At 42.7% G+C, this 269,165-nt stretch overlaps 5 protein-coding genes, 1 non-coding gene and 2 pseudogenes across 7 annotated transcripts; 4 read left to right on the top strand and 4 right to left on the bottom strand.

Annotated features, from left to right (window-relative positions):
• Nucleotides 1-4,179: 4,179 nt before the first annotated feature.
• LOC136163000 (large ribosomal subunit protein eL21-like) lies at nucleotides 4,180-4,713 on the top strand (annotated as a pseudogene).
• A 38,334-nt stretch (nucleotides 4,714-43,047) lies between these two features.
• Nucleotides 43,048-43,746, bottom strand: LOC136164036 (bcl-2-like protein 1). The gene is made up of 2 exons (XM_065928848.1): nucleotides 43,372-43,746; nucleotides 43,048-43,194 (listed from the first exon to the last, which is right to left on the bottom strand). Exons 1-2 carry the CDS (start codon nucleotides 43,744-43,746, stop codon nucleotides 43,048-43,050), a joined length of 522 nt encoding a protein of 173 aa, XP_065784920.1.
• Nucleotides 43,747-55,457: 11,711 nt separating this feature from the next.
• On the top strand, nucleotides 55,458-140,686 carry SLC4A5 (solute carrier family 4 member 5). Its single transcript, XM_065929582.1, has 25 exons — nucleotides 55,458-55,536; nucleotides 60,801-60,971; nucleotides 74,654-74,783; nucleotides 100,681-100,841; nucleotides 101,749-101,901; nucleotides 102,605-102,700; nucleotides 104,820-104,875; nucleotides 108,102-108,259; nucleotides 108,695-108,782; nucleotides 109,615-109,769; nucleotides 110,130-110,318; nucleotides 111,976-112,150; nucleotides 114,158-114,291; nucleotides 115,003-115,274; nucleotides 119,523-119,581; nucleotides 120,419-120,619; nucleotides 123,147-123,260; nucleotides 124,802-124,963; nucleotides 125,771-125,949; nucleotides 127,192-127,264; nucleotides 134,835-134,903; nucleotides 135,364-135,537; nucleotides 137,674-137,826; nucleotides 139,463-139,547; nucleotides 140,652-140,686. The coding sequence occupies exons 1-25, from the start codon at nucleotides 55,458-55,460 to the stop codon at nucleotides 140,684-140,686; spliced, it is 3,321 nt and encodes a 1,106-aa protein (XP_065785654.1).
• A 5,203-nt stretch (nucleotides 140,687-145,889) lies between these two features.
• MTHFD2 (methylenetetrahydrofolate dehydrogenase (NADP+ dependent) 2, methenyltetrahydrofolate cyclohydrolase) lies at nucleotides 145,890-174,898 on the bottom strand. The gene is made up of 8 exons (XM_065929583.1): nucleotides 174,721-174,898; nucleotides 165,599-165,783; nucleotides 150,504-150,626; nucleotides 149,934-150,086; nucleotides 149,414-149,521; nucleotides 148,451-148,543; nucleotides 147,935-148,060; nucleotides 145,890-146,548 (listed from the first exon to the last, which is right to left on the bottom strand). The coding sequence occupies exons 1-8, from the start codon at nucleotides 174,819-174,821 to the stop codon at nucleotides 146,385-146,387; spliced, it is 1,053 nt and encodes a 350-aa protein (XP_065785655.1). The 5' UTR covers nucleotides 174,822-174,898; the 3' UTR covers nucleotides 145,890-146,384.
• Nucleotides 174,899-197,386: 22,488 nt separating this feature from the next.
• On the top strand, nucleotides 197,387-221,043 carry MOB1A (MOB kinase activator 1A). The gene is made up of 6 exons (XM_065929581.1): nucleotides 197,387-197,618; nucleotides 200,587-200,753; nucleotides 210,121-210,214; nucleotides 211,604-211,737; nucleotides 215,720-215,883; nucleotides 217,497-221,043. The coding sequence occupies exons 1-6, from the start codon at nucleotides 197,605-197,607 to the stop codon at nucleotides 217,572-217,574; spliced, it is 651 nt and encodes a 216-aa protein (XP_065785653.1). The 5' UTR covers nucleotides 197,387-197,604; the 3' UTR covers nucleotides 217,575-221,043.
• A 9,209-nt stretch (nucleotides 221,044-230,252) lies between these two features.
• On the top strand, nucleotides 230,253-238,530 carry BOLA3 (bolA family member 3). 2 transcript variants are annotated; one of them, XM_065929580.1, is made up of 4 exons: nucleotides 230,253-230,378; nucleotides 232,969-233,092; nucleotides 235,006-235,094; nucleotides 238,285-238,530. In XM_065929580.1, exons 1-4 carry the CDS (start codon nucleotides 230,325-230,327, stop codon nucleotides 238,348-238,350), a joined length of 333 nt encoding a protein of 110 aa, XP_065785652.1. In that variant the 5' UTR covers nucleotides 230,253-230,324; the 3' UTR covers nucleotides 238,351-238,530. The 2 variants fall into 2 exon arrangements, with proteins under 2 accessions (XP_065785652.1, XP_065785651.1); XM_065929579.1 differs by lacking the exon at nucleotides 230,253-230,378 and adding an exon at nucleotides 230,612-232,517.
• A 12,257-nt stretch (nucleotides 238,531-250,787) lies between these two features.
• TRNAG-CCC (transfer RNA glycine (anticodon CCC)) lies at nucleotides 250,788-250,860 on the bottom strand. The gene has a single exon. It is a non-coding gene; the product is annotated as a tRNA-Gly (tRNA).
• Nucleotides 250,861-253,830: 2,970 nt separating this feature from the next.
• Nucleotides 253,831-254,437, bottom strand: LOC136164035 (formin-binding protein 1 pseudogene; annotated as a pseudogene).
• Nucleotides 254,438-269,165: the final 14,728 nt, after the last annotated feature.

Genomic DNA, 269,165 nt, shown 5'->3' with positions numbered 1-269,165 from the left:
TGAGGAAATTGCAGACCACACTGTTTTTTCCCTGGGATTGGATTGTGTTCCTGTCCTGTCAACCTAATTGGCTGACCTGCCTTCCCCTCGGTGGTTAAGATTCCAAGGGCCATGACTAGGCAACTCCTGGGGGCGTGAGAAGAGGACGGGTCTTTCTTGTTCTGTTCTTTTTCCTTGGAGGTGGTTCCTCACCGTTACTGCTCCCCGAATGCCACACTTAGATTTATTCAGTTGCCGTGTGTACCTGTGTCTAAAATGGAAATCATCTTCTCCATGTCCTGTGTACGACAAGGCACACCCCAGGTCTGATGTCCTTTCCCCGCTCCTGAGCTAATTTAGCTACTCAGTTCAGTTCAGCTTCTCCTTCATTACCGTCTCTCAGATCTGTCCACTTCCCCCCACCCCCCGTACGGCTCACTTGGTGTGTGGTTTTTTGCTGTGGGTGTTTCAGCAGTCTTTAGAGTGGTCATCCTACCTCCATTGCCTCTCTCTCAGTTCTCACAGAGGCCCGAGGGACACCTTCCCAAAATACACCCTGGGCCATGTCCTTCTCTGTTTAAATCCTGAAATGGTTTTTCCAAGTAGAATTTAAAAGTTAAACAGAATCCTGAAAGGGTTCCTCCAAGTGTCTAGAGGTTAGCAGGGCACGCGTCCGGGACTTGGCTCCTGCCCACTTCTCCAGCCTCTTCTGCGCCTTCGGGTCTAGCATTAGTGTCTGCCTGCAGTTGTCTGCCACCCTGTGATTGCTCAGCCTCTTCCCACTGCCCAGAATGCCCGTTACCTCCTTTCTTTCTTCCTACCTCTCTGCCCCCACCCCAGCCCATCATAGCTGACATCCTGGTCATTTATCAAGACAGTTCTGGCTTTGCTACCTTAGAAAAATGCCAATCCCAGTAACCTCTTAGGTGCTCCTCTTCTGGAGCAGCCAAAAACCTGAACCTTTTTTTTTCAGGTATGCTTGGATTTAGTTGCTTTGTGACATTGTCGAGATTTCTCACCTCTTGGTCTGCTTTCTCAACTGCAAAATAGAAATAACAATACCTTACAGGGCTGTGGTGAAGGCTGAAAGAGTTAATGCATGCAAGGGTGGCACGCAGCAGGCCACCTTCTCTTTTTTAGTACACAATCCTTTGGCATTCCTTTATGCCAGTAAGCTTCTCTTTCATACTAATTGTGAGTTAGCCCATCTGTCTCCCCCTTTAGCCAGACTGAGAGTTCTTTTTAAATGTCTTTCATCTCTGCCTCCCCCAAAACACAGGAGACGGGCACATGTTCGAGAAGGAGCACTGCGGTTTCATTTTAGGAATGAGTTTGAGGTGCCTGTGAGAGTGTCCTGGTAGAGATGTCCATTGTGGTTGGATCCAGCTCAGCAGAGAAGTCTGGATTGCAGATGCAGTTTGGGGAATGGGGTGGGAGTGTGTCAGTGGTGGCTGAAGGCATGGTTGGGATGAGGTGTGTTGTTTTAATTCAGGTTACTTAGAACACTGAAGCTGAGGCAGAGCTGAAGCGCTGGTGCTTTATTGGTAGATCCACTACCCAAGCAGTGAGGGTGAGGAAAGCTAGGCAGGGAAGGTGAAGGAAGCACAAACCTGTTTTAACGAGTTGGCCACTGCTTCACCAGTACACAGCTGGCCTCTTGTCCGTGCGTGGTCTCTGGATAGACGATGCAGAAACACTGTGTTTGGGCTGACAGGGGGGTGGAGAGCTGACTCAGCCTCCTCTCTGCTCTGTCTCCTGTCTTTCGTTGCCCCAGGTTTGCCCCGTTGGGTGTTTGCTCCTCATCACTTGCTGGGGTTGTGTTAGTCGGCCACCAGAAAAGCCAGATCCCACGCCCTGCAGCATGGCGTTCATTGCATCCAGGTCCTGAAGTGGCGAGGCGAACAGGAGGCCACTGGCCAGTAGGACGTGATCAGGGCAGAGTAAGCGGCCAGAGGCCCAGGGATCAGGTGAAGCTGCAGATCAGCTGAGAAGAGAGGCCAGGGCAGGAGGAGGGTGGAGCCCTGGGCAGTTCTGAGAGTCAACCCACAGCAGAGGCCGGGGGGTCACCCGCTAGACCAGAGGCCCCAGAGGATGTGTCACAGGGCCAGGGGAGAGAGAGGGAGAGCTGATAGTTCTGGTAGCCGAGGTCAAATGTGCTTGAGTTCAGAAAGTGGCATCTGATTCTGAGATGCCTGGTGAGCTGGCCAGAGCTCCCTGCACTGATGGAAGAGAGGGAAAAGAAACCGGTCTGTGGTGGTGAGAAAGGGGAGAGAGAGCAGTGCGTGCGCTACTGTGTCCCAATGCTCAGTGGCCAGGGGGTTGGCAGACGGCTGACGCAAGCATTGTTGTCTGCAGATGATAACGGGAGCTGCTCATGGATCCCAAGAGATTTCTGGGACCTGGGATAGGATGTGATGGTGGGTAGGGAGGCTTTGTGAGGCACTCGGTATACCAAGGATGGTGCAGAGCATGCGAACAGCCTTCTCTTATCCATCTAAACCTAGAACTGCCAGTTGTGATAGGAGAATACAGTCTCAAATTTTGTCTCCTAGGAGCCCCTCTCTTTTGGGGGATCTTGGGCAGATTTCCAGGGTCAACATTACCTTCCCCAGTGTAGAGACAACTTAATGAAGTTATACAAGGCTTGTGTCACAGCTCTTCCACTTACAACCTATATGAACTCCGGGAAGTTGCTTAACTTTCCAGCCTCAGTTTCTGTATCTATAATGTGAGGCTGATGGCACCTTCCTCAGGTGGCGTTTTTTCCTTCAGGTAACCTTTGGGGGAAGATTAAAGGAGATAACATGTTTGACACAGGTATTCAATAAAAAGTGATACTGGGGGAGGCTGATATTGGACAAATGAAAAGGAAATGAAGTACAAGCAGCCACGTTCCGAAGACATACACTTGTGACACAAATAATTGTATTTTGGGTTTCAAAGGCCAGGCAGTCCCCAGGCCCCCAGTTTTTGGCTTGTCTCCATGAGTGATTGCCATCCTCTTTCTACCATCCAGGCACTGTTTGCTCCTACTCCTAGCCAAGGCTGGGGAAGAGTTAAATGTTTGTGGTGCTCCTACCTCACCCCAGTTTGAATTTACCTTTTTCGTTTCCATCTTCTGTGCTATCCTGCAGTGAGAAGCAGGAGTGGAGGCAATACAGAGATCTGAGTCTCTGCTGGCTCACCATAGAGAGTATGTCAGGCTCCAGGCCAGTCCTGCCCTCCTCAGCCTCGAGGCTGAGCGTGAGCCAGGAGCCTGAGCGCTGCCGCACCCAGGTGCCTCCCTGGGGGGGCTTCCTAGCACTGAATACCTCGAACCCAGTGGGCCCAGATCACCGAGAGGACCTGGACTCTGAGGGTAAGCGGCCTCTCCTGCTTCCCTGCGTATGTTAACCTCCGTGCTGCCCTCTCCTCCTCTGTATGTATTGGGACACATGTCCATTCACTTGGGCCTTCTTCATCTCTCCCACACGAGCCAGCTGAAACTGGCAGTGCTGCTCCCAGGGGCAGATGGCCCCTATTGCTGAGGCGCTCAGAACTGTGGTCTGGGACGCTGGGCCTCCATCTCTCTGCAGACGGCCGGGGAGTTTGGGAATGAGACCTGGACTCTTCTCACTCAAGTAACTGGTGCCCGAGTAAATATATGTCTGTCTCTCTGTGTTTTCTTACTTTTTATTGTGGGAAATTTTAGCGTACAGATGAAAAGAAGTAGCATGTAGTGATCCTGTTTCCTCCATGAGGCTCTTCACTCACCTCTGCCTCCAGATTATTTTGAAGCAAGTCCCAGACAGTTTATCATTTCATGCAAAAGTATTTTAGTATCCCTAAAAGACAGAGTAGTTAAAGAAAAACTACAGAAAAGGCCAGCGCTATTCTCTCAGATCATCCCACCCTCACCTTCTCCCATAGAGTCCAAAAGTCTGTTCTATACATCTGTGTCGCATCGAAACATGTATATTATCAAGTGTAAAACAGATCACCAGCCCAGGTTGGATGCATGAGACAAGTGCTCAGGGCTGGTGCACTGGGAAGACCCAGAAGGAGGGGATGGGGAGGGAGGTGGGAGGGGGGTTCAGGATGGGGAACACATGTAAATCCATGGCTGATTCATGTCAGTGTATGACAAACACCACTACAATACTGTAAAGTAATTAGCCTCCAACTAATAAAAATAAATGAAAAAAAGAAAGAAAAGTCCAGCTCGCGGCTCCTGCCGCCTCTGTCTCTTCCCCAGCCCCTCAGGCTAATTCGCCAAAATGACCAACACAAAGGGAAAGAGGAGGGGCACCCGCTACATGTTCTCTAGGCCTTTTAGAAAACATGGAGTTGTTCCTTTGGCCACATACACGCGAATCTACAAGAAGGGTGATGCTGTAGATATCAAGGGAATGGGTACTGTTCAAAAAGGAATGCCCCACAAATGTTACCATGGCAAAACTGGGAGAGTCTACAATGGTACCCAGCATGCTGTTGGCATCATTGTAAACAAACAAGGGCAAGATTCTTGCCAAGAGAATTAATGTGCGTATCGAGCATAGTAAGCACCCTAAGAGCCAAGATAGCTTCCTAAAACGTGTGAGGGAAAATGATCAGAAAAAGAAGGAAGCCAAAGAGAAAGGGACTTGGGTTCAGCTGAAGCGCCAGCCTGCTCCACCTAGAGAAGCACACTTTGTGAGGACCAGTGGAAAGGAACCCAAACTGTTGGAGCCCATTCCCTATGAATTCATGGCCTGAAGGGTGTAAAAATAAAGACCTGGACTGTACAAAAAAAAGAAAAACTACAGTACCAATATTGCAACTAAAATAAATTTTATCAAATATCCAGTGTCCAGATTTCCCTGATTGTCTTAATAAATGTTTTATTTTATAGTATGTGTATTTGGGTAACTTTCAAGAAAAAGATAATATACTGTATATATATTATATAAATGGGTTTCCCTGATAACTCAGTAGGTAAAGAATCCGCCTGCAATGCAGGAGACCCCGGTTCGATTCCTGGGTCAGAAAGATCCGCTGGAGAAGGGATAGGCTACCCACCCCAGTGTTCTTGGGCTTCCCTTGTGGCTCAGCTGGTAAAGAATCTGCCTGCAATGCAGGAGACCTGGGTTTGATCCCTGGGTTGGGAAGATCCCCTGGGGAAGGGAAAGGCTACCCACTCCAGTATTCTGGCCTGGAGAATTCCATGGACAGTCCATGGGGTCATAAAAGAGTCGGACACAACTGCGTGACTTTAATTTTCATATTATATAAATAGTATATGGTATACTATTTATATATAACTATATATATATTATATATATATATAATAGTTGTCTCTTGAGTTCCATATTCTAAATTGCTATTGTTATACCAATATAACATATACATATATGAATATATCTTAAGCTTTATTTTCAATATGTCAACAATTCAAATATATTGAATGTTATCATCCCAGAATACAAAGAATGTAACATGGAGGAGGACTGAGAACATAGGTTCTCAATACTTAGTCACTAATGGTGGTAGAGATTTTCCTTTTAGTGTTTTCTATGTAAAAAATTAATGTAAAGATGTCCTGCCATGGCTTTGCAAGAATAGAGTTGCCAGAAGGAGAGTACAATGAAAAAAAAGAAAAAGACCCAGGGTTGTTAGGAAGAGATTGAAGATGGAAGTCAAAGAGAGAGTATGTTTTGAAACGAAATATAAGGATTTCTTTCATTCAGAGTGTTAGCATCTGTATTAACTTTGACTGCTATAACAAAATACCACAAACTGGGTTGCTTATCAACAACCAAGATTGATTTCTCACAGTTCTGGAGGCTGGAAGTCTGAGATCAGGGTGCTAGCATGGTCAGGTTCTGGAGAGAGTTCCCTTTTGGTTACAGGTGGCTGACTGTATTCTCACATGGCAGAAAGAGAGTAAGCTAGTTCTCTGGCCTTTTTACTTGGGCTCCAAAATCACTGCAGCCATGGTGACTACAGCCATGAAATTAAAAGAGGATGGCTCCTTGGAAGAAAAGCTATGGCAGACCCAGACAGCATATTAAAAGCAAAGACATTACTTTGTCAACAAAGGTCCATATAGTCAAAGCAATGGTTTTTTTCGTAGTCGTGTATAGATGTGAGAGTTGGACCATAAATAAGGCTGAGTGCCAAAGGATTGATGTTTTCAAATTTTGGTACTGGAGATGACTCTTGAGAGTCTGACTGCAAGGAGATCAAACCAGTCAATCATAAAGGAAACCAACCCTGAATATTCATTGGAAGGACTGATGCTGAAGCTGAAGCTCCAATACTCTGGCCACCTGATGTGAAGAGCCGACTCTTTGGAAAAGACCCTGATGAAGGGAAAGATTGAGGGTAAAAGGAGAAGGGGGCAGCAGAGGACGAGATAGAAAGCATCACCACCTCAGTGGACATGAATCTGAGCCAACTCCAGGAGATCGTGAAGGACAAGGAAGCCTGGTGTGCTGCAGTCCATGGGGTTGCAAAGAGTCAGACCGAGCGTCTGAACAGCAGCAAGAACTGGCCTTTTGTGTAAAGGTATTAATCCCATTCACAAGGGCTCTGCCTTTCTGACCCAATTACCTCTCAAAGCTTTACTTGGTAAAATACCATCACATTGGGAATTAGAGTTCAATAAATGAATGTGGGGGGACACAAACATTCAGTCTATAAGGGCATCCAAATGTGCCCTGAGGAAAGAAATTATATCCTCTTGTTTCTGCCTCAAATTACCCAGTAATGTGCCAGGTAGATGGTGCCCGTCACCTGAGAAGGAGTGCTCTCCTCCCAGCGTGTGTGTGGAAGGACTGGGGAGTGAAGAAAGGAAAGGGATGGAAGAGTAACTTGCTTCTGAGTTGCTCTAGTTGATGGATATCAAATCCTTCACTTTGGGAAGCCTATCAAATAGCTGAAGGGGTGATTTTCCAACTTTACAAATGATGGTAGAGGTAATAAATTTAAACTGAAGATTTGAAAGGGTTAAAAAACATGTTTATAGAAAGGGATCAGGTAGATACCCAGGCAGTAAGAGAACCTGGGTATTGAACAAGAGTAAAGTGCTTTCAACCTCTGCTCCATAGGTCAGTTTCAAAATTCTAAATCCTCTGACTTTAGATTAAATGTGGGGCAAATACCAAGTAAAGCTTTTCTTCAAATGCAGCAACTGGATTGTTGTAAGAAACACTTCCATAGAAGATAACTTAGAAGAGCCCTTGGAACTTTCTTCATTCAAGCCATACCAAATTGGCCAAAGGTGTTCCACTTTCAGAACAAATGGAATGGTTGAAGTGCCACAGGCACAACCCTTTGATCACAGGAAGAGGCATGCAAATGTGCAAGAAAGTGATGGAGGTGCAGTCAGCACTGCATGCAGTGAGGAAGAGTATAGAGCAGTGACCAGGAGAGACAACTCTCTATCCCAAAGTGAAAAGTGAAAGTGAAAGTTGCTCAGTCGTGTCCAACTCTTTGTGATCGTATGGACTATACAGTCCACGGAATTCTCCAGGCAAGAATACTGGAGTGGATATCCGTTCCCTTCTCCAGGGGATCTTCCCAACCCAGGGATCGAATCCAGAGATGGAACCCAGGTCTCCCGCATTGCAGGCAGATTCTTTATCAGCTGAGCCACCAGGGAAGCCTCTCTATCCATATTACTGTCAAAATTATTTATAAACACTGAGGCCAGTCTGTCTGTCTATCCATTTTCAGAGAACTGGCTTAGTGGAGAAGGACGTGGCAAGTTTTTTTGTCCCCTGAAATTGCTAAATAGGAGGGTCATGAGATGACTCTGAAATAAGTTGAAGAATTTGAAAAGTGGAGAATTTTACATATGTTAGAGGTCATTTCTCCCTGCTTTGCTGAGCCCTTCAGAGTCTGCCGTGCGTATGGAATGTACAGCCCACTATTTCCATCTCATTAATGACCGCTGCACAACAACAAAAGGGATGGCATAGATCAGCATGCGTGCAGTGGGGAAGCTAAGGAAAAGATTGCCCAGTAATTTTCCCTGGAGGAGGGAGGTATTTCCAACTTCTCAAAGATTTGTGCTCCCAGGGTAATTTGTTCTATGTTTAATTTTTCATATTTTATTCCTGGTATTCATAGGTTAAGAAAGTACAACTTTCCCAAGTACTGATTTGTAGATAATGCTTACAAGCAGCACATAATATGTTCAGTTTCACAAATAATAATATCCATTGGTCCTTTGAAATGCAATTTCAATTCTTAAGTGTAATATTATAGCAAAGTATACACAAAATCTGCGTATCCTGAACTGCAGGAAGTTGAGCAAGTGGTTTCTGTAGCTATATTTGATTTTAGTCAATAACACTTTTCCACAATGAACAAGTACTAACAAATACATTAATAAAACACTATGCCAAATGCTTATTCTTCCTCAACTTGTTAAGCAATGCCATTCTAGCTACTGCTGAAAGCGTTTATTTTAGAAGCTTTAATCTGATCTGGGAAAGTGGGTTCTTCTACAACTTGACAAATAGTATGTATAAGTCTCAAAGCTTTTAAATAAAAACCCTTCCAACACTGAAGTATTCATGTGAAACTTGTTTCTAAAGAAAAAAAAAACAAAACCACTTGCTATCTGAAGAAAGTATTAAAACAAGTTATCGTTTGAAGCAGATAAACATTCTTACAAATCATCTTTTACTTAAAAGAACCACAAATTAACTCACTGTCCTTAATAATCTGTTAGATTACTGTTGTCTAGAAATAAGAATACATGAAATGTATTTTCAACTATCATAGGGTCCAAGGTGACATTTAGGTTTCACATATTGAACAGTTATAGTATAGCCTACAATGGAATAAAAACACATAATACTTCAGATAGTCAAAAGGAGCAACATGGTTTCTAAGATACTTTAGCTTTTGTGTGGTCATTAAAACCCAGTGAGAATTTGAGAATGGTAATATAAAGGCAGGCAATTAAAATCTCAAATATCACTCTAAAATCAAAGACATGAAAATCTTCATTTTTCTTCATCTTTCATTTACATAGTTAGATATCAGAACATTACTGTACAAAATAAACATTACTATTTATAGCTGCCCAGAAAACAATGAAACATCAGAATTTTAAAATTAAAAAAGAAGCTTCAGTTCTTCATTCATAGTAAGCAAGTCTTCTAACCTCAGCAAACTTCCCTAGATCCTTTCAAATCAAGATACCTTCAATTTGCATTTGACCTTGTCTTCCAGTTGACATTTCCTTAAATCATTTCAACGATGAGATCTATGATGAGATCTTCAAGAATATCCCCTGGCTCAGTATAAGGATTCTAACCATCCCCAAACCCATACATCTTTCCTGTAATTCTTTAGAAACAAATTTCTTTTACTAGGTCTGCATTCTGTACCTCCTCCAAAACACTTCATTTTCTTCCTCAAAGGTGGGGTTTTCTTTCCCCTATCTTCTCAAGGGTATTTTTATTCTTCAGGTATGTCCTTGAAGTCCTGCTAGTGCCATTCAGACCTGGATTCGGTCGGATGGCTGGCGTGTCAGGTTTGGAACAGAGCTGGATGCAGTGCCAAAGATTCCCAAAGTCATGGCTCAGCGACAAGAGCAAGAGAATCCCCCCTAAAGGGAAAGCTGCATCCCTGCTTCTGTGGTTAAGCGTGGATGGGTGGTGGGGCAACGTGACTGCTGATGGCAGTCTTGGAGGATGGAGGGAGAATAGTGACTTTATGCCTAGGAGGGGGTTGGGAGTAAACTTAGAACTCCAGCCCCTTGCAGTCCTGGGCTTAGAAACAAGTCCTCTTTTGGTCATAATCTTCCCATTACTTAATGATCTCGTTCTTTCTGCAGCCCAGATTCAATTGGGATGAGCAGCCATTTCCTAAGTCTCTTTGGATATCTCAGATACCTCCTGCTTTACCCACCTGGAGTGATTTTTGCAAAGGAATATTAAAATCAAGGACATCACCCTGGTCTATGCAGCAAATGAGAGCTGTATGAACGGTGACATCCTGGAGTTAGATTTCAAAATAAGACCTGGAATTTGTTGCTTGTCATTGTTTCCTCAGCCAGGATACTGTTCTGGTGCCTGAGTGAAGAACTCCCCTGATGCTTTATATTCAAATTGATATAGGCAGGCCTTCCTTTTAAGATGAGTTGAGTGGGAACAGTCTAAGCAGACTGCCTGAATTCCAGCCTGTAGGTACCATCGGAGGCCTGGGGCAGAAGCTTGGAGACGTTGACACCCAACTTCATGTGCAGAACAAGGCTTGTGTTCTGACTAGGCTGCTATCTTGGCCCTCTTCTTTATGCCTATTGTTTTAATCTCTAGATTCGTTCTTGCTCACTTTTCCCTTATAATTTATTTGTTGAAGGGACTATTTCTCAGAGTCTGTTTTCAATGTATCCTCATGGTATTAATAGGTTCCCCTACCTTTCATATTTCCTATGAATTATTAATGAGATTTACAGCAGTGATATCCAAGTTTGGTCACCTGACCAACATTAGCATCCCCTGGGGATTTGTAGGAGATGCTAAATCTTACCCATCCAGAGAGGCTGGCTACCAAGATCACCATCTCGGTGAGGCCTAGCATCCCATTTTTGTGAAGTCAACCACTGAAGTAGAAAAGTCGAAACAACCCGAGTGGGAAGGGATGAACAGAGTGGGCAAGGTAGTGGCTGGTCTACAAATAGGTTAGGATTTCTAGTTGTTTTTTTTTTTACTAATAATGAGAATTCTGATTTTTTTTTTTTTTCCTGCTTAATGTCAGAGCAAGTGGAGTAGAATTGTGGGCTTATGGTTAAACAGTTAGTTTAGCTCATTTAATATACATGAAAAACTATGATTACTAATAGTTCAGTGTTCCCTGCCTTTCTTGTAGAAGTGAGGGGACAAGTGTTCACTCTCCCTCAAAGCATAAGTCATCAAATCTTGACACTTTCTAGAAGACAAGAGAGCTCAGATATGGCAAACCTTCCTCTGGAGTTTTAGGTCATCTTTGTACTTGGCAGCCAGGGGCAGCTGGTTTAAAAAGATCCTTCATCTGCAGTAACATCTTGTTAATTTTCCATGGAGATAAATTCAGGCCTGTTTTGTCAGAAGAAATCCTTCTCATCTTAGTGGAAAGTGTCCGCTCAGAACTGGCTGTCCTGGAAGACAATCAGGACTTAGACAATTGAGGGAGGATCAATAGATGGAACTGCATTTCTGTGAACTCAACAGGCCTACTCAGTTGTGAAGTCAAACTTTGTTTTCCAAAGCCCCAGTGAACAGTGTCTAAGATAAGTTCCTTTAAACCCATCTTGAAAAAATAAAAAGCAAAGGATATGTATGTATTAGTTAACACTTAAAGAACTGAACCCCAAAAGAGAATGGATTTTACTTTATATAAATTTTATTTTATTATTTTTATATTATGCTATTTTATTTATTTACTTATTGAACTATAGTCCATTTACAATACTATGTTAGTTTCAAGTGTACAACATAGATTCAATACTTTTGTAGATTATACTTCATTTTTTCATTCAATGTGTATACACTTTTAAAAGTTAATTTTAAAAAGAAAAGGAGTACTTAGATTAATATAATGATAAAACATGACCACAACTTGTTAGAATTTTTCTGTGTATTAACACTATGATATTGGAAATCTAGTTTTCAGCGGGAAAAAAATCCTAACTTTCTATTTTGGAAAGTAAGTAATTTGTAAAAAAAAAAAAAAATTATTTATATTTTTGGCTGCTCTGGGTCTTCGTTGCTGTGCTTGGTCTTTCCCTAGCTGCGGTGAACAGGGGCTACTCTCTCGCTGTGGTGCATGGGCTTCTCACTGTGGTGGCATCTCTTGTTGGGGAACATGGGCTCTAGAGTGTGGGCTCAGTAGCTGTGGCTAATGGCTACAACTTGGTTGTGGCATCTCGGGACATGTGGGCTCTTCCTGGAGCAGGGATCGAATCTGTGTCCCTTGCATTGGCAGGCAGATTCTTAACCACAGGATCACCAGGGAAGTCCCTGGGCTCCTATTTTAAATGAACATATGTCTGAAAATGAAACCTCTGCATTGACCTAAGATCACTGGGGAGATGGAGTGAAGAAGGATGCAGAGGCTGGAACGTATGCATTCTACTCTTGATGGACATTTGGGTTGCTTCCATTTTGACCACCTACAAATGATGCTATGTAAACGTCCTTGTTCATGTGCCCTGGTACACACATACACAAGTGAAACTGCTTGGTCATTTAACATATGCATTTTCATCTTTATTAAACCTTACCACATTGTTTTTGCAGAGTGGCTGTATCAGTTTACACTCCCACCAGCAGTGTGAGTTCACTTGGTTGGATTCAAGTCATCCCCTTTGGAAGTGGGGGGACATAAGTCTTGGAAAAAAGGAGGAAGCCAGGCAAGGGAAGGACTTGGATGTGAATCCAAGAAGTTCAGACTTTATTGACTTTCCTGTGAAGCCACTGTTGATTTTGGAACAGGAAATAAAATACAAAAATGAGGCTTTAGGAAGGTGAGTCTTTAAAGTTCTCAGTTGGTTTGTGTTGCAGGAGAGAGTGGTGCTGGTGGTGGGGTTCACTTAGGCCACCAATAGGATGCACAGAAGAGAGGAGAAAATTTGTAGGGAGAACTAAGACCCAGAGCATCCTAGATCTACCAACTCTTGTCTTTAAATAATTTAACTAGGGGCTTCCCTGGTGGCTCAGTGGTGAAGAATCTGCCTGCCAATACAGGCGACATGGGTTTGATCCCTGGTCCAGGACGATCCCATGTGCCACAGAGCAACTAAACCTATGTGCCATAAGTACTGAAGCCTGTGCACCCTAGACCCTGTGCTCAGCAACAAGAGAAGCCAGTGCAATAAGAAGGCTACGTTCCACAACTAGAGAGTAGCCCCTGCTCGCTGAAACCAGGGAAAAGCACTCACAGCAGCGAAGACCAGCACAACCAAAAATAAATAGAGAAATAAAATTTAAAAAATCTAGTTAGACCACAGCACACTACTAAAGCCCCTCTAGAAAACACCACGGCATTATTTTAGCAAAGATGATGATTCACATAGCCAATGACTGAGAAATCCCCCAAATTAACCAAAACAAACAGAAACAAAATCACCCCGAAAGAAGGGATTTCAAGAAGGAAAGAAATGCCTACAATATCAAATGTACAGAGAGATCCATACAAGAACAGACCTGAAAAGCATTCAGACTGGCAATTAGTAATCTGATGATGAGATTTGCTAGAGAAATGTTTGTGACACCATGGGGGCAGAAGTCAGAACACAGTGGCTTGGGGAGGGAGTAGGTAGTAGCAAAAGGAAACTGAGTTTAGAACATACTATCAGGATGGCTGGCTGAGCACAGACTCAGCACACAGAAACATTTAGTATGTGATAAAGACAGTAAGTTGAACCAGTGGGTAGAGGGTACAAAGTCTGATCAATGGTGATGTCACACTTGAGAAAAATGATAAAGTGAAAACCTATCTTGTAACATATATCAATTTAAAGTCCAGAGAAAGCAAAACCAGAAAAGAGCTAGAAGAAAATGTAGGTGTACATAAACTTGGGGATAGTTAAAGCATTTCTGAGATTGACAACAAACCTAGGAACCTTAAAGGAAAATATGGATAAATAGGGCTTTCCCATGGTTAAGAATCCACTTGCCAGTGCAGCAGACACTGGTTCAATCCCTGTTCTGGGAACATCCCACATGTCACAGGGCAATAAGTCCTGTGTGCTACAACTGCTGAGCCCATGTGCTCTAGAGCCTGGAGTTGCAACAAGAGAAGGCACCACAGTGGGAGAGTAGCTGCCCCCCACTCGCCTACAACCAGAGAAGCCTGCCCAGCAGTGAAGACCTAGCACAGCCAAAAATAGATAAATAAAAAATTTTTAAAAGAATGACAAATGACAAAAACAGAAAAACATTTACAATATAAAGGATTCCTATAAATAAATAAGGAAAAAGAAATAACCCAATATAAACATGGATATGAGACATTCACAAAAATTCAATTGCACTAGGGGTCAGCAGGGGCACAGGTAGTGCAAGCCAACTGGGCAGGCCCTAGACACGAGGAGGAAAGCGCCTTGCTGTCAGGGCGCGTCCTTCCCTCTTTATCCCAGCAGCGAGGCTCCGCAGCCGGCAAACCTGTTCCCTTTGTGTATCCTGGAGGGAAAGCTACCCATCCCATATCTTCTTGTCCCCTCCCCAACCCCGGATAAAGCTCACCCTCATATTCCTGTATGAAATAAAAGGCAAAAATGAAAATGAGAAGCTAAAATAACCTGAACTAATGTCCAAATGGTCTAAATAAAACCCGGGCAGGTAGAAACCAAAGGGTTTTGCTTGAATGCGTGGCAGTAATGTCTCCACTGGTCTTTCCACCTGTGCTGTGATCCATGCGGAAGCCAATTATTCCATTCTTGTGCAAAGCCCAGTCCCACACTCCTTTGAATTCAGACACATTTGCTGATGTTTATGTATCTCTCTGGGATGGCCCAGCCTATCTTACAGGCCCAAACCTTTTTCTCCCCAAACTTGCACTGTGCCAGGGAAACCACCTCCATATGCCCAGGGTACACTGTGTTCTTCCACCTCTCAGTTCTTCATTTCTATGGCTCCTTCCCTCTGTCTCAAATATGCTTAGAAGGCAAGAAATGACCATTTGTGCAATGAACTAATTCTTCAAACAATGTGGTTTCTCTTTTACTGAACACCTTCCTCCCTTTGAGCTCCTTTATGGGCCTCCTACTCTTCTGCTGGTGGATTTGTCTAATCTCTGGCCTGCTGGAAACTCCCTAAGGCTTGAGACTGTGTGTCTTCTGGGCTAGGCTCTCCTGGTCTGCCTAAGCCTGCCTGTTTCCTTTGGAACCAGACTCTCAGTGCTCAAATCAGGAAAGTCTCAGGCAAATTAGGATAATTTGGTCACTGTAGTCTTGCTACTCTTTCATTCCATGGATTGTGAAGAGAACTAGGATGTACTGTTACAGGGATGGCTCAGCCATGGCCTCCAAAACACATTTTTTCATCATCTCTTGCAGGCAGGACTAGGTCAAAGAATGTGGTTTTTCCACTGAGAGAAAACTTCACATGATCTAAGAATAAAGTGAGACTAAACCAACAGATTAATTTCCTAAATGAAAGGGAAGCAAACCCTGAAATACAAGTCTGAAGACGCAGAAAATCCATAAGAAGGGCCTGTGAAAGAAGAGGATTGGAGTTCATTTTCCAATGAAGCTTCCAGCCCCTGCTTGTCCTCCTATGAGTCCATGGGCAAGTATTGCATTCTCTGAGCCTCAGTTTCTGTGTCTACAAAGATTGGGGATGAAAATGCTCTTCTGGCAGGACCATTGAGGGAGTTAAATAAGGGAAGATGTGTGTAGTAGCAAGCCTAGCACTTGGAACCTGGAGATGTCAGAGACTTCCCAGCAAGCTTTCCACCTCCCCCATCCCACCTACTCCCCCCCAATCCCCCCCGCCCAAGCCAACCGATGCCTGGCCTCCAACTTTCTCCTTTTTTTTTCACTTCCCTTCACTGTCTCTCTTCTCTCTGAAGTTTCTATCCTCCACTTGTTGCTCCCTCATCATATGTTTCCTAAATACAAAAAAGGAATTAATAAGATGAGGGAAAAATATCATCATAAAAACTAGAAAAATCAGGAAGTATGAAACATTGCTCTTGCAGGGTTTGGCTTGTTCTTTGGTTTTCCTTGTCTGTATCCTTCTCCAAAGAGTCATGAACTGGGGTTTGTAGAGCTGCAGTGGCAGTGGGATGTGGAAGATCCTCCTTCACCTCAGTCCTGTGGAGAGAAGAGGGCAAAGGTCTGACATCTTTCCCGAGGACTGCCTATTCTCCTGGAGTAAATGCCTCAGCTGGTCCTGTTGCACTTGGACAAGCTAAACTAGCAAGTAACAGGCCTCCCTAGGACACGCCGATTAGATAAGCTGATGAGAACCACGGAAGACACAGACAGTAGATTAAAAAACATAACATGAACGTTACTTTTATAGTGTTGATGAATAGACAAAGGCTTTTTGGTTCTAAAATAGTTGGTTCGTGAGGCAATAGAGGAGGGGCTATTTTAGTAGCAGAGGTAGAGAAAAGGAGTGGTAGGTGGGTTCTAAGGTGGTAAGATCTACCTTAAAGGGACTAAATTCAAGGACCCAGGAGCAGCGGGCCACTGCACAGGGGGTGAGTAGAGTGCATTTTAAATATATGGAGTTACAGCTTGGTTGTAGGTTTTGGTTTGGGGATGTGAGTGAATGAACTGAGTAGTCTAGGCAGAAATCCCCAGCCCACTGTGGTGAGAATTTTATTGCTTTTTGCTAAAGATCTGGGGAAGACTTAGAGAGCAAAGATAAGGGGCAATCTAATTGTTTAAATTAATCTTTATTTATTGCTGCTGCTGCTAAGTTGCATCAGTCGTGTCCGACTCTGTGCGACCCTGTGGACTGCAGCCTACCAGGCTCCTCTGTCCATGGGATTTTCCACGCAAGATACTGGAGTGGGTCACCAGTGCCTTCTCCGAATCTTTATCTATTACAACACAGTAAAGGACAAGTAAGACAATGACCAGTTTGTTCAGTGTTGTTTTCTGTGCTCCAATCTCTGCCTTCAGAGAAGGGATCATGTATGCGTGTGTGCATCTGTGCAACATCGGACTTCTACAGTAAGGGGCCGAGATCTACCCCTAGTTATAGTCTCTGCATGGAGGTCTGACTGCCCCTCTTTAATCCGTGCTTTTCAGCCATGGAAGTCACTGTGATTGGTCCTGTGCCTATTTCATGCACAGTCCTGTTTAATAAGGATTATTTATAGCTTTTTTGGAGGCTCCTAAGAATCCAGGAAACATGGGACTTGTATAAAAATCCCCACTTGAACTAAGCTTTCAGGCCTAAGGGAGGTGTCCTTTTATGACAGACCTGCTGCTTCGGCTCTTGAGGGGGTAAGAAGGAGGGCATGCATGAGGGGCCAAGGGGTGAGTCCACATCTCTCTCCCTTGATGGAACGGGCCAAGTTGTTCTTGTGCATCAGGACCTCTGGAGATCAGATGGCTTTCCAAATTGTCACCCAGCCCTTGATGAAATTCTGCCTTAGAAATCCGTACCCCTTGGCTCTGTGTGCTTCTGTCCCTGAGGAAGTGTATTTCCCTCTCTCTCTAATTTGGAACTGAGCTGTGAGCTCAGGAGTTGGGGGGTTTCCTCAGGATCCCTCCCTTCCTAAAGACCCACCAACTATGGTCTTTCTCCCTCTCACCCCTCCAACTTATTTTTATTATTTTACCCCCAACTGATTTTGGATGGTCCAGCCTAAGGAGAGTCATCTTTCCCCATCAATTGCAGGCACTCGATAAGTGACTTGTTGCTTGATTGAATGCCTGCTCATTCTCCCTTCAGTCAAGTTCATTTTCCCAGAGAGGCAGTAATCAAGTACTTGGACTTAATTATGGAGACACTCATATGTCTCTTTTACCTCCCTGCTCTGTGAAGAGGGATGGTGGCCAGGCCAACAGAGGAGAAAACTTCAGCACGAGTGATGCCATCACAAGAAACAGTAGGGTGTGTTCTCCAATGTTACCATTCCCCAAACCAGAATCAACTGGCCTTGGCTTTCTTTTTCTCAACCTTCATTGTAGGAAAGATTGCTTCTTGAGCTACTTAAGATCTACTTTCCTCTCTAAAGAACTGGGCTCTGTGCTTATTTTGATTTATTTTCTCAAAAATACATGACTGGAATGATTTTTATATAATCTTGAGGACGGGGCCCTCTAAGATTCTCTTAATAAAAAATGAATCCAGCTTGGTTTGAGGCTTAATCGGGCACTGAAATACTCACTTCTTGTATCATAGGTCATGAACTGGGTCTGACTCACCCTCCTCTTGTGTTTTAGCCATCATCACCTTAATCCAGTACAAGAACAGCCTTAACGAAGAAATAGAAATTGACCACTCACATCTCCCTCACCCCTGCTTCTTTTACCTGAAGTCTGGGCAACCTGCAACAACATTTTATATCAGACTTCTTAGAACACAGTCTATCTCTTTAGGAAGAGTCATTTCAGCTCGATCAGGTCTTGTCACTCACCTGCTCTGTACAGGGTACTATGTAAGTATACTACATAGTAGTGACCTGCTGCTGCCTCATATGGGGTTTTTCTCTTGGTTAGCAATTCAGTCAGCAGTCATTTCAGTGCCTCCTGTGTATGTGCAAGGGACTTTGCTAGGCTGTGGGGGCAGTATGAGGATGAACAGCACATGGATCCTGCTGTAAACTTCAGAGAGTTTACAATCTAGGGGGAGAGGCAAGATACATGCGTTTCAATTAATAACTGGAAATAATATTGTAAATAAGCATGGCTCGTTGAGTAAAATCAGAAAGTAAGTTGATTTCTGCTTTTGGTTGCTTTTCAAAATTTATTCTGTATGTTTAGAGCTTTCTCTGCCACTGGATAAAATTTAGACAAGTTACATGATCATCATAGTCATCTTTGGTCTGATTTTAGTAATGATAATGTCCATCCCAGTAGTAACCCTAACTTCCATTGCAACTTAAAATTGATGCCTCTTACCAGTCCCAGCTTGGCGTTGTTAGAGAGTAGAAGCCTGCAGTAGTTGCTGGTCTGGGTGGGGAATCTGCTCCTCCTCACTTATATAGCACCAGGGATCTGCAACCCATTCAAGATTGCTGCTGGGGGAGGGAGAAGAAGCAGAAGGGAGGGAAATTCTGTTTGCACATTTATGATTTCCAGCCTCACTAGGCTCCTCAGTGGAATGTGGTGATTCGTCTACATATCCCTGGTCTGACCCCACTGTTATTCCCCCCGAAGGCCAACCTTTACTGCCCCCTCATCTACCCTCCAACATTCGTCATGGAGAACGTCTACACGGTCCGGCGGGAATTTCCTCTGCTTCTACCCTCACTGAGCACCTCGTCCCTTCCTTCTTCTTCTCTGTCTTAAAGGAAGCTGCCCTCCACCCCAGGTTCTGGCTCAGTCTGACACCTGTGCTCTGTACTGTGAACCCCTCAGGAGCCAGTCAGCAGAGCAGGATAAACTGGCGTGGAGAGTGCCCAGAGTTGGAGACCGAGTCCTTTTTTTGGCAGGGCTGTTCTTTGTTGTGGCTCATGCAATACAGCTCCTCATAATTAATCCCTGCATTTAACATAACTCCAATCAAAGTAAAAAATGGCTATTTTATTATTAAAATTGTGCATTTGTTCCTTATGATAAAATGTACATGATATAAATTTTACCATTTTAATGTACAATTCAATGGCATTAAGTTCACTTTATTGTATAATCATCACTACCATCCATCTTCAGAACTTTTTCAACCCCATCTGAAATTCTGTACCCACTAAACAGTAATTTTCCACTCCTCCTCCCCCCAGCCACTATACTACTTTCTTTTTCTGTGAATTTGGCTATTCTAGGTGTCTCATGTAAGTGGAATCATACAAGTATTTGTCCTTTTGTGACTGGCTTATTTCACTTGGTGGCGCTAGTGGTAAAAAACCTTCTTGCCAATGCAAGAGATATAAGATACATGGGTTCCATCCCTGGGATGGGAAGATCCCCTGGAGGAGGGCATGGCAACCCACTCCAATATTCTTGCCTGGAGAATCCCATGGACAGAGGAGCCTGGTGGGCTACAGTCTATGGGGTCAAAAAGAATCAGAATGACTGAATAATGAAAGTATTTCTTTGCATAGATAAGCCACATTTTGTTTATACATTCACCTATCAATAAACATTTGGGTTGTCTCCACCTTTTGGCAATTATGAGGAATGCTCATATAAACAATGACATACAAGTATCTGTTTGAGTCCCTGTTTTCAACTTTTTGGACATGTTGTTGTTTAGTTGCTGGGTCATGTCCAACTCTTTTTGTGACCTCATTGACTGTAGCTCACCAGGCTCCTCTGTCCATGGAATTTCCAGGCAAGAATGCTAGAGTATTGCCATTTCCTTAAGGGATCTTCCCAACCCAAGGATTGAACCCATGTCTTCTGCAGTGGCTCTTTACCACTGAGCCCCCAGGGAAGCCCTTTTGACATATACCCCAGTTTATCTGTTTGTGACTAGGGAATACATCCCTATAGTGGACAATATAAAAGGTACAAGATGTTACACAGTAGCCCCTGAGATCCTGCCTCTCAGGTTCACTTCCAGGAATCAGCACTGTTACCTGTTTCTTGTGACTTCATCCCTGGAGAGACTGTACACTTATAGACACACTCCACACACAGTGACAGTAACAAACCACAAGCATTCTTCTACACTTCACTTTCTTTCCATTTAACAGTATTTCTAGAAGATCACTCCATAGCACTGTTTAGAGAGTATGTGCGTTGTATTTAAAATCTTTGGAATTTTCCAATATAAGACAAAGCTTATTTTATGAGTTCCCTATTGACAGACATTTATGTCATTTCCAATGTTTTGCTGCCATGAACGATGCTGTAATAATGACAGCCAGTGTTTGCTGAGCACTTACTATGTACCAGGCTTTCTTTTAAAATTCTTTCCATTCATTATATCATTTAATCCTCATGGTAATCCTCTGACACAGTGCAGGGAGGTGAGTAACTGCCTCAAACCACAAAGGTGTGTTTTTGTCCACAAGCGGGAATGTATCTGTAAGATAACTTTGTAGACAAAGAATAGCTGCTACCCAAAGGTAGATGCGTTTTCAGGTGTTACAAACACTGCTGAAGTGGCCCCACAGAGCCTGTGGCCAACTGCAGTGTCTCCGACTGTTGTGTGGAAGAGGGCTGGTTTCCTGCCTCTCTTGCTGTTGTGAAATCTTTTGATATCTGCCAACCTGAAGATGAAAAGTGGTATTTCATTGTGGATCTAATTTGCTTATGTTTCTTTTTTTTAAGTGAGTGAGGTTGAGCATCTTTTCAAATGTTTAAAGGCAACTTGTTTTACTAGTGGGGTTTTTAAAAGTTGATAAAATGATTTCACCATTGACCTAGAAGCCTAGATTTCTCTCTTTTTTTCCTGCTTATTAGAGGTTGGAGTTTTATTCTGTTATTGGCTAGCTCATGTTAATTTTTAAAAATTAATTTATTTTAATTGGAGGCTAATTACTTTACAATACTGTAGTGGTTTTTGCCATACATTGACATGAATCCGCCACGGGTATACATGTGTTCCCCATCCTGAACCCACCTCCCACCTCCATCCCCATTCCATCGCTCAGGGTCATCCCAGTGCACCAGCCATGAGCACTCTGTCTCATGCATCAAACCTGGGCTGGCAATCTGCTTCACATATGATAATATACATGTTTCAATGCTGTTCTCTCAGATCAACCCACCCTCGCCTTCTGCCACAGAGTCCAAAAGACTGTTCTTTACATCTGTATCTCTTCTGCTGTCTCACATGTAAGGCCATCGTTACCATCTTTCTAAATTCCATATATATGCGTTAGTATAGTGTATTGGTGTTTTTCTTTCTGAGTTACTTCCCTCTGTATAATAAGCTCCAGTTTCATCCACCTCATTAGAACTGATTCAAATGCATTCTTTTTAATAGCTAAGTAATATTCCATTGTGTATATGTACCACAGCTTTCTTATCCATTCATCTGCTGATGGACATCTGGGTTGCTTCCATGTCCTGGCTATTATAAACAGTGCTGTGATGAACATTGGGGTACACGTGTCTCTTTCAGATCTGGTTTCTTCGGTGTGTATGCCCAGCAGTGTGATTGCTGGGTCGTATGGCAGTTCTATTTCCAGTTTTTTCAGGAATCTCCACACTGTTCTCCATAGTGGCTGTACTAGTTTGCATTCCCACCAACAGTGTAAGAGGGTTCCCTTTTCTCTGCACCCTCTCCAGAATTTATTGTTTGTAGATTTTTTGATAACAGTCATTCTGACTGGTGTGAGATGGTACCTCATTGTGGTTTTGCTTTGCATTTCTCTGATAATGAGTGATGTTGAGCATCTTTTCATGGGTTTGTTAGTCACCTGTATGTCTTCTTTGGAGAAATGTCTGTTTAGCATTTTGGCCTAGTTTTTGTGTTTTTTTTTTTTTTTTTTTAATTTTTTTTTTTTTTTTTTTTTGGCCTAGTTTTTGATTGGATCATTTATTTTTCTGGAATTGAGCTGCAGGAGCTGCTTGTATATTTTTGAGATTAATTCTTTATCAGTTGCTTCATTTGCTTTTATTTTCTCCCATTCTGAAGGCTGTCTTTTCACCTTGCTTATAGTTTCCTTCGTTGTGCAAAAGCTTTTAAGTTTCATTAGGTCCCATTTGTTTATTTTTGCTTTTATTTCCATTACTTTGAGAGTTGGGTCATAGAGGATCCTTCTGTGATTTATGTCAGAGAGTGTTTTGCCTATGTTCTCCTCTAGGAGTTTTATAGTTTCTGGTCTTACATTTAGATCTTTAATCCATTTTGAGTTTATTTTTGTGTATGGTGTTGAAAGTGTTCTGGTTTCATTCTTTTACAAGTGGTTGACCAGTTTTCCCAGTACCACTTGTTAAAGAGCTTATCTTTTCTCCATTATATATTCTTGCCTCCTGTGTAAAAGATAAGGTGTCCATAGGTGTGTGGATTTCTCTCTGGGCTTTCTATTTTGTTCTATTGATCTATATTCCTGTCTTTGTGCCAGTAACATACTGTCTTGATGACCGTAGCTTTGTAGTATAGCCTGAAGTCAGGCAGGTTGATTCCTCCAGTTCCATTCTTCTTTCTCAAGATTGCTTTGGCTATTCAAGGTTTTTTGTATTTCCATACGAAGTGTGAAATTATTTGTTCTAATTCTCTGAAAAATACCATTGGTAGCTTGATAGAGATTGCATCAAATATATAGATTGCTTTGGGGTAGTATACTCATTTTCACTATATTGGTTCTTCCAATCCATGAATGTGGTATATTTCTCCATCTATTTGTGTCCTCTTTGATTTCTTTCATCAGTGTTTTATAGTTTTCTATATATATGTCTTTTATTTCTTTAAGTAGATTTATTCCTAAGTATTTTGTTCTTTTCATGCAACGGTGAATGGAGTTGTTTCCTAAATTTCTCTTTCTGTTTTCTCATTGTTAGTGTATAGGAACGCAAAGGATTTCTGTGTGCTAATTTTATATCCTGCAACTTTATTATGTTCATTGATTAGTTCTAGTAATTTTCTGGTGGAGTCTTTAGGGTTTCTCTGTAGAGGATCGTGTCATTTGCAAACAGTGAGAGTTTTACTTCTTCTTTTCCAATCTGGATTCCTTTTATTTCTTTTTCTTCTCTGATTGCTGTGGCTAAAACTTCCAAAACTATGTTGACTAATAGTGGTGAGAGTGAGCACCCTTGTCTTGTTCCTAATTTTAGGGGAAATGCTTTCAATTTTTCACCATTGAGGATAATGTTTGCTGTGGGTTTATCATATATGGCTTTTATTATGTTGAGGTATGTTCCTTCTATTCCTGCTTTCTGGGGGGGGGGGGAATCATAAATGGATGTTGAATTTTGTCAAAGGCTTTCTCTGCATCTATTGAGATAATCATATGGTTTTATCTTTCAATTTGTTAATGTGGTGTATCACATTGATTGATTTGGGGATATTAAAGAATCCCTTGCATCCCACTTGGTCATGATGTATGATATGTTGCTGGATTCTGTTTGCTAGAGTTTTGTTAAGGATTTTTGCATCTATGTTCATCAGTGATATTGGCCTGTAGTTTTCTTTTTTTGTGGTATTTTTGTCTGGTTTTGGTATTAGGGTGATGGAGGCCTCATAGAATGAGTTTGGAAGTTTACCTTCCTCTGCAATTTTCTGGAAGAGTTTGAGTAGGATAGGTGTTAGCTCTTCTCTAAATTTTTGGTAGAAATCAGCTGTGAAGCTGTCTGGTCCTGGGCTTTTGTTTGCTGGAAGATTTCTGATTACAGTTTCAATTTCTGTGCTTGTGATGTGTCTGTTAAGATTTTCTATTTCTTCCTGGTTCAGTTTTGGAAAGTTATACTTTTCTAAGAATTTGTCCGTTTCTTCCAAGTTGTCCATTTTATTGGCATATAGTTGCTGATAGTAGTCTCTTATGATCCTTTGTATTTCTGTGTTGTCTGTTGTGATTTCTCCATTTTCATTTCTAATTTTGTTGATTTGATTCTTCTCCCTTTTTTCTTAATGACTCTGGCTAATGCTTTGTCTATTTTATTTACCTTCTCAAAGAACCAGCTTTTAGTTTTGTTGATTTGTGCTATGGTCTCCTTTGTTTCTTTTTCATCTATTTCTGCCTTAATTTTTATGATTTCTTTCCTTCTACTAACCCTGCCTGGGGTTCTTCATTTCTTCCTTTTCTAGTTGCTTTAGGTGTAGAGTTAGGTAATTTTTTTTTTTTTCTTTTTCTCTTGTTTCTTGAGGTAAGCTTGTATTGCTATGAACCTTCCCCTTAGCACTGCTTTTACTGAGTTCCATAGATTTGGGTTGTTGTGTTTTCATTTTCACTCATTTCTATGCATATTTTGATTTCTTTTTTGATTTCTTCTGTGATTTGTTGGTTATTCAGAAGTGTGTTGTTTAGCCTCCACCTGTTTGTATTTTTAATAGCTTTGTTTCCTGTAGTTGACCACACTGTGATCAGAAAAGATGCTTGGAATTATTTCAATTTTTTTGAATTTACCAAGGCTAGATTTATGGCCCAGGATGCCATCTATCCCAGAGAAGGTTCTGTGTGCACTTGAGAAAAAGTTGAAATTCATTGTTTTGAGGTGAAATATTCTATAGATATCAATTAGGTCTAACTGGTCCATTGTATCATTTAAAGGTTGTGTTTCCTTCCTAATTTTCTGTTTAGTTGATCTATCCATAGGTGTGAGTGGGGTATTAAAGTCTCCCACTATTATTGTGTTACTGTTAATTTCCCCTTTCATACTTGCTAGCATTTGCCTTACATATTGCAGTGCTCCTGTGTTGGGTGCATATATAGTTATAATTGTTATATCTTCTTCTTGGATTGATCCTTTGATCATTATGTAGTGTCCTTCTTTGTCTGTTTTCACAGCCTTTATTTCAAAGTCAATTTTATCTGATATGAGTATTGCCACTCCTGCTTTCTTTTGGTTTCCATTTGCTGAAATATGTTTTTCCAGCCCTTCACTTTCAGTCAGTATGTGTCCCTTATTTTGAGGTGGGTCTCTTGTAGACAGCATAAATAGGGGTCTTGTTTTTGTATGCATTCAACCAGGCTTTGTCTTTTGGTTGGGGCATTCAACCCATTTACATTTAAGGTATTTATTGATAAGTATGATCCTGTTGCCATTTACTTTGTTGTTTTGGGTTCAAGTTTATAAACCTTTTCTGTGTTTCCTGTCTAGAGAAGATCCTTTAGCATTTATTGAAGAGCTGGTTTGGTGGTGCTGAATTCTCTCAGCTTTTGCTTGTCTGTCAAGCTTTTGATTTCTCCTTCATATTTGAATGAGATCCTTGCTGGGTACAGTAATCTGGGTTGTAGGTTTTTCTCTTTCATCACTTTAAGTATGTCCTGAATTCCCTTCTGGCCTGAAGGGTTTCTGTTGAAAGATCAGCTGTTATCCTTATGGGAATCCTCTTGTGTGTTATTTGTTGTTTTTCCCTTGCTGCTTTTAATATTTGTTCTTTGTGTTTGATCATCATTAATTTGATTAATATGTGTCTTGGGGTGTTTTACCATGGGTTTACCCTGTTTGTGGCTCTCTGGGTTTCTTGGACTTGGGTAGCTATTTCCTTCCTCATTTTATGGATGTTTTCAACTATTATCTCCTCAAGTATTTTCTCATGGCCTTTCTTTTTGTCTTCTTCTTCTGGGACTCCTATGATTCAAATGTTGGGGTGTTTGACATTGCCCCAGAGGTCTCTGAGGTTGTCCACGTTTCTTTTAATTCTTTTTTTCTTTTTTCCTCTGTGCTTCATTTATTTCCACCATTCTATCTTCCACCTCACTTATCCTATCTTCTGCCTCCATTATTCTACTGTTGGTTCCCTCCAGAGTGTTTTTTATCTCAGTTATTGCATTATTCATTATTGATTGACTCTTTTTTGTTTCTTCAGGTCCTTGTTAAACATTTCTTGCATCTTCTCAGTCCTTGTCTCCAGACTATTTTTCTGTAATTCCATTTTGCTTTCAAGATTTTGGATCATTTTCACTATCCTTATTCAGAATTCTTTATCAGGTAGACTCGCTATCTCTTCCTCTTTTGTTTGGTTTGGTGGGCATTTATCCTGTTCCATTACCTGCTGGGTATTTCTCTGCCTTTTCATCTTGTTTATATTGCTGTGTTTGGGGTGGCCTTTCTGTAGGCTGGCAGTTTGTGGTTCCTCTTTATTGTGGAGGTTCCTCCCTGTGGGTGGGGTTGAATGAGAGGCTTGTCAAGGTTTCCTGGTTAGGGAAGCTTGTGTCGGTGTTTTGGTGGGTGGACCTGGATCTCTTCTCTCTGGAGTGCAATGAAGTGTCCAGTAGTGAGTTTTGATGTGTCTGTGGGTTTGGTGTAACTTTGGGCAGCCTGTATATTAATGCTCAGGGCTATGTTCCAGTGTTGCTGGAGAATTAGCGTGGTACGTCTTGCTCTGGAACTTGTTGGCTCTTGGGTGGAGCTTGGTTTCAGTCTAGGTATGGAGGCTTTTGGGTCAGCTTTTGTCGATTAATGTTCCCTGGAGTCAGGAGTTCTTTGGTGTTCTCAAATTTTGGATTTAATCCTCCTGCCTATGGTTTTCAGTCTTACTCTTACAGTAGCCTCAAGATTTCTTGATCCATACTGCACCGACGATAAAACATCTAGGTTAATGGAGAAAAAATTCTCCACAGTGTGGGACACCCAGAGAGGTTTGCAGAGTTACATGGAGAAGAGAAGAGAGAGGAGGGAGACAGAGGTGACCAGGAGGAGAAGAGGGGGAATCAAAAAGGGAGAGAGCAATCTAGCCAGTAATCAATTCCCTATATGCTCTCCACAGCCTGCAACACCCAGAGAGGTTCACAGAGTTACATAGAGAAGAGAAGAGGGAGGCAGGAGATAGAGGTGACCAGGAGGAGAAGAAGGGGAGTCAAAAGGAGGAGAGGGTAGTCAAGCCAGTAATCAGTTCCCCAAGTGTTCTCTGCAGCCCGGAACACCCAAAGAGATTCACAGAGTTGAGTAGAGCAGAGAAGGGGGAGGGAGGAGATAGAGGTGACCTGGGGGAGAAAAAGGAGAGTCAAAAGGGGTAGAAGGCAATCAATCACTTTCCTAGTAATCACACTCCTAAGGAAAAATGGGTACTGAAGATTGGATTCTTAAACGTACAAAATTGGTAGCAAATACCAAAAAGCAAACATTAAAAATCTAGAGTAGACGTTAGACTCTCAAAAATACAATATTAAAAAAAAACACAAACTCACAAAAATTATTAAAAATATATATGAAATTTGCTTTAAAAATAGGGTCTTTTTTTTGCACCAGAGAAGTTGCCTAAAGTAATAGTAGGTTATAAAAATGAAAATTAAAGGAGTATTAAAAGACTTAAACAATTTAAAAATTATATTAGTAAAATATATCTAGGAATTTCTCTGGAGCTGCTGAGAGCAGTGTGGGGCCAGTTCAGTTTCAGATAGTACCTTGTTCCAGCTTATACTTCTTCTCAAGGTCTATAGGCCCCTTCCAATGTAGTCGGTGCTAGCTACAGGGTTTTAATCTGTTGCACCTGTCACTTCCAAAGCTGTTTCCTCTGTTTATTTTGACTTCTTCTGTTTGCAAGTCTCTTCTTTGTCTAATTTCCACCCTGACACAAGGGGGTAAGGGTGGTCACTTATCTAGGCTTACTTGTTCAGTTGTGCTGCAGGGAGGGAGGAGCACGGGAAACAAATATCACTGGTGTGTGTGGGGAGTGCTCACAGTGTCTGGGCCACACTGGGTTTGCCCCCACTCATGTGTGCTTTCCTGGTCTACACTTCTCAGGCTCCAGGTTGCTCTGCAGGGGGACTCTTTAAAGTGGGCCCTGGGTCGCGTGCACTTCCTAGGTCTAAGCTGCTCAGGTTCAGGTTCTCGGGTACTCCACAAAGGCGCAGACTTGGGCCTGCGTTTTGTGCCCTTCCCAGGTCCGAGCAGCTCAGGTGACCAGGTGCTTGGCCAGCGCATTCTCCCCAGGTGCGGTGCATCTTATCACCTCCCCAGTCCCAGCTGCTCGGTTTCCTGGGCGCGCAGCGGGAGCGCCGTCTCAGGTGTGCCGTCTCAGGTGTGCCGTGTGTCTCCTCTGGGGAGCTGATCTCTGGCTGTGACCCTCCTGGTGGATGTCAACCGTCCAGGATCCCAGGAAGACTTGGTTAGCAACTGGGAGCCTGCTCGCAGTTTGGTGGAGTATGCCCCTCACCTTCTGGCTCTGGCTGTTGCCTGCCTGACTCTCTGCCTCCGGTGGGGGGTGGGCCGGTCTGCAGCTGGCTAGCTCTCCTCTGGTATTCGCTCAGTCCTTTGTTCTGTGAGTGGCAGGCAGTGCCTTAGGCTAGAGCTTTTCGCAGGAAAGTTCTCTCTCTGTTTTGTTGTGTTCTGTTTTTTTCTCTCTCTCTCTGGCTATCCCACAGTTTAGGTTGCTATCCTACGTTAGCTCCCTCGGATTGTCCTCAGGGCGTTCAGGCCCGGTCCTTACCCTAAGCAATGCAGCCTGCACCTCCCTGTTCAGCCCCTGCTTACTGGTGGTGGAAGCAAGTGTCTGGGCTACTTCTCCACTGGGAGTTGCGGTTAGACGCGTAATCTGTGGGTTTTATTTATTTATTTTTTCCTCCTGGTTATGTTGCCCTCTGAGATTCCAAATCTCCCCATGGACCTGCTGGTGACAGGATTTCCTGGTGTTTGGAAACTTCTCCTCTTTCATGACTCCCTCCCCGGGACGGGTCTCTGTCCCTAACTCTTTTGTCTCTCTCTTTATCTTTTATCCTATCTACTTCAAAGTCAATGGGCTGCCTTTCTGGGTGCCTGGTGTCCTCCACCAGTGTTCAGAAGTTGTTTTGTGGAATTTGCTCAGCATTCAAATGATCCTTCAATAAATTTGTAGGGGAGAAAGTGGTCTTCCCATCCTATTCCTCTGCCATCTTAGGACTGCCCCTAGATTCCTTTTTATTTTAATTATATTTATATATTTTTGAAAAGATAATATAGTAACAAGATTCAAAATTCAATGGGAATAAAAAGGTATAGAGTAGCCGGCCCTGACTCCACATCTCTTGTTAGCTGTCCTATTTCTATCTGCAAATGCAATCAGGGTCCATTTCTCCTACCTGCTCCCATGGTCATAACTTGCCTTTGCTGTTGCCTTGTGCTACTCCATGTCTGAAATACTCTGTGTCAACATCCTACTCTGACCCCCACCACTGTCCTCTCAGCTCCACACACCACTTCAACCTCACCACGACCACTCTCATCATTCAGCACCTGCCCCTTTTCCTGTCTGGGTGAGATTGTCAGCCCCTCTGGAGCTTCATTGGCTCACAGCCTCCAGTCACACCCACCTGGAAATCCTTACTTTCTGTTTCATAGCACCTCGCTCAGAGTTGATCAGCCTGTGGCATCTCTCATTTAAAAATCCTAAGCAGGGATTTCTTAAGTGGTCCGATGGTTAAGAATCCACCTGCCAATGCAGGAGACATGGTTTCTATCCCTGATCTGGGGAGATCCCATGTGCTGCTCGTGGAGCAACTAAGTCCATAGGGCCAGAACTACTGAGCCCAAGTGCCTAGAGTTGGTGCCACCATGATGAGAAGCCCACACATGGCAACGAAGAGCAGCCCCCATTTGCCTCAACTAGAGAAAGACTGTGCACAGCACAGAAGACCCAGAGCAGCCAAAATTTAAAAAATACACAGTAAAAGTCTTAAACAGAGTAACCATATAACTTATTGCTCAAACTGAATCCTTTTTGAGAAGGAAAGTGGACATTGCTAATAATGAAGCCAAGACAGCAGGACAAATGGTGCCTGGCCAAGGCAAATTAGGATGCAAGTTCAACCACAGTCTTAAGGGACAATCACATTTAATTTCAGAGCAGAGATAAATGAGTCCAACAAATGATTAAATTTCTGCCTTTGCTGCCAAGGCTTCTCCTCCAAATGTAATTTTTAAAATAGTACATTTCCCCAACATTATTTTCTTAAAAAAAAAAAAAAATTCTATCCTTTGGAATACGAGTTTCAGCTCCTAAACTCAACGGTGTTAGAAACATTAATTTTTAAAACTCTCTGTCTATATTTTTAAAAGGTGCTAACATTTAACCCCTGTTGTTTCTGAGTGTCCCTCATATTTTCCATTTTGGGGTTGGAGTGGGGTACACTGCAGGGTTCTAGACTCCCAGGGACTTACATCAGTCCCTACACTTGATGTCATTTGTTCTTGTTCCATATAGTCCAAGTTCACTGGTGCCTGTCAGTCATTGTGGAGCTACCCCTTGTGTTTCCATGTGGCCTTGAATGAGGGCCAGTGGATAACCTTGATCTTTTTTATGAACATCCTCTCCTGCACTTCAATCTGGGTTAGCCAGGAGTCTTTTCTCATGGTGTTGGAGAAGACTCTTGAGAGTCCCTTGGACTACAAGGAGATCCAACCAGTCCATCCTAAAGGAGATCAGTCCTGGGTGTTCATTGGAAGGACTGATGCTGAAGCTGAAACTCCAGGACTTTGGCCACCTCATGTGAAGAGTTGACTCATTGGGAAAGACCCTGATGCTGGGTGGGATTGGGGGCAGGAGGAGAAGGGGACAACCGAGGATGAGATGGCTGGATGGCATCACCAACTCAATGGGCATGGGTTTGGGTAGACTTCAGGAGTTGGTGATGGACAGGGAGTCCTGGCGTGCTGCGATTCATGGGGTTGCAAAGAGTCGGACACGACTGAGCAACTGAACTGAACTGAACTGAAAGGAAGAGGCTCTTCTTGTTTCTGCTTTCTGCTTTCACACACGCTCTCTGAGGCAAAGCATGGAGCAGTCTGGCTATTTGAGTGGGAGAAAGAAAAGGAGGCGAAGAAAATACCAGGCTGGAGGAGGCATTGGCTTATCTGAGGAGTGGTTTTATAGGGGTCTCAAGTTGGCCCAGGTGACCAGAGCATTGTCCCCTGGCTCAGGAAGTACAATCTAGGGGAGGGGAGGAGTAGCCTTGCTCTGCGCCCCTCTTGGGGTCTGAGGGATGAATTGCTAGGTACCCACAGTTCCTCTGTGGTCTCAATCACTCTAATCAAGTTTGCCAAATGATGGCTCCAGTGGCAATTCTGTCAAGGGCCAAACACACACACACACGGGTTTATAAATGCTGTCTACCACCATTGTCAGGCTTCCCAGGTGGTGGTAGTGGTAAAGAACCTGCCTGCCAATGCAGGAGACATAAGAGACACAGGTTCAGTCCCTGGGTCAGGAAGATTCCCCTGGAGGAGGGCGTGGCAATCCACTCCAGTATTCTTGCCTGGAGAATCCCATGGATAGAGGAGCCTTGGAGGGCTATATAGTACATGGGGTCACAAAGAATCGGACACTACTGAAGTGACTTAGCAGCAGCAGCAACAAACTTAAGTACAAGGACTGCCATCTGCTAAGCCTTCATTCTTCCCTAGGAAATACGTCCGTCATCCATAGTCCCTAGTAAGGTTAACTTTCATCAGCCTCCAAGCCTAGTCAATACTAATTATTTCCTGTGGGCCAGAAAGTGAAGTCGCTCAGTCGTGTCCGACTCTTTGCGACCCCATGGACTATAGCCTACCAGGTTCCTCCATCCATGGGATTTTCCAGGAAAGAATACTGGAGTGGGTTGCCATTTAACACTGACCTAAAATTTTATATGTGTGTGCTAAGTTGCCTCAGTCATGTCCAACTCTTTGAGACCCCATGGACTGTAACCCACCAGGCTCTTCTGTCCATGGGATTCTCTAGGCAAGAATACTGGAGCGGGTTGCCATGCCCTCCTTCAGGGTATCTTCCTGACCCAGGGATCGAATCTGTGTCTCTTTTGTCTCCTGAATTGGCAGGCAGGTTCTTTACCACTAGGGCCACCTGGGAAGCCCAACATTTTATATATATTGATTAAATCAGTGCTCATAACAATCATTGAAATAGATATAATTATTACTCTCATTTTTCAGTCCAGGAAAATGAAGGAAAATTTTTGAAAAAGACAGGTATGGACTTCCCTGGAGATCCACTGGTTAAAAATCTGCCTGCTAATGAAGGAGACATGTGTTCAGTCCTTGGTCTGGGAAGATCCTACATGCTGTGGAGCAACTAAGCTCGTGTGTCACAACTACTGAGCCCACACTCTAGAGCTGTGCTCTGCAATGAGAGAAATCACTGCAACGAGAAGCCCACACATCACAAATGGAGAGTAGTGCAACTAGAGTCTAGCCTGCTTGCTGCAACTAGAGTAAGTCTGCATGCAGCAATAAAGACCAAGTGCAGCCATAAATAAATAAATAAAAATTTTAAAAATTAGGTAAGTTGCCCAAAATCCCAGTTAGTGGAGCCAGGATTTGAACCCAACCATTTATGAGCCTCTATTCTAGATCTCAGGGATAAGTTAATGAGCAAGACAAAATCCATACTATATTAAAGAAACTGACAATAAATGAAAAAACAAATAAACATAAAATATGGTTTGTCTAGAAATGTCATCTAGACAAAAAATTAAAGAGCTAAAGTAGAATTAAAGACTAGAGAGGGGTCTTTTAGATGGGCTTGTCACAGAAGCCCCTCTTGGGTAGAGGGCATTGATCAGAGAGCTGAATACACAAGGGAGCAAGTCATGCTGAAGATTAGGGAAACAGTACGTGCAAAGGTCCCGAGTAGGAATGAAAAACATTTTCAGACGTTGCCAAATGTGCCCCACTCTGGGGGGAGGGGGTTGTTGGTTAACTCTGACTGAGAACCATTGGGTTCAACTTTTCCCTCCCCTCTAAGCTGATGCATGGATCTCTGCAGTTACCACTCTGCTGGTGAGGAAGGACCACAAGTCCAGGCATTTATCTCAGAGCTTAAAGCCAGTTGGGTGCATCAGTCTCTTTGGAAGTAACATGGAGAGAGGCCAGATGGAAGGGAGAGGAGAGCAAAGGGTTGGCCACATCTTCTCTTAACAATTTTTGGCTCACAGAACTCAATCATGGGGGAGGACAGGGATGGAATTGGCCAGAGGCATCACGGGGCCAGGTCTCCCCCTCTCCTCCCATTCTTACTTTCCTCCTGCCCTCGCCCCAACCCACCACTCTGTGTACTGCTTTTATTTTCTTCCCCGGAAGACAGGATTTCCCCTAGGATGAAAAGGAGCTTAGTGCTGGAGGAGAAGGCTAATGGGTGGGCTGATCTATAACAAGAGGTTGGCAGGGAGGAGCCAGAGGTTAAGGGTGTCCCTGAGGGAAGAGTGAAGGGATTCATCATGGGGTCCAGGGAGCAGGGAATAAATGAAGTCATGATCGACTGCTGGAGACAAAGAGGAAAATGTGTGAAGACTTGAGGTCTTCATTGTGTTGAGAAGCAGGAAGGAGGAGAGTCAGAGATTAAGAAGTTGTTAACATTTTGTTTTTTTCTAGAGATACAGACTCTTAGGAACACAGGATGCTAGAGCTTGAAGGAAACTTAGAGATTATTTAGTCCAATCAACTCCATGCAGAGTTTCTTATTAATTCAGCAGCATTAGAATTTGAAAGTGATAGTTGTTCCCAGTCTTTCTCTCTATGCTTGGAATCAAATGAGAAATAAGATACAGGGATCAAACCTCTGGAGATTAAAACAACTTCATAACAGAGAAGGTTGATTGGAGAATTTGGTTTAGAATAACCAACCACAATCAGGCTTCCTAACTCGTGCCCCAAGAATCAAACTTCTCTTCGCACCACTGGAAGACTGTACCTGCAGGACAAGAGCCTGTCCTGGGAAACTTACTGCAAAGTGAGGAGGAGAGGAGGGAGGAGAGGAGGCCTTCTCTGGTGCAGGCAGGTCTCAGAAGGATCTGAGCCATGGCACATGCCCATTTTATTCCCCAAATCCATCAAGCTCATGAGCCATTCCTCATTCACTAAGTTGTTGTTGTTCAGTTGATCAACAATGTCCGACTCTTTGTGACCCCATGGATTGCAGCACTCCAGACTTCCCTGTCCTTCACTATTTCCCAGAGTTTACACAAATTCATGTCCATTGAGTCAGTGCTGCCATCTAAACATCTTATCTTCTGTTGTCCCCTTCTTCTCTTGCCCTCAATCTTTCCCAGCATCAAGGTCTTTCCCAATGAGTCAGTGGCATCAGGCAGCAAAAGTATTGGAGCTTCAGCTCCGGCATCAATCCTTCCAGTGAATATTCAGGGTTAATTTCCTGCCAGGGTCCAGCCTCGGCAGGATCCAGGGGATACCCTCAGGATGAATGGCGTCGGCGAGAGAGAGAGAGAGAGAGAGAGAGAGAAGACATGTGAGACCAGCCTTGATAGGGCCAAGTGTGCGAGGGAGAGAGAGAGAAAGAGAGAGAGAGAGAGAGAGAGAGAGAATGACCAGACAGGGGTGTTTGCAGGGTCTGGCAGAGTCTGGCGATGCTTTATTTTTTACCATGACTTTTATATCCTAAATTAGTACATTTCTAAGGGGAAGATAGTTTAACATTACATCAGCTTGTTCATGAAACCAGGGTGTTTTCTGCATACTTCTTTGTTTATGAGGGTCTTGTACATTATCTTCTGGCCTTGGGGCCTATTAACATTTTATGCAAGTCAGGTGAATGTAAACCTATTTTCTGTTTCTATGGTGACCTTAACTGAAAGGTAGCAGTTTCATAGGGCAACAGTACAGAGTAGAAGCATAACCTTGTTAATACCAAAATTAATCCTTCTGCAGAAGTTGTCAGTTGCATTTATCTAAGAAGTTTACCCCACACTGACTCTGCGACTTTGGTGAGGCAGCTTCTGCCTAGCACTCCTGGCTGACAATTAACAACCATTTCATTGTTACCACACTAGGGCTAAGTTCTTATTTCTCTAGATCTTTAACTATATTAACAATGGTTTCTATAACACAACCTTAGCACTTTAAAAGCAAAAACACAGCAAGCAAGCATCAACCCAATAAGCACCTTTAGAATAATTTTTCTTATGTTTTCTAATAGGACTCCTTCACCCTTCAAAAATGCTCTATGTCTATTAGGGCTTTTATATAATCAGGTTCTTTATGCTATTTTATGATTAGGATATTATAAGCAATCATGCATATTAGTACCAAGGGCATAAATGCATTTGGCTAACAAACTACCAACAAAGGAGTTTAAATTAAAACACTCCTTTCACCCTGGATAATCTCATAAAATACCACCACCTGGGAAACTTATTGATTAAAGTTCTAAATTGATTCTTATTTGGAAAGAGATCAGGGAAGGCCTGCCTGTGTCACAGAAATTAGGGAGTAGTCTATTGAGGCAGGCATCAAAAAGACAGATATCATCTTTAAGGTGAGCACTGGGAGCAGCTTTTCGAAATCCCTGAAAACCTGTTCTGCCTTGCCTGTCAGGCTTTCTCCTCGTGACCTTGTCATGGGTGGGATCTCGTGAGCTGGCCTTTTTGAAACCCCTGAAAACCTGATCTGCCTTGCCTGTCAGGTTTTCTCCCTCATGACCTTGTCATGGGTGGGATCTCATGTGCTGGCTCCCGGCAATTTCCTTTAGGATGGACTGGTTGGATCTCCTTGAAGGCCAAGGGACTCTGAAGAGTCTTCTCCAACACCACAGTTCATAAGCATCAATTCTTTGGTGCTCAGCTCTCTTTATAGTCCAACTCTCACATCCATATGTGACCACTGTAAAAACCATAGCCTTGACTAGATGGACCTTTGTTGGAAAAGTAATGTCTCTGCTTTTTAATATGCTATCTAAGTTTGTCAAAGCTTTTCTTCCAAGGAGCAAGTGTCTTTTAATTTTGTGGCTGCAGTCACTTTCTGCAGTGATTTTGGAGCACCCAAAAATAAAGTCAACCACTGTTTCCCCATCTATTTGCCATGACGTGACGGAATCAGATGCCATGATCTTAGTTTTCTGAATGTTGAGTTTTAAGCCAGATTTTTCACTCTCATCTTTCACTTTCATCAAGAGGCTCTTTAGTTCTTCTTCACTTTCTGCCATAAGGGTGGTGTCATCTGCATATCTGAAGTTATTGATATTTCTCCCAGCAGTCTTGATTCCAGCTCGTGATTCATCCACCCTGGTATTTCACATAATGTATTCTGCATATAAGTTAAATAAGCAGGGTGACAATATACAGCCTTGATATACTACTTTCTCAATTTTGAACAAGTCTGTTGTTTCACTTCTGGTTCTAGCTGTTGCTTTTTAACCTGCAAACAGGTTTCTCAGGAGGCAGATAAGGTGGTCTGGTATTCCCATCTCTTTAAGAATTTTCCACAGTTTGTTGTGATCTACACAGTCAAGTGAGTAAAAGGTAGAGAGGTGAGTGGAGAGTACTTTTCTCAAAGATACAGAAAAGACAGATGTTCCTACTTTGTAGGGAAGAATAAAATAATTGGATGGGGAGAGATGAGTTCCCCTTAACAAGCTACCATTTATTAAGTACTAATTCTTCTTCAAAAAGACTGAAACCAGAGAGGTGAAGGGTTATCTCAAGGTAACACAGCTCTGGGGACAGAATAAAGTTCTCCAGATTCCTAATGTCAATACTTTGCCATTTCATACTTGTAATCACAAGAAGTCAGCTATGCTGATGACACCACCCTCATGGCAGAAAGTAATTTTGTGTGGGTTTTCTCCAGCTGTGGCAAGCAGAGACTACTCTCTAGTTGTGGTGCTTGGGCTTCTCCTTTCCGTGGCTTCTCTTGTTGCTAAGCATGGGCTCTGAAGTAGTTGGCATATGGACTCAGTAGTTCCAGCTCACAGCATTAGAGCTCAAGCTCAGTAGTTGTGGTACTTAGGCTTAGTTGCCCCACAGCATGTGGAAGGTTCCCAGACCAGAGATGGAACATGTGTCCCCTGCACTGGCAGGCAGATTCTAACCACTGGACTGCCAGAGAAGCCCCACCTTGGAATATTTTATGAAGATTGTGGTAGAGATACATAAACATAAGTACACATGTCTATACAAAAACTCATTGACCAGAAGTACAAATTACTGTAATTATTAATCCTTAATCTAATAGCTGCAGATTTAGGTACCTGCAGTATGATAAGATCCATTTTATTGCATCTCAGCAGTCCTCAAAGCTCTAATGGCCCAACAGTTGAATATATTCAAGAGAGCTGTAATATTGGTGCCAGTCACTTTTGCTCACTCCAGTATGCATTCCAGACACAGGCCTCTTCAGGATCCTGGATGTGCTACTACCTGCCTATAAAGTGGGAGACTGTGGGGCAGAACTGGGTCATCTCTGAGGTCCTTTAGACCTCTACCTCTAAGACGGAACGCAAAAGGATAGAAATTATGCAAAGAGATAAACCAGCATTTCAAAATCCAGGCTGAAACAACACTGCCATGTAAAACCACCAAGTTAAAATCTAAGAAGAAACTTAGAGTGAAGATGTCTGCCTATGATTCTGGGCACTCTGTTCAGACCCTGCACTACCCTGGTCTGTCAGCCAACCAGGCATCAGAAGCCTGCAGGAGTGTCCCTTCCCCCACCCTGGTCACATGGCTGGCTGCCACTGAGCCCTACAAGTCAATCTCCAATGCCCCAAATACTGTTCAGCCTGGAAATCACAGAGCGTCCTTCTTGCCACCCAACAGCAACAGAACAAGTAACTCTGGCCTCCCTGAAATTTGGATTGTGGTTTCCAGTGCTAAGAGCTTGAAGGTAAGTTTGCAGCGTGGAGCTTTAGATAGTAGACAAAGCTATGCAGATAAGGGGAAACTTGCTTATAGTATGACCACAGAGTATTTAAGAGTTAGCTTTGCACATACTGAGAAGAAAAAGATGAGAGCTGAGTAAATCCTCCAAATGAGCACTAAATATTTGCTTTTCCTTAAAAAAATCATAGTGCATGTCATCTTGGTGCCTTGAGTTCATTGGTGTGGGGCACAAAACCTCACACCAAATGAACAGAAATGACAGGAGACTCATTCTTTCTGACACACTGGTGAGTTATTTTTTGTTCTCATGTGGTGAAACCAAGACTTTTTCTTCCAGGAAAATAACTTTCTATTGTCTTTGCCAAAGTTACAAGACTGACTGAAATATTTATGAAGTAAGCAAAAGCCCTGAGACTTGCCACTTCCCCAGAAAACTATGGGAAAATAGATTGCATCTTTTAACATAACATCTTGGGATAGAAACTGAATAATGGCTGGTCTACTTATATTAGACATTTCTGTTGTTAGGTTTTGGATAAACCTGGTTAGGTTACTGGAAGTTTGCTTATGGATATTTTGTTCCTTGTTTTTCTTTCCTCTCCTGGGACATGCACAGTTGGGGTCTGCTAAGCCCAGAGGCAATTGATAACCTATCGATTGTGAAGATGGCCTTTCTCTGGCTTTTAGCTTAGCTATTTTTTTAAAAGTCCAGTACAACCCCATGTCATTCTTGTCAATTCAGTTCACAAAGGAAATCCTGATGAGCCCTTGGAGAGGTCCTTTCTTAAATACTTCAGGCTGTCAGAGGGGTTCACTGGATCCCATGTTGGGCAAGTCCCATGTTCTTAGATATAAGGTCAAATGGCTTAAAATATGGGGTAGGAGGAAAAGCTCCTGAAAGACTGATCTTTTTTTTTTAAAGGTTGACTTTTGATGAAAGTTGCACAACCCTTTTTTATAGTTATCTTTTTTTTTCTTCTGGAAACATGAATGTCTAACTTCAAGGATTTATTATCACATTTTGCCCTTCTTCCCTAATAAACTAGTTCTGTTTGTTTGCAGTGTCTAATGCAAATATCTGAAACAAAGTAGATTTGTTGGACTGAACTGATGTGTCCTTGTGGAAGGGAGGTGGGGGTGGGGTTGGAGGTTGGGAGGTGGGAGATGGGGGGTGGGGTGAGGGGAGTGTTTAAATGGCAGGTGATTCAATCACCAGGGTTTTGTTTGTCAAAACACACTTTTGGCCCCTAAGACTGGCTGTATCACCATCTCCTTGCGCCAGTGGACATGAAAGCAGTTGGGCAGGGTCCCTAATGTTCACTGGCGTGGCACTCTGGTCCTTAGCCTTACAGGCTTAAGGCATTGATTTGATCAGTAGGGTTTTTATTCTCAGGCTTCCCAGTTGTGATTGCACACTAGTGGCAGGAGCAGTAAAGTGGACTGGGGCCTTTAAGTGACATGGGACAGAAGAGAATTTGGTCTGATCCCTCACTGTAAAGCCATGCTCACTCCCAAGACAATCTATGGTCTAAAGATGGGTGGATGAGAAGATAGTTTCGCAGTGGAGGGGCTGGTATAGGAAAAACTGCTGTTACAAGTTCTTTCACTAGCTACGTGCTGGGACTGCTGTGTTCTCACACCATTCCTTCAGCAACGTATTGAGGTGGATTTTTGTACTGATTAATACTATTTGGATGCAAGTAACTAAAATCAGCTGAAGTCTGTTGTTCTTCAGTCTCTATTGTTGATTTTTTGAGACCCACAGCACGGCAGGCTCCTGGTCCTTCACTATCTCCCAGAATTGCTCAAATTCACTTCCGTTGAGTCAGTGATACTATCTAACCATCTCAGTCTCTGCTGTCCCCTTCTCTTTTTGCCTTCAATCTTTCCCAGCATTGAAGAGAAAGGGGGTATAAGGCTATGGGGAAGTATTTTGGTTGGGACTTAAGAAAGGGTCTGGAATTCAGAAGTGGAAGGCTTCTTCCAGACCCCCTCTATCTCTTGTTTCTTTGCTTGCCTTCTTCCCTCCCCACCTCCATCTTTCCCTCCCTGTCTTTCTTCCTTTCTTGGGTCCCAGAATCAGAGAATCCAATTTGATTCTTGGCTCCACCATGCCTGGCTCTGTGACTCAGGAACATTTACTTAATTTTCTGAATTTCCATTTCCAATCTATAATGTGGGGATCAAAATTATGTACCTCACTGAATTTTAGTCAGGGTTAAATGTGATTATGAAAACAAAAATATTTAGCAATCAATTAATATGTGGTATATGAAATGGTGGAGATAGAACTTCTGTTTCAAAGTTTAGGTCATGATTGGGAACTATTATGATTAGCCATGTAGCTGCCAATCGGAGCACTAGTTAATCTAAACATTTTCCATATGGTTAACACTCTGCTTGAGTTGTTTTAAAAGGATGGCTTTCTTTAAAGATGATCTGGGGCAGCTTGGGTTCTTTTACTTCTGTATTCTCCTGGAAGGGAGCTTTTCTCAAACTGTGAGGAAGCAGGACCCAGCACAGAAGAGGTGAGAAGGGAATGGTCTCAGCTAGTGCAGAGCTGGAAGGTAGTCATCTACCTGAATCTAAGCTACATTATAGCTCCATACTTCTGTGGCTCCAGAGAGTTTTCACTTCTATTTGCATCTGTATTGTCCTTTTGATTTCATTTTTGCTTGGTTTCTAATCTGAAACCTTGAAATGTGAAAAACCATAGTTTTAAAAACATGTTGGAAAATTCTTACTTCATTTGTATTATTCAGGACTGTGTCCGAAAGCCAGCTCAAACATGAGAAAAAATAAAGGGAATTTATTGGCTCAACACAACTGAGAAGGCCAGTTCAGAACTAACTGACTTAGGTAGTTATAGTTTTACAACTTAGGAAGTTGCCTTTTGTATTTCTTTTTCTTGGGGATGGTTTTGACCACCACCCCCTGTACAAAGTCACTAATCTCCATCCATAGTTCTTCAGGCACTCTGTCTATCAGATCTAGTCCCTTGAATCTATTTGTCACTTCCACTGTAAAATGGTAAGGGGTTTGATTTAGGTTATACCTGAATGGCCTAGTGGTTTTCCCTACTTTCTTCAATTTAATTCCAAATTTGGCAATAAGGAGTTCATGATCTGAGCCACTGTCAACTCCCAGTCTTGTTTTTGCTGACTGTATAGAGCTTCTCCTTCTTCGGCTGCCAAGAATATAATCAATCTAATTGAACATCTGGTGATGTCCATGTGTAGAGTCTTCTCTTGTGTTGTTGGAAGAGGGTGTTTGCTATGACCAGTGCATTCTCTTGGCAAAACTCTGTTAGCCTTTGCCCTGCTTCATTTTGTACTGCAAGGCCAAATTGCCAGTTACTCCAGGTATCTCTTGACTTCCTACTTTTGCATTCTAGTCCCCTATGATGAAAAGGACATCTCTTTTTGGTATTAGTTCTAGAAGGTCTTTTAGGTCATCATAGAACTGTTTGGCTCAGTCTGGCTCAGCTTCTTCGGCATTAGTCATTGGGGCATAGACTTGGATTATTGTGATATTGAATGGTTTGCCTTGGAAAAGAGATCATTCTGTTGTTTTTGAGATTGCATTCAAGTATTGCATTTTGGACTCTTTTGTTGACTATGAGGGCTACTCCATTTCTTCTAAGTGATTCTTGCCCACAGTAGTAGATATAAAGGTCATCTGAATGAAATTCACCCATTCCAGTCCATTTTAGTTCACTGATTTCTAAAATGTTGATGTTCATTCACTCTTGCCATCTCCTGTTTGACCACTTTCAATTTACCTTGATTCATGAACCTAATATGCCAGGTTCCTATGCAGTATTGTTGTTTACAGCATTGGACTTTACTTCCATCACCAGTCACATCCACAACTAGGCATTGTTTTTGCTTTGACTCAGCCTCTTCATTCCTGTTGGAGTTATTTCTCTGGTCTTCCCCAGTAGCGTATGGGGCACCTGCCGACCTGGGGAGTTCATCTTTCAGTATCTGTTATGGTCTTCTTGACAGACCAGAACCTGGGGACAGGAGTTGATGAAAAGAAGGCAAAGAAAAGAAGGACACGGGGGACCCAAGTCTCTAGCGGAACAAGGGTACTTTATTCATGGCAGCGTGTGTTTATATATTGCTATACAAGGAAACTTTAGGCAGAAAAATTAAGTTGAGTAAAAAACACCAAAACCAGATGCTTAACAACAGTAACTGAGGGAATAACAATAGTCACAGGGCCAGAAGACAATTCATCTATTGGAAATAGGAACATGACTAAGTAGTTTTACAGAAAAGTAAAAAGGTTACTGAAAGGAATCCATGTATGCGTTCCACCTCATGACCTCAGTCCTGAGAACTGTGTGCAGCTCTACTCATTCCTGTTTTCCAGGAACTGATAAGGAACAGAAGGCCCTTGAGAAACAGAAAACAACATATAGGATTCCTTAAAATTAAACGTTCCCTGACAATTTCTTCTTTTTTATTATTTTTGTTAAAAAGGCCCTGACCAATTGAGTTTGTTTAGTTTGAACAATTCTTGTTGAAAGGCATCAGTATACAACAAATATAATTACCAGGACAATTACCAATGTTAAAGCACCAGACCCAATACTCTGAGTAATACTTTGGAACCATCTTCGAGGGTCTAGCCCAGATAATTGATCAGCTAGCTGTTCAGCTAAAGTTTTCAAATTATTGGAAGAGGGCAGACTTTTAAAGAAGGTTTCAAAGATGTCTTTTTGTAATAATTGTGCATTTAGGGAAGCATTATCATGTATGTCTTGCAAATAAAATTTAATTTGTTCCCAGTTGTAGGCACTATAGTTGAACTCAACAGGGGTGATACAAAATTGAGTAGAATTCCAATCACATTTTAATATTACTTGTTTTTGTAAATCTATTAATTGATCTCTGACCCATTTGATGGCTGTTTTTAGTTCCTATATTTCATCTTGAATTTCCTCATCTATCTGAGCCTGAATGGCCCACATAGTATGAGCATCTTTGATCCAAATTTGAATAAAGTTTTGTGTTTTAATTGAGGTTTGTAAAGCGATGCCTGTGACTGCGGCAGTAGTGTAAATGGCTATTAATCTCAAAATGCCAAGAATTAACCATCCAATGAATCGTTTAGATAGCTGGAGCAATTTAGTGCGTAGTCAGGAGGCAAGTCCTGCCATGGGACCTTCTTTCTAGGGATTCATATTTCAAAGAAACAGAGGAATTAAGACAAGTATACAATTTGTAATCTATACAAGTCACAAAATGTAGAGTCTTATTAAATTGTAAGTTCTCTGTAGCTATAACAAAAGGAAGAGGAACATAAGCTTGTATAAAATATGAATGACTATAATGAAAGAAATAGTTATTATGAGTTGAAGAGCAAGCCCAGCAGAACCATACCAGCCACAGTCATGTCCATCAGGGACCAGTGGATGAAGCACTCTTGGCCCTTGTGGCTCTTGGTTGCTGTATTGTTTTTGTAGAGTTCCACAAAAGTGTCCCAGTTACCATTCTCCTGGATCCAAGGCTCTAGGTGGTTATTTAGGTAAGTGGCCATCCAAGTTATGATCTGACTCACCAATACTTGCATCTCCTTGTCTATGCTTTTCATGCATAGTGCCCCATCGAAGGAGAAAAAGGCCACAATGCCACCCCAGTTTACCCTGTCCCAGAAGAGTTCATTTATTACTTGTTCAAAGCTCTGATATGTTGTCCCTGGGGTGATGTGGAGCTGGGACGTCAGGTTGCTGAATGTCTGTTGGTATCTCAGTTCAAACTCATTGCTTGCCTCCCTCAGGGCTTGCTCTACTGTTGTCATGGGGATCAGTTTCCGGGCATCCAAGCTTCTGCTGTGGCCAGTGGCTCCATTCACCCCAGGGCTATCTGCCAGGTGCCAGGATGGGTTGCCATTGATGGCATTGGGGGTTTCCATATCTGATTCTGTCCCTTCTGGGGTTTCAGCTCTGTCCTCTTCCATTTCACTAAACTGACTCCAGCTGTATCCTTTCTTGGAAAGCTTATAAGAGAGAAAGTCAACCACTAGTTCCCGGTTGCTCTGAGACATTTTTATAATAAGGATGGGTTCCACCAGTCTATTGTCTAAAATACCTGTAGTAAAAAAAGGGGGTTAGGTATATAGGTTCAATAAGTATGATTAATTAATTCAGATTGAGCGAGGGAAGCAAAAGCAAGCAAAGCAAGCATAGCAACAAAAATATTTTCCGGATTCTGAGGCATTCCCTGTTGAAAAACCAGATTTTTAGCTTGATTAGTGAGGGTTTTGTTTATCCCTAGGTAAGGAGGTCATAAGGCCGATGACGCTGAGCGCGGTGTTTCTTAGAGATTTTTAGAGTAGCCATGGTTTGTATTGGAATTTTTTCTTCCCGGGAATTTTGTTGTTTCTTTTTTATTTTGAACGCCGGAGGCTCTCCTGGGGCGGATCTTCCAAAGAGGGAGCCACCTGATTTTTTTGGATTTATCTGGAGAGATACAGGCATGCCCTTTTCACTGTAAGATGAATTTCCCAGATTTCCATTGTTTAGTTAGCCCGTCTTGATACCAAATGGGCAGAGGGAGAGAAGTGTCTTTCAATTCCTAGAAACGTTTTTCTGCTTATGTCAAGATAACTCCTTGTGGTAAGTTTTTTAAAAATTTAAAGTAAATAAAACTGTATTAACAATAGTTAAAGGATTAAAGAATATCTTGCGTTGGAATCTAGTAAAGCCTGCTCTGGATAGGGAAGATAGAATTGCTCCTGTGTATTCCTCCTTTTTAAATCTTTTTATTTGTAGTTTCAGTGTGTGAAATGGGGCAAGTGTGGTACCTAATAATAGATTGTAATTCAAGAAAAAGTTGTTGACTAATAGATTGATTAGAATTTATGGTAGAAGTTTCTGTTTTTTAATACAAAAACTGAATATGAGGATTCATAAATTATATTAATAAGGTAAAGATGTAGGTGAATAACCTGAATAAGAGCATATAATTTGTTTTGTTGAGCAGAATGAAATTTAGTATAAAATACTTTATATTTTTTAAGAGACCAAAATGAGGCTTTAGTGTTTTTAGTCCCATCTATATAGAAAACGTCAGCTTGAGGTACAGGTTGTGATGTGAGAGATAATAAATTCAGTATTTTTGAAGAAATTCCAAAGTTTATTAGATGGGTAATGAAATGAAATTTCTCTAAAATAGTCTAAGAAGGCTATTTGGAAATTGGTAGAAGTTTGTAATGTATTTTTAAATTGAGCCTCATCAATAGGCATTAAAATTTGATGAGGATCAGAGCCAATTAAAACCTTAGTTTTATTTTTCTTATTAAATAATTATTAAAATGATCAAATCAAGATAGGGCATAAGTGACTTTGTCTCTCTAAAATGGGTATGTATCTATTTCATTGGGGTTCTTATTGGGCAAGAAGTCTTGTGGGAGAATGGAGAGAGGGGAGCATAAACAACTCTAAAGGCAATTTGAGTCTAATATGAGTAAGAAATTGTTTTTGTAATTTATTTTCTATTAAACAGAGTCCTTTTTGTGTCTCTTGTGAAAATGAATAACGGATATTTAAATCAGGATCTTCTTTCAAAGTATTAAATAAATTAGTCAGTTGATAATTTGTAATGTCCAAAGAGGGTCTAATCCAATAGTTGGGGAGTAATATGTTGTCTATTAACAACAGATCTTAAGTAATGGCAAGGTGTAGAGGTCTGGATTTTTTTAGGAGCAATAATTAATCTAGATTGTTTTAAGCATTGTTGAGTTATGTCAAATATCTGTTGAGTCTCTAAAATAGATGGAGCTGAAAACAATATATCATCTATGTAATGAATAATAAGAAAGTCAGGAAATTGTTTTCTCACAGGTTCAAGGGCTTTGGCTACATGATATTGACACATGGTGGGAGAATTCATCATTCCTTGAGGCAATACAGTCCATTGATATTGCTTATGAGGCCTGATATAATTAGGAAAAGGAAGAGAGAAGGCAAATCTTTCTCAGTTTAGAGGGTGTAAAGGTATAGTAAAAAAGCAATCCTGTAAATCTATAATAATAATAAGCCAGTTTTGAGGAATAGTGGTAGGTGATGGAATTTTTGGTTGTAATGTATCCATAGGTTTTATAGATGCATTAACTTTTTGAAGGTCTGTTAAGAGACGCCATTTGTTAGATTTTGTTTTACAAAAATGGGAGAATTTTAAGGGGAACAAGATTTCTCAATATGTTTTAATTGTGTATTGATAAGTTTCTTAGCAGCCTTTAGTTTCTCTTTTGTAAGGGGCCATTGTTTTGTCCAAATAGGCTTGTCAAATATTATTGCCATAAGATTTGAGATGACTTTATAAATTTGAATTTCTCCCTTATAATCTGAATCAAATACACTAGGTGAACAGTAATTTCTTTAGAAGTCAGACTAGATCGGCCAAGTAAAAGACCGAAGTTTTGTTGGGGTTGGGGTCCAAAAAGTCCGGTAGGTATTTTAGAAGGGACTACTTGAGGAAAAAGGAGAAAATCATTAAGGCTGGTATATTGATGGCAACACTGCTGGATGTTGAAGGTTTGAGAGAAAAGATGGAGTTTGTCCCTGGTTTTTGTTGATGGGGACCTGGGGAGTCCCCAGCTTGGAGTTTTTTGAAATAAGCTTTCCTTCAACATCATATTTAGACTGACATTCCCTGGCCCAATGTATCCCCTTACAACAACGAGGGCAAATTCCTGGAGGTGTTTTCACAGTTTTAATTTTTTCTGTGTGTTTTTTAGGACAATCATTTTTTTTTTTAATGTGTCTTGTCTCCATATGTAAAACATCTTTCTTTCCCCTTTTTAAAGGCAGCAGCCATTGTTTCAGCTAGCATTTGCATTTTTTGAGTTTCCAATCTTAAATTGCGACAAGCCTTCAGATAATCAATAATAGTCCCAGTCTCACAGATTGGAGCGGTAGCTCTTTGACATTTTTGATTTGCATTCCCATAAGCAAGCAGTTTTTCTAGCTGCCTTTTGGCTTTTTCTCCAATAACAATATGGGAAATAGCAACTTTCAATCTAGCTAAAAAATCAGCATACACTTCATTCAGTTCAGCTCAGTTCAGTTGCTCAGTCGTATCTGACTCTTTGCGACCCCATGAATCGCAGCACGCCAGGCCTCCCTGTCCATCACCAACTCCCAGAGTTTACTCAAACTCATGTCCATCGAGTTGGTGATGCCATCCAGCCATCTCATCCTCTGTCATCCCCTTCTCCTCCTGCCCCCAATCCCTCCCAGCATCAGAGTCTTTTCCAATGAGTCAACTCTTCACCTGAGGTGGCCAAAGTACTGGAGTTTCAGCTTCAGCCTCAGTCCTTCCAATGAACACCCAGGACTGATCTTCTTTAGGATGGATGGTTGGATCTCATTGCAGTCCAAGGAACTCTCAAGAGTCTTCTCCAACACCACAGTTCAAAAGTATCAATTTTTTCGGCACTCAGCTTTCTTCACAGTCCAACTCTCACATCCATACATGACCACTGGAAAAACCATAGCCTTGACTAGATGGACCTTTGTTGCAAAGTAATGTCTCTGCTTTTTAATATGCTGTCTAGGTTGGTCATAACTTTCCTTCCAAGGAGTAAGCGTCTTTTAATTTCATGGCTGCAGTCACCATCTACAGTGATTTTGGAACCCCCCCAAAATAAAGTCTGACACTGTTTCCATTGTTTCCCCATCTATTTCCCATGAAGTGATGGGACCCGATGCCATGATCTTAGTTTTCTGAATGTTGAGCTTTAAGCCAACTTTTTCACTCTCCTCTCTCACTTTCATCAAGAGGCTTTTTAGTTCCTCTTCAGTTTCTGCCGTAAGGGTGGTGTCATCTGCATATCTGAGGTTATTTATATTTCTCCTGGCAATCTTGATTCCAACTTGTGCTTCTTCCAGCCCAGCGTTTCTCATGATGTACTCTGCATATAAGTTAAATAAGCAGGGTGACAATATACAGCCTTGACATACTCCTTTTCCTATTTGGAACCAGTCTGTTGTTCCATGTCCAGTTCTAACTGTTGTTCCTGACCTGCATATAGGTTTCTCAAGACGCAGTCAGGTGGTCTGGTATTCCCATCTCTTTCAGAATTTTCCACAGTTTGTTGTGATCCACACAGTCAAAGGCTTTGGCATAGTCAATAAAGCAGAAATATATGTTTTTCTGGAGCTCTCTTGCTTTTTTGATGACCCAGTTGATGTTGACAATTTGACCTCTGATTCCTCTGCCTTTCCTAAAACCAGCTTGAACATCTGGAAGTTCATGGTTCACGTATTGCTGAAGCCTGGCTTAGAGAATTTTGAGCATTACTTTCCTCCTTGAAATATTTTAGTGTAGCTGTCTTCAGGTTTTATTGACTTCTAACTTTCCATGGGGGAATATGATGTTGGGGTTTACCCATATCTGTAGGTTGGGCTCAAAATATGGACCATCTTTGTCAGAATTGGGTGGCTCAATTATTCGGAGTTTATATTTGGCAAGGTTTTGTTCAGCTAAGGGCAGGTGTGACGTGATAAAGGCTAGAAAGAATTCATTTTCCATGTCTCAGTCTAGTAACCCATAAAACTTTTGTCGTGAAGGAGAATGAGTAGAAAAATTTTTTCTTACAAATGTGAGTGTGTGTTAAAGGCTTATCTATCACTGTCATTTAAAAAAGTATTGTTAGCTTTAGTGTCAAAAAGAGCCTCAGAAGCGTCATTGTTAGAGTCATTTTGTCCTTGAGTTGAGAGGACTTTCAGTTTGGCGCCCATAGTAAGAGGAGGAGGAGCACTTGGGGCAACCGGAGCAGTGCTGGGGAAAATTCTGAAATATTTTATGTTGTTCTAATTGGGCCTTTTGTAAAGTTTCATCATCTAATTCATATTCATGTAACAAGTGTTTTACCTGTTGTTGAATATCAGGGGGCCTAGAATTTTTTTGAAAAGGTAAAATCATGGCTTTAATGAGGGCCCATAAGGGCCAGAAATCTATTGGAATATTTTTTCCCCATCTTGCGGCTCATTTAACATTTTAATCTGGTTCCAAATCTTTAAATCAAAATTGCTTTCATCAGGGAACCAGGGATTACGTTCAATTACCGTTTGGAGACAAGCCTCTAATCACTGACGCAAAACTGAAAGTCCTTGAATTTTAAATAAATAATGAAGCAAAGTAGAAAAGTGGTGGGGCTTTCCAGCTGTTTGTCCCATAACCCCGCACTTACCGACCTCAGTAGGTCCACAGTCACTCTGTCCGCTTGCCAAGGGGATACTCCAGGTCCCTGTTTCGGGCACCACTTGTTATGGTCTTGACAGACCAGAACCTGAGGACAGGAGTCAATGAAAAGAAGGCAAAGAAAAGAAGGACACGGGGGACCCAAGTCTCTAGCGGAACAAGGGTACTTTATTCATGGCAGCGTGTGCTTATATATTGTTATACAAGGAAGCTTTAGGCAGAAAAATTAAGTTGAGTAAAAAACACCAAAACCAGATGCTTAACAACAGTAACTAAGGGAATAACAATAGTCACAGGGCCAGAAGACAATTCATCTATTGGAAATGAGAACATGACTAAGTAGTTTTACAGAAAAGTAAAAAGGTTACTGAAAGGAATTCATGTATGTGTTCTGCCTCATGACCTGTCCTGAGAACTGTGTGCAGCTCTGCTCATTCCTGTTTTCCAGGAACTGATAAGAAACAGAAGGCCCTTGAGAAACAGAAAACAATATATAGGATTCCTTAAAATTAAATGTTCCCTGACAAGTATCATATCTTTTTGCCTTTTCATACTGTTCATGGGATTCTCAAGGCAAAAATGCTGAAATGGTCTGCCAATCTCTTCTCCAGTGGACCATGTTTTGTCAGATCTCTTCACCATGACCTGTCCATCTTTTGTGGCCCTACACAGCATGGCTCATAGTTTCATTGAGTTAGACAAGGTTGTGATCCATGTGATCAGTTTGGTTAGTTTTCTGTGATTGTGGCTTTCATTCTGTCTGCCCTCTGATGGATGAGGATAAGAGGCTTGTGGAAACTTCCTGGTGGGAGGAAGTGGGTAGGTGGGAGGAAGAGGCTGTGAGTAAAACTGGGTCTTGCTCTGGTGGTCAGGGCCATGCTCAGTAAATCTTCACTCTAATATTCCGCGGATGGGTGGGGCTGTATTCCCTCCCTGTAGTTTGGTCTGAGGTCACGCTAAGGTGGGGTAATGGCAACCTCCTTCAAAAGGACTTATGCCTGCACACATCTTCTAGGACTGTTGTAGTCAGTATCCCTGAAACTGTGGCAGGCCACTGTCAACGCACACCTCCGCCGGAGACTCCTGGACACTCACAGGCAAGTCTGGCTCAGTCTCTTGTGGGGTTACTGCTCCTGGGTCCTGGTGCACACAAGGTTTCATTGTGCCCTCCAAGAGTCTGTTTCCCTGGGGGGTTCTCAGTCCTTTTACTGGATCTGCATGTTGGCAAATCTGTTGTAGGCCCTAGAACTTTTGCAACAGTGTGAGAAATTCTTTGCTATAATTGTTCTCCAATTTGTGGGTCATCTGCTTGGGCAGCTCTATGGTGGTGCTAACGGCGATCTCCTCCAAGAGGACTTATGCCACACGCCGCGTCTGCCAGGTCTGCTGCAGCCAGAGCCCCTGTCCCTGTGGCAGATCACTGCTGACCCATGCCTCCAGAGGAGACACTCAAACACTCAAAGGCAGGTCTGGCTTAAACTCTTGTGAGGGTCACTGTTCCTTTTACTTGGTCCTGGCGCACACAAGGTTCTGTTTGTGCCCTCCAAGTGTCTCTGGTGGGTCTGAGATTTGATTTTAAATGCAATTGCACCCCTCCTACAGTCTTGTTGTGGCTTCTCCTTTGCCCTTGGACATGGGGCATCTTTTTTTGGTGGGGTTCAGCATTCTCATGTTGATGGTTCTCAGCAGCTAGTTGCAATTTTGGTGTTCTTGCTGGAGAGGATGAATGCATATCCTTTTACTCTGCCATCTTGACAGTGAAAAACGGCAAAATCGGGAAAGGAGTACATCAAGGCTGTATATTGTCACCCTACTTATTTAACTTATATGCAGAGTACATCATGCAAAATCCCAGGCTGGATGAAGCACAAACTGGAGTCAAGATGGCTGGGAGAAATACCAATAACCCCAGATACACAGATGACACCACCCTCACAGCAGAAAGCAAAGAAGAATTAAAGAGCCTCTTGATGAAGGTGAAAAAGGATAGTGAAAAAGTAGGCTTAAAACTCAGTATTCACAAAATGAAGATCATGATATCCAGTCTCATCACTTCCTGGCAAATAGATAGGGAAACAATGGAAACAGTGACAGAATTATTTTCTTGGGCTCCAAAATCACTGCAGATGGTGCCTGCAGCCACGAAATTAAAAGATGCTTGCTCCTTGCAAGAAAAGCTATGATAAACCTACACAGCATATTAAAAAGCAGAGACATTATTTTGCTGACAAAGGTCGGACTGGTCAAAGCTATGGTTTTTCCAACGGTCATGTATGGATGTGTGAGTTGGACCATAAAGAAGGCTGGATGCTGACAAATTGATGCTTTTGAGCTGTGGCGTTGGAGAAGACTCTTGAGAGAGCTCCTTGGACTGCAAGATCAAACCAGTCAACCTAAAGGAAAGCAATCCTGAATATTTATTAGAGGACTGATGATAAAGCTGAAGCTCCCATACTTTGGGCACCTGATGCGAAGAGCCTGTTCATTAGAAAAGACCCTGATAATTAAAGGCAGGAGAAGGGGATGACAGAGAATGAGATGGTTGGATGGCATCACTGCCTCAACGGATGAGTTGGATCAAGCTCTGGGAGATGCTGAAGGACAGGGAAGCCTGGTGTGCTGCAGTCCTTGGGGTCTCAAAGAGCCGGACATGATAGTCAACAACAGCAGCAGCAGCAGCAACAAAAACATGGGAGTTATAGTGTTATCAGAATTGTTTCTCTACTTTCCTTTGAAGTATTCCTACACAGGTTAGGTGGGATTAGCCCCCAAGTTCATCAGCTTCACATTGGCAGAGCCAGAACAAGGCAGTGTTTTTGGATGGCTCAAGTGGAAATGTCCTGGGAAGAATTCTGATTGGCCCAAATTTGAGCATGGAGTCATCTTTGAATCAGTATCTGTGACTGGGTACTGGCAAGCATTTAATTGGCCAACCTTGGTCACATGACCTTTCCCTTTTGTGGCTGGAGGCATTCTTTGTGGGAAAGAAGATTTGTTACTCAGCTTCTCTTTACTCCTCAGCTATGCCTGAGAAGGAAGATATCAACTTTCAAAAAATCACAAACCTATAGGAGCTACCAGTACACATTAGTGGAAAACCAACTCTGCTTATGATTTTTGGTAAAATTAATACTTATTTTTATTTATTATGATTGTATATATACTGACTTGCATAATGTACCATCATTGCTTTTCCTTTCTACAACTTTTTATTCTTGATAGAAACTTGGTATCCTCTCAAAATATTCAAACACATCCAGATAATTGATTGTCCTAAGGATTCCCTTGGAGAAGGTAATGGCAACCCACTCCAGTACTCTTGCCTGGAAAATCCCATGGACAGAGGAGCCTGGTGGGCTGCAGTCCATGGGGTCGCAAAGAGTCGGACACGACTGAGCGACTTCACATCCCTCACTTCACTCACTTCATACTTTATCACTGGAGAAGGAAATGGCAACCCACTCCAGTATTCTTGCTTGGAGAATCCCATGGATGGAGGAGCCTGGTGGGCCATGATCCATGGGGTCGCAGAGAGTTGGACACGACTGAAGTGACTGAGCACGCATGCATGCAAGGATTCCCTTGGAGGCATTGTGTCCAGAGCCTGACCTAAGACACACCTGTTCCTCCTTGCACTGCTGCTTTCTTATTCTTTGAAAGTTCCAGATTTGTTGCATTTTGCTTTTCATTTTGTCATGGATATGATGTTTCTCTCTAGTCCACTTGAATATGCTAATTGTATGGTTTTTTAATGGTTCTTTGGCTGCTTGCAGTGTTCCTGTTTACTTGGACTTTGTCTTTTCCTGTTTGTTTTGGTCTGTGCCATTCTGGTGATTCGGCTGGCCATCATAATTTGGAGTAGAACTACTAAACAAATGTTTGACAGCCTGGAGTTCTTGAATGATAGACTAAAGATGGGCAATTGGGTGGCAGCTGGGTCCTTACCATTTTGAAGAACTCCAAAATGGCAGAATCTTTAAGTCCTCCAACCTCCTCTCTGGAGTGTGTAATCTTCACTAGTGTTCTAGGAGTCAAGTAGTCAGAGGGCTGAGTGGCTAATGATCTTTAATTAAATCCTTTTTTACCCCCAGTGAAATCACTCCTTCTTGCTCTCAGTTATTCGAGGGCCTTCTGAGCTAACCTTTCCATCTTCTGGGGTAGGGGAACCATTCTAGGACACTGAACTTAGGGGAGAGATCTGAGGATTTAACTTAGTCTTACGAAGATTTCCAACCAACCTTCCTGTTTGCAGCCGCATCCTTTATCCTGGTCTTCAGATATATTGACGGCCTCCAACTCCCCTTTCCCTAGTTTGAGAGCAATTTTATATAAGTAAAGACTATGTAATACTTGATGGTTCAGGTAAAGCATTAAAAATAAACTGTCTTCTTCTGGTGTTTATTTTTCTTCTCATTACAGAAAACTTTCAAACAATAAAAATAGAAAAAATAATAGATAAAATTATTTAAATAGAAAAAATAATATGATGATCCTTTTGTACCTGTACAAACCAGGTAAGCTTTGTAAACTGTACAAAGCAGTTTCAATAATGCTTTTCAATAATACTTTTCAAAAGGCAGCATAACCATTTCAATTAGTATTGTTATTGTTTAGTCACTAAGTCATGTTTGACTCTTTTGTGACCCCTTAGACTATAACCTGCCAGGCTCCTTTGTCCATGGGATTTCGCAGACAAGAATACTGGAGTGGGTAGCCATTTCCTTCTCCAGGGAATCTTTCCAACCAGGGATCAAACTCACATCTCCTGCATTAGTAGGCAGATTCTTTACCACTGAGCCACCAGAGGAGCCCTTTCAATTAATGGTTACTGGTTAATTCAGGTTTCCTAATTCTTTAAAGTTATTTGATTATTTCCATTATTTTTCTAATCAAGTATCTATTTATTAGCTTTGTGTCTAAGAACTATAGTTCCAGAAACTGTTACAGTCTGGGTTTGAATCCCTGTTCCCCCATTTAAGCAGTCAGTTAAGCTCTCTATGCCTCAGTTTCCTCATTTGTAAAATGTGAACAATAATGTTACTTATTTCATAGCAAAGATTCAAATAATTCATATATGCAGAGCAGAGCATTTAAAACAGTGCCTAGCATATTGTAACGGCAGTTGCTATTATTATCTAAGTTAAATATGTTGGTATGAAATTTTTCAAGACATTCACTTGTAATTTTTAAATTCTCTACTATATTTGTAGTTACATCCCTTTTTTATTCCAAATTATGTTTACTTATGAATATTATTCTTGATTAGTCTTGCATGATTTGCCTATCTTAATAATCTTTTCAAATAATTGCCTTCAGATTTATTAACCATCTATATGCTTGATTGTTTTCTATTTCATAATTTTTGCTTTCATCTTTTATATTAATATTCTGCTTTCTTTTTTCTCTTATTCTTTTTGTAGATTTTTGGGTTAAATGCTTATCATATTTATTTTCCTTCTACTCTGCTCTCTCCCTCTTTCTTTCCTTTCTTCCTTCTTTCTCACTCTAAGTATATTACACCCCACAAGTTTCAAGTTATAATTGTTCACTTCTAAATATGAAATAATTTCCATTGTGATTTTCTATAAAATCCATCATTAGAGGTTATTTTAGTTTCCATATATATGTAAGTATAATACATTTATTATATATACATTTATAAATAAATGTTTATTTATATATACAGTCATTCTTCGGTATCTGTGGAGGATTTATTTCAGGCTCACCTCCTCCATACCAAAATCTGTGATGCCTATATGAAACAGCATATGTCCCTTATATGAAATAGCATAGTATTTGTATATAAACCATTTTCCTGTATGCTTTAAATCATCTCTAGATTACTTATAATATCTAACAATGTAAATACTAAGTAAAAAGTTATAAATACAATGTAAATGTTATGTAAATAGTTGCTAGTGCATGATAGATTCAAATTCATGATTTGTGGAATTCATGAATGCAGAATCCACAGATAATATGTATAGTTTGGGGGGGTTGTTTTTGTTATCTTATTAATACTATAGAAGTATGATACAGATTCTTTAAAATTTATTAAGCCTTCCCAAGACCTAGTTTATGTGCTCTCTTTGTGTGCTCCTTGTAAATATTCCATTTGTACTCGAAAAAGCACACCTCTTTTTTCAAGTACAAATGGACTATTCCCCAACATATGGCTTCCCTGATAGCTCAGTTGGTAAAGAATTTGTCTGCAATGTAGGAGACCCCAGTTTGATTCCTGGGTTGAGAAGATCCCCTAGAAAAGGGAAAAGTTACCCACTCCAGTATTTTGGCCTGGAGAATTTCATAGACTGTGTAATCCATGGGGTCACAAAGCACTGGACACAACTGAGAGAATTTCACTTTCACTTTCCCCAACACACATGTATTTGAGGTTCCTCAATTTGTTTATATGTTCTTTTGTCTTATTTTTTTTCATCTTCACTAAGATCTTTCACTGTGAGTATGAATTTGACCATTTCTCCTTGAAATTCTACCTTTTTATGTTGTGTACATTTTGAGGTTGTGCTCATCTTTTACTTTATAGTTATGAAGGTGGAGGAGGAAGAGGCTGGGGTAGGGAAGCTGGACCCCGCTAACTACAGGAGGCGATGTCAGGATCAGGAAGGTAAGTAAGGTCACCGTGAGAAATTGATGCAAATTCTCAGAGGGTCTAGACTTTCCTTGGATGTCATTATAACAGCCCTTTCAGTTGGGGGAAACTACAGAGCTTATCCCTTTCCCCTGACCCACCCACAGTGTCTACCCTAGATCTTGTGGGACTAGCTTTAACCATATCTTAAAGGGATTATGTGGTCAGGTTGGAGACCGGTAACTTGGATTTTGCTAGGATTATGGCATAGCTTCCCCAATATAAAATCAAACTCCATTTTATAAGCTCTACAAATCATACTAAATGCCAAATATCAACATTTTATAGATTTTAAAAATAGCAGCTCAGTTAAAACCAGTGAAAGAGGGTATTGAGTGGCGATATTTTTGTTGCTCCAGAATTCCTTACCCAGAGACCCTAAGTATCCTACATTCTACAGAAAAGCAGCCACAGAATTTATAAAGAGGCACTACCCCAACCTTTTTGGAAGGAGATAGCAATCTTCCTGTCCAACTTGATGCTCCCTGAGCTGAGGAACATGTAGCACCGCTCTGGGGCTGTTGATGGAGAAGAATGTGGTAAGAAGCTGGCACTGTCCTGAACCAAACTCCAAGATGTTCACAGGGAGAGAACAGGTCATACAGAGCAAAGAAAGAAGCTCTGGAGTGGGTTAGTGAGTCCCTACAGTTCACCAGCTGAACAGCTACACTCTGATGGTTATAGTAGAAAAAATAAGACAAGTTAGATCCAGGGCAAAAAGAAAATATGTCCCTGACAGCCATCTCCCCTGATTTTTTAAAAAAGAATGCTCTTTACACAGTTCTCATAATCCTGTTCCCATTCACCATTCTATTCTGCCTTCTCAAAAACCATGCCTAGTTAGTAGAGAATTTTTATTCCTGCAGTATGGATGAGAACACTGAGGCCAAGATGAGCAAGGTCATACAGAAGGGAGGAACAAGCCAGGGAGCATCCAGGGCAGCTAACACTGGGTAAAGGCCTTTCTGATACATCCGCTGCATCCCGTCTCCATTCCTGGCCTCAGGGCAGAGAATACAATCTCAGCATTGAAAGAATCAAGAATGCTAAACCTTTAGAGTAGAACTGGCTGCCCGCCTACTAAGTCACTTCAGTTGTATCCAACTCTGTGTGACCCCATGGACTATAGCCCGCCAGTTTCCTCTCTCCATGGGATACTCCAGGCAAGAATACTGGAGTGGGTTGCCATTTCCTTCTCCTGGGGATCTTTCCAACCCAGGGATCAAATCTGTGTCTCTTTGTCTCCTGCTTTGGTAGGTGGGTTCTTTATCATCAGCGCCACCTAGAGTAGAACTGCTTACCTCTAAATATTGGTGTTCGTGGCTTACCTCAAATTCTAGCTTTGCTCAGGCTTAGGGTGGGGGACAGAAGGAAGGAAAAGCATCAGACATTCTGATACTGGTTCACTAGGAAATGAGGCTGCACTTCATAAAAATGTCTACCTCTCATTTCTCATTAACCCCATTAACCCAAGGGAGACTGAGGATCCAGAAGAGCAAGCAAGGATGTGGTGGGGTAAGCAGGAATTCTAAAGAGATCTGGACACTAACAACAAGGTAACCTTACTCTCCAGTGCCTAGGAATGCACCAGCCAGAGTAGGCACACACAGAATCTGCTCAGCAGAATGGACACCCAATATGTCTCTAAAAGGTTTAGACATGTTTCTTCAAGGTTCAGCTTCATGTGGTTTCACTGTGACATGCATAGTCAGTGATGCCCAAGCATCTGGTACTGGAAGTCCTAGCCAGAGCAATTAAGCAAGAGAAAGAAAAGATAAGAAGAAGAAATTTTAAAATTTGAAAGGGAGAAGTAAAATTGTCTCTATTTGCAGATGGCATGATATTATAAATAGAACCCCCCCCCCCAAATTCTACCAAACTGTTAGAACTAAAAAAATTAAGATTTCAGGATACAAAATCAATATACAAAAAATCAGTTGCATTTCTCTATACTAACAATGAACTGTCAAAAAGACAAATTAAGAAAATAGTTTCATTTACAATTGTGTCAAAACCTAAAAAGAGATTAAAGATCTGTACACTGAAAACTATAAAATACTGATGGAAGAAATTGAAGACAACACAAATACATGGAAAGATATTCCATGCTCATGGGTTGGAAGAATTAATATTGTTAAAATGTCCATATTACCCAAAGCAATCTACAGATTCAATGGAATCCCAATCAAAATTTCAGTGACACTTTTCCCCATAGATATATTTTTTTAAAATTTACAAATTCATATGAAACTATAAAGGACCTTAAATAACCAACACAATCTTGAGCAAGAAGAACAAAGCTTGAAGATCACACTTCCTGATTTCAAACTATATTACAAAGCTATAGTATTCAATATGGTATTGGCATAAAAATAGACATATAGATCAACAAAGATCAATAGAGAGCCTGGAAATAAGCCCACATGTATATAGTCAATTAATTTACAACACAGGAACCAAAATATACAATGGGGAAAGATAGTCTCTTCAATAAATGATGTTGGAAAAACTAAACCGCTACACATAAAAGAATGAAACTTGACTCCTATGTTACAACATACAGAAAAGTCAACTCAAAGCAGCATGAAGACTTGAATGTAGAACATGAAACCATAAAATTCTTATAAGAAAACATAAGGGGTAAGCTCCTTGATATCATTTTCGGCGATGACTTTTTAAATTTGATGTTAAAAGAAAAAGCAACAAGATAAAAGATGAGTTAAACTACATTAAGCTAAAAAGCTTCTGCATAGCAAAGGAACTGTCAACAAAACAAAAAGTCAACCTATGGAGTAGGAGAAAATATTTGCAAATCATATATCTGATAAGGGGTTAAATCTAAAATATATAAAGATCTTATAAAACTCAATTACAAAAAAAAAAAGTGTACGCCTTTAAAAATTGGGAAGAAGGACTTCCCTGGTGGTCCAGTGGTTAAGAGACGGCCTTGCAACGCAGGGGATATTGGTTTGATCCCTGGTCCGGGAAGATCCCGGAAGATGCCATGGAGCAACTAAACCTGTGCACCACAGCTATTGAGCCCGTACTACACAACAAGAGAAACCACTGCAATGAGAAGCCCGCACACTGCAAAGAAGAGTAGCCCCTGCTCACCACAGATAGAGGAAACCTGTGTGCAGCAATGAAGACCCGGTGCGGCCAAAAATAACTAACTAAATAAATAATTTTTTTAATGGGAAGAAGAACTGGATAGAATTCATTCCAAAGAAAACATACAAACAATCAACAGATACAGGAAAACGTGTTCAACACCATTAATGATCAGGGAAATGCAAACTAACACCACAAAGATATATCACCTCCCAACTGTTAGGATTGGTATATCTAAGACAAGGGATAACAAATGTTGGCAAAGATATGGAGAAAAGGAAACCATTTTGCATCATTGGTCAGAATGCAAATTGGTACAGACACTGTGGAGAACAGTATGGAGATTCCTCAAAAAATTAGTAACAGAACTACTGTATGATCCAGCAATTCTACTTCTGGATATATATTCAAAGGAAATGAAATCATTATCTTGAAAATACATCTGTACTCTCATGTTCATTGCAGCGTTATTTATAATAGTCAAGACATGGAAATAGCTTAAGTGTCCATCAGCAATTGAATGTTTAAAAAAATGTGATATACACATGAACATTATTCAGCTATTAAACAAGACAGAAATCTTGCCATTTGCAACATGAATGGACCTTGAAAGTATTATGCTATGTGAAATAAGTCAGACAGAGAGACAAATACTGTATAATCTCACTTACATGTGGAATCTAAAAATCCAAAGACATAGAAACAGAGTACAGGTTGGTGCTTACCAGAGGCAGGGGGTGGAAGGTGGAGAATTGGCTGAAGGTGGTCAAAGGGCACAAACTTTTAGTTATAAGATAACTGAATGTAACGTACAGTTCAGTTCAGTTCAGTTCAGTTGCTCAGTCATCTCCGACTCTTTGCGACCCCATGAATCGCAGCACGCCAGTCCTCCCTGTCCATCACCACCTCCCAGAGTCCACCCAAACCCATGTCCATTGAGTCGGTGATGCCATCCAACCATCTCATCCTCTGTTGTCTCCTTCTTCTCCTGCCCTCAATCTTTCCCAACATCAGGGTCTTTTCCAATGAGTCAGCTCTTCTCACGAGGTGGCCAAAGTTGAAGTTTCAGCTTGAACATCAGTTCTTCCAAAGAACACCCTGGACTGATCTCCTTTAGGATGTACAGTATGGTGGCCGTAGTTAATAATACCGTATCATATGCTTGAAAGTTGCTAAGAGACTAAATTTTGAAAGTTCTCATTCCAAGAAAAAAATTCATAACTTTGTGTGGTGATGGATGTTGACTGAACTTATTGTTGTGGTTGTCATTTTGCAGATATACATATATCAAATCATGATACACCTTAAATTAATATAATATTATATGTCAATCACATCCCAATTTAAAAATAATAATAGGGAAAACTGTGGAGGTGGTGGTATGGTTGAAGTGGGTATATGGAACTTAATGTACTATCTGCTCAATTATTCTGTAAATCTAAAATTGTACTAAAAAGCTATTAATTATTTTAAAAATTGTTGACCAACTGAAGACAATATAGATGAGAAATTGATAGTAAAAGGTCTTTCTGGAGAGCTGAGGGGAATGCAGATGCCTCTTTGAGCAAAGATTTAGTGGTGCCTTTATAGAGTAGTCAGGCTTCTCAGTGGAATTCTGAATTAGGGTCCTTGCTAGCTCTTGAAAATTCTAGCTTACAAAATCATTTTTGAGAAATCCTTAATAACTTGCTTCTCTGATAAGTAGTAGTTCACATGGTCCTTGGCTGTTAGTAAAAATGGCCTTGATGGAAATGCATACGGCTTCCCCATTAACAATCAAAGCTGAGACTTGGCATTTTGGGCTAAATATGTGACCTGTTGAAGGCCTCTCTCCTGGCCCATGTGTCATAAATCGTATGTAGTTATTGCTGCTCTGGACTAGCAAGAATGGGGAGATGGGAGTTCTGCTCCTTCTGAAAGAATTCCAACTATAGGCCCAAAGGTTCCCCCTTCCAGCAACCGCTGAGTTGGTTCAGAATTGGAATTCTGTCAAGCCCAGTGGCCCCGTCCAAGAATCCCATGTCTTTTGATCTTTTCCAGTGGCCTCAGCTCTTTGTAACTGGAGGATGTTAAGGAGAAATGCCAGCTTTCGGTAACTCTGCCTCCCCTCTCTTATTCTGTGCCCACAGACTGCCGTTCCATTCACATCGGGCTTTCGGTTCCCAGTTACCCTCACAGGAAAAGAGACCAGAAGGGACACCTTCCAGGCCTGCAGAAGGTCCGCTGGGGCTTGCGGCCAGACAAGCCACAGCAGGGGCTGGCCAGCGCGGGCAGCAGCGTGGACCATGTCAGCAAGACACGTGAGTTTTGGGGAACATTCTGGGGGCCATCTGCTGGGGGTTCCAGACAGGACGGGGCAGGGGAGGGGGACTCTCAGCAGAATGTGAGGAACGCCCCACGTGGCTCAGGCCTCTTAGGCTGCTCTCTCTGCTGCCACAGCAGACCAGCCCCTGCTCAGAGAGCCCCTTCAGTCAGGCTGAGCCCCTGTCATCACTGGTAACTCCGCTCTGGCGCATTCCACCTTGATTTCATGGTTTAATTCTTAGAATTATTTCCTGTTTCTACATTCCTAAGGGCAAATTTCCAGCCGCCCTAAGAACCAATAACAAACGTGACTGGTGTGAGGTGTTGTGCTCAGTAAATCAAATTCTTTGTTGCAATTACCTCCACCCTCTCTCTTCACTTGAGCTTGAGGGAATGGTCTGAAATTGTCGGGGCGCCCTGCACCACAGCCTCCAGACCTGGAAGCTTTCTCCCAGGTCAGCAGAGTCCCTGAGGCATGCCTCTGCTGCTGCAGGAATCAGTTCTGGGCTTGTTTAAAAAGCAGTCTTTTGTTCCTTCCTGTGGAAATAAAAATATCAATCTTAAGAGGAGTGAAAAGACTAGAGCACAGCTGCTGTGACATTTTATCATTTTGTGTCTTCCCTGTTTCTAGAGATATGATTTCACCTGCAGCACATCCCAAATCTGTGAAATAAATAGCCTCTAATTGGTTTCTACTATACATTTCCATGGTCTTGAACAAAGCAAAATGAGTTATTTTACCATTTGAACCTTCAAAGGAATGTCAGGCAGTAGCAGCCTCTTAACATTCCTGTAGGAGACTGTGACATACACGCTGGCAAAGACCATCTGAGTCACCCCATCCCAGCCCTGCGCTGAACAACTGCGGTTATTGGCACCAGGTCTACCAAGGCCTGTGGCCTCTGTGCCTTTGTGGGACAGGGGTTAACGGGGAGTCCTTTGGCGGTGTCTAGTGTAAGAAATGAGCTCTGATACGCATACACACAAACATGCTACACAGGCATGTGCACACACACACATCCGGGGGTTGGCATATCCGAGAGCCAAAGGAGGGCAAGTCTGACAGGAAGCCTGCTCCCCAGGTTGGGTCTGGATGCCTCCCACTCACTCTCTGGAGCATTTCCCTGTCACCCCACCACATTCAGGGATGCAGTCACCCTTTAAAAGTGGAGTCTGCTGGGTCCTTCCTCAGTCAGGAAAGAGGAAAGTGGGTTAGAGCTGGTACTCTCTGCAAATGGTATTTATTGATGCAACACGGTACTTCACAGAAGTGGTCGTGAATGGTGGATTTTGTGTTGTTTGGGTGGTTTCTGGTTGAGTTAAGGGGACAGTGGTTTTAACTGGAAACCAAAGGGGAGAGAAAGGAGAATCCTTTGGTACATTTGCACATTCAGTTCATGCCCTTTACAGCCTGCTATTCCCAGGCACGGCACAAGGCATGGCTGTGGAACAGGGGAGACAGTGGGAAGGCATAGGAAGGCAGGAAATTTCAGGCCATGTCTTTCAAGCTTGGGTAAAGTAAGAACTTCTTTTAAAGGGAAAATAACTTACTGTAGACTCATGAAAATGCATTTGTATATTTGTAGAGCCCCAAGGGACCATAAAAATCCCAGTTTGAGAAATAGTATGTTAATTCATTAAGGCTTTTTTTCCATAAAATATCTTACAATTTTTATTATAACATAAGTTTTATTCTTATAGCTAATAAAATAAATCTTTTAAAGATTATCTTCAAAATGGAAACACGAACTTTAAAAATTCTGATAGAACCCACCTACCTGTAAGAATACTTTCCAGGCCCCAGTTCCAGACATTCTTGATTCAAGGGGACTACAAAGCCTGAAAGCAAAGTCAACAGTCACAGTGAGTTTTCACCCATGGCAGCTGAACTTGTTCCAGCCATTCTCTTAGGGGTGGTAGAGGTCCACTCCTCTGTCCTTCACTTCTTCTAAATCAAAGGGGGCATTGTGTGTGTGATACAAATATACACCCTACTCTGTGAGATCCCTGGGTCAGTGACAGTGACCTGAAGAAAGGAAAACAAAAGTCCCAAATCATTGTACTGCATCATCTAGATAATAGACCGAATCTGCCACTTTTCTTTGCTGCAGGGCAACTGACCAGATGTGTTTTTCCTCTCTGAGAGCCTTGTCTATTCTGTGAATCCATTCAGACAGCCCAGGCAGGCATTTCAGCTGGCCACAGAGTTGAAGAGGACTAGCTTTACAGAAGAGAGGAACTGTGCAGAATGGGGTCAGGGGGTGGACCAGGCACGGGGGCTAGACATAGCTAGGCCTGAGAGTAAAGCAGGCTGTGTAGCTGAAACGTTGACAGGTGACTCCTTTAGTTCCTGCCTCACAAAACAGCAACAGGAATCCAGCCAGATGATGTGTGTGAAAGAAGATTTATACCGTGAAATGGTATTTCATTATAATTTTGTTAACTAAATGTGTCACATTAATAAAAAGGAGATATTATTATCCTCATCTTCAGATTGGGAAATCAGGGTTCAGAGAGATGTAGTGTGGTACAGCAGGAATCAGTGAAGCTAGAAGCTGAAAACATCAGTAGGCTCCAAAACCCGTGTGTGTCTCTTCTACTACACTTCTGCCCTGTGTAAGTCATCACCACTCAGTCATGACCAGTTGGACATAGGCTAAGAATTATACTTTTTTCAAGCAGCAAAACTACCTTATGATGAAAGGGATAGGTAGATAGTAGTTACCCCATAATATAATATGCCACAGCATAGGATTATTTGTCCCACCTCCTCCCCTTCCTCCAATATGAATATTATTTTGGCCACCCCTTCCTCCAGGTTTGACTCTAGCAGAACATATACAGGGAATAGAACCATCAAGCTGTGGTGAGCACCAGTAAGAGCCTTCCTTCCCTTGAAAGAATGCATTCTCTGGCTCAGAGAGCCTGTGGAGAAGCTATTAGGAGCAAGGGGGTGAAGAGCAGCTGTAGAAATATGACTGCTCTTTGGCTCTTCTTGGCTGGTGCTAAGAACTGGAGCCCAGATCTAAGAGAAAGGAGACAGGCCAAGCCCAACCTGGTGTGTAGGGACTGGGGTCTCAGCATCTTCATCTGTAGAGTGGAAGACGGTTGTAGGGTGACAGACTGTTGCAGTTTGCTGAGATAGAGGGCTTTCCCAGGACAAAGGACATGGAACTGTCATGCTAAAGGCAGTCAGTTCAAAGAAAATCTGGATGTCGGTCACACCGAGCTGTGAGCTCCTAGATAAAATAAAAACAGACACAAAGTACTTCACACGGCGCATGGAACGTTACAGGCACTTGACATAATATGTTACTTCAGTTGATTTGTGTTAACCCAATTTAAAAGCAAGGAGCCCAGATCTTTTTTCCTGTATGAGCAGACATCTAGTTTGGCTGTTCTCACTGGTACTGAGAAGCTTATGAGAGCCTTCTGGTGGGATGGGTGTGAAAAAGTATTAAGGTCTTCTTCTACTTGCTGAGCACTGAACAACTCTAGAGTCACTGAAAGATCAAAACCACCAAGACGAGCAGTAGGGGAGAAAGAGGCTGTTTTCTCACCAGGTGTTTGAGCCCCATGTGACTTCAAGGCTTTAGGACCAAAAATGGATTTCATATGGTTTTTCCCATTTCTGATGAGGTGTGAGGGTTGGGACAGAGAACAAATTTATCTCTAAGACACCTCCTCCTCTAAGGGACTGCTGAGACAGGCTTTGTTTCCAACATAGGAACAAAGGCAATTGGATTTCTTTTATTTTTCTTATTTCCTGGAGTTACCAACATATACAACATTCAAACAAACAAAAACCCTTATTGGAAGAGAATCCTGAGTTAGTGACCTTTACACCTTAAGGGGAAATTAAGGTTGAAAGCTCAAGTTTGCAAGTGAACCGATTAAAGTTCTGATAAATATAAAGTCATTAGGGCTTTCCTGGTGGCTCAGTGGTAAAGAATCCGCTTGCCAATGTGAGTGACACGGGTTCCATCCCTGATCCGGGAAGATCCCTCATGCCATGGAGCAACTAAACCCACGTGCCACAGCTATTACGCCTGTGCTCCAGAGCCCGAGAGCTACAACTACCGTGCTCACATGCCACAGCTACTGAAGCCCAAGCGCCCTAGAGCCTGTGCTCCACAACCGAAGAAGCCTTCGCAATGAGAAACCCGCACACTGCAGCTAGAGAGTCGGCCCTGCTCACTGCAACCAGAGAAAGCCCATGCAGCAAAAAAAAAAAAAAAATTTATATATATATACAAAGTTATTATAACACATGTGTTACTTGGATTTACCTTATTCCTTGAGAGTTAGTGTGCTCGCCTCTGCCTAAACTTCTGTGAATTTCCAGAGGCGTCCAGTCCCAGTATCACTCCTGCTACAAGACCTGCATGCTGGGCTCACAGTCTCACTGTGTCTCACTTCTTGTACCTGTTCTCTGTTCTCACCTCCAGGCATGCTACAGCTCAGGAATGGGGTTCAGTCCTCCTTTGGTCTCCCCCAAATTGGTCACATACCACATATAAGCGAGGAGCAGGCTTCCTAGGTGGAAGACCTAGGTTCGATCCCTGGGTTGGGAAGATTCCCCTGGAGAAGGGAAAGGCTACCCACTCCAGCATTCTGGCCTGGAGAATTCCTTGGACTGTATAGTCCATGGGGTCGCAAAGAGTCAGACACGGCTGAGGAACTTTCACTTCACTCACTAAATATTCCCTTTCTTAAAAATCCCCTTGTCACTTGAAATTTCCTACTGGCTACTTTTCTCTACCATATTTTAGGCAACTCCCACCTCACCCCCACTTCCCCTTACCAGTCCCATCACATCTCCTGATTCTCTTCAGCCACCTCCACCCCCAGCCTCTCCCCTCCCTCTCAATACATACAACTCACTCCCCTTGCTCACCTTTTGGTCACATCAGTTTCTCTCTGCCCCACCTTAGCTCACCATCCATTTTTGCACAGCCAAAGACACACAGAGTTGGATACACCTGAATGACTGAGCACACACACACACACACAAACACACACAATGTATTGACTAAACACAAAGTCTGTCTCCTCTAAGCTTAGCCCTTTAGCTAGACTTGACATTCTTTTGTAACTTCTAAACTTGTAGTTTTTGAGAAGGAATACAGAAGAAAATTTCCATGCCCTAGAATTTCATATAAGGGGGACTCATGATTTTAAAAGTAATGTGATCACAAGTATCAGAACCTCCCGGAGAAGGAAATGCAACCCACTCCAGTATTCTTGCCTGGGTTACAGTCCATGGGGTCTTGAAAGAGTCAGACACAACTTAGCGACTAAACAACAACAATCAGAAACCTACTAGAGCTGTCTTGAGCAAGGAGGGAGTGAGGGAGAGTAAAAGTTTGTCCTACATGAATAAAGGAGTTTCTCACAGTCCCCAAAGAACAGCCAACCAGGCTCAGCAGGAGGAGGAAAGCCCTCTCAGTCCCCTCTTTGGGACTCATGGCCTCCCCTGCTTCTTCTCCAAGTCTGCTTTGTTTCTCGATGTGTGTAGCCTTTACTGTCTCTCTGTGCCTTCAGCTCTCAGTTTATATGCTCCTTCCATTAGGAAACACCCAACTATCTCAGAAATCAAATTCAAAATTTCTGGGCTTGAGCCAGGTGTCCAGTCAACTGTTCCTGGTTCAATGAACCATGGCCTAGAGGCACAGTTCAAGTACTCCACAAACACAGCCACCAGAGCATGATCCCTTGGGCGAGGGAGCGTATGGGCCAGCAGATGACCCGAGGCTACTGACGGGACGATTCCCATAAACACTACGGGTTCGCAGATTCTCTTCTCCGCCTTCCCAGAGAGCACATTTAGAGTTTATGGACTGCTTTCTAGGAAAAAAAGAAAAAAACAAACAACCCTACTGTCCATGAAATGAGGACTTGGGGCCTTCCTGTCCTCTCTTGAAGACCACCTCAGATGAGTGCAGGCCTGACTTTGGAGCCCTCGGTTCTGTCTCTCCCACTCCTCAGAACTTGGGGGCCTTGAACTGTTCTTAATCCCCTTTGCTGTTGCTGTTCAGTTGCTCAGTCGTGTCCGACTCTTTGTGACCCCATGGACCACAGCACACCAGGCTTCCTTGTCCATCACCAACTCCCAGAGCTTGCTCAAATCCATGTTCATTGAGTTGGTGATGCCATCCAACTGTCTCTTCCTCTGTCATTCCCTTCTCCTCCCACCTTCAATCTTTCCCAGCATCAGGGTCTTTTCTAATGAGTCAGCTCTTTGCATCAGGTGGCCAAAGTATTGGAGCTTCAGCATCCGTCCTTCCAGTGAATATTCAGGGTTAATTTCCTTTCAGATTGATTGGTTTGATCTCCTTGCTGTCCAAGGGACTCTCAAGAGTCTTCTCCAACACCACAGCTCAAAAGCATCAACTCTTCGGTGCTCAGACTTCTTTCTGGTCCAAATCTCACACCCATACATGACCACTGGAAAAAGCATACCTAGCTCCGTTTCCTTGTTCACGGCTTCTTTCCGCTGAGGCAGGGACACTCATGAGTGTTAAGCAGTGAAATTCATTCACCTAACAAATGTTTATTGAATGTCCATGCTGTGAACCCTTTTCTGGGGCCAGTAGCACAACGTAAGCAAGACAGACCCTGACCTCACCAAGCTCGGTGTCCAGTGACTCATCTGGAGCCTGGGAGAGAGTGCCTCTGAGAAGACTCTTAGCTGAGGACCCCAGGCCCTCACACTGACTTCCTGATGGTCTTAAACACCTCCTAGGTCTTCTAGGAGTTGAATACCTGCAGGTTGCAGTCCAGTTGCAATCTAGGGGATTTTGTGCTTTGCTCAACTAATGACTAGACTGGTGCCCCTCTCTCTGCCGCCAGTAAAAGCACGATTCTGTTTGCTTCTTTTTGTGTGTTTCCTCAAGCTTGGTCCTGCCAAGGTTAGTTTTCTCCCAGAAACTGCTGGTTTAGTCCACTTGGGCCATCGCTGTGTAACTGTTGCTGTGAGCTCTCAACCAGAGGAGCCCTTATCTGCAGCCTTTCTTATTTGCGGATGAACTTGCGTGTGGGACCTGGAGTGCATTAGGGATGCAGTGAAACCTTGAGGTGCGAACCCAGCACATCACTAGGTTTCTGTGGACCTGAGGGAAGGGAGACGGGGAGGGGTAGCATAGGAGTAGTAGTGTTCAGAAGCTGAGAAGGATTGAGCTCTTGAAATGTTTACAAGAGCTGTTATGGGGGAGGAAAATGTCAGACCTTTTTGCAACATCCATCATAGCAATGTTTACTGGGTGACTGGCATATGCCAAGCACTGTGCCAATCATGTCGCATACATCATCTCATTTGATGGTAACCACAACCCAGTAAAGCAGGGGTGACTATTCTCACTTCATAGATGGAGAAACTAAGGCTCAGACTGTTTAATGCTTTGGCAAGATCCCACTGCCAGTAATAATCAGAGTCGGGAGTTAAACCCAGGTGTGAGCTCTAAAAGCACCATGCGAATAAAGAGAAACCTCTGGCGTCCTTGGTGATCTCTCTTTGGGTGTTCTTCTGGGGTTTCGAGATCAGACACAGCCCCTGACTCAGTTTGGGGTGCAAGGTCTGCCCAGTGGTGTTCAGAAGGAAATGGGCTGACGTCAGCCACAGTGCAGTACGAACAGTGGCCTGAGAGCCTTTAGGGGCCGTCTCCTCGCCGCCCTGCTAAGGAGCCCGCCAAAGCAGGAGCTCCTTGGTGGCGGCGTTTGCTTGGGGTGTCCGACCTAACCACACGCTCTGAGCCTCTGCTGCTATGCTCTCGGGTTTAAAGTGGGCACACTTGATCTTTGAGTCTCAGGCCTGAAGATGGGGTAAGGGAGCCAGCGGCAGAGGCAGGGGGTGGGGGGTGAGGGTGTCAGCAAACCGCTCTCCTCTTGGCCCCCCTAACTGGGGGCCCAGCTGGGCCTTCTGTGCTATAAACCAGTTCTCAAATTCCTCATCCGTGAAGCGTTTGGATTCAACCATCGTTCAGCTCTCTCCCAGCTCTGAGACTTGGCAAATTCAGGGTTCAGAGCTTCTTGGAGCAGCAGCCACTCATGACCTTTAATCAACCTTGGCACATTCTAAGTAATCAGTAAGTACTTGTTGAACTGAACCCAGGAGATTAGGAGTTTCTCAGCAGAGCAAAATAATTCCTCAGGGGGGTTCACCACTTATCCTGAAGTGACCAGCTCCCCTGTCCATGGGCTCTCAGAAAACACCCACCAAGTGATATTTGGCATTTTGTCTTAGAAGCAGACTTAGGTGGAAAGGATCAAGAGTTGGATTGTGAAGTTGGGGAAGGGGAGAAATCAGCTTCAGGGGACGTTATTGACCAAGGACAGTTGCTGTGAAACTTGAGACCCCACAGCACCTCTCCTTATACCACCCCATCTCCACCCTGGGGCTGGATGACTAGAGAGGCCGGGCCAGGACCTGCTCCAGACAGCTCACCTGCGGCCAAGGCCCTAAGGTGGCTCCAGGGAGTCTCAAGGAAAAGCCTACCTCTGCCTTTATAAAGGGGCCTGAGGAGAGGTGCCTGGGCTCCCCTAGGGCCCCCAGGCTTGGCGGGATGGGCTCATGGGGGAGGGGGCAAAAGGGCAGTCCTGCCAGGCCTCTCAGCGCCTGCAGGGTCCACCCCCTGCTGCTGTGGAGACCTGCTGCCTGCGAGGGGTTCTGCCTCGGCCACCACCAAGACCTCTCCCCAGTGCACCTGAGAACCTGAGTCTTTCCTCTCTTGCTCACTGCTCACTTGCCCTCTCTCTCTCTCTCCCTCTCACTCTCTCTCACACACACACAATTCTCTTGTACTTGGAGTATCTTTAATGCACTCTCGATAGTTTTTCCTCTCACATTTACTACATCTTCCCACATAACGCTCTCCCCACTTCCCCAGTCTTTCACATATTCCTTCTCTCTCTCCTTGTCCCTCCCTCTCTCCCTTTCCCTCTCCCTCTTCTCCTCTCCCCTCACCTCCCCTGGTGCTTAACTGGAAACAAAAGTGAGTTTGTTGAGCCCTGCTGGTGGGGAAAAGGAACAAGCCAGCAGCAGCCGGGGTGGCCGCAGCAGAAACAGGCTGGGGCCAGAGGCCGAGTCCACAGCCGGAGACCCCAGCGCTCAGCTCTTCCGGGGAACAGGTAATGCCTACACAGGGCTGGCTCAGGCCTCCTGCTCTTCATCCTGTCTCATCACCTCATACCAACTCTGCTTATCTGCCTTCTCATTTGGCCTTGAAGGGGGAGGGGGATTGAAAATTTAGGGAATGGTAGGCACAAAAGGTCCAAGGAGTCACGTGCTCTCCTCCTTGGAGAACTGTGTGTGGTCTTATGTGGCTGGAATCCAGGGCATGTGGGGTCAAGCAAGGGCAGCTGAAGTTAGAATATACAGTGTCCAGGGCGGCTGGGGTGTCTGGACAAGGGACGTGACAGAACCTACCCAGACAGATTAGGGCCAGATCATGAGGCATGTTTTGAGCCATGTCATAGACCCTAGGCTTTAGATCCTAGAGAGCTATTGAATATTTTTCACCTGAAGAGTAACATGACCAAATATACATTTGAAGAGAGTAGTACTTGAACTCTCATCCCATGGAGAACTGGTTTACCTACTCAGAAGAAAGCAGTCCTACTCTTCTCCCAATTTAAGGAAAAAATAAGGCTATTTGTTCGACTGTTATATTTTCTTCTATAAAATTTCTGTAAACTTTTGATGCCTGCCAACAAGTATCAGTAATCAATAAAAAGGATGTAAGTTTAAAGTAGTAGAAAAATTCAGAAGTAAACAATCGTTTAAGTAAATGCAGTCCTTTAAGGTACATACAGATAAATGGGTAGTATTTTCTGCTAGTAAAATTATTTCTAACTCATATGCACAATATTTTATGGTGCTGCCCCCCAGAATACCATGACTCCCAGGAGTTTGCCAAGGGAGCAGGTTTGAAATGTCTTTAAAGCTAACTCTGCTGCTATCTAGGGCATGAGATGGACGGGGCAACCAGAGACAATGGGAGCAGTAGGTGACTATTGTGATGACAGGAATGTGAGACAATAAAAACCTGAATAAAGGTGGTGGCAATGGTGGGAAAAGGGAAGAGAGCCAAAGAAATAGTCAGGAAGTGAGTGAAAGAAGTTAGTGTCTGATTAGACAGGGGCGATGAGAGAGAAGGAGGCTTCAAGAGTGAGCCCCAAATTTCTCCTCTAGATGGCTGGATAGCTAGGGGAACTATTAATGAAAACACAGGAGGATAAGACTTCTTCTCACAGAAGAAGAGAGGCGGAGCTACTTTGAATATGTTGAGGCTGACTTGAGATGGAGCAGTATAGTTGGCAGTTAGAAATGCTCAGTACAGTTAGGACCTAGAGACACGGTTATAGGATGATGCTAGAAAGAACATGAGATGGTCCAGGAAGAGTGTAGAAAGAGGGGAGACAAGAAGGTCAAGGAGGAATCTGGAGGAAGATCAAGATTTAAGTGAAACATACAAGAGGTGCCAGGCAAGGACACTGAGGAGTCCTCAAAGAGATAGGAAAAGATATCTAGAAAGTGCTGCCTTAAAACAACCAAGAGCATTTCAGTTCAGAGGAAGCAGTCAGCACCACTGATATTCCAGAGAGATAAGCCAGACCATAGCTTCACAGTGCTGTTGATTATTTTATTTTATTGACTTACTGAGTTGAGAATAAGACAACAAGAGAGACCTGAGAACAGAGTTATAACTTGGGTGCTTAGCATAAATGAGATTAGCAGGGTACACAGTAGGGAGTAGTGGGGACTGTGCAAACTAAGCATCAGTGATGCTTATCCATCACTGAGCTCTAATTGGTTGTTGCCAAGTAGAAATACGGGCACTGGCATCAGAGTGTCTGAATTTTCAAGAAAGTTCAGAAGTCTGGATTTTTACATGAAATCTCATAATTCTTTATGTTAGCAATAATGAAAAAAACTATTATAATCTATGAGAGCTGAATTAAACACATCTTTGTGCTGCCAGTTAAAAATCTCTGCCTTAGTCAACATCTTTAGTGTGGTGGGGATGAACCAGTTGCAGCATATGGGAAGTGATTGGTAAGAAGGAAGCAGAGACAGTGAGTGTTAAACATCTCTTCAAGAAGTTCAGGGGAGAGAAGGGAAAAAGAGAACAGGATCAGATAGGAAGAGCTGTTTACAGGCTGATAGGAAAGGGGTGGAGGAGAGAAGTTGAAGACCCAGGTAAGGAAAGACTGGTTGAAGAGATAAGAATTCAGTAGAAGGGAATAGATAGGGCCAGAGATGGGCTAGAGGAAGAATTCTTTTGTTCAGAGATAGACTGCAGCAATGGTAAGGACACCGAAGGACTAGAAGGGAGGAAGTTGATGGATTTCATGCCTGGAGGCCTTCTTTTCTTGGTGAAGTGGGGTAGGAGATGCATCAGGAGGATTGCTTAGAGGGACATGGGAAAGGACACTGACAAGAATGAATGGAAGCGGCTGTACTTCTGAGGCCTGATAACAGTGGAAACCCTCATTTGTACAGCCGGGCGGTTTTATGCAGAGGGGCTCATGACCCTGGGTGCTAGCGCTGGTGGCAAGGGGAATTAGCACCTGTTATATTCCAGGCCCTGTGTCTTGTGTATTATTCTCCTTATCTGATTTATTGGGACAACCACCTTGTTCGCTCAGACTGAATTCACTCATGAGTAAGTAGCACCTCTGAGATTCACACTGACATCTAGCTAAATTGAAAACCTAGCAGGCACCTTGCATCCACCGTACTATTGTGTACCACACTGCCTCTCCCTGCACCCCAGGACACACCTGCAGAGGTAGAGACTGGGCCAATTAGTTCTTGTTTGGGCATCAACTGTCTGGTGTTACTGGGAAGTCAAAGAGTAAGAGGGTAGAGTCTGTGATGAAACAGTAGCGAAAATTATTGACTATTGGGAGTCAATGGAGAAATAAGTAAGGGCCAAAGGGGATGATAAACTGAGGAAATAGAGAAGCTTGGAGGGAGAGGAAGACTTGATGAAGCCCAAAGACAGTCAAAAGCAGAGACATTACTTTGCCTACAAAGGTCCGTATAGTCAAAGATACAGTTTTTCCAGTAGTTGTGTACAGATATGAGAGTTGGATCATAAAGAAAGCTGAGTGCCAAAGAACTGATGCTTTTGAAGTGTGGTGCTGGAGAAGACTCTTGAGAGTCCTTTGGACTACAAGGAGATCAAACAGTCAATCCTTAAGGAAATTATCCCTGAATATTCATTGGAAGGACTAGTGCTGAAGCTGAACCTCCAGTACTGGCCATCTGATGCAAAGAGACTAAAGAGACTCTTTAGAAAACACCCTGATGACGGGAAAGATTGACGGCAGGAAGAGAAGGGGGTGGCCAAGGATGAGATGGTTGGATGGCATCACTGACTTAACAGACACGAGTTTGAGCAAGCTCCAGGAGGTGGTGAAGGACAGGGAAGCCTGGTGTGCTGCAGTCTTTGGGGTCAGGAAGAGTCAGACACAACTGAGCAATTGAACAGCAACAGCAAAAGCGAGTCAGTGGGAGACTGAACCAGGGCAGAGGCAATGGAATTGGTGAGGAAGAAAAGGATTCTCGAAAACTTTTACTGTGGGAGTGGAGGTGAGACAAGGAGGTGAGGTGAGAATGATCCAGGGTGTCCATCTATGCAGTTGGTAGACAGTCTTGTGATGTCACAAGATCTGTCTCTGGCTCTGGCTCACCGGTCTCTGTACACTAGCTGGCACGCTCCACCTCAGACCTTAGGCCACTTGCAGCACTTGTAGAAGTGGCTCGTTCTCCTTTTTCAAGTTACAGGTCAAATATACCTTCCTCAGAGAGGCCTTTCTTGATCTTGCTATCTAATGTAGCTTCATGGTCTTTTCTTTTTTTCAAAACACTTATCACTGCCTGAAATGACTGTTTATAGATTTGTTTACTTGTTTATTGTCTGTATTTGCCACTGGAGAGGCTCAAGAGATAAAGGATATATGGGCCTCCTTCACAGCTTTGCTTCCTTGCACCTAGACCAATGCCTGACACACAATAGACATTTCTTAAATATTAAGTGAGAGAAAGAAGGAAGGGAGGGAGCATGGGCGAGGAGGAGGCGGGGAAGACCAGAGAAGTATGTCTGGGGAAGGGTACGTGTTCTGTGTTTGAATGCTGACCTGAGGTGCCTGAGAGACCCTCAGGAGGCAACACCCCTGGGCAGTTGGAAAGCAGTTCAGGGACAGACTGTCATCTTGCCCGTGAAGAAGGTGGGCCCACATGGCATGCTGGTGCAAGCACATCCTTTCACAGGGCTGATCGCCCCTTTAAGGCCAGTGTGGGAGGTGACTGTCTGGGGCCCAGTGGAAAAGGGATCCCTCCCTTATTCTGAAGTTGGGACAGCGTTTTTCTCACCTCACTTACCTATTCTGATCCCTATCCTTGCTGCTGCCCTGGCTTTGGCCATTTTCCATCTTTCTTTGGTGTCAGCTACAAGTCCCTGGACTCTGAATACAGACTAAATCCTCTCATCTCTTTTATCTGGGAGAATATCCCACCCACATCCACCCACATCCAACTCTAGCTTCACCCAGAAGGTGGACTTAGTCTTACTGAATAGGAAATACTTTCCCCTTGCCCTTGGCTCCTGCTCCAGTTCAAGGGCCTCCACCTCCCACTGGGCACTCAGCAGAGCTCGCTGCCCTCCTTTTGCAGGGTCTCCAGCTGCTGAGCAGCTCCAGGACATCCTGGGGGAGGAAGATGAGGCTCCCAACCCCACCCTCTTCACAGAGATGGACACTCTGCAGCATGATGGAGACCAGATGGAGTGGAAGGAGTCGGCCAGGTGAGTCCCTCCCTGGAGGGCAGCAGGTCTGCCTGGGCCCAGGCTGAGCTGACCAGTGGCACTTCAGACCTTGAGTCCTGCCGGGGCACTTCCTGGCCCTCAGAGACCCACTTACCTGCCTTTCCTTGTTGTCCAGAATTGGTTTGGACCACTAAGGAGCAAACAGAAATTTATGACTGTCTCTTCCTTGGAGAAATGAAAATCCAGGTGGGAAAGTATAACAGACACCCATGAAACTATGATAGAATAACACAAGGGCATATATATGTCCTTTCATGCCAAACTAAATGTTGTGAAAAGGAAAGCACCGAGAAGGCTGGGATAGATGCAAGTGCTGCCTGGAGGAAGGAGAACGTGTCCCGGGAAAAATCCAGTCGGGTGCTCCAGCAGGCCTTGGTAGGGTCTGCGGCAGGACAAGCAGAGTGGAGCCATAGAGGTGCATGTGGGGATCAGAGGAGCTGTGTGCAGGGGCGATAGGAGAGAGAGGAGCACCAGATGGCTGGAGGGGACCACGCGGTGAAGTCACGGGAGCCAGCGGAGAATCAGGGTGAGGAATGGTGCTGGCCCTGCCGGGTGCCTGGGGCACAAAGGCCCCTGAACTAGACCGATCAGCAATGCCAAATGCTGCCTAGGGCCCAGGGAGAAGGCAGGATACAGGAAGGGGCAGCAGGAAGGGCTGGGGAGAAGAGGAGGGACCCTGGGACAGAAGTTGAGAGTCTGGAAGACAGAATATAACAACGTTCTCCAACTTGTTTGTACTAATGCCCCCACACCCAAATTGGTAATTAAAATTAACTTTGTTCAAATAGAATTAAATTTTTTTTTTCTAATGAGAGAAATGCAGTGCTAAGAAATTATATTTTTTTCAGGGAGGATTGAGTTTTGCAGCCCCCAAAACAATATTTTAAACTTTTTTGCACTCCTAAGAATGCATTTTTGCCCCCCTGGGACTGATATTGCCCCAGTTGAGAATGCCTGGACTTACTGCCAGCTGTGCCCAAGGTGGCGCAGCCTGGGGGCCACCATAGAACCCAGAAGCTGGCAGCTGCCCCAGTCAGAGCCTGGGCCCCATCCTCACCTACCAAACTCACCCACCTCAATACTTGTTCTATAGAACAAGGAGCAGATTTTGACATTCCCATGCTTCCCCCCCACCCCCTACTCCAGTCTTTCCTGGGAGGAAAAAGAGGCCGTTGAGTGACTAGCAAATTCCTGCAGGCCTCAGAAGGAATGGATTCCTAGCCTCATGGCTGGGCCCAATCCCTGTCCGGAAAGGATGGAGCCTCTTCTTAGCAGCCCATTCAAGGAGCCCTTACTGCATGCTAACAATTCACAGGCTCCTCTCATTCAATCTGCTCAATGACCCTGGGGAGGCAGGAAATATTATTATCCTCATTTCATAGTTGAGGATAGTGAGATTAATAGTCAAATCAATGCAAGAGTCACAGCACGCAGGTAGCCAAGTCTGGATGCCAGTCCGGGGCTGTCTGAGTCTCCAACTCGAGTGTTTATGCACTTTGTCACATTTTCCCCATCTTCCCAGCCACCTCTCTCCCCTTCCTTCAACTTTTAGGGATTCTGTTCTGATTTCCATGGGAGGACTTAAGTCTGGAGGGAATTTGACAGCTGTGAGAGATAAACAGGGACAGCCACAGCGCCCAGGACATCCCTCCGGGGCTGATAAGTGAGGGGAGGACATTTCAAATGCCCAGGGCCCAGTGTGGTCTACTGTGGTTTAATGCCTCTGAAGGGCTTATAACTCCCTGGGCAAATGCCTTTCTTGTCCAAAGCGGGCATATTGAGAGAACAAAAGTTGAGAAAGGTCTTCTCCAACGCCCAGTAGGAAGAGCGTGACTTCTCCCCATCCTGGGCAAGGTGTGCATTCAGAACCCCTGGCAATAACTGCCAGGACCAGGCCCCCCATGAGTGCCTGTGACTCACACACACAGGACCTTTGCTGAGAAGGCCTCAGGCCCTCAGACACATGGCTGTTGCCATAGATGAGATACCCAGTTTCTAATGTGAGTGTGGATCCACAGAGCCTTGCACACTATAGACCCTGAAATGAAAGTGATAAACTGTAGATAATGATGTTTCTGGAAGAAGGCCCCCGATAAAATATAAAGGGGCCTGGCATTGCCGTCTGCAATGGATGTGGGTGTGTCTCTGCAGGCAGTTTTCCAAGGACAGTATTTGAAGAGACCCAGGAAGGGCCCCCAGTGTAACCCGAGCAGCTCCTCGAACCCACAGTGAGAGGAAACTGGAGGCTGGAGGAAGTTTTACAGCGGAACCCAGTGCCAGGCTGATGGAAAGCATAGCATCTTGAGGGTCATTTTTGAGGAAGGAAGCATTCAGGGGAGAGCCACTCAGTCCTCATCTCGAGCTCCTTTCTCCACCCTTCTTGCCGTTCCCTTCTCCAGGGGATCTTCTCAACCCAAAGATTAAACCTGTGTCTCCCACATTGCAGGCAGATTCTTTACCATCTGAGCCACCAGGGAAAACTTCTCCCCCTTTAACCATCTCTCCAGCTCACCCTGGCTGGTTTGCAGCTGACTCTTGGAGGTCTGAGCAGCAGCCTCTGCAGAGGTCAGAGACAAGATTTGGTTGCTGGCCAGCCAGTCCACCTTGGCCTGGACAGCTGTACCAGAGGCTCCTCCTGGCAGACTGCAGCAGGAGAGTGCATGGGGGCCTGTTTGGGGGCCTGTCACCCCCACCAGAGAATGGTAAGAATTGCCCTCAGCTGACAGGCTGTGCAATCTACTCAGGGAAGCCAAAGGTCTCGGAAGTTTCCAGAACCTAAGAAGCAGCAAATCCCAGTGGGTTCTGGGCCTACTTGGAATAACAGGAGAAAATGATAGGAGGCAGGAACAACCCCTCCCATGGACACTCAGACCCTGAGAGGGTTGCAGGTCTGTACCCACATCAAAGAGATTGGGGGAGGGCACCCTTTAATAAAAGTATTTAATTTGTTGGGAGAGTGCTTGCTTTATTGAGTTAGAAGATTAACAGAGTGAAAATCTCAAATCCGCAAGGAATTTTCCCCAGCACTGCTTTCTGGGGGTTATTAATTTGGGGGGATGTTTTGGGCCCTTAGAGAAGGAATCACCGCTGGACAGATTTAAACGGCTTTTTGAGCTCCGCTGAGCCTGGTCCCTCTGTGCGTGGTGGCGAGCGTGCATGTGGGCATCATTTCTAATGTGATCAATGCTGGTAGGTCAGGCTGTTAATAAAATAGATTTTTATTCAGTTTGTCTCTTTAGGGTTCCCGGGAGGGGAGTGCAGCTGGCTCTTTGCTGATACTGACCTTGCCTGAAGGGAGGGTTGGATGGGTGGGGTCGGGGGGACTCCCTGACTGTGAGCAAACGCTTTACCCAGAATCCCATTGGCTCTCGAGCTTGGCTCTGCTGACCAGCGCGCGGGGCGGGGCGAGAGGAAGGGAAGGAGGAGGATGCGGGCTGGAAGCCAGGCAGCCCGCGGAGGGGCTTTAGGGTTACTCAAAAACTAGACATCGGAGCCGTCCCTGAACTCTGAAAGCGAACTCCAGATCCAAGATGCCTCTGATCTCAACTCAGCAGACCTGAGCTGAACTTGCCAGAATGTTCTTATGAGCCACATACGCTCTGGAAATATTCCTGCCATGATCGGGAAAAGGCAGAAAGAGGGGCAGGAGAAGTAGGTCAGCTTAGTTGCCAGACCAGATCAGTACCTTTTCAAAAGCCCTGAATGGTTCTCCACACACAGGCAGAGATGCTTTCTCACTCTGTACCTGATGGGAAAGGAAGCATGAACTTTGCTTCAGCCCTGAAACTGCTCCTGCTTACAGCCTTGTAGAATGTTCTCCTAACATCACCTGCCTTCTTCGTCTGCACCCCAGTCTCTGGTCTTGCCACTCACCTGGAATCACTTTAAAGGGCCTGAGATGCCCTCTCTATGTAGAAAGCAGAGGACAGAGCTGAACATTCTGAGTACAGATGTCAACAAATGTCACTCATTCATGCAACTACTAGTTAGTAAGCATTTACTGTCTCTAGGACGTGAGCCACGTGCTTAGAGGTACAAAAACATGGCAGATGGCATGCCTTTCACTCAGACTGCACAGAGGTAAATAACTAGACGCTTGGTGATGGAGTCTTAAGAGAGCACAGTATAGGGGATCTAACCCAGACAGAAGGGGTCAAGGCAGATGGACAGGAAGGAAAGCTATTCACATAGACACCTGAAAGGTGAGTCAAAGTCAGCCCAGAGAGGGTACAGAAGGGGGAAGAGGCCCCTGGAACAGGGGGAGCAGAAACAGAGCAAGGGGCAGAAGTTCCCTGTAGCTGCCCTAGAGAGAGTGGCCAATGATGCAGGCCCTGTGCAGACCACGTTGTGGAGTTTAAACTTGATGCTGAGAACTCTGGAGGACCACTGGGGGGTTTGGGCTAGAAGAGGGACAAAACTGTCTGTCTGAGAGATCACTCAGGCGTCAATGTGAGGCAAGCCTGGGCTGGTTAGGAGGCTGGTCTGGGGAGAAGTGATGAGGTGATGAGGTGAGGTGAGGTGGTTCCCATCTGAACTAAGATGTTGACAATGGAAACAGAAGGTGTGGACTTGAGACATATTTTTTGAGTATATATGTGTGTGCACACACACACACACACACACACACATATATAATCTGCATTTCCTTTTAAATATACTTTATTTAGAGCAATTTTAGATTAACAGCAAAATTGAGCAGAAGGTAGAGCTCCCATGTGTCCTCTGCTCCTACGCATTCATAGCCTCCCCCATTATCCACATCCTCCACCAGAGTGGTGCGCTTGTCTCTGTTGATGAACCTTGCTGTTGTTCAGTCATGTCATGTCCAACTCCTTGCAACCACGTGGACTGCAGCACACTAGGCTCCTCTGTCCTCCAGTATCTCTTGGAGTTTGCTCAAATTCATGTCCATTGAGTCAGTGGTGTTTTCTAACCATCTCATTCTCTACCTCCCCATTCTACTTTTGCTTTCAATCTCTCCCAGCATCAGGGTCTTTTCCAATGAGTCAGCCCTTCACATCAGGTGATCAAAGTATTGGAGTTTCAGCTTCAGTTCTTCTAATGAATATTCAGGGTTGATTTCCTTTAGGATTGACTGATTTGATCTCCTTGCTGTCCAAGGGAATCTCAAAAAGTCTTCTCCAGTACCACAGTTCAAAAGCATCAATTCTTTAGCTCTCAACCATCTTTATGACCCAATTCTCACATCCGTACATCACTGGGAAAAACATAACTTTGACTTTAGAGACCTATTTTGGCAAAATGATGTCTCTGCTTTTTAATACACTGTCTAGGTTTTGTATTACATATATAAATTATATATATATAGGCATATATAAATTATATATACATATATCTACCTAAAGTTCTTATGAAAAATTTCAAACACAAAAAGTAGAGAAAATAGGGTAATAGTGAACCCCCATGTATCCATCATTCAGCTTCATCAGTGATTAATATTTAGTCTCCAAAAGCAAAATATTTTGTTTGCTTTTAGGGATTTCGTTTTGTTGCTTATTTTTGCTGGAATGTTTTAAACAAAACCCCAGATGTTGTAAACATTTTAGTACACAGCCTTATGAAATTAAACTTCTTTTGTAAACACAATTACAATGTCATTATATATCCTAACAAAATTAAGAATAGTTCCTTAATATGATGGGAAATCCAGTCTAGATTCAAATGTCCCCTCATCTCAAAAAACATCTTTACACTGTTGGCTTGTACAATTTAGAATCAAAACAAGGTATACACACTGATTTGGGCGGTTACATCTCCCATCTTGCCATCTTGTTAGGATCACAACCTCCAGACTCAAGAGGTGCTAAAGGAGTGGTCCTCTCTGAAAATCCTTTGTCAGGAGTTCTAAAGTCAAGAGCCCCTGCCCCCACCCCCACAATCTGATATTTCCAGCTTTGCAACTACAGCCCAAACTCAGGTGAACTGTCAGAGCCTGTGTATGATGTTCAAGGGAAAGAGAAGCGCCATTTCACTGACAGGATATTTTAAATGCTACTGTCATTGTCAGGATATTTTAGGCTGTGAGTAACAGAAGCCCATTCAAGCTAATTTATGCAAAAACAGGGAGCAGAACACGGGATGACCTCACGGTACCCAGGGACAGTCAGATCTCTCAGGGGCTGGACCTGGGAAGTCAGGCTGTCCTCTATCTCTGCTTCTGGTCTCTGCCTCTCTCTGGGTATCTTTTTTCAGTCTGTGGCACCAGCTTCTTCACTTGTCCCTGCCCAAGGCCATTCCTCAGCCTCTATACTCACATCTACTCCATCCAGAACGTGTTCCTCAATCCATCAATTGGTAATTCTTCAGAGATAATCTAATTTGCCCAACTTTGGCTGTCTCATCATTGTGCCGCAGATCAGAGTTACAGGGAAGTATGAGAGGGTTGGCCATAGCCTGGAGACTACATCTATATGGATGACAGCAGAGCAGATATCCCAAACATACCTTTTACACATATGTGATAGTAAATCTACGTACTTTGTGTTGTCTATTCATTGGCCACAGTTGTGCTCCTCATGACAAACAGAACTTTCAGAATTCTTCAAGTTTCCCAAGAGAGTGTAGGTAGTGGACAGGAACCTTAGGGGTGATGCCCTGTCTTTGTAATGGACCCCAGTTTATGTCACTATAACACCACACCAATCCCCAGGGTAGTGGAAAAGTGGAAGCTCTAACCTTTGTGTCTAGGAGAACTTCAGGAATCTTGTCTTATCCACCACACATTTCTTCTTTCATTCTAAAAACATTTTAGAGGCTGTTATGTTAGGTCCTGTGGTTGAATTAAAAGGATTAAAATATGCGTTAGTATACTGTATTGGTCTTTATCTTTCTGGCTTACTTCACTCTGTATAATGGGCTTCAGTTTCATCCATCTCATTAGAACTGATTCAGATGAATTCCTTTTAATGGCTGAGTAATATTCCATGTGTGTATGTACCACAGCTTCCTTATCCACTCGTCTGCTGATGGGCATCTAGGTTGCTTCCATGTCCTGGCAATTATGAATCTGTTCTCAAAATGCTTCTTCTCTGGTACAGGTGTCAACAAATTTTTCTGTTAAGGGCAAGACAGCAAATGTTTCAGGCTTTTGCTTATATATGATCTCTTCTTCTTCTTGCTTCTTCTTCTCCTTTTTTCCCCACAACTCTTTAAAATTTAAAAAGTGTTCTTAGCTAGCTGGCCATATAAAAAACAACACAGGCTAGATCGTCGTTTCCCCAGCCTGATCTAGAGTAAAAGGCAGATAGGACTGAGTCACTTGAGCTGTAAATCACAGTTATATCTCTGGTTCTGCCCTCTGCCTTTCCCTGCATACCCAGTCAATTAGTTCAGAATGCATCCATGCGTGCTAAATCACTTCAGTCTGTATCTGACTCTTTGCAACTCCATGGACCCGCCAGGCTCCTCTGTTCATGGAGATTCTCCAGGCAAGAATACTGGAGTGGGTTGCCATTTCCTCCTTCAGGGGACCTTCCCAACCTCAGGGATCTAACTGGTGTCTCTTATGTCTCCTGCATTGGCAGGTGGGTTCTTTACCACTAACACCACCTGGGTAATAGTCAGTCTTAAGCAAAAGCTGCTAAAATGTTCTCTCCTTTCCCATTTTCTCTCCTGTATTATTGCTGCATTCTCCACAGGTCTCCTTTGTTCTAACCATTTTTGCTGCTGTTTAATTTGATCTTTCCAAACTATATCTTTGGTTTCATGTCTTACTACTACTTGTTTCAGAGAACAGTGCCTAAAGTGTTTTTCATCCTAGGTTACCACCCATTACTATAGATCATGAAGTCAATTTAAGAGGTTAAATTAGCCTTTAAACGTTCAGTTACTCAGCCGTGTCCGACTCTTTGTGACCCCATGGACTGCAGCAAGCCAGGCCTCCTTGTCTATCACCAACTTCTGGAACTTGCTCAAACTCATGCCCATTGAGTCGATGATGCCACTAGCCTTTAAAAAACAAAGTGAAATAGAATAGAGTGCATGGCACATGGACTGGGAAGTATTATTTAAGAAACTTAAATTTTAAGCACATAATCATAAATATAGATATATATCATATAAAGACAACAAAAGGACCGTACATGTGAAATGGTGAGAGAATGGCTCTCATGAGGGCAAGAGGATTGCCCTCAAACCCTGTCTCTTAGAAGCTGCCTGACCAGCCCCTCATCCTCAAAGAGTCTCCCTACTTTATACAGTTAAAGTAGTAACAGACCTCGGGGACTGACTTGCTGCTTAAAGGAAATAATATATGTAGTGTTTAACTTAGCGTCTGGCACATAGAAGGTACTCAGTAAACTTTAACCATTGTTGGTATTATTGTGCATGTGACAAAATGAATGGGACTCAGAGGAAGGAGCGGTCTCTTCAAGCCGGGCCCCTGGGACGCCTTGGTCATGAAGGAGGTGGCCTTTGAATCCGGCCCTGCAGAGCAGAAGTGGAATGGGTTTCCCCAGTGGCTCAGTGGTAAAGCATATGCCTGCAAGGCAGCAGATGCAGATTCGACATGTGTCCTGCATGGACTTGACTTAGTGATTAAACAAGAGGAAGAGAGAGCACCCAGGAGGAGGGGGGGCCTCTCCTTGGAGGCAGTGAGGCGAAGGTGCTGGCTGACTCTGAGGAAGACTGACAAGTCTATAAATGACAGAACCATGAGGTAATTACAAATGGCCCCGGACATCCAGACGAGTAGCCCTCAGAGAAGTTTGGCTCCAGAAATCTATCCTGAAGGAGCCAGTTCAGAATTTGCTGTAGCTTTTTCTGTTGGCATTCACTTAGCCATGGCCTCCTCCTTAGCCCTGAAAGAAGACGTAACGTACAGCAGGAGCTGGGTGCAAGTCCCCGAGCCCCATTCAGTTCTTCACAGCTGCTGAAATGCTGCACCTCTGCCCTATCCCTGCCACTGGTGCTACTGCGTACACTTTTGGGGAAGAAGCGGTTCTCCAGTAATGCCTGAATTGCACTGCATAACTGAAGGTCCTTAGAAGAGACTCCTAGGTTTGCAAGAGGAAAAACTTTCAATCACCAGGAGTTAGTCGGCCGTGGAAGCTCATAGGTTCATTGCAGAAGAGCCTAAGACAGAATCTCTACCTGTCTGGTCCCAGTCCCCGGCAAGTCTCATTTGCAGGGATAGAGGATTCCAGGCACCTTATTCTGAGTCTATCAAACATTTGAATTACTTAGCTAATGTGCCTCATTATGATTCTATGATTTTCTAATGATAATTTGACACACCATGTATGGCTGCCTGTAAGGAGAGAATGCAGGGGCTAGAAGATAAGAATAACTAACCCTTCGTTATTGTTGTTGTTGAGTCGCTAAGTAGTATATGACTCTTTGCGACCCCATGGACTGCAGCATTCCAGGCTTCCCTTTCCTTCACTATCTCTGGAGTTTGCTCAGATTCATGTTCGTTGAGTTCATGATGCTCTCTAACCATCTCATCCTCTGCCACCCTCTTCTCCTTTTGCCTTCAATCTTTCCCAGCATCAGGGTCTTTTCCAACGAGTCGGTTCTTCACATCAGGTGGCCAAAGTATAACTGTTGTAAACCTTATTGTAAATTAAATAAATTTGGCTTTGGGTTTATATTGCAACCCTTGTGAACTTGGTTAGTGTTTGCCGGTATCCCTGGATCTAGTCATCTCTGGGATAATGTAAAGGCAAATTTCTGAATCTAGTCTGGAGGGGATACTCCAAGAAGCCTGTGGGGACTTTCTGGTGCCTTCAGCCCCTATTTATACCTTCTAAATTCCTACATATGCTTGTTGACCCTTGACTCATGCCTCCTTGCTCAGTATTATATACTTCAAAGTCTTTCAAATTCACTGTCATGTTTGGTTTTTGAACATATTACTGAACTCAGATTCGGCTGCTCAGTACTCGAAAGTCAATACTCAGAAAGACGAGTGCTGGTAGGTAGGAATAGAAAGGTTGCTTTATTCATGAGGACAGCAACCTGGGGAGATGGCAGACTCCTGTCAAGAAGCCAACTCCAAGGATTCTGCTTGAACATGAAAGTTGTTTTGTTTTGTTTTGTTTTTTAATTTTGTTTGTGTTTGTGATCATGAAAATTTTTTTAAGTGGAGAATCATTTGGGAAGGGTATCAACATCTTCCACTGTGTGCAGACTTTCTTCTGATTGGTTGGTGGTAAGGTAAAAGGAATCTTGTGCTCAGCCTGAAGTTACCATCCTCCACTTGAGTGGAGGCTTTTGTTCCTACAGAAGAGCTCAAAAATATTGCTATGTATGTTCTTTGGGGCTTCCCAGGTGGCTCAGTGGGTAAGAACCCACCTGCCAATGCAGGAGGCACAGGAGATGCCAGTCGGATCCGTGAGTTGGGAAGATCCCCTGAAGAAGGAAATGGCAGCCCACTTCAGTATTTTCGCCTGGAGAATCCCATGAACAGAGGAACCTAGCAGGCTATAGTCCATAGGGTTGCCAATAGTCAGACGCAACTGTTGGAGGAAGGGGAACCCCTTCCATGATCCGAGAGTGGATCTAACACTTGGATCCACTTATCTAGCACTTGGAAATGAATTGTCCAAGGAGACACACATGCTGACAAAGCAAGAGACTTTTTTGGGAAGAGACTTCCAGGTGGAGAGCAGGAGGGAAAGGGAACCCGGGGGAACCCAGGAACCCAGGACAGAACTGCTCTGCCACGTGACTGGCAGTCTCGGGTTTTATGGTGATGGGATTAATTTCCAGGTTGTCTTTGGCCAATCATTATGACTCAGAGTCCTTCCTGGTGGTGCACGATTGCTCAGCCAAGATGGATGTCAGAAAGAAGGATTCTGGGAGGTGGTAGGACATATAGTGATTCCTTTTGACCTTCTCCGAACTCTTCCGGTTGGTGGTGGCTTATTGTTCCTTACCAGGACCCCCTGTCGTAAAATAACTCATGAAAATGGTTACTATGGTGCCTGGCCTGGGTGGACAGTTTCAGTCAGCGTGTTTCCCTAACATGACTGTGTGACTGAGCTCAAGCCCAGAGTTGCACGCATATTTCTTGAGGAGGAGCCAGGACCCTGCCTTACGGTTGTACTATTGTTTCTTGTCAGTTCCTCCTTAGTTTCTGCATTCTTTCCTTCCCCTAATAAACAACTATTTTAATTTGCTCTTTGGAATTCAGAGAAGGTCAAGGATACTGAGTGAAGCTTGTTCCCTGTGCAAACAAGAAATGGGGGACACAGAATTTGTACCCAGGAGGGCCCCACAGGGTCCTACTCTCTTTTGTTGACTTAAAAAATATTCATAACCTAAAAGTTGAGAGTTATGTTTTATTCAGCAGGAAATTTTAGGACTTCAAGCCAAGGAGATAGCATCTCAACATCTCTCATTTCTCCCTGAGAGAAATGCTCTGAGATCACAGGTATTCTCCTTCCTCGGTGCCCTTAGGGCTCACCAGATCCCATTCGAGGGCTGCAGTCACTGAGACTGTGACATCCATGTTTACTGATATGGCAGGAAATGTTCCATTTTTTCACTTTTAAAAATACACATTAGATGTGTAGTTCTAATCAGTTGTGTAAAAACTTTTTACATTATTTCAAATACACATTTTAATGCATGTACTTGTCATCATGTAGTATGAATTTGCCAAATAAACTGTAGGAATGGGTTTAGGAGTTCCTCTTTCAAAAAGCTTTTCTTCATCTCTTCTGTCAAAGACTGAACTAAGGAGTATTTAACAGTTCCTCAGATATCTCTAGGAAAACTCTTCATTGGCCCATATAAGAGAATTAAAACTGGGTTTTGGTTTCTGCTGGAAAATTCAGGGTGCTGATAAGACTCAATGTTAAAGAGCTTTGCTGGATAGTGGGGGAAAACTGACCTTACTTTTAAGAAATGAATTTGTTAGAATCGCAAAATTTGTTAGAAATCAACATCAGGCAGAAACTGACAACACTGTGTTTTGATACTTTGTAACTAGTACATGGCAGTCAAGTTTTAGGAGGATGGATGATGGGGTGGGGATGGAAGAGTTACAGAATAAAAGTCAATGAAGCCATGTAGATAGAGAATTACCACAGTGTGTGTATGTACTTTATACCTTTGAGGTGAGTAAACTTCATCTGAGAAATAAATTTATATAGTTTTAAATCTTAAAGCAAGTGTTTAGAGGCTATATAACCTTATCATTAAAGATTGCATTCTATAGGAAATTACATTTTTTAAAAAAATCTTTAAATCAGGATGTCCTAAGGGGAAATTTTCAACAAATTAGCCAGGGCAAACTTTAATGATAGTGATATGCACAATAAGTGCAGAAGAAAGGGACAATCACTCTAACTGATATATGTATAAACACACATGGCAGATTTTACTCTTATTTAACCACACATAAGAGCTCTCCTGGTGGCTCAGCGGTAAAGGTCTGCCTGCCAATGCAGGAGATGTGGGTTCAGTCCCTGGGTCGGGAAGATCTCCTGGAGAAGGAAATGGCAACCCCCTCCAGTATTCTCGCCTGGGAAATCCCATGGACAGAGGGGCCTGGTGGACCACAGTCCACGGGGTCACAAAGAATTGGACATGACTTAGCAACAAAACAACATCATCAACCACACTTAATGTTTCCCTCTTTGCTCTGTCTTCTCAAAGGCCTGTGTGTTCCTTTTGAAAAGTATTGATGTCTGATTCTCAGGCCCCTAGATTCTGATGTCGTTAGTCTGCAGTCAACCTGGATGTTGGAATTTTTTTTTTATTCCCTGATGATCCTATTGGAACTAAGGTTGAGAGCCACAATACACATGCTAGTCAGGGCAGGGCCAGTGCGGGTTATAATTTTTCCCATCTGAGGATAGAACCAGAGTTTAGGTTTGTCAGTTTTCTGCCCTTTTTTTGTTCCTTAAAAGCAGACTTTCCTATGTGGTGATTTGGCAGTGCTTAATATTAATAGCTACCACTCTTGGAATTAAATGAAAAGCAACTTCCACTAATCATATAGTGACCGAGTTACTAGTCACAGAAAATGCCTCAGTTCTGGACCTCAGTTCAGTCACCTTTGCGTGACTGAGAACTGCTTTCTGTGACATGTGACTCTTCAAGCCTCCCTTCAGCTCCATCCCAGCTGGGAGGGGCGTTTGGTGCCTACCCTGGCCTGGAAAAAAATCTCTGAGAGTTCTTTTCCAGTCCAGAGATTTTCTTTCCACTTGACCTGTTTCTCCAACTCTAATTCCCTACTTTTGAAGCCAACCATGGTATAAAGGTCACTTTGCAATGAGCTGCTTGGGATTACACATTAATCATTTTATCAGGCTTCCAAGAGTTTTTAAGCCTAGCGTTGGCCAGAGGCTTTTTAGAGTCGATTCCTTTGAAACCCTGTGACTCAGATTGGGATGTGAACCCACACAGCCAGGACTCGAACCCAGCCAAAGCCCAGCTCGGGCTTTGAATCCACAATCTTTTAACTGAGATTACATACCTGGTTTCAGGACTTAATGAGGCTCATGTTCCAGATGTTTTATTGCAGAAAAAAATCCAGTGAGAGGCAAAGTGATAGCTAAGAAGTAGATTTATTTAGAGTGAAACACACTCCACAGAGTGTGGGCCATCTCAGGAGGTGAGAGCAGTCCCCACATATGGCTTGGTTAGTTATTACAGGCTGGGTAATTTCATAGGCTAATGAATGGGAGGATTATTCCAACTATTTTGGGGAAAGGGTAGGGATTTCCAGGAATTGGGCCACCACCCACTTTTTGATCTTTAATATGCAGCCTTGGAACTGTCATGGCACTGGTGGGTATGTTACTTAGCTTGCCGATGTGTTATAGTGGGTGTACAGTGAGGCTCAAGGTCTAGAGGAAGTCAACTCATCTTGGACCTATTTGGTTCTAATCAGTGTATGCCATGTCCTCAGGCTGTATCATTCTTTGAAAGTTTGTGCCCTGCCCCCTTCCCTTCTGTTTCACCTTTATTCGGTATGAAAAGTAGTTAAATGTTTTATTATGGAAAATTCAAATTTACGCAAAAGTGGTTTGTAGCAGAAAGACTTCCCTCAACGTACCCATCACCCAGCTTTAATGGTTACCAGCAAATTCATGCCCAATCTTGTGCCTCTATTTCAACCCACTACTCCAGATACACACACCATGTTATGCTGAATCAAATCCCACACACCATATCAATCCATCTGTAAATATTTTAGTAGGTGACTCTAAGAGAAGAGATGTGAAAGGCAAAGGAGAAAAGGAAAGATATACCCATTTGAAGGCAGAGTTCCAAAGAACAGCAAGGAGAGAAAAGAAAGCCTTCCTCCATGATCAAATGCAAAGAAATAGAGGGAAGCAATAGAATGGGAAAGACTAGAGATCTCTTCAGGAAAATTGGAGATACCAAGGGAACTTTTCATGCAAAGATGGGAACAATAAAGGACAGAAATGTTATGGACCTAACAGAAGCAGAAGATATTAAGAAGAGGTGGCGAGAATATACAGAACTATACAAAAAAGATCTTCATGACCCACACAATCAAGATGGTGTGATCACTCACCTAGAGCCAGACATCCTGGAATGTGAAGTCAAGTGGGCCTTAAGAAGCATCACTATGACCAAAGCTAGTGGGGGTGATGGAATTCCAGTTGAGCTATTTCAAATCCTGGAAGATGATGCTGTGAGAGTGCTGCACTCAATATGCCAGCAAATTTGGAAAACAGCAGTGGCCATGGGAATGGAAAAGGTCAGTTTTCATTCCAGTCCCAAAGAAAGGCAATGCCAAAAAACGCTCAAACTACCACACAAATAGCACTCATCTCACATGCTAGCAAACTATTGCTCAAAATTCTCCAAGCCAGGCTTCAACAGTATGTGAACCATAAACTTCCAGATGTTCAAGCTGGATTTAGAAAAGACAGTGGAACCAGAGATCAAATTGCCAACATCCGTTGGATCATCAAAAAAGCCAGAAAGTTCCAGGAAACATCTACTTCTGCTTTACTCACTATGCCAAAGCCTTTGACTGTGTGGATCACAACAAACTGTGGAAAATTCTTCAAGAGATGGGAATACCAGACCACCTGACCTGCCTCCTGAGAAATCTGTGTGCAGGTCAAGAAGCAACAGTTAGAACCAGACAAGGAACACCAGACTGGTTCCAAATCAGGAAAGTAGTACATCAAGGCAGTATATTGTCACCCTGCTGATTTAACTTATATGAAGATTACATCATGTGAAATGGTAAGCCAGATGAAGCACAAACTGGAATCAAGATTGCCAGGAGAAATATTAATAACCTCAGATATGCAGATGACACCACCCTTACGGCAGAAAGCAAAGAAGAACTAAAGAACATCTTGATGAAAGTGAAAGAAGAAAGCAAAAAAGTTGGCCTAAAACTCAACATTCAGAAAACTAAGATCATGGCACCTTGTCCCATCGCTTCATGGGAATAGATGGGGAAACAGTGGAAACAGTGAGAGACTTTATTTTTTAGGGCTCCAAAATCAGTGCAGATGGTGACTGCAGCCATGAAATTAAAAGACGCTTGATTCTTGGAAGAAAAGTTATGACCAACCTAGACAGCTTATTAAAAAACGGAGACGTTACTTTCCCAACAAAAGTCTGTCTATTCAAAGCTATGGTTTTTCCAGTAGTCATGTATGGATGTGAGAGTTGGACTATAAAGAAAGCTGAGTGCCGAAGAATTGATGCTTTTGAGTTGTGGTTTTGGAGAAGACTCTTGAGAGTCCCTTGGACAGCAAGGAGATTCAAACAGTCCATCCTAAAGGAAATCAGTTCTGAATATTCATTGGAAGGACTGAGGCTGAAGCTGAAACTCCAATACTTTGGCCACCTGTTGTGAAGAACTGACTCATTGGAAAGGACCCTGATGCTGGGAAAGATTGAAGGTGGAAGGAGAAGGGGATGACAGAGGATGAGATGGGTGGATGGCATCACTGACTCAATGGACATGAGTTTGAATAAGCTCCGGGAGTTGGTGATGGAGGCCTAGCATGCTGCAGTCCACGGGGTCACAAAGAGTCGGACATGACTGAGCAACTTAAATGAACTGAATTGATGTATGGGAAGATGCAAGCATTTCAACTCACAGAAATCATTCCCTTCATGTTCATCTCAGCTACCTGGGACCAGCGTCCTGCTTCTTGATTTTTTTTATATCCTTTGTTCCTCACCATAGGGAGTGGTGGCAGCCAACAACTGCTGGATCAAAGACATTGTTCTCACACTTGGGCACTCTCTGTTCTTAGAAATTCATATTCAGAGGCCTAAAATCACTAGTGGCTGTGACATCCTTGTTTACTGATAAGGTAGGAAATATTCCATTTCACAGTCCACACACTGCATTTGGGAGATTTATCTCCTAAATCTTTTTCAATCTACAGGTCCCTTCTCATTTATTTTTCCCTTGCAGTAGTAATTATTTCTAAAGAAATTGCATTGTTTGTCCTATATGGTTTTCTAAATACTGGATTCTGTTAACTGCATCCCTGCAGTTGAGTTTTCTATGTTCCTCTGCCCCTGTCTTTCCTGAAAGTGCAGTTGAGTTCCGACTTATTTGATTCCTATCTGACTTTTCCACAAGACTGTTTCATGGGTGGTAGTGTTTGCTTCCATCAGAAGGCAGCTCTTGCCCAGCTGACCTTTGTGTGTATGTTTGTGATGTTACTAGACTCTGATAATCATTGTTTAGATCATTTTGCATATTTTAAAATACAGTTAACAAAAAAAATCTTTTTAAAAAGGTGGGGGGCACTTCTCTGGTGGTCCAGTGGCTAGGACTCCACGCTTCCAATGCAGGAGGTGTGGGTTCAGTCCCTGGTAGAGAAACTAAGACCCACATGCTGCTTGGCATGGCCAAAAGTTTCTTTTAAAAAAAAAAACCACAGTTAAACCCCATGATTGTTGAGATCTCTTTTTCCCAGTCACTTCCTCATAGCCAGACTTCACCCAAAGTAATCATTGAGGCCTCACTACCTCAAATAGGAAGGAGCAAGCATTTAATGGAGGCTACTCTGGGTAGGAGACCAGAAGGGACACCAGAGAAGAAATGATGGTCCCTACCCTCAAAAAGTTTGATGTCTATTTGGAGAGGCAAGTATACCCTGAAACAATTAGCAAAGACGATTAACTAAAAATTAAATGTCATTTTAGCCTCTGGGCCCCAGAAATCAGAAACTTTACTTGGAACAATCTGTAGCAGAGTTGCCTGTATCTGACCCATATATTCTGAGGTAAACTGGTCTAGGATAAGACCTGGACGTCAAAATTTTAACACATTATTGACCGAAGGAGTTTTTGCAGAAACTTACATCTGTGGCGTTATTATGTCTCTAGTCACTAATGTGTTAAAAGTTTTCAAAGGGACTTCTAAGTTGGCACAGCGGATAGGAATCCTCCTCTCAGTGCAGGAGACATGAGCTCAACTCCTGGTTTGGGAAGATTCCAGATGCCTCAGAGCAACAAAGCCCATGTGTCATAACTACTGCACCTGAACTCTAGAGCCCATGAGCTGCAGTTACTGAGCCAGCCTGCTGCAACTACTGGAGCCCTCCATCTGGATCCTGTGCTCCACAATGAGAAGTCTGTGCATTGAAACAGAGTAGCCCCCGCTTGCAGCAACTAAATAAAAAGCCCAGGTGCAGCAACAAAGACCCAGTGCAGCCCACAAAGAGTATCTGAGGGGTTTTGCTTGTGTTTTGTTTTTTTTTTAATCACCTCGGGTCTTGTTGCAGCACGTGAGATCTTTTGTTGCATCACGCTGACTTAGTTGCCTCATGGCATTTGGGGTCTCAGTTCCCTAGCCAGGGATCAAACCCACCTTCCCTGCAATGGAAGGCAGATTCTTAACAACTGGACCACCAAGGAAGGCCCATCTGAGGTATATTGATATGCAACTAAGTTTAAGAATCATCATCCTAGGATAGCGATTCTTAAAGGGTGAAATATTACTCAGTCATAAAAAAGAATGAAAGAATGCCATTTGCCGCAACATGGATGGACCTAGAGATTATCATACTAAGTGAAGTTAGACAGATAATGACAAATATCAGATGATGTCACTTATATGTGGAATCTAAAAGAATTATACAAATGAACTTATTTACAAAACAGAAATAGACTCACAGAAATAGAAAACAAGCATAGTTACCAAAGGGGAAAGGGGGTGGGGTAGGGGATAAATTAGAACTTTGGGATTAACAGATACACACTACTGTATGTGAAATAGAGAAACAACAAGGACCTAACATATAACACAGGGAAATATAGTCAATATCTTACAATAACCTACAGTGGGAAAGAATCTATACAAGAATATATATAACTAAATCACTTTGCTGTACATCTGAAACTGACACAACATTGTAAATCGACTGTACTTCAGTAAAAAAATTTTTAAAAGAAATGCAGAATTTGGGCCCCTTCCCAGACCTGCTGAATTAGAACCTGCATTCTAACAGGATTCCCAAGGTACTTGTATGCTCATTAGAGTTTGAGATACGCTAGTGTAGAGGCATGTACTCTACTTTAAAAATCAGAGAAAAGAAAGTATAGAGTGACCAAGTTGGAAAAGAGCCTTCAGAGATCCACTCCACCTCTTCAACGGGTGTTCTCAGAGCCATTCTAAGGGAAGAGGCCATATCCCCTCATACAAAAAGAATGGGACCCACATGCACAGAGCTGTTTACCAGCATTGAGACCTCAGACAAGTCCAACTATCCCTGAGCCACACAGCTCTATATGACTGTAGGGTGGAGGCTCATCAACACACAGGGCACAAATAACCTAGGAGCTTCTATGGCAAGGCCACTCTGCTGGTGGTGTATATTCAGGCAGCAGTATTTTTAAAAATCTCTTTAGGCAATTCTAATAAACAGTCAAAGTTGAAAACCAAGCTACAGAACGTGGATTCTCTCCATATTTCTATGTTCTACTCAAGGTGAAAGGGAGCTTAATTTCTAGCTGTAGTCATTAAAAACACAAAATCAAGTTCAGGTCTTGGGCTTACTATTTCAATATTTGGATTCCCAAAATAGTTGCAAGGACAACTGAAGACGTATCCATAGTGAAGCTGTTGAGTATCCTAGACTTTTTAAAAATCAAGTTCTCAAGCGATGCTGGTAGCAGGAGTCTAGTTCTGGCATTGCCTTGAACCTGGAAACAGATAACTTTGCTTTTCTGCAGACTGTGCTCAGGTTAGTTGAGACCTTGTCTGTGTATAGAGCTTTTTTTTTTAAATGAAGGTAATTTTTGAGGTAAAAATGGGCAATTTGAGTGATTAAATAGAAGAAAGACTCTCAGGGAGAAGAGTAAGCATCTCCTGACCAAAACATTTGGACCTTCCTTTGATTTCTTCCTTGCAAACCCTTATGTTAATACAACTTTTAGAAAAACTTTGGAGGGGTATCAAAGAGACTTGGATCTAAGCATAATTTAAATAATGTTCTCCCAAACATATTTCCCAATTAAAGATGTCTGCTATATCTTTGTGAGTCTCCAAGGCAAGTCCCTGAGTCTCTGCTCCAGCCCCCTGTTTTCAGTCTTCACCTCCCAGGACTCCTCTAATCAAACCTTCCCATCCTTCAGAGTTTGAAATAGTTAGCAGCTGCAAGCTATCATATATACAGTGGATAAACAACAAGGTCCTGTTAATAGCACAGGGAACTTTATTCAATGTCCTATAATAAACTATAATGGAAAAGAACATGAAAAGTTTATATATATATAAACTTTTATATATATATACATATATATGTATATATATATACATATATATACATGTATGTATATATGTATATGTATGTATACATATATACATGTATACATATATATATGTATATATATATACATATATATACATGTATGTATATATGTATATGTATGTATACATATATACATGTATACATATATATATGTATATATATATATATACATATACATATAGCTTCCCTGGTGGCTCAGACAGTAAAGAATCCACCTGCAATGTAGAGATCTGGGTTTGATCCCTGGGTTGGGAAGATCCCCTGGAGGAGGGCATAGCAATCCACTCCAGTATTCTTGCCTGGAGAATCAGCATGGACAGAGGATCCTGGTGGGCTACAGTCTATGGGGTCACAAAGAGTCAGACATGACTGAGTGACTAAACAGAGCAAAGTACACAGCATATTAGTTCAGTTCAGTTGTTCAGTCATGTCCGAATCTTTGCGACTCCATGGATTGCACCACACTAGGCTTCCCTGTCCATCACCAACTCCCGGAGATTGTTCAAACTCATGTCCATCGAGTCAGTGATGCCATCCAACCATCTCATCCTCTGTCATCCTCTTCTCCTCCTGCCTTCAATCTTTCCCAGAATCAGGGTCTTTTCCAATGAGTCAATTCTTTGCCTCAGGTGGCCAAGTACTAGAGTTTCAGCTTCAGCATCAGTCCTTCCAATGAATATTCAGAACTGATTTCGTTTAGGATGGACTGGTTGGATCTCCTTGCAGTCCAAGGGGCTCTCAAGAGTCTTCTCCAACATCACAGCTCAAAAGCATCAATTCTTCAGCACTCAGCTTTCTTTATAGTCCAACTCTCACATCCATACATGACTACTGGAAAAACTATAGCTTTGTCTGTATGAACCTTTTTTGGCCAAGTAATGCCTCTGCTTATTAATATGCTGTCTAGGTTTGTCATAGCTTTTCTTCCAAGGAGCAAGCATCTTTTAATTTCATGGCTGCAGTCACCATCTGCAGTGATTTTGGAGCCCAAGAAAATAAAGTCTGTCACTTTCCACTGTTTCCTCATCTATTTGCCATGAAGTGATGGGACTGGATGCCATGATCTTAATTTTTTGAATGTTGATTTTAAGCCAGCTTAAATAATCAATAAACACATGTATATTAGGGAAAAAATCCTCTTCATCCTGTGTCCCTCTAAGCCCCCAAGGTCCTTCCAGGCTCCCAGTTAACTATTCTCAAATGAATGTATTGAATCAGGATGTTAAACATTAATATGGCAAAGTACTCACACGATTGTGTGAAGAGGAAATTTGACAAAGGAAAAGATATTCAACCTCACATGTAGTCAAAAGAATGCAAATATGATACAATTTTTCAACTACTAAATGAACAAAGGTGAGAAGGAATGACAGTATTAGAGTTTGAGAGACTTCAGAGAAATACGAGGTCTCCTGTACGCTAGTAGGAATAAGAAGCGGCATGGCTTTCTGGAGAACAGTTTGACCATGTATGTTATACATGTGAAAATGTGCAGACGGGAGCCAAGGATATTCAAACCAAGCTTATTTACAGTAAGAGTAATTAGAAATAATATAAATGTCTACCAAGTTAGGATTATTCACATAAATTTTGGTCTGCTCATGCAATGGCATGGTAAACAGCCTTTAAAATGATATGAATATTTATAGATATTTATAGACATAAAATGTCTAATAGGTGATACGGTTCTCTAGCACTGCACATGGGCTTCTCTGGTGGCTCAAATGGTCAAGAATCTGCCTGCAGAGTGGGAGACTGGGGTTCGGTCCCTGAGTGGGAGAAAAGCATGGCAACCCACTCCAGTATTCTTGCCTGGAGAATTCCATGGATAGAGGAGCCTGTGAGGTTACAGTCTATGGGGTTGCAAAGAGTCGGACACGACTGAGCGACTTTCATTTCATCTCATAGATGTGAAAGTATATCCACTAGATACCATGTCCTTATACTGTCATTAATATAAAATGTGTGTGTGCATGTGCATGTTCGTGTACACAGAGATCTAATATGCAGGTCATCATAATATCAAATATAATGCCATCTGGTTGGGAGAGCCTTGAATGCCTTTACTTTCTTATTTGCTTATTGTCTCTAAGTTTACAAAAGCAACGCTCTTTCCTTTTACATTTACATAGCTAACACTAACAGAATGTGCATTATGTGCCAGGCACTTCTCTAATTGCTATAAATTATTACTATTCCTGAAGAAAACAAAGGTGATAAGAGATTGAGTAACATTTTCAAAGTCCATAGCTAGTAAATGTGAAGCTGGGATTCAAAACCTGGTTGTCTTGCTCCACAGGCTGCACTCTTACTATACAGAAAGTGAAAGTGTTAGTTACTCAGTTGTGTCTGACTCTTTGCAACCTCATGGACTGTAGCTCAGCAGGCTCCTCTGTCCATGGAACTCTCCAGGCAAGAATACTGGAGTGAGTAGCCACTCCTTTTCCCAGGGGATCTTCGCCATCCAAGGATCGAACCCAGGTCTCCTGCCTTTCAGGTGGTTGCTTTACCATCTCAGCCACCAGGGAAGAAAAGTCCATAGCTGGCGAATGTGAAGCTGGGATTCAAACTGGTTGTCTTGCTCCATAGGCTGCACTCTTACGATACTAATTAACACAATAGAGTGCAAATGTCTTAAATCCTGCCCCCAACAACCTCATACCTCCCTTCAGAAGTAACCATTTAACCATCTGATAAGCGTCCATCCAAAACTGCTGCAGGATTTGTTCAGACTCATGTGTAAAGACTTCTATGCACACATGTGTGTGTTTCTCTTCTTGTTATAAAATGGGATGATATTGTCCATCCTGTCAGTATGCATAGTTCATCCTCATACTTTTTATCTCTGAGGGGTATTCCATGGCATGGACGTATGGAATTGATATGACAAAGTCCTTACTGAACACTGGTGGTTTCCAATTCTTCACCCTAATGGACAAAGCTGAAGTGAGGCATCTCCTAGTATCCACATTACTGTGTGCAGATGTGTAATGATACCCCTGTGATAACTTCCTAGAATTGGAACAACTGGGTTGAAAGACAAAAGAGGCTCCCCAATTCCTCACTTCAAGAAGGCTGTGTGGTTACACTACACACACACACACACACACACACAAACCACACACTATATAAATATACATGCACACTATATATATATACATATACACACACATACTATGTGCATACATACAGTATATGAGTACCCATCTCCCCATGTTTCCACCAACACAGGAAGTTGTCAATCTTTTAAATTTCTGCCAGTACAAGAAGCAAAGGATATTGTTTCATTTGCAACAACATTTATTTTACATTTATTCATTTTTGGTTCTGCTGGGTCTTTGTTACCATGCAGACTTTTATCTGGTTGCAGTGAGTGGGGGCTACTCTCTAGTTGTGATGCGTGGGCTTGTCATTGCAGCGGCTTCCCTTGTTGCTGAGCACAGGCTTAAGGGCTTGCATGCTTCAGCAGTTGCAGTAGGCGAGCTCAGTAGCTGTAGCTCCTAGGCTCTGGAGCACAGGCTCAATGGCTGTGGCACACGAGCTTAGCTGCTCCTCGGTGGGTGGAATCTTCTGGGATCAGGGATCAAACATGTGTATCCTGCATTGGCAGGTGAATTCCTTACCACTGGACCACCCGGGAAGCCCACAACAACATTCTTTAAATGTTCTTGATTAGTACGAAAGTTGAACATCTTTTCAGAAGTTTATTGGCCTCTTCATTTCTTTTCAAAATTGCTCACTTTTCAGTTGGGTAATTTGAGTTTTTCCTATTGTTGTAAAGAAGCTTCGTGGATTTCCCTGCCAGTTCAGTTGTTAAGAATTGTACTTCCAATGCAGGGGGTGTGGGTTCGATCCCTGGTCAGGGAACTAGATCCTGCATGCCATGTGGTGGAGCCAGAAAAAAAAAAAGTCCTTTGATGTCCTGTTTGCTGCAAATATTTTCTGAGCATATTGCATTTCTTTGAACTTCAATTATGTCTTACTGTGTTATGCACAGGTTTTAGTATCTTTTTGTATAACAAAGTGCCCATTTCTTTTCCTTTATGGTTTTACATACTATTTAGGAAGTCTTTCTCCCCAACCAAGGATATAAGAATATAATATTATAATAAGAATTATAATATATATTATATTTTATAATAATATATAATATGTATTATATTCTATAATATATATGTATTATATTCTATAATATTATAATAAGAATATAATATTCCCCTATATTCTCTTCTAGCATATTTATATTTGTGTTTATAGATTTTCACATTGTTATTTATTTAATTGTGGCAAAATAGATATAACATAAACTTTACCATTTGAGCCATCTTGAAGTATACAGTTCAGTGACATTTAGTACATTCACATTGTTACAGAACCATCACTACCATCCATCTCCTGAACACCTTCATCCGGCAAAACTGAAACTCTATTGCCCTTAAACAGCAATTCCTCCACCCCCTTCTTCTCAACCCATAGCAACCTGTCTTTATGAATATGAATTTGACTACTCTATGCCCCTCATATAAGTGGAATCTTACAATATTTGTCCTTTTGCGACTGGTTTATTTCGCTTAGCATAATATATTCAAGTTTCATCCATACTGCAGCATGTGTCAAGATTTCCTTTTTTTTTTTGGCTCAATAATATTCCATTATAGTTTAATTTTTTGTTTAACCTTTAATCCATATAGAATTTAGTAGTGTTTGGTAAGAAGTAGGGACTTTATTTTTTTATACCTAGGTTGGTCATCTTTTAATTTTTATCATTGTATTTATTTATTTCTTGGCTGTGCTGGGTCTTCATTGCAGCACGTGGCCTCTTCATCATACAAAGGCTTCTCTAAATGCAATGCGTGGCTGTGGTGCATGGGTTTAGCTGCCCATTGGCACATGGGATCTGAATTCCCTGACCAGGGATTGAATCCTTGTCCCCTGCATTGGGAGGAGTACTACTAACCACTGGACCACCAGGGAAGTCCCTAGTGGACTTTTAAACAACTCCTCCATCAAAACCCAGACCCCCATGGGGGCTCAGGTCTGTTTCTGGGGTGTCGTTTTCTAGATCCCTTTGTCTATATCCAAACTGGAATTATAATGCTTTAATTACTCAAGGTTTTCAGTAAGTTTCTATATCTGCTAAGGGCATGTCCCATCCCCATTCTTCTTTTTTTAGACTTTCCCCAACTTATTCTCTGATATTTACTTTTTCAGAGGAACTTTAGAGTTAGTCACAGCCCAAAAATATTCCCATAGGATTCTGATTGGAATAGTTTGAAACTACTCAGTAATTTGAGGTCGACATTTAATAAAACTGAGCTAGCAGGTCTCCAGCCAGGAGTCTTTGCCTCCTTGTGGCTCTTCTGGCTGTCCAGCGCTGCCCCCTGCAGAGGAGGTACAGGCCAGTGCTGCCTCTGCCAGTGGCCCAAGGCCTTCCCACGTGGCCCTCCCCCTCAGCCTATGATCCCAAGGCTTCTAGGAAGGACAAATTCTTACACATCTTTGGTTTAATTTCTTTCCTTCCATAAATTACATTTGGATTTTAACCTGAACTTTCAGAACCAAAATCCAAGTGTGATTCATGGAAACCTCAGGCCCTATAGTAGAACTCTGGGGAAATGATCCCCTCTCCCAGCAAACCATACCCTCATAAGGCAGGCGCAGAACACACATGTGACCAGTAGACAGGTAACTAGGATCCAGAGGATGGTTTGTTTTTTTTAAAGAGCTCTATTATTGTAGGATACCATAAAGTTCCCTTGTTTTAAGTGTATTAATTAAACGATTTTTAGTAAATGTGCAGAGTTGTGCCATCATCACCAAATCCAATTTTGCAACATATTCAATAAAGCAATTATCCTCCAATTAGAAAATAAATAAAAGGGAAAAAAAAGAAAAGAATAGTCTTCACACCCATTTATGGTCATTCTCGGCTGCCCCTTTGCCCTGAGCATACCCTGAGCATGGCCACATCAGGAAGAGTGAGGGACGAGACCCTCTGCCAGTGAGTGGTGGGCCAATGCCCCCACAATGCGCAGAGAGTGACCTGCAAGCCAGCATCCCTCTCCTCAACAGGCCCAGCTGGGGGCTCCTCCTGAGGGCAAAGGCCATGCTAAGCCCCATTCTTACCTCTCCAGGTGGATAAAGTTTGAAGAAAAGGTAGAGGAAGGAGGCGAACGCTGGAGCAAGCCCCACGTGTCCACACTGTCCTTGCACAGCCTCTTTGAGCTCCGCACCTGCCTGCAGACGGGAACCGTGTTGCTGGACTTGGACGGCTGCTCCTTACCACAGATCATAGGTGAGGCAAGGGCTGCTGCGGCCCCCGCAAACCAGGCAACGTGCCCCTTCCCCTGCCCCGTCTCCTGCCCACCCTTGGTCTGAGTGGCATGCCCACCTCTGATGCCTGCCTAAGTCTGTGGAGACCAGGCTTTGGGTCTTATGCTCCCAAAGCAGCGTCACAGTTGCTCCTAGATTCAGATGCCTATAGAGAGGGCAAGATCAGCCTCTGAAACGCCGCTCAGCAATGAAATGAAAGGGAGTGGGCTTCGGAGCATGGTTGGAAACACCCGTTGCCATGGCAACCTGCTTCTTATCAGGGTAAATGGATCATCACTCAGCTTCAGGAAATTAGCTCTCATTTGATGGAGTGGCAAAGGAAGGAAGTAGCTTGCCTTACTGTCCCTAAAACTCCTTGTGAATTTTGTTTTAGCACATCCAGTTTTACCAGAAGTATGCTGCCTTAAATACTTATCTAAAAAGAATTCACACTAGGACTAAAACCACTTAACATAGTACCTTGTGCTTCTTAGGGTGTTTCATGGTTACAATTTCATTTATTTTCCACAATATTATTGATAGAAAGAGCAGTGAATCGTATACCCATACATGCATGCACACATGCACCCACAATGCCCTCACATGTACCACGTCTGCACACATGCGCCCACATGCACATACCATGCACCCCCATGCACACACATGCACGAACTCCCACAGACATGCACACACACTTTTACATATAAGGAGGCTGACGGTTCATGACTGGTCCAAATTTTCAGTTTGTGGCAAGGGTTGGGACTATTTCTACATTCCATGCCTCCTTTAGTTCACTTTTAATCCCACAAATCACAGGTGAAACTTGAAGACCCCCACACCCCTGGTCATTCTGTCCCCCGGTGGACAAGGCGTGTTTGTTTCCCACTTAGACGATGTCATTGAGAAGCAAATTGAGGATGGTCTTCTTCGACCAGAGCTCCGCGAGAGGGTCAGCTACGTCCTCCTGAGGAGACACCGCCACCAAACCACAAAGCCCATCCACCGCTCCTTGGCTGACATTGGAAAGGCGGTCTCCTCCACCAGCAGTGAGTTGGGCCATACACTTGTTCTTTGCACACATCTCAAATCTACAACCCTCCACTCTTGATATCCCAGAGTTGAGATGCCCAGACTCTAGCCTCGCTGGACCTGTCAGATAATTGCAGGAATCAGTACCAAACAGATAATGCTGCTACCTGAAGAGACTTGAGGAATCTCTTTAGAGGAATTATTTTAAAATGGAAAACATTTAGCCTGCAGCAGGTACATATGCGGCATTTACCTTGTTCCAGGCGGAGTGCGCCCCAGGTGTATAGAGTCATCCTCCCAAGAAGCCTGGGACCAGCTATTGTTCTCATCAACCCCAGAGCGGGAGGCTGAGGCTTGGAGAGGTTAAGTTACTTGCCTCGGGTCAAATGATCAGTGTGTGTTGTGGAACCAGGAGTGAACCTAGGTCATCTACAACACCCGATGTCTATTTAATCAGCTGTGTAGCTATCCCTCTTTCAACAGTGCAGGTATTTTCTCTAATCACATTCACACTATTCACTTGCTTCAAAAGATTCTGAAAAGCAAGAACAAAATCCAAAACAACCAAACCATCCTTTCTTCCTCGAAGGGGAAGAGATCTGTCTTGTAGCCTAGCTTTATTCAGGTGAGGTGATTGTAAACGAGGACTGTGCTCATGGAAGAAGTTGCGTCACTGCCGCGAGTCTGCTGGAGTTAAATCCCTTCTGTGCCTCCCAGGTCGCAGCCCAGCCCGGAGCCCCGCGGCCGGCCCGAGCCTACACCACTCCACTGAGGACCTGAGGGTGCGACAAAGTGCGAATTACGGCCGTCTGTGTGAGTTTCTTCTTTCTCCGCCACGGTGCAGCCTCTTTTTCTGGCTGGGGTCACTCTGAAGTCAATTTTCATACTTTCATAGCAGAGGAGGTAAAGCCCAGGGTCTGTCTAGGATTCTCAGGCATCAGAAGAAATCTAATATTCACCCTAAACCCTGGGCTGCCCTCATAGTCTAACTTACTACCAAAATTTTCTAAATAATTATTCAAAAAATGCAACTGGTGGAGTTGCAGCCCCCACAGGGGCCTGTGAGGGGCACGGCCACAGACCGCGCTCTGTCAGGCAGTTTGTCAGGGATGAACAGACGGGTGAACTGGGAGGGAAAAAAAAAAAAAGAGGGAATTTGGGAAGTGAAAATAAAAAGCAGTGCGAAGGAGTATTTTCCTTTGAACACTTGCACTAAAATGACAAGCTATGAACAAGCACAGTCCAGGGCTGCGCCGCTGACCAGGCCAGAGGAATGCTTCGGGACAGCAATGGCGATGTGACCACAGCTACAGCGGGGGTGTGCCGCGGTCTTTGCTGTCTCTTCTAAGACCCCAATGTGCTCAGTCTCCCTGGCCTTGGTCATTCCGCAGAGCAGTGCTGGCGGTCAGAGGCAGTGAATGGCTTTGGCGTGAGCCTTCTGCTCACTTAGTCACTGTGTATGAAGTCGCCCTATGCCAACGTTGCCATGGTGGGAACCTGGATAAAAGGCATGAATAAGTGGTTACAACTTTGTGTACACACACCCCCTCCTGCAAGACAGCACCTAGGAAGGCTCAGAGAGGAGGAGACACTTGCCTGAGTCTTGGAGAATAAATAGAAGTCTTCCAGGAGCATGGTCTTTAGAACAAAGGGAACAAATAGCGGGTGATGGGAAGGCGCTGTGAAGGGCACCGCATATTCAGGGAAATACCGCGCTTCAGTTCACCAGGGATGTAGGATAAAAAGGAAAGGGTCCAAATCGAAGGGGGCCTGTGTGTCTTGCAAAAGGCCCAGCCTTTATTCTGAGGGTAATGAGTCCTCCTGAGAAGTCTGATGCAGGCACATACCATGATCAGAAATAAGCTAGAAGGGACTGAATGATTGGGAGCAAGAGATGGGGGCCGTGTTCAGGCAATGAGAGCGAGAATGGAAAGAGAAGGATGCTGGTGGAATTCAGCGAATGGTGGGAAGTGGGAAAAGAGGACGAGAAGGGAGTTGAAGCTGGCTCCAAGGTCTGCTGATTGCCTGTGGACACGTGGGATTGGGCATTGGGTGATGTAGGGTCTATAGAGGGAGGGATTTGATGGAAGACAACGAGTTTTGTTTCCTAGTGTGTGGAGTCTGAGGTGTCAGGCGGGGCTGCTCAGAGAAATCTGGAGCTTAGGGGAGAGATCTGGGCTGGAGACACAACCTGGGCACCCCCGGCACAGATGTGGATGGGGAAGAAACGGAAGTGGATGGGATTGACCAAGGAGGAGTGGATGAGGGCTCTGGAGGGTTTGAGTGCAAAGCAAATACAGAAAAAGCCCAGTCAGAGAGGATCCTGGAGGGAAATAAAGGAAAGCAGAGTCTGGCAGTACAGGGGCTCCACAGACCACAGGAAGCCTGAGGGGGCTCACTGGATTTGGCTGCTGGTGGGGAATGAGAGCTGACCTTCTCCTGCTTTAATGCAGCAAGGAACTGTCGGCCATGGCGAGCACCACCTTCCTCCCCTCTGCCAGCCCAAATCCCCAGCCCTCTTTAAAGACTCGCATGGGTCAAGGCAGACAGACATGAAACTGCTCTTCTCTCTCCAACAGAGTCGAAGCTTAGTGACACCTGGCTCCTCGCCCAGTAGGGCATCTGTGCTCCTCTCCACCTGCAGGGCCTGTGCAGAGCAGACATCTTAGTCACTAAGAAGGCAGGCTGGGACCAGGGAGTAGCATATTGAAGGGGTGAGAAGGAAGCAGTAGAACCCGGGGTCCAGCAACTCTTTTAAGAAAACTGCCATTGAAAGAAAGAAAAGAGAGAGGATGCTAGCTGAAAGGCCCAGCAGGATAATGGGGGAGTTTGCTTTGGTTGTGAAGATGGGAAAAGCCTATGTAGAGACCAAGAAAAGGGAACTGAGAGATCCCGTTTTCCCCTGATGGACCTCCTTTTCCTTTTCTCCTAGGTCACGCCCAGAGCAGAAGCATGAATGATATTTCTCTCACCCTAAACACCGACCAGGTAGAAAACCCCTGCCTTTGGCTGCAGTGGAGGGCCAGGGCAGGAAGAAGTCTTTGGTTTTAGGGGTGGGGAACCCTATGGGCAAAACTCTAGTCCCATGAAAAAGTGGGGTCCCCAGAAAGGACACAGGTGGGACTCTGGGCAGCCATGGTGACCAACCCTCCATCACTTGGGCTGTGTGCTAGGCCCTGGGGACAGAGAAATGTGATCAGATGAGGTGTCAGCTGTCCTTGAACTGGGAATTTATTGAAGAGACTGCCACACAGAGTTTGCCTCCTGCATGACCCATCCACAAGCACTTTGAATGATGAAGCGGGGACTCGCGTGGGTAGAGAAGCAATGGAGCCTCCCTGTGGAGACGTTAATGGTAGTGAATCAGCTGGACTGAGCAATAGTGTATTATCTTCTCCTTGGCTGGTGCTGGATAAAGTCAATTCTTGTTTCTCACCAGCTTGGCTGAAACCTTGATGAGGTCAGAATCCTGCAAACAGCCCCGGAGCCCCATGACTATGCCCCTGAGGGAAGCCCACAGGAGGCTGCTCTCAATTCCAAACACTCACACCTCAAGGGCAGAAGGTCTTAAGGACCCCTTGCCTGGGCCCCCAGGAGTGGAAAGGAAGGTGAGGAAGGACATCTGAAATTTGGAGAGCTTGGGTGACTTCCAAGGGTTCAAGGCAGCCCCAAGTTTGGGAGCAGGCAAAACAAAAGCATTCCCTCAAGTCAGTGAAGTCAGTGTCTGGATGGCCTTTTGGTGGCCAAAATGGCAAAACAACAATAACAACATCAACCAACATTTGAGGTCCACATATTGCATGGACTACACTATGCAGGGCATTTTCTGTGCATCATGAAGGTACTATGTCATCTTCCCTCCACAGATGAGAGCATAAACGCAGTTAAATAACATACCCAAGTTCATGCAGCTGAAAGGTGGCATGACCATGCTTCGATCCAGACAGTCTGACTCTAGAGCCCTTAATTTGGGACTGACTTAGGAAGGAGTACCCTGGAATATTATTTAGAGAAGAACCCCACTTTACTGTCGTCATGGGCAGACAGTTGAGCCGTGACAAGAAAGCACTGACCAGTGAAAGTTTTTCACAACCTATTTTTTTTACTGCCTAAGTGGTAACGAGGATACTATCCTCTCCTTTCCCCAAGCAGAGCTGCCTTTCACTGAGGGGCTGGAGCCCAACGCCAGGCATAGCGTCCAGTTCTCCTCACCGGCTATAGGATGCTGCTTCTCAGTGTTTGAGGCAGCAGTTGGCTTGCTGTGGGGGCAACAGTTAGTACAACAGTGGGTTTCTTTAGGTGCATCTTTTTTTTAACCACTCCACATCGGCCCTGAGTTCCAGTGAGTCCCCAGTGGGCAGTGATGGGTTCAGACAGTGTGGTTATGTGCAATGACTTGGCAGAGCCGGACTAGAGTCCCCCAGGTTTAGGCAGTGGGGTCAGCAGGACCCTGGTTAGACAGGCCCTCATCCAGACCACCACCCAGCCAGAATGCTCTCATGGTCCATTGCTGGGGTACTACCACCCCCGCCTCCTTACTGGGACCACAGGCCCTGTTTTTGCTCCTCTCTGCTCCTGCTTACATGTGTGCTACATGGGTTCTCCCAGGACACTGTGGTTTCAAAACCTTGTTCTCCAGGACACTCCTACCACCGACCTCTGCTCCAGTCCCCTAGAGCTTCTCCCTGCCTGGTGCCCGGGGACATGGAGTTGGCAGGAGGACAGTGGCTGCCCTGGCATGCTCAGCCCTCCATCCTGAAGAACCCTGCTTATGAATCAGTTGACAGAGCTTGAGACAAAGGGACTTTTTGAGTTCTGGGGATTCTGGCCTTCCCATTAATACCTGCTGTTGCTTCTTCTCACTGCATTAGGGTCCTTGGTGTTGTTGCCTCGGTGGTTTGCAACAGTTTTATGTTTCTGAGTGGTTTTAAGAGATTATAAGGGTGTAGCCCTTACTCAGGAGCCCTTCTGAGGGCTGGTAGAGCCCCAGCCCAGTCTGTATCACGTCCTCTATGAGTCAAATCAGGAAATGGCTGTGGGCCCAAAGGGGCAAGACCTGTGGGCCCAAAGGGGCCATGCCCATGCCTACAGCTGACCCCTCTCCAGGGACAGAGGAACTTATCTTCACTGAGCTTCTGTGCTCACAGGAGAGACTCCCATCAGGTGGGGAGTGGGTGGCAAAATTGTGGCATCCAAGGATCTCTCTGAAGCACTTGCTTGCTCCTTCTGGGCCCTTTCTTCCTTTGTCAGCTACTGTGGACTCCCACCAGCCCTGTGCTACCCAAACGCTCCCTCCCCACCTCTTCCTATGAAACTGTCTCTGTCCCTTGCCCACCCCTTGCTACCCAGAGGGAAAGTGATCTGAAAAACTAATGCACCCTAAGATGTTCAAGATGAAGAAGAGCATGTATGTGACCACCCCTGGGCATTTTCTTCATCTGAGCAGACTCGGGAGGAGTCAGCGTCTTATCCATAGCATGGAAGTCATAACCACAGAGAGTGGGCAGGGGGCTTGTCTCCAGCACCTCTCACATCAGACCGCCCTCACTCTGCCTATTTGACATTTCTGCCCTGAATAGACGCCAGCCAGAGGGACTAGTTGGAGGGCACTTCAATAGTCTCAGCTGGAAAGGCTCAGAAGCTACGAGTTTCCTAGGAGGTCCCCTGGGGGTGACTTGGGGGCACAGAAGTCTCCCATAGACTTGGACCCACAGGTACAGGATTCTCATCAGCCAGGATGCTGGTGGCAAAGAAAACAAAGTCTGTCCACTCTGCCCATCAGGATGGTTTTGTTCCTCCCACAGCCACCAGGGTGAAGGCAAAGACGGAGGGCTGGGCGACGGAGTGTATGAGCTAAGACCCCTGTCTGATTGAGCTGCATCTGGGGGACGAAACCTGCTGTCCAGCAGGCCCGGCTCTCTTTCTGACCCCTCAGCTCATACTTCAGTAGAACAAGGAATGTCCTGGGGGGTCAAGTCATTGCCTGCTCCTTCCCATCTATGAAAGGCTTAGTTGGTCCCTAGGGTTAACCAACTTTGAGTCTGCTCATCTGCAGACTGCAGGAGAGTGTTGGGCTATTTCCTCCAGTCTCTAGAGAAATGCTGGGAGAATTTTGTAAGGTTAGGCCTCCACAGTAGTCTGAATGAGCTGAGTAAGAGCCCAAACCACTGCATATGAGTACCCATGGGTATCTCATGTCCCCCTCACTGACCAGCGGAAAAACAAATTCATGAAGAAGATCCCCAAGGACTCAGAAGCCTCCAATGTGCTCGTGGGCGAGGTGGACTTCCTGGACCAGCCGTTCATCGCCTTCGTACGTCTCATCCAGTCAGCCATGCTGGGAGGTGTGACCGAGGTGCCTGTACCCACCAGGTGAGCGCCGATGACCTCCGCCCACCACAGCCACCCTCGGGGGGCCAGCTGTCCATGCAGTCAGCCAGCAGTGCTGCTGGAGACACCCCTAAAATGAAGAAGGAAAATTAGGGAACTGGCTGGGGGTGGAGATCTGACTGGGGAAGAGTTTTATAGAGTTTATTTAAAATAATCATAAACAAGAAGTAGCCAACATGTGGGAGGGGGGTTGTTGGGTGAGTTCTGGGACACCAGGGCATGGTGAGGATGCCTAGGCAGAAGTGAAGAGGAATGTATCTCCAAAGCAAATATGGGATTCATGGGAGCAAATATGGGAGATGTTTATGGTCAGTTAAAAAGTTGAGAATGGATACTATTTCAGACCAGAAAATCCTTCTCTCCATCTGGTTTTATTTTTCCTGCTCACTTTCTTCCTCCCGTCCATCTTCTTTGCAGATTTCTGTTCATACTGCTGGGACCTTCTGGGAGAGCAAAATCCTACAATGAAATTGGCCGTGCCATTGCAACCCTCATGGTGGATGACGTAAGTGCCACGAGAAGCAGGTACTCCTGAATGTCATGGCTCCTGCATCAAACATTGTGCCTTCATTCATTCACTTATTCAACAATCACATTTGAGCATCTCCTGTATGCCAGGCCCTGTACAGGTGTGAGGATTATGACTTGGGAATAGTCACTGCCCTTTAGGAGCACCAGTCAAGTGGGAGACACAGCCCGACAATCCTAGAGTGAACCACATGCCAACTGCCCAGGCAGTCAGGGGCCCCTTCACACACGATGGAGCTATATAGTTAAGGGTGAGCACAAGCTTAGGAGGCAGGCATTCCAGGCAAAGGGAACTAGGGCCACGGCTCAGAGATGGAGAGCTGGATATAAGTGGTTTGATATAGGCTCAGTGGAAGAGTTTCAAGAGCAGAAGGTGACACCAAAGAGGGAGCCAGAGCCTGTAGGCAGAGTTGAGAGTTGACCATCTGTGATGGGGAGACTAGGGGAGTTTAGAAATGAGCATGACCCAATCAGATCTGTAAAGTCAGAAAGAACATGCTGGAGACAGTGCGGAATGATGCAGCCTGACCCTCCAAAGATGAAGGGCTGGGACATAAAACAGAGTTGAAATACCTGAGCCCCTTTGATTGGGCTGTCCATGGGTTTTCTGAGGAGCTTGCTCTGTGGGAAGCTGAGAGCAGGAAGTTAACTCAACCCAGGTCAGATGACTGGGATACAGAGACCTGGCTTTCAGGTCCAGGAGGCACCTTTCTTTGAAAGCACATGCAGTGTGCCCCAAGGAGGTGGATGAGATGGGGACGGCAGCAAGGCAGTGGCCCTCTCTCTTCCTACACCTCTCTCCCTGCCAGCTCTTCAGCGATGTGGCCTACAAGGCCCGGAATCGAGAGGATCTGATCGCGGGGATCGATGAGTTTCTGGACGAGGTCATCGTGCTTCCCCCGGGAGAATGGGACCCAAATATCCGAATTGAGCCACCCAAGAAGGTGCCTTCTGCTGACAAGAGGTGTGTGTGAATGAGCGGTGGCAAGTGGGGAAGTGATGCAGAGGGAGCTTTCAGTCTGTTCCTTTCTGATTTGGGTTTGAAAAAAAGACATTAGCACACATGGGTTTATACTTTTTTTTCCTCCAGTTTTATTTCTTAAAAAAAAAAAATCAGAAGCAAATATGCTGCATGTGAACATCTGTAAAACCTGGGTGACCTGTGATGGGGTATTGCTGGATCCTTTTATGTCTTTTTCTCTGTATTTTAAGATATTTGATGATTGTAGCTGAAGAGGTTAAGGGTGTGATGAGGCCAGTCCTGGAGATGCTGAGCTCTTCCCAGGATTGGGAGCCCTACTGCCCACTGTCCCCATTCTTCCAGGAAGTCCGTGTTCTCCATGACTGAATTAGGCCAGATGAACGGCTCCGTGGCCGGAGGTGGCGGGGGAGCTGCTGGAGGCGGCGCTGCAGGCAGCGGAGGTGGCGGCGGGGCCGGTGGAGGGAGCAGTGCGGATGATGGAGAGATGCCAACCGTGCATGAAGTCGGGGAAGAACTGATCTGGACAGGAAGGTGCCCACTCCAGGCCTGACGGCCACGCCAGCTGTCTTATTAGATTCCTCCGCTCCTTTTAGGAATCTTCTCCTCTGTCTGCAGCACCCACTCCAGGCCTTGGAGTCTGACCACTGCACGCTTTTCCTCCCTTGCTTGCAAAGCTCCTCCTGGATCCGACAGGAAAGGGGAAGCACGCAGAAAGTGAAGGAACCCAGACTTTTCTTAGAACACCTTCTGTTACCTGTATTCATCTTCTAGGGCTGCAGAAACAAATATCACAGACTAGGTGACTTAAACAATAGAAATTTATTCTCTCGAAGTTCTAGAGTCTGGAAGTTCCAAATCAAGGTGTCAGCAGGGCCAGGCTCCCTCTGAGATTCTGGGCAGACTCCTTCCTTGCCTCTCCCTCGCTTCTGGTGGGGGCCAGCAGTCATTGCTGCTTCTTGCCATGCATCCTGCCTGTGTCCTCGCATGGTGTTCTGCCTGTGTTTCTGTCTTCATATAGCATTTTCCCCTTCTTGTGAAGTTACCAGTCATGTTGGATTAGGGTCCCCATAATGACTTCATCTTAACTTGATTTCATGGGCAAAGACTCTGTTTCCAAATGAGGTCACATTTACAGGTTAGAATTTTGATACATTTTTGGGGGGACACAATTCAGTCTATAACAGTACCTTTTGAATTTTTAACCTTATGTTACCTAGTCAAAAAACTTGTTTTAAAAGAAAACAATAGAAGATTTTCCTGGCTTGTTTGGGTTTCTTTGCCAGCTTTTAGAATAACTTGGGTTGATCTGAATTTAGGAAAGGACAGAATCAGTCCTGCAAAGCTATGACTTTGAGAAGAGGGTTACGTTTTATATGCCTTTGGCTCTCTGCCAGCCAGTGTTTCCCAACTTTACCCACTCCCTACCCCCATCCTCACCCAGGGGACATTTGGCAATTTCAGAGACATTTTTTGTTTGTCCCAATTGGAGGGGAGACGATACTGTTATCTAGCAGATAGAGATTATCTAGCAGATAGAGACCAAGGATGCTGCTCAATGTCCTCTGATGCACAGGACTGCCCTCCCCGCTAACAAAGGATTATCTAGTCTAAAATGTCAGTAGATCCAAGGTTGAAAAGCCCTGCTGTATGCTAAACCCTGCTCACTGTGTTTGGAGCTTTGGAGAATAGCGTCCCCAATAAACACTCTCCCTAAACCTTACATTTCCCACGTGTTTGTTCCACAAAGTAAATAAAACAATTGTAAGGTTCAGAATCTGCCTTTGATGAATCAGCTATAAACCAAGATCTCTCCATCTCCTAACGCTGGACGCATGTTTACCAAGCACAGGAACCCTGCAGATAATCAGGGACACAAGGAAGATGGCCATCTTTGGACCCCAGGATTTCCATTCCCTGTGGAGTGTTAGGTCTGCCCCCAAGACATGATCCCATAAGGCCTTCCCTCTCCCACTCGGGCTGTCTGACCACCCTTCCCAGTGGAGATGGTGGGTCTGAGGAGAGAATTCTTCCCTGGTGTGAAATGTTCTGGTGAAAAGATCCTTTCCCCCATCCACCCCTAGTCAAGTTCCCTTCCTTGCCACAGGCCCTGCAGGCTCCTGGGAATAGCTCTGCCCCTACGCTGGTGTTTGTGGTGAGAAAGCAAAATCTCTGGGCCTGTCTTGAGCAGGTTCTTCGGCGGCCTGTGTCTCGATGTCAAGAGGAAGCTGCCCTGGTTCCCAAGTGACTTCTACGATGGCTTCCACATTCAGTCCATCTCTGCCATCCTATTCATCTACCTCGGCTGCATTACCAACGCGATCACCTTTGGTGGGCTTCTGGGAGATGCCACTGACAATTATCAGGTGTGTGTAAATTGGAGACGTGAGTGCAAATCTCAGAAAAATCTGTTGCCACAAGATGGTGGTAAGAAGCTACAAGCCATAATCCCAGAACCAAGGTAAGGATTCCATCTACCATTCAGGGTCAGTCATCACCTTTTGCAACCCTTTGTGCTTCAAAAAAAAAAAAAAAAAAGTAATAACAAGCTGATATAACTGAAAAGTCTAGAGCTAAATCATATTACTAAAGACCAAATTTAAAGATGATGTAAGTAGATCAAATGTTTAAGGGGAAATCATCTGCTTTGGTATTTGATATCTTTCCCACCGATGCTTGAATGAATTTAGTCATCACAATTAATTGAGTTGCTAATTGTGACCTTCTTCCCATACTTTTTAAAAAACATAACCTTAAATTCTTAGCTTGAAGTTAAGATATTTTTAGAAATGTCTATCATGACAATAAGACAGGTCTCCCTGGGGAAAACAGTTTAACAGCGACACTAGCCTGAGACCCAGACAAGGGCCTTCTCTAATGGGGGCCTTCAGGATAGCACCCCTGGAAAGCTCAGAGTACCAAGGTGAAGACCCATTTTCCTAGATAAATTGAAATGAGTGCCTATCTCCAGCCCACACCACTCTCCTGAGCAGCAGGTTCAATATCCAACTGCCTCCTGGGCATGTCCACATCGCTGCTCCTTGGGATTCCCCAGCTCACAGGGCCAACATTGCATCTATTGTCTTCCCTCCAGACCTGTTGCTACCCCAGCCAATGAGCAAGACAATGGTTAACCCAGATATTCACACATCATCCTTGACTCATAAATCCCAGTGTTCCCCAGTAGTCCTCATGACATGGTCCTCCTTGCCTCTCAAGCCTCATCTCCCAGTTATTCCCCTTCTCAGATTTCTGGCCTCGCTCATCTGCATTGATTTCCATCAATCCCGATCATCTTTCAGGTTTTCAAAGCCAGGCTCCCTTTCAGCTCCAGCCTCTGTACACTCTGTTCCCTTTTCCCAGACCACACTCTTTCTCATCACTCTACTTACCCTATGCTCCTGGTCTATTCTCGGCTCAATTTTGGGGCCTCAGCTTCAGTGTATCTACCTCTTAGGAGGCTTTCCTGACCACCCTTTACTCCTACTGTGTGCTCCTGTGACACCCTTATCTTATCCCAGCTTATCACGTTTCTTGGCAGTGGTTCTTAATAAGAGATGATTTTGACCCCTAGGAGACATTGGGTAACATCTAGAGACAATTTGAAGTTATTATAACTGGGAGGTGAGGTGCTACTGTGATGCTAATAAACATCCTACAATGCACAGGGCAGCCCCCCACAACAAAGAATGATCTAGCCTAAAATGTAAGTAGTGCTGAAGTTGAGAAACTCTTCTATGTGGAAATTGCCTAGTTACTTGTCTGTATCTCCCACTAGAATGAAGATGTATTTTCTTGTTTGCTCATGGGTCCTCAATACCTAGCACAATGACTGATGCATAGTTGGCCCTTAATGGGTTTTGAATGAACGAGTGATCTGATCTCTAAAAGCACCTACTAGGTCTTTGAATGAAAAAGTGATTGGGTAGATGAATGGGCTGTCCTCTGGGAGTAAAACGGGCGTGGGGTACAAGCACAACCATTGGCAGCCCTGTTTTTGAAGCCCTGCTGCTGCTGCTAAGTCACTTCAGCCGTGTCTGACTCTCTGCAACCCCATAGACGGCAGCCCACCAGGCTCCTCTGTCCCTGGGATTCTCCAAGCAAGAACACTGGAGAGGATTGCCATTTCCTTCTCCATCTGAGGCCCTAGTATGCCAAAAGGAAGTCATATGGGACCTAGAATTAGGGAGAGTGACGCTGGCAACTGTGGGAGGTTGTGGAGTCAGAGATGGGGAGAGAATTTGAGGAGCAGAGGCCCCAGGACAAAGGACAAGCACTGTGGCCTGAGCCCTTGCCGAGATAACTGGGCTCTCGCTTGTTGGAGAGGCTCCTTCTCATGCCTCTATTGAGCCTCACACTCCTTGTGCCCCCAGGGAGTGATGGAGAGTTTCCTGGGCACTGCCATGGCTGGCTCCTTGTTCTGCCTCTTCTCGGGACAGCCTCTCATCATACTCAGCAGCACGGGACCCATCCTCATCTTTGAGAAGCTCCTCTTCGACTTCAGCAAGTAGGTGCCCTTCAGCCCTCCCCCTCCCCCTCCACTACCCCCCCAACCGCCCCCTGTCTGCTCCTCACTTGCAGCAGTTATGCGGGGGTAGGGAGGAGCCCAGAGTGGGAGATGGGGTGGGAAGTTACCAAAACTGTCTTTACCTGTAGGAGGCGCTGCGAAGTGGTCCATCCTGACTCCCCTCCGCTACCTGCCTTAAAGCTACTTTAGTGCAAATTAGCAAAGCGCATAGGGAGAAATCCAGGCAAGACAAGAAGAGAGCATTCACACCACTAGCAGAGTGAGCAATTATGACTTGAAAGCCAATGCAGTGTATAAAAAGTTTCAGGCCGGAGGTTGGAAGGCTATACCCTGACTCAGACAGTTGTGGGCTCAGTTGCTGCACCTACAACCTGAGCCCATTTCTAAGGCCTGCTCCAGATCGGTCATTCTGAAATTCCCTGTTTTCATTCACTCTGGCTGTTTGTTACCAAATGTTTCAGAACGGAAGTGTGTGAGCACCTTTCTGCCACCCCATGAGATCCTTGCCCCAGAATTCTCAAAGACCAGACAACCCCACCCAGGACCTGCCCTCGTTCCCAGTCCTCTTGTAGCTCCCAGGAGGGTGTCTGTGCCCCAGGAGGAGCAGAGGAGCCCCCCAGGGTGGGTCTGGGGAGCTGAGCACAGCCAAGAGCCCTCGGCTGGAGGTCTTCGTTTCCCTCTGCCTTCCAGAGGCAATGGCCTGGACTACATGGAGTTCCGCCTCTGGATTGGCCTGCACTCAGCCGTCCAGTGCCTTATCCTGGTGGCCACAGATGCCAGCTTCGTCATCAAGTATATCACCCGCTTCACTGAGGAGGGTTTCTCCACCCTCATCAGCTTCATCTTCATCTACGACGCCATCAAGAAGATGATTGGTACCTTCAAGTACTACCCCATCAATGTGAACTTTAAGCCTGACTCTATCACCACCTACAAATGTGAATGCGTCGCCCCTGACACAGGTGACCGGTAACCCCAGAGGTGCCCTGGGCCCTCACCCACCACCCACTCCCCCCACAACATCCAGGTCCCTTCTGCCCCCTGTTTCTCTACTCAAATGCAGGAGAGTGAGGCAGCTTGGGAGGGACAGTTCAGCCAAGGGCTTTCTGTCCCAAGAGAGCAAGTACAGGGGCTTACACCAGTTTTTGGAAGGAATCCAAGGGGACAAGACCTCTAATGAGGGTCAAAATCCCAGAACCCAGGGTTATAATCAGGAGGGAGCAGGGACAGTGATACCCTGGGAGAGGAAGGAGGCATGCTTGGCCTCAGCGTGGGGTGATGTGCAGGCTACATCTGTCAGGAGTGTGCTCAGGGGTTCCTGCGTCAGGCCAGAGGCAGACTTGACGGGACCTCAAGTCCCTGCCAGTTACATGAATGCATGACACCGTGAGCTCTCTCTGACGCATCACTGCCAGTGTTACAGCCAAAGGATGAACATCCCTGCAGATGGTGACAGGTCCAGGGTAGAGGGCCAGTCAGGGTGAGGAGAGCCTGGTAACCACGTCACCGAAGAATGATTGGAGAACCTGGGGTTAACCAGATCTTAGAGCGGTATGAGAGAAGGACTGTCATGTCACAGAGGGGCCAGATTCACCCTGTGTGACTATAAGATGCAGAAGGAAGGCTGAGGTTTAACAAAAGCTCCAGGAAGTCAAATGCTGGCTGAATTCAAAGTATAAGTTACAGTGGTGGGAGCCACCACCCTGAGAGGTAGGGGTCCCCTCAGGTGGTAGCAGACTACTTGGACACTACCTGGATATCCATCTGCCAGAGGTCTCTTAGAAAGGATCCCTGCTCTGGGTGGGAGGCTAAATCAACCAACTTGTCAATCTGATAATACTCAGTGCCATTCCTGTGAAGTTCCTTTCTGATCAAAGAAGTATCATCTGTAGTGTTAGGACTTTCCGTTCGAGAACCACTGGCCTCCTTCATAGTCGTAATCATGCCCCTAGGAGTCTTCAGTGGGATGCACCCAGAGTGCCCAGGATGCTGTAACAGCAGAGGCTAGAGGGACATCCACGTATCTCCTAGCACCACCAGGCTGGACTCACAGAGCAAACTGAGGTCCAGAGATACCCAAGGTCACACCAGTTTCTTAGCTGTAGAAGAGAGGGTATCAGTGCTGGCCCTGCTGGTCTCATGGGATGCTTGTGAGGTTTTCATATCTATACTCAGACTGGGTTGGAATTGCACATAAGTAGACACTGTGTTGTTCAGCACCTTAATACATATGATTGATTAAAAATAATTGATCATAAGTCAACCAAAATATTTGTTGCACAATTACCATGCACTCTACCTTAGACTAGGCCTTATAAAGTTTTCTGACCTCAGAGAATGTGGTTTTGGTTGTATGCTCTCACCCTCTGTCACTGCACTGAATTTGTACAGATGTCTAGACCTAATTTTTTCTTTTTTTTTTCTCTATCACTAATTTTGAGGTATTTCATTAAAATCCAGCAGTAGGTGAAGCTGTCCTTCACCCTGAGCCAGGGCATGTTGCTTGCTCAGGAGACTGAGGCGATCCCACCTGCTGGCTCTTGTCATCATACCCTAGAGTAAATCCCGCCTCTGTGGGCCAAGCCCCACTGGGTCACTTTCATTTTCTGCTCACACACTTTGAACTACAGATCCGTCGCATTAAATACACATGTTCCCACAAACGTGGCTTTTAGAACTACACATGCTTGATTTCTTTCAGAAATGGTCCAAATTCTGAGGTCATATGGACATTCTGGGAATCATCTATCCACAGGAGAAACCAAATATAGGGGTTCCCTAGGAACAGGGAATGTAAGCATGAAAGGACATATAAGGTAGGATTTGAGAACCATTATCGAATCCACCTAACTCCAAATAGCATCTGGTCTGACCTGGCCCAGGCCCCTAATGTCACTGCATTCTTTCGGGTCATGCTATTGCCTTGGTTCTCAAAGTTGGTCCCTAGACACATCATGAGCACTATCTGGGAACTTGTTAGGAATGCGGACTCTCAGGCTCCACCCCAGACCTGCTGAATCAGAAACTGGGGGGTAGAGCCAGTTGCATATTAACAAGCCTTCTGGGTGATTCTCATGCTTAAGTTTGAGAACCACAGCTCTACGAAACCAAATCATTATTAGCAACTAGCGCTGCTGAGATTAGGTTGTCAGTTTCTTCATGAATAGTAAATGAATAGGAAACAGGACAAGTTAGTTTTGATTAGGAGAATATAAAAGGGAAGATTCTAGATGTTTAGCAGACTAGAGTGAGGGAGCTAACTAGGATGGTTTCTTTCCCAGTCCATGGGTCACTCATTTTCTAATAGTTCCATAATCCTAGTGTTACTGCAAAACCCAGTTTGACCATGGCACTCTCACTCTTTATCACAAGAGCTTCTTTGGGGGCACTCTTTTTAATTTAATCTTGTTTCCATTGTAACTGATTTGTATTCTGTTTATGGATGCTGCATACACTGACTTGGCTGCTTTCAATCCCAAGTGAGTACCACTTTGTAAACACTAGAATTTAAAACTATTTGATAGCTGTAACTTTTCTGGGATTTTCCATGTTATAGTTCTTCCTTCATCTCCAAGTGACTTTCAAATAAACCTTATATTGTTCTCAATATCAAAGAATGATAAAGCCTAAGCAGAAGACATCAAAAGAAAACCTGGTCTGACAACTTGGGCTATAGAACGGCACTGCACTCCCCAGCTCAGGTGTTAGCTGGGAGTTCTGTAGCATTTGTGCGTGTAGCCCTGAGTCAGCCTTCCTGCCCGCCTTCTCTGCTCCATTGTTAGCTGTGCATCATGTTCTTTCGGTCAGTAGTATGAGGAAAGGCAGCAGCTGTCCTTGATTTCTCTTCAGAATAATGTAGCAAACCTCTGGGTTTGTAGAACTTCTCAAAATATTCTGCTATGGATCAAGACTGAATTCCTTAGCCACTCCCAGCTACAAATGCCCAAGTATGGGCCACATTAAAGGGTCCTTGATCACATCCACCCCATGACAGTTTATTGGAGGTTGCAGGATGCTTCAAGAATAGCCTCTTCTTCGCTTTGGGTTCCTAACCAGAGCCAGCAGGAGCCACACGGGGCTTGTGATGCATTTCAGGTCATTGCCAGCCAACTGGCTGGGCCTCCCTTCCTGCTGAAGTCAGCCACAGAGGAAGAGTTGAGTCAGCCTTCGTTTGGAAGGCAAGGAGGCTCTGGCCCTTCCCCTTCACCCGTGCAGTGCAGGAGCAAGAGAGATGGCAACAAGCAGCCCTCCAAAGCTGCCTGTTAATAAATGGCCGTATCCCCCAGGGACGGGGGTTATAGTTCCTCCCAACTCATCTCATGGCCCCGGAAAGGAACCCTTCTCTGCTGCACTCACTCAGGGCACGGAGGCTGGGGCAGGGAGCGTGGACAAGGGATCCAGAGTGAGCAGCTGAGAGCAGCACCTCTGGGGTCCTGATTCTCCTTCTGGTCCTGGATCCAGCTTTAATTTTCCTCGGCAGACACTTAAGGGGCAGATTAGGAAAGATATCAAACAAGTTCTTGCAGGCCCAGCTGACCTAAAAAACCCAAACAAAATACAAATGGAGAGGGCAGGAACGAAGGGAAGTGTAATTTGAAAGGGAGCAGAGCAGGAAAGGAAGCTCTCTGTCTAGAGTTGGGAGGTGGGTCGGCTTCAGCCAGCCTGTCTGGGATAGATAGGCTCCTTCAAGTAGGAGTTGTGTGACCTTGGGCAATGGGCAGGTTACTTAGCCTCTCTGGGCCTCAGTTACCTCATCTTTCCAATGGGAGGTTTCTTGGGGATTTAGGAACTTAGCAAGATGATGTGTTTAAGTGTTTGGCATAATGCATGGCAAAGAGTAAGTTCTTTGAAGATGTTTTTTAAAGTCTAAGAGCAGAGACATTGGTCAGGTGAGTGGTAGGGTTTCATAAGGCACATTATTTACCCACTTGTGTTAGAGTTTTGTCTTGGCAGCAGTTTTTAAAGCCAGCCGTTTGAAATCAGACAGGATCTGTCCTAACCTGATACAGCTAGTCTATCAGAACTGTGGCCTAGGGTCCCTCCCCAGGCAAAGTGAGAAGAGTGAAGAGGGGCAGCTACTCTCTCAGTAAAAGCCAGTCTTTGGCCCTAAGGCACTGGAAGGAAATGTGAAAGGGTGGGGCCCAGGGTGGGGTGCAGGCTCCCCACCCAGCAGTCGATGACCCTTCCCAATGCCCTTTGCTCATCCACAGCAAATACAACCGTGTTCAATGCTTCAGCCACGCTGCCACCAAATACCAACACTTCTCTGGTAAGTCCTTTCCTCTTATTTCAGACATTTAAGGGATTTTGTCTGTAGGAGAACTGTGAATACCACATTGCCGAGGCGTGTGAACATAGGGTGGCATCATTCATTGGGGACCATCATTATATCAAACTACCACTCTTCTCTTAATACAAACATACATAATGGCTAGTGGCAAGCATCTGTTTAGTTCATTATGTGGGTTCCTGAATATCTGCACATTAATTTTTCAAAATATAAATTTTTAAATAAATTACTTTTTATTATATTTAGAGACAGGTATATGAATGTATGTATACATACATACTTAGGAACATATATATATGAATATGTATAGGAATGTATATTATATAGACATACGTGATTGTTTTGTGTGCCCTGGATTTTAAGCATCTGGGATACCAAAGGTCAAGTGACTGAAGTGACTAACCTTATAGAAGTCTGACAAGGGTGGGGTGTGAGCCCCAGTTTGTGAAAGGGTGTTCAAAGAGGAAGGAAAGGGGGGGATACATGTGAGACACTCCAGGAAGGCGGTGTGGACAGGACCCATGGTTGACTGGGATGGGAGCCAGACCTGCACTTTTCCTCCGAACATAGCAGTACCTCCTAGAACACAATGAAGAAGCACGTGTCAGCTTCTGACCTTCCCAGGGAGCCTCCTGCTTGTCATTCCTGTCCCCAGAAGCATAGCTCTGTTGCTGGGCACCATCATGGGGCGGGAGAGCTGGGACCCCCCTGCGAGCATGGGAGGGCTGTGTGGGCTGCCTGGAAGCTGCAGGTATGAGGACACAGCTGACCTGCCAGGAAGGCCCTGACTGTTTCTCTCCTGTCTTGGTCTCCAAGTACAATCCTCTTAACCTCACAGCGCTGGACTGGTCCCTGTTGAGCAAAAAGGAGTGTTTGAACTATGGTGGACGCCTCCTTGGTAATTCCTGCCAGTTCATCCCAGACCTGGCACTCATGTCATTCATCCTTTTCTTCGGGACATACTCCATGACCCTGACCCTGAAGAAGTTCAAATTCAGCCGTTACTTCCCTACAAAGGTAACTTCACCCTGCAGTTAGAAGGGGGCCTCTCGTCAGACAGTCCATGTGGCGGCCTCTGCTGAGTCCCTGAGAGGGTTCTGGTCCATGTGATGGGTCCACATCAGCTCCTGCTCACTGATGGGTTTTTTTTGTTAAGAGCACAGACTTCGTAGTCAGAGAGAACTGGGTTCCTTTGTTGTCAAGTCCTCATGACAACACTTGATATTATCAGACTTTTTTCTTTAGCCTAGTAGTATATTGTGGTTTTCTTTATTTTATATCCTCAGCGACTAATAAGTTGAAAATCTTTTCATGTGTTTATTGGCCATAAGACCATTGACTTTCTTCTTGTAAGAGACTATTTCAATTTCTTGCATATGTTCAATCAGATTGTCTTTTTCTTTCCAATTTGCAACTCTTTATACATTCTGGCTAGAAACTTTTTTGTGATCATATATCTTCTCCTGCTCCATGACTGACCTTGTTACTTTGCTAATGGTATCTCCTTTTTCTTTTTTTTGGCTGTGCTGAGTCTTCACTGCTGCACAGGGGCTTTCTGTAGCTGCAGTGAGCAGGGGCTAATCTCTAGTTGTGGTGCACAGGCTTCTCATTGTGGTGGTTGCTCTAATCGCAGAGCACGGGTTTAGTTGCTCGGCAGCATGTAGGATCTTCCTGTGTCCCCTGCATTGACAGGCAGACTCCCAACCACTGGACCACCAGGGAAGTTCCTTAATGGTATATTTTGATTAATGGAGATTCTTAGCTTCACTGTAATCAAATATATCAAATCCTCAAAGACAATATTGGATAGGAAACAGTCTGTCTTCTCAAAGCTTCATTGTTTTTCCTTTCATGTTAAATCTATAATCTTCCAGGATTGCTTTTGATGTTAAGTGTGAGAGAGTGGTTTTTATTTTGATAGCCAATTGCTCCAGCACTTTTTTTTTTTTTTAAGAGGCCCACTGCTCTGCAGTGTCTCCCTTGGAAGTGAAAGTCACTCAGTCATGTCCGACTCTTTGCGGTCCCATGGACTATAGTCCATGGAAATCTCCAGGCCAGAATACTGGAGTGGGTAGCCTTTCCCTTCTCCAGGAGACCTCCCCAACCTAGGGATGGAACCCAGGTCTCCTGCATTGCAGGAGGATTCTTTACCAGCTGAACCACAAGGGAAGCAGTGTTTCCCTTGCCATATACCAAATGTTAATATGTGATGGGATCTGTTTCTAAGTTGTTGTTTTTTTTTGACTTCCAGAATTCTAATTTTATTTCTGCATTCTTTATGAATAAAATGTAACCAATAACCATTTTCCTCTTCCTTCCCTGCTTAGATCCAACCTACGTTTTTTTTTATTCTGTTTCACTGATTTATTTTATGTCAATATCAATCTTCATTTCTAAGACTGATTAATACATATGTATATCTTACAGACCAAACTTTCCCTCTTTGTCCTTTTTTTCCAATAATGCCTTGGCCTTTTGCATTTCCACATAAATTTTAGAGTCTTAAAGTTCTCCAAAATAAAAACTTGTTGGAATTTTGATAGAATTATGTTAACTCTAAATGTCAACTTGAGGAGAAATTCTGAGTCTTCTGATCCATGAATATGGTATGCTGTGCTGTGTTTAGTCGCTCAGTCCTGTCTGACTCTTTGCAACCCCATGGACTGTAGCCCGCCAGTCTCCTCTGTCCATGGGATTCTCCAGGCAAGAATACTGGAGTGGGTTGCCATGCCCTCCTCTAAGGGATCTTCCCAACCCAGGGATCGAACCCAGGTCTCCTGCATTGCAGGAGCTGAGCTACCAGGGAAGCCCCCATGAATGTGGTATGCCTTGTCATTTATTAAGGTGTTTTTTTTCTCTTCATAGTGTTTTATAAGTTTTGATCTTGAGGTCTTGCACATTTTTTATTAGATTTATTCTTAGGTTCTTCATTCTCTTTTACCTATTTACTCTTTCTAAAGAGTCTTTTATTTGGCCTTTACAAAATACAACTTGAGTGAAAAACAGTGTACTTGCAATACAAATGGATTAAAACAAAGTCCTAGGACTTTCCTGGTGAACCAGTAGTTAAGACTTTGCCTTCCAATGCAGGGGGTGCAAGTTCGATTCTTGGTTGGAGCTAAGATCCCACATGCCTTGTGGCCAAAAAACCAAAATGTAAAATAGAAGCAGTATTGTAACAAACTCAATGAAGATTTTTAAAAAATCACTACCTTTTCCGCTGTCAAATTACTTACAAACCACCACATTGCCTCTTGAAATTCAGTGTTGCAGAGAAGAGTAAGAACATACCATTTCACAGCTGTCAGATTGGTAAAAACACAAAGGTTTTAGAAAACCAAGTGTTGGAGACAAAAAGCAATGGGTGGGAGTGACACCAGGTTAATCCAGCTTAGAGAACAACTGGTACTCTCTGAGACAGATGAAGATGGGTGTTCTGACTCTGGAGCTCAAGCTCTCAGCAGTTCTCCTCTTTGCTGCTGGAGGATGATATCTGCCTGGAGTGGGCAGGAGCTTCTCTGATTTGCTCATCTCTCTTTTGCAGGTTCGCGCCCTAATAGCTGACTTTTCCATCATCTTCTCCATCCTGCTCTTCTGTGGAATTGATGCCTGTTTCGGCTTGGCAACCCCCAAGCTGCTGGTGCCCAGCGAAATTAAGGTTTGCTCTGGAACCCTGCTCTGGGCATTTTTTCTGTCTGCCCCCCAGCTGCAGATCTCTTCCCTTCTATGCTGATCAAGTTTTTCATGTACTCAGCCAAGAGACCACGTGGGTTCCCTGTATATGCTTCACCCTTTCACTACACAGCCTGCTGGGGGCAGTCCTTTGAGGTGGTGGCTTGCAGATATATCCATGATGAATTTCTGCTGTGTAGCCTCAGGATAAAGGGAAGGTACTGGAATCCACCCTTCAGTCACGCTGAAGCCCCTTGATTTCCATTTATGGGTCTACAATTCCCTCATTCATGGTAGTCTATAACATGAGCTACTTGGGATCTGTTGAAAATGATCCTTTAAAACAGTGATCCTCGAGAGATCCCTGGTAGCTTAGTGGTTAGGATGCCGGGCTATCACTACCATGGCCCAGGATCAGTTCCTCATCGGGGAAATGAGATCTTGCAAGCCACAAGGTGAACAAAACAAACACAAACCAATAATCCTCTGCATGTGATCTGAAAATCTGGGGGGTGTGGTTCAGCACTCCGCATTCTAACAAGTCCTCCAGGAGCTTTCAGGGCCTGCTAAAGTCTCATAAATTTCCCATTAGCAGTAGTGGTTTAGTTGCTAAGTCATGTCCAACTCTTGTGACCCCATGGACTGTAGCCCACCAGGCTCCTCTGTCCATGGGATTTTCCAGGCAAGACTACTGGAGTGGGTTGCCATTTCCTTCTCCAGGGGATCTTCACAACCCAGGGATCGAACCTGGGTCTCCTATGCTCTAGGCGAATTCTTTATTGACTGAGCCATTAGCTCAGAGCTGGTGCTATTTGCTTGTAGCTCTGCTTGAGCCCTGCTCCCTCACAAGGAGCTCTGTCCACCTAAACTGAACTGGGAGGTAGAGGTTCTAGAACTGACCTTCCCTACTTTTGAGGGCTTGATCTTTGCAACATTATTTCAGCTTTAACATCTCATAAAAACTCATGCTGACCTTGAAATTTAAAGTATTTCTTTCTCTTAAATAAGCAGAAGGTAAACTTCAGCCCAGCTCCTGCACAGATAATGCCTCATTCTCAATATGCAAGTCCGAATTAATGTTTGGTGTTTTACAGACAACCCTATCACACTCCCCTGACAGATGACTCAGAGGAGAGGCAGAAAGTGTCAGGCACTGGCCCTCTCATTTTCATTTTTCTTGCTTTTAGGCCTCATTCCCACTTCTTGTTAGCATATTTTGCAATTAGTGACCACATACTCTCTCCCAATGTCCTCTGACTTTCCACCACCCTCTTTCCCAAACAAGCCCAGGGCGACTGCATCAAATCATCTCCTTTGTTCTGTAGACAACCACATCCTTCCCAAGACCCCTGTGCCTCCTGGATCTCTTTAAAGATGCAGGTACCTAATGGCTTTAAGGAGAAAGAATGCACTTGAAAAGTACTCCAGGTGTGGGAAGAGCAGAGGTCTGGGAGAGTTGGCCACTGGGACAACAAGTGCTCCAGGACAAGGGAGAGAGGAAAGGGCCCTCTCCTTTGCTCTGTTCAGCCCACACGGCCTGACCGAGGCTGGTTCGTGACCCCCTTTGGGAAGAACCCGTGGTGGGTGTACCTAGCGAGCATCCTGCCCGCCCTGCTGGTGACCATCCTGATCTTCATGGACCAGCAGATCACCGCCGTCATAGTCAACCGGAAGGAGAACAAGCTGAGGGTAAGCCTGGTGCTAGGAGGTAGGGGCACAGTCTCTTCCCACAGAGTCAGAAGGGATGAAGGAGGAGGTGTTGCTTCCTGCAAAATGTTGGGCCATTTGTGAAGCAAGTATGAGGGCAGAAGACTGGAGTTCTGGGGTGGGCAGGGGGCATGTGACCTCCAGATGTGGATAAAGCCAGAAGGGCCAGGGGGAGGCTCCAAGGGCCAGGGTCAAACCCAGGGTGGGCCCCTGGGCATGGGCTCCTCGCTTCCCCTAAAGTGACTCTCCCAACTCTATCTCCTGACATTGAACTCGGAAGTCTGAACAGATGCTAACAAGGGGATTTTGATTCAGACCACATACAGAGGAGCATTCTTTGCCTTCCTGGCCCCTCCAACTCCTCTCCCTGCTTCTGGGTCTGAGGAGACTCCAGTTATCCTCTCCCCCATCCCAATCTGGACCACTCTAGGCCTGGGCTAGACATGCCCCATTTGGGGTGTCTCATTAGGGAACTATAGAGATGTTGCACTGCTGGGTAGAAGACCCAAGGACCCAAGGACCCAAACCCAGGGCCTCCCTGAGCCTGAACACCTCTCTCCTCCCTGACCTGCATCAGTTCCCTGGTTCACCAAACTCTGGGGCTGGTAAGTCCTGATCACCCTAGGGTGGCAGTCCTTGCAGAGTACTCTCTAGAAGGCTGAGGAGAGCCCTCAAAACATCGTCCACAAAACGGCTGCTTTGGGAGAGTTCTGTCTCTCCCACCCCACCCCAACAGGTGGTAGGGAACAGGCTCCCTAGACAGCTTCCTCCCTCCCACTGCCTCTGCAGAAGGCGGCTGGCTACCATCTGGACCTCTTCTGGGTAGGCATCCTCATGGCTCTCTGCTCCTTCATGGGGCTCCCCTGGTACGTGGCTGCCACGGTCATCTCCATCGCCCACATCGACAGCCTCAAGATGGAGACAGAGACCAGCGCCCCTGGGGAGCAGCCCCAGTTCCTAGGGGTCAGGTAGGTGAAGGTCGGGCCTGGGGACCACCTGAGCAGGAGTTGGGGTCAGTCTGGGGGGGCTGGGGAGTGGGTTTTTCTTACCATCAAGGTGTTTGGGTGAATAGGGCCCCTTCTCTAACAATCCCAGATCTACAGAGATAGGCGTGATAGCTCTGAAGGGAGGGAAGAGGAAGACAAAAGTTCAGGTGTAGTGGCATTTTTTTCTTAACAGATTCCCAGCAGCCCCTTCACACACTCTCACTTCTCGCCTATATAGGCCACTCAAGGGTTCCCACAGAGCACCTTCTGACCTGATTTTTGTCTCCTCTTTAAGACTCCCTGCCATGCCATCCCTCAAACCCCCCAATCAGGGTTCATGTCCTGCTCAATCTCATTCCTCCAGAAAGCCTTTCCAGAACCACTTCTACCCTTGGGCTGTGGCCCATGGCCTGTCACTTTCGTTCCTTCCCTCGCCCCTCTGCTCATGCCCAAGTGAGGCAGGGAAGTGCTTCTTCCACCCCTTAGGAGCCCTGGGGTGAGCCCACATCAGACACTGAAGTTCTCATACATGACTGCCCTAAGAACTTCTGCCCGTGGCCTGAGAATACCTGGGCCACCCAGCAGGCCCCGAGTGAGGTTCCTGGGGTCAGGGCAGTGTCCTCTCCTGGATCCCCAAGCCCCAGATGGCTGGGCCTGAGCAGTCCACCCCAAAGCCCCAAGCTCCCTCCAGGCTTGTGCCTGGGTCTGAGCACTCCAGGAAACACACCTGCCCTCCAGCCCCCATACCTGTTCTGCCAGCAGCCTGGTCCCCTTCCCCTACATCCTCACCAGTCATGGCCCACAGACGTGAGGTCCTGTTACAGTTGAAAGGCAGGGATAATGAGCACCTTATCTCCCCCTTCATCCTCACAACAACCCCTGAGGTGGGCGCCATGAAGTACATTCTCCCGATGCTGAAGACGTTTAGGGCCTTGCCTGATGCCACATGGCTAGTAAGTGGCAGAGTCAGGATTCAACCCAAGTTGGTCTGGCTCAAGCACCCCTGAACAGCCTCCTGAAGGCCCCTACAAATGCCCGCACCTTGGTCAGATTCACTCTCTACGCATGTGCTGGGCAGCTTGTCCTCAGGTCACTGGTTTACTCTCTGGAATGGGAGAGCAAGGCAGAGCCCAGGGCCTTGGACACAGCCTTCAAGTGCCCGCAGAAGGCTGGAATGCCACGGAGCGTCTCCCAGCCCCTCTGACCATGTGCTCTTCTCTCCAGGGAGCAGAGAGTGACGGGCATCATCGTCTTCATCCTGACAGGGACCTCTGTCTTCCTGGCTCCCATCCTGCAGGTGAGGCTCTGCACCCTCTGCCAGGGCCCTGTCCATCTGAGAAGTTGCTAGCCTGATGCTTCAAAGCAGGGAACAGGCTCTCCACATGGCCCCTAATAGGCCAAAGATATTCCATCATCACTACTGTTTTCTGTGATATTGCATCCTTTACTATCTCTGTTCCCTGGACTTCTCTGGTGGCTCAGACGGTAAAGTGTCTGCCTATAATGTGGGACACCTGGGTTAGATCCCTGGGTCAGGAAGATCCCCTGGAGAAGGAGATGACAACTCACTCCAGTTCTCTTGCCTGGAAAATCCCATGGACAGAGGAGTCCGGTGGGCTACAGCCCATGGGGTCGCAAAGAGTTGGACACGACTGAGCGACTTTGCTTTTACTATCAGCACCAGGCCATCCTCATTGCTCTTTCTTACCCCTCCCAGGGTCCAGCCTCACCTTTCTGGAGGACACTTCCCTCAGAAAGTTCTGCCAAGTTCCATCCGTGCTTAAATCAGTAGCTTCTCAAGTTGGTTTTTTCCATCTTGTGGTTTTTGGCCTCCTTGTTCACATGTTTTCTGAAGTTTAAAACTTATGGGGGAAGCTTCTGTCTCTGCTCTTGGGGCCTATTTTCTGCTCCTCTGTCTAGCATGTCTTGGGCACATAAGTGACTTCTTCTTCATACTATAGCTTCAAATAGTCCCTTTAGATCAGCTGGAAGAGGTGATAGCAATGGGGAGTATATTTGGAGCATTTATCTCCCAGAATGGCTCATTCAGGGGTGAGCTTGTGGGGAAAAAAAGACTAAAGAACCGTGATGTTCATTGATGTTCGTTGATGGAAAAAATTTCTGGCTTGAGAACTGCTGCTGAACACAACTGAACAGTGTTAAGGCTGAGTAATTTTTTTAAGGGATGTTTCCATTTTGCAGGAGACAGATTACATACAACGGGGGAGAGAGGGACGTTTTGTTAATTTAAAAGAGTATTTTAAATGGTCAGGGAGTATTTGCTTTTACAGAGAGGCTTCCAAAGAACCATTGTGCCTGTCAATCCCAACACTGTCTAACAGCTGAGTGTGTGTGTCAAAGAAGCTCCAACAGGCACTTTAGGAGCCAAAGTTCCTACAAACACGGCAGATGCAGTGTCTGCCTCCCTGGGAGAGGCCTGCTGCCCCGCTGTTGAGTGTTCAGCTATTGACTCATTTCTCACAAGCTCTTGTTTGTATCTGAATGGAACATAAAGCAATTAGAAAATTCCACTCATTTCCCTCCTTTTGTTCCATTTGCATTTTAATGCGCTATCTTACGGACACGTTATATTGCGAGCATAAATCCTCTAGGGTTTTGTCCTCATGTTTGCTGTGGGCTGTGCTCAGTCACTCGGTTGTGTCTGACTCTGTGACTCCATGGACTGCAGTCTCCAGGCTCCTCTGTCCGTGGGGATTCTCCAGGCAAGAATACTGGAGTGGGTTGCCATGCCCTCCTCCAGGGGATCTTCCCAACCAAGGGATCAAACAAACCCAAGTCTCCCACATGCAGGCGGATTCTTTAGTCTGAGCCACCAGGGAAGTCTGAATTTTAGTACATTTTTGTTTTTGCACTAATATTGTCTATCTTCTTAACATAAATATCAACAGCATGCCCAGGGAACATACTTAAAGTAACTGGGATGAAAATAGTTCTGTGCATGAGATACGCTATTGCCAAAGTCTTTGATGGTCATACTTTAAATGATGTGTAGCCTCATTGCTCGTTCTTTGGTAAAATATAGTTTTCTATTGTAAGCAGTAATGGAAACTCCTTTCTGCTGCAGTTTTCCACACAAAAAGCTTGTGGACTGTATTTCTTTATTAATTTATGAATCTTATAAAAACAAATGAGGGGACTTCCCTGGTGGTCCAGTGGCTAAGACTCTGGGCTCCCAATGCAGGGGGCCCAGATTCAATCCTTGGTCAGGGAACTAGATCCCACACATGCCGCAACTAAGACCCAGCACAAATAAATAAATATTTTTTAAAATGAGGAACATTCCATTGTATATATATATATACACCACAATTTCTGTATCCATTCATCTGTCAGTGGACATCCAGGCTGCTTCCATGTCCTAGCTCTTGCCAAAACTGCTGCAACAAACATTGGGGTGCACGCTTCTCTTTCGGTTATGGTTTCCTCAGGGTATATGCCCAGTAGTGGGATTGCTGGGTCATATGGTAGTTCTTTTCCTAGTTTTTTAAGGACCCTCCATACTGTTCTCCATAGTGGCTCTATCAGTTTATATTCCCACCAACAGTGCAAGAGGATTCTCTTTTCTCCACATCCTCTCCAGCATTTATTGTTTGTGGTACATATATACAATGTATATTACTCAGCTTTAAAAAAAAGAACTCATTTGTCAGTCCTAATAAGGTGGATGAACCTAGAGCCTGTTGTACAGAGTGAAGTCAGAAAGAGAAACACAAACACTGTATATTAACGCGTGTGTATGGAATCTAGAAAGATGGCACTGATGAACCTGTCTGCAGGGCAGCAGTGGAGATGCGGACACAGAGAACAGACTCGTGGACAGTGTGGGAGGGAGAAGGTGGGACGAATTGAGAGGGTAGCAGGGAAACGTGTGCATTACCATGTGTGGAACAGCCAGCCAGTCGGAATTTGCTGTGTGACACAGGAAGCTCAACCCAGTGCTCTGTGCCGGCCTAGAGGAGTGGGATGGGGTGGGGGGTGGAGGCGGGAGGGAGGTCCACGCGGGAGGGGACGTGTGTGTGCCTGTAGCTGATTCATGTTGATAAATGGCAGAAGCCAGCGCAGTATTGTAAAGCAAACATCTTGCAATAAAAAAATTTTTAATAAATAAAATTTCAGCCCTGGGGGGGGGGGGGAATGAGAAAATTCCCTGGCAGTCCAATGGTTAGGACTCGCACTTTCGTTTCTGTGGCCTGGGCTCGATCCCTGGTTGGAGGGCTAAGATCTCACAAGCAGCAGAAAGAAGAGAAAAACAGGCCCTATAAACAGGGTGAGATGCCATCTACGGGAAAATGCCCATTATTGCTTTAGCTGTCATGAAAATGTTTTGGGGGGGGGGTTTATTATAGCTTCAAATGCTCTGATACTGTCGTTGCATTCTATCACAAAAGGATTTGAAAAATCTCACTGCCATTCTTTTACAATGAGTGCAAATATATATATAATCATTTTATTTAACCATTTTATTTCATCTTTTGACACATTTTATAACAGGAAAGACATCTAAAGTCTTATTGACCATAAGATTTAAGATTTCTGATTTAATTATATCATGGTATATATCAAGGATTTCAAAATTGTTAGATGATTAAAGCATCATCACTAGTTTGTTGTTGTTTAGTCACTCAGTCGTGTCCGACTCTTTGTGACCTCATGGACTATAGCCTACCGGGCTCCTCTGTCCACGGGATTTCCCAGGCAAGAATATTGGAGTGAGTTGCCATTTCCTTCTCCAGGGCATCTTCCTGACTCAGGGATCAAACCCACGTCTCTTGCAATGCAGGCAGACTCTTTACCACTGAGTCACCAGGGAAGCCACTAGTAGACACCAGTACTAAACATGAGATTGATTTTAGGGAGATATTTGGTATAGTCAGTTCAAGAAAAATACAATTTTAAACCAGATTTGAGTTACTAGATATAATCCCAGAATTTATTTCCAATCAAGAAAATTTTCCATGAAGCTTAAGTTTTTGCAACTCTAAGTTTTCCTAGTTCTTTCAACATAGGCAAGTACTAGACTCATTGAGAACTTACACTAGAGAACTATCTACCCAAGATCATGCTTTAGTTGAAAATTTTAATTTTAATTTTGGCTACATAAGCCAAAAGGGAAGATGCTGCAAATTTAGAGGGTGCAAGTTAGATCCTAGTTATCAGTGTTTTTATTGTTATTATTGTTTCTATATCATTTATTAACTTCACCTATTTCTGTACCAATTCCTCCAGTAGAGTTCTGTTCCAGGACTTCTCAAACTTTCATGTGTATTAAAAATCATCTGGAAATTTTGTTAAATGAAGATACTGACTCAATAGCTATGTGGGGGGCCCCAAATTCTGCATTTTTAACAAACTCAACAATGGTACCAAATCAAGCTGGTCCAAAGATCACACTTTGAGCAGTAAGGAACAAATCCACCTCCTACCCATCTCTCTGAATCAATGAACAGTTAGACTGGCATTAGACACAGTGATGTTTATTAGAGGATCAGTGATAATCTTCAGTCTTTCCATTACCAATTTGCAAATATTTGGTTATCTTGCCAAACAAGGGCACTGGGGGATAAAGTGGCTGTGTATCTGATGGGCAGCATAAATGTCTTACATACTCAGTTCTGCAGGTTCTCAGTTCATTCCAAGCCCCAAAGGGTTTTTCTTGTTTTACTTTTTTGTTTGCAACTCACCACAGCTTGTCAGGATTGTGAATTTCTGCATCCTGCCTCAGAGGAACTCCTGATCATATCAGAAGCTTCTCCTTTGGTCCCCATATTGTCCTCACGGCCTCAACCTCAAATTATATAGGAAGGCCTTATGTTTGTAGGACTGTGATCCTTGTTCTTTGCTTTAGCAAGTGGTATAAAGCTGACACTATCGGCACCCTTTTAAAAAGTCACTGGACTCTGTCATTAATATTTGAGAAGAGCTCCTCCCAGGAGATCCAAGAAAGATTTGCACCAACTAATCTAGAATTCTAGATCACAGCCCCATCACTGGTCAGTCTAAGGTCACAGGCCTTTCGGATTTTCTGAGAAAGCTCTTTCAGCCTGTAAATGACAAGATGTTGTTCAATTGCTAAGTGGTGCTTGACTCTTTGCAATCCCATGGACTGCAGAACACCAGGCTTCCCTGCCCTTCACTCTCTCCTAGAGTTTGCTCAATTTCATATCCATTGAGTCAGTGATGCTATCTTACCATCTCATTCTGCCACCCTCTTCTCTTTTTGCCTTCAATCTTTCCTAGCATCAGGAAAGCATCTTTTCTAATGAGCCGATTCTTCGCATCGGGTAGCCAAAGTATTGGAGCTTCAGCTTCAGCATCAGTCCTTCCAATGAATATTCAGGATTGATTTCCCTTAGGATTGGCTGGTTGGATCTCCTTACAGTCCAACAGACTCTCAAGAGTCTTCTCAATCACCACAGTTCGAAAGCATCAGTTCTTTGGTGCTCAGCCTTATTTATGGTCCAACTCTCACATCTGTACATGACTACTGGAAGAAACCATAAGTTTGACTATATGGACCTTTCTTAGCAAAGTGACAGAGAAGGCAATGGCACCCCACTCCAGTACTCTTGCCTGGAAAATCCCATGGGCAGAGGTGCCTTGCGGGGTGCAGTCCATGGGGTCACTAAGAGTTGGACACGACTGCTCAACTTCGCTTTCACTTTTCACTTTCTGCATTGGAGAAGGAAACGGCGCCTCACTCCAGTGTTCTTGCCTAGAGAATCCCAGGGATGGGGGAGCCTGGTGGGCTGCCGTCTATGTGGTCGCACAGAGTCAGACACGACTGAAGCGACTTAGCAGCGGCAGCAGCAGCAGCAAAGTGATGGCTTTGCTTTTTAATATGCAAATGACAAGACTGGAGACAATTCCCTAGGCTTGATAATGAGCTGATGATAATCAGTTACTGTTAACTGCAAACTAAGACAGTCCAGTTCTTCTGTTTGATGTGGTTTTCACACTCATTAGAGCGAAACGGAAGTTTTAAGCCATATTAAATTTGTGTCAGACTTCCCTGGTGGTCCAGTGGTTAAGAATCTCCCTGCCAATACAGGGGACATGGGTTTGATCTCCGATCCCAGGAAGATTCCACAAGCAGCAGGGCAACCAAGCCCATGTGTCACAACTATTGACCATGTGCTTTACAATAAGAGAAGCCACTGCAGTGAGAAGCCTGCAGACTGCAACCAGAGAGCAGCCCCCACTGTCCTCAACCACACGCAGCAACTAAGACCCAGTGCAGCCAAAAATAAATAAATTTTAAAGATTTGTGTTGTTACAGATTACAGCTTAATCTTTTATCTAAGATTTCATTTCTGTCTTAATTGCTCCCCGACTTTGAGGCTGATTAGGCCGATTTTTTTCAGACTATTTTCCATTATCAGTTATTACAAAATATTGAATATTGTTCCCTGTGTTGTACTGTAGATCCTTGTTGTTTATCTGTTGTATATACAGTAGTGTGTATCTGTTAATCCCATACTCTTAACTTGTTCCTCCCTCTCCCTTTCCCCTCTGATAACTGTAAGTTTCTTTTCTTTGTCTGTGAGCCTGTTTCTGTTTTATACAAAGATTCCTTTGTATTATTTTTTAGATTCCACGTATAAATGATGTCATACAACATTTGTCTCTGTCTGACTTAGTATAATATTCTCTAGGTTCATCCATGTTGTGCAAATGGCAATATTTCATTTTTTATGGCTGTGTAATAGGATAGTATTATATGTATGTATGATGTATACATATCTGTAGATATATAGAAATATACATACCACATTTATTAAACCAATTGTCTGTTGATGAGTTGAAATTTTTACCTTATTTAATAATAAGGCAAAAACCTCATAAATCATATACAAATGGAATGATGTCATGGACCCGTGTTTCCTTTAAGTTCAAATGTCGTAGAGTAACGTTGATAGCATGTGGGTCCAAATCATGCTTTGTGTTTAAAAAATGAGCACACCCTAACTTATTTTAAATGAGAGGTTGTTGATTTGTTTGGATTGGCCAGTATTCTTAAATGGACTTCTAAAAGTTGGATACAGTACTTTCTGTTCTTGCAAGTGTTCAGCACAGTAGCCCTGGGAGGGAGCGGAGCGGCCTTGTGCAGGAAAGGGAGGGAGGAAAGAAAGACACAGCTGAGACAGTGGAGACACACCTCAGAAGTCTTCTGAAGAGTCACAGTGCCCGCTGTAGACCAGCAGGAGTGATGTGATCCCATGTCTGAAAACGCAAACTACCCGAGAGCATGATGGGAAGGACAGCTCCCCACGAAACCATCAGCAGCTGGCGGTCGCCCAGTGCAGTGACTTCACACACTCTGTTCTGCTTCTTTTTTACCTGATTGTATATGTTGCATGAGTTTTGTTCCTCAGCAGGTACTCCCCACTAGTAGGCAAGCGCATCAAGGGTTGCCAGCCCCCTGCAAGCCAAGCAGTGCAGTTTAGGGGGGCCCTTAGCTGGGACTGGAGGTGGGAAGGGCTGGCAGGAACGAGCAGTCTGTAGAGATTTGCCATGTTCCAGAAGGTTAATCTTCAGCCAGACTACACAGCTTCTGTGCGGCATAAAGATGGGTGGAGGAGGGAGGCTGGGCGAGCAGCTGTTCCCTGGGCTAGAGAAGGGCAGCAGGGCCCCAGGGACCATCTCCTCCCCCACGCACACTCTGGCTCCAGATGTGCTCAGAGATGCTTCTTTCCTCCAAAACTCCAGCTCCTTCAACGCTTGGGGAAAGCCGAGGCTGGCCAGGCTGCCTCCGGGACTTGGCAGACACTGCCATCCTGAGCAGAAGGGCCAGCAGCCTGCTGTGGGTGCGGCCCAGTCCAGAGCTCTGCCTCCCCCTCTCGTTTCAGTACATCCCCTTGCCGGTGCTCTATGGAGTCTTCCTCTACATGGGTGTGGCCTCCCTGAACGGCATCCAGGTAAGGACGCTTAGGTCCTCAGTTTACAGATGAAGAATCTGAGGTTCAGAACTCAAAACCCAGACACGCCGACTCCTATGAGCATTTCACTATCCCTCTCTCTTCTCTAAGGCAAGCTGCACAGAAGAAAACATTTTGTTACTTACCATGATATACCAGATGTCTTGGATAGCTTGTGTTGCTTTTAGGTTGCATTTTCCTTGAAAGTGGACAGTGTTTACTGGGGCCAGCACCAGGGCTGTACCCCTCCCCAAGAGCTCAGCAAACCCCCCCTCCCCCTGATAAAATTTCACTATACCTCCTCCTAGACCTCCATCCCCACTCCTTTGCATCCTCAAGACCTGACCAGGGGCTCCCCTCAAAGATACCCTGCTACGGCACCCATTCTACCAGACCCAAGCCCCCAGCAGGGTAAGCAGGGTCCCCATGGCCTGGCTGAGACTCACACTGTCCTCACCAGTTCTGGGATCGCTGCAAACTCTTCCTGATGCCGGCCAAGCACCAGCCAGACCATGCCTTCCTGCGGCACGTGCCCCTGCGCCGGATCCACCTCTTCACCCTGGTGCAGATACTCTGCTTGGCTGTGCTCTGGATCCTCAAGTCCACAGTGGCCGCCATCATCTTCCCAGTCATGGTAAGATGGGCCCAGGCTTCTCCCTTCTTGCTCTGCAGGTTCAGCCAGGGAAGGTGTCCACGGGGAGACCCACCCTAGTCTCCTCCACACTGGCCTGACTCTCTTGGGGTCACAAAGGCAGGCACAGATCAAGGTTCAGGTTGTGACTCCAGGCCAGATGGAGCTGGGGGGTTGGTGGTGGAATGGAGAGGCTTAGAGGTGGCAGAAGTTGTGTGTGGTGGGTGGACACTGTAGTGACAATCCACACGCCTGCCTCCACCCAGCTCAGGGCAGGGCGGCTCAGTGAGAATGCAAAAGGTCACCCAAACTCCCCTTCTCTGTGGCGTGATGGAGCTGGGCAAATTCAACAAGGAGACCGAGTGCCCCGCTGCCAAAATCAAACCAAGTGCAAAAGTAGATCTATGCTAAGTATAAGTCTACCTTTCAATATAACTGAATTTGAAAAAATGAATGGGGGAATGGGATAGGGAGAGCTAGAAATCAGAGATTTAGAACTTCCAAGTTTAATGTCATTAACATGTCATTTTTTGGAGAGGCTGGGGAAAGTACATGAGCATTCTTTGGCTATTCTTGAAATTGTGGGTAAGTTTTAAATTATTCCAAAATTGAAAGTGAAAAGAAGAAAAGCCCACAACATGTTGCATCTGTCCCCATGGGGAGCAGTGGGCTCTGCCCCTGCTGGGGTCTGGGAAATGGAGGGGGTTACTGTGGGCTAATGCTTTGGAGAAGCCCTAGGTAGGCCCCAAAGCCTGCAGGGCTGGATTAGGGGCCAAATTGAGGACACAGAGTAGATGGGAAATATCCTGGGAGGGCTCTGAGTCAGTGCTTCTTGACCCTGGCTGCTCATAAGAGTCACTTGGGAGTTTTATAAAAGTACATGTGGGCCTCACCCACAGATCGATTAAGACAGAATCTTAGAAAAACCCAGGCATTGGTGTTTGTAATAAGTTTACAGGTAAGCATAAATCTGCATCCAAGATTGAAAACCACCACTCCAGGGAATGTGAAATGGATCCTCTCCAACACTGGGGAGTTCAGGGGTGATGAAGGGCAGGAACTGAGTGCTGTTTCATTTAGTTGTGACTGGCCCTAAAGAACTACTAGTAACCCCATTTTACAGACTGGAACCCTGGGGCTGTGAGTGACTCAGATCATGCAACCAGGAAGGGCTAGAGCCAAGATTCATACCTTCCTCCACATTGATGTTTTTTAATTTACATGCAATAAAATTCACTCTGCCACTCTTTGAGTTTTGATAAATCACAGAGTAGTGATTCCACCACCACAGTCATGAAACAGAACAGCCCTGTCACCTCTAAAATTCTGTGTTGTCCCTGCGAAGACAGCCCTTCTTCCCACCTTTGCCCCTAGCAACCATGATCTGTTTTCAGAGCCAGGATTTTTGAAAACCAGGTTTGTCCAACTTCCCAGCTCTGCTTGCTCCCAAGACACAGGACCCAGTGTTAAATCTGGCTGGATGGTTGTCTCCCTGATCTCGTTTAATGGCCAGTTCTTGGGGGTGAAAGGACAATATTCAAATGTAGCTACTTCGACCCACTGCATTTATTAAAAGGTCAGTGTTTAATCTTCTCCAAAGAACGCATGTTTTGCTTTTAATTTGTTTATCCTGAAAAAAAAAAAAAAACTTTCTGGACTTTCCTTTAAATATGGCAGCATCCAGCTTCTGTTAGCAGAGAGATTGGCAGCTCTTAGAAATGGAGACATAGGCACAGTTGATCTCAAAATCTAATTCCTGAATCTGCAGCATCAACATCTCTGCCAGGAGATGCATCATCTTGTTAGAGATGCAAATCTGTGTGTTAACTGTCCGCCAAGTGATTTGATGCAAGTTCAAGTTTGAAAACCACTAATTTAAAGAATAACTAGTTCTCCACCCATGGTCCCCACCTGGCTTCCCACCTCAGCTGTCACAGGCTCTGTCCCTCAACTGAGGAAAGGCCAGATGAGAGGAACCAAGATGAGTGGGAGGGGAACCATTGTTTGGGGAAAGTTTTGAGAAGATTCCAAAGATACCAGCAAGCGTCCCTGAACATAGCTGACTGAGGGAGAAAAAAAAAAAAAAATGCCAGAGTTTGGGGCCTTGAACCCATGGTTTTCTCTGAACTCTCACCACAGATCCTGGGTCTCATCATTGTTCGAAGGCTTCTGGACCTCGTCTTTTCCCAGCATGACCTGGCCTGGATTGACAACATCCTCCCAGAGAAGGAGAAAAAGGAGGCGGATAAGAAGAAGAAAAGGAAAGGGGCCCATGAGGACAGTGACGAGGAGGTGGGGAGGACGGGAGGCCTCGGCTGATGGGAGGGATCGAGGCCCTCCCTCCACCTCTGCCACGGCCAGGGAGGGGTGGCTTCTCAGGTAGCCAGGGGGACTGCCCGGGCCCAGCCTTGGTCTGGTGCACTGAGATCACGTCTGTTTATGTGAATACCATTAGCGTAGGCCAGAATGTATGAGCCCCCTTACCCAGGGAAAAGGTTGGCCAGGCCTACTGTCTCCAATCCCTGTGGGCCCTGGGGCTCATTGTAACAGCAGTACAGGCCCCAGAGGGGACAGGGCAGAAGCCTCGGCTTCATCATCAAGGTTATGACGACTGACCTTCGAAGGACAGGGGAGGCCTGGGCGGAGGGTTCTGATGGGGACTCATTAGTAGACTGGATTCCTGGGCAAGTGGGAAGACTGGGGCCAAGTCTTGCTTGGGGCTGTCCCTAGGGTCCTGGGGAGGGAGGCGGGGGAAGAGGCACAGGTCCTCACTGAAAGAATGACCTATTCCCCAGATGTCTGGGACCTCTCAGTTGCCCCATCAGCCCCTCTCTTCTCCCACGTTCCTCCCCATTTGAGACAAGAAGCCAGTCCTGAATTTATAGTAAATCACAAAATATTCGGGGATAAGATTGTCTACTTCAAGTATTCATTACAAATGATGAAACTGTCTCCAAAAGGGAAGTGACTCACCCAAGATGGGCATGTCTAGGAGGGAATTAAGAAAACTATTCCCCACTTTGATCATTTCCAATGTACTAAGCTGCCCATGCCATTCCTAATACCATGTCTGGCTCCCATTCTCCCAGTCTGACCCAAACCCATATCCCTGCCTCCACCATGAACTATTCTAGCAATCTTGCCTTTTGCAGATCAAAGTTGCTCATAGGCAAAGCCCTTGCTGACTGACTGGTGACGATTAAACCATCTTCTGAGGATAGTGATAGGCCCAAACTCCCCTGGTCCTTAATTACTGTCCTCTTCCAGGAAGGTAAGAGGCCCATAATCCCTGTCCACATGTTTTTCATTGATTTCCCCCCGCCTCCCAAAGGGCTGCACTGCATGGCTTACAGGGTCTCAGCTCCCAGAGCAGGGAATTGAACCCGGGTCATAGCAGTGAAAGCCCAGAATCCTAACCATTAGGCCACCAGGGAACTCCCCTGTGTGAATGAGTTAGATGATTTGAAAGTTAGGTTCTGCAAACAAAGAAACCGAGAGTATAAGTGCCTTTTAAAGACAACTATTCTTTCATTGATTCATTCAATAAATACTTGAGTGCCTACCACATGCCAGGAACTATTTCAGGGATGGGAAAAAGCATCTCTGGATTATATATTCAAAGGAAAAATGGGATCCAATTTACATAAATTCATTTTACACACATCTTCACAGTTGGTGTGAGGTTCACTCCCAGATGACTGATATCATGACAGGTGAAACAGTTCTAATGAGTAACATTCCTGCAAGAATAGTGTCCTTTCCAGCGTCCTCGGTGGGCCCCAGGGTGTTTGCAGTACCCACCATCTGTCTGGATGTGAAGAGGATGGTGATTTGCACACTGTGGATGCACGTAGTTTCCATCCTGGCAAGAAAGCCAACACTGCTGTATTGGTGGTGTTTATCAGCTCTTCCCACTGTTTCTCTCCAGCCCCAGTTCCCTCCTCCCTCAGTTATAATGATTCCCATGGAAAGTGTCCAATCAGATCCCCCAAACGGTATCCACTGCATTAACAGTAAGTAAAACACATAGTGTCTCTCCCTTCCTACTTACTACTAATCCTCCACCTCTTCCTCAAGGAATTTTCACTTTTAACTCAGATTTATTGGTCTTAGGACTCCTGTGCTAGGCAGAATTCAAAGAGAAGTGGGCTACAGGAGTTGGGGCTAAAAAAAAAGAATTGGGACTCCAGCCATATGGAAGCCCCACATCAGACTGTATGGATTTCAGTGATCAATCTTCACTTTAGTGTGGGCAAAGCCCCTCTTTCCTTCCTTACCCCAGAGCCCCTAGTGTCCGCAGCTGTCCATGGCACCAGCCTGCCCCCTCTTGCATTGGTTCGGATTGCACTAATCCAAACATGACCTGTTGAGCCTCGCATGTTTGCCCGTGATTGTTGAAATGATGGAGAGCTCAAATCCCAGCTGAGCTGTTCCCTTTGGGAGAGGAAATAGCATGACACTAGCACTATAAATTAGTCAAGGTCCCAGGGCTTGGTCCCTGAGATTCTGAATGAGTCACAAGCACCTTCCACATGTTGAAAGGGAACCAGCCCAGGAAGGATCAGATGTGGCTTATGAAGAGCCTGGGGGATTTTATTGCTGTCTTTACCCACTCCCAGCCTCAGCTTCCTATTGGTGGACAGTCCTGTCATCAAGACAACATAGTCTATCCTGGGCGTAGTCTGAAAGATCCCAACATGAGTCCTGACCCTGGTGCTCTTAAGGGCTTGCCACTTTCCCCAAAGACCCACTTTAGGGATCCTGCCAGCCCCCACAAGGGCCTTCCAACAAAGAGGCTTCCCATTACACTCTCCCGCAGAAGTACTTCTTCCTTTTGAATTTCCTATTCTCCTTCTTTCCTCTGTGTACACTTCCATCACCCTTCCTTATTTTCCCTTGGCCCTTGTCATGCCTCCCACCTGCCTCTAGGTGAAGGAATAACTGAAGCAGAAGCCACCCATCTCTGAGGCCCCTGTATTCATCTTGTGTAGCACTGGCTATGGGGTTGGAGAATAGAAAGGAGAAGAAATGGGTGAGGGAAGCCCTGGAGAAAGAGAGTATTCTCCAGAATAGTTCTCAAACCTGCTCCACATCTGACACTTTAATTTTCCTGCCAGGACAAGGATCTTCCAGTTGGAGTTACTCACTCTGATTCTTCCTTCAGTGACTCAGAACTTGACCGAAGGTAACAGCCATGAGACAGACTCTTTGGGTGTTAGATAAGAGAATAATAGTGTTAGTAGCAAAAAAAAAAAAAAAAAAAAAAAGGGAGAGAGAGAGAGAATAAGCAAAGGCTTGAACAACTATGATTTCTCAAGCCAGTGTCTCAGTAAAAGGCCTTTGCTGCTCCACCCCAGGACACAAAGGCACAGACCTGCTTAAATATCAGATAACAAATCTGTCCTCTTACTGACATCACGTGATGACAACACACAAGGGTATTCAACTTTAGTAAAGGAAGTTATTGTAAAATATTAAGTAGAATAAAAATTCAAAGTAAATATTGAAAAAAAGACAACAGAAACTAGGCATGATTTAAGTATATATTATTGAAAGCCAGGATAAATGAACTTTAAGGGTCAAACACCAAGCACTTTAATACTCTGTGGGATAAAATAACAGCATGGTTAATTAGCAAAGGTGAGAAAAGGTATCGAGGAAAACTAAATATCAATGATCAAGTGGAGATAAAAATAGTCAAGAAAGAATTCAAGGCCCAGTTTCCAGCAACTCCCATGCCAACAGTGTGACTCCTTGCTGTTTTTAATGAGAAGTCACCCTCAAAAAAGGTGGGGCTACTTGATGACCAAAAACAAGGAAGGGGACCAAAAATGCAAAAGAGGAATTCAGAGTCAGTCGAGTCTGCCTCAGTCATCACTATGGAAGACGGCGAGGGCAGTCTTGCTCCTACAGTGTACCCTAAACTGGACAGGAGTTCAGCGCTAGATCTAACGGGAAAAGCACGGGCTGTCCCAAGACGAGCGGCAGCTGACTCCAGAAACAGAAGACACTCACCCAGAAGACTGTAGGACACATGTACAGAGGGTGTAGATCACCCAAGGGATCTTCTGAGCTATAAGTCAAAGCTGTTACCACATTGCCTGGATGAGATTTATCACCAGTACAAGCACTAGGCCCGAGGCCACTATAACCCAGGAGTGTCAAGTCCAAATCACACACCTGCCTGCCATGTCATCCCACTTCCTGAGTCAGGGCTCCTGTGACCTTCATGCACTGATCTTTATAAATAAATGTGTTAGGAGAAAAGCACTCTGTCTATCTTGATTTATTTTCATTTTAAAGTAGTCTATACAAAATTTAATCTCCAACTGCTCCAATTTCAGTTAATGGAGAGAGAATTTGGATCAGGATAGAACATCTCCAAAACCCTGTTAAAGGACACGAAGCGTAGGACAAGGTCAAAAATGCAGAAAACTTCATAAATGGTAATGGCACCTCAACGACACTGGTATTTTACTGAATCTATGAAAGTAGATGGAAGCAAAGATGACTAAATAGCAGGATTCCGTTTCAGTGAAGAAAAGAAACTCAGCAACATGATCTAGTTTAGCAGATTAGCAGCCATGATCTACCAGGCATTGTGCTTAATCCCTGGGAATAGAGAAAGACAGACATATGAACAAAGATATACACTACCCCGGGCCAAGAACAGCGGAGCACGCGTAAGAGAAAGGACAGGAATCTAAGGGCGGGATCAGCCTTACCCAGAGAATCTGGGAACAATAAATGGGAGTCTACCGGATGTACACAGAAAAGGAAAAGAGTACTGAGAAGAGGCCTGAAACACTAGAGACACGGAGCAAAGACCAGCGCAGACTGCAAGCAGGAGTTCGAGCAGTGAAGGTTCTTGTCTCGCCAGGCTAAGGGGCATGGATTCTCTCCTTTGAACAATGGGGGACCAGTCAGGTTCATGATCCAGAAGTTCACTTTGGCAACAAAGAGGAAAATAGGTTGAAGTAGGGCTAGAGCAGTAACTGTGACAGCTGAAGGCCAAGCGGATAGGATACTGCTAGTTCCTGTGATGTGTTAAGAGATCAGCAGCAAAGACAGAACTGTTTGCCCTAGAACCCTGTCCTGGGAGATAGCATTTAAAAACATCATATCCTAGAAAAATCATTCTTCCCTCCTCTCTTTCTCATTCAGCATCACCCTGCACTTCAAAATCTCCTGTCCTGCCTCACCTGCCTTCAACTACTCCCAGAGCCCCGTCTTCATGGTGCCACAGGTGAAGATAGAGATGGAGCCCGAGTGTGACTTCACAGACATGGACAGATATGGGAGAGAAGCTGATGGCGAGACCACCCTCTAGGAGGAAGAGCTTCCCAGAGACAGGGCACAGAGTGAGGGCCTGGTTTAGTCCTCACCGTAAGAGTCTGGGCCAAAACCCTTCACTTTTCGAAGCCTGTTTCTGTATTTACCAAGCAGAGAGTCATTCTGCTTGTTCAATGAAAACTGGAGCGCTGTCGTGCAAAGCCCTTTTCTTCCCTTTGTAGTTATGAAAATAACTAAAGCTTACTGGTACACCTTATTTTAAAATGCAATCCAGCATAGAAATGATAACATTTCTTTTGAAATGAAAAAAAAAAAATACTTGCCTCTCAAAACTGTAGATAAGATAAAGGGGCACTAGTCAGTTTTTATTTAAAACAAATATCAGTTACGATTTTTTTAATGCTTAGATTTTAAATTATCTAGATGGTCTTAAAAGAACTGTTAAAATACTTGTACTTCAATAGACCAAGGTTGGAAATTTTGTTTTGCATACTAAGAAATGCTAAAAAGGTCCCCTTATCTCTCCATCCCATTCAGTTTTCTATGAAGAGTTTGAACCATCTGCATTCTGGGCCTTGTTCCAGCACAGAAGTGTGACTGGGGCTTTCCCAGGGTGACAGCTAGTTCTGAAAGTCTGGCTGTGAAAGAACCAACACATTCGAGTGGATGTTTTAAAAACAATTAAGTGAAATCTCAAGTCACATGGCAAATCAACCAAATGATCCTTTAAATTAGTATCACTGGTTTTTCAAGCACAGAATCACATTTCTTGATGCATTTGGGTAGCTCTTTCCTGAAAGCTTTCAATGGCCTGATTCCCAAAGTCCAACTAGCATTCACATGAACATACGTGTTAGGCAAGGCTAATGTGAAATTTTGGAAGATTATAACTCTGTAATACTAGTCAGACTAGTACTTTAAAGGAATAATTGGAAACAAACTGGGTAGATTAAAACCCATTAATCGCAAACCGTGCTTAAGGTCAGTCTTTTTATCTTCAATTCACATTTAGCAAACACCAACCATGTTTATTTACCACCTCTGTGTGCCTGATAGCCCCAGTGCATCTGACATTTACCTTCTCCAAAACAACTATGGATTTGAATCTTGAGTGAATTACTTTAGTTACAGTTACCAGACTTACTCAAGATGACAAATGCAGGTGCTTTTTCTTTATTCCTTTCTATTTTTTAAAGGTACAAATGACACTAGATTCATTAACCAACTTGAGTATGGGGATAGCTAATTGCCTCTGATCCCCAGAGCCAGTATAGTGCCTGGTCCATAGAAAGCTCTCAGTGTTTATGAAATTAAATATCAGAAGTCCCTTCTAAGGATACTGCCATGAAGTAAAGCTCTAAACCTCCACCACTTCTACTGACAGCAGCAGAATTGCTTAGCTGCTCACTAATCCAGAACCATTGCCTGAGTTTAAGTATAAATTCTTTGTCTTCATCTCCACCAATTCTGGGAGCGCTAGCAATCTGCTCTGAACATTGCAGTTTTAAAAGCTGGCTGATTTCCAATAGCACTTTGTCCAAACTGTGCTGTAGAAATGGTATGGATTCAGGAGTAAATGTGCTTGATTAATCAAACAAGCTGGAAAGCTAAAAATGTTGATTTTTTTTTTGTTGTAAATTGATCACTGTAATTTTTACCTTGTATGTTATTTGCATTTTGTACACATACACAGGAACATTTTAATTTTAATAGCTTTTAACAGGTTGACATATTGTTACTTCTTCATACAGGTCATACTTTTTTCCACTTGTAACTACAACTCAATAAAACTTAATTCCATCTGCTCATCTTGCTGCACGTTTAATAATTTAGGAGAGTCAGTAGGTAGGACGTACAGACAGGAACTATACCTCACTTACAAAACCTTTAGAACTATCATCCCTCTTCATCTCCAGAAAACTATCAAAAGCATAAGGCAGCAAAGGAACAAGCAGGGGAGAAGGGCGGCTCTGCACTGTTCTTCCTCTCTCTGCCTCAAGCTGCCTGGAGCAGGAGCTGCTCCTGCCTTTATGAAAGCCAAATACCCAGCCCTCAAGCAGAACACACGGGACCTACCCAAGCCGCAAATATGCCACAGCAAATACCTTCCGATCTGTGCAATCAAACTAATGTTTTAAACACACACACACAGAAAAAAATTTTTATATATATAATGTGGAGGAGGGAGAGATTTGGCAAAACACATCAAGAAGTCCTGTGTAAATTGAACATGTGGTTTAAAATACTCAGAACAAGACTAACCACTGAAATGAATCTTACAAGATGAAACTTCTGGCTTGGGATGTACGATTAAAAGGACTAGGCTAGTTTCTCCACAGCTCTTTAAACCAATTTGTTAAAGGCATAGGATTGGATGTTACCAAATATAGGAATATTTAAATTGACTACATCCAATGAGAAAAATTCAATCACAAGAAGATAGTAGCAGAAAGATGAAGTATTCAGAAACTCATTCCATATCAGTCAGAAGTGTTTTATTTAAAAAATCAAAATGATGCAAAAAAGTCCCTTAATAAAGTCTGATTAAATTCAGTATTAACTCTCGCTCTCAAAAATCAATCAAGGAAAGCCAACAGGTGCAGCAGAGAAAAGCCGGCAGCTGTTGACAGTTCTTTGGTGGCAAAGTAAGTTGCATACTTATATATAGCTGCCCTAATGATTATCAAGCCCAAGTTATGTTTTCCAAAAATAGGTTTCAAGACACACTAAAGAAACCATACAGATGCTTTCAACAGTATAAAAATTTGACAATGAAGTTTGAGGATATAGGAAAAGTCAAATATGACAACACTATGAATAATTTATCAAATAAGCCTTTCAAGCCTAGAAAAGTAAAATGGGGAGACCCCAGGCGGTAATGAACATAAAACAAGGGCTAATAGCAAATGGGAAAACCCCAAACATTTTCCCAATGACTGAGTCACAAAATGCTAGCTTAGGAGACTATTAACATGCAGTTTTCCTCCTGTTTATCATCAGTACATATATAAATTAGGGTAAATTTTTTTCTACTCAATTACCATCATTTCTTTCTTTTTTAACTTTTCCCTAATTTTCTCTAGCAACATTTTTCCTTTGGTTTGACCAGCTGAACTCAAAAGGTTTGGAACCTAAAGTGAGTATCAACTCATTATTGGAATGGCACTTGGGAAATGCAATCATAGAAAAGACAAGTTTGGGCAGCATTGGTGGTATAATGGTGAGCATAGCTGCCTTTCTAAAGAAGACAAATTTTAACTGAAGTGGCCTGACAAAGTTAAGCAGCCTTTCTCAGTGTGACAGGGTCCTCCCTGTTAATCTCTAGGTTAATGCTTCTCTTGGTTGGATCGCATGACCCAGCACGATAGCGGCATGCGCCCTGGTAGGTTACTGCAGAGCTATGTGTGCAAACACCCACTCATTTAAGCTTACAATAAATACAAAGCATTGTTTAAAGCCATGTAAGTAGACTAAAGAAAAAATATTGCATTTCTATTGACCTGGTTTTCCTCTTGAACTGGCTTGGAGTGCTGTTCATGACACAGAAGACACAATAGTTAACTACTTGCTACTCCAAGTTCTTTAGACTTCGGTACTTCCCGTTCTTCGAGCCTCAGCACTTTTTTTGCAGCAATAATGGTATTCTTCATTAGCATTGCCACTGTCATGGGACCAACACCCCCAGGTACTGGAGTGATATAACCTGCTTTCTTCTTGACTCCTACACAGAAATAAGACAGGCAAACTCTTTAATTATGGCAAAGGAATTCTATGTACTTTAACATATCATGGAAGAAGCATTCAAAGAAAAAGCAATAATATACATAAGCATCTCAATAAGCCTCAAACTCAATTAAAAAAAAAAAAAGCACATCTACATTATCCAAGAACAAGGGCTTTTGAACATACTAACAAAGTAACACACATTTAGGGATTTCCCAGGCGATGCAGTGGTTGGGGCTCTGAGCTTCCACTGTAGGGGCCACATGTTTGATCCCTGGTCAGGCAACTAAGGGCTTCCCTGGTGGCTCAGTGGTAAAGAATCTGCCTGCAATGCAGGCAACACAGGAGACTCGGGTTCAATCTCTGGGTCAGAAGATCCCAGGATGAAACAGCAACCCACTCTGGTTTTCCTGCCACGAAAATCCCAGGGAGAGAGGAGCCTGGTGGGCTATAGTTTATGGGGTTGCAAAGAGTCAGACATGATTGAGCAACTGAGCACTCGCAGAGAACTAAGATCCCACATGCTGTGCAGAGTGGCCAAAAAAAACCAATAATAAAATGACATGCATATAATAAGCAGAGTTGTTCACCGAATATACTTAAATAACCAGCCATCCTTTTCTCCATATTAAATAAATTTAAAAATAAATATCTCAGTAGGTAACTGTATGGAAGTGTAACTATAATAATAATAAGGATTATTTCAATTAAAACCTGCCTACAATACTTGCTTAATCTTATTCTATTTATTTAACTATACTGTTTGCCCAAAGCACCAAGCAAAGTAATTTTCTGGAAAGCAAAAAGATTCTTTTAAATCCAATCTAAAGGGAAAAATTACTTAGATACCTAGGCTTGGATCTGACTGCTTGAGAAAAAAGTAGAAAGCTAGAAATAGAATTATCAGCATAAAATTCAGATAAATTCAGAACTGAAAGCAGAAATCTATCAGTGAATTCCAAAATTTTAGTAATATGGCTTTTTCCTGGACTTTTAATATTGCAAGTTTGAGATCTCTCCTCTCAGTATGAAAATGAGAAGTCTGTAATACCTTTTAGGAGAGTCAATAGTTTAGAAAAATCACTTCATTAAATATTCCAGACTTATTAAAAGTCTTATTTTCATTAGAGGATAACCCTAAAGAGAAGAAAGAAATTCCCTAAAACCTTTATATTTGTTCTCCATAATTTGATGATACAAACACCTAAAATTCTAGAATGACTATAATTTTTTAAAAGATTTCTCTTAATTATCATGGAAAGCATGACAATAAATGGTAATAACCAAGGTAATATAAGTTTAAAAGTTAAAGAAAAAGTAAATAGTCTGCTCTAATTGTTCAGCAAAAGTAGTATTTATTGATTTTTATATTTTAAAAAGTTACCTTCAAAATCCACATCTCCAACCAACTTGGGTTTAGCAGTTATGGGATCTTGAATTCTATTTATTCCCACATCAATGACAGCTGCTCCTTCCTTGATCATATCTGCTGTGATCAGATTTGGAATACCTAGAAAAGGAGATAGGAATGATCAATTTAGTACTGAAAAGAATATTCCACCTGTAAGATTCTTATCAATTTCAAGATACCTGCAAGAATGAATTAGCTTGTTTTACAAAAACTGATAAAAAACTATTAACCAGGGAAACAGTTAAACTTCATATAGTAAACAAAAATATTTTGAGGCTGTAGAAATAACATTTATCCATCAAATATATAATGGAATGCCAGAAATCAGTATTCCAACCACAAGTCTCATCTTTGTAAGCAGCTTTGATGTTATGGTCAAACCTAGGGGAATATGTAATAAAACGACAGGGCAGTAGGCAAATTCGAAGATAAGAGGTCCATCTTCATCCTCTGAGCAAGGTACTTCCACCCCCTCCCCAGTGCTCTTACCTGCAGCGGAGATCACAATATCTGCAAGAGCTGTATGTTTCTTTAGCTCCTCCTTAGGAGTGTACCGATGAGATATTGTGACAGTGGCATCGCCTGTGAGTTAAAAAACAGATGTTTTAATTTCTGAATCAAAGCTAGGAATGGATTAGATTTCAACTAGGCAAACCATGCCAGAAATTTTCAAGACCTCTGAAAAAATAATTGACAAATCTTACACCATACTTTCTGGGCAGCCAATTGTCATTTAAAAAAAAAACAAACAAAAAAAAACTAATACTCAATTTCTTTTAACTTTTACCTGTTGGTCCTAGCTCTACCCTCTGGAGTCATATATTATTAGATTTATTCCTTATCCTTTTTAACAGTCTTTCTAAACAAAATGTCACTAGAATTACTCAAGGAATTTTCTTAAAAGTGTGCTGAAAGATATGCAGAAATATTTAGTTCTGATATATTTTATCTCTGATATAATCATGTATGGTCATTTTATGATAATAACATATCACTTTGATTTGAGAGTTTTTCTCAAATTAACAGAATTTGACATAATGATGACACATTACAGTCATATGAATTCAATCCTTTGCAATGGTCTAAGATCTTTTTTTTCCTATAAAATGGCACAGATCAGGATACTAACTTTGAATAAGGTATATTTCTTAGCTCAAACTATCAAAGCCATAACTGAAAATTCTAATTGTCTATAACCATGCTTACACTCAACACTCAAATTTCTGAGACATATCTATTTCTGAACTAGTTCCATTTAAATAAATATAAATTAACTCTCAAGTAACACTGAGTACATCTTCTTCTACAAAGATTACTCCCAAAGTACCTATTAACAAAATTATAACAAAGACAGGTAAAGCTTAACAAACACTTCCAAGCATCCACAGGGCAGTCTCTGGAGTTTTTCACACAAGGGAGAAGAGGACACCCTCCTGAGAGCAATATTCTTACCTCCGGGTCGTTCATGTGCCCCATCTGTGTGCAGTAACATTGCAATGGGCATTCCAACATTTTTTGACCTTCCGGCCACAACCACATTCTTCCCTAGGGTTGGAATGCCTGTGAAAAATAAATATATTTGCGTTTCACATAGTGCTAGATTATCTTAGAGCACCTAAGAAAAAGGAAGACTGACACTTTAGGATGTGACTCTAATTGTGATAATGAAGGAAATCACTAGCGTACTGACTCATCAGTCAGCTGAACCATCACTTGCTACACATAGTGAAAGCTAAAAGGAAACATAAGCTGCAAAATGTTATATGAATGTCACGATCATCACTATCAAAGCTTAAGTTTCCTTCAGAGTTTTCTGGATTAAGCAGCAAAAACAGTTGTAGGCAATTGCAGGGAGTTAGGCTCTGGGGAGTAGGACTAAACGATCTGAGGTGGGGGTTTCCACTGTTTGTTCTGTAGGAATTTTTACCATTTTGTAAGTATGTTTTGATAATACCGAGATGGATATACCTACCAGTTCGCTTAATTATTTCCCACACACCCCAGGGAGTTGCTGGTAACATGGAACACTGGTCCAAACACATTCGTCCTACATTAATTACGTGGAAGCCATCGACATCTTTGTCTGGAGAAACAGCATTGCAGACCTTTCTCTCATCAATGTGCTCTGAAAAAGAAATCAGAGCAGTGGTCAAGTCACTGTTACATAGTTAGCACTGCTTGACTCCAGCTTACCTGCTTTGCAGTAAAAACCCATTCCCCTTCTATAACTCACCCCTTAACTTATTCATCTGTGCATTGGGAACACACAGCAAGCAAAGCCAAATGCCAAGACAAAACCAGAGTCCTCTTGTCCTCCCCAAACTGCTTCCCTCCACTGTCCTTTGTACTAATATCTCAATACCAAGTCAGGGAGTAATTGGTATTCTGAGTAGGTCTGTCTCATACCTAACAACATACTCACTCAATCTTGATTTACCTCCCCTTTCTTTAAGACAATTAAACATGAGAAGCCAACTATATAAACTAAACAAGCCTCTCCACGCCTCAGAAATCATTTTAAAGGGTGCTATATAAATCTCACCTGGAAGAGGCAGCTGAACAAGGAGGCCGTCTACATTATCATCATTATTTAGTTTATTGATTAAATTCAACAGTTCTTCCTCTGAAATTGAAGCTGGTTTCACAATGGTCTCACTGTTGATTCCTGTAAGAAATTTTCAAGGTTAAAAAAAAATAGATTACGGAAGACGGCGGAGCAGGAGAACATAACATACAGTTCACGTCTCCTCACGGTGTGTTAGAAGCGCATCAGAGAAGTTCTTACGGAGCGCACGCTGGCACTGGTAGAGGGCCTTGGACACCTGGGGATGGAAGGAGTCCCAGTGCAATCTTTTTTCAGAAAGAAAAAAGTTTTTTCCAGCTTCCGGGGAAGCTGGGGGACAGGAAACAATCCCACACTCAGGGAAGCACACTCACCGTGGGGGTCAGCTCCTTAGGGGGACCTCAGGATGGGAGGGGAATGCAGCAGCCAGCGTGTGTGGGGCAGGACGGAGCGGAGCCTGTGCATACAGTCCATGCTGCAGCCCTTCGCACCCCAGTCTGTGTGTCTCACGGTGGGGAGGAGGGCTGGGTGCTGGTGAGTGGGATTTGGGGAGTGGGTCCAGGGAGGGGACAGCAGTTGGCGGTAAGGGGATGGCCTGCGGTGTTGGTGGGGGGAGGGTCCTGGGCCACAGTGGGAACAAGGCACCATTGTTGAGTGGCACATGAAGGGTGGGGCCACCACTGCAGAACCTATCCCTGCCCACCAACCCAGCTTCCTCGGGCAGTGATGGGAGCACACACCTGCTGGGTGTGTGCACACACTGGCTGGGTGACGTGTGGCAGGCTCGCTCACCCCTCAAGCCACGGTCTCCCCCATCTGCTCAGGCCCTGGCAAGTCTGCTGGGGTTCCGGGCCTGAGCCCCAACTCCTCTGCCTGCTGGGGTCCCAGTGGACCCAAGCACCACCCCCGCTCAAAGCCTCCGTGAGTCATGGGTCCAGGCAGGCAGAGGACTGCCCCCCTCCAAGGCTTCTTCCAGTTGCTCCAGCCCCTGCGGTCATGCCCACGGAAGCCTCTGCTCCAGTCAGCCTGTGCTGACACGTCTGCTCTGGGCCAGCTTCAAGAGCAGACCCTGGTGAAAGGGGCACACACAGAGCTTTTCTTTTAGTTTATTTTTTGATTTTTTTTTTCTTTTCTGTTTAGCTTTCAGTTTCAGTTCAGTCACTCACTCATGTCCGACACTTTGTGACCCCATGGACTTCAGCACACCAGGCGTCCCTGTCCATCACCAACTCCCAGAGTTTACTCAAACTCACGTCAATCGAGTCAGTGATGCCATCCAACCATCTCATCCTCTGTTGTCCCTTTCTCCTCCTGCCTCCAATCTTTCCCAGCATCAGGGTCTTTTCCAATGAGTCAACTCTTCCCATCAGGTGGCCAAAGTATTGGAGTTTCAGTTTCAGCATCAGTCCTTCCAATGAACACCCAGGACTGATCTCCTTTAGGATGGACTGGTTGGATCTCCTTGCAGTCCAAGGGACTCTCGACAGTCTTCTCCAACACCACAGTTCAAAAGCATCAATTCTTCGGCACTCAGTTTTCTTTATACTCCAACTCTCACATCCAATACATGACTACAGGAACAACCATATATTTGACTAGATGGACCTTTGTTGGCAAAGTAATGTCTCTGCTTTTTAATATGCCGTCTAGGTTGGTCATAGCTTTTCTTTCAAGGAGTAAGTGTCTTTTAATTTCATGACTGCAGTCACTATCTGCAGTGATTTTGGGACCCCAAAAGATGAATCTGTTACTGTTTCCATTGTTTCCCCATCTATTTGACATGAAATGATGGGATCAGAGGCCATGATCTTGGTCTAGGTTTGTTTTTATCATCAGTTTTGGTTTGGGGGCTCTCTTGTTTGTTTGGGTGTCTTCTTGTTTTTTGCTTTCCTTGTTTTTTTCTTTTGTTGTTGTTTTTTTTTATTGGTTTGTTTTTTGGTTACTTGGATTTGTTTTTATTACTTGTTGAGGGTTATATTTGTCTCTTTTCTTTTTTGTATATTTGTCCCAGTTTTGTTATTATTTGCCTTGGGCTTTGTTTGTCTGATTTTTTCCTTTTTTGCCATGCCACATGGCTTGTGGGGTCATGGTTCCCAGGCTGTGGGTCAGAAGCTCCTGTGATGGGAGCTTCAAGTTCAGGCTTCTAGACCACCAGAGATCTCCAGAGAATACTAGTTGGCATGAGCTCTGCCAGAGGTCCTCACTCAGCACCAAGACCCAGCTCCACCCAACTGCCCACAAGCAACAGTGCTGGATGCCTCAGGCCAAACAGGCAGCAAGAGGAACACAGCCCTACTCATCAACAGAAATGAGACAACAGAGAAATATGTTACAGATGAAGGAGCAAGGTAAACACCTATAAAACCAAATAAATCAAGAGGAAATAGAATCTACCTGAAAAAGAATTCAGAGAAATAATAGTAAAATGACCCAAAATCTTGGAAATAAAATGGAGGCATGGACAGCGTGGACGGGAGGTGGGTTTGGGGAGAACAGACACATACATATGTATGGCTGAGTCCCTTCACCGTTCACCTGAAACTATCACAACACTGTTAATCAGCTATACCACAATACAAAATGTTTTGGGTGTTAAAAAATAAATTAAATTTTAAAAAATGGAGGCCTGGATAGAGGCAATACAAGAAATGTTTACAAAGGACCTAGAAGAACTAAAGAGAAAACAAACAGTGATGAATAACACAATAACTAAAATGAAAAATACAGCAGAAGGTATCAATAGCAGAATAACTGAAGCAGAAGAATGGAAGAGTGAGTTGGAAGAGGGAATGGTGGAAATTACTGCTGAGCAGAATAAAGAATGAAAAGAAATGGGGACAGTCTCAGAGACCTCCAGGACAACATTAAACACAACAACATTCAAATTATAAGGGTCCCAGAAGAAGAAGAGAAAGAGAAAGGGTCTGAAAAAACATTTGAAGAGATTATAGTCAAAAACTTCCCTAACAAAAAAAAAAAAAAAAAAAAAAACTTCCCTAACATGGGAAAGGAAATAGCTACCCAAGTTCATGAAGCACAGAGAGCCCCATATAGGATAAAGCCAAGGAGGAATCATGTTGTGACACATATTAATTGACCTAATGAAAATTAAATTCAAAGAAAAAATATTAAAAGCAGCAAGGGGAGAACAACAAGTAACATACAAGGGTATCCCTTAAAGATATCAGCTGATTTTACAGCAGAAATTCTGCAGACCAGAAGAGAGAGGCAGGATATATTTAAAGTGATGAAAAAGAAAAACCTACAACCAAGATTACTCCACCCAGCAAGAATATCATTCAGATTCAGTAAAGAAATCAAAAGCTTAACAGACAAGGAAAAGCTAAGTGAATGTAGCACCATCAATCCAGCTTTACCACAAACGCTAAACGACCTCTACATGAGAAACTTAAGAGAAGAAAAAGACTTACAAAAGCAAACCCAACGGGCTTCCCAGTCCAGTGGTTAAGAACCTGCCTTGCAATACAAGGGACACTGGTTTGATCCCTGGTCTGGGAAGATCCCACATGCCATGGGGCAACTCAGCCCACGCACCACAGCTACTGACGCCCATGCACTCTAGGACCTGTGTTTTGCAACGAGAGGAGCCATTGCAATGAGAAGCCCAGGCACCACAACAAGAGAGTAGCCCCCACTCACCACAACTAAAGAAAGCCTGAACATAGCAACAACGACCCAGCAGAGCCAAAACAAATAAATAAAACCCAAAACAATTAAGAAAATGGTCATAGAAACATGCATATTGATAATTACCTTAAATGGAAATGGATTAAATGTTCCAACCAACAGATACAGACTGAATGAATGTATACAAAAATAAGACCCATTTATATGCCAAAGAATACTCAAACTACCCCACAATTGTTCTTATTTCATATGCTAGCAAAGTAAAGCTCAAAATTCTCCAAGCCAGGCTTCAACAGTATGTGAACCGTGAACTTCCAGATGTTCTCACTGGATTTACAAAAGGCAGAGGAACCAGAGATCAAATTGCCAATATCCTCTGGAGCATCGAAAAAGCAAGAGAGTTCCAGAAAAACATATACTTCTGTTTTATTGACTACGTCAAAGCCTTTGTGTGGATCACAACAAACTGTGGAAAATTCTTAAACAGATGGGAATACCAGACCACCTGACTTGCCTCCTGAAAAATCTGTATGCAGGCCAAGAAGCAACAGTTAGAACTGGACATGGAACAACAGACTGGTTGCAAATTAGGAAAGGAGTATAACAAGGCTGTATATTGTCACCCTGCTTATTTAACTTATATGCAGAGTACATCAGGAGAAACAGTGGACTGGATGAAGCACAAGCTGGAATCAAGATTGCTGGGAGAAATATCAATAACCTCAGATATGCAGATAACACCACCCTCATGGCAGAAAGCGAAGAACTAAAGAGCCCCTTGATGAGGGTGAAAGAGAAGAGTGAGAAAGGTGGCGTAAAACTCAACATTCAAAAAACTAAGATCATGGCACCTTGTCCCATCAATTCATGACAAATAGATGGGGAAACAGTGAGAGACTGTATTTTTTTGGGGCTCCAAAATCACTGCAGATGGTGACTGCAGCCATGAAATTAAAAGACACTTGGTCCTTGGTGCCGGGAGCCAGCACACGAGATCCCACCCATGACAAGGTCATGAGGAGGAGACCTGACAAGCAGGGCAGATCAGAACTTCAGGGATTTCGAAAAGCTGCCCCGGCACTCACCTTAAAGATGATCTCTGGTCTTTCTGATGCTTGCTATATTAGACTACTCCCTAATTTCTGTGACACGGGTAGAAGGCCTTCCCCGATCTCTTTCCAAACAGAATCAACTTAGAACTTTAATTAATATGTCCACCAGATGGTGGTATCCTATAAGATTATCCAGGATGAAGGGAGTGTTTCAATTTAGACCCCTTTGCTGGCATTCTAGCCTGTTTGGCAAATGCGTACTAATGCACATGACTGCTCACAACACCTTAATCATAAACAGCATAAAGAACCTGATCACATAAAGGCCCTAATAGGCACAGAGCCCTTTGGGGGTGAGGAAGCCCTATTAGAGAACATAAAATATTATTCTAAAAGCGGTTATAGTTAAAGATTTAGAAAAATAAGGGTTTAGAATTGTTAATTTTAACCAGGAATGCTAAACAGGGGCTGCCTCACTGAAGCTGCAGAGTCTTTGTGTGGTAAACCTTTTAGATAAATTTAACTGATAACTTCTGCAAAAGGACTGACCTTTATGTTCATTAAAGAATACATTACGGAAAACAGTTTTGTATTCACCTAGGTCATAAAATGTCCATAGACCCCAAGGCCAGAAGATAATGTACAAGACCGTCATAAACAAAGAAGCATGCGGAAAACACCCTGGTTTCGTGAAGAACAAGTTGATGTAATGTTAAGCTATCTTCCCCTTAGAAATGTACTAATTTAGGGTATAAAAGCCACTGTAAAAATAAAGCATTGCCAGACTCTGCCAGACCCTGCTGCACCCCCCGTCTGGTCACTATCTCTTTCTCTCTTTCTCTTTCTCTCCCTTGCAGACTTGGCCCTATCAAGGCTGGTCTCACGTCTCTCTCTTTCCGACACCGTTTATCCTGAGGGTACCCCCTGGATCCTGCCAAGGCTGGGCCCCAGCACCTTGGGAAAAAAGTTATGACCAACCTAGACAGCATATTAAAAAGCAGAGACATTACTTTGCCAACAAAGGTCCATCTAGTCAAAGCTATGGTTTTTCCAGTAGTCATGTTTGGATGTGAGAGTTGGACTATAAAGAAAGCTGAGTGCCAAAGAATTGATGCTTTTGAACTGTGGTGTTGGAGAAGACTGTCGAGAGTCCCTTGGACTGCAAGGAGATCCAACCAGTCCTTCCTAAAGGAAATCAGTCCTGAACATTCATTGGAAGGACTGATGTTGAAGCTGAAACTCCAATACCTTGGCCACCTGATGGGAAGAGTTGACTCATTGGAAAAGACCCTGATGCTGGGAAAGATTGAAGGTGGGAGGAGAAGGGGACGACAGAGGATGAGATGGTTGGATGGCATCCAGAGTTTGAGTAAACTCTGGGAGCTGGTGATGGACAGGTAGGCCTGGCGTGCTGCAGTCCATGGGGTTGCAAAGTCGGACATGACTGAGCGACTGAACTGAACTGAATATGCTATCTACAATAGACACACTTCAGACCTAGGGACACATACAGATTGAAAGTGAGGGAGTGGAAAGAGATATCCCGTGCAAATGGAAATCAAAGGAAGGCTGGAGTTGCAATAATCATATAAGACAAAATAGACAAACAAGGACACTACATAATAATCAAGGGATCAATCCAAGAAGATATAACAATTATAAATATCTATGCCCCCAACACAGGAGCACTTCAATACATAAGGCAAATGCTGATAGCCATATAAGGGGAAATTGACAGTAACACAATAATCACAGGGGACTTTAACATCTTACTTACACCAATGGGCAGATCATCCAGACAGAAACTAATAAGGAAACACAACTTTAAATGACACATTAGACCAGATAGACATGATATTGACAGGACATTCCATCCAAAAGCTGCAGAATACAGTTTCTTCTCAAGTGCACACAGAACATTCTCCAGGATAGATCACATCTTGGGCCACTAATCAAACCTCAGTAAATTTAAGAAAATTTAAATGGTATCAAGAATCTTTTCTGAACACAATGCTATGAGATTAGAAATCAATTACAGAAAAAAAAACTGTAAAAAATTCAAACACATGGAAGATAAACAATATGCTACAAAATAACCAAGAGATCACTGAAGAAATCAAATAAAAGAATCTCAAACAACCTAACTTACATCTAAAGCAACTAGAGAAAGAAGAACAAACAAAACCCAAAGTTAGCAGAAGGAAATAAATCATAAAAATCATAGAAGCAATAAACGCAATAGAAATGAAGAAAACAATAGCAAATATTAATGAAACTGAAAGCTGGCTCTTTGTGAAGATAAACAAAATTGATAAACCTTCAGTCAGACTCAAAGGAAAAAAAAGGTTGGACTCAAATCAATAAAATTAGAAATGAAAAAGGAGAAATTACAACTGACACCACATAAATAGAAACGATCATAAGAGACTACTACAAACAGTATATGCCAATTAAATGGACAACTTGAAAGAAATGGACAAATTCTTAGAAAGGTCTTCCAAGACCAAACTAGGAAGAAATAGAAAAAAAATAGACCAAGCACAAGTAAAAAATTGAAAATGTGATTAAAAATCTTCCAGTAAACAAAAGTCCAGGACCAGGTGACTTCACAGGTGAATTCTATCAAACATTTAGAGAAGAACTAACACCCATCTTTCTCAAACTCTTCCAAAATACTGCAGAAGAATAAAAACTGCCAAAATTATTCTATGAAGCCACCATCACCCTAATACCAAAACCAGACAAAGGTATCACACAAAAAAGAAAATTACAGACCAATACCACTGATGAACATAGATTAAAAAAAAAATCCCCAACAAAATACCAGTCAACAATCCAATAACACATTAAAAGGATCATACACTATGAAAGTGGATTTTATTCCAGGGATGCAAGAATTCTTCAATATATGCAAATCAATCAATGTGATATATCATATTAACAAATCGAAAGATAAAAACTATAATCATCTCAATAGATGCAGACAGGATTTTTGAAAGAAATTAACACCCATTTATGATAAAAACTCTCCAGAAAGTGGGCATGGATGGAATTTACCTCAATATAATAAAGGTCATATACAACAAACCCACAGCCAACATCTTTCTCATGGTGAAAAACTGAAAGCATTTCCTCTAAGATCAGAACAAGACTTGGATGTCCACTCTCGCCGCTACTATTCAACATAGTTTTGGAAGATGCAGCCATGGCTATCAGAGAAAAAAAAAGAAATAAAAGGAACACAACTGAAAAAGAAGTATAACTATCACTGTTTGCAGATAACATGAATCTATATACACAGAAAATCATAAATAGGTCACCAGAAAACTAGTGGTGGTAATCAATGAATTTGGTCAAGTTGCAGGATACAAAACTAATGCACTGAAATCCCTTGCTTTCCTATACACTAACAACAAGAGTTCAGAAAGAGAAATTTAAAAAACAATCCCATTTACCACTGCAACAAAAAGAATAAAACACCCAGGAATAAACCTACCTAAGGAAGCAAAGACTTGTACTCAGAAAACTATTCGATTCTGATGAAAGAAACCAAAGACCACACAAACAGAGAGATATACTATGTTCCTGGGATGGAAGAATCAATATTGTAAAATTAACTATACAAAGCAATCTACAGATTCAATGAAATTTCTTTTAAATTACCAAAGGCATTTTTCACAGGATTAGAACAAATTTTACAATTTGTATGGAAACAAAGACCCTGAAGAGCCAAAGCTATCTTTAGAAAAACAGAGGGGGAGGAATCAGGCTCTCTGACTTCAGAATATACTACAAAGCTACCATAATCAAGATAGTATGTATGGTATTGGCACAACAACAGAAACATAGATCAATGGAAGAGGATAGAAAGCCCAGAGATAAACCCATGCACCTATGGTCACCTAATGACAAAGGAGTAAACAATATACAATGGAGAAAAGACGGTCTCTTCAGTAAGTGGTGCTGGGAAGACTGGACAGCTACATGTAAAAGAATGAAATTAGAACACTCCTTAACACCATACACAAAATAAACTCGAAATGGTTAAAGACCTATGAAACTCTTAGAAGAAAACATAGGCAGAACACTCTGACATAAATCAAAGCAAGATCTTTTTTGACCCACCTCCTAGAGTAAAGAAAATAAAAAGAAAAAATAAACAAATGGGCCCTAATTAAACTCAAAAGCTTTGTACAGCAATGGAAACCATAAACAAAGTGAAAACACAACCTTCACAATGGGAGAAAAGATTTGCAAATGAAGCAACTGACAAGGGGTTAATCTCCAAATATACAAACAGCTCATGCAACTCAACATCAAAAAAACAAACAACCCAATCACAGAACAGGCTGAAGACCTAAACAGACACTTCTCCAAAGAAGAAATACAAATAGCCAAGAGGCACATGCAAAGATGCTCAACATCACTAGTTATTAGAGAAATGCAGATCAATGAGGTACACTGATCTGTACAATGAGGTACAGATCAAACTACAATGAGGTATCACCTCACACTGGTCAGAATGGCCATCATCAAAAGATCTACAAACAATAAATGCTAGAAAAGGTGTGAAGAAAACAGAACCCTCTTACACTTTTAGTGGGAATGTGGCTTGGTGCAGCCACTATGGAGAATACTACGGTGGTTCCTTAAAAAACTAAAACTAGAACTACCATATGATCCAGCAATTCCTTACCTGGGCATAATTCCAAAAGATACACTATTTACAATGTGACCAAATGCAGCCCTATTCACAATAGGTGGGCTTCCCAGGTGGTGCTAGTGGTAAAGAACTTGCTGTCAAGGCAAGAGATGTAAGAGATGTGGATTCAATCCCTGAGTCGGGAAGTAGTCTTGCCTAGAGAACCCCATGGACAGGAGCCTGGGGGGCTACAGTCCAATGAGTCGGACACAACTGAAGGAACTTAGCACATTTTACAATAGGCAGGAAATGGAAGCAATCTTAATGCCATCAACAGAGAAACGGAAAAAGAAGATGTGACACAAATATACAACAGAATATTACTCAGTCACAAGGAGGAACAAAACTGTGCCATTTTCAGAGTTATGGATGGACCTAGAGACTAGCATAGGAAGTCAGGAAGGATGAGAAAAATAAATATTATATATCAATGCATATAAGTGGAATATAGAAAAATGGTATAGATGAACCTATTTGCAAAGCAGAAATACAGACACAGACATAGAGAACAAACCTATAGATACCAAGCAGAGGAAAGGGGATGTGGAATGAATTGGGAGGTTGGGATTTACATATATACAATCAGTTCAATTCAGTTGCTCAGTTGTGTGTTTGACTCTTTGCGACCCCATGGACTGCAGCACGCCAGGCCTCCCTGTCCATCACCAACTCCTGGAGCTTGCTCAAACTCATGTCCATCGAGTCAGTGATGCCATCCAACCATCTCATCCTCTGTCATCCCCTTCTCCTCCTGCCTTTAATCTTTCCCAGCATCAGGGTCTTTTCCAATGAGAACAGTTTTTCGTATCAGGTGGCTAAAGTATTGGAGCTTCAGCTTCAATATCAGTCCTTGCAATGAATATTCAGGACTGATTTCCTTTAGGATTGACTGGTTTGATCTTCTTGCAGTTCAAGGGACTTTCAAGAGCCTTTCAAAAGCATCAATTCTTTGGTGTTCAGCTTTCTTTAAGGTCCAACTGTCACACCCATACATGACTACTGGAAAAACCATACCTTTGACTAGACGGACCTTTGTCAGCAAAGTAAAGTCTCTGCTTTTTAATATGCTGTCTAGGATTGTCATAGCTTTTCTTTCAAGAAGCAAGCATCTTTTAATTTCATGGCTGCAGTCACCATCCACAGTGATTTTGGAGCCAAAGAAAATAAAGTCTGTCACTGTTTTCATTGTTTCCCCATCTATTTGCCATGAAGTGATGGGACTGGATGCCATGATCTTAGTTTTCTGAATATCGAGTTTTAAGCCAGCTTTTTCACTCTCCTCTTTCACTTTCATCAAGAGTTTCTTCAGTTCCTCTTCACTTTCCACCATAATGGCAGTGTCATCTGCATATCTGAGGTTATTAATATTTCTCCCAGCAATCTTGATTCCAGCTTGTGCTTCATCCAATCTAGCATTTCACATGACATACTTTGCATATAAGTTAAATAAGCAGGGTGACAATATACAGCCTTGATGTACTCCTTTTCCAACTTGGAAACAGTCCCTTGTTCCATGTCTGGTTCTAACTGTGGCTTCTTGACCTGCATACAGATTTCTCAGGAGGCAAGTAAGGTGGCCTGTATAAAACAGATAATTAACGAGAACCTACTATATAGCACAGGGCTTCCCTGGTGGTTCAGTGGTAAAGAATCCACCTGCCAATGCAGAAGATGTGGGTTTGACACCAGGGTAGGGAAGATCCCCTAGAGAATAAAATGGCAACCCACTCCAGAATTCTTGCCTTGGAAATTCCACAGAGAGAGGAGCCTGGCGTGTTACAGTCCACAGGGTTGCAAAGAGGTGGACATGACCTGGTGACTAAATAAGAACAACTGTATAGCACAGAGAAGTCTACTTAATGCTCTGTGTGACCTAAATGGGGGGGGGAAATCCAAAAAAGAGAGGATATATGTATACATATGAGAGCTTTACAAATAGCTGAGGAAAGAAGAGAAGCAAAAAACAAGGGAGAAAGGGAAAGGTATACCAACTAAATGCAGAGTTCCAGAGAATAGCAAGGAGGGACAAGAAGGCCTTCTTCAATGAACAATGCAAAGAAACAGAGGAAAACAACAGAAAGGGTAAGACTAGAGATCTCTTCAAGAAAAGTGGAAATATCAAAGGAACATTTCATCCAAAGATGGCCACAATAAAGGACAGAAATGGTAAAGACCTAATAGAAGCAGACGAAATCAAGAAGAGATGGAAAGAATACACTGAAGGATTGTACAAAAAAGATCTTAATGACCCAGATAACCACAAGGGTGTAGTCTCTCACTCAGAGCCAGATATTCTGGAGTGTGAATTCAAGCGGCCCTTAGGAAGCACTGCTGCCAATAATGCTAATGGAGGTGATGGAGTTCCAGCAGAACTATTTAAAATCCTCAAAGATGACACTATTAAAGTGCTGCACTCAATATGTCAGCAAATTTGGAAAGCCCAGCAGCGGTCACAGACTGGAAACGGTCAATCCTCATCCCAATTCCCAAGAAGGGCAGTACTAAAGAATGTTCAAACCACTGGACAATCGCACTCATCTCCCATGCTAGTAAGGTTATGCTCAAAATCCTCTAAGCTAGGCTTCAGCACTACATGAACCGAGAACTTTCAGATGTTCAAGCTGCGTTTAGAAAAGGCAAAGGAACCAGTGATCAAACTGCCAACATTCACTGGATCACAGAGAAAGCAGGGGAATTCCAGAAGAACATCTATCTCTGCTTTATTAACTATGCTAAAGACTTTCTTTGACTGTGTGGCTCATAACAAACTGTGGAAAACTCTTAAAGAGATGGGAATACCAGAACATCTTACTTGCCTCCAGAGAAATCTGTACCCAGGTCAAGAAGCAACAGTTAGAACCAGACATAGAACAATTGACTGGGTCAGGACTGAGAAAGGCTGTTTACTGTCACCCTGTTTATTTAACTTATACACAGAATACATCATGCAAAATGCCAGGCTGGATGAAGCATAAGCTGGAATCAAGATTGCTGGGAGAAATATCAACAACCTCAGAGGTTAAGTTGATGATGTTGTTAAGTGGATGATACCACTTAAATTGCAGAAAGCAAAGAGGAACTAAAGAGCCTCTTGATGAGGGAGAAGGAGGAGAGTAAAAAAGCCGGCTTAAAACTCAATATTAAAAAAACTAAGATCATGACATCCAGTCCTATCACTTCATGGCAAACAGAAGGGGAGAAGATGGAAGCAGTGACAGCTTTCCTCTTCTTGGGCTCTAAAATCACAGTGGATAGTGACTGCAGCCATGAAATTAAAACACTACTATTTTTTGGCAGGAAAGCTATGACAAACCTAGATAGTATGTTAAAAACCAAAGACATCCACTTTGCTGACAAAGGTCTGTCTAGTCAAAGCTGTGGTCTTTCCAGTAGTCATGAAGAGATATGAGAGCTGTTTCATAAAGAAGGCAGAGCGCCGAAGAACTGATGCTTTCAAAATGTGGTGCTGGAGAAGACTCAGAAGTCCCTTGGAAAATAAGAAAATCAGACCAGTCAATCTTAAAGGAAATCAGTCCTGAGGATTCATTGGAAGGACTGATGTTGAAGCTGAAGCTCCAATACTTTGACCACCTGATGCGAACAGCTGACTCATTGAAAAAGACCTTGATGCTGGAAAAGACTGAGGGCAGGAGAAGAGGGTGAAAGAGGATGAGATGGCTGAATGGCATCACCGATTCAATGAACACGAACTTGGGCAAACTCTGGGAGATGGTGAGGGACAGGGAGGTCTAGAGCTGCAGTCCATGGGGTTGCAAAGAGCTGGACACAACTGGTGACTGAAGAACAATGACTGATTCACTCTACTATAAGAAGAAAGGAACACAATACTGTAGAAACAATTATACTCCAATAAAAACGTATAAAAAAATTTTAGGCAAAAGTATTCAAAGTATAAAAGAATAAAATTAAATAGAGGCATTTACTGAGGCAAGGCTACACTGCCTGCCACGCTATCAGCAAGGCTTTTAATCATCACAACCACCTTGGTAGCTGGAAAGCTTGAACAGGCTCACAGGTAACCTTGAGTAACTTCTCAAACAAAAAACACTAAAAGAGTACTAGCTTGATACTTTCTATGCATTATTCTACATAACCTTCATTCAATTCAGTTCAGTCACTCAGTCGTGTCTGACTCTGCGACCCCATGAACCGCAGCACTCCAGGCCTCCTTGTCCATCAACAACTCCCAGAGTCCATCCAAACTCATGTCCACTGAGTCGGTGATGCCATCCAACCATCTCATCCTCTGTCGTCCCCTTCTCCTCCTGCCCTCAATCTTGCCCAGCATCAGGGTCTTTTCAAATAAGTCAGCTCTTCACATGAGGTGGCTAAAGTATTAAGAGTTTCAGCTTCAACATCAGTCCTACCAATGAACACCCAAGACTGGTCTCCTTTAGGATGGACTGGTTGGATCTCCTTGCAGTCCAAGGGACTCTCAAGAATCTTCTCCAACACCACAGTTCAAAAGCATCAATTCTTCATTAACCTCATCTTATAGACAAGGTTCAGAGAAACCAAAACATAAGCCGACTAGTGACAAAGCCAGTCTTGGCAGTTCCAAAGTCCATGTTCTTTCCACTATACCATGCTACCTCCCATTCCAAAGTTTTAGAAAGCCACAGCTTACTAGTTTCAGGAGGTTCTGAAGGGTTTTCTTTTACAACTGTGTTTATAGTTGCTTTTGGCCATGCTGAGTCTTTGCTACTGCGGGGGCTTTTCCCTAGTTGCGGTCGGTGGCGTCTGCTCTCCAGCTGCAGTGTGCAGGCTCCCTGCAACAAGGCTTCTCTTGTGGAGAAGCTCAATAGTCGTGGTACCTGGGCTTAGCAGACCCATGGCACATGGGATCTTCCCAGGTCAGGGACTGAACTTGTGTCTCCTGCATTAGCAGGTAGATTCTTTACCACTGAGCTACTCGGGGAACCCTAGAAGTTTTTCAATGAAGAGGGCAGGAGGCCTCAACCCTCAGTGATAAAGAGCAGAGTACGCCATGGGCTCATGGTGCAGTGGTTTCACAGCCCTTCAGAAGGGCAGGTGCACAGTGCTCAGACCACTGGCCCACAGATAGGCAGGCAGGGGCACAACTGAGCCCATTCACCTCTGCTCTGTGGCCACATAGTCTTCAGTACAGTGAGGCCTCGCATCACTCAGACCTGCTCCTTCTGCATCCAAACCTTCAGTCACGTCGAAACTGTATGATTTAATTGGCTTTGGAACCCATTGGTGGAGAAACCACAGCCTATTTCAAAGAAGCCAGAGTCATTTCCTTCAAATCCAAGACTATTCTAGACCACATCACTGAGGTCTCCTCAACCAAATGCTCAAATACTTTAGTCATAGACTCATTGCTCAGTTGAGGAAAGCAGATGTAAATGGTGTTCAAGGTCACTTATCAAAGTTAGCCTATAACAGAATTTAGACTACATTCCAAAAGACACCAAAAAACCAAACGTATTCCTCCAGTCTTAATCTATAAACCTCCTCCCCAACATACAGCCTGATTTCTTTCTGACAAACATTTGGATTCAGTTGAATCACATTAGCCTCCTCTGTTTGGGTTTTCTAAGCAGAAAAAAGAATCATAAGTTACAATAGAGTTTGCCTCAGATTAAATCTCAATTTAACAGTAGTTGGGCTCTGAGAGTGACACATACCCACGCTGGCAGCTGCTCTGGTTTTGTTGAGGACATAGGACTGACTTGCAGGATTCTCTCCAACCAGAACCACGCTCAGGTGTGGCCGTTTGTTGCCAGACGCCACCCACTCTTCCACCTCCTGCCGCACTTCCTGCTTGATCTGCTCAGCAAGTTTCCTTCCAGAAATGATAACAGCTTCATTTCTGCAGAAGGCAATAGAATCACCAAAAAAATAGCTTGAATTTTTGTAAAGAATAAATAAAGACTACAAAAGTGTCATTAAATACCAAAAACTTTGGGTAGAAGGGGAGGAGGAATTGGAAGAAGATGGTCAAAAGGCACAGTGGGCCCTTCTATTTATTGGTTCCCCATTCAAGGATTCACCAACCATGGGTTGAAAATACTTGGAAGGAAATTCCAAAAAGCAAAACAAGAATTTGCTAGCAACTATTTACATAGCATTTACATTGTATTTACAACTATCTACACAGCATGTACACGGTATTAGGTATTATAAATAAATAATCTAGAGATGATTTAAAGTATATGGGAAGATAGGTTGTATACAAATACCATGCCATTTTATATAAGGGACTTAGAGCATCTGGCAATTTTGGTATCCTTGGGGTTCCTGAAACAATCCTACTCATATACTGAAGGATGACTGTACAAACTTCTAGTTATGAGGTTAATAAGCACTAGGGACATAATGTACTATATACAGTGAAGACTTTAGTTAGCATTGCTGTATAATATATAGAAAACTAGCTAAAGTAAGAGATCCTAAGAGCTCTCATCACAAGGAGAATTTTTATCTTTTTATTTTTGTAACAATATCTATACGAGGGTTTCTCTGGTGACCAGTGGTGAAGAATCCACCTTGCAATGCGGGGACACAGGTTTGATCCCTGGTCCAGAAGATCCCACAAGCCACAGGGCAACTGAGCCCACGGGCCACAAGACAAAAGCCACCGCAGTGATAAGCTGGAGCACCACAACGAGAGAGCAGCCTGGCTCACCAAAACTAGAGACAGAATGCGTGCAGGAACATAGACCCAGCACAGCCAAAGATTAAATAAATATTTTTTAAAAACATATATACATATGAAATGATGAATTTTAACTAAACCTATTATGGCAATCATTTCACAATGTATATAAATCACACCATCATGCAGTATACCTTAAACTTACACAGAGATGTATGTCAATTGTTGTTGTTAAGCTGCTAAGTCATATCCGACTTTTCTGAGACCCCATGGGCTGTAGCCCACCAGGCTCCTCTGTTCATGGGATTTCCTAGGCAGAATACTGGAGTGGGTTGCCATTTCCTTCTCCAGGGGATCTTCCTGACCCAGGGATCAAACATGCGTCTCCTGTATTGCAGGTGGATTCTTCATCACTGAGTTACTAAGGATGTGATGTATGTCAATTACTTCTGAGTAAAACTGGAAAAAAAAACTTTCCCAAACTAAAAGTTTAGATAAGACTATATAGTTCCTAATCAAGGGACAACTGAAATCTGAAGGAGAGGTTCAAGAGGTAAATCTGTGTCCAGCTACATATTTAAGAAAATAAATTTGATTGAAATAATTACTACCATTAATCCAACCTCGGAGAATTTAAGTTACTGATAACTACTACTTGACTTAAGCTAAGTGTTTAGCTCTTCTGAATCCAGAGTCTAGGTTCTTTTTTTTTTTTCTTAACTAAAGTATAGATTTTATTTAAATTTTTTTTCTTTCTTTTTTTTTTTTAAATTTTATTTTATCAGAGTCTAGGTTCTTAATGCTATATCATCCTGCCTCCTGATGCCTGACAACTGTAGGTAAAAAAAAAAAAAAAAATGTTAACTTGCAATGTTTTATTTGATCTCTCACCACTATGATGTTAGTTTTGTTCTCTATCCGTAGTTTATATTTTGCCTGTGTTAGCATCTAGTCATATGTTTCGAATCATTTCCCAGTTAGTGAACTGGCTTTTAATTTATATGTACTTTTAAATATTTAAATGATGTTACACAGTTAAACCAATAAACAATATACTGGACAATACTGACTGCAAAATTTCAGGCTAAAATTGAAGAAAATAGGGAAAACCATTAGGCCATCCAGGTATGACCTAAATCAAACCCCTTATGATTATATAATGGAGGTGACAAATAGATTCAAGTGATTAGATCTGGTAGACAGAGTGCCTAAAGAACTATGGATGGAGGCTTAACATTGTACAGGAGGCAGTGATCAAAACCATCCCAAAGAAAAAGAAACCCAAGAAGGCAAAGTGGTTGTCTGAGGAGGCTTTACAAATAGCTGAGGAAAGAAGAGAAGCAAAAAGCAAGGGAGAAAGGGAAAGATATACCCAACTGAGTACAGAGTTCCAGAGAATAACAAAGAGAGAAAAGAAAGTCTTAAGTGAACAATGCAAAGAAGTAGAGGAAATTAATAGAATGGGAAAGAGCAGAGATCTATTCAAGAAAACTGGAGATATTAAGTGAACATTTCATGCAGGACGAAAAATACAAAGGTCAGAAAGAGTAAGGGACTCAACAGAAGAAGAAGAGATGAAGAAGAGGTGGCAAGTACACACAGAAGAACTAAACAGAAAAAGGGCTTAATGACCTAGATAAAGTGCTACGCTCAATATGTCAGCAAACTTGGAAAACTCAGGAGTAGCCACAGGACTAGAAAAATTCGTTTTCATTCCAATCTCAAAGAAGGGCAATGCCAAAGAATGTTCAAACTACATACAATTGCACTCATTTCACATGCTAGCAAGGTAACGCTCAAAATCCTTCAAGCTAGGCTTCAGCAGTATGTGAACTGAGAACTTCCAGAGGTACAAGCTGGGTTTAGAAAAGGCAGAAGGACCAGAGACCAAATTGCCAACATTTGTTGGATCACAGAGAAAGCAAGGGAATTCCAGAAAAACATCTATTTCTGCTTCATTGACTACATACACTAAAGCCTTTGACTGTGTGGATCACTATAAACCGTGGAAAATTCTTAAAGAGATGGGAATATCAGACCACCTGACTTGCCTCCTGAGAATCTGTATGCAGGTCAAGAAACAACAGTTAGAACTGGACATGGAACAACAGACTGGTTCCAAATCAGGAAAGGAGTATGTCAAGGCTGTATATTGTCACCCTGCTTATTTAACTTCTATGCAGAGTATATCATGAGAAATGCTGGGCTGGTTGATGCACAAGCTAGAATCAAGATTGTTGGGAGAAATATCAATAACCTCAGATACGTATATGATACCACCCTCATGGCAGAAAGTGAAGAAGAACTAAAGAGCCTCTTGATGAGGGTGAAAGAGAAGAGTGAAAAAGATGGCTTAAAACTCAACATTCAAAAAACTAAGATGATGGCATCCAGCCCCATCACTTCATGACAAATAGTAGGGGGGAAAGTGGAAACAGTGAGAGATTTTATTTTCTTGGGCTCCAAAATCACTGCCATGAAATTAAAAGACACTTGCTCCCTGGAAGAAAGGCTGTGACCAACCTAGACAGCATATTAAAAAGCAGAGACATTACTTTCTCGACAAAGGTCCGTAGTCAAAGCTATGGTTTTTCCAGTAGTCATTTACAGATGTAAAAGTTGGACCATAAAGAAGGCTGAGTGCCTAAGAACTGATGCTTTTGAATTGTGGTGCTGGAGAAGACTATTGAGAGTTTCTTGGACTGCAAGGAGATCAAACCAGTCAATCCTAAGGGAAATCAACTCTGAATATTCATTGAAAGGACTGCTGCTTGAAGCTAAAGCTCCAATACTTTGGCCACTTGATGGGAACAGCTGACTCATTGGAAAAGACCCTGATGCTGGGAAAGATTGAAGGCAGAAGGAGAAGTGTACAACAGAGGATGAAATAGTTATATGGCATCACCGACTCAATGGACATGAGTTTGAGCAAACTCCAGGAGATGGTGAAGGACAGGGAAGCCTGGTATGCTGCCGTCCATGGGGTTGCAAAGATTAGACACAACAACAACTGCTCTCCATAGTTCTTCCTCGAAAAGATTTTTTCAGGATAGGGATTGTGGACTTCCCTGGTGGTACAGTGGATAAGAATCCACCTTCCAATGCAGGGGATACAGGTTCAATCCCTGATCCAAGAAAATCCCACATACCTCAGCGAAGCTAAGTCTATGTGGCAGTTAGGAAGGCATCACGCTATGGCCTGTGAGCTGCCCCTATGGAAGCCCGCACACTTAGAGCCCATGTCCTGTGGCAAGAGAAGTCATGCAATGAGAAGCCTGTGCACCGTAACAAAGAGTAGCCCCCGCTTGCAGCAGCTAGAGAAAGCCATCGCACAGCAAGGAAGACCCAGCACAATCAAAAATTAATTAATTAATTTTTTTAAAAAAGAATAGGGATTGGAAGGGGGACTAGGGCAAATCCATCTCATAGATGGCAGTGTGCTCTACCACAAGACCTCAATACCCCATCCACAGCTGACACACCAAGAGTGAGTATCTGATGTCCAGAACAACAATTTCTAGGCTGGCCTGCAGTCTAGTTAGTGCAAAAGCATATGCATCAGGAGTAGTGGTAGGGAACTAGATCAGTAAGAGCCTCTCTCTGATCTACATTCACACACCAGAATCACAGGGATGAGAAACTGTTTGTTGGGGGACAGACGATGAGACAACTCAGATCTAGAAAAACCTGTAGTGCCTCAAAATATGTTCAAATCTCTGAAAGCCTATCTCTCCCTAATAACACCTGATTATGCAGCTCTTCCTGGGTTCCAGTGTGGAGGATTCCTGGCTTTCTTATTTCCACATATATCCGTACAGTAAAGTTCACACTACTTCAAGTAGGACAAGAAGGTATACCTTAAGAAAAAGGACCCCCACTGAAAACAAGACTTTCCCTTTAGATTTTTGTCCCCAGTGTCATAAGGAATGCTACAACTCAACACTAATTAAGAATATGATTCTTTGAAACACTGGAACAATCTATTTCCCCTTATAGCGCATATTTTTTTTTAACAGCACATATTTAATACTCAGGGATGACATCAGGGTACTGGATATTTTGTATGGTCAGATATAATTAATTTGCCAGGCCACTGTCAATTAAAAATGTTAAAGCTCCAACAGTCTAAAAGTCTTCAATGCCTGCTTTTAAGTTACATCGTGATTAAATACCTACTTTAAACCAAGTCTCAGTGTCTTAGACGTAATGCAGTAATTTTATATCTAAACCTTATATTAATCTGTATTTCCATCTTTTGAGATATTAAGATGATATCAATGGACTTTCCTGGTGGTCCTGTGGCTAAAAGGACCCCACACTCCCAATGCAGGGGCCCCAGGTTCAATCCCTGGTCAGGGAACTAGATCCCACATGCCACAACTAAGAGTTTGCATGCCACACTAAGATCCCACATGTAGCAACTAAGACCTGGAAAATAAATTAATTAATTAAATAAATAAACATTTTTTAAAGATACCACAATTTTATAGCAAACCAAATGCTTTTACCAAGATTTTATGTGATAATACTAGTATAGTGTAAAATATATAACAGCATTTCATGTATATTCATGGTATATTAAGGAAATTAAGGAAAACACATTAATATTTATAAATCCATCAGATTTAGGGTTGAAGGGAACTTCTTCAAAAGGGCTTTGCTGATAAAGTACCCCTGGCAACATTCTTGATCTATGATAATACCGAAAATACCTGTCCTGGGACAGAAATAGGGTGAAAGATTAGTTTAAAAGGGCTTAGGACAGTAATTTATGTTAAATGAAATAAGATATAAAGTGCTAAGCATATATATTAACTAAAAATTAATTTCTAACTCTCTTCTGCTGGTTAGATTTATAGAGACACATCTTTAACAATACAATAGCTATATTTATTTATTTATATACTAATAAGGATCTATAAAAATATTGAGTGAAGTTAGATTTCACTTCATTAAAAAGTTCCTTTTGAAAGCAGTAAACTTAAGAGAAAATGGTAGCAGCACATTTGGACTAAGCATGATATAATAAAGCTAAGGACACAGGGTTCTGGGGGAAACCACTGTTCCAAGTTTCAGAGGCAAGTTCTGGATGTTATGCCAATTTGCTTTAAAAAAAAAAGTCAAAAAGTAACAAGAACCAAAACAAAGCCTCAATGCAATAAATAAGTATTGTTCATAATACAATTGCTTTAGCCCCCTCCTCGGACCACAACTCTGCCAAATGTGAAACACAGTCCTATGAAGGCGTCATTACCTAATTTCCCAACTTTTTTACTTTTTTTGCCGAAGGGCAGATAAAGTTACTGCTACCGCAGAATAAATGGAAATGGAGACTGAATTAGCACCACAGGGAATCCAAAATGTATTAACCATATTAGCTAACACTTATTTAGAAGTGCTTTCACAGGTGTGTTTAGAAAAATTTCCCTTAAAATTATGAATAAACAGACTAGAAAAGACTGTCCAAAAAAAAAAAAAAAAAAGACTGTCCAAATAAAATTAAAAACCAAAATCCATCAGTAGCATCTTCAATTTCCTAATTCAATAGATTACAGTACTAGATTTTCCATGAAAAATTAGTATCAGATATAATTTACAATTCACGATCATGACTTATTTTGGAAAGAGTTCTATTATCTACTAATTAGTCAGTAATGAGCGAACAAAGACACAAAGGGAGATGGCACTCTACATTTATTAAACACTAGACATTTCAGTTCGGAGAAGGCAATGGCACCCAACTCCAGTACTCTTGCCTGGAAAATTCCATGGATGGAGGAGCCTGGTAGGCTGCGGTCCATGGGGTCACTAAGAGTCGGACACGACTGAGTGACTTCACTTTCACTTTTCACTTTCATGCATTGGAGAAGGAAATGGCAACCCACTCCAGTGTTCTTGCCTGGAGAATCCCAGGGACAGGGGAGCCTGGTGGGCTGCCGTCTATGGGATCACACAGAGTCGGACACGACTGAAGTGATTTAGCAGCAGCAGCAGACATTTCAGTTAGAGTTTTACAGACATTACTCTCAGTTACTTGGGACTATTATAATAAGCCTACTATACAGAACAAGAAACTGAAACAATAGTAACAAAATTCAAACACAAACTTCTGCCTCCAAAATTCTTTTTTTTTTTTTTCTGTACCCCACGGTCTACAATACTATCTCTCTAACCATGAAAACTCTCACACTATCCCCATCCACCCACCTAAAGGAATACATGCAGATCTATATTTTTTAAAAGATGCTTTAATTTTACCAACTAGCAGTAATCAAAGCAGTACATCAGAACCCTGAATACTAAATGTACTTACTGCCTTCAGTAAGTAGGCAGTAAGTAATCTATTCATCCAGAAAAGTGAAAGGAGGACACTGGTTACTAGACAATGTGAGCAAACTGTTCCAGTTCTTTAGATTACAAATTGGAAGCTCCTTATAAATCTCTTTTCAATCACATGGAACCACATGTGGCCAGAACTCAGGAAGGGAGGAATAGGGAGGAGAACAGAGAGTAATAAAAGATGGGGCTGGAAAGGCAGATCAGGGTCAGACTAAGAAAATCCTTGAATGTCTCCCCAGAAACCTTTCAACGATGGATTAGAGACTTCTCTGCTGGTCCAGTGGCTAGAACTCTGATCTCCCAATGCAGGGGGTCAGTTCCATCCCTGGTCAGGGAATTAGATCCCACTTGCCACAACTAAGACCCAGTATGGCCAAATAAATTAATATTTTTATGTTAATTAACTAAATTTTTGGTTGCACTGGGTCTTTGCTGTTGCCTGAGGGCTTTCTCTGGTTATGGAAAGTAGGGGCTACTCTTTCTTGCCAACTGCAGGCTTCTTATTGTGGGATCTTCTCTGTGGCCCCGGGAGCACAGATGGCCAGAGAACACCAGCTCTAGGGCTTGCGGGCTTCAGTAATCGCAGCTGGCAGGCTCAGTAGTTGTGGACACGCGCTCAGTTGCCCCACAGCATGTGGCATCTTTCCTGACCAGGGATCCAACCTATGTTCCTGCATTGGCAGGTGGATTTTTATCCACTGTACCACCAGGGAAATCTCAAATAATATTTCTTTTAATGCATTAATCCCCATTCTGTGCCCCAACAGCACCTTGGAAAACATCTCTAATAGCATATTTACACTGATTGGAAATTACACACTGTTCTGCCCCTTGACACGTAGGGAAATTCCACTAAAGAAAGAACCGTTTTTTACCATCTCTGAATAATGCACAGCCTAGCACAGTACCTGGATAATGGGGCTGCTGTTACAAATAAGCTCTAAAGACTGAAAGGAAAGAGGGTGCATAGATTTAGGGAACTGAAATCACATCTCTCCCTCCCCCCAAAACTCTTCAATCTATGTTTAGGATGAGCATTTATGAAATATCAGAAATATCATGAAATATTTATAACCTCCCTAAGAAAACTCAAACAGAGCTTTCCCCTTCTCTTCCCGGGTGTTCACCACCTCAGTTTCCTCGATCTGGCACTGACCAACTCCAGGCGGGCTGCAGTCAAAGTCCCGGTGACCAATGCACATTTATTCGCTTGGGAGGGAAAGGGGCAGCTTGTAGAGCAGCGCGAGCCACATCCACAGCCTGGAGGAGGAGGGAAGGGGTGGCACCGGGCGAGCAAAGCTTGTGGGGGATTTCATCAGACTGCTCTAACCCTCTCCGCCGCTAGGGTTCCGGGAAGGGGCGGGTCGCTGAGCGCTGCTCGCTTACAACTCTTACTCGCGCTCGCCAAAACGTCTCGGCTTTCCAGCTCTTGGTTTCACGGCCAAGGTCGGTCCTGGCCGATGACTTCTTTTTGCTCCCACGTAAATCGTGGCGCCCCAGAGCCCGCCTGCGCCTCTGCTCCACACCGTGGGCCCTGTCCCACCGGCGGACTGGCCTCGAGACAGGACAACGCCCGGAGCTGGCCGGAGACCGGCTCGCTCCGAAAGGCGGGCTCCCGGCTCAGCCCACAGCGCGGAGCGAGAGCCCTAGCGGTACGCTAAGGCCACGCCGGGCTGCCGCGTCGCCCCGCCACACCCCTCTCTGTGGCCACCACCGCCCGGGACCGAGATGCTTCAGAAAGGCGTCCCGAGGCGGGCCGGCGCTCAGCTCCCCTCGGTTTTCCGCGCTGACCCAGCCCGCCGACCCTCTTACCGCACTGCCGAGAGGTGGAGAGAGCGTTGATGGAGGCGGCCACTCTGCGCGGACCGGAGCAGTCGGGTGACCAAAGAGGTTATAAAGGACGCTGCAGCCATCGTCAGCGCGGGGAAAGATACGCGCGCTGGCCGCACGGTTATACCGCTGCAGCGTGGCAGGCCTCGCCTCCTGCCGGCACCCATTGGTCCCTGCCGCTCTCCACTTGCGGTCTGTTGGGCCGCTGGAGCTGAAGGAGCCAATCGTTGTCTTCCTCTACCTCGGAGAAGCCCCTGCGTGACTCTGAAGGCTGGAGAGCTTGCCTAAACTGGCTGAGCAACGCAAGCCCCTGCCAAACGTTGCCAGGGAAGCCCGGCCAAGTCATTCATTCATTGAGCAAATATCTTGCGTGCCTGCTGTGTGTCAGACGCTGTTAAGAGTGGATAGAAAGATAGGAAGACGGAATAGCAGCTAGTATATGTAAGAAGAAAGGTGCAGTTAGAAAACAACTATTTGGCAAAATCATAGTAAAAATTGAGACTCAATGAATGTCAAAACAACTGATTGAAGTTGGATGAGGAACAAGTGATTTACAAAAAGTTTTGCTAGATCCTGCAAACAAAAATACAAGATGCCCAATTAAACTTGGGAAGACAAGTCATACTTTACTAAAAAAGTTTTCATCTGGTGACTTCCCTGGTGGTACACTGGTTAAGAGTCCGCCTTCCATGCAGGGTACCAGGGTTCTATCCATGGTCCAGGAACTAAGATCCCATGTATGGCAGGACAACTAAGTTCCTGCAGAGCAACTACAAAAGCCTGCTGGCTCTGCAAGAAGAGAAGCCAACGCAATTAGAGAGTAACCCCCAGCTCACCTCAACTAGAGAAAGCCCTCGCCTAACAACAAAGATCCGGCAGAGTGAAAAAAACAAAACAAAAAACGGTATTTATCTGTTATCGGAAATTCAGATCAGACTGGGCTTCCTGTATTTTATCTGTCTGGCAGCCTTATTTGCATAGTCTCAAAGTATCTCTCCCACGAAGTATTTTTATTAATAGCAAATGGGGGAAATGGCACATTTACAGTGGAGAAACCTGACAACCATTACCTTAAACAAGTAGTCAAAATTAACACCACCAGTAACAGGAAAAGCACACATTATATGCCCTCAGATATGCTGCACTGAGGAGGATACATCACTTTATAAGTCATAGCCAGCCTGAATGTTGAATGAAGTGATTTTCTTAAAACATTCAATTCCCTAAACTCATTACAGATTTCTTATTTATGCATATAGAGGAGAGATCATAGACCTGGAATGTTAAAACAGTCCAGGAAAAAGCCACAGTCCTGAAATTTTGGAAGGTGTTCATAAATCTAAACACAAGAAAACATCAGACAAGTCAAAACTGAGAGAGGTTCTGCAAGAAAAGTACCCTAAACTCTTCAAAAACGTCAAAGTCATGAAAGACAAAGGATGAGGTACTTTTCTAGATGAAATGACCCTGAGCATGATAATTAACTGTAACATGTGATTCCAGCCCCACCCCACCCCCACAATTACTTTCCTTTTTCCTTCATTCTTTTTCTCTGTCTTTTTTTGCTATAAAGAACATAGCAAACTCTGGGAGATGGTGAAGGATAGGGAAGGCTGGCATGCTGCAGTCCATGGGGTCTCAAAGAGTCAGACACAACTGAACAACTGAACAAGAACCTTGATATTCCACGTTCCAGGGTCTACTAAGGCTTCTACTTTAGCTTCAGAATTTCTTCCTTTCCACCTTCTGTTAGAATCATTAGATGATGAGGGTGGTTCTCTCGCCCATCAAGAAACAGAGTGGGTCCTAACTGAGTTAATAAACCTCTTCCCTTTAAAGGGATGCGACAATCAGGCATAAACAGCAAGGAATGTAAAAACCATTCGCCACTGATGTTGCACATAAGGCATTCCAGGAAAGTGCACCCCTGCCTCTTCCCTGACACCCCCTCACTCCTTATGATTGCTAAGGTTTCCAATTCTTCGGGTTAAGACTGAAAATGTTGCACTGTTACAGGAAAGGGAATCCCTTCTAGGGCCCCTGTGTGGACTCTTGTTGAACACTCAGAAATTGTCTAAGGAGACGCACGTACTGACAAAGCGTGAGACTTTATTGGGAGGTGTCCCCAGGCAGAGAGCTGCAGGGTAAGGGAATCCAGGAGAACTGCTTTGCCACAAGGCTCACACTCTTGGGTTTTATGGTGATGGGTTGTTTCTGGGTTGTCTCTGGCCAATCATTCTGACTCAGGGTTGTTTCTGGTAGCACACAAATTGCTCAGCCAAGAGGATCCAGTGAGAAGATTCTGAGAAACTGGTAGGGCATATGGACTAGTGTCTCCTCTCTCCTTTTGACCTTTCCTGAATCTTCTGGTTGGTGGTAGCTTGTTAGTTCTAGGTTCCTTACCAGGACCTCCTGTTGTAAGATAACTCATGCAAGTGGTTAATGTTGTGTCCAGCCCGGCAGACAGCTTTAGTCAGTGGCTCCCCTAATAGCACTAGTATCTATATTCTATCAAGTAGCCTGCTACATCAATGACCACCTGAGGCAAGGCATTAGTTATGTAGATGGTATCTCTAGGTAGAGTCACTTTTGGCCTTGGGCCCCCTCAGTTTTCTCAATGGCCAAGGGACCCCCATGGCTCTCTAGTGTCTGGGGCATTCCCTCTTCCAATGCCCTAAAGGGTGTGTTTATGGCCATCCTCCCTCCAGTGCCCCTTTTGTCCACACAGGGTACACTGGTCCTATCCAGGTACCCATGGGACTAATGGTCTGCAAGGATCAAATTGGTCCAGAAAAACCAGTTTCCCCTTTGTTGGCCTTTGAGTGATCAAAAACACTGCCATCATCTGGGCCTTTTGCATATTTCTCTGGGTGTGTTCAGTCTTTTCAGCCATATCCCTATTATTGAAAAACAACTAGGCCAATTGGAAGAAATCGTTCACCAGGAGTCTGAGGATCAGCAGTTGTTTTCTGAATTTTGTGCCTAATGTCTGGGGCACAGTGGGCTATGAAATTCATAGCCAAAAGGTTTTGTACCTCAGGGAGGAGGGAGCCTCATGTGTGTGGGATCCTGACCCTGTAGGCTGGGTCAGTTAATATGTCCTCTGCGTCCTTCCTAAAGTTACACCTCTGAGCTACACATGCCTTAAATTCCTTTTGGGTTCCATTGCCAAGATACAAAATTTGAACATCTCACTCCATATAAATATCCTAACTTGCATTGTGGCCAAATCAGATTACATAAGCTAGTAAGTTTTTTCTGTTTTAATTCCTGTTGTCTTAATTTTTCCCAATCCCATCCCAGAGTATATGGCCCAGAGGGGACAAGATTGATAGAGCCTGACCCGTTTCAGACCCAAACCTGAGGTGATGTTGCTAACTCCTGTGCTATCTATAGGTTTCATTCTGCTGTCAAAATTCACCATTTCCTTTCCTGGCAGTCTATGAGTCAGGACTCTGCACTTCCAATGTAGGGGGTGCAGCTTCAGTCCCTGGTTGGGGCACTAAGATCCTGCAAGCTGTGTGGTGTGGCAAAAAAGAAAAAATCCACCAGGCACTTATGATTTTAGATGTTATCCCTTCCAAGGTAGTCTCCCAACCAGATGTTAGTGCCCAAAAAGTTGTTGCAAAGGAATGGTACAGAAGGTATCACACAGTGTGGATGGTCAGCAGGAGTTGACCTAGTTGCAAGTTGGAGATAAAGGGTCAGCACTTGTCAACAGAGGGCTTCCCAGGTGGCGCTAGTGGTAAAGAACCCACCTGCCAAAACAGGAGACATAAGAGACACGGGTTCGATCCCTAGGTCCGAAAGATTGCCTGGAGGTGGGCATGGCAACCCACTCCAGTATTCTTGCCTGGAGAATCCCATGGGCAGAGGAGCCTGGGCTACAGTCCATGGGGTCACAAAGAGTCAGACATAACTGAAGCAACTTAGCACACATGCACTTGTCAACAGGAAGTACATCTTGGTAGCCATACCAGTTTTCTGGGGTCAAGAAAAGAAGGAAATGGAATAGGAATGAACACAGAAGAAAAAGTTCAGAGTCAGAAAAACAGTATAAATTATCAAAACCTCTGCAACATTTCTGTCCTAGACCTGCTGTTGGATGTGCATAAGCAGAGCCATTCCACACCATCTTTCTATAATAAACCATGTCAATTGCCATCATTCCTCTAGTCTGGACCTAGGTTCTGCATCAGAGCCCCAAAGCATTCTGGGTTGACCAGTCTGATAAAAATGGGTACACATCAGTGGAGCATCCTCCCTGGTACATCTGGCTTGTGGTGTCCCACAAGCCCATCTAGGACCAACCCCTAATTCTCAACCTTTTCTTACCTTATCACTGTCCCTTCATGGCTCGCCAGCTGAAAACCTTCAAGTTAGATTGGGACTTGAACCCACGGTCTTTTTACTTTTAGTTACTTATCTATTTTTATTTTGACTGTGCTGGGTCTTCATCGCTGTACATGGGCTTTCTCTGGTTTCAGCAAGTAGGGGCTACTCTTCATTGCAGTGTGCGGGCTTCTCATTGTGGGGGCTTCTCGTTTCGGAGCACAGGCTCTAGGGTGCGCAGGCTTCAGCTGTTGCAGTTCAAGGGTCTAGAATGCAGGCTCAGTAGTTGTGGTGCATTGGCTTAACTGCCTTGCAGCATGTGGAGTCTTTTTGGACCAGAGATTGAACCCATGGCCCCTGCATTGGCAGGCAGGTTCTCAACCACTGGACCACCAGAAAAGTTCCCCATGGTCCTTTAATTGAGATCACACACTCTAATGAAGTTCAGGTTCTTGATGTCTTGTCACAGGACAAATTCAGTGAGACACAACCTGATATGTAAGAAGTGGAGTTATTCAGAAAGAAACAGACTTCACAGACAAGGTGTGGACCATCTCAGAAGGCAAAATACAGCATGATTGGTTTTTAATGGGTTGGGTAATTTCATAGGCTAATGAGTGAGAGGATTATTCCAACTATTTCAGGGAAGGGGGGGATTTCTAGGAATTGGGCCCACTTTGGGGCCTCTTACAGTTGGTCTCAGAACTGTCATGGCACCTGTGGACGTGTCGCTTGACATCCTAATGTATTACAATGACTGTATAATAAGGATCAAGGTCCACTGGAAGTCAAATCTTCTGCCATCTTGGACCTAGCTGGTTCTAACCAGTTTTTCTCATGTCCTGTGGCTATGTCAGGGCTTCCCTGGTGGCTCAATGGTAAAGAATCCACCTGCCAATGCAGGAGACGTGGATCCAATCTTTGGGTCGGGGAGATCCCCTGGAGAAGGAAATGGCAACCCACTCTGGTATTCTTGCCTGGGAAATCCCCTGGACAGAGGAGCCTGATAGCCTACAGTCCATGGGGTTACAAAAGTGTCAGACAGAACTTAGTGACTAAACAACAACAGCAACATGGCTATGTCATTCTTTTAAAGGTTGTGCCCTGCCCCCCTTCCCTCCTGTTTCAATATGATGTGGGCTTATTAAACCAAGACCTTTCATATCTCCTGACTCATTTCATTTATGCATCACAAAGCACATCCATTAGTAATCCTTCTAATAATATCTAAGCTTTACTGAATATTTGCAATGTTTTAGGCACTGTTTTATGACCTTTGCATACATTATCCTATTTAATTTTCACAATAATCCTATGAAGTAAGTGCCATTATTACCTCCGTCTTACAGATAGGGAAAACAAGGCATAGGAGGCCTAAGGAACATGTCCAGGGTCAGGGAGCCAGTAAGGGCAGGGCAGAGATTGAAGCCAGACAGACTGGCTCCCAAGCCCATGCTCTGCTGTTAACTACAATTTACTGAGCACTTCTTTGGTGTCAGACACTGGGTTCAGTCTCTTGGACTGCAAGGAGATCCAACCAGTCCATCCTAAAGGAAATTAGTACTGAATATTCACTGGAAGGACTGACGCTGAAGCTGAAACTCGAATACTTTGGCCACCTGATGTGAAGAACTGACTCACTGGAAAAGACCCTGATGCTGGGAAAGATTGAAGGCAGGAGGAGAAGGGGATAATAGAGGATGAGATAGTTGGATGGCATTACCAACTCGATGGACATGAGTTTGAGTAAGTTCCGGAAGTTGGTGATGGACAAGGAAGCCTGGCATGCTGCAGTCCATGGGGTCGCAAAGAGTTGGACACAACTGAGCAACTAAACAGAACCGAACTGGGTTCAGAACCATCTTCTTTGATCCCAACAGTCCTGTGGGGTACGTATTATGCTGAAAGATGAAAGAACCGAGACTCAGCTCTTGCCTGAAGTCACTCACCAGTAAGATAAGCTAGATGGGCCTGACATGGAAACCTTGCCTCTAGCCCTCCACTTCATGTGGCCTGAATATTTAATAAACAGATAATTGAGAAACCCAGACCACACCCAGGCAAAGTAACTTAGAACTATAAAGGAATGAGAGAGAACAGTTGGGCAGAGAAGGCCGTTGTGGTAGAAACCACAGAGTTGGTAGCTAGAGCTCAACAGTGTTCCATGTCTAGAAGGAACCCACAGAGATTATGAACACCCATTCCACCACCCATCAAACCTCCAGCGTAACTGATTTACCTGAAGAAATCAAGGACTCAATATCATCCCAGAGCAATTTCTAAGTAAGGATTATGCCAGGCATCCCTTGTGATCTGGAACTCATAATGGCACCAGGACAGCCACTACAGTTGTGAAAACATTGAAATATTTCTGTATCAGTGTAACCTGCTCTCCTAAGCTCTCTGGTTGTTTACCACACCCTAACTTCTCTCCCTAGAGAAATTAATATTGACACCCAGACCATGATCCTGCTTTCATAGTAGGCCAGTTTAGAACATGTCCATCCATCTCATATCCCCTGAATTTTTCCCATCTTGGAACATACTATTTTTGGCCAGTGTGCCTTCTATTTTAATTCCACTAAAGTAGATAGCACTAAGACAGGCAGCCCAGTCTCTAAAACACTCAACTAGAGAGAGCTGTGACTTTTTTCTTACTATGAAAGCAATGTGTGGTCTTCATTTAAAATACACACACATATATGCATACACACTGGAAACTATGAAAAAAAGACTAAGAAGGAGAGACAAAATAACACTCCAGCACCAATCAGAAACATTCAGGATTAGGTAAGAGGCACTGTACTTGGACATAAGGGTATTTTTTAAAAGTTGAAAAAGTTGCACACTGGTTCTAACCTAGTTAGGTGGAAGACAAATCATGTTAATAGTTGAGTAGGTAAGTGCCAGAGGTCTGCCCAGGGGTCTCGAGAAGCTGAGTAGAGGGACCCTTGACTCTAGGCAAAGTACTATCCTTGCTTTTAGACTGGAGTCACCTTTATGGCCATAGTGAAAGTGTAGCCTTGGGGAAGCAGGCTGAGGAGCATGTTCAGCCTTTTTGAAAGGGCCATAGAGCAGACAGAAAAAAGGAGAGCTCATAGCTCACAGGCAGTAATTCATCTCAACTCATAAAAGCTGAGAACTTTGTACATAAGCCTGCACAGAAGGCTTCAGTGATTTACAGGCCCACTTTGCATATCTCCTTCGTGAACTGCTATGGGGTGAAAGGCATCTGGTTAAGGATCCTGTGGCTGGAGAATACCAATCTCAGAATTTCCAGAATTTAGGTTCTTTCTTCAAGTCTTCTCTCTCTTACCTTTGAACTGGGGGTGACTTCTGTAAAGCATTCTGGATATTGGAGGAGTACGTGTGGCACCCCAACTATTGCAGAGAAGAGTCTATCCTCACTCTGTGATGGATCTGTTCCTTTGACTTTAACAATTGCTTTTTGTTGCTTTTGTTACTATAATCATACATAATAGCCTGCCTCTTCATACTATTCATGAAGGGAACCCTGCCCCTCTGCCTGGCTATTTAACTAAGTTTGCCTTTGTTCAGCTCATGGGGAGATGATCTGACCCTGTCCACCTGTGAATGACTGTAAGAATGAAGAGATGAACACATCCTCTCCCTGAGGCTGGCCATTCCAGGAGGTGTTGGCAAGATAATGGCTTCTACTTTACTTCCTCAACTCCTCCCCCTCTCTGTTCTATAAAAGAAACTGGCATCCAGACCCCCACAAGATGGTTACCTTGAAACGTTAGTCTGCCATCTTTTTGGTCAGTTGACTAAAGCCGTACTACTTGCCTCAACAGCTCATCTCTCAGATTTATTGACCTGTTGAGTGGCGAGCAGAGTGAGCTTGGACTTGGGTAACATGAGGAGATGCAATTCAGTTTTCTTCTAATTTCAAAAGGAAGCAAGGGAACCTTTTTTGACAGGATAGGAAAGTAGGCAGGGAGTCAGAGTGTGGAGAAAAGGGAACTAAATTTGTAGACAATTAACCATGTGCGAGGAACTACGCTAGAAACTTCCCCTATATCTACTCATATAATCCTAACATTCCTGTGATGTCAATATATTATTATGCCTATTATAAAAGAAGCAACAAACTCACAAAGTTAGCTTGTCCATGACCACCAGCTAGTAATGGCAGTGCCAGGATTAAACATAGGTCTGGCTCCATCCAAAATTCATGCTCTTTCACAAAGTGTGCCAATCACAGCTGTGTGAGGTCAGTTGGAAAAGAGGTCATTTGTCAGAATGCAGTGGTTGTGTTAGAAGAAGCACACTGACTGAAACCACCCACCCTGGTCAGGCACCATAATAACCATTTGTGTCAATTATTTTACTACAGGAGGTCCTGGTAAGGAACACAGAACTAACAAGTCACCACCAACTGGAAGAATTCAGGAAAGGTCAAAAGGAGACACCATGTGTCCTACCACCTTCCAGAATTCTTTTTGCTGGCCTCCATCTTGGCTGAGCAATGCGTGCACCACCCGGAAGCACCCCTGAGTCAGAATAATTGGCCAAAGACAACCTGGAAACTAATCCCATTATCATAAAACTTGAGACTGCAAGATATGTGGCAGGGCAGTTCTCCTGGGTTCTGTTAGCCTACTGCTCTAACAAGCCCTTCCCAATAAAGTCTCTTGCTTGTCAGCATGTGTGTCTCCTCTGACAATTCTTTCCCAAGTGTTAGACAAGAGCCCTCTCTTAGGCCCTGGAAGGGGTCTTCTTTCCTGCAACAGTTGGAAGGGAGCAAGTGGAACAAGGACGGCTGACAAGCTTATGGAACATTTAAGGACATGATCCTCCACGAAGGTTGTACTAGTACTTTATTAGCCTCCCTGCCCTCCTGACATCTTCCTTTTCTTCTCATCTTTTTCCTCCTTTTTCTTCTTTTTGGCAGGCCAAAAATGTTACTAAATGTTTACAATTTACAAAAGTTTTGTATGATTTTTTTAAAGGAGAGAGATTTTTAATCACTTTAACCAAAGTGGTTAAAAATTCTGTTTCTGACAGCAGTACTAAAAATTGTTATGGAAAATATTGTTTTCCATTTTTTTCCAGACTTCAGTTCAGTTCAGTCACTCAGTTGTGTCTGACTCTTTGTGACCCCATGAACCATAGCACACCAGGCCTCCCTGTCCATCCCCAACTCCCAGAGTCCACTCAAACCTATGTCCATTGAGTTGGTGATGCCATCCAACCATCTCATCTTCTGTCGCCCCCTTCTCCTGCCCTCAATCTTTACCAGCATCAGGGTCTTTTCAAATGAGTCAGCTCTTCGCATGAGGTGGCCAAAGTATTCCAATACTTTGGAACTGTATTGGAATTGGAATATTCCAATACTTTGGAATACTTCAGCTTCAATATCAGTCCTACCAATGAACACCCAGGACTGATCTCCTTTACTATGGACTGGTGAGATTTCCTTGCAGTCAAAGGGATTCTCCAACACCACAGTTCAAAAGCATCAATTCTTCGGTGCTCAGCTTTCTTTATAGTCCAACTTTCACATCCATACCTGACCACTGAAAAAACCATAGTCTTGACTAGATGGACCTTTGTTGACAAACTAATGTCTCTGGTTTTTAATATGCTATCTAGGTTGGTATAACTTTCCTTCCAAGCAGTAAGCATCTTTTAATTTCATGACTGCAGTCACCATCTGCAGTGATTTTGAAGCCCAGAAAAATAAAGTCAGCCACTGTTTCCACTGTTTTCCCATCTATTTGCCATGAAGTGATGGGACTAGATGCCATGATCTTAGTTTTCTGAATATTGAGCTTTAAGCCAACTTTTCCACTCTCCTCTTTCACCCTCATCAAGAGGCTCTTTAGTTCTTCTTCACTTTCTGCCATAAGGGTGATGTCATCTGCATATCCCAGCAATCTTGATTCCAGCTTGTGCTTCTTCCAGCCTAGCATTTCTCATAATGTACTCTGCATATAAGTTAAATAAGCAGGGTGACAATATACAGCCTTGATGTACTCCTTTTCCTATTTGGAACCAGTCTGTTGTTCCATGTCCAGTTCTAACTGTTGCTTCCTGACCTGTATATGGGTTTCTCAAGAGGCAGGTCAGGTGGTCTGGTATTCCCATCGCCTTCAGAATTTTCCAGTTTATTGTGATCCACACAGTCAAAGGCTTTGGCATAGTCAATAAAGCAGAAATAGATGTTTTTCTGGAACTCTCTTGCTTTTCAATGCTCCAGCAGATGTTGGCAATTTGATCTCTGGTTCCTCTGCCTTTTCTAAAACCAGTTTGAACATTTGGAAGTTCACGGTTCATGTATTGCTGAAGCCTGGCTTGGAGAATTTTAAGCATTACTTCACTAGCGTGTGAGATGAGTGCAGTTGTGTGGTGGTTTGAACATTCTTTGGCATTGCCTTTCTTTGGGACTGGAATGAAAACTAATCTTTTCCAGTCCTGTGGCTCTGCTGAGTTTTCCAAATTTGCTGGCATATTGAGTGCAGCACTTTCACAGCATCATCTTTCAGGATTTGAAATAGCTCAACTAGAATTCCATCACCTCCATTAGCTTAGTTCATAGTGATGCTTTCTAAGGCCCACTTGACTTCATATTCCAGGATGTCTGGCTCTAGGTGAGTGATCACACCATCGTGATTATCTGGGTCATGAGGATGTTTTTTGTACAGTTCTTCTCTGTATTCTTGCTACCTCTTCTTAATATCTTCTGCTTCTGTTAGGTTCCTACCATTTCTGTCCTTTATCAATCCCATCTTTGCATGAAATGTTCCCTTGGTATCTCTAATTTTCTTGAAGAGATCTCTAGTCTTTCCCATTCTACTGTTTTCCTCTATTTCTTTGCATTTCCAGACTTCAGTGCTTATTGCCAATTCATTGTGTTCTTGTTTATTATCCCCTTATAATTAATTACAAACAAATCAAAATGTATTTTATCATGAAAAAAATTCTACACACTTTCTACTTGTCCTCATTTTATTACATTCAAGATTAAAGGTGGTGGTAATAATGAGGGAGATGATTAGCTGCAGACAGCAACATAACTAACAAGTACCATTTACTATGTGCCAGGCACCGTTCTAAATGCTTTATGCTTCATAACTCATTTAATCCCCACCATAATCCCATAAAGCAGTATACTGATATTATCCTCATTTTGCAGAAGATGAAACTGAGGCACAGAATGGTTAATAACTTCCTGATGATCACATAGCTAGTAAATGGCAAATCTAATTTTCAAATCCATTTTCTATCTTAAAAAACTAGAAAAATAGCTTTTGAATTTTAGAGGGGGAGAAAAAGATGTCAGCAACACAATCTTTAGTTTCTGAGACTAATAGCCAACATATACCAGCACTCTTCTGAGTATTTTACATCTATTGTCCAATCCTCTATCAGTCCTATTATTGTCCCTATTTTACAGATGAGAAAACTGAGGTACAAAGAGATTAAATAACTTGCCCTAGGTGCACAACTAGAAAGTGGCAGAGTTAAAATAGCAAAGGAAAAGGGCAAAAAATATGAGAAAAGCCATTAAAAACTTTATAGAGCCATTGGGGTCTCTGTGACTGAGGACAATATGACCCAAATTCTTGTCACCATTTCTCACTCAGGAGTACACTTTCAGTGGGATTATATGAGACCATATATGTGAAATTTTTGAAATTGTAAAGCACTAAAGAATTTAAACAATCTTTCGTTTGATTAAAAAGACTGATGCAAAAAAGAGTGCAATTTCAGAGAAGGCTGCCCTTCACCACAGGACATGCCTGGGTGACAAAAAGATTTTCATCAGTACATTTCGTTCCTGCCTGACTCTCTTCCCCATCACTGATGGCATTTACACAGCCTCTCACCTAATCACCAAAATGGAATGTGAAGATGAAAATGCACTCAAAAGATTTCCCCAAGGTCACCACATTTATAAACTTTCCCTTCAGTTCTCTTCCTGGAACATTCAAGATCAGTCATAAATTGGGATTTCTCTTTCACTACCCGTGGCCTGAGTCCTAAGATAACAAGTAGGGACAGCTTAGCTACTTCACTGTCTGTCTTTTTTCATCCACTTGTGACAGGGACTAAAACACAGGCTGCCAAGAGCACAGACATGCTGGGAGGGGTAGGAACTTTGCTGTGACCAAAGAGGGAAGCCACACCAGCTTGAGCAAGGTTGTGTTAGGGCAAAGCTGGAGTTTAACAAATGATGAGACAGGGCACTTACACAGAATGAAAATGCAAGGTTGCAAGTTCTGCCTGAGGGAGCCGGAAAGGGGAACTGTGCGATGAATGCTGGTAGGCAGGGGGCTGTGGGAGAGGTTCAGAAAAGGCAGTATTGGCTGCGGCATAATTTACTGCTTAGCTTCTGCTTTCAGCATCTGCTGTGACCAGATGGTGTGCAGTGATCTCTCTGGCTAACTGAGCCAAGGAAGGAGGAAAACCTCAACAGTATTTGTAAACCGTAGACTGTGTCTGAGAGGAGCAAATTACCCTGTAGCAACTAGCGATTTCTCTCTATTTCAATATTTTACTCTTTTTCTCTCTCAGAAGTCTTATCATTTTTTAAAACTTTTTTAATTTATATTTTATTATTTTTGAAATTGAAGTGTTATTGCCTTACAGTTTTACATTAGTTTCAGGTCGATAATTTTATACATAAAAGATCACCATCATAAATCTAGTCATCAAACAAAGTTATTATAATACTATTGACTATATTCCTTATGTCCTACATTACATCTCTATGACTAAATAAATTGTTTTGACTAGAAGTTGGTACCTGTTAATCTTCCTCATCTATTTCACTCATCTCCCCCTACCCACACACCCAGCCCTGGCACCACCAAGTTGCTGTGTATATGAACCTGTTTCTGTTTCGTTATGTTTGTTCATCCTGAAATCCTATCTTTGGTCCCTAAGTGGTCTATATTGATATCCTGGTCAAAGTTTGACCTGGGATATTTCCTGAATTCTTGAGGCTCTCCCACCTCCTCTCTGCTCTCAAATCTAGCTATCTGGAAAGGTTTTCTAATAAATGGCTGGCTTTTCATATCCTCAGTGATTCTCCAACTTAGAGAACAATTCCAGTAAAAGGGAGAAAAAACTTTCATGAATTTCCTTCTTCTCATGTTGTCTGGAAATATTTTTAACAACAATTATATTATTTAAATAATACAAATTATTATAAAAGTATAAATTTCTAAATGTGCTTATGTTTATAGCTTTTAAACAGTTATCAAATCACACAGTTATAAAGTAAACACCAACAAAGCTAATAAAGGAAAGTTAATAAAATCAGAATAACATCTGTGGACTAGTAAAAAGGTGCAAAATGTGAGAGCTGCGAGTTAACTTTTATCTGGGGCAAAATGAGGACTGCAGCCCAGGAGACAGCACCTCAGAGAGCTCTGAGAAACTGCTCCAAAGAGGCAGCCGGGGGAAGGTCAATATCAACATAGGTGGTGAAGGGGGAGGTTCAATGCAATCAAGCATATATCTTACAAAAAGGTTTTTTTGCTAGTCAGGAGGAACAGAAGTCACTATGAAGGGATTTAGTGCTTTTCTAGATATGAAAAAATGCAAGGATTGTGAAATCATGATCATGAAACTGATCAGGAAATCAGTTCCTGAAACTATCTAACCATCTAAAGACCTGTTCCACCAGTTTTCCTGAAGCACAGAGTGCCTCATTCTCCACCCTGAACCCCTTTCAGGGCATGCTGAAGGTCAACAGCTGCAGCAGCATAGGATTCAATCCCCCAGAGGCAGAGGGCAAATGTCCTTGGCAAGTGCCAATTTGTAGTTGACATATCATTACTTAACATGACAGGTAATATTTGGGTGAAATAAAGTCACCTGCAACAAGAATGCAGTAGTGACAGGTACATAACAAACACTTTTGCACCGGGCATCCAGAACCACTGTTTGCCAAGCTACCCTTATTCTCCCACAAATTTCCTTTTTCTTGATTTCTTCATTCCATGGGTTGTCATGTGGCTGTCAGTTGGTACTGAGACATTGTTTTCACATTGTTTGTCTCTGTTGATGTTTCATTAGGTCATAACAACTTGATACTTTGGTACCAACAAGAGCAAGCACAAACCAAAGTATGCTATGAGAGGATCAAGCAGAAGACCTAAAACTTTCTAGTCCAACATGGCAGCTATTAGCCATATGTGGCTACTGAGCACTTGAAATGTGGCTAGTCCGAACTGAGCTATGTGTAGATGTAAATACATTCATGTCGTATTTGTAAAAAGAAAGTAAAATATCTTATTAAAATGTTTAAACTGACTCCATGTTAAAATCAATTATTTTGGATAGATTAGGCTAAATAAAATATATTATCGAGATTAATTCCACCCAAGTTTTTTTATTTTTGCCATATATATATATATATATATATATATATCTTTTATCTCCTTTCAGAAGAAAAAAAAAGAAACTAATATTAGTATTTTCTTCTTAGAGAAAAATTAGAATTATACAGAAAAATAGAAGACACTCTCAAAGTCCTACCACCTAACACAGTAGGTGTTAAATATGAAAATGCTACTCTTTAAAAAGTGTTTATTTATTTATTTGGCTGTACCAGTCTTAGTTGGAGCACCCTTTGATATTTTTTATTTTTTTTATAGTTGTGTTACTCTAACTGGAATTTTTTTTCATTTATTTTTATTAGTTGGAGGCTAATTACTTTACAATATTGTAGTGATTTTTGCCATACCACCCTTCGATCTTTGTTGCTGCAGTTAGAATCCTCAGCTGCAGCGTGTGGTATCTAGTTCCCTGACTGGGGATTGAAACCTGGCCCTGTGCATTGGGAGTTCAGAGTCTCACCTACTGGACCACCAGAGAAGCGTCCCCAAATATTACTTTTTCATTTGAGCTATAATAATATATTATTAGAAGGATATAGATAAAGGGCTATAAGAGTTCAGAGGAAGTAAAGAGAATTTCTGCTAGATCTTGAAGGACAAAGTAAGATGTGGATATTGGGGCATTCCAGGCAAAAAGAACTACCAGAACAGGAGCGGGCCTGAAGGAGGTCCAAGGGTTATTGGGGAAACAGCAAGAAGTAGTTTGGCTGGAAAACCACCTTGAGCAATGTAGCTAGAAAACTAAAGGCCAAAAAATAAAAAGACTAGAATTCCACTACCTATCATCTTATCAGTACTGGTAATACTGTACTAATTACCATTTATCCCTGTGTCAATTCCCTTTATTAGCCTGAGAATTCCAGTCTATATCCCTCTTCACTCATTGAGCATTTATTGTGTGCCAAATACTGTGCTGAGCACTGGGGATAACAAGAAAATAAGGTGTATCTTTGCCTCCAAAGGAAATTCACAGTGTAGTGGGAAAGAAAATAGATAGTTCTATTGAACAGTGTGGTTTCTGTCAGTTAATACCAAGTCTGGCTAAAGTAGACTATTACCAACATATCTGGCCACGGTCTCCTTTTCTCTGTACCCCACTTGTACCTTGTAGAAGCCTGGTCATAGGGAAGGACAATGAGGTGCTTACAAAATAGAATCACTGATCAAATCAGGAGTCTAGCAGAATGGGCCAGATAGAAGTAAATGACAAGTAAGAGAATGACTGAAAAATGCCTATGGGATTTGAAAACTGACACTGGAGAGCATGGTGAGAAAAATTTCTGTGGGAGGGCCGGCACTCTGCAGAATGTAGACTGGTTGGAGTTGAGGAACGAAGGAATTGGTAATGTTGTAAATGAAGACAGTAATTGGACCAGGACCTTTTTTCAGATGGTCTTTTGGGGGCCTAACTTAAGGGACTTTACTTTCATCGCCAGAAACATCCAAAACTGAACATCATTTCTGTTTTGGCTGAGCTGCTTCATTCTTTCTGGAGCTCTTAGTAATTATCCTCCACTCTTCCTCACCAGCAAACTGGACACCTTTTGACCTGAGGGGGCTCATCATCCAATGTCATATCTTTTTGCTTTTTCATACTGTTCATGGGTTTTTCCTGGCAAGAATACTGAAGTAGATTCCCATTTCCCTCTCCAGTGGACCGTGTTTAGTCAGAACTCTTCACTATGACCCATCCGTCTGGGTGACCTTGCATGGCGTGGTTCACAGCTTCATTGAGATATGCATGCCCTTTCACCATGACAAGGCTGTGATCCATGAAGGGAAAGTAAATTCTGATGCTATAAAGAACTACACTGCATAGGAACCTGGAATGTTAGGCCTATGCATCAAGATAAATTTGATGTAGTCAAGCAGGAGATGGCAAGATTGAACATCAGCATCTTAAGAATCAGTGAACTAAACTGGAGGGGAATGGGAGAATTTAATTCAGATGACAATTATATCAACTACAGTAGACAAGAATCCTTCAGAATAAATGCAGTAGCCCTCATAGTCAACAAAAGAGTCTGAAATACAGTACTTGGGTGCAATCTCAAAAACAACAGAATGACCTGGGTTCATTTAATACAAGACTATATCCCAACCACTGATGCCAAAGAAGCTGAAGTTGACCAGTTCTGTGAAGACCTACAAGACTTGCTTGCTGCTGCTGCTAAGTCGCTTCAGTCATGTCCAACTGTGTGTGACACCATAGATGGCAGCTCACGAGGCTCCCCTGTCCCTGGGATTCTCCAGGAAAGAACACTGGAGTGGGTTGCCATTTCCTTCTCCAATGCATGAAAGTGAAAAGTGAAAGTGAAGTAGCTCAGTCATGTCTGACTCTTAGCGACCCCATGGACTGTAGCCCTCCAGGCTCCTCCGTCCATGGGATTTTCTAGGCAAGAGTACTGGAGTGGGCTGCCATTGCCTTCTCCCACAAGACCTGCTTGAACTAACATCAAAAAAGATGTCCTTTTCATCATAGGGGATTGGAATGCAAAAGTAAGAAGAGAAACCTGGAGTAACAGGCAAGTTTGACCTTGGAGTACAAAATGAAGCAGGGCAAAGACTAACAGAATTTTGTCAAGAGATCACACTAGTCACACTTTACACATAGACATCACCAGATGGTCAATATTGAAATTAGATTAAAAAAAAAAAAGAAATTAGATTGACTATATTCTTTGCAGCCAAAGATGGAAAGCTCTACACAGTCAGCAAAAACAAGACCCAGAGTTGACTGTGACTCAGATCTTGTACTTTTTGCATAATCCAAGCGTAAATTTAAGAAAATGGAGGAAACCACTAGGACATTCAGATACGACCTAAATCAAATTCTTTATGATTATACAGTAGAGGTGATGAATAGATTTAAGGAATTAGATCTGGTAGACAGAGTTCCTGAAGAACTGTGGATGGAGGTTCATAAACTGCACAAGAAGGGTGCCAAAACTATTCCCAAGATAAAGAAATGCAAGCAGGCAAAGTGGTTGTCTGAGGAGGTTTTACAAATAGCTGAGAAGAGAAGTAAAAGTCAGAGGAGAAAAGGAAAGATATACCCAACTGAATGCAGAATTCCAAAGAACAGGAAGGAGAAATAAGAAGGCCTTCCTCAATAAACAACACAAAGAAATACAGGAAAACAATAGAAGGGGAAAGACTAGAGATCTCTTCAAGAAAATTGGAGATATCAAGGGACCAACATCTCCTACAAGGATGGGAATGATAAAGGACAGAAACAGTAAGGACCTAACAAAAGCAGAAGAGATTAAAAAGACATGGCAAGAATACACAGGCAAACTATACAAAAAAGGTCTTAATGACCCAGATAACCACAATTGTGTGGTCACTCACCTAGGGCCTGACATCCTGGAGTGTGAAGTCAAGTGGGCCCTAAGAAGCATTCAGTTCAGTTCAGTTACTCAGTCATGTCTGACTCTTTTCAACCCCACAGACTGCAGCATGCCAGGCTTCCCTGTCCATCACCAACTCCCTGAGCTTGCTAAACTCATGTCGATTGAGTCAGTGAATGTCCATCGAGTCAGTGAATGTCCATCAAGTCGGTGATGCCATCCAACCATCTCATTCGCTATCGTCCCCTTCTCCTCCTGCCTTCAATCTTTCCCAGCATCAGGGTCTTTTCCAATGAATCAGTTCTTCACATCGGGTGCCCAAAGTATTCGAGTTTCAGCTTCAGCATCAGTCCTTCCGATGAATATTCAGGACTGATTTCCTTTAGGATTGACTGGTTTCATCTCCTTGCAGTCCAAGGGACTCTTCAAGAGTCTTCTCCAACACCACAGTTCAAAAGGACTAATTCTTCGGCGCTCAGCTTTCTGTATAGTCCAACTCTCACATCAATACATGACTACTGGAAAACCATAGCTTTGACTATAGGGACCTTTGTCAGCAAAATAATGTCTCTACTTTTTAATATGCTGTCTGTCATAGCTTTTCTTCCAAGCAGCAAGCATCTTTTAATTTCATGGCTGCAGTCACAATCTACAGTGATTTTGGAGCCCCCCAAAATAAAGTCTGTCACTATTTCCATTGTTTTTCCATCTATTTGCCATGAAGTGATGGGACCAGATTCCATGATCTTAGTTTTTTGAATGTTGAGTTTAAAGTCAGCTTTTTCACTCTCCTCTTTCACCTTCATCAAGAGCCTCTTTAGTTCTTTTTCACTGTCTGCCATAAGGGTGGTGTCACCTGTGTATCTGAGGTTATTGAATATTTCTCCCATAATCTTGATTTCAGCCTGTGCTTCATCCAGCCCAGCATTTTGCATGATGTACTCTGCATAGAAGTTAAATAAGTAGGGTGACAATATACAGCCTTGATGTACTCCTTTCTCAGTTTGGAAACAGTCACTTGTTCCACATCTGGTTCTAACTATTGCTTCTTGACCTGCATACAGATTTCTCAGGAGGCAGGTAAGGTGGTCTGGTATTCCCATCTCTTGAAGAATTGTCTACAGTTTGTTGTGATCCACACAGTCAAAGGCTTTGGCATAGTCAATAAAGCAGTGGTTATTTTTCTGGAACTCTCTTGTTTTTTTGATGATCCAACGGATGTTGGCAATTTGATCTCTGGTTCCTCTGCCTTTTCTAAATCCAGATTGATCATCTGGAAGTTCATGGTTCACATACTATTGAAGTCTGGCTTGGAGAATCCTGAGCATTACTTTGTGCAAAGGACAAAGTAACTTTCCTTTGAGCATTACTAATGCATTACTAATTAGGAAGCATAACTGAACAAAGCTAGTGAAGGTGATGGAATTCCAGCTGAGCTATTTTTGATGGAGGTGATGGAATTCCAGCTGAGTTATTTCAAATCCTAAAAGATGATGCTGTTAAAGTGCTGCACTCAACATGTCAGCAAATATGGAACACTCAGCAACGGCCACAGGACAGGAAAAGGTTAGTTTTCATTCTAATCCCAAAGAAGAGAGATGCCAAAGAATGTTCAAACTACCATAAAATTGCACTCATTTTATATGCTGAGCAAGGTTAAGCTCAAATCCTTCAAGTCAGGCTTCAGTAGTATGTGAACTGACAACTTCCAGATGTTCAAGTTGGGTTTAGAAAAGGCAGAGAAATCAGAGATCAAATTGTCAACATGTTGCATCACGGAGAAAGCAAGGGAATTCCAGAAAAACATCTACTTCTGCTTCATTGAATCTGTAAAACCTTTGACTGTGTGTATCACAACAAACCGTAGAAAATTCTTCAAGAGACGGGAGTAACAGACCACCTTACTTGTCTGGTGAGAAACTTGTATGTGAATCAACAAGTAAGAGTTAGAACCTGATATGGAACAACTGACTGGTTCCAAATTGGGAAAGGAATACGACAAGGCTGTATATTGTCACCCTGCTTATTTAACTTCTATGCAGAGTACATCATGAGAAATGCCAGGCTGGATAAATCACAAGCTGGAATCAAAACTGCCAACAGAAATATCAACAACCTCAGATATGCAGATGATACCATTCTAATGGCAGAAAGCAAAGAGGAACTAAAGAGCATCTTGATGATGGGGAAAGATGAAAGTGAAAAAAGTTGGCTGGAAACACTAAAAAAAAAAAAAAAACTAAGATCATGGCATCTGGTCCCATCACTTCACAGCAAATAGAAGTGGGGAATGTGGGAGCAGTGATAGATTTTATTTATTTATTTGTTTATTTGGCCTCCAAAATCACTGCAGATGGTGACTGCAGCCATGAAATTAAAAGACGCTTGTTCTTTGGAAGGAAAGCTATGAAAAACCTAGACACCATATTAAAAAGCACAGACATCACTTTGCCAACAAAGATCAGTAGAGTCAAAGCATGGTTTTTCCAGTAGTCATGTACAGAGGTGAGAGCTGGACTATAAAGAAGGCTGAGGGTTGAAGAATTGATGGGTTGGAACTGTGGTGCTGGAGAAGACTCTCAAGAGTCTCCTGGACTGCAAGGAGGTCAAACCAGTCAATCTGAAAGGAAATCAACCCTGCTTATTCACTGGCAGGACTGATGTTGAAATTGAAGCTTTAACTGACTCATTGGTAAAAACCCTGATGCTGGGAAAGATTGAAGGCAAAAGGAGATGAGGGTGGCAAAGGATGAGATGGTTAGACAGCATCACTGACTCAATGGACAGGGATTTGAGCAAACTCCTGGAGGTAGTAGAGGGCAGGGAGGCTGGTGTGCTACAGTCTATGAGGTCTCAAAGAATTAGATAGGACTTAGCAAAGGCACAAAGAGTCAGACACGACTGAGTGACTTCACTTTCACTTTCACTTTAGCAACTGAACAAAACAAACTTGAAGATAAAAATACATTTTTTTCAAAGATCAATAAACATGAAGATTCTCAACATCCTGCAACAGGAAAATGCAAATCAAATGCAAGAGAAAGTATTTCACACACACTAGGCTGGCTATAATCAAAAAGATACATAATAGCAAATGCTATCAAGAATGTGGAAATATCAGAATCTTTGGATATTTGCCAGTGGGAGTGTAAAATCGTGCAGTTAACGTGGAAAACAGTCTGGCAGTTACCCCAAAGGTTAAACATACAGTTATCTGTATCTGTATGACACAGCTACTCCTAGGCATATACCCAAGAGAAAAGAACACATTCATCCACACGAAAACTGTAGCAAGAGTATTCATTACAGCCAAACAGTGGAAACCACCCAAATATCCATCAGTAGATGAAATGGATTTAAAAAATATAGTATATTCATGCAATGGAATAGTGTTCATTTATAAAAAGAATAAAGCACTGATACATACTACATTGTGGATGAAACTTAAAAACATTATGGTAATTGAATGAAGGCAGTCACAAAACACCACATATTGTATGACTCCACTTATATGAAATATTCAGATTAGGCAAAGTCATATAAAAAGAAGGTAGATCAGTTGTGCCAAGACTTAGGAAGAGGGAGGCACAGGGATCAACTGCTAATGGGTACCTCTTTTTGGGGGGAGGTATTGGAAAAAAAAACAAAGGACTCTGAAGGACTCTGAATACTCTGTGATAAAAAACACAAAAGTGTACTTTTTAGCGGAGAAGGCAATGGCACCCCACTCCAGTACTCTTGCCTGGAAAATCCCATGGACGGAGGAGCCTGGTAGGCTGCAGTCCATGGGGTCGCTAGGAGTCGGACACGACTGAAGCGACTTAGCAGCAGCAGCAGTACTTTTTAGAAGGGTGAAGTTGGGGCTTCCCTGGTGGCTCAGTGGTAAAGACTCCACCTGCCAATGCAGGAAACACAGGTTCCATCTCTGACCCTGACCCAGGAAGAGTCCCATATGCCGAGAAGCAACTAAGCCTGTGTGACACAACTACTATGCTGTGTTCTAGCGCCCAGGAACCACAACTACTGGCGCCTGTATGCCCCAGAGACTACACTCCTTCCACAAGAGAAGCCCCCACAGTGAGAAGCCTGTGCACCACAACTAGAGAAGACGTGCTCAGCAACGAAGATGCAACACAGCCAAAAATTAATAAATACAATTATTCAAAAATAAATAAATAGTGAATTTTAAATCTCAACTTAAAAATCAAATTTAAATTTAAAATTTTTGGGGGGGGGATTAAGACTCATGACTTTCCACGCCATTAGCCCAGGTTCCATCCCTGGTCGAACTAAGATTCCACAAATTTCACACCACAATGGGGGGGAAAAAAAATTTAAGTTTCTGCGCTCACTGAGGACCCTTGCCACCTAGGGAGACAGGAGGCGCAGAGCAGCGACTATCAGAACCAAGGTCAGCCATTCTTCTAGGCCAAGGACCGTGAACCCACCACGACTTCCGGAGCAGAAAACCAACCTTAGAGGCCCCTGATTGGCTGAGATGAAGGAGCGGGCGGCGCAAAAAGGGGCTTGTAGACACGCTCGGGGAGGGCGGGGCCGAACGAAGCCTTAGATCGCGAGATTTTGCTGGTTCCGCATTTTGGGTCTGGAAGGTGGGGGAGGAGTACTAGGCGGGTTCAGTTGCTCTCCCGCTTGAACCGGCTCAGCATCGGTTCCACCCGGGCTTGGAGCTTTGGCGGCGCCGGCTTCGGCTGTCCGCCGGCTTCGGACCTTCGGCTCCCTCCCGGTTCCGCGCGGACTCCGAGTCCTGACCGCGGCAGGGGCCAACGGCCCCTCCCCTCCGAAGACAGAAGATGAGCTTCCTCTTGTGAGTGTGGCCGGGGCTCCAGGGCTGAGTGAGGGCCGAGGGCAGGAAGGGGCGATGGGGCGCCTGAGGCGAGGGCAGTCCCCAGGGCCGGGGTTGGGGTGCCAGGTGCTTGCTCTGCTAGCTCTCGGAGTCTTGGAGGAGTCTAGGATGTGGGCAGAAGCCGACGGAGATGAAGGTCGAGGCAAAGGAAGCGGAGCGAGAAGATTGGAGTGTAGAAAGGCCCCGAGGCCGGTAGCGCCTCGAAACTTTTCCGCCCGAGTGCGCCTGAGGGCAGAGAGACGATCCGGTGCTCCCAGTTTCTCTCAAGTCCCCAGCCTTTTAGCAACGATGCATGCTGACTAAGCTTTTTATTCCACCGTACGCCAGCTTTATTATCGTCAGGATTAAATTACCCCCGTGGAAAAATGCCGCCCCAGGAAAATGTGGGAGTGTCTCTAAAGTTAAGCTGCGGCCTTTACATACAGTTCTGATTCAGCCCACTTTGTGAATTTGTGTAATTAACTAACGTCTTTTTAACTCGGTAGAATCCCATTTTAGAGATAGCTGTTGGACCCAAATGAGCCTTCAAGTGGGAAAAGTTTGTAAATTCTCTGATGATTCTTAGGCACATTAACGTTTGGGAAGCATTGCTGTAGCACCTTTTTTTCCTCTAGTGGCCCTCTCTACCTAGTGTATTGCTTAAATATGTATTGTATGAGCGAATCCATTTTTAGTTATGGGCATCATTCACATACTTGACATCTAAAATAGTGTATCATAACCAGAGTTCACCCCGTTTCTTAATGTGAGAAATTTGGATTCTTTTCTAGTATTTTGCTATCGTAAAATAGGATTACAGGAAATATCTTTGACTAACAGTCGCTTTTCCCCTCCTTTGAATTATTTTTTTAAGCGAATAGCCTTCAAAGTGTGATTACCATATCAAAAACTCTGTTTGATTTATATTTCAATTGAAGGTTTCCTTATTACCAGAACAATCCCCCCCCCCAATAACCAGTCTTTTTCTTATGTTAATGTTTAGTTAGTGGTTTGTTTGTGGATGCACAGTTCTTATTTGTTTTTTGAACCTAAATATGGCTCTGTTTATTTTTTTAAACTTTGTTTTGTTGATAGACAATTGAGTTTCCACTTTTTAGCTCTTATGAATAATTATGCTATAAACTTGGGTATAGATTTTTGTTTTGGATGTATGTGTTAATTCTCTTGGAAATTTCCCCACACCCTCTCTGGCACTTGTTAATTGAATTTTTGATTATAGCACATCCTAAGTGGATGTGAAATGGTATCTCATTGTGATTTTAATTTGTTTTTCCTTAGTGATTAATGATGTTGAGCACCTTTTTGTGTGCTTATTGGCATTTTGTGTATATTCTTTGAAGTAATATCTACTCAAACATTTTGACCATTTTTTAAATTGGCATGTCTTTGGTTTTAAGTTGGAGAAATTCTTTTTTTTTTTTTTTTTTTTTTGGAGAAATTCTTTATCCTGGATATAAGTCCCTTAGTCACATTTACGTTTTGCAAAATTTTCTCCAATTTTTTAGATTGTTTTCACTGTCTTGGTGCCGTTTGAAGCACAGACATCTTCGTTTACATGAAGATCATACAGAACCTTGAGACAATTTTCTTGCTAGTTTTCCATATTTAGCTTCCTGTCATTCACAGCTTATTTTTATTGTAAAGGGCCATTCCCTCTAATGTAATACTTCCCTATTAAATTTAGCTCTTTATTATGTTAAACACAAACTTCCCTTGTTTGATTTTTATTGTTTTCATAACTCCTTTTTACTTAACAGTCAGTCTTATTTAAAATTCAGATTACTCAGGTAAAGTGAAAGTCCTCAGTCTTATTTCTTTTCCCTTTCTGGAAGTAACCACCAGTATCAGTTTGATGGGTGACATTTTCTATGCATTTACAAAATAGACTTCTGCTGTACATTTCATATTGTAATATGTGTGACCATGTACTGAAATCTGTCTATGTTAATTCTTGTAGCTCCATCTTGTTCTTCTTAATTGCCATATGGTATTCCATGATATAGATGTGTCATATTCATTTCTCTACTAGTAAGTTTTAGGATTGTTTCCAGGTTTTTCACTATTAAAAACAATCTTGGAAAACACATCCTTATCCATATCAAGGAGAGTTACCTAGAAGTAGAAGGGATGGATTGAGGAGTGTTTCATATCTGTTCATTTGTCATTGTTTTTCTTTCTTAATTGTATATTCATCTCTTTAGCCCATTATTCTAAAGCCTTTTTCTTGACTGATTATAAAAGCCCTTTATTATTTAGTTCATACTTTGTAATATGTGTTACAAGTACTTTTTTGTTTCTGAATTATGGAAGTTTTGTTATAGTTAGAAATCTGTCCATTTTTTTCTGAGCTTTGTGTTATATTAGGAAGACCTTATGAATGGTGTGAGATAGGAATAAAAGCTTACTTTTCCCCTCCACAACCAGTTGTTTATTTTCCCTGCCATAAATTCCAAATGTTAGTGATTCTTCTGTAGTTTGCTTTGATGGCACCACAAGTATTTTGATACAGAAAACTGGATTTTTAAGCTGTAAGAGCCTTAGAACTACCACTCTGGCAGCACTGTTTTCTGTAGGTGAAAACAGGCCAAAAGGAGGTTAGGTTTCTCAAGTCATCAGAGTTAGTGGCAGATCAAGAACTAGAATCCAGATTTTTTCTTCTTTTGGTTAGGGTGCCCTTTCTGTTATACCAGACTGCTTCGTGCAGCTTAGTAAAATTGCCCTCTGTGTGAAATTGTGCTGCTATTCCTGTTTCTGTGTAGGGGAAACTTTTTAAAAATTTTAAATCTTTACTTTATTGTGTCCCCCCCCACCCCCACATTGTCACACTTTTCAGGAAATGTTTTTTAATTTCAAAACAATTTATATGCCTAAGATTGTCATTCTATGTCCGGTCCTAAAAATTGATATACCCTTATTTTTAACCTAACAGTAGTAGCCGCTCTTCTAAAACATTCAAACCAAAGAAGAATATCCCTGAAGGATCTCATCAGTATGAACTCTTAAAACATGCAGAAGCAACTCTAGGAAGTGGGAATTTGAGACAAGCTGTTATGTTGCCAGAGGGAGAGGACCTCAATGAATGGATTGCTGTTAACAGTAAGTTTTTTAAGAACTTTGAACATAACTAGTTGATAAGATTTTGCTAAAATGTTTTTGTTAATGAATTTTATTTTATGCATGTGAGTGTAAGTCACTCAGTTGTGTCCGACACTTTGCAACCCCATGGACTATACAGTTCATGGAATTAATTCTCCAGGCCAGAATACTGGCATGGGTAACCATTCCCTTCTCCAGGGGATCTTTGCAACCCAGGGCTTGAACCCAGGTCTCCCGCATTGCAGGCAGATTCTTTACCATCTGAGCCACCAAGGAAGCCCTTTTGAATGTAAGTATCATAATAAAACAGATTATCTGTGAAGAAACATGTAAGTGCAAATACATCCAAAGTGTTTTCTCTTCAGGGTGTAGTTGTGTGGTTGAGTAGAGAGACCTGAGGAGAAGTGGAGAGTGCTTTGGGGTAATCTCTGAGAATGGTCTGAATTGCTGAGTAAGGTCAAACGAGAAATTGATAAAATACAAAGATCCTACCTGTGATGGACATGACTTTGTAGGGATCCATCTTCACAGTTGTGCCCCCACTCCCAGCTCCTTTCATTTGGCTGTGTATACAGAAAAGTCAAGCATAGTTGCTTTGGTCAGTCATTTGATTATTGTGACTTAGGAGCAGTCAGAAAGGAAATTGAGAGACTGGGAGAAAGCAGAGTGATCCATGAGCTGAAAGTCACTCTAAATTCAGAAAAGTAAGGGCATGACATGGGAGGATATGCTGAGACTGGAGCATCATTTTGGAGTCCATCATTTTTGAGATGAGATCAGTTCTGGATGATAGGGTTTAAGTCTATTAGGAATTTTTGTTGTTCTAGGAATCTTTAAAACTTTTTGATGGAAATTTTCAAATATACAAAAGTATAGAAACTAGTAGAATAAATTCCCAGGTATCTGTTATCCAGCTTCAGCAATTATCAGTTCATGGCCAGTTGTGCTGTTTCTGTACACTACCTTGATTATTTTGAAGGAAATCCTAGCCATATTTCTGTGATAATGAAAATGTATATCTTCACTATGGCCATTTAGCACTAGAAATGCGGCTCCTGGGACTGAAAGTGAATTTTAAATTTAACTTCATTTTAATGTAAATTGCCCCGTGTGTCTTGTGGCTGCCATGTTGGTACAGATTTGGAGCTTTGGTCAAATTCAGGTTTGATTTTGTTTGTTTAAGACTACTTCTCAGGTGGTGGTACATACTTCCAACAGTGTAGATGCTTCTGTGTTGATAATCATTGCCTTGGTCAGTGTGGTCTAATAGGAATATATTGTAAGTTATAAATGTAATTTAAAAATTTCCAGTAGCCACATTAAGAAAAATTTTATTTTCCTCAACTCATTAAAAAATGTTATTCATATTACTAAGAGAAAAAAAACAAGGTGCAAAACTATATAGTGTGTTTTCTTTTGTGTTAGACGGGATAAGGAAACTTACGGGGCAAGAGACAGAAAAAATGAGCAGTTACCTGTGTGTAGGGAGGAAGTTGGAATGGTTGGGATTTGATCTTTTTAAAAAATTATTTATTTATTTGGGTGTGTGTTTATTTAGTTGTGGCATGCAGGATGTTTCCTTGCTGCTCATGCAAGCTTCTCTCTAGTTTTGGCACATGGGCTCTAGAACTCATGGGCTCAGTAGTTACCCAGTGACATGAGGGATCTTATTTCCCTGACCAGGGATTGAACCTGCATCCCTGTATTGAAAGGTGAATTCTTAACCCCTGGACCACCAGGGAAGTCCCTAGATTTTTTTCTCTATATAGTTTTATCTCTCTTTTGTTATGTGAACCATGTTAAGTATTGTCTATTCAGAAAAGACCCCTTTTTGTAATCTTATTCAAATTATTATCTTATTTTTTCTTAGATTTTTTTAATTGAAGTCTAGTTGATTCACAATGTTGTGTTAATTACTGCTGTCCCGCACAGTGATTGTTATATATACGTACATTCAGTTATGTGTACATTTTCTGTATTTTTCAGTATTGTTTATCATACGATATTAATTCTCCCTACTGTGCAGTATGACCTTGTTGTTTATCTGTTCTATATATAAGAAGCTTACAAATGCTAATCCCACCTTCCTACCCCATCTTTTCTCCATCCCCTCCCCCTCAGCAGCCACCAGTTCTCTCTCTGTGGTTGGTTTCATAAATAGGTTCATGTGTGTCATATTTTAGTTTCCATATATGTGATATCATACAGTGTTTGTCTTTCTCTGAGTTACTTCACTCAGTATGATAATACCTAGGTCCATCCATGTTGCTGCAAATGGCATTATTTCGTTCTTTTTTGCGGCGGGGGGGCCAGCATGCAGGATCTTAGTTCCCCAACCAGGGATTGAACCCATACCCCCTGCATTGGGAGCACCTAGTCTTAACCACTGGACCACCAGGGAAGTGCCGTATTTTGTTCGTTTGTTTGTTGTTGTTTCCCATCTTTATTTATTTCTTTGTTTTTGGCTGCACTGGGTCTTTATTACTGTGTGTGGGCTTTCTCCACTGTGTGTGGGCTTTCTCCACTGTGTGTGGAGAATGGGGGCTACTTTGTAGTTGCAGCACCGGCTTCTTACTGAGCGGCTTCTCTTATTGCGTGGCACTGGCTCTGTGGTGCACAAACTTCAGTAGTTGTGGCGCATAGCTTATAGTTCAGGCATGTGGGGTCTTCCCAGACCGGGGGTAGAACCAGTGTCCCCTGCATTGCGAGGCAGATTCATAACCAGTGTACCAGCAGGGAAGCCCCAGTGTTGAACATCTTTTCATGTGCCTGTTGGCTCTCTGTGTATCACCTTTCATTCTGAAGGAGTCTGTTGGCCTTCTTCAGCCTTAGATTTTTCTTTGAGACTTACTGCTCTAATCAGCTAGTCTCAACCTTTTGGTTCCAAGATCCTTTTATTCTCTTAAAAATTATTGAGAACGCAAAGAGTTTTTAATTATATGAGTTGTGTTTAATGATCCTGTGTTAGAAATTAAAACTGAGCAATTTAAAATATTTATTTTAAAATTCATCTAAAAATAGCAATAATAAACCCATTACATGTTAACATACATGTATTTTTATAAAAATAGCTATTTTCCAAAATAAATGTTAGTGAGAAGTATGGCATTGGTTGCAAATCTTATTTAATGTCCCATGCCTGGATTCTCATACTTGCTTCTGCATTCGGTCTGTTGTGATGTCATACCATGGAGCCTCTGGACAGCTCCTCCATGCCTCCTAAGAGAGTGAGAATTCAGAGCAATTAAAATGTTTCTGACCTCACAGTTTCCCCTATAAAACAGGGAATCTCTAGACCATATTTTGAGAACAGACCAATAAACCAGCACACCATCTAGGCGCATTCTTTGTTTTGAAAGAGTATTGCATGTATTACTTTCTTAGAAAACATGACTAATTTAAGAGGAAAGTTTATAAGTGAGGGGGTTTTGTATAAAATTCCTTTTGACATGGTGGAGCTTTTTTATTCGTTCGTTTTTTAAGAAACTTGGAAAAGCCCTAGTTAATTTTAGGTAGTCTTTTAGACAGGGAACTGAGACATTTTAACAAATCTTTCCAAGACTTATGTGGTTCTCTCTGAGCAAAGCAGTGTGTTTCAGTCAGTTAAGCCTGAGTTTCTTACCCCCTTCCTCTTCCGTTTTCTTCCAGTTCTAGCTGAAGCTCTTTGAGGAAGTGCTCCTTGACTGTCTCAGCTTCCCAAGATGTTACCTTTTCTCTGAATTCTTCTAGCGCTTCTCGTTGGCCTTTGGATGCTCTCTTCTTATATGTTGTATTATCCCTATCTTGATTTTGTCCTTTTTGTTAGCTAGAGACTCTAGGACAAGGGACTTTATCTCATGTATTTTTTATGTCCTCAATATGAACTGGGTCTCAGTTTTTTATGATAAGTTAGATTTTTTAATGCCTGATAGAACTGAAACGCCTCCCTCACAGTATATTCCACAATTCCTTTCTTCTCTTTCCTAACACAAATGGTTTCCTAACAAATGGTATTGTCTGGTCGAGACTGATAAGAAGGTATGGATTTTCCTTTGCTTGGATATCATCAAATTGTATATGCTAATGTAATAATTACCTTTAAGTTAGAATTTTTGCTTGTTTTTTGTTTTTAAATTTATTTATTTTTAAATGAAACAAAGATGAGCATTTTTAATGATAAAAGATACAATTCACAAAGAAGATAGACATCGTTAACCATTAGACACCTAACAACAAAGATACATAAAACAAAAATCAGAAGATATATAAGGGAAAAGAAAAAATATATATAATCATAGTGAAACATATTAACATTTCTCTGAGAATATTTTATCAAGTGCAGAAAAAATAAGAAAAGAACCTTGAATAATGTCATTAATAATTTAAATATAGTAAATTTTATTTATATTAATTTGAACATTTCATACAAAGATAGGCACCATAAAGGACAAAATGACAGGGACATAACGGAAGCAGAAATGGTGGCAAGAATACACAGAAGAACTGTATAAAAAAGCTCTTAATGACCCAGTTAACCACAATGATGATGTCACTCACCTAGACCTGTTCATCCTGGAGTGTGAAGTCAAGTGGGTCTTAGGAAGCATTATTATGAACAAAGCTAGTGGAGGTGTTGGAATTTCAGCTGAGCTATTTCAGATCCTAGAAGATGATGCTGTTTAAGTGCTGTGCTCAATATGCCAGCAAATTTGGAAAACTCAAGCCGTGGCCACAGGACTGGAAAAGGTCAGTTTTCATTCCAATCCCAAAGAAAAACAATGCCAAAGAATGTTCAAATTACCATACAGTTGAACTCATTTCACATGCCAGCAAAATCCTTCAAGCTAGGCTTCAGCAGTACATGAATTGAACTTCCAGAGGTACAAGCTGGGTTTAGAAAAGGCAGAGGAACGAGAGATCAAATTGTCAACATACCCTGGATCATAGAAAAAGCAGGGGAATTCCAAACAAACATCTACTTTGGCTTCATTGACTATGCTAAAGCCTTTGACTGTGTGGGTCACAACAGAATGGAATATTCTTAAACAGATGGAAATACCAGACCACCTTACTTGCCTCCTGCAAAATGTGTATGCAAAACAAGAAGAACCAGTAAGAGCTAGACATGGAACAACAGACTGGAATCAAGATTGCTGGGAGAAATATCAACAACCTCAGATATGCAGATGATAACCACGTTAATGGCAGAAAGTGAAGAGGAAGTGAAGAGCCTCTTGATGAAGGTCAAAGAGGAGAGTGGAAAAGTTGGCTTAAAACTCAACATTCAAAAACCTTTAAGATCATGGCATCTGATCCTATCATTTCATGGCAAATAGATGGGGAAAATGTGGGAACGGTGTCAGATTTCATTTTCTTTGACTCCAGAATCACTGCAGATAGTGACTGCAGCCATGTAATTAAAAGACAGTTTTGCTCCTTGAACGAATAGCTATGTCAATACTAGACAGTGTTTTAAAAAGCAGAGACATCACTTTGCCAACAAAGGTCCATACAGTCAAAGCTATAGTTTTTCCAGTAGTCACGTGTGGATGTGAGAGTTGGACCATAAAGATTGCCAAAGAATTGATGCTTTTGAACTGTGGTGCTTGAGAAGACTCTACTGAGTTCCTTACGTCAAGGAGATCAAGTCAGTCAATCCTAAAGGAAGTCTACCTTGAATATTTTTTTTGAAGGACAGATGCTGAAGCTGAAGGTCCAATTCTTTGGCCACCTGATGCAAAGAGCTGACTCATTGGAAAAGACCCTGATGCTGGGGAAAAATGGAGAGCAGGAGAAAGGGGCAACAGAGGATGAAATGGTTGGATGGTACCACTGATTCAGCGGATATGAGTTTGAGAAAACTCAGGGAGTTAGTGATGGACAGAGAAGCCTAGCGTGCTGCAGTTCATGGAGTCAGAGTCAGACATGACTTAGCGACTGAACAATAACAATCTTATATTCTAAACAAATGTATTTAAAATTTTGTATCTCATACAATGTTACTAAATGTTCATAGGACATTTAGAAAAACTGGCAAAGAGATAAACGTTACTAAATTTCAAAAAGTAGAATTTTGTTTGTGATTATATATATACACATATAAATTTTGAAATTATTTTCCATTATAGATTATTACAAGATATTGACTGTATCTTATAACACAGTCCATAATTCCTCTGCTGTACAGTAAACCTTTGTTGCTTGTTGCATGCCTTTTTTTAAAATTAGAAATCTACATTCTATTCATGCTGAGTCAAACAAGTAGAATCAAACTAAACCAAGTCAAACCGACTAAATTTTTTTAGTTAGGCAAAAATTCAGACGTTTTCTAAAATTTATATATTACACACACTATATATATGAATGCAAGAGTTTTCTACTATGTTTGATAAAGGCTAAAAAAAAGAACAGATGGAGAAATTGGAAAACATTAACTAAATGAAGTGGGAGCACTGAATATGAAATAGAAAAAGTGAAACTAGATAAAAGTAAAATTTCCTCATTTGATCCATTTGTTTTTAAACATGGTTGCTCATTGGAAACATATCTGGAACTCTGGCGCAAAAAAAATCTATACCCAGGTATTTGTATTTTTCAAAAAATTCCAAGATAATTCTGATAATATGTCTGGATTTTAAGAAGTGGTTACAGGTTTTTCTAGTAAATGGTAATTTTGGTAATATAGAATTCTGTTATTTTTCCTTTGACCAATCATGATACAGTAGTATTAAATGAGTGATTGTTACATAATCACAATAGTGGAAGATGTGTATCAGTTTTCACAATCAATAGCCAGACAAAAAAGGTAATTGCAATTGTAAGCCATAATAGGGACATGATTAACCTAAGAACATAATTACATATAATTTGAGGGGTCAAGCAGAGTGATGTGGTAAATGGAAGTGCATACATGCACATGTTTTCATCCACCCAGCCAGTCTTTTTGTTGGTGCATTTAATCCATTTACATTTAAGATAATTATTGATTGTGTATAATCTTGTTACCATTTTCTTAATTGTTTTGGGTTTATTTTTTGTTGGTCTTTTTGTTCTCTTGTTTCCTGCCTAGAAATGTTCCTTTAGCATTTGTTTTTGGTGGTGCTGCAGATAACTTTTTGCTTATCTGGAAAGCTTTTGATTTCTGCATGAAATCTGAAGGAGAGTCTTGCTGGGTAGAGAATTCTTGGTTGTAGGTTCTTCTTTTTCATAACTTTAAATATATCTTGCCATTCTCCTCTTGCTCATAGAGTGTCTGTTGAGAAATCAACTTGATAGTCTGATGGTAGTTCCCTTATATGTTATTTGTCATTTTTCCCTTGTTGCTTTTAATGTTTTATCTCTGTCTTTAGTTTTTGTCAGTTTGATTACTGTGTGTCTTGGTGTGTTCCTCTTTGGGTTTATCCTGCCTGGGACTCTGTTTTCCTCGACTTGGTTGAGGAAAAAGAATGACTACTTTCTTTGACTACTTTCTTTCCCACATTAGGGACGTTTTCAGCTATTGTCTCTTCAGATATTTTCTCAGTTTCTTTCTCTCTTCTCCTGGGACCCCTATAATGCGAATGTTGGTGTGTTTAATGATGTCCCAGAGGTCTCTTAGGCTGTCTTCATTTCTTTTCATTCTTTTTCTATATTCTGTTCTGCGGCAGTGATTTCCACCATTCTGTCCTCCAGATCATTTGTCCGTTCTTCTGCCTCAGTTATTCTCCTGTTGATTCCTTCTAATGTATTATTCATCTCTGTTTGTTCTTTAGTTCTTCTAGGTCTTTGGTAAACATTTCTTGCATCTTCTCAATCTTTTCTCCATTCTTTTTCTGAGATCCTGAATCATCTTCACTATTACTCTGAATTCTTTTTCTGGAAGATATGCTGTCTTCATTTAGTTTTCTGGGGTTTTATCTTGTCCATTCATCTAGGACATAATTTTCTGCTTTTTCATGCTGATTGATGCTGCTGCTGCTGCTAGGTCACTTCAGTCGTGTCCAACTCTGTGCAGCCCCATAGACGGCAGCCCAACAGGCTCCCCCATCCCTGGGATTCTCCAGGCAAGAACACTGGAGTGGGTTGCCATTTCCTTCTCCAGTGCATGAAAGTGAAAAGTGAAAGTTCCTGTAATATGGTGTCTGTTTTCGTTGCTGGGGGACTGTGATTCTTCTTGCTTCTCTCTGCCCTCTGATGGAAGAGGCTAAGAGGCTTGTGTAAGCTTCCTGATGGAAAGGACTGGTGGTGGGAAAAAGTCGGTCTTGCTCTGGTGGGCAGGGCCTTGCTCAGTAAAGCTTTAGTCCAGTTATCTGCTAATGGGAAGGGTTGTGCTCCCTCCTTGGAAGCTTTTTGGCTTGAGGTGACCCAGCCCTGGGTTTATATAGCTCTGTGGTAGGGTTTAATGTGAACTGCTAGAGGGTTTACGCCAAGGGGGACCTTCCAGTGCCACTGACACTGTAGTGAGCCCCTGCTGACCTCTGCCTCCTCCAGAGACCCTCCAACACTAGCAGGTAGTTTTGGTTCAGCCTCCTGTGGGGTCACTGCTCCTTTCCTCTGAGTCTGGTGCACACAAGGTTTTGTTTGTGCCCACTAAGACTGGAGTCTCTGTTTCCCCCAGTCCTGTGGAAGTCTTGTGATCAAATCCTGTTTTCCTCCAAGATCAGATTCCCTGGGGATTTCCAGCCCTTGTCAGATCCCCAGGTTGGGAAGCCTGATGTGGGATTCAGAATCTCCACAACAGTGGGAGAACTTCTTTAGTATTATTCTCCACAACTTGTGGGTCACCCACCCAGTGGCTGTGGCATTTGATTTTATCATGATTGCACCTCTCCTACTGTCTTGCTGCAGCTTCTTTGTCTTTGGACATGGGGTGTCTTTTGGTAGGTTCCAGCATCCTCCTGTCTATGGTTGTTCCATAACTAGTTGCAATTTTGGTGCTCTTGCAGGAAGAGATCTAAGATCTACTCCGCCATCTTGAACTGGAAGCTCAGTTGCCATTAAGTTATTAATATCTCTAATATTTTCCTGCTTACAGGCTGCTTAAAAGCTTAGTATATTAAAAATAAGTGTATATTAAAAGTTTACTTAAGGGAGTTCCCTGGTGATTTCAGTGGCTAAAACTCTGAGCTCCCAGTGCAGGGGGCTCAGGTTTGCTCCCTGGTCAGGGAACTAGATCCACATGCTGCAACTAAAGATTCCACTTGCTGCAACTAAGACCTGGCACAGCCACATAAATAAATAATTTTTTTTAAGTTTACTTTAGGTGTGACAATTTAAAAAAGAGAATTTATAGTGCCCCTGGACTGTTGACTCTCCTGAGGATTCTTGACTGAATCCTCCAGTTGAGAGATCTGTTGTTTTATTTTGTTTACATGGACATTTTAACACAATTTTGCTATTAATTTTCTAGCTGTGGATTTCTTCAACCAGATCAACATGTTATATGGAACTATCACAGAATTCTGCACTGAAGCAAGCTGTCCAGTTATGTCTGCAGGTCCAAGGTACTTAAACTGGCTATTATATACGTATTTGAATTACTAAATAAAGCTAATCACCAACTGATATAAATTAAAGAGTAAAGACTTGTTTTTCTTGCCTGTTCACTTGTGAAAACAAAAGCTTACCTTTAACTTTTTAGTTATTACTTTGGTATGTGTTTCCCAGTGTTTTGATTTTTTATAATTGCATTGTAATAAGTATGAATGTTCAGTAGGATTGAAAGTTAAGAATTTTAGGTTTATCTTGCTTTTTCAAAGGTTATTTTTTCAGTTTTGTTAAATTTATGGTTTTGTTTCTGTTTTTTAAATTAATTTATTAGAATTTTTAGTTGACCCTTTAATATTTGATTTTTTTCCTTGTGTTTATTTGGTATTAATTACTTCCAAATTGAGCTGCTTTAGTTATCTGACTTAAAGATGCTAGATTAAAATTTTTTTACTGTGATAATTTCTAGAAATATTGACAAAGAGGTAGAGCCTTTTATCACCCACAAGGTTAAGATGTTACAGAATTAGCGTTCTAGTGTCCTTCCAACCTTTTTTCCTGTAACAGTTGATTGCTTTTGTGTGATGAGAGACGGCATAAAAACAGTCCTTTCTGAACTTGCTGTCATTTTATGTAAAGGTAAAAAAGGTCCCCAGTGAATTTGAGTTCTGTTTTTTTACATTATTTTAGGAGAGATGTTTTTTATTTTGTGAAGTGTTGTTTTAGTCCTCAAATTTCCTATCTTTGGTTTAAATGATTCATAAAGTGAAGTTTTATTATTAATCATTCTAGCTTAGCAAAGGTGAAGTAGAAAAAGATGCATGCACAAGATTTATTCTTTAGAACCCTCTCAGAAAAACAGGGTTTTATAATCTTGGCTCTGTTGATAATTACTTAGTGGCCAACAAGCTCAGAACATGGAGGATCCGTCAGCACCTTGCCCACTCCTCAGCACCTTCTGTCTAACTGACAGGGACTCAGTTCCTTGCCTTTCTCAGGGCTGTGGTGTAAAACAAAGTCTGGCACAGCCAGCTGCCATACTATCTTTTTCTTTTCCATTTGTTACCATCATATTTCAGAATATTGTTTAAGTTGAGTCAGCCCTCCATATCCATGGTCCTTCTGCATCTATGGATTTAACCAACCGTGGATTGTAGTATTTACTGTTGAAAAATATCTGTGTATAAGTGGACCTGTGTGGTTCAAACCCTTGTTGTTTAAGGGTCAACTGTCTTTCTTCAGGGAACTCCCAAGTAATCTTCAGTAGAACTTCGGTTAATTTACTAAAATTATATATGTGTGTTAAGTGAACACACTTAACAACGTAAACAAACTGTGAACCTACTGTGATTATAAGTTGCAGTGTGTTTTTTAAAACTTTATTACTAAAACTTTTTTCTCTTCAGATATGAATATCATTGGGCAGATGGTACTAATATTAAAAAGCCAATCAAATGTTCTGCACCAAAATACATTGACTATTTGATGACTTGGGTTCAGGATCAACTTGATGATGAAACTCTTTTTCCTTCTAAAATTGGTGAGTTGTAGAACTAATATTCTTTTTAAATGATAGATGTGCTATGTTCTTTTTAATGGTCTATTAGTGTAACAAAATCTAATAAAGACTGCCAGATTTCTCTACAAAAAAGTTATAGATGTATACTCCTTCCAGCCATGTTTGTGTCTGCCTGTGTTTCTTCGTCAGTACTAGTTGCCTGTCAGTTTTTCATCTTTTCTAAAATGGGTAAATAAATTTTTAGTATAATGTTCATTTTACAAAATATTGAAAAGATTGAGCATTTTTTGGTTTGTTGATCATTGTGTGTTTTCTGTTTATATCCTTTGTCTATTTCTTTATGTTAAGGGTATATTAGATCTTTGTCATGCATGTTGTGTTTTTCTTCAGGTTGCCTTATTGACTTATTTTGTTTATGAGGATTTTTTGGCTATGTGTATTATTCTTTTATTGACCTATTAATCTTTGCCTTTATGATGTTTGGATTTTAATACAATGGTTAGAAGGGACTTTCCTACTTAAAGATCATAAAAATATTTGTCAATGCTTTTATTTAGTACTTTTGTGGTTTTGTTTTTAAATCTTTCTTCTGTCAGGAATTTTTTCTCAACACTCCTCTTACTTTTTTCCCAATTATAAATGCTAGTCAGTTTGTCCAGTACCATTTATCATATACATGTGCCTTTTAGTCCCTAATTTTTGTGTGTGTACAGCAAATTGACATATGTTTTGGAAGTCTTTTAATGTTTTTATTCTTATAGAAATTCCACACTCTTTTAATTACCATGGCCATGTATCTTTGAACATCTTGTAGGGCTTGTCTCTCTTCCTTGCTCTTCTTTTTCAGAATACTCACAGGTATTCTGGAAAGTTTGTTCTTCCAACGAATTTAGAAACATTTTGTCAAAATACCTGTGAGATTTTTATTAAGATTTCATTCAGTTTGTAAATTATTGTAGGGATTCTTGTTCTCTTGACAATATTGAGTCTTTCTATCCAGGAACAGTCTTTTAATTATTTCTTATTCCCTCTTGGAAAAATTCTGTGTTTTACTTTAGTCCTTCAAGTTCCTTAAGTTTATTCATAGGTGCTTAATGTTTTTATTGATAATCTGGTTTCTAACTGGTTATTGTTTAGTATATAGGAAAACTCTTGATATATCTATGAATTTTGTAATTGACTATCAGTTTCTGACTATTTCTATTGGATTGGTTTTCTTGAGTTTTTAAAGTTTACAGTCACATCAGACTAAGATGATACTAATTCCATCTATCCTTTTCTGATAAATATACTACTTGTGTACTCTTAACTAATTGCAGTAACTAGTACTTTCAGAGCAGTGCTGAGTAAAAAACGATGAAGGCAAACATCCTTTTCTTGTTTACTTTCATGTGAGTGCTTCTAGTATTTCAGCATTAAGCAGGACTCTTCCTTTTGGTTAGAGGTTTGTGAATTTTTAAAAATCAAATTGATTGTAGGGTTTTGTCAGATGCTCTTCTATTTTCTGTTGTTGATCATAGGTTTTCTCTATTTTTTTCCAATGTTTTGCTGCAAGAATTTTTCTATTTCTGGATATTTTGATTAAGATTTTGGCATTGATATTCATGGATGTGATTGATCCTTGTCATTTTCAGTATAGGGTATCTAATGAACAACATATTGTTAGATTCTGTCATGTCTGTTTGGGTTGCTATAACAAAAAGTACCAGAGACTGGAGGGCTTATAAGCAATAGACATGTGTTTCTTAACTTCTGAAGTCTGGAAGTCCAAGATCAGAGGCCAGCATGGTCAAGTTCTGTCATAAGTCCTATTCCTGGTTTACAGATTGCAAAAAGCAGTCTTTTTGTTGTATCCTCACATGGCAGAGAGGGAAATCATCTCTGTTTCTTCCTGTAAGGGCGCTGACTCTAGCCAAAGGGGCAGAGGCCTTATGGCCTCATCACCCCCAAAGGCCCCACCTCTTAATACCATTGTCTAGGGTGTTAGAATTTCAATATGATTTTGAAGGAGGCACCGAGCCTGCAGTGTGGGAGACCTGGGTTTGATCCCTGAGTTGGGAAGAGCCTCTGGATTAGGGCGTGGCTGTCAAATCCAGTATCCTTGTCTGGAAACTCCCCATGAACCTAGGTGCCTGGTTGGCTGCAGCCCACGGAGCCACAAAGAGTTGGACACAACTGAGCAACAAAGTGCGTGTGAATGTGCGCGCGCATGCACACACACTCAGAACATGGCAGACTCCTTTTTGAAAATTTATGTCATGTTGTTATATTTGGTCTGTTTGCTGTTGACCAGCTTTTCTGTTCTATAAAGGCTTTTGTTTCGTTTCTCATAGATCCTTTATTGTGTATTGGCTGGGCTTGAATGTTAAATTCAGCTTGGAAAGTGTTTAGATTAAAATAAATCACTTGTATTTATTTATCAGAGTCTCCCTCTTACGGAGGCAAAGAATACTTTTGTCATTACTCTCTTTCTTCAGCTTCCCAATTCTTCAGTGTTTTATCCTAATGTTCTGGAATTATTTCCCCCTTCATTAGACTATTATCCAGATCTTAACTTATGCCATTATTTATTATTTTAGACAAAACTTTATTGTTACTCATTTTTAAGCTAATATATCTAGCTTATTAATATTCTTTTTAATATCCAGGTGCCCATTTTCTAATTCTGAGAGAAAAAGGATTTGACTTAAAAATCCATCTTTTCAATACATGAACATAAGACCAAGTCCAGAAAAACATGTCCATCACCCTCAGAACAATGTGTGAAAAGGCAGGTTGTTACAAAGACTGGGGGTGAGGGGTGGAGGAACACATACACATACATCAGCTTACAAGAGCAAAATTTGCTAAATTTCAAACTATTAAGGACTCGTGGAGAAGTCAAGAATACAGAATGCAGGGAAAGAGAAAGTGTTTTAACTTTTGTTTTCTGAAAAATTAGAGAAAAGGACATGTTCAAAAATTAGAGAAAAGGACATGTTCAAGAGTAGTATAGTGCTATTAGGCCAACTATTCTAGGTTATTTCGGAAGCAGTTGCCTTCTTATGTGTTAACTGTACTCCATGCCTGTTGTATTGCCTTCTGTACCTGTTTTCTAAGAAACATTGATCTTGTCAACCAAAATTCTCAGGAATGCAGCCAGTCATATCCCCACCTGCACTTCTTGGAGAGCGATGACTAAGATCTCTCCCAGTTCTTTTATGAGGAGATATTTATTTTCTTTGAAAAATAGGGAGGTGCCATTCTTCCCCTTTATAGAAACTATTATTCCTCTTCTTACACTATAGGAAAATGGAAATAGCACTTTAAAAAATTAAATAAAAAGTTGGGGACTCCTAGCCTAAGAAGGAAGGCTAGATTTTCAGAGTACTTCAGAAGATAAAATATTTTTTATTTGTAGACAGTAGATAATAGTGACTCAAGGTGTGCTTTTTTCTTTTGCTTGGGAAAATTTCCAGTCCTGGTTGAGTATGTATGTGTATGTGTAAAAAATCTTTTTAGAGTTATAAATTGCCAAAAGTAAAAATTTTCTATTTATAGTCTAAGCTGTAAATAGAACTTCTTGAGAGTTCCCTGGCAGTCCAGTGGTTAAAACACGCTTCCAGTGCAGGGGGTTCGAGTTCGATCCCTGACTGGGGAGCTAAGATTCCCAACAGGCTGCATGACAGGGCCAAAAAAACAAGAAACAAACTTATTGCCTTTAATTTTAGGGAGAAATTCTCGAGTATTAAACAAGTAAAATTCAACTTTGAGTTAGCGTCATCTTCCATAACTTGTCACTTGTGCCTGCTATTCTAAGGCAGTCAGCAAAAGTGTGGTATGAGGATACCTCACATTCTTAGGTTTGGGTGTTTTTTCCCTTGCCTTTTAAAAAATATATATATGGATAGAAGCTTGTATTTGTGAATATGTGTATTGGAGACGTTCATGGCATTGTCTAAATTTTTCTGCTATTTATTTTTCTCTTACTGATAAAAGACTGATTGAAGCATATACATTACAGGTGTCCCATTTCCTAAAAACTTTATGTCTGTGGCAAAGACCATTCTAAAGCGTCTCTTCAGGGTTTATGCCCATATTTATCACCAGCACTTTGATTCTGTAATGCAACTGCAGGAGGAAGCCCACCTCAACACCTCCTTTAAGCACTTTATTTTCTTCGTTCAGGTAAGTTGAATTGCATTGAATTTGGTGTGTCCTTTGACATGGACATATTTGAATTGGTAATTAACAAAAAGTATAGTATAGTGTCTTATTTATAGATATAGAGGTAAGCATGCAGAGTTCTCCTGTTTTATTCCCTTTTTCTTGTTTATTTCTTTGATGTACATAACAGAATAGAAGGCATCACCCCCATTTGGGGCCTTTTGTCTCTGGAGAGACCTGACCCTGGTCTCTGACTGGCATATGACATGAAGCACTAAACACCCAGGAAAACTTGTCAACACCCTCATGTCCCATTGCTACTGCTGAATAAAGGGATGCCACGGGAAAAACATCTAGGGTTGTTTCATGAGATGTCTATGCCTGGAGGAGAAACTTTTGGAAGAACTCATTAGCTAAAATATCTTGAGTTAGTTTCCAGAAGTCTACTTCAGGCTGAAACTTACAAAGTTAGCAGCTAGAAATGTCACGAAGAACCACCACCTTCAGAGGTGCGGCCCATTTCCTTATGGGCCCTTAGGTGAAATTAGAACTTTTTAAAGTCAAAATAATTCACAGTTTGAAAAAAATGATCAAAGAATAGGGACTTCTAAGTTAACTTTAGAAATATATAATTCTTTATGCAAATATAAATATATCTCTCTATAGATATTTTGATGGGGAAACTAGCAGCTTTTATCAGTTCAGTTCAGTTGCTCAGTCGTGTCCGACTCTTTGCGACCCCATGAATTGTAGCACGCCAGGCCTCCCTGTCCATCACCAACTCCCGGAGTTTACTCAAACTCATGTCCATCGAGTCAGTGACGCCATCCAGCCATCTCATCCTCTGTCGTCCTCTTCTCCTCCTGCCCCCAATCCCTCCCAGCATCAGGGTCTTTTCCAGTGAGTCAACTCTTCACATGAGGTGGCCAAAGTATTGGAGTTTCAGCTTCAGCTTCATGAACACCCAGGACTGATCTCCTTTAGGATGGACTGGTTGGATCTCCTTGCAGTCCAAGGGACTCTCAAGAGTCTTCTCCAACACCACAGTTCAAAAGCATCAATTTTTCGACGCTCAGCTTTCTTCACAGTCCAACTCTCACATCCATACGTGACCACTGGAAAAACCATAGCCTTGACTAGACGGACCTTTGTTGGCCAAGTAATGTCTCTGCTTTTTAATATGCTATCTAGGACGGTCATAACTTTCCTTCCAAGGAGTAAGCGTCTTTTAATTTCATGGGTGCAGTCACCATCTGCAGTGATTTTGGAGCCCCCAAAAATAAAGTCTTTTATAGTAGCGTGTATAGTAGGTATTATATATCCAATTCTGTGTACCACACAGAGGAGAATGTACTGTGCTTTCTTTCTTGTCTTTCTTAGAGATTGTTGCCTGTCATAGATAGTATGTAAATGCAGGTATATGGAAGTAAAAGTGCCCAGAGGAGGCCACTATCTATTAAGCCCCTTGTATATTAAAATAGGGAGTAAAAATGATCCTATTTTAAAATATTCATAGAGATTATTTCATCATTCTTTTGGATTTCAGAAAGCTAGAGTTGGAAATCCTTTCTCTGAATGACATAGAGTTTTAATTTTAGATCTGTTTTTTAATTTTATTTTTCTTCTTTTTTTAGGAGTTTAATCTGATTGATAGACGTGAGTTGGCACCTCTTCAGGAATTAATTGAGAAGCTTGGATCAAAAGACAGATAAATTTTTCTTCTGGAACAGTTACCTTCTTGCTTCATCTACTGCTAGAGCTATCTCATTGCTTTCTGTTATAGACTAGTGATACAGACTTTAAGAAAACAGGATAAAAAGACACCAATTGCCTGTGTCTACTGATAAAATTGTCCCAAAGGTAGGTTGGCCTAATACCTTCAGAGAGAAATTCAGGACATGGCTGAATTTGAGGCATGTATGTATGCCTATGTATGATCTGTATGTATGATCACTGCTGTTATTACCACAGAGTCATTTTTGGTTGTAGTATATGAGGACTCACTTGCAGTTTATTAGTTTACTTACTCATTTACTGAAGAAGATGACTGAAGTCTGATTCAGGTAACAGCATGATGGATATAAAAAATTTCTGCCAATTATTTGTTAACAAGCTTCCAGAACAAATTTCCTAATAATGCAATCAGATCAGTTTTATTCTGCTTTTATTTTACAAATAGAAGAGGCATTTTCAAATTTTCTTTAGATTAAAAACATTTGTGTCACTTTGGATATCCTTTTAGTTTGAAGTTTGTATGCTAGTGTTTTTATAGGTTATATACATGTATTTTTTCAAAATCCATGATTGCAGTTTAAATCATCATAAGACATGGTATGGGAGTAACCAGAGTTATTTCTAAAATGACTATTATTTAATCTTTATTTGGGATTTTATTCACAGCCTATCTAGATTTTTAGTGTGTATCAAAGAACTTTTTTAAGGCATCTAAGAATTAATTGTCTTGCAGATTTTTATTTTGAAAAGCTTCATTCAGATTAATTTTAATATGTAGGTTTTGGCTGAAAAAAGACTTCCAAAAAAATTATAACACATTTGGGTCTCAAAAACCATTATTTTCATTCATGTTTTTGGCTTCAGAGGCCTTGAAATTTGGATAGGAGAATAGAAGGAAGTACTTAAGAGTACTTGATTCTTTTGTTTTGAGTTTTCCTTAAAATAGAAACTACTTACATGTATTTTTATTGTGTCTTGAGACTTAGTTAAGAGTAGTGTAGAGATGCATGAACTTTATCCCAATAAGGTTAAAGCATAAGGAAAACCGTAATAAAAAACCTTAAAGGTGTGCACATTTTATAACCCAGCTAAAAGTCCGGTGTGCTACATGTTCTTTAATGTGTGTGTGTCTGTGCTGGGGGTAGGGGGGTATATGTTTAAAGGAGACAAACATGGGATAAGTGAAAAAACTTCATTCTGTTAATAGTCAAGGGATGGATTGGCGTTTTATTCTGTTTTAATTGTTTTTGTATCAAAACTTGAAATTATTCTGTTGCGGTAAAAAGAATCTCCTTTAGTGAAGAAAAGATCTAATTTTCACTAGATTTTTCAGATGTAGACTGTTTGAAGTGTATTGAGGCACACATATTACTAAAGACTTGCCAGACTGGCAACACTTGAAGTTCATCATTTGTTTCAGAGCTATGATTTTTTGCAAAGTACTCACCATGTTCCTTGATACCTTTGGTTAAGGTTAAATTTGAAGGGTTATTTATTTTTATTATTCTACTTGACTGTAAAGAAAAAATGACTTAGAAACTCCATTTTTTTAATAACTCAATTTCAATAAATACTTAAATATATATAGAATTTTATAGGAAACAAAACATTTTATCTGATTTAGGCTGAAACCATACATTGTTGTTTTGGGAAATAGTGGGAAAATCCCTTATTAAAAAAGTCCTCTATGAAACATTCCATAATCTTCATTTTAAGATTACCCAAAAGAACCATCAGGCATTCTGTATGTTTATGTTGATCATTTCCAAACAAGAAGGTTTTTAGAATGTTAGGATGTTACTGCCTCTTGACTTTGAACATCGTTGGCTTTAATTAAGTATACTAGGAATGAAATATTTCTCAAATAAGATTGTATTTTTATCATTTCTAATATTTTAAGTATCATCAAATAAAAGTGTTCTTACTTTCCTTCATTTATTTTCAGTGGTAGAAATCCTCCCTCTCTTCATGACTTAGAGCCCTAAAACTAAGTAACTAAAGTAAAAGTAGAGACAGCTTAATAATGGGACATAAATTTTAAAATTTGTTGGTAATTAAGAATTCAGGTAATTCAGAATGTCCCTTTTTTAAAATATAAAAGCAATACCAAAAAAAGAAAAAGCATTCTCAGTTAATCTGGCTTAACCAACAATGCAACCAAACATTAGTTTAACATTATTTATTTACATCCAAGGCCAGGGAGTGAACAGGAGAGATGGAGCAGAGAACATAGAGAAGATAGCACCTTCTGGGCTTGGCTGGAAGGCCAGCCTTTGATTAAAGCTGGAAGGAGTCCGTCTTTCTTTGACTCCTCTCAGTCTTGATTTATCTCCCTGAGTAACACTCACTCCCCTGGCTCCTCCTAATCAGAAGTCCTCTCTCCGTGTCTCATCACTGCTCTTCACACCCGACTAAAAGCATGGGTTGGATAGTACTTGCTGAATTATGCAGTTAATCCTATGGTGCTTTAATTTCCAGGCCTTTAAAAAAAACTTTTGGACAATGATGTGCAGATTTTTGTTTAAATAGTGAAACTTTCTTGTACTACAGTTTTTGTATTGACAACCAAATGGCTCCTTTATTCTTTGCCAAACTGTGAAAAAAGTGGTTTTTAGTAGGCTGCCAGTTAACAAAGTATTTCCTTTCATCTTAAGACCTATAGATCCTTAGCTCTTGTAGCTGCCTGCTTGAGAAATGTACATCTGTATGCATCATGACATTGATAACAGCAAAAGGAAAGTTTTTCTAGTACAGCAGAGGCAAGAAGAGCAGTCCTAGTGGTGATGTTAATTTTTCAAATATTTTTGAGATTTCTTGACTATGCTGTTTGGCCCTCTCTCTGAGCAGTGAGGTCACATTAGAAGTGGAGAAGCTTCTGAACATTACATCATTACCTCATAAGCATAAACAAACCAGTCCCGAAGGGTGTGAGTCCTAGAAATCTGTTTCTAAGCAGCTTCAGTCATGCTGCTGGTGTCACCTTTGCCTGATTATAGGAGTCTGTCTGCTTTCTGTGGAATTCTGGCCTGAAAATACTAGCTGGGACACCAAACTAAGCAGCTTCAACAGGGACATTATTCCCTCCTAATACCAGTTCAGTAACTGGATTTGGATTTTAACTATTGTACAATTCTGGCAAAGAGGGAAAATAGTAGCTCCTCAGTCTTCCTGTGCTTTTGCATTAGATTTTGATATTTCAGACTGTAACGGGCTTTGGGGTGGTAGCAGTAATTTTACTGAAGCAACTGTATTGAAATTCACTTGGGTTTTCTCTCATTAGATTCTGTTTCAAACAAGTATTCTGTAAATCCGAATGGATTACCAGTGTGCTATAGATTTATTATAGGACAACATTCTATGTTTGGTCTACATTGAAAATAACTTGCTTAAGTTAGTCTTGGTTATCTAAAATATTTTTAAATGTTCTTTACATGAAAATTTATTTTGTATTTTTAAACCTTTAGGGGCTTTATCTATTTTTCTAAGTCGGTTAACTGTACTTTTTTAAGAAAGTGTTTTGTATCTACTTTTGTAACTTCATCAGAATAAAATATATTGAAAGAAAGAAAGGACTGATGAAAGTATGTCTCAACACATTTGTTTCTATTTAACTGTGAAACTTGAGATATTTTAGCAGGGTCTGTGGAAGGTTACCTTGGCTTATCATTTAGGAGTCAAAATGTTTTCTTAACTCTTAAAAGAAAGGGAAGTTCCTAAGTGAACTAAATGTATTATAATACCAGGGCCCCACCCCGACGAAACAAACTGTGCCTTGGGATGCAGTGGCTAAAACCGGATCCAGACAAAAAAAATAAGTTGTCTTCTTACCATGCTGGACAATCTCTTGACCTCTTCTATACATTCCTGATTATGAGATTGAGAAAAGGGAAGAGGAAAGACTAGACTCATTAATCTTCTGACCTTGAAACCAGTATTCAGCATATCTGTAAGACACCCCCCCCCACCCTAAACAGCCATTTTTCATTATCATAGGAGAAATACTAGTTATTTTTAGAGGTTCAAATTACAGATGCCTAATTTTAGGTCTGTTTAATATAGCATTGCTAAAATTGTTTTGACCTTTTTTGAGTGGAGTTAATGAAAAGTTAATGAATGTGGCTAAATAATATGGCTTAACACTCATTTTATATAGAAGTATGGGTAAACTAGTAATCAAAATTTGAACTTTCTTTTTTGATGGTTATATTTCTATAGGCTTGAAGCCTATTGCTAAAGTGTTGAGTTTGTAAAAATGTCTAGTGGTTAAGTTTGAAAGCATTTTAAATTTCATGAGTGAGTAAAAGAACTCAGATATTTGGGAAGGCCAGAGTCTGACTTTGAAGCCGCACAGCCAGAAACTGTCCAAACCATGCCTTGGGTGTTTTTTAGCAAATACCCCAATGCTGTTGGGATGAATTTGGACCCGATAGCTTGCCTTCTTGTTACTAGCCACTAGATGTTAGTGAATTTTAACTCCTCCCCAAAGCTGGTCAAGCATCTGCCTCGACCAGAGTAAAGGACTTGACTTAATACCTCCTCCCTTTTTGGTCTCTTCCTAATCAAAACTTTAAATGATTGGTTCTCACTGACAGACCCAAGGTCACATAGCTCTCTCCTCGCTGCATGTAGGGCTAGGAAAAATTTCTCGATTTTAACTTGGGGTGCAGAGCTCATAGCAAACTGTTCGAAAAATCCTGGATGGTACAAATGACAGGCTGCCATTCTGTGAACTTTTTGTTCTGTTCTGTGAAAAGATGAAGAGTTTTCACTCTAATGTAAGTATCTGAGTGCACTGTTCAGCTGATGTTTTTTTGTAGCAAATTTGCTGGTTGAAGGAAGTAGATTATTGATTCAGATTCTGGCCAAGCTCCTTATCCTGTGGCTGACCAGCATTTTGAATATCACTTCCTTAGAAGAACTTACCTGTTTTTGTTTTGTTTTGTTTTGTTTTTGAGCAGGGAGGAGGGGGGAATACTTTTAACAGTTTTATTGCATTTAACCCTTACAGTGACCTATTGAGGGAGTGGCAGTTGAGAGGTACATTAGGGATTTTCAGTGTTCATAAAACATGTCACAAAAGCTCAGACTTCGACTACTTAGTTAGGTGGGTCTTTTTCTCTTGGCTGCATTTGTAAAAGTTCTGTATGCTCAAGAGTGCTAGGAGGCTCTACAACATAAAATGACTGCAATTAAAAAATCATGCAAATAAGGTAAGGAAAAAGTGAAAGCCCAAGATAGATTGTTTTGAAAATCCTTTTCTAAAAAGGTTCAAATTCATGCTCTGGAGCTGTTGTTGATCAGTGCATGCTCTTTTTGTCCTGTGTCACGCTGGGCTTTTGACACAGGTTAATAAAGCAAGATCCTATCATGGAATTTATGGACCGGTGGATAAAAAAGACGTACTGGGTTGCCCAAAATGTTCCTTTGACTCTTAAGTAAAAATACACATTTTTCATTTCTACTTTACAATGTAGTCCCATTTTGTTCCACTTCCTTTTGCCATTTTTCAGGCAATTTGTGATTCTATCTCTGAAAACTTTGTATCTTTTTTGAGCAAAGAACTATGCCAGGTTCCTTTTACAGTCTTCCAGGGAGTTGAAATTTTTTTCCATTCAGAGAGTTTAGTAAAGACTGAAATACATGGAAATCTGAAGGTGCAATGTGGTGAATATGGCAGATGAATCAACTTCCCAGCCAATCTGTAGCAGTTTTTACCTGGTTATCATGGAAACCTAGAAGATTGATTTTTCTGTTGACTAAAATTCCAGTTGGTCTAATTGGAAGCAGTACTTTGTGGAATTAATCATTTGGTTTTCCAGAAATCGCTCATAATAGAGGACTCCCAAGAAAGGTGTTTTTTGTTTGTTTGTTTGTTTTTGCTTAACTTATGTGGAACCCAAACATCAAAGTGATTAACCAAGCTCGTGCAAATGATTTTCAATGATTGATTTGGTATTTTGAGTATGTCGACTATCTCCTTCCTGGTGTAACATTATTCTCAATTGATGTCTTGATTTGATCACTGTCAACTTCAACTAGTCTACCCAACTGTGGAGTATCATCCAGGGAGAAATCTCCAGCACAAAATCTGACAGACCACGTTCAATATTAAAATGGCTACATAAAAATTCACCAATTTTGATAGTGTCTTTTTAAATGCATGCTATAGCTGTCACAGTCTAACAAAACTGTTCTGAATGAAGTTAAAGACAACTTGATGGGTTACAGTCTTGTTGAGGCTAAGGGGCTTGCATAACTCAGTGAAGCTACGAGCCCCGCTGTGCGGGACCACCCAAGATGGACGGGTCATAGTGGAGAGTTATGACAAAACATGGTCCACTGGAGGAGGGAATGGCAAACCACTCCAGTGTTCTTGGCGGGAGAACCGTGAACAGTATGAAAAGGCAAAAAGATATGACCCCAGAAGATTAGCCCCAGGTCAGAAAGTGTCAGATATGCCACTGGGGTTGAGCAGAGGATAGTTACTAATAGCTCCACAAAGAATGAAGCCGCTGGTCCAAAGGGGAAATGACTCAGTTGTGGATGTGACTGGTTGGTGAAAGTAGAATCTGATAATGTAAAGAACAGTATTGCATAGGAACCTGGAATGTTAGGTCCACTGGACGTGGTCAAGCAGGAGATAGCAAGAGTGAATGTCAACATCTTAGGAATCAGTGAACGAAAATGGATAGGAATGGAAGAGTTTAATTCACATGACCATTATATCTATTACTGTGGGCAAGAATCCCTTAGAAGAAGTGCAGTAATCCTCATAGTCGAAAGAGTCCAAAATGCAGTACTTGGATGCAATCACAAAAACAACAATAATCTAGGTTCATTTAATCCAAGTCTGCCCCAACCACTGATGCTGAAGAAACTGAAGTTGACCAGTTCTATGAAGACATACAAGACCTTCTAGAAATAACACCAAAAAAAAGATGTCCTTTTTATCATAGGGGATTGGACTGCAAAAGTAGGAAGTCAGGAGATACCTGGAGTAGCAGGCAATTTTGGCCTTGGAGTACAAAATGAAGCAGGGCAAACACTTAACAGTTTTGTCAAGAACACACTGGTCATAGCAAACACCCTCTTCCAACAACACAAGAGATGACTACACATGGACATCACTGGATGGTCAATATTGAAATCAGATTGATTATATTCTTTGCAGCCAAAGATGGAGAAGCTCTGTACAGTCAGCAAAAACAAGACTCGGAGCTGACTGTGACTCAGATCATGAACTCCTTATTGCCAAATTCAGGCTTAAATTGAAGAAAGTAGAGAAAACTACTAGGCCATTCAGGTATGACCTGAATCAAATCCCTTATGATTATGCAGTGGAGGTGACAAATAGATTCAAGGGAGTAGATCTGATAGACAGAGTGCCTGACAGGAGGCAGTGACCAAAACCATCTCCCCCAAAAAGAAATACAAGAAGACAAAGTGGTCGTTTGAGGAGGCTTCACAAATTGCTGTGGAAAGAACAAAAGGAAAAGCCAGGGAGAAAGGGAAAGATACAACCAAATGAATACACTGTTTCAGAGGATAGCAAGGTGAGATAAGAAGGCCTTCCTCAATGAAAAATGCAAAGAAAGAGGAAAACAATAGACTGGAAAAGACTAGAGATCTATTCAAGAAAATTGGAGATATCAAGGGAACATTTCATGCAAGGATGGGCACAGTAAAACACAGAAATGGTAAGGACCTAACAAAAGTAGAGAGGCTTTCCTGATGGCTCAGACAGTAAAGAATCCACCTGCAATGCAGGAGACTTGGGTTCGATCCCCGAATTGGGAAGATCCCCTGGAGGAGGGCATGGCAACCCACTCTAGTATTCTTGCCTGGAGACTCCCCAAGGACAGAGGAGCCTGGTGGGCTACAGTCCACGGGGTCGCAAAGAATTGGACATGACTCAGCGACTAAGCATAGCACAACAGAAGGAGATTAAGAAGAGGTGGCAAGAATACACAGAAGAATATACAAAAAAGGTCTTGATGAGCTGAATACCCATGATGGTGCAGTGACTCACTTAGAGCCAGACATCCTAGAGTGTGAAATCAAGGGGGCCTAAGGAAGCTTGGAGGTGACAATTCCAGCTGAGCTATTTCAAATCCTAAAAGATGGTGCTGTTAAAGTGCTGCACTCAATATGTCAGCAAATTTGGACAACTCAGCAGTGGCCACAGGACTGGAAAAGATCAGTTTTCACTCCATTCCCAGAGAAGGGTAATGCCAGAAAATCTTCAAACTACAGAAAAGTTGTACTCACTCCACATGCTTAACAAGATCATCCTCAAAATCCTTCAAGGTAGGCTCCAGCAGTATGTGAACCAAGAAATTCCAGATGTACAAACTGGGTTTAGAAAATTGCCAACATTTGTTGAATCATAGAGAAAGCAAGGAAATTCCAGCAAAACATCTACTTCTGCTTCATTGACTACACCAAAACCTTTGACTGTGAATCACAACAAACTGGAAAATTCTTAAAGAGATGAGAGTACCAGACCATCTTACCTGTCTCTTGAGAAACCTGTATACAGGTCAAAAAGCAGCAATTAGAACCTTACATGGAACAACTGACTGGTTCAAAACTGGGAAAGGAGTACAAGGGTTTATATTGTCATCCTTTTTATTTAACTTATACCCAGAGTACATCATACAAAATTCCAGGCTGGATGAATCACAAACTGGAATCAAGATTGCCAGGAGAAATATCAGCAACCTCAGATATGCATATGATAGCACTCTAATGGCAGAAAGTGAAGAGGAACTCATGAGCCTCTTGATGAAGGTAAGAGTAGAAAAGGTGGCTTAAAACTCAGCATTCAAAAAACTGAGATCATGGCATCTGTCTCGTTACTTTACGGCAAATAGAAGGGGAAAAGTGGAAGCAGTGGCAGATCTTATTTTCTTGGGCTCCAAAATCATTGTGGATGGTGACTGCAGCCATGAAATTGAAAGATGCTTGCTCCTTGGAAGGAAAGTTATGACAAACCTAGGCAGTGTATTAAAAAGCAAAGACATCACTTTGCCAACTAAGGTTCATATAGTCACAGCCATGGTTTTTCCAGTAGTCATGTTCGGATGAGAGAGTTGGACCGTAAAGAAGGCTGATCGTGGAAGAATTGATGGGTTCGAATTGTGGTGCTGGAGAAGACTCTTGAGAGTCCCTTGGACAGAAGGGAGATCAAACCAGTCAACCCTAAAGGAAATTAGCCCTGAATATTAATTCAAAGGACTGATGCTGAAGCTGAAGCTCTAATACTTTGGCTACCTGATGGGAAGAGCCGACTCACTGGAAAAGACCCTGAGTCAGGTGGCTCCTTGGAGGAGGCAAAACTGGAACTGCCTTAAAAGATGGGTGGTTACAACATAACAGAATTTTTGCACAGTTTGTATAGGGAAGTCAAGCAGTCCAGTATTAGTGAAGGATATATTGCAATTGGACAGGTAGGTAGAGGTAAGTCAAATGAAAGAACTTGGGTTTTTCACTTGTAGGTGATGACTCTGAAGGATTTTAATTAAGCAAATAATGAACAAGTTTTAATTTCAGGTGGCTCCAACGGCAGTTTCAAAAACAGGGTAGGAGGAAGATACTAAAGCAGATAGTCCAAAATAACCACTCCCCAGGTGATCCAGTTCAGTTCAGTCGCTCAGTTATGTCCGACTCTTTGCGACCCCATGAATTGCAGCATGCCAGGCCTCCCTGTCCATCACCAACTCCTGGACTCGATGGACTCAAACTCATGTCCATCGAGTTGGTAATGCCATCCAGCCATCTCATTCTCTGTCGTCCTTTCTCTTCCTGCCCCCAATCCCTCCCAGCATCAGGGTCTTTTCCAATGAGTCAACTCTTGAGGTGGCCAAAGTATTGGAGTTTGAGCTTCAGCATCAGTCCTTCCAATGAACACTCAGGACTGATCTCCTTTAGGATGGACTGGTTGGATCTAGGGGTTAAGAAATTGCTTTCTAATGTAGGGAACATAGGTTCAATCCCGTAGGGGAATTAAATTCCGGTTGCCATGGGGCAGCTAAGCTCGTGGCCTCGTGGGCCACGACTACTGTGCCTGCCTCCTCTGCAGCAAGAGAGGTCCGCAGGCTACAATGAAGACCCAACACAGCCAGGAGAAAAAAAAGAAGTGAGCTACTGTTATGTGAAGAATGTTGGAGCAAAAGTACTGATTTTCAGTAAAGGAAAGAAGGAATTTTGCAAATGCAGTTCAGTGAATTTAACACTGGTCTCTTAGTTAAAAATAACTAAACCAACTAAAATTGCTTTAGTGTTCAGTTCTGGCTCTGCTTGTTTCCAGTTGCACAAACGATGTCAAACGTGTATCTCTTCTCAGCTCTCCTTTCCTCTGTGCCTGCTTCATTTCCACTGTGGCACTGCCCACATGGTTACAAAGATAGTCCCCAAGAGTACACCTTCTACCAGTTTAGCAACCCAGGTGCAAATGATCCTTTATTTTCCTTAGTTCCCTAAAGTCTCTAGACCAATTCTGATTAGTCTGGCTCAGATCATGTGACCAACTCTAAGCCAATCCCTAAATCTGATCAACCAGCCTAGGTCATGGGATATGGTCTGCCTCATTGAGACCTCCCCATTAAGTAGCAAAGAGGTGATTCTCCACTATACTCTGGAAGAAATGTCTTTGGCAGTTTAGTTACATCTCTGAAGAAAAATTGAAAGTTTGTAAATTATCCCTAATCCCACCAACTCTAATTGTTAAAGAATCAAGCAAAGAAAAAAAAATGAGGCTATTAACAGTAATGCAAAGGAGAAATTGGGGCTTCCCAGTGGTAAAGAATCTACCTGCCCAATGCCAGAGCTGCGGGAGACATGGGTTCAATCTCCGAGTCAGGGAGATCCCCTGGAGGAAGTAATGGCAACCCACTCCAGTATTCTTGCCTGGGAAATCCCATGGACAGAGGAGCTCGGGGGGTTACAGTCCATGGGGTTGCAAAGAGTTGGATACAATTGAGCATTAGCACTGATGAAAGGAAAAATTATGAGGGTCAAAAAGACAAAATTCAACAGTAAATTTAAAAAATCTAATTGGCTTTATTGACTGTTAATTCAGGCAGCATCTCATCTAGCCAGTAAAGGGGAGTTCCAGAGGGCTACAGAAATGAAAAGACTTAAAAGGCAAGTAAAAAGGTTATTTCAGGCTTAGGCAACCTACCTACAGGAGGCAAAAGGTTTCTCTGTGACAGATTATTTTAGTGGTGCTGAACAGAATATTTATGACTGATCAGAAGACAAGGCTTGAACTGACTTTAAAAGATGAGTTGGTTACCACATAAGCCATATTGTTGCATCAGTTTGCATAGGGAGGTACAAGCAGTCCAGTAATAATGAAGGCTATTTTTCAGTTGAGAAAGCTAAGTGCCGAAGAATTGATGCTTTCAAATTTTGGTGCTGTAGAAGACTTGAGAGTCCCTTGGACAGCAAGGAAATCAAACTAGTCAATCCTAAAGGAAATAAACCCTGAATATTCATTGGAAGGACTGGTGCTGAAGCTGAAGCTCTGATACTTTGGCCACTTGATGTGAAGAGCCGAGTCATTGGAAAAGACCCTGATGCTGGGGTGACACAGGATGAGATGGTTGGATGGCATCACTGACACAATGGACATGAGTTTGAGCAAACTCTGGGAGATAGTGAAGGACAAGGAGGCCTGGCATGCTGCAGTCCATGGGGTTGCAAAGGATTGAACATGACTTGGTGATCAGACAACAAGTAAAGAGAACACAGTATCTCCCCAAGAGTAAAAGCAGAGAAATTTTAAGCTAAGGTTATATGCACATTCATGAAAGGGCTTGGCCGAGGAGAATTCAGTCTAGAATGGGGGCAAAAGTTGTCAAGAGTCAAAGTTTTAGTTGATTCAAGTCAGGAGGATCAGGGAAGGTCAATATCATTCCTTAGCTTCCAGTTGATCTGCTGGTTGAGCTTTCCAGCGGATGGGAGTGGTGTTTGAATTTTGCAAAACATCTTAAAGAGTTTGCCAGGCTATCCAAGGTCTGTGGCTCCAGTGGCTCTTCTGCTGAGCCATTTCCTGCAGGCACCTTAAATTCAGGGACATCCAAAACTGAGTTAGTCGACCCTCTTCACCCCAAACCTAGTCCTCCTCTATCCATTTCATTGTCCAAGCCAGAAACCTGAGAGTCATCCCTGACGCCTTCATCCCCTCTCCCGCCAATACTGTCTTCCAGTCCATTCACCTCCCAGGTGTCTGAGTCCACTCCTCCCATTCCTGCTGCTGTTCAGGCCTTTAGTCTCTGGACCACTGCGACTGTCCCCGCTCTTGCAGGGGCCAATGATCTTTCTAAACCCAAATCTGAAAACGACTCCCCTGCTTAAAATCCTACCCCGGCTCCCTCATGGAGCGAGAAGTCGAAGCTCCTCCGTGTAGCAGCAGGTTTTCTGGTGGAGAGTAGGAATGGGGGCGTTCCACCTGGGGCACCAGGGTCCTTGGAACGACGGGGAGTCCGAGCACCGGCTTCTAGGCCGAGGCGGAAGGACCCACTGGGGGCGAGGGCTAGAAGGCAGAGGAAGCCAGGAGAGTCAGGGCAGACGGCGGGGCCCTGGGCGTCCCGGGCGTGCGGGGCGGCTCGCGGCCTCCGGACGGCAGGGGGCGGCCTCGCCCGTGGCGGCGGCGGCTCTGGTCCCGGACTCCGCGTCTTTTGGGCGACACGGCGACCTCGGACGGCGGGCCGCGTCGGCCGGGCATGGCGGCGTGGAGCCCGGCCGCGGCAGGGCCTCTGCTTCGCGGAACCCGCCGGGTGAGCGTGGACGGGGACCGAGCCACTCGCCCCGGGGCAAGAACTGCGCTGGGACCGCGGGGCGGGCCGGGGTTGGAGAGACGGCCCGCGGAGGGCGACGCGCCGGGCCAGGGGCTTCGCCTCCTTTCTCTCATTCATTGATTTGCTGGTTCATTCATTCAGTGGCCACGGCTACGGGTACTGAGAGAAGTGTCAGGCCCGGCGCGTGCTGGGGGAGCTCCCCAACGGGGTGGGGGTTGAGGCCGAGGGGAACGGATACCTAAACAGTCGTAATCCAGCAGGCACGGAAAAAGCAATGTCGGTTTACTGAGCCGAAGACGTGGGAGTCAGAGCCTGGAGTCGCGGAGTGCGTGCCGGTTCCTATGACTGAGTCAGGACTCCGGAACGTCCTCCTGGCTTCTGTGACCTTGACCCTTTCCAAATCTCACACTCCTGGAGTTGGGAGCCAGTAGAGGGCACTCACCATACGTTCTCCTAATTTTTTCTCCCCCTTGCTGATTCATTCTTCCTTCACTCCATCCATTTCTTTTGCTTTCCTCTTACATTCTTCCTTCTCTTGGACCTGCCTCCCCCAAGCAAGAAAGGCACTGCTGCTGGTGACTTTCATTATGGACAATCGACATTCCAGGGGTTTTGTCAGTAGATTGCTGGTTTAAAGGCCGCTGCCTGCAGATCAGCAGAGATGAGGGAAAGACTTTTCCCAAAGAGCCATAGTGCTAACCCCACTCTCACCTTTTAGTGACTGCTGCGCTGCCTGCCACCTGGCTACCCTCTGCCTTTGCCCCCAGCCCCGCCCCCAGGGCACCGTTTTCAGAGAAGGTCTGCGGTCCATCCAGTCTTACCCAGGTCCACAACATAAGATTCTGTCCCTCTGAACAGCACTCAGTCTCCCTCCAGATCTTTCTCCTGACCTGCATTTCAGCTGCCTGCTAGAATTAGGACTTCTTTGGGGGTGCCTAGTACATATGCCGGTTTTCTCTGGTGGCTCAGCCGGGAAACAGTCCGCCTGCAATGCGGAGAACCTGGGTCCAATCCCTGGCTTGGGAAGATCCCCTGGAGGAGAGCATGGCAACCCACTCCAGTATTCTTGCCTGGAGAATCCTCGAGGCCAGAGGAGCCTGGCGGGCTACAGTCCCTGGGGTCACAAAGAGTCAGACACGACTGAGCAAATGACAGCACAATACATATGCCCCGAATTGTGTGGATATTTCCCCCTGCTCATTCATTCACTCATCACTCAAGTTCTCCTGAGGGCCTGCCCTGTGTCAGTTCTGGAAAAATGCAATAGCAGGACAGACCCATGTCTTGGCCTCTAAGACCAATTGGTGAAAGAGTCAGTGCACAGGGCATTTTAAAGAAGGTGCTCTGAGGTTCTATAACACAGGACCCTGCTTTAGGCCATCAGAAAAGGCCTGAGGATGGGCAAGACTGAGCGGGTGAAGGGATGGTAGCTTCAGCACCAGCATGTGGTGAACAGCACTCCACCCACCATCCCCCTCCAGCCAGGGAGCCTGGTACTACTCCGTTTTTAAAGATACTCTTATGTGGAACTCTTTCCTGACTTGCTTCAAAAGGCACTGTTACATTGGCATCAAGAAGCCTGTGTAAAAAGTCCAAAATCTTTACCCTGACACTGAAGCCCTGCCATACTTTATTTTCTTTTTTTCAATATTTATTTTTACTTATTTGTTAGGCTGCACTGGGTCTCAGCTGAAGCATGCAGAATTTTTTATCTTTGCTGCAGCATACAGGAGCTTTAGTTGCAGCATGCAAACTCTTAGTTGCTGCATGTGGGATCTAGTTCCCCCACCAGGGATCAAACCCAGGCCCCCTCCATTGGAAGTGCAGAGTCTTAGCCACTGGATCTCCAGGGAAGTCCCTGCCATGCTATTTTCAGTCTCTCTTTTCAGCATGTGCTTAACCTAGCCAAGGGGCTGCTGGCATGATTTTCTGCATCTTCATCCCTAAGGGTTAAGACACATTCCCATCAGAAGCACTGGCTCCTTAGGGTAGCCATTGGGGGAGGGAAGAATGTTACTTCCAATGGTAAATAATCTAAAAATATTCCTCTTTCAGGTCCTTTCACAGAATTGTTTCTTCTTTCCAATAAGGATTGCAGAGAATAGCTGCCTTATAGCAGTAGGTCACAGGGTTATACCCAATGGAGAGAATGTGGAATGTTAATCAGGCCTAAAGGGTGGGTGCTGTTTGGTCCCATTAGCACATGGTCAGTGGCATGCTTGCCCAAGCAGGGCATGCCTGGCCTCACCTAGTCTGCATCTTACTATGGGATCCAACCTTGGGCATATCACTTGGCACTTCAGGCACCTCACTAAAGCTGTCTTCATGATAGGGTGTCACTGTCATGAGGAATAAACATCTGTTGAATTAACTTAGGGGCCTTGTTATCTCTGAAGTCCAAGTTAGTTATTTACAATTCCACTCCTCCCTCAAAAAAAGTTTATTCTGCATCCTGGGGAACTTCAATGGGCATCTGATGCCACGCAGTCCCCCCGATTTAGCCCAGGGCCCTGCCTCCCAGGGGAGGTCAGAGGGGCCTGCACAGTGACTCTCCTCTGTTCTGTGGCAGCTTCCTCTTCTCCACTGGGCCCAGCGCACGTTTGCCTCACAGACTGAGGGGGAGCTCAAAGTGACCCAGATTCTCAAAGAGAAGTTTCCTCGAGCTACAGCTATCAAAGTCACTGACATTTCAGGTAAGGTTTGCTCTCATCTCTCCCACAGAGTTTGGTAGGATGTTACTCGCTGGAGGGGAACAGGGCAGGGGACTGGTACTCACCACCAGTGGCTTCTCAGTGTGTGGGGGTTTTGGACAGATCGACCTTGGCCTCTCCTCCCGGAAGGGGTGGAGGTGGGAATGCAGAGACTTCAGCGGGGAACTCCGAGGACTCAGGGTTGCCAACCTGGCTCGGCTCAGATTAGACTCCTCTCAGTCACCCTGGGGCTCAGCTCCAGTCTTTAGTTTGACTTTGAGATGAGCCAGACTTTAATTTCCCCACATTCTTCTGACATCCTAGAATGCCAGAGCTGGAACAGATTCCAGGAAGAATGAGTCCAGAGAAGCCAAAGAATTTGCCTGGCCCTTTACAGGGAGGCAGCAGCAGGACCAGGACCCAGGGAGACTGTCCTGAGCCCAGTGACCAGCCCTGGCCAGGCCCCGCTTTTCTTGAATGGCCGCTGGGGCCTCAGAAGTTCAGGCTGACTGTGTATTAGGAGCAGGCTGGGCAATCAACGTCTGCCCCCATTGGACGGGAAAGATAAGGCCTTTATCCAGACATGCATGTGGACAAGTTGGCGATTCCCACACCCAGACAGTCTTTATCATTCTCCATTGCTCTAGGGCTCACTGGTTTCTCAGAACATAACATTTACAAGGATTAGGAGAAAGTTCAGAGAGTCCTTTTATCCTGGTCACTGTAGGAAATGAACCAATCTAAAGATCTGTCAGAATGGCAGGTTGAGTGAGCCCCCTGCAGGGGTCCCAGGGCAATGCTGAGGTCTTGATGTCACCAGTCCTGTACCTGCCACAGGCCCAGTTAGGGCAGAGCTGGAACTTGACCTCTGGTCTGGCTCTGCCTAGTCCTGGGTAGAGTGCAGAAAGGGGATCAAGGCTGGGAACCTTGGTTTAGCCAAAGTTTAGTCTCCTAGAACATATAAGAAAAGCTTAACAAAGCCTATTGAATGAATGGCACTTTCTTGCTGAATTGTTTCATGCTAGAGCAGCACATTTTATTTTTTTATTTATTTGTTTGTGTCAGGTTGCAGCATGTAGGATCTAGTTAGCTGACCAGGGATCGAACGCAGGCCCCCGGGATAGGGAGCACAGAGTCTTAGCCACTGGACCACCAGGGAAGTCCTAGCAGCACATTTTATTGTTATCATTCATCAGCCCTAGCTCTCAAGCCACATGGAGACAAAGCTTGGTCTAGGGGTAGATGGGTCCAGACAAACTCTGCCTTGAGAGCTGTCCCTTACCAGCCACAGCCCAGGGGGAAACCCTTAATGCAGCTTGTAGAGCAGGGCTGCTGGAGAGCCCAGCTCTGTGATTAGCACATCTTCACTGTTCATTGTAATGCTGTGTCCATATCATTCAGCTTTCTGCTGAATGATAGCATTCAGATCATCTCTCTCACACTTCCTTATTCCTTTACTTTCAGATATGACTGCACGTGGTTTTCACGTCAGATTTTAATGTGTTTTTGCATTTTTAAAAATACCAATTGCTGGTCCTTTGGGACGGGCCATTGAAATTCAGTCCCTCCCGTCTTCTTCCATGGCATTTGTTGGCTTAATAAAAGGAACTAGTAGGACAGCTGACATTTCTTAGGCTTTGCATGTCTTGTGCCTTATCTTTCCTACCCTGGAAGCAGTAATGCTGGGGAATACAAGCGCTTTGCAGAAGGAAGAGCACATTTGGGATTGAGGCAGCCTGCCAGGAGGAGGGCGGGATCAGATTGTAAGCCATGATCATCTAACAATCTTAGCAGCTTTCTGCTGAATGATGACATTCAGACCTTCTTCGGATTGTGTGGTACTTATTCAAGGACATAAGGAACTGTGGTTGCTGTAACTTAATAACTGAAACACTTTCAAATGACATTTATTTCAGGAGGCTGTGGGGCAATGTATGAAATTAAAATTGAATCAGAAGAATTTAAAGAGAAGAGAACTGTCCAGCAGCACCAGATGGTTAATCAGGTGAGTAGAGGCAGCAGCGCTGCTTTCTCACACCTCTGCATCTGAAGGGCCTGCAAGTGGAGACAGCATTGTACTCCCCATCCTAGGAGAGCACAGTGCAGTTCACATCATGTGAGCAGGACTCCGGATCTCAGAAAAACATAAACTGAAGCTATCTGGGATTGTATTGTAGGCAAATGCAAATTTTATTCAAAATTGAAAACAGGCCACCCAATAGTTATTTTATATTTCCCTGTATAGTACTACCAATGTTTACTGTTAGTGTTGCATATTGAATAGTGTTTGTAAACATAAGACAATAAAAGATACATGTTCTTGTAGATTTGAAGGTTTCATTTAAGCCTCTTTTAGACTTTACAGGTGGGTAAATGGAGGCATGGCCTGATTGAGAGCTGCTCCAGCTGTCCCAGACCCAATGACAACAGCAGGGGGCTGGAACATCAGATTTAACCTGGTTAAGGCCCAGTGTATTCATGATCTATGCTTATTTTGCTTGCAGTTTATACCAGCCTTGACCCTTGCACCTGTGTCTGTAAGCTCACCCCTCCATCAGTGTGTTTATCATTCTGGAAAATTGGACTTTATAACCTATTTTAACTTTTGTAAAGCACAGCTCTGGCCATGAAAGTCCAGTCCAGGTGTTCCAAACGACTCTTCCAGGCCTTTCCCACCCTTCTTGGCATGACCCTCCCTCTGGCCCCTGCCCATTGGTCTCTCCATGCTTCCGGCCCTTTGCCCAGATCAGACCTCCTGCCTTGACTGCCCCTCCCTCACTTCTTCGCTAGGCTCCCATGCTGCCTCCCCACCTGCCTAGCAGGGAATAAATGCCCTCCACCCTCTGGATCCAGCCTTTCCTGCCTTGTGTCCTAGATACTTAGGTCCATGGATACTCTGGTTCCTTGTTGGATCCATCTTCAGATTCCCTGGCTGTGGGCACAGAAGGCCCTGGGGCATGCTGGTGGTCACTGGGCAGTCTGAGGTGCAACAGCAACCAGTTCTATCCTCCAGAAGCACTGCCAGCCCCTTGTGACCCCAGGGATTGGGGCCAAGGTAGATGACAAGGCAAGAAGACCTGGCTGGCCCAGATCACCCCCAGCAGGTAGAACTTTGGGTTTTGTTACCAAAACTACTCAGGCTGCCTAGTGCAACTGGGCTCCTAGGGGGTCTGTTAATTACAGCACATCCCCTGGCCTGAAGCCCTGGTCACAGGGATGTAGGTTCTGGAGTTAGACTGCCCACATTTCAGATCTGGGCACTGCTGCTTTCTTGTGACTGCTGTGTGACTGAGCAAGTTACGTAACCTCCCTTTGCCTCAGTTTCCTAATTTGTAACAGAGAGAGTAACAGGATTTGCCTCAAAGGGCTCTTTCGAGGATTAGTGGTAAAGTCATGTAAAGCACTGAGAAGAGTGTCTGCCACACGGTGAACCCCTCATCAGTGTCAGCTGCCATCACCATCATCTTACCTGTAAGCACTGCAGGGAACCTGCACCAAGTCCAAGGGGCATGACGGCACTTTCCTCCACTTGGGAGAATGTCATCTATATCACCTTGGGCTCGAAGTTTCCTTTGGGCCCCTACTGAACACATGCTCTCTCTGGGCCCACCCTTGCTGGAGAACCTTGCTCACTTGTCTGTCGTTGCCCTAGGAAGCTGACTGTGCAGGCCAGCCCTGCGTCTGTTTTCTTTTTTTGTAAATTTTATTTTATATTGGAGCATAGTTGATAGAGGGAAAGGAGAGCTGGCCTGGGTTTGGTTACTATTTTACAGAGAAATTAAATGTTTAATGCCTGAAAGACTTTCCATTTCAGAGAATTCATCTCCTGGTATTGGTGTACTTTTAACCTGGAGCAGCTACGCAGCCAGGCCCACAACCACTGGAGCAGGGTTGGCAGGGCAGGAAGGCCTGAGCCTGACCTCCGGCCCCATTCAGGTCCTGGAGCTTATCTCCTGGTGCTGCAGGGACTAAATATCTATTTGATTGTGGTTCCTCATTTACACTTGGGCCCTGACATCATTTGTAGCCTTAAACAAATCTCCTAATTTACAACTTTATTTATTCTGATCTACAGTAAAATTGGGGAATTGGTGCTGGTGAACATGGTTTTATTTTTTTTAATATTTTTACATGAAGCTACATATATTTTTTCTTTTATTCAAGTAATTTTTAAAAATTTTGCCCATGCTGCTCAGCTTGTGAAATCTCAAGTTCCTCAACCAGGGGTTGAACCCAGGCTTCTGTTGTGAAAGTGCTGAATCTTAACTACTAAGCCACCAGGGAGCTCCCAGTGTGGGTTTTTTTTTTTTTTTAATATAATTTTGTTTCATTTATTTATTTTTGGCTAAGCTGGGCCTTGGTTGCTGCAAGGGCTTTTCTCTAGTCGTGGAGAGCAGGGGCTTCTCTTGTGTAGCAAGGCTCCAGGCTGCACGGGGTTCAGCAGTTGCGGTTCTCAGGCTCTAGAGCTCAGGCTCCGTAGTTACGTGCATGGGCTCAGTTGCTCCACAGCGTGTGGGACCTTCCTGCGTCAGGGATCAAACCCACATCTCCTGCGTGGGCAGGCGGATTCTTTACCACTGAGCCACCAGGGAAGCCTCTTCGGTGTGGTTTTAAAGAACAGCTGTTCTTTGCTCAAAAAGCAAAACACAAGGAGCAGTCTAAAAGTTCTTCACTGGGGCAGCCTAGAAAGTTAGAATGCATATAATGGAACACTGTGCTGACACAGAAAAGAATAAGGCTGTGCTGTATGCCTGATACAGAAAGATCCTGTGTTAGGGGAAAACAGTGTAGAACAGTGTTTGAAATGCTATCATTTGTGGCTTAAAAAGGTAGTGTGGTGGAATATATATTCATATTAGCTTGAACATGCAGTTTCTTAAATTCTCACAAAGATACACATGCAAGTAACAACAGTTTTATATTTGGGAGGGAGGTGGAAACTGGGGGACACCTGTGGGAGGGAGACTTAAGGACATGCCTATTTATGCCTTTTGATTTTTGAGCCAACTTAAATAGCGATTCCAAGAAAAGTGCTTTCCAAAAAGAAAAAAAAAAGGTAAAGATTGTTTAAAGAAAGTGTGTGTGCAAAGTGTCCTACAGAGATAAAGCTATTAATATATAAAAATATTCCAGTAGAGACTCACTGTAATCAGTGTCAAATACAAAACAATGATGATGCTCTTCTGCTTCCTTAGGCACTAAAAGAAGAAATCAAAGGTATGCATGGATTGCGGATATTTACCTCTGTCCCCAAACACTGACCATACGCTTGCTGCGTTGCTGCTGCTGCAAAAACTTTGGATGAATCTTACTACCACCATTCTTTCCTCAGCATATGACAAAAAGTTTATCTATTTTGTTCATAGACATTTCCATATTGTAATTATAAAAGAATATGGTATCTATTTAGATATTAAATTAAAGGCAACAGATAAGTAAAATTTTTTTCATTACAAAATATTTACTGAATCCTGCTCTGTGCCTAGGCAGCATTCTTAACATGGGGATAATGTAATTAATAGACACAGACCAAGAAAGACTATATGAAATTTTTGAAGGATCATGAGTAATATTTTTAGTTCCTTTATTTCAGAAACATGTCCTTTTATTCAAAGTGGTCTTGTCTTTTGAACAGTTCTGTCCTGATGCTAGAGGCAGAATGAAGTGCAAGCTTCCTTGTCAAGAAACTTTGTTCTTTCTTCTCCTCTTTGAAACTGCTCAGGTCCCTTAATCTTACCGAAAAGAAAGGAAAGACTCTGGTTTTGCTCCTCCCTTAGTTTACCACTGTCTTTCCCTTTCCCTCCAAACTTCTTACCAGAATGATTCTGGACCCTCAAGTTTCTTACTTCCTGGAGTGGACTCTGAGGAGTGTTGGTTGCATGGGTTAGGGTCTTCTTCAAGTCTGAAGATCCCGCACCCTTTGCACCCTGGTGGAAGGTTGAGCCCACCTGCCATAACAGAAGCTGGAAAGCCTTGCTTTCCTAGCTCCCTGGCAAACAAGGCACAGACAGATGACCTAGACTCAGCCAATCAGATGGCTCCTCCTTGAGCTCTGCACGGGGAGCAAGGGACACTGTGAAGCAGGGGCAGTGGCTTGTCCATTTTGCAGCCGTGGCAGCAATGTCCAGTGTGCTGGGAGGTGTCTGTGTCATCGGCCACCATCTCCGGAGTCCATGGTGGTAGTCACACTGTCTACAACATGACTTGGGCTTTGTCTTCCTCTTCCAGTCCATTTTCAGAAGCTGCTTCGTCAGTGTTCCCAGAAATTCTATTATTATCCCCAGGTCCTTTCACTAAATTCTTTTCTGCTCACACTGGCCTAGTCAGTGTCTGATGCTTACAAACCAGAGCCCTGGTGGGTTCACCTGCCCTGCACAGGGCGTGCAGCTCCAGCCCTCCTGCTCCTGCCTCCCCGCTGGAGAGCTGAGAAATCACATCCACTGCCACTCAATCCTCCACGTGACCTGTCACCATGGCGATGGGAGGTTGACCATCCACTCCTTCCTGAAACTCCTGTGTGTTCCATGGAACTGACCACCAGAGAGATCATTGGTCACTATTAGTTCTTACGATTCCTCTTACCTCCCTAAGAAATAAAAGTATGTAGGTAAAACAGCTTTGAGCTCTGGAGCAGCACAAATTTTAAATATTCTGTTCACATACTGTGCCCTCATTTTTTGGTTTAAAATTGTTCTCTAACCCCACAGTATAGGGGAGGGATTGGTGTCCTGCCAAGGCAGAACTGACTTTTACAGGGAATAGATTCATCCAGTTCTATTCGAGTTGATAAGAAAGGATAAAAGAGAACTCCTAAGGGCCCAAGGCACCCCTGAAAGAGCTACACACCCTGGAGGACAGCTTTCAGGTGGTATAGTGAGGAAACACCTAGGTCCCAGAGATGAGAAGAAGGCAGGGGTGGGGGAGAACAGAGAGACCACAGAATTAGATACATGTTGATTACTTGTGTGGAGCCTAATTACCCTCTTGAGGGTGGGCTGGACACAGTGATCCACTTCTAAAGAACAGATTAAAGTGGAAGTGACAGTGTGCAGCTGCAGAGACCTGGTCATAAAAAGCATTGTGGCTTCCTCCTTGCTCTCTTGGACATCTTTGCTCTGGGGGAAGGCAGCTGCCATATTGTAAGGACACTCAAGCAGCCTGTGGAGAGGTCCAGGTGATGAGGAACAAGGAGTCTCCAACAGTCAGTGAAGTAGGCCTGCCCTACTTCCCCTGGAAGCAGTCCCAGATGACACCTTGACTGCAAACAGCCAGAACTACTCAGCTAGGCTACTCCTCAGTTGCTGACTGATAGAAACTGTGAGATAATGTTTGTTGTTTCCAACTATAACATTCTGGGATAAACTTTTATGCAGCAATAGATAACTGATACACATGTGCATTACTAGGACAACACGGGATTACACATATTAAAGGAAGGGCTATAAAGCCAAACTGCAGAAAGGACAGGGCTACAGCTAAGTGTCAGGACCACCGCCAGCACCACCTGGGGCTCCTTGCCTCTCCTGTCCGCTCTCTGCAGGGCTGCCTTATTGTCTCTCACTGTCAATCAGCGTTCACCACATGCTGTCAGTATACAACAGACTGTACCGCCAGTAGCTCCTAATATCTTAATGTGTACCTCATGAAAAGGGCAGGAGAGGGAATATGTGTAACTCTATGGCTGATTCATATCAATGTATGACAAAACCCACTGAAAAATTTTAAAAAAAAGGGGCAGGAGAAGGCAATGGCACCCCACTCCAGTACTCTTGCCTGGAAAATCCCATGGACAAAGGAGCCTGGTAAACTGCACTCCATGGGGTCACTAGGAGTCGGACACGACTGAGCGACTTCACTTTCACTTTTACTTTTCACTCTCATGCATTGGAGAAGGAAACGGCAACCCACTCCAGTGTTCTTGCCTGGAGAATCCCAGGGACAGGGGAGCCTGGTGGGCTGCCGTCTATGGGGTCGCACAGAGTCGGACACGACTGAAGCGACTTAGCAGCAGCAGCATGAGAAAGACAGACTTTTCTTCCAACTTCCACTTCAAAGGAGGCTGGGGAGGGCCTCCAATCAGGAGCCACCTGGACTAATCAGCTGGAGTCCAGGTGCTACAGTGCACTGAGCCTCCCTCTGGACTCTGGTTTGGAGTGGAGGGAGGAAAACCTCCGAAAGAAGTAGGGGTTCTGTTTTCCAAAGCAGAGACAGGGACAAGACAACAGGTATGCTCAACTGCAGGAAAAGGTGAGTGAGAGAATTGGGAGAGAAAGCCTGGTAGGAGCTGGCAGCACTAGAGAAACTTGGATCTTCCCTCTGCTTCACCACGCCCCTGCCCCAGAGGACTCCCCCACCCACCCCCAGTTGTTCTGACTCCCAAATTAAAAGGCAAGCTGGGAGAGGAATCACAGTATTTCTTTTTAGTTGATCGAATAAGAAGAAACTGTTTAATGTTAGCAGCCACAGTATATATTACATTGCATCTGATACAGCTAATTCCTAGAGCTTAGATTAAGGGCTACTTATGGAAACTGCTGAATTAAGATGATACATTTCTGAGTGAAGTGTCCTTTTAAAAAACAGTGTAAAGTAAAAGGAATCCAGATAGGAAAAGAAGAAGTGAAACTCTCGCTGTTTGCAGATGACATGATCCTCTACATAGAAAACCCTAAAGACTCTACCAGAAAATTACTTGAGCTAATCAATGAATATAGTAAAGTTGCAGGATATAAAATTAACACACAGAAATCCCTTGCATTCCTATACACTAACAATGAAAAAACAGAAAGAGAAATTAAGGAAACAATACCATTCACCATTGCAACAAAAAGAATAAAATACTTAGGAGTACATCTACCTAAAGAAACAAAAGACCTATACATATAAAACTATAAAACACTGATGAAAGAAATCAAAGAGGACACAAACAGATGGACAAACATACCGTGTTCATGGATTGGAAGAATCAATATTGTCAAAATGGCTATTCTACCCAAAGCAATCTATAGATTCAATGCAATTCCTATCAAGCTACCAACGGTATTTTTCACAGAACTAGAACAAATAATTTCACAATTTGTATGGAAATACAAAAAAACCTCGAATAGCCAAAGTAGTCTTGAGAAAGAAGAATGGAACTGGAGGAATCAACCTGCCTGACTTCAGACTCTACTACAAAGCCACAGTCATCAAGACAGTGTGGTACTGGCACAAAGACAGAAATATAGACCAATGGAACAGAATAGAAAGCCCAGAGATAAATCCACGAACCTATGGACACCTTATCTTTGACAAAGGAGGCAAGGATATACAATGGAAAAAAGACAACCTCTTCAACAAGTGGTGTTGGGAAAACTGGTCAACCACTTGTAAAAGAATGAAACTCGAACACTTTCTAACACCATACACAAAAATAAACTCAAAATGGATTAAAGATCTAAATGTAAGACCAGAAACTATAAAACTCCTAGAGGAGAACATAGGCAAAACACTCTATGACATAAATCACAGCAGGATCCTCTGACCCACCTCCCAGAATATTGGAAATAAAAGCAAAAATAAACAAATGGGACCTAATGAAACTTAAAAGCTTTTGCACAACAAAGGAAACTATAAGTAAGGTGAAAAGACAGCCCTCAGATTGGGAGAAAATAATAGCAAATGAAGCAACAGACAAAGGATTAATCTAAAAAATTTACAAGCAACTCCTGCAGCTCAATTCCAGAAAAATAAATGACCCAATCAAAAAATGGGCCAAAGAACTAAACAGACATTTCTCCAAAGATGACATACAGATGGCTAACAAACACATGAAAAGATGCTCAACATCACTCATTATTAGAGAAATGCAAATCAAAACTACAATGAGGTACCATTACATGCCAGTCAGGATGGCTGCTATCCAAAAGTCTACAAGCAATAAATGCTGGAGAGGGTGTGGAGAAAAGGGAACCCTCTTACACTGTTGGTGGGAATGCAAACTAGTACAGCCGCTATGGAAAACAGTGTGGAGATTTCTTAAAAAACTGGAAATAGAACTGCCATATGACCCAGCAATACCACTCTTGGGCATACACAGTGAGGAAACCAGATCTGAAAGAGACACGTGCACCCCAATGTTCATCGCAGCACTATTTATAATAGCCAGGACATGGAAGCAACCTGGATGCCCATCAGCAGAGGAATGGATAAGGAAGCTGTGGTACATATACACCATGAATATTACTCAGCCATTAAAAAGAATTCATTTGAATCAGTTCTAATGAGATGGATGAAACTAGAGCCCATTATACAAAGTGAAGTAAGCCAGAAAGATAAAGATCATTACAGCATACTAACATATATATATGGAATTTAGAAAGATGGTAATGATAACCCTATATGCAACACAGAAAAAGAGACACAGATGTACAGAACAGACTTTTGGACTCTGTGGGAGAAGGTGAGGGTGGGATGTTTCGAGAGAACAGCAAATATATTATCTATGGTAAAACAGATCACTGGCCCAGGTGGGATGCATGAGACAGGTGCTCAGGCCAGGTGCACTGGGAGGACCCAGGGGAATCTGTTGGGGGGGGGGGGGGAGGATCGGGATGGGGAATACATGTAACTCCATGGCTGGTTCATGTCAATGTATGACAAAACCCACTGCAATGTTTTGAAGTAATTAGCCTCCAACTAATAAAAATAATTGAAAAAAATAAAAAATAAAATGTATGTAAGTAAAAAAAATTTTTTTAAATAAATGAAAAAAAAGTAAAAAAAAAAAAAAAAAGATCTAAATGTGAAATGTAAGACAGATAGGCTTCTTGGAGATTATAGAATACATGATTCTTCAGGTAGAAGAAGATTTCTAGTCTTAAGACTGATAAAATGAGCCACAATAAACTTTCTAAAAAAAAAAAGAAAAAAAAAAAACTGTATAGTTTTCTTGTGGAAAATCCAAGCTGACTAAGCAAGTCAACCTAAGTAAGGGACACTGCCAGGTCCCCTGGCCCTCGCTGTTCTGTTAAGCGGGGTTCCTGCGGTGCCCCCCTTACCCGATTCAGGGCACCCAACTAGCAGTGGTGGGACAGGCTGGCCTGCAACCTGGGAGAGGACTAGGGCCACAGAGCCCCACCCGGACAATGGCAGTGCCAGGGGGTCAATAGAGTCAAATTCCGCTCTTGGAATCCTGACTGGAAAGCGTGAGTAAAGACCAAAGGACAGCTACTGGCTGGTGGAAAGCTCTAGGCAAACAAATCTGGTTCAGATCGGGAAATATGAAGAGCATCAATCAAGGAGAAGCGGAAATTGAAACAAAAAACTGACTAGGAGCTGTCATGAGGGGCATTGCTAAGTCCGAGTTAAGAAGTCACCACTAGGAAATAAAGACAGCGATTCTCAACCTACTGCAAATCAGAACTACCTCGAGTAGTATTTTTAAAATACCCATACCTGGTCCCTTCCAGGTCAAATAGACCGGCTAGTGGATGCAAGAGCCTAAGTTAAAGACAGACTCGACGTGAACCGTCAGGGATTCTTTAGAGCCCCCGGCGTCGGGACCCACCCCTCAGACCCCTTTCGCCTGCCCTGCCCACCGCCCTGGCCCTCTAGGGAGCTGCGCATGCGTCAGTCGGCCCGCTCGCCTCCCGCGTCCAGCGGGCGCAACCCCCAGGCCCCCGGCTGCGCGGAGTAGACCGCGGCAGTGCGCGCCGCCGCCGAGCCCGGCGCAGCCCCGACCTGGCCTGGGCGGAGGCCGCGCCGCCCCGCGCGGAGTCAGACCCGGGGGACCCAGGGCCAACGGGCCGGACCTCCACTAGCCTCGACCCTCTCCGGGGAGCCGCAAAGAGCTGCTGGGAGCGGAGCCGGTCCGTGTTCCCGCCCTGCGATCGCTCGCGACAACTCAAACCCGTCGGCGCGCCGCGGCGACCCGGGCGGAGGGCCGCGGCCACGGCTCAGCGCGGCCCCCAAGATCCAGCTCCGCCCCGTCGCACCGGGTCCGGACCTCCCCGGGGTTCCGGCGCCCCTCGCCTGGCCGCGGCGGGGTCTCCACCCCTCGCCCGCGGGGCCGGCTTTGGACGCATTTTTGTTTGTGTTTGCTCTGACAGTGTTGGTAGGTGGAAGTCTTCGGTTTGGCACCTCGTTTCAGGGAACTGATCCCTTCTTAAGCTGTAATAAAATACTGATACTGTGAATTTAAAGGAACATTTATGTACTTAAATTTTTTGAGAAAAATGTAATATTTATTAGACAGAAAAGAGGATACATACAAGTAAAAGGTGACAGACGGTTTCATAATAAAAAGAAACAATCATGTTGACCTTTGTTCAAACGCAGTTTATTCAAAACCCGAGTGTCTAGGGTAGCCTGCTGTCTTATTGAGCAGGCAGCTTCCCTGGCGGTTATGAAAGCAAAATGGTTGTTAGGGAGCAGAATAACCAGATAAACAAATGGATAAACGTGTAAGAAGTTAAAACAACTGAAGTTCAATCAATCACTTTGTGTTATTCAGTTGCTCAGTCGTGTCCAACTGTTTGTGACCCCATAAACTGCAGGATTCCAGGCTTCCCTATCTTTCGCTATCTCCCAGAGTTTGCTGAAATTCGTGTCCATTGAGTCAGTGATGCCATCCAACCGTCTCATCCGATGTTGCCCCCTTCTCTTCTTGCCCTCGGTGTTTCCTAGCATCACGGTCTTTTCCAATGAGTCTGTTGTTGTCATCAGATGGCCAGAGTGTTGGAGCTTCAGCTTCAGCCCCAGTCCTTTCAATGAATATTCAGGGTTGATTTCCTTTAGGATTGACTGGTTTGATCTCCTTGCAGTCCAATGGACTCTTAAGAGTCTTCTCCAACACCACAGTTTCAAAGCATCTATTCTTCAGCGCTCAGCCTTCTTGTTTCTACTCTCACATCTGTGTATGACTACTGGAAAAGCCATAGCTTTGACTGTACAGATCTTTGTCAGTGGATTGATGTCTGCTTTTTAATACACTTTTTCGGTTTGTCATTGGGCTTCTCTCGTAGCTCAGTTGGTAAAGAATCTGCCTGCAATGCAGGAGACCTGGATTATAATCCTGAGTCAGGAAGATCCCCTGGCAGAGGAAATGGCAACCCACTCCAGTATTCTTGCCTGAAGAATCCCATGGACAGAGGAGCCTGGCAGGCTACAGTCCATGGGGGTTCAAGTGTCAGACACGACTTAGCGACTAAACCACCGCTACCTAGGTTTGTCATAGCTATTCTTCCAAGGAGCAAGTCTTTTAATTTCGCGGCTGCAGTCACCATCCACATCGATTTTGGAACCCAAGGAAATGAAATCTGACCCTGTTTCCACTTTTTCCCTATCTATTTGCCATGAAGTGATAGGACTGGATGCCACGATCTTCATTTTTTGAATGCTGGGTTTTAAGCCAGCTTTTTTGCTCTCTTTCACCTTCATAAAGAGGCTCTTTAGTTTTTCTTCACTATCTGCCATTCAAGTGGTATTGTCTGCATATCTGAGGTTGTTATTTCTCCCAGTCATCTTGATTCCAGCTTGTGAGTCATCCAGCCCAGCATTTTGTATGATGTACTCTGCTTATAAGTTAAATAAGCAGAGTGACAATATACAGCCTCATATATTCTTTATGTAGTCCTTTCCCAATTTTGAACCAGTCCGCTATTGGCGTGTCCAGTTCTAACTGTTGCTTCACTTTAGGTTTTTGGCTTTTTATAAGCAGTTCATCCCTGGAGAAGGGAATGGCAACCTACTCCAGTACTCTTGCCTGGAGAATCCCATGGACAGAGGAACCTGGCAGGCTACAGTTCATGGGGTTGCAAAGAGTCGAACTGGACTAACGAAGCACACACGCAGCACAGTTTGCCTAACTTTCCTTTTGTTTTTAAAACTAATTTTATTTGTCTAAGTGAAACCTTTTTTAAAATGGCTACACTGGGTCGTCACTGGGGCACTTGGGCTTTCTCTAGTTGCTTCAAGCAGGGTCTCCCCTCCAGCTGCAGGCACAGTCTTGAGGGGCTTGCCTCACAGCATGGCCTCTAGGCACACAGACTCTAGAGCGCAGAGCTCAGTAATTGTGGCTCAGTAATTGTGGCTGCCCTTCGGCGTGTGGAATATTCCTGGACCCTGGATCAAACTCATATCCCCTGCATTGGCCGGTGGATTCTTTTACCAGTGGACCACCAGGAAACTCCTATATAACTGCTTTTAGAATAGTTTTAGATTTACCAAAAAAAAGGTAAAAAGAGTTCTTCTATATCACACTTTCTCCTAGTATTAACAGCTTACATTATTATGGCACATTTGGTACAGTTAGTAAACCAATACTGATACAGTATTAGAAATTAAAGCCCAAAGTTTATTCAGATTTCCATTGTTTTCCCCTAATGTCTTAGCCAGGTAGCCCCTCCACCATACCGCATTATTTTTAGTCATACTGTCTCCTTAGGCCTCTGTCCCTCAAGACAGTTTCTCAGAAATTCTTTGTTTTTGGTGACTCTTTGAATAGCAGTACATACAAATATATTCTGGGGGTAAATTAAAGATGTGCTTGATTGAAAGCAAAACCACAAAAGGAGTCCAATCCAGTTGGCCAATTGAAAATTATTCTAAACATTTTGGCAAACATTAGATAATCACATCTTAGACACCACACACACACACACACACAAACAGAAGTGCTCCAACATTATTAAAAAGAAAACGCTGAGTTTCGGACCTTAGGAAGTAACGGCTTCACCCAAACAGGATGAGTTTAAAGGAAGGCATTATCTGGAGTAGGATTTGGTAAATTTATAAACAAGGTTAGAAAGGAAAGACTTCAACACACGCATTGTTAACCAGTAAGTGAAACTGCAGCACACATTTCAGGACTTAGTAGAGCATAAGTTCTTTTGTGTTGGTGCTGAAAGAATTCAGTGAAAGGCAGAATGTCAGGTAGGAAAAAAGTTTATTAGCATAGGACACTTGTGAGGGGGTACAGGTGAGCAGGCAAGGGAGTCCCTCGCCAAAAGCTGGGTGAACTGCATTTCTATAGTCAGGAAAAGTGGGGAGAGAAGGAAGACCACCTTCTTCCTCATTCTTGATTAGACATAAAACTTCTACCGTCAGCTCCTCCTCCATGCCAAGTGGGGGAGTTTTCTTGTCCCTACATGGTCAAACTAGGACTGTCATGGTGCAAAGGAAATGGGCAAAAAGCCTGTGACATATACTAAAATTGGTAAGTCATCTCAGGTTTCAGTTTAATGTCATCTATCCCCTATATATTTGTTTTTAATGTTCTCAGAGGAGCCTGTCCTATGAATCATTAACTTACTGACCTCACTGGGCAGGATGTGGGTCTCATTCCACCATTGTTTTATTGTTTAGGGGCATGTCTCATGTTACTGTTGCATGATTTTGTTGCTACACAAGTCTGCTTTCTTGAGTGATCATTAACTTACAGGGGTCTCTCATACTTTTTTTTTTAACCTATAATCCTCTAGCAGGATTAACTATTTAATCACCTACTTTGCCCCTTCACTCTGTACCTATCATAAATGTGTTATTATTAACCTGTAAAATAAAGGAAGAAAACTTTATAAACAGGCTGAGATTTTCCTTCCTTAATTTAACAGAGAACTGTTGGAAGAAAATAATACCTTGGGTAGAAATGGAAATTCCAGATGCTTTGGAAATTGTTCAGTAATTTTTCCAACACTTCAGGCACTGACCAAAGCAACTGAAGCTACAAAATATCTTGAACTATTTACTCACTGTCCCATATCTTCATCTGTTTTTGGTGCAGAGACTACAACTTAAAATAGTGACCATAAGTTTATGCACACAACACTTGTTCTGTACAAGCCAATTGAGCTGTTTTCTGAATCAAATTCGCAAAGTCCTAGAGAAAAATAAGCTTCAAAGAACAGAATGTTTTTCAAGTCAGTCTCTTTAAAAGCTATCGTTAACTTGCTCTATTCTAGACTTTTTCTGGTAGTTAATAGTTTGGAAATGAGCTCATAATCTGATATAAGAAGGTCAGATTTTAATATCTTTGGTCTCCATTCATCTGATTAAATGTCAGAAGCAGTTAATGTACTAGTTTAATGAGCATGATGGCTCATTAAAACAAATATCCTTCATTTAAGTGTCGGCTGATTTTCTTGCTGCAAGACTTAAAAAAGAAGAACTGAAACAATCCCCTGAAGAGGTCTGGATCTAGATAACTGACTTTATCAATATCATGTCAGTAAAGGCAAACTAATTCAAAAGAAATTTTAATTATAAAATTTTAGAAATTATATTAAACATAGTTGTAAGTTGGGCTGTCATTAAGTACAGTCCACTACATTTCACTTTGGTAGCTAGTGTAAAAAGTAAGCTGATTGCAACTAACTTACCTTGAAACACAGGTCACCCTGAGCAACAAGTATGAGGCCCTCCTGACATCTTCTGGTCCTCTGATGTGTGCTTATGAAATGAGCCCATAAAGTGGGGGCAAAAAGGTAATTTTCCTATCTAAAAGTAGGACAGACATGAATAAATATTTTTCAAAGCCAAAAAAAAAAAAAAATAGAATATGTCTCAACCTAATCCTTCCTTTTGACCCATTTATAACTGGTTCTCTGTGATCTCTGGGTAGATCTCTTTATTGAGAATAAACACTGGATTAGGTAGCTGACGATACATGAGACTGTTTCGCTATCCATCCTCCTACTTTAGTGCTAATTTAAGAATGCAGATCCTATGTGGTCAGATTTCTTTAAAGACAGTGAGAAATGTTTCTTTTATCCTAGCTAAAGTTAATCACATTTTATGAAGTGAGCCCTTACATTTACTGCTTTTTAAAAGTTTCAGTAAACTAAAAAAAAATTAAATTTAGGTCTTGACTGTAGTTATCACCAGACTACATTCAAGTTATAGCCCAACCTGGGAAAGTGTGAGCTGAATACAGCTGCTTCTGCCACCACACTTCCAGCTGAAATAGCACCAAGGTGACTGAGGAGTGAACATGCGCTGTTTTCATGTCTAGACTGTCTGATCTGCGATTTGGTGGAGGGCCCAGCTGGTGCCATGTGTAAAACCCAACAGGTTGATTGACTAAACTTTTACAGATTTCAGTTAGTTATTTGGGATCACATAGACATGCTGAGAAAATCATGATGAACTAACCACGATCTTCACCACAGTTACCCATTTGATACCAATTAAGTATTTTCTTATTTACTTTACTGGAGTAAGATTTTATTTTGTTCAAGATTTCCTCCAAGTGAATAATGGCAAAGTTTAGCAAACTAGCCTTGTTCAATTTATTAAGTTACAAAAAGTAACATTCATGCTTCAATTTATGACAAACTCTATATATAAATAAAGGAGCAGAAGCACCCTGCTATGCTTTTTCATTCAGAAATAATGATTAGGAGGTAGAATGCAACTTTTTGTTTTTTATAGATGCTGCCAAAGGTAGAAATGTTTGTCAGATTTCAAATACTGTAAGTTGTAAATTGGCAGTTGGCAGCTTTGAATGTAAAACTTCATCTTAGCAGGAGAAACTTGACTAAGGGTCAAAATTTAGTCAAGGAATATTAATAAATAAAATAATTTATTAATAATAAATAAAATATGCATTGTGGTGCTATCCATCCATCCAGTATTTTAAAAAATTTATCATTTATTTATTTGACTGTGCTGGGTCTTAGTTGTAACATGCGAACTCTTAGTTGGGGCATATGGGATCTAGTTCCCTGACCAGGGATCGAACCTGGGCCCTCTACATTGGGAGTGTGGAGTCTTAGCCACTGGACCTCCAGGGAAGTCCCTATGCAGTATTTTGAAGAACTTCCTGTAATAGTCACAGTTGTGGGTAGAAAAAACTCCAGTGTTGTTGATTTTTTTAAAGTTTTTAACGTGATATTAAATATAGGCATGCCTTGTTTATATCTCTCTTCACTTTATTGTGCTTTGCAGACATTGCATTGTTTGCAGATTGAAGGTTTGTGGCAACCTTCATTGAGAAAATCTATAGGCACCATTTCCTAACATTTGCTCACTTTGTGTCTCTGTGTCACATTTTAGTAATTCTTCCAATAGTTCAAAAATTAAAAAAAAAAATTCATCATTGCTGTATTTGTTATGATGATCTGTGATCTTTGATCTTTGATGTTGCTATTGTAAAAAATTTTATTAGAGTGTAGTTGATTTTAAAATGTGTTAATTTTTGCTGTACAGCAAAGTGAATCAGTTATAGATGTAAATATGTACATTCTTTTAAAACTTCTTTTCCAATATAGGTCATTACAGAGTCTTGAGAAGAGTTTTCTGTGCTGTAGAGTAGGTCCTTATGAGTTGTCTATTTTATATAGTAGTGTGTATATGTCAGTAAGCATCCCCTCCAGTTTATCCCTCCCCCACCTTTCCCTCCTGGCAACCATAACTTTATTTTCTACATCCGTGACTCTCCTTCTCTTTTGTAAATAAGTTAATTTATACCCCCTCTTTTTAAAGGTTTCTTATATAAGCAATTAGCATATGATATTTATTTTTCTCTGTCTGCCTTACTTCACTCAGTATGACAATCTCCAGGTCCATCCATATTGCTGCAAATGACATTATTTCATTTTTTTTATGGCCAAGTTGATGTTACTACTGTAATTGCTTTGGGGAGCCATGCACCTTGTCCATATAAGATAGCAAACTAAACAAACTAAACGTTGTGTGTCTTCTGACTGCTTACTGACAAGCCATTCCCCATCTCTCTCCTTCTCCTTGGGCCTCCCTATTTCCTGAGACACAACAATATTGAAGTTAGACCAAATAATTACCCTAAGATGGCCTCTAAGCATTCAAGTTAAAGAAAGAGTTGCATATCTCTCACTTTAAATCAAAAGCTAGAAATAATTAGCTAGGTGCTAATGCATCTGGTGGTTTTATGGTGAAACCAGGGCTCATTTACTATTGTAAAAATCCTAAGGTCCTTAAGAATTACACTAGATTTACTCTCCCTGTGCTCTGCAAGTGGAACAATAAATCCTGGATGACAGCACATCTGTTTATTACATGATTTATGGAATATTTTAGGCCCACTGTTGAGACTTGCTGCTATTAAAAAGAAAGATTTCTTTCGAAATATTACTGTTCATTGACAATGCATGTGGTCACCCAAGAGGTCTGATGGAGATATACAATGAGATTAACATTGTTTTCATATCTGCTAACCCAACTCGGGGCTTCCCAGGTGGCTCAACGGTAAAGAATCTGCCTGCAGTGTAGGAGGTGGGTTCAATTCCTGGGTCAGGAATATCTCCTGGAGGAAGAAATGGCAACCTATTCCAATATTCTTGCCGGGAAAATCCCATGGACAGAGGGGCCTGGCAGGCTACAGTCCGTGGGGTTGCAAAGAGTCAGACATGACTGAGCACACACACACAACACAACACGCACTCTGCAACCAAGGGGTAATTTTGACTTTCAAGTGTTAGTAGTTAAGAAGTACATTTTTTATTTTATTTTATTACTCATAGTTGATTTTAACTAAACAAGAAAAACTTGGCAATATCTATTAAAGCTCAGATAGAAAATAAAAGGAATGCATTTTGTAAGGTCATAACTGCCATAGTTAGTGATTCCTCAGATGGATCTGGGCAAAGTCAGTTGAAAATCCTCTGAATTGGAAAGGCTTAGCCATTCTAGATGCCATTAAGAACATTCATGATTCATGGGAAGAGGGCAAAACATCATACATTAATAGGAGTTTGGAAGAAGCTGATTCTAATCTTCACAGATAGCTTTAAAGGGTTCAAGATGTTCCTGGAGGAAGTAACTGCAGATGTGGTGGAAATAGCAAGAAGACTGGGATTAGAAGTGGAGCCTGAAGATGTGACTGAGTTGCTATAATCTCATGATAAAACTTTTCACAGATGAAGGATTTCTTCTTATTGATGTAGGTATGCTGTTCTTTCAGACATAAAGCTATTGCACACTTACTAGACTACAGTATAGCGTAAACATAACTTTTATATGCACTGGAAAGCCAAAAAAAGTCTTGTGACTTTATTATCATATTCACTTTATTGTGGTAGTCTGGAACCAAACTTGCAATATTTGCAAACTTGCAAAGAAAGGGGTTTCCCGAGCTGGAATCTGCTCCTGGTGAAGATAGTGTAAAGACTGTTGAAATGACTATAAAGAATCTAGAATATTACATAGACATAGTTGATTGATAAGGCAATGACTGGTTTGAGAGAATTGACTCCAATTTTAAAAGATGTTCAACTGTGAGTAAAATGCTATCAAACAGCATTGCATACTACAGAGAAATTGTCCATGAAAGGAAGAGTCAATAGATGTGGCAAATTTCATTGCTGTCTTATTTTAAGAAATTTCCATAGCCATCCCCCTCTCAGAAACTGCCACCTCAATCAGTCAGTAGCCATCAACACTGGGGCAAGATACTCCACCAGCAAAAAGACTTAACTTGCTGAAGTCTCAGATGATGGTTACTATTTTTTAGCAATAAAGTATTTTTAAAAATTAAGATGTGTGTTGTTCTTTCAGACATAATAGTATTGCACACTTACTAAACTTCAGTAGAGCATAAACATAACTTTTATATGCACCAGGAAACCAGAAACAAATCATGTGACTGTATTATCATATTCACTTTATTGCGGTGGTCTAGAACCAAACTTGGAATATCTCTGAGGTTTGCCTGCATACATCTTAGCACCTTTGCTATTTTTATCCAAATAAACTTTGACAAAGTAGGAAAATAATCCTTTTCATATTCATTGCTTCAAATGCAGAATCACTTTCATTTCCTCTATAACATACAATGTTTCTACTTCTATTACTGAAAGAATTCCTTCATTCTGAGCTTGTAATATGTAGAGCTTTACAAGTTCCTGTAGGGAGAAGAGATTCCTATCAAAATTCATGGCCAAACCTGGTCCATGGCCAAACCTGGCCCTCACTCTCCTGACTTTGCTTCTCTGTGTAACTGGTGTCTGTGTTCCTCCAGTCTTGGGCACAGTTATTTGGAACTGCGGTTTATGTGCATTCCACTCTGTTGTCAGGCCTGTTCACTTGGTGCTGGGAACTTGCATTCAACCTCAGTCAACTACACTTGAAGTTTCTGGGCCTCTAGACACAGTTTTCCTATGTATATGCTTCATATACATACATCCATACATACATACACACACACACACACACACTCTCTCTCTTTCTCTATATATAATGTGTTTCATATACATATATACATATATTTAATTTGTGCCTGAAACTGGTTGGGTCTCCCATTTGAGGATTCTTTAGACAGTCACTCTTCATTTTTGTTAGGCCATCTCTTCGATCCATCTCCATTTGAATTTCTTTATTCAATTCACTGACTTTTTTTTTTTTTTATTCAATTCACTGACTTTATACAGCTTTTTCCTTCTTTGTTGAAGGGAAAGATTGCTGGAACTCTCTCGTGTTGCATTCCCCCCAACCCCCCACTGCACCATACTTTAGGTTTTTAAAGAAGTGAATTTGAGGTTTGAAGATCATGAACTCATTGGAGCAATGAGTTCCTTTTACTGTATGAGAGATTTATTTAATTTATTTTTTAGTACTTTATTATTTTATCAGCTGTGTTGGGTCTTTGCTGCAGCATAGGGGCTCAGCAGCTGCCTAGGGCAGGCTTAGTTGCTGTGGGGCATGTGGGGATCTTTGTTCTCCAGCCAGGGATGAACCCACATATCCTGCATGGGAAGGTGGACTTTTAACAACTGGACCACCTAGGAAGTCTCATGAACAGCCATAACTTTTCTTTGGATTTGCAGTCAGATTTGACTTCTGATTTGCCTTCTCTGCAATTTGAAAGACTATTATCAGACACAGTATATGTCACTGGCTGAGTGTCGTCCTCAGATGTCTCCAGGAGGCTCAATCTCTGACTTGATAGTTTCTATTATCAACTGTGACATTTATTTGAGCATTGTTTCAGCTGTCTTAACTATGGTATCCACAAGCATTTCACGTTGACAGCTATTGCCTGTTGATCAATCTCTGCATGTCTTCATTGATTTTCTGGTTCTCACTATCCTTCTTTCCTCCATCTCTTGTGTTTTCTGAAAGATATGTGAATATGGATATATGAGGATAGGTGTATGGATATATGAGGATGGTAATATTCATACAGGTCCTGGTCAAATTTCTCTCTTTTTTATTATCTGAAACTGGTCTTTATTTCAATCTGATTTTTGTGTGTGTGAGAACTATGGATTATTTTTTTTAATTTATTTTTAATTGGAGGATAATTGCTTTACAATGTTGTGTTAGTTTCTGCCATATAACAACAGTGAATCAGCCATAAGCGTACATATATTCCCTGGTCGAATTTCTTGAAGACTTGGTGAGTAATCTGCTCTGCTGTCCTCTGTTACTGAGGAGTTGTTGGTGTGCCTTTTGAGTTTGTTGGTGTGCCTTTTCAACACAAATGATGGCATAATTTTTTTTTCCCAAAAATACTGCTGTGTTCTGTCAGTCTTTGGGAATCTCACACTTAGCAGCTTTTACTTAATTTATGTTGCTTTCAGCTAGTGTCTAATGGTGGGGCTCTGCCTTCTGTGCACCAGGAAAAGTGCAATTTCCACTCTTCTCTGGTCTTCAATACAGTGGGCTAACTCCACAGTGACCTGCGAGGTTAGGTTCTCCAAGGTAAGTTCACGCTGTCCAGTGTGGCCACTCATTTTGCTCATCGGATGAAAAAGGATGCTTTACATGAGAAGATACTTGTATGTCTTCGTCCTCCTTCTAGTTTTTTAGGTTGCTATTTCTTCAGAAGATTACTGACTTGCTTTGTATAGCTGAGTTCAATCTCTGTCTGACAAATGTGATGTATTTCGTTAGAACACCAATTCCTCACTGCATGTTTTGCTAAGTCAAACGGGTCCCCGAGTTCGGTGCCCCAGTCCGGGCGCAGGGGCCGGGAAGGGGCCCCAGGAAGGGGCCCCGGGCCCGGCAAAGGCGCAGCCTGCTCCTGGTCTCCCCGGGGACCCCACTCCCCGGAGCTCCGCCCCGAGATGGCCCATCCACCACCTGCCACGGTCCCTGCAGTCTCTTGCCTGCTTTAGTTTGTAACTGACTCGGCTGTTCTCCCAAGTCTAGAAGTGCGAGCTGAAGCTTTGTCCAGGCGAAGGGCCACAGGTCTGGAAAGGAAAGATTGAGGGTGGGTAGGTACGAACGGGCACGAACGTCGCCTGTCAACGCCCTGGGAGCTTCACCCTCGGCCCCGGGGCCAGCAGGATGGAGCGCCCCAGAGGGAGGTCCTGCGGGGCTCTGGGATGCAGCATCCTGGGAGGAGCCCCGAGGTCTAAGAGGCCCTCTTAGGTAAGAAGGGAGGTGGCCGTCGGTGGTCCCAGGGCTCCTGGACCACTACTGGGCCTTCCAGCTGGCACTTCAGGCCTAACTAACCTCTACCCTATCCCCTTGTCTCTCGGCCGCCCCTAAACCTGACGGCGTCTCGCGAGCTCCTCGCCCTCTTCCAGGCAGAAGTGGACCAAACATATTCAGCCCATATGGCAAAATAAATGTGAAGTCAAAGCCAAGCATAAAATGGAATGCCACCATTGGAAAATTAGCTTCAGAGGTAATTATCGTCAATAATCTGTTACTTTATGGTTAAAAAGTCAGCTGAAAACTTAAAATTATATAGTAGGGTATACAGACAGTATCTCAGATGAGTCAGGCTTAGATTGTTCCTGTGGTCCTCATATTACACATTTGTGGAATAAAACAAATGTTTATGTTCACATCATAATATCACATCATTGATGTCATTAACCTTAATTCATGAAGGGAATTTTTTAAGTAAAATATTCTAGAAGGAACTTTGTTCCTAGGATCCATAGCTTGAGTTGAAGTTTTTAAAACCCTTCGTTTTTTGCTAAAAAATAGTTGGCAAATCGTAAGGTATCTTTTGTTTATTTAAAATTTTATCTCCCACAAGAAGCCAGAAAAGGACTAATCAAAGAAAGAACAAGGAAGTAAGTAATAAGCATAAAAGCATAATTAATCAAGTAGGAAACAAAAGATAGTGGAAATAATAAATCAAACTGCTGGTTCTTTTGGAAAAAATTAACAAGATCAACAAATCAATAGCTAAACCAATTAAGGAAAAAAGGAAGAAAGCACAAAAAATACACAATAAGAAGATGCATAGGGGAAATAACCATAGGAACAGAGGAAACTTAAAAAAAAAAAGAAACTATTTTGTACAACTTTATGTAAACAAATTTCAAACCACAGATAAAATAAATAATTTCCAAGGAAAAAAGTTTCCCAAAATTGACCTTTGTGGAGGGAGAAAACAGACCAGTCTCCATAAAATAATAGAGAAATTTATTTAATAAATACACCTATATATACCATATATCGGACTTCCCTGGTGGCCCAGATGGTAAAGCGTCTACCTACAATGCGGGAGACCCGGGTTCAATCCCTGGGTCAGGAAGATCTCCTGGAGAAGGAAATGGCAACCCACTCCAGTATTCTTGCCTGGAAAACCCCATGGACAGAGGAGCCTGGTAGGCTACAGTCCATTGGATCGCAAAGAGTCAGACATGACTGAGCAACTTCACTTGCAATTTACTTGCAATATATACCATATATAAGGGAATTCTATCAAATTCCTCAAACAACAGATAATCCTAACATTATGCAAATTGTTCCAGGGACTAAAAAATGAAAAAAAAAGGTAAATCCTTTTGTTAAGCAAGTATATAAATTAATTAATAAAATTAAACTTATTTTAAAAATCCTGAGGGATCCACAAAGAACTATGTTAGAACCAGTAAATGAGTTCAGCAAGGTTGTAGGATACAAGATCAATATATCAGTTGTATTTCTATACTAATAATACATAATCTGAAAATAAAATTAGAACAATTCCACATACCATAACATAAAAAGAATAAAATACTCAGGAATAAATTTACTTAAATAAGCATAGGATTTGTACACTGAAAACCATAAAACATTATTGAAAGAAACTGAAGAAGATCTACAATAAATGGATAGACATCACCTGTTCATGAGTTAGAATATTGTAAAGATGGCAGTACCCTCCAGACTGATCTATGTAGATGCAACACGATCTCTGTCCCTTATGGCTTCCTTTGTGGCTCAGCTGGTAAAGAATCCACCAGCAAGGTGGAAGACCTGGGTTCAATCTGTGGGTTGGGAAGATCCCCTGGAGAAAGGAAAGGCTATCGATTCCAGCATTCTGGCCTGATAGTTCAGCTGCTTTGGAAAACAGTCTGACAGATTCTCAAATAGTTTAACATAGAGTTCCCATATGACCCAGCAATTGGCATCACCGACTTGATGGGCATGAGTTTGAGTAAACTCCAGGAGTTTGTGGACAGGGAGACCTGGCGTGCTGCGATTCATGGGGTCTCAAAGAGTCGGACACGCCTGAGCGACTGAACGGACTGACTGACCTGAGAGAAGTAGAAGCATGCCAACACAAAATCTTCTAAGTGAATGTTCATAGCTTTGTTTCTAGTAGTCAAAAAGTACAAACAATACGAATGTCCATCAGCTGATGAATGGGTAAACAAAAGGTGCTATATTTAAAAGGAAGGAAGTACTGATACATGCAACAAGTGTGCATGAACGTTGAAATCATTATGCCAAGCGAAAGAAGCCAGAAAAAAAGACCACATAAGATTCTATTGAAACATCCTAAATAGACAAAATTCTTAGAAAAAGAAAGTAGGCAGGATTAGGGATAAGATGTGACTGCTAATGGGTATGGAGTTTCTTTTTGTGGTGATGAAAATATCTGGAATTATATAGTGTTGATCCATGCACAACTTTGTGCATAAGCTATAAGCCACTGAATTGTACAATTTAAAATGGTGAATCTTATGTTTTATGACTTATATCTCAATAAAGCTGTTACTTTTATAACCTATATAAAAGTGGAGGTAAGAGAATAGGAAAGAACTCTATGAAGTGATAAGGAATTACTTCCAGTTGATGCTGTTAGGATATAAAAGTGCAATCAACTGGAAGCAAGTCCATGAACTGGTAGAAGGATAAATAAATTGTTCTGGCCACACAGCGGAATAATACACAGCAATAGAAAGGAAGGAACAACTAGTACTTTTAACAATTATTAATCTCACATTCATTATGCTACGTGAAAGAGGCCAGATGATACAAAGGGCTAAATATCATCTGATCCCATTTGTATGATAGTCTTTTTTTTTAAGTCACTCAATAGTGTCCAACTCGTTGCGACCCCATGGACTATACAGTCCATGGAATTCTCCAATCCAGAATACTGGAATGGGTAGCCTTTCCCTTATCCAGGGGGTCTTCCCAACCCAGGGATTGAACCCACGTCTCCTGCATTGCAGGCAGATTCTTTACCAGCTGAGACATCAGGGAAGCTCAAGAATACTGAAGTAGGTAGCCTATCCCTTCTCCAGCGGATCTTCCCAACCCAGGAATCCCAACCCAGGAATCGAACTGGGGTCTCCTGCATTGCAGGCAGATTCTTTACCAACTGAGCTATCAGAAAGCCCATGATATTCTAGAAAAGGTAAAATGATAGAGGAATTAAATCAATGCTTGCCAGAGGGTAGGAGTGGAAGAAGACTGACTGCAAAGGGACAAGGAACTTATTGGGGTGATGGACATGTTCTGTATCTTGCCTTTGGTGGTGGTTACCTAGTTTGATACATCTGTATAAATCAAACTAAACACTTAAAAAGTAGTGAATGTATCATACTTCAATAAACCTTCCTTTTAAAAAAAGTTTGAAAGTATACTTTATATGCTGATTTTTTTTGTAAGTAAGGGAAATAAAAGTCTATATACAACCCAGCAATCCCACTGCTGGGCATACACACTAAGGAAACCAGAATTGAAAGAGACGTTTACCCCAGTGTTCATCGCAGCACTGTTTACAATAGCCAGGACATGGAAGCAACCTAGACGTCCATCGGCAGATGAATGGATGAGAAAGTTATGGTACATATACACAATGGAGTATTACTCAGCTATTAAAAAGAACGCATTTGAATCTGTTCTAATGAGGTGGATGAAACTGGAGCCGAAGTAAGTCAGAAAGAAAAACATCAATACAGCATATTAACGCATATATATGGAATTTAGAAAGATGGTAATGACAACCCTATATGTGAGACAGAAAAAGAGACACAGATATAAAGAACAGACTTTTGGACTCTGTGGGAGAAGGCGAGGGTGGGATGATTTGAGAGAAGAGCATTGAAACATGTACATTACCATATGTGAAGTAGATGACCAGTCCCAGTTCGATGCATGAAGCAGGGCACTCAAAGCCAGTGCACTGGGACAACCCAGAGGGAAGGATGGGGAGGGAGGAGGGTGGGGGGTTCGGAATGGGGGACACATGTCCACCCATGGCTGGTTCATGTCAGTGTGTGGCAAAAACCACCACAATATTGTAAAGTAATTAGCCTCCAATTAAAATAAATAAATTAATTTTTAAAAGTATATTGTGTCTGCTTATTTTTTGTAAAAGGAAAGATTGGAAAGATAGACCAGAAATTTAATGAAATTGGCTTACCTAGAGGGGCTAGGTGGGAATGCAGTGGGAGGAAGACAGGAGAGAATGAGACTTTTCTGAACACGTCTTTTCCATATAGTTTTTACTTTTTAATTGTGTTAGTATTTTATATATTCAAAAAATAAGAGTAAATGGATGAGGATGGGGGAAATACTTAACATTTTAAATTGAACTTAGCTGTAAATCGAATTGGTAACAAACTCATACAGTAGAAAAAATAATGATTAGTTCAAGAACTTTGAACACAGTCCTCTTTTAAAAAAAAACTTTTTATTTTGTATTGGGATATAGCTGATTAACAATATTGTGATAATTTCAGGTGTACAATGAAGGGACTCAGTCATGCATATACATGATCCATTCTCCGCCAAGCTCCCCTCCCGTCCATAACATTGAGCAGAGTTCCCTGTGCTATACTGTAGGCCCTTGTTGGTGATCCATTTTAAATATAGCAATAAACACAGTTCTCTTAATTGGACACATTCTGAGAGTTCAAAAAATCTACAAAGAAACCTTGAATTTTACTTGATATTTTCGTTGTCAACAGTGGTATGAGTGTAACAATTCTGAAATCATTTTGTGTGTATTGTAGGATTGAATAAATGACCTAAATATATTGCTATTGTTGGGAGTGAATGTTTTCAGTGTGGAAAAAGGAAGATACTGAGAGAGAATTAGCCCCTGGCGCCAGGAGCTAAGCTATGGAGTTTATTAAAACACCTATATTATTAAATTATTATAATTAAAAGTTATAAAGTAAACAATCTAAATTAAAAGTAAACAATTTCACAGAACAGCAACATCAGAGAAGGTCACTCTGTGATGGTGATAGATCCAAAAAAAATCAGGGTTATCTTATAATCATGTCCACCGCTTCCCGGTGGCTCAGATGGTAAAGAATCTGCCTGCAATGTGGAGACCCAAGTTTGATCCCCCTGGGTTGGGAAGATCCCCTGGAGACGGGCAAAGTAATGCACACCAATATTCTTGCCTGAAGAATTCCCTAGACAGAGGAGCCTGGTGGGCTACCGTCCCTGAGGTTGCAGAGTCGTACACAACTGAGCAACTACACTTTCACTTTACACTATAATCATGTCCAAACACAGACCAAAAAAATAAAATAAAAGTGAACGTTGTTTTTTGTTCTAGTTGCTTTTTTAAAAAATTTATTTATTTGTTTATATTTTGGTTGTGCTGGGTCTTGTTGCTGCATGCAGGCTTTCTCTAGGTGCGGCGAGCGGGGGCTGCTCTCTAGCTGTAATGCAGGGGCGTCTCACTGCAGTGGCTCTTCTATTGCAGAGCTCAGGTCTAGGCCCGTGGGCTTCCGTCGCTGCAGCACGCAGGCTCAGTAGTTGTGGCACAAAGGCCTGGGCACTAGGCGGCCTGGGTCATCCTCCTGGACCAGGGGTGGAACCCGGGCCCCCTGCCTTGGCAGGTGGCCTTCTACCTACTGGACCACCAGGGAAGTCCTTGAATATTGTTTAAACCACAAAATGGCCTAACACTGTGATTGGTAGCCTTGTTCCCCTGGTTCTCTCTTTCTAGATAAGAATTAAGATACCTGCCCATAGAATTAGTTTTGCCTCCTTACCAGCCATATTCAGAGCAAAGCCCACGCCCTCAAACCTTTCTCCATAATAATCCAACACAAGTCCAAATTCTGCTAAGTTCTTCCGGACACCCTTCCCCTGGGACATTCCATGGCTCCCCAAGTTGAGCAGTTTCCCTTGTCACAACAGGTCAATAAACGTAGTTTTGTTCAACTACAGGTGGGCTTCTGGTGGTCTTTGGCTGATGAAGGAACTTTACAATACAGATGGAGAACACAGAAATGAGAGGAAAAATCTTGTGGTCTTAGAGTGAAACTAGGGTTATCCGTTTGAATGCCATGACTTTTTTTTTAATGTGTTCGTGTATCTTCTAAATCTATCCACTGGGAAATGATACTCCAGTAGCACTGGACATGAATATCTCCCAGATTTTGATTTCTAAATATTTCTCATTTAAAAAGAGCCAGGGCTTTTTGGAGAAACAGTCGATTCCAGGACTGGGGCAGGGAAAGTGTGAGGTAAGCCTGGAATATGTTGTGTGACAGAAAACAAGAAAAAACATGAGGATATGTCAAAGGTCACAGGCATGAGCTTGAGAGGCTGCCACTGGTTAAACATGAGACAACTTCTGTATCAAAAATGAATAATTAAAAATTATGCAATTATAAATAATCTATGAGTTCACAATACTGATAATATTAACAATATAAAAGGAGAAGGAAAAAATTTTTTTAAATAAAAGAATGCCAGTCAATAAAAGTAGGAATTATACCATTGAAAAACTATCATTTTTGTAACAATTAGGGTTAATGATTGATTCACACAAGAATCAATGGGAAATAAAACCATTGGGTGGGTGCCCTGGAATAAACACTGCATTTTCCTTCACCACAAACAAAACCCTACCATGGGGTGCAAGATTGTTGGGGAACAGGTTACTCATACAGTTTCAAAGCATCTCTCACTAATTACTGATGTATTGCAAAGGGGAAAGTTTTCAGGCACCTCTGCAGTGGAGAATTCTGCTGGACATTGTCTGAGCTCAATGACAAGCCTCAAATTACCATTAATAGGACAAGAGTACCTCCCCCTGTGATTCTAGTGGGTTTAATTTGTCTTCAACTGAAAAGTTCTAACATCCAAGGCATTTCAAAGTGGCCACCCAGAATGACAGGATTGAAATATGTCTATTTCTTCATCCTTACAATTTATTGTTAGGATTTTATTTCAAATGTACAATATAAAGAGGGGTATGGTGGGAGGGGGTAGTTAGCAACATGAAGGAGCTCAAAGCCAGAGCCAAAGATGCAGAATTCACAAGAGTATGTGGCTAATGAAACGTGGTATGCATATTTGCTGTTCAGTTGGTAAGTCACGTCTGACTCTACATATCATAGAATATTATTTGGCCTTAAAAAGAGTGAAATTTGGACACATTCTATTCCATGGATGTATCTCTAAGACATTAATATAAAGTGAATCAAGCCAGAAACAGCAGGACAACTATTGTATAATTCCACCGGTAAGAGAAACCTAAGTAGTCAAATTCATAGAGGGGAAAAAGGTGGTTGCTAGGAGGTAGGAGGGAGGCAGTTGAGGAGTTACTGTTTATAGTGGGTATGGAGTTTTTGTTTGGGATGATGAAAAAGTTCTGGGGGTGGATGGTGGAGATTGAACTACAATATGAAGGTAATTAATGCCACTGAAATATACATGTGTACACAGTTAAATTTGATGTACATTTTATGGTAGAAAAAAAAAAGGTCTTTAAAAGTGCTAAGTAGCAATAGAAAAGATAATAAAGAAAAAAATTTTTAACTGCTAAGTAAACAGAAGCCAAGGGGAAAACCACTGTAGCTCAAATAATAATTAAAAAAAAAAAATAAAAGCATGTTGCTGAGCCTGCGTTGTCAGGGGCTGATTTGGCACTAATTTGCCTGCAGAGTGTAATGTTTATTAAAGAGTAAGTAATTTTAAAATGTGCGAGTCTGAAGGTGCTTTATTGTTAAAAAGAGTAACTATAAATGTTAGAACTTAAACCGACAAGGTGGGCTTCTCCTGAAAGATTTCCCCAAGCGCTCGCTGAAAACAGAGACCCCGCCTGGGGACCCCAGGCCGCCTCCGACTGGAAGTGCTTCTTAGGGCTCCCCAGCTGCCAGGAGCTCGCCGTCCGCACGCAGACCCCACACCGCCTCTCCTCACGGGCCCGCCCCTGTCCCATGCCTGGCTCTGCTCCTCCTCCGAGGAGCCTCCTCCGTGCCCCGAGCCTCCCCAGGCCTGGCGCTCTATCCACACCGAACCCCTCACGCCCGCAGAAACCACTCTCTTCCCTCCCTTTTTCAAAATGCACGTTCATGCAATGAAAATGTGTCGATTCCAGCAATAAAAAGAAATGAACCATCAAGCCACGAAAAAAAACACATGAGGAACCTCAGATGCACATTGTAAGTGAACGAAGCCAAACTGAAAAAGCTGCAGTTGTGGGGTTCCCGCTGTACAGCATTCTGGGAAAGCAGAACTGTGGGGGCACCAGTGGGAAAAGGTAAGGGACTGGCAGGGGTGGAGGGGAAGTAAGGATGAACAGGTGGCACAGAGAGGGGTTTTAGGGCAGTGATCTATTCTGGAGGATGCCGCGATGGTGCACACATTTGTTAAAGCGCTTTGAGTGTACAGGACAAAGAGTGATGCCCAATGTAAACTGTAGACTTTGGGTCATAGTTTTATACCAATATTGACTCATCTGTCATAACAAATGTACCACACTAATGCAAACTGCTAACAGTAGGGAAAGTAGGAGGGGATGAGGTGAGTATATGGGAACTCTCTACTTAGTACTCAGTTTTTCTATAAACCTAAAACTGCTCTAAAATGCTAAAACCTTTGCCTGTATGGATCACAACAAACTGTGGAAAATTCTTCAAGGATGGGAATGTCAGACCATCTTATATATCTCCTGAGAAACCTGTTTGTGGGTCAAGAAGCAACGGTTAGAACCAGACATGGAACAACGACTGGTTCCAAATTGGGAAAGAAGTACATCAAGGAGGTATATTGTCACCCTGCTTATTTAACTTGCATATGCAGAGTACATCATGGGAAATGCTGGGCTGGATGAAGCACAAGCTGAAATCAAGATTGCCAGGAGAAATATCACAACATCAGATATGCAGATGATACTATTTAATGGCAGAGAGTGAAGAGGAACTAAAGAGCCTCTTGATGAAAGTGAAAGAGGAGAGTGAAGAAGTTGGCTTGACTCTAACATTCAAAAAAACTAAGATCATAGCATCCATTCCCATCACTTCATGGCAAATAGATGAGAGAATGGAAACAGTGAGAGACTTTATTTTCTTAGGCTCAAAAATCACTGCGGACAGCGATTACAGTCATGAACTTAAAAGATGCTTGCTCCTTAGAAGGAAAAGCTAAATGGCATATTAAAAAGCAGAGACACCACTTTGCCAACAAAGGTCTGTATAGTGAAAGCTATGGTTTTTCCAGTAGTTATGTACGGATGAGAGAGCTGGAACATAAAGAAGGATGAGTACTGAAGAATTGATGTTTCTGAATTGTGGTGCTGGAGAAGACTCTTGAGAGTCTCTTGAACAGCAAGGAGATCAAACTAGTCAATCCTAAAGTAAATCAGCTTTGATTATTCATTGGAAGGACTGATGCTGAAGCTCCAATACTTTGACCACCTGATGTGAAGAGCTGACTCATTGGAAAAGACCCTGATGCTGGGAAAGACTGAGGGCAGGAGGAGAAGGGGGTGACAGAGAATGAGATGGTTGGATGGCATCACTGACTCAATCGTGAGTTTGAGTAGACTCCAGGAGTTGGTGAAGGACAGAGAAGCCAGGTGTGCTGCAGTCCATGGGGCTGCAAAGAGTTGGACACACTTAACAACTGAACAAAAAAACCTCACTATGAATAAAATTTATTAATTTAAAAACAAAATGTTAATTCATTTTTCCTTGTTTATACCATAATATTACCTCATTTATTGCCTTACCACTAGACCATTCAGGTATGACCTAAATCAAATCTCTTACAATTATACAGTGCAAGTGGGAAATAGATTTAAGGGATTAGATCTGATAAACAGAGTGCCTGATGAACTGTGGATGGAGGTTCGTGACATTGGACAGGAGCCAGGGATTAAGACCATCCCCAAGAAAAATAAATGCAAAAAAGCAAAATGGCTGTCTAAGGAGGCCTTACAAATAACTGTGAAAAGAAGAGAAGTGAAAAACAAAGGAGAAAGGGAAAGATATATCCACTTGAATGCAGAGTTCCAAAGAATAGCAAGCAGAGATAAGGGAGCCTTCCTCAGTGATCAGTGCAAAGAAATAGAGGAAAATAATAGAATGGGAAATACTAGAGATTGCTTCAAGAAAATTAGAGATACCAAGGGAACATTTCATGCAAAGAGGGGCTCAGTAAAGGAGAGAAATGGTATGGACCTAACAGAAGCAGAAGATTTTAAGAAGAGGTGACAAGAATTCACAGAAATCGTACAAAAAAGATCTTCACAACCCACATTATCACAATGGTGTGATCACTCACCTAGAGCCAGACATCCTGGAATGTGAAGTCAAGTGGGCCTTGAGAAGCATCACTACGAACAGAGCTAGTGGAGGTGATAGAATTCCGGTTGAGCTACTTCAAATCCTGAAAGATGATGCTGTGAAAGTGCTGCACTCAATATGCCAGCAAATTTGGAAAACTCAGCAGTGGCCACAGGACTGGAAAAGGTCAGCTTCCATTCCAATCCCAAAGAAAGGCAATCCCAAAGAATGCTCAAACTACCACACGATTGCACTCATCTCACATGCTAGTGAAGTAATGTTCAAAATTCTCCAAGCCAGGCTTCAGCAATACGTGAACCATGAAGTTCCAGATGTTCAAGCTGGTTTTAGAAAAGGCAGAGGAATCAGAGATCAAATTGCCAACATTCATGGGATCATTGAAAAGGCAAGAGAGTTCCAGAAAAACATCTATTTCTGCTTTATTGACTATGCCAAAGCCTTTGACTGTGTGGATCACGACAAACTGTGGAAAATTCTCAAAGAGATGGGAATACCCAACCACCTGACCTGCCTCTTGAGAAACCTGTATGCAGGTCAAGAAGCAACAGTTAGAACTGGACATGGAACAACAGATTGGTTCCAAATAGGAAAAGGAGTACCTCAAGGCTGCATATTGTCACCCTGCTTATTTAACTTAAATACAGAGTACATCATGAGAAATGCTAGGCTGCATGAATCACAAGTTGGAATCAAGAGAAATATCAATAACTTCAGATATGCAGATGACACCACCTTATGGCAGAAAGTGAAGAAGAACTAAAAAGCCTTTTGAAGAGGGTGCAACAGGAGAGTGAAAAAGTTGGCTTAAAGCTCAACATTCAGAAAACTAAGATCATAGCATCTGGTCCCGTCACTTCATGGCAAATAGATGGGGAAACAGTGGAAACAGTGGCAGACTTTATTTGGGGGACTCCAAAATCACTGCAGACGGTGATTGCAGCCATGAAATTAAAAGACTCTTACTCCTTGGAAGAAAAGTTATGAGCAACCTAAACAGCATATTAAAAAGCAGAGACATTACTTTGTCAACAAAGGTCCATCTAGTCAAGGCTATGGTTTTTCCAGTGGTCATGTATGGATGTGAGAGTTGGACTATAAAGAAAGCTCAGCGCCGAAGAATTGATGCTTTTGAACTGTGGTGTTGGAGAAGACTTTTGAGAGTTCCTTGTACTGCAAGGAGATTCAGCCAGTCCACCCAAAGGACATCAGTTCTGAGTGTTCACTGGAAGGACTGATGTTGAAGCTGAAACTCCTGTACTTTGACCACCTGATGGGAAGAACTGATTCATTTGAAAAGACCCTGATGGTGGAAAAGATTGAGGGCAGGAGGAGAAGGGGATGACAGAGGACAGTTGGTTGGACGGCATCACTGACTCGATGGACATGAGTTTGGGTAAACTCCAGGAGTTGGTGATGGACAGGGAGGCCTGGCATGCTGAGGTTCATGGGGTTGCAAAGAGTCAGACAGGACTGAGCGACTGAACTGAACTGAATGATATTCTTTAGAATTGCTGGTGCATGGTGGCTCAACTGGTAAAGAATCTGCCTACAGTGTGGGAGACCTGGATTCAATCCCTGGGTTGGGAAGATCCCCTGGAGAAGGAAATGGCAACCCAATCCAGTATTCTGGCCTAGAGAATTCCATGGACTGTATAGTCCAGAGGGTCGCAAACAGTCAGACACGACTGTGCAGTTAATCTCTGGTTTCAGATAACTCGATTTTATTCACTTTCTTGAGTAAAACCTTGTTGATCTTTTTGTTCTTATTGATAATTTATTTGGAGTAGTTTCATAGTTTATGTACATATTTTCATGGATTTTGAAAGGAGTGAGTTCATGGTGGTGTTATTTGCACTACCATTAGCCTGAAAGCACCTTCATGTGTGAGAAGCCACTTGGCTGGAGTGAGGGGGGCCACTAGGAGATCGTCAGACAAAGAGTGAGCTGGGGCCAGGTCCTGCAGGGCCTTCTGACAGAGTTAGGTTGTTGTGCCTTACCCTGAGAGCTATGCCAAGTGGAGAGCATTGAGGAGTGTTATTGGGAAATAGTATCATCTTTTTGGTTTAAGGAAGATTATCTGGATAAGGAGATCATTTTCAGTGAGGTGAGCAGAAAAATAAAATGGGGGCTAGAATGCAGACTTTCACATAGTGATACCTGTTGAAAAGCTCTGAAAAGCTCGCCTTCCTGCAGAGTCATCTTGTCCTATGTCTCTTGTGCTCGTAGACCCTCAGGCTGCCAGCCACGCCTTAAGCTCAGCTGTAGGTAGATTCTCGCCAGCGAGAACAATATGTATCCCTTGGATACATGTCTCTTAAGGTACAGGAGAAGCAGGGGTATGTTTGCACAGGGCAGAGGCTTTTGTATCAGACACACCT

The sequence above is a fragment of the Muntiacus reevesi genome, chromosome 3 (assembly GCF_963930625.1).
Source record: "Muntiacus reevesi chromosome 3, mMunRee1.1, whole genome shotgun sequence".
NCBI lineage: Eukaryota > Metazoa > Chordata > Mammalia > Artiodactyla > Cervidae > Muntiacus > Muntiacus reevesi.
Note: the sequence above shows the minus strand (reverse complement) of the source record. Positions and strands in the feature narration are given on the sequence as shown.

Excerpts from the sequence above, each read along its gene's own strand:
- SLC4A5 (XM_065929582.1), top strand. The coding sequence starts at position 55,458 with ATGAAGGTGGAGGAGGAAGAGGCTGGGGTAGGGAAGCTGGACCCCGCT. Across the intron at positions 55,537-60,800 it reads GCGATGTCAGGATCAGGAAG|ACTGCCGTTCCATTCACATC; the intron begins GTAAGTAAGGTC and ends CTGTGCCCACAG. Across the intron at positions 134,904-135,363 it reads CCTCCCTGAACGGCATCCAG|TTCTGGGATCGCTGCAAACT; the intron begins GTAAGGACGCTT and ends TGTCCTCACCAG.
- MOB1A (XM_065929581.1), top strand. Across the intron at positions 210,215-211,603 it reads GTTATGTCTGCAGGTCCAAG|ATATGAATATCATTGGGCAG; the intron begins GTACTTAAACTG and ends TTTTCTCTTCAG. Across the intron at positions 215,884-217,496 it reads ACTTTATTTTCTTCGTTCAG|GAGTTTAATCTGATTGATAG; the intron begins GTAAGTTGAATT and ends TTCTTTTTTTAG.
- BOLA3 (XM_065929579.1), top strand. The coding sequence starts at position 232,410 with ATGTTACTTCCAATGGTAAATAATCTAAAAATATTCCTCTTTCAGGTC. Across the intron at positions 232,518-232,968 it reads AGAATAGCTGCCTTATAGCA|CTTCCTCTTCTCCACTGGGC; the intron begins GTAGGTCACAGG and ends GTTCTGTGGCAG. Across the intron at positions 233,093-235,005 it reads CAAAGTCACTGACATTTCAG|GAGGCTGTGGGGCAATGTAT; the intron begins GTAAGGTTTGCT and ends CATTTATTTCAG.
- MTHFD2 (XM_065929583.1), bottom strand. The coding sequence starts at position 174,821 with ATGGCTGCAGCGTCCTTTATAACCTCTTTGGTCACCCGACTGCTCCGG. Across the intron at positions 165,784-174,720 it reads CTCCACCTCTCGGCAGTGCG|AAATGAAGCTGTTATCATTT; the intron begins GTAAGAGGGTCG and ends TGCCTTCTGCAG. Across the intron at positions 150,087-150,503 it reads TGTTCAGCTGCCTCTTCCAG|AGCACATTGATGAGAGAAAG; the intron begins GTGAGATTTATA and ends TTTCTTTTTCAG.
- LOC136164036 (XM_065928848.1), bottom strand. The coding sequence starts at position 43,746 with ATGTCTCAGAGCAACCGGGAACTAGTGGTTGACTTTCTCTCTTATAAG. Across the intron at positions 43,195-43,371 it reads CATATCAGAGCTTTGAACAA|AATGGTAACTGGGACACTTT; the intron begins GTAATAAATGAA and ends TGGATCCAGGAG.